This window comes from Acinonyx jubatus, chromosome B2 (genome assembly GCF_027475565.1).
Source record: "Acinonyx jubatus isolate Ajub_Pintada_27869175 chromosome B2, VMU_Ajub_asm_v1.0, whole genome shotgun sequence".
NCBI classification, from domain to species: Eukaryota; Metazoa; Chordata; class Mammalia; order Carnivora; family Felidae; genus Acinonyx; species Acinonyx jubatus.
Genome location: NC_069385.1, coordinates 104974439 through 105259512, shown reverse-complemented (window position 1 = coordinate 105259512; position 285074 = coordinate 104974439). Strand labels below are relative to the sequence as shown.

The window sequence follows — 285074 nt, the reverse complement described above, 5'->3', positions numbered from 1 at the left end:
TTCTATCCTCCTATATATTTTTTTTCCATTGTCTTTGTCTTGCTAGCTAAATCCGGATTATATATTTGGACGCTGGAGAAATCACCAAAACTACCATCTTGCCTCGAGTTTTGCCTTAAACTGTTATTTATCCTGCACACTTGGGGCGGTTCGAATAAAATTCCAGTTTTCAAAAAGGTGAGCATGCCCAAAAATGCGAGCACCCAGTTTTTATAATGAAAATAGAAGTGGGCCACATCCTGAGTAGTGTATGGCCAATATCCTGAGCTGATCCTCGGTGAAGGAAAGGCAGGAATTGACAGGAATAGGTGTGAGCACGTGGAAGGTACAAGAATCCAAGGAAGCCAGGCTCAGAGAAAGAGCAGGAAACTTGTCTAAGCAACAGCAAGATTGTTTCATTGCAACATGTATCAAGTATCTATTCTGTGTCAGGCGCTGTTGGGTACTGCAAAAACAATACTAAGTGATCCTGTCTGAGGCGTTCACAGTCTCCAGGAGAAATAATAGTATAGCAGGTGTGGGTGGTAAAGATTGCTTTGTACCCCCATTACAGATGCACACCTACTGCAGGGGTCACGCGGCTGCCCACAGTAAGAGTTGACCTTTCCCAGCCTACAGCGCTCCTAAGCGTGCATGTGTCTCACATTTCAGCGAAGCAGAATTGTCCCGTGTGTCTTCTGAAAAACATTCCCATTGGCTAGAACTTATTCATCACCCCTCCCCTTCAAACTTCACTAAAACCTGCTAATCCTATCTCAGTCAAGTCTGATCTGGTTCCACATGGAAAATTTCCCCCTTGCTCCTCCTCTGTAAACCTTCTGCCTCTTGCCTAGGGGGTTATGCAAACCTCCTGATTGCCTCTCTGCCTCTAGTTTTGCCTGGACCCCCTCGGTTCTGCAATAAATCTCTTCTTCACACCCTAAGGAAAAGGAGCTTGGTAGAACCCAAATCCGATCATGCCCTTCCCTTGCCGAAAGCCCAACAAAGAACCCTCATTAGGCTCAATTTGAAGTTCAGAGTCCTAATAAAACCATTCATATTCTGAACTCCGCTTATGATTCAACTGTCACCACTGCTACAAGATTGAGTAAACAGGCACAAATATGGCACACAGAGCCTTTACGTCCTATATCCAGCTCAGATTTCTATCCCCGATGCTACCAGTCCCTGCAAATCCCAAGGTCTACATACTAATCCCATTAGATCATTGTGTTTCCTGACTACCTTGTCCCTGTGATTCTTCCAGACCTTTGTTAGGTGGTGTTTTCATTTCCCCCCTCCGCTTTTGAATTCCTGTGAATCCACTCTTTAAGACCAACCTCAAACGGTACTTCATCTAAGAAGCCTTCTGTAATGTCCTCTTTTCACCTTCTCTACCTTCATTTGAAAGATTTAGTTATTCCTTCCTTTCATTTTTTTTTTCCCCAGGCAGCTTTGTTATAGCATGTATGACATTATATAGTTAGCTTACTTCTCTGTGTCCCCAGCCAGATATTGAGCTCTTTGGGGCCAAAGTTGATATCTTAATCATCTTCATATCTCCATGGTCAAGGTTCAAGATATTTACCTGCCTCAGTAAATATGTGTTGAGCAAAACAAACTTGGAAAAATTTGACAAGCAGCAGAGGAGTTAACATACCAGATTGTCCTTTTTCCAAGCCTTAATTTAAACATCTTGAGTTGTGTTATTCAACAACAGGTTTAATCTTGTGTATTACTAAAGGGCCGCGTCCCACACTTGGGTTAAACATATTGTCCGCAGGCTCTGTTTCCTTCAAAAATTCATTTACGAACTTGCTGTGCTTTGGCCTAAGAAGGAATATCAGCCATTCAGCAACAGATTGCAAGATTAAGTGCATGAGCATGAGTTTGATCAAGTCTCCATGGTGACATTCTACAAAGAAGGCACTCTTGGATAAGATCAAATGGGAATAGAATTGCAAAGCAGGCACAGTTCCAGAAGCTTCCTTGTCTCTTGGAGGATAAGAGAGGGATGATTTGGAAAATAAAATAGACAGCCCTTTGAAGGGACGACACCTTTGTCTCAGTCTGAAGAGCAGGGAGGTGACTAAATTAGTTCCCTTCCCTGAAGGAGAGAATCTGTAGAGCTGGGAATAGTGGGGCTCACCTTGAAATGCCCATCATCCATGCACTTTAGGGTTCCCCACCCGTAATGTTTTCATTTTGCCATAAGCTTTTTCACTCAGGGCCCTAAATAATTTTTCACTTCATGTGAGACTTGATGAGAAAGTTTAATAATTTTATATATAATACTTAATTTTTTAATTTATGTATTTATAAATATATCATTATGTAATTTTATATAATAATTTCATGTATGATATATTTATATTTTTATATTTAACATTTAATAGTTTAATTGAAAGACAGTGGGTTTGAGGAGTGACCAGATAATGGGATCAAATCTCTGTTACACCACTTACTAACTGGGTGGGTATGAGAAAGTCCCTTGACCTGTGTGAGCTTCTCCATGTGTAAGACGTGAGAACTATCTCACAGTGGTGATATCAGGAATAAATGGAATAAAATATGTAAAATTCCCAGCACAGTGCCTGTCCTTTCGTTTGTACTCAATAAATCCACTCCTCTTCTCCAGTTCCCTTTTGAGAGGACAGTATTTTATAAACTATTCTAACTACAGAAAAGCTGGAAAGTGTAATATTTCTTCCTAGACACATTAGAATTTGGGGTTGGGACAAATAGAAAAATTGCTTACTCTGTTAGGATGCAAAGTGGTGTCAAGAAAGGTGCAACAGGAGACGCCTGGGTGGCTCAGTCGGTTAAGTGGTCGACTTTGGCTCAGGTCATGATCTTGCGCTCCGTGAGTTCAAGCCCTGCATCGGGCTCTGTGCTGATAGCTCAGAGCCTGGAGCCTGTTTTGGATTCTGTGTCTCCCTCTCTCTCTCACCCTCCCCTGTTCATGCTCTGTCTCTCTCTGTCCCAAAAATAAATAAAACATTAAAAAAAAATTAAAAAAAAAAAAAAAAGGTGCAACGGGACTTCTGATTTCTGGTCTTGGCTCTGGCAGTAGCCAGCTGTGCGAATTTGGACAATTCACTGCATTCCTCTGCATCTGTTTGGGTTTGTTTAAGCTTCCTGGTGTGCAAACTGGTAAATATGAACTAAGTAATCATTTATGATTCTTTCTACTACTAGGATTCTAATTGGCTCCCGTAGCATACTTTCTCCTGGCCAAGAGGGGTTCAAGTTCTTTAAAATCAGAAGGCAGAGAAGATTGACGAAGAGAGGATTGGGGGAGGAGGAAGTCGAAGCAGATGCAGGGAGGGGTGCGAGAAGCGTGGAGCCCAACTAGCTTCTGTTCAGGGTTCACGTTCAACATGCTCGTCCAAGTTGGCAATTTTCAAGTCATTGGCTTCTCCCCTTTCCTCACTTGCTTCCTCTGATGGACCTTTCATCCTCTCAGTGACTCAGTAGTTACGGTGGACATTCTCTGGCTTGGTCCTCACCACTCGGTGGCAATCAGCCTTTTTTCTTTTACTTCTGTTTCCCTCCAATCTTCTCTTTCCCACCTGGGCCCCTTGGCCCTCATCAGATCACCTTGATGTAATGTGAGCTTCCTCTGCTCCCTTCTTCCCAAGCCTGAATCATTCTCTACCCTCCCTTCCTTTTCTTTCTTTACTTCCATTTCAGTGCTTGAAGCACCTGTCCTTGGCTAGGCTGACGCTTCCTTTTAAGATCTTGACTTCACTGCTTCTGCCTCTAAAATCACAACTCCTTCTCGCCCTGCCTCTAGAAAATCTCTCTTTTCTGGTTTTCCCATCCCTATAATATCCAGAGACCTTCATCCTTAAATATGTAAACCAATAAGTAAATAAACACATAAACAAATAAAGAAAACCCGTACACTTCTCCATTTCTTTCCTAAATCAACCAACACCTCTTTTTTGCAAGGACGGGGGGGGGGGGGGGTTGTTTTTTGTTGGTTTGTTTTGTTTTGTTTTAGTGGCACCACATTTTTCTCATCCACAGCTCTGGATTCCCAAACCATCCCTGAGTCGTCCTTTTCTTTGCCTTCTCTCTCCCACCTCCCAACCCTTGCGTCTACTTTGCTGCTAAGACCTGTACTTTAGCAAAGTCTCGCGTGTCTTTGTATGTCTTTCCATTTCTCTCTACAATCAATATCATTGAAGTTGTTAACATCTCTGCTTAGCTGAATTCATTAGTTTGATGACTGGGCTCCTGGTCTTTAGCTCATCTCCCCTAACACTCTGACACACCAAGGCCAAATTTGCTTCCTAAATCACAGGTTTGATCATTCCTGCCGAAGAACACTCAATGGTTCCCCATTGATTGAAAAGTGAAGCATGAAAATTTCGTTTTGGACTTCAAAGTCTCTACAGTATGGCTTCATCCTCCCTTTTCTGCATCATCTTCTGCCACTCCCTTAGCTATAGAGAATAAAAACTTTTCATCATTCCTAGCACACACCGTGCATTTTCCTAAGTGATTTTGTGTCGTCTGTTTTCTCTGCATGCGGTCTCTACCAGTTGAAATCTCAGTCAAGACTCACCTTAATATTTCACCTCTCTTATTTAGTTCCATTCAATTCAGCAAACATTTACTGAGGACTGTGTTCAATGCGCTAGGCTAGGCAATGTAAGTCATACAATGGTGAATGAAGGTGACTTCTGCCTTTAGGGGCTGGCAATATTATTGAGAGACATGATGTTGGAAACATACAAATGGCATTCAGATTTTCACACTCTGCCTTAAATGCCTAGCTAGGGCCTGGCACCCAGATGACGTGATGCATGTTTGCTGAATGACTAAATGATTAAGCGTTCTGTGAGATGCAAACATAGTGCCGTAGTAGAGTATAGGAAGCAAAGATTCATTTCAACTGGGAGCACATCTGAGAAGTCCTCAAGAGTGAGATTTCCAGGAGAGGGAGGCCCTGCAGTGTAGTGGTTAAGATCATCGGCACCACACAAAGTCGGATTCGATGCTGTTGTTCTGAAGTCTGCTTGCTTGTCAAAGGGAGCCAAGGGAGTCAGAAGGAGGCCAGCAGCCTTCTCTGTCCTGAAGATTCCCACCTTGCTTCTGGGCCGGCCCTCTCTACAGAGTCCTTTCCAGCATCTTTTCTCAGCTTCCCTGCCCTTCCCCAAACCTTTCTAAGGTCTCTAGAACCCCATGTTATTTTGCATGGAAAAACCTACACATCGTAGGGAAGAAATATTTTGCTTTTCACATCCAGCCCTTTGGCTTCCTGTGTCTTGACACAGAGAACCTTGCCTTGCAATTACGCATTTTGCAAAGCAAACAGCAGCTTTCCCCTTTTGCCAACTTCAAATGAAGAAACCTGATTCCATTTATGATGAGAGCAAGGAGAGGGTTTGGGGCACTGTAATCAGAGTAACACTAACCGTCAGCAGCATGTATTGAACATTTACCATATACCAGGCACCATATAAGCCGTTCACGTATATTATTTTGTTTGATCCATACAACGGGGTACGTATTATTAGAATCATCATCTCCCTTGCACAGATGGGCAAACGGAGTCTTCCCGAGGTTTTGTAATTTGCCTGTGGTCACACACCCAGTCATTGGCGGAGACAGGATTTGAACCCAAGTCTTGTGGCTTCCTAGCTCACCTGCCCAGCCAATATACAGATTCTCTCACAACGGTAGGTTGTTGGTTGTAGACGATCCCTTGGAAAAGGAGATACTGCAGCACCTCTCTTAAGCCATTCTCTCAGCTTTTATAAATGGTAAAGGCAGCATTAAAAGCCTCTGACAAATGGACAGACAACTTCATCAGCAAGAGAAAACTGGATCCAGAGTCATTTAAGCAATGGAAATTTAGGTAATATGATCTCATATTCCAATTCACCACCCCACACACCCTGCCTCGCCCCTTCAAAGGCCTTTGGGGTTTTCTGGATGATTGGTCTTTGCTGCCCTGCATGCAGCAACTGATCTCAGGGAAAGGGATTTTTTTTTTTTTTTCTTGAGAGGAAACTTCCCCTTCTGATTAAATCTTTTTTGTTTTTATTCCTCACAGCACTTACTAGGTAGAGGGTTCTTACAGAGAGTACCCCCCACAGGTCTTAGTGCAGTTTCAAACTTCAACGCTTGCAGAAGTCTATGTTGCAAACTTAACCAAAAAAACATTCCGAAGTTTCATTTTTAAACTTTGTACTGTGACTACATTTTTTAGTCTTTGGAATAATACACATTTAATTTGAATTTTGGACCTAACTGAAAATGGCAAACATTGACCAGAACACACACAAAAAAATTAAAATAAAGCAGTGGTTATTCAGAATTCACCAAATTGCATAAAGGTAAAATCATTGAAATAACACTTTCAACCAATTCGTTATTGTTTGTAACACATACGTTTTTCCAGCAATTAAATCTTAAAACCACAGTAAGGTATGGGGACATCCTATACATATTATGCGTTAGGCTCAGTTGAAGTCATTTGCTTGAATCCGAAATCATTTCCCAAGCAACGTGGACAACCAGAATGTGCTTGGAAAAATAATCATTTCACTGAAATATCTAAAGTACTTAAAGAGCTTAGTTTAACCAAAAATGTTGTCACTGCACAGTTTTCAGCCATCCATCTGCACAGCACTAAAACTAATGCTACATAAAGAATTCATAATGATGAGCACAAGGGACATTTGTATTGTAAAGTAGTTTATTTCTAGAAATGATTTATGAACAGTGTTACTTGAAAACCCATCCTCCTTACACGTCCACGAATCAGTTAAACTCTGTCTTTAACACGGAGCTGTTTACTATTTTAAAAAGTAAAGGGTTGTAGGGGCGCCTGGGTGGCTCAGTTGGTTGAGCGTCGGACTTCGGCTCAGGTCATGATCTCATGGTTTGTGGATTCCAGCCCCGAGTCGGGCTCTGTGCTGACAGCTCCAGAGCCTGGAGCCTGCTTCGGATTCTGTGTCTCCCTCCCTCTCTCTCTGTCTGCCCCTTCCCCACTCATGCTCGCTCTCTCTCTCTCTCTCTCTCTCTGTCTCTCTCAAAAATAAACAAAAAAAATAAAGGGGTTGTAAATGACTGTATTGGTTGCTAAGTTGCTGTCTTACACAATTTTTCTCTTTGAAGTGATTGTAAAAATGAGTTTCATGTTAAGGAATTAAATTATTGTTTCCCTAAAAAAAAAAATAATTTATCTGTTTACGAGCCATGAAAAAAATAACCACACCCTCATTTCTCTTGCTTCTTTTTCAAATTCTTCTGTCAGTGAGCTGTGACGGAAGGATATGGAAGGCAGAGGACGGAACTGAAGGATGGAGAGGCAGGGTTCAGGGATGGAGTGTTATCTCTGTAGAGCTCTGAGAAGGTTATAACTTGAAATGTCATGGGTCAGCAACTTTAGCTTGAGGGAATACTATATGCCAGATATTTTCGCAGATATCATCTCGTATGAATCCTATGAGGTAAAAATCCTTAACCATATTTTACAGACGAAGAAACAAATTACCAGAGAGACAAGCAACTGGTCCAAGCTCACATAGCCAAGTGATGACGTTAGAGTCCTTCCCAGCCCCTTGGGGAGGACACCTGTTGGTGGCAGGGACAAAGACACAGTTTGAGAAATGCAGTGCTATCCAGCTAAGGATCAGCTGAGATCAGAGAAGAATCTGAGCTCTGTCTCTCCCTGACTGGTTGACCCCTTGCTGAAGACAGGTCTCCAAATTCACAATGTACATTGCCCCCAGCCATTATATATCCAAAGTATTCAGATTTTTACTTTCTCGTCGATACCTTTACTATCTATTCATTTCAAACATTGATTAATCGTCCACTATGGGCGATTTTTCCAAGTTCTGGGTAACCGACAGCAAACAAAACAGACACTTACCCCTGCCTTCTTGGAACTTACCAAGAAGCAGATAAAAATAAATACTTAAGTTATTTTTAGGGGCTGAATTGTGTCCCTCCCACCCTCCCCCCAACTTATATGTTAAAGTCCTAATCCCCAGTATCTCAGAACATGACTATATTTGGAGATGGGGTATTTTAAGAGGCATGTAAGGTAAAATGAAAGCATTGGAGTGAGCCCTACTCCCACATGACTTACGTCTTCATAAGAAAAGGAGATGAGGACACGACACGTACAGAGGGAAGACTGTGTGTAAACGCAGGAGACGGCCGCCATTTAAAGCCAAAGAGAGAGAGAGAGCTCAGAATCGACCGACCCTGTGGACACCCTGACCTCTTACTTTTGGCCTCCAGAACTGTGAGAAAATAAATTTCTGTTGTTAAGCCAGTCTGTGGTACTTTGTTACAGCAGCTCCAACATACTGATATAGTTACACCGTATGATTGTGACAAGGCAGAGCGGAGAAAGACTGCAATCTCTAAACGAGGTGATCAAGGAAGACCATACTTGCATAAAGATCTGACACAAAGGGAGGGAGGGGGGGAGGGAGCCAAGCAGGTGTCTGGGAGAAGCAACACCTACGGTAGCCCTGGCAGGAATGTCCCCATTGTTCTGGAGGAATCCCGAGAAAGCCAAGTGTTGCAGAGCTGCTAGAGAGAGCTCAGAGAGAAAAGAGGGACAGGACCGTGATAAAACATTGGCTTTTTCCCGGTGAATCCAGAAGCCATGAGCAGAGTTTCATGATCTGATGTGTGTTTGTCCAAATCGGCCTGGCTGTTGTGCTGAGGACAGACCGTGGGGGAGCTGGGATACCAGTTAGGAGGTTACTGAAATAACCAGACTAGAAAGGGCAGTAGCTTGGACCCGGGCTGGCATCAAAAGTGCCAACTGTGTCCCACATCCTCATATCTTCTGTAGCTATAAAAACCTCAAGCACAGGGAAAAAGGACAGTTAGGTGATTTGGTTTTAACTCAGTCTCTTTTTATGCATGGATGTCTGCACTGCATTATGGTCATTGTATTTCCGTAAGATTATATGTGAATGTAGCTAGAGTGCAAGCCACTTGAAAGTAGAGACTTTCCTTGCTCATCTTCGTATCATCTCATGGTACCTGGAACAATGCTTTCTGTACAGAAGCTTGAAAAACGTTTGCTTATTTAACCAACTCAAGATTAGCAGTATATCTAATCTTTTTTCTGGACTACATTACTTGACTTGATATAAAAATATGTTTGCAAAACTTGCCCTTCAGGAATTTATATTCTGAAAGGGGGAGAGGGGAGGAGAGAGAAAGAAAGTGGTGGGGAAGGAAAGAGGAAAAATTATGTAGGGTTCTCCTGCCTTGTTTTCTTCCTTCCTTCCTTTTTTTTCTTCCTTCCTTTTCTTCTTCTCCTCCTCCCTCTCCTTGTTATTGCTTTGAGTTTGGTATGACACCCATTATAAACGCTGACACGTTTCCTTAGAAAAATGTCAGCATTTTTATTAAATTCTTTTGGTATGTTTGTACTTTCTAAGTATCTTTGGAATGTCATACAGCTCCTTAAAGAATCAGAAAGAAAAGGTGGAGAGAGGAAGGGAGGAAGGAAAGTTAAAAAGAAGTGAGAGTGGGCCTTACCTACACGTTAGGCAACTTGCTAGACATATGCTATTAGTTAATCCATGCGTTTGTAAGCCACATATTCTTATCCACATTTACACAAGAAAAACTCCTGTAGGAAGAAATGTAACTATGTACCTAAAGTTATACAGCTGTTAAGTTCCAGAATTAAGACTTGAACCCAGGCCTGCAAACCTACTCTTTGAACTCTTTTTAGAAATATATCAGAGTCCAGGTGCCTGGATGGCTCAGTCGGTTAAGTGTCCGACTTCAGCTCAGATCATCATCTCACCGTTCAGAGTTCAAGCCCTGCATTAGGCTCTGTGCTAACAGCTCAGAGCCTGAAGCCTGTTTCAGATTCTGTGTCTCCCTCTGTCTCTGCCCCTCCCCTGCTCACACTCTGTCTCTCTCTCTCTCTTTCAAAAAGAAACTTAAAAATATATATGTACCAGAGTCATGAGATCTGTCAAAAACAAAAAAGTTACATTTTGTTTTTGTTATAATTGTTATTATGAATATTTGGTTTCACCTTTTCAGTCCTCAATTTTGACCAGTGTAATTTTAAATTACAATTTTAAAACCTGGGGCACAAATATATACAGACATCTATTGCATTTCTGTGACAAACTATCAGAGAGAGGAATTAAGGAAAAAAAATTCCATTTATAATGGTATCAAAAAGAATAAAATACGGAGTGCCTGGGTGCCTCAGTCGGTTGAGCGGCCGGCTTCGGCTCAGGTCATAATCTCACGGTCTGTGAGTTCGAGCCCCACGTCAGGCTCTGTGCTGACAGCTCAGAGCCTGGAGCCTGTTTCAGACTCTGTCTCCCTCTCTCTGACCCTCCCCCGTTCATGCTCTGTTTCTCTCTTTCTCAAAAATAAATAAACGTTAAAAAAAAAATTTAAAAAAAAATACTTAGAAATACTGGAAGCTGTAAGACATTGATGAAAGAAACCGAAGACACAAATAAATAGGAAGATATTCATGCTCATGGATTAGAAGAATTAATGTTGTTAAAATGTCTACACTACTGAAAGCAATCTACAGATTCAATGCAATTGCTCTCAAAATTCCAACAACATTATCACAAAAATAGAACAATCCTAAAGTTTTTATGCAATCACGAAAGACCCTGAATAGCCAAAGCAGTCTTGGAAGACAGGAACAAAGCTGGAAGCATTACACTCCCTGATTGCAAATGCTATTACAAAACTCTAGTGATTGAAACAAAAACAGATACATAGATCAATGGAAGAGAATAGAGGGTCAGAAATACGCCCATGCATGTATGGTCAACTAATTTACGATAGAGAAGGCAAGAACGTACAATGGAGAAAGGACAGTCTCTTCAGTAAATGGGTTTCGGAAAACTGAATAGCCACAGGCAAAAGAATGAAACTGGACCCCTACCTTACCCATATGCAAAAATTAGCTTCATAAAAGTGGATCGAAGACTCGAATGCAAGACATGAAACCAGAAAACATCTTGAACCAAACAGGCACGAAGCTCCTTGATGTTGCTTTTGGCGATGACTTTTTGGATGTGACACCAACACAAAGGCAACCTACCAAATGGAAAATATTTGCAAATGATATATCTGATAAGGGGCTAACATCCAAAAATACATAAAGAACTCCTACAACTCAGTAACAAAAACAAAAAACAATCCCATTAGAAGATGGGCAGAGAAGGGCTCCTGGGTGGCTCAGTTGGTTAACTGTCCAACTTCCACTCAGGTCATGATCTCACGGTTTGTGGGTTCGAGCCCCACTTCAGGCTCTGTGCTGACAGCCCGGAGCCTGGAGCCTGCTTTGGATTCTGTGTCTCCCTCTATCCCTGCCCCTCCCTCACTCACACAGCCTTTCTCTCTCTCTCTCTTTCTCTCTCTCTCTCTCTCTCTCAAAAATAAATAAACATTAAAAAAAATTATATTAAAAAAAAGACAAGAGGGAACAAGTGTTGGTCAGGATGTGGAAAAAAGGGAACTGTCATGCACTGTTGGTGGAAATGTAAGTTGATGCAGCCGCTGTGGAAAAGCCAATACGGAGCTCCTCAAAATATTGAAAATAGACTTATGTCACAAGGTACCAAAGGTGCTAAGAAAACATAAGGGACAAGGTCATGGTGTCTAACTCTTTGCTCCCATATCATTTGCGGATTGTTTTAACATTGGAAGAGATTTGAGATTAGATCAAGGATTTAAAATGAATGTTCCTTTGGCTGTTCTCCTTTTTTAAATTTCTTACAGCAACACTGTTCAGAATGTCTGTCTTTACATAGCTATGGTCCTAGTTCCTACGATAACCTATGGAACGACATAAAATCAATAAAACCTTGGTGATTCTTCAAGCAAACAAGCGAAAAGCAAAAGCCTAACGCCCATTTTTCCTCCTCCACATCCTCAAAGGTGAGCTCCCCAGCCCTCGGACGTTTCAGCTGCAGGAGGCAGACAGGACTGTGCCACCGCTGGTGGGGACAGTCAAGGACATCCACTCTAGCCCCTGGATTGGGAAGAAAGCATTAACAGCAATGGTGTGGAAGTCGATTTCTCAGGGGGGATCAGACTTCTCTCCCTTGCTCTATTTTGTTTCTTTACCCTTGCTTCAGTATGCTCTCAACTTGTCCTTCTAAGCTCCCACCTCCTCTCTGACCTCCCCCTGGCACCTTCTACGCCTTCGGGACCCTCTTCACCCCGTAGGCCAAACATGCAAATCACGTAACAAAGGAAATCATAGGAGAGGTCAACAAAACTAGACAATGGAGGAGAAAGCAACATTTCTTTTCAAATATAGCAGAAAGAAGAAAATCCTCTAAAAAATCTTGACATGTGGTGGTGACTCATATATTGGAGTTTGGGAAGAGATGTGTCACTTCGACTCTCACAGAAAGGTAGAGCTGGTCCAATGCAGAGGCGGAGATCTTGAGAAGCAGTGACTTGCCCGAGGGGAGGTACGCAAGAGTCAAGGGCGAATACCGGAGGCTGTGATCAGGTATGCCTCCAGGGCATCCAAGAGGACTTCCCAGCAGAAGTGACAGAGAACAGAGCTCTGCTGAAGGCAGCACAGCTCTTCAGTTGAGAGGAGGAGAGGGGCACCTGTCTCCCTGACCAGACATAAAATCCTCCGAGAAGACCCTCCCTGGAGACCGTCCCAGCTTCATCCACCACTCCTGTCCATGCCACACTCACTTTCGTGCTGTTCCTCAAACTCACCAAGCAAATCCTGCCTCAGGGGTTTTACACTTGCTGTTCTCCTTGCCTGCCCATCTCTTTGTGAACTCCCTGGCTGCATCCTGGGCTCACAGGCCACCTCCTCAGAGAAGTTCTAATTCCTCTTTCTGAAATAGCAATCCCTTGGAGTGCCTGGGTGGCTCAGTCTGTTGAGCATCTGACTTTTGGCTTGGGCTCATGTCATGACCCCAGGGTCTTGGGATCAAGCCCCACGTGGTACTCGGTGCTGAGTGCAGAGCTGGCTTGGGATTCTCTCTCTCCCTCTGCTCCTCTCCTGCTCATGCTGTCTCTCTCTCTCTCTCTCTCTCAAATAATAATTTAAAAAAGAACTTAAAATAGCAAGCCCTGTTATTCCCCATCCTCTTCCCTGTTTTATTTTTATCAGCATTTTTCTCCAACTGGCATTATTTTTTATCTTTATGTGTATCTTTATTTGTATCCTTATCTCTATCTCATTTCCTGTCTCCCCCATAAGAATGTAAGCCCTGTACTTACATGACCTTTTCCCCAAGCTTCTTAGCAGACCTGGAAAGATTCCCTTCTTTTGAGTTAGCCACACAACTTTCCCTCTGCTGTAGAATTCCATCACCAAGAGGGCGTCACATAAAAACTCTTCACTGTCAGGGCAAATGTTCCTCACAATTCACTTTTTAATCCAGTTGCATTGTCTTATCTCTATTTAACATCATCTACCTTTTTTCCCCTCTCCTTTACTAATTATCTCAAACTGAATCATTCTACCTCTCCCTCTACCCCAGTCTGTGCCCCGGGGTATGTCAAGAGCTCTGCCATAATGCTGAGGGCCCACTTCAGATTTGGGGTAAAAAATATTAGGCAGGACCTGCTGGCAAAATTGCATTTTTCTCCAGACTCATTTTGCTGCTTGGAGAAGTTGAGTTAATCAGGGATGAGGCTTACGACAGAAATGAGAGCAAGGGTGTTGAGAGAGTATACAATGGAGCCTCACAGACCGTCCAGGAATCTACACTGGGGAAGTGGGGAGATGGGGAGAGATGATGGATGGTTGTGGTGGGCCGAATAATCTCCCCCACCCCCGCACCAAAATATCCACATCCTAAGTCCCAGTACCTGTGACTATTGCCTTATATTGCAAAAGAGACTCTGCAGACAGAAGTTAGGCATCTTTAGATGGGGATATTATCCTGGGTTATCCAGTGGGTCATAAATGTAATCACTAGCATTCTTATAAGAGGGAAGCAAGAGGTCAAAGAAACAAGAAAGGCAATGTGATGACAGAAGCAGAGATTGGAGTGATGCACTCGGAAGATGGAGCAAGGCCATGAGCCCAGGAACGAAGATTGCTTCTAGAAGCTGAAAAAGCCAGGGGAACAGATTGTCCCTGCCCCACCACAGCCTCCATGAGGAACCAGTCCTGTTGACATTTGACTTCAACATTCTGACTTCAGAAGTGTAAGAGAATAAATGTGCGTTGTTTGAACCCCACCTCCGGAAAGGAAGAAAGGAAGAAAGAGAAAGAAAGAAAGAAAGAAAGAAAGAAAGAAAGAAAGAAAGAAAGAAAGAAAGAGAAAGAAAGAAAAGAAAGAAAGAAAGAAAGAAAGAAAGAAAGAAAGAAAGAAAGAAAGAAAGAAAAAGAAAGGAAAAAAGAAAAAGAAAGAGAATTCTGCCTTAGGGCTGCTTGAGCACTGATAACTCCCAGGGTGTTCCCTGAGTTCAGTCAGGAAGCCAGTCTTCTTGAATCTCCATCACCATCCATGTCATTAGCGTCTTTGGGCTCAACATTGCTACCCCCCATGGCAACATGCTCAGGTTTACTGAGCAACTGACCTTATACCAGGTTCTTCGATAACTATTTTACATGCACTATCTAATGCCATATTTATGATAGCCCTATATGGAAAGTACCTTAATCACCCTTAATTTTATTTGGGCTTCATTGGAGGCTGTGACTGTTGCAGTTTGGATTTCTGCTGAGCTGGGAACTTAATAAATAGAACCCTGACCTTGAACCTGGATCACAGCTACCTCAACCTTGGGATGGTTTTGTCAGCTGTTTAGCCAAGCAAACTAAGGTATTTCATTCTGAGACATTCAGTTTCCAGAGATGAAGACAGGCACGTGTTTGGGGGCCATTATTCAACCACCACATCGGGAAATGCAGATCAACCCAACCTCAGACTGATAGCCCGAGTCCCTCCCTTCAAACCTGGCTTTAGATTCCACATCTTGTCTCACTATCCACCCTGTACCACCGCTGCAATTGGCCAAATTCACGAGAAATTCAACAATAAGTAGTTATGCAATGCCCTAACACGAGCCGGTCACCGCGTTAAGCTCCAGGAATTCCAGATCACATGTGATACACCCAGAACCTGCTCTCCCGTCATGGATGGGAAGCAGAGGAAAAAAACAAGTAACAGTAACAGAGCAATAAGTAAAAAAAAAATTTGCAAATTTTAGCAAGTTCTAAAAAGTAGCAACATTTTGTGACATGGTCAGGTAAGAAATCTCTGAGGAACGTTTAAAACTGAATCCTAAAGGAAAAGAAAGAGCTAGGTCATGGAAAGAGTATGGAGAAGGGGCACCGGGATGGCTCAGTCAGTTAAGCATCTGACTCTTGATTTCAGCTCAGGTTATGATCTCACAGGTTCGTGGGTTGAGCCCTGAGTTGGACTCTGCCCTCTCAGAGCCTGGAATGTTTGGGATTCTCTCTCTCTCCCTCTCTCTGCCTCTCCCCTGCATGTTTTCTTACCACTCCCTCTCCGTCTCAAAAAGAGTGTGGAGAGGAATATTCTAGACATAGGGAAAAGGCCTAATTAAGACTTTTTAGAGAGTCTGGCATGGTTGAGCCACAGAAGGACGTTAAGCAAGGGAAGAGTGTCACAAGATGGCTGCAAAAGCAGTCTGGGGACAGATGGTGTGGATAGCGTAGGCCCTGGATACCATTCTAAGAGTAGTCAGAAGTCCATCGTGGGGCACCTGGGTGGCTCAGTCGGTTAAGCATCCGACTTCGGCTTAGGTCATGATCTTGCAGTTCATGGGTTCAAGCCCCGTGTTGGGCTCTGTGCTGACCCCTCAGAGCCTGGAGCCTGCTTTGGATTCTGTGTCTCCCTCTCTCTCTGCCCCTCCCCTACTCATGCTCTCTCTCTCTCTCTCTCTCTCAAAAATAAATGAAAGATTAAAAAATATTTAAGAGAAAGAAGTCCGTTGAAAGGAGAATACGGTTCAAGCAGAGAATGAGAAGTGGCCGATGATATTAAAGGACCAACCTGTCCTCCTAACTCTGGTTACACATTTCTCCAAAAAAAGATGGACAAAATGGAAGTCAGCCCTCAAGTGGGCTCCCTTCCCATGAGAGAGGAAACTGAATGTGGACTCATCAAGTTTACCCCGTACTTGGGAAGAGGGTCCCACATCTTCTTTACCACTCCGTCTCAAAGAGGACTTCTTTCTTTGCTGGAAACATCATCATGCTTTTTGGCTCACTATTCCTAGATCTGGGGATCTACCTTAGGGAATAATAATTAATGCAAATAAGGATTTACGTAAAAGAATATTTACATCATCATTGCCATAGCAAAAACTGGAAAACAACTTAAACATCCACCAGGAGGGAAATATTTAATTTATACGCTATACTGAAGTGGTGGAATATTATGTAGTTTATTAGGATAACATCTTTTGAGAATAATATCTTTCTACATGTTCAGTTACATAAAAATTCTTATAAAGTGAAATTAAGACAAATAGAATATTAATACATACATATGCATATACACACATATTCTCAATTTTATTTGAAACATGAACGAAATAAATGTAAAAATAAAAATATTCACAGTGGATATCTCCATGGGGGCTCCTTACTCAGTTCTGTGCACTAATTGGCATTTCTTAAATACTACCCACTCCATAGTAGGCATTAGGTTAATATTGTGGGTTCACAACTCTCCAGGAATACAAGTGAACTCATTCCAGGTCTGTGAAAGATAGTGTACCTCTGCCTTGCAGGAGAGTGTGATGGGTAATAGAATGTTCAAGAATTCTTTAAATTAGAAACATTTTCCCTTTACCTTGTATTGCATGAACTTCTTCTGGAGCATAAGAAGTGGTTACATGTGCCAGTCTCAACTTCCCTAATCTGGGTTGTGCCCAGAAAATTTATTAACTTCTTAATCTTCATCTGTGAAATAAAGGTGGTGGTGACAGAGGAGATGATGGATGTAGAAGAGGCTGGAAGCTCTACTTACCAGCATACAAAATAAGTCGCGGTTTATATGGTAATTGAAGCGCCCTGGAAAATTTGCTTCCTCCCAGATTCTTCTTTCCTTCTTGAGCAGTCTAAAATGCCACATTAGAGGGTAATTTGCTCAGCTTAAGGCATTGTTAAAATGTAAATACCCAGGGAAGTAGACTAAGCCACTCTTAGTTATAATTACTTGATCGGGTCCTTTTCAATAATTCCAGGCTCTGAGCGTGGGCCTTGCTCTGTGGGAGAGCGAATGCACTAGGAGGCCATGCACAGCATGAGAAGGTAAGGGGCAGGCAGGTGGTAAGGAAGAAATACACGAACCATTGGGAACCCAGGCGAGCGTGGCATAATAGAAAGGGCGCTGAACTAGGAGTCTGAACCTGGATTTAAGCCCTATCTTAGTCACTAATATTTATGGAGAGTCCGCTTGGAGAGGAGGTTGGTTCAACACGGCCACCTGCACAATCCTGTCTTACGAAGGAAAACTCCTGCCATCCTGGCCACAAGGGAAAGGCCCACGGACAGCTGATCCACGGGCCAGGTGGCAGTCTCCAAGAAGGGCTGCCACAAGAATTTTGTCCACAAGGAATAACTATGAGACTAAATGAACCAGTCAGTGCCTCTCAGGGAGACTGAAGGCTAGACAGAAGGAGAGAGAGTTAGCAACAGACAAGCTGAAGGTTCCACAGAGGGAACCAACAAGCAGAAACCACAATCAGGAGACGCCAAGAGTCAGCATAAGCCCTAAAGAAGACAGATGAGGTTCTTTTCAAGTTATTAACATGAGGTGATAGAAGCAGCTGGAATAGTCAAAGCAGAGATCAGGAGGAATGGGGATATGGCAAGGCATACCCTTAAGTAGGAACTTAGAGTTCCTGATGCTGAGGGCATGGCCAGCTGGCCTGGATTCGGTGCTGATTCAACTTCTGCAGAGCCTAAAGAATGTTCCAGCAGCCATAAGCCTGCCTGTATGGCTGTTGGGATTGCATGTTACCTTTTCCACTTTCCCACATAGCCCCCGGGCTTCCTATCCCACACTCCTCTACAACACACACACACACACACACACACACACACTCCCACAAACACACTCGCACACAGTCACACTCTCTCACACTCACTCACACACACACGCTCACACATATCCCCCACTGATTAAGGAACCAGAAAGTGCTCATGTTGTTTTCAACTGCAGAGCCTTGTTAACTTTAGATAAATTTCTCTGAGACTTTTTCTTTTCTAAAATGAAGGAGGTGGATTTCATTACACAGTCTCTAAAATCCTGTCCAGATCCTTACAATTTCATGAATCTAATAAAGATGTGAGGAGATTAGGATCAGACCATGTTTTTATTATAGTACCTTCCCCTACATTAAGGGAGATAGGTTCTAAGAATTTACCCCTTCTTTGTTATGGCAATCCAATGAATATTATGGCTTGCCCTAACAAGAATCAAGACCAGACAACAGGAAAGAGACCCACTTGTATGAAGTGTGTGTGTGTGTGTGTGTGTGTGTGTGTGTGTGTAGTAGGGGAAGGGGCTGAGGGGTGTGGAGATAGGGAAGGAGAAATTCCCTAGGGAGACAGGCTGAGGAGAAGAGTGAGCTGAGCCGATCAGGACTGAATTAGGAAGGTCTGAGTTTCGCTGCTCTCAAACTAGTCTTAATCATGTTATATGAGTGTGTGTAATGGGTCTGGTGCCTTTTCTCCAAATGATGTTGACACATGTCTGCTCAAATAAATTAATGCTCCCATCTCCACTGACTCATTTGGTGGGACTGACAAGCACACATGCTGACGGGAATAGAGAGGAAGAGAGGGCACAGCAGTGGGGGAAAAGGAAGGCAGAGACATTACACAATTAATCAAACCTTCCCCTCTCCACAGGATAATACCCAAGCTCCCAGCTGTGTGCCTGACTGGCTCCGCCTCATCTCCCTCCATCTTTGCCATCCAACCGAGCATCCTATGAGCCAACCATATTAAGCATTTTGAGTGCTTTAATTATATTTCTTGCTATTTCTTGCCTTTGTGCCTTTGTATGTCCTATTCTCTCTACTGGAAAAGTCTTGACTCCCTTACCTGCACAGTGGACTCCTATCCTTCCTGCAAGATATGAATCAAAAGTCATATTCCCCTACTGGAATATAAACCTTGGTAGGGCACTGCTCTTGCTGTCTTATTCATGACTGTATGTCCAATGGCTAGAATAGTGTCTGGCACATAGATGATTCTCAGTCCATGTTGGATGGATGGATGGATGGATGGATGGGTGGGTGGATGGGTAGACAGATAGATGAGTGGGTGGATGGATGGATGAGTGCGTGGATGGATGGATGAGTGGGTGGATGGATGGATGGATGGGTGGATGGATGGATGACTACTTATACAGCTTTCCCTTAATCCCCACGTCGGGCTCTGAGCTGACAGTGCAGAACCTGTTTGGGATTCTCTCTCTCCCTCTCTTCTCTCTTTCTCTCAAAATAAATAAGCTTTAAAAAAAAACAACACCCTACAATGCACAGGACAGCCCTTCCCAAGAAAGAATTCTCCAGCTCAAAACGTCAGTAGTGCCCCAGTGGGACAGCTGTAGACTGTGAGTCCCCTACGAGCAGGTGCTAGGAACCACTTGTGTTTGTATCCTCCACAATAGTCCTTCTCAACACGCTGCCTTTCACAACCACTTGGGAAGCTGCCTAAATCACCCTGAAAAGTCTGACTACCTGGGTCCGGGTGGCCTGGGCATCCATACGTTTTTTCAAAGCTCCTGACACGATGGAAACGTTCCAAAATAGGATTGCCACAATGTTCACACAACTCCGCAAATGTACTACAAGCCATTGAATCATACGCTCAAAATGGGTAACGTTCAGGAGTATGTGAATGAAGCCTCCACAAAACTGTTTTGAAACAAGGAAAAGAAAACTCGCCAGGTCTTCTTCTATTCCCTCCGTGAGTGAGAACTGCTATCCATATGCGTTTACATAATGCTTTGTTCGTGGTACCCACTCAGCAAACATGAATGTTGTTAATTGAAATGTAACTGGACTGATGTAAATGTACGGGATAAATGGCCTGTATGTTAAAACCAAAATAGAATTACTTTAAGTTCCTTTGAGGGTTCGAAGCGCTTCATAGAAATCTGTACTACGTGAGGAGGAGAAAAGACCTTTGATTGGAGAGCCTGGGTAATTGGACAGCCCGGAGCTGGCCGAGTGATTGGCTTCCTGGGAACCGCTGTAACATGGAAACTGAAAAGGCAGCCCATGCACATTCCCACTAGCCAGGGCACCTGGCTTTCTGCACCCAGGAAAATGGGGAGCATCTCTTTTCCCGGTGAATCTCGAGGAAATGCGTCGATTATATAGCCATGAAAGCATCCATAAGGCTTAAAGATTTTATAAGAAATTTAGCTATCACTCCCTTCCCTTACCAGTTAAACTGTATTTTTTTCTGATTGGGAGCAGTAGGGATGACAGTGACCTATTTTTGTGCTTTGACATATCATAGGCCCATGGGAAATTATGAGTTTAAATGAACTAGGAAAAGAGAAGCCTTTTGACTGTGAGTACTGCCTTATTATCTGGAGAAAAGAATGATTATCTACTTTAAATTTGTCATAGAAAAAATAAAGTGTCCACCTTCCTTTGTGGCTGCAGATGAGGAGAAGTTGAGTCACCACTATGTGTGTGGAGGCGAAAGAAAGACGCAATTTTTTTATTTTAGAGAGAGAAAGAAAGCACACAAGTGGGACAGGGGAAGAGAGAAAGAGAATGTCAAGCAGGCTCCACGCTCAGTGAGGAGACTGACAGGGGGCTCGATCCCACAACCCTGGGATCATGACCTGATCTGAAATCAAGAGTCAGATGCTCAACCAACTGAGCCACCTGGTGCCCCCACCCCTCTCTATCTTCTTTTTTCCCCTACCACTGATCACCAGTGGGGTATGTTAAGTCAAATGCAAAGCCCCCTCAGTTTGTATCTATTCATGATAATAACATGCAGCCAGGTTCCTATTCTAACGGGTTCACTCCCTAGCAGTTTGCACAGGCTGGATTGTACACAGTCCTCCTCTATCCCTCTTCCTTCTGGCAAGGTGGGTTTTTCTTTTTCTTTTTTAATGTGTATTTATTTTTGTGATAGACACAGAGTGTGAGTGGGGGAGGGGGCAGAGAGAAAGGAAGACCCAGCATCCAAAGCAGCCTCCAGACTCCTGAGCTGTCAGTCCAGAGCCCGACGTGGGGCTTGAACCCACAAACTGCAAGACCATGATCTGAGCCGAAGTCAGACGCTTGACCGACTGAGCCACCCAGGCGCCCCTGACAAGATACGTCTCTCTTTAATGCCTGTTGTAGTTTTGTGATCCTGCCTTCATGGGCTGGTGTATCCAGTTCATCTGATTAGGAAGCTTCCTGAGACGTGCTCTTACGGAAATGCTCATCTCCCTCCACCCCGCCCCCCTAAGATTCCCTGGGGTCCCCTCTGACCATGTGAGGCCATGTGGGGCCAGGCCCTGGAGAAGTGTCCTTGCCAGCCAATCCCTGGCCTCATCAAATCCGGTTTCGAGGACTGGATGGAGAATGAGACTCCATTTTACCCATTTAGAAGTCTGAGGGAAGGAAGCTTCTAAGGGAAGCATTCCCCTGCATTAAGACTCACGAGATGAGATAAGATTTTCTCTTCCTTATTTAACTATGAGTGGCGGTGGAGCAATGGATTAGATTAGGCAGTAGAGATAGACCTTATGCAAGTTATGCAAGCTCTCTGTGCCTCAGTTTCCTCAGTTGTAAAATAGAGGTAATGACAGTTCATATCTCATGGGCTTAAGCATAAATGGTCCGTAAATGGGAGGTGTTTTTGTTACAAGACAATATAGAAATGGAGGCTTTGCCAGCAGAGTGAGGCGACAAAATTGTCCCCTGAGCAGCATTTTACCCTGACAAAAAAAAAGGTTTGTTTATGGCTCTGAAGTACCCCCCTCTGAAGAATCCGAAGGACGCAAAGCCTCTTTCAGCCACACCCAGGGAACGTCTACAGATACTCTGGATGGAGCCACTAATGATTCCCAGGGCACAGAGACCCAGAAAGTGCTTCTCTGGGAGTCCAGCAGAGCGCAAAGCAAGGAAAGGTTGGGAGGGATCGTCAGGGAGGAGAAAAGAGGAACCAGTTGGAAAAGGCCTCTGGTTGCCCGAGGTTGGCATTATAAGGACTAACTGTGGGCACACACAGAAGTACTTGGCACCACCTGCTGCATTGAGATCGTGTGCCCAACAGTGACATTTTGCTTCACTTTCTGATAATAAACTTTTCCTTCACTCCTGTCCAGACATGTTGCCCCTGACTGAGATGTTTTCCTGGAGGCCTCTGGGAAAGCTGGAGGCATCCTCATCATCATGCCCGCAAGGGTTTACTAAGTGCGAGGTCTGCTAGGCACAGGAGGCGGGAAACAGGGAGAAAAGGCAGGGGACAAAGTGAGAAGAAGGAAAAGACCGTCATGCCAAGCTCTTCCTGGTGAGATGAGACTTACACCATGAAATGAGATTACCATCAAGACAGGAGGTTATTGAGTTACACCTACATGTGTTGGGGAAACTCCAAGAAGGGAGAGGTGGACGGGAACAAGAGTAGTCAAGGCCTGTGAGGGGGAAATAATGTGTCAGTATTGATTTGAGCATTCGCTCTGATTCTTTCATTGCCACAACTTGAAAGTTAGGTATTCCCCACACCCCCGCCATTTTACTCGGGAAATTGCAGCACCGTGAAATTTAAAACTATGGCCAAGTTCACGCAGCCAATAAGAAGTTGAATCTAGATTTGAACCCAAGTTTGTCTGTATCCAATGCCCTTGCTCATTCCACTCTCTCTTGGACTTGAGATGAAATTCAAAGAGTGATTATGAATTGGATGGGTGGTGTTGATCAAGCAGGGGCACTCCTGGATTTAGTTCAGTAGAAGTAAGTTTAGTTTGGACCAGTGTTTTATGAAGGAAAATGCTCATTTTCTCTACTTTGGGAATTACTGTGCAGAAACAAGACAAGAAGAGTGAAAGTATCCTAGTGGCCTTCTCCCCTTAGAAATGCTCCTGATGATCTGGTGCCACAGAATTTTGTGGAGACAGTTCAACCCAGTGCTGGAAAGTTCCAACAGCTTCTCCATGATTTTATGAGCAGATGGCACCCTTTGGACCAAGACTTAACAGATTTTGTCCAGGAATTTGTTTCATTTTCTGTGTATAATTCATAGGCACCTTGACAGCTTGCCTTACTGAAATATTTTCTTTTTTTAAACTCTACCCTCCCAGGGACACTTGGGTGGCTCAGTCGGTTGAGCGTCCGACTTTGGCTCAGATCATGACCTCACGGTTCATGAGTTCAAGACCCACATCGGGCTCGCTGCTGTCAGCCTGTCAGCGCAGAGCCAACTTCATATCCTCTGTCCCCATCTCTCTGCCCCTCCCCCACTTGCACTCTCCCCAAAATAAATACATATTCAAAAAAATAAAAATAAAAAAAGTAAACTCTGCCCTCCCAGTTGCTCTCTACCTGACTAAGCCACAGGCCAGTTAAAACGAATCACTGGTAATTTTTATAATAGTAATTCATGTCTAATTTTTACAAAGGTAATTCAAACTATGGTTTTCGTGGGAATCTTCACGAATGTTTCTCGAATGTTTATCTAATCACTTATACATACATTATCTCATTTTATCATCATCAAAAATATTATGGGACTCGTGGGCACACAGAATGGCATAGGACCAACTAATAGGACCAATCAGGGGCTCCTGGGTGGCTCAGTCAGCTAAGCAACTGACTCTTGATTTCAGCTCAGGTCATTGTCTCAGAGTCATGAGGTCAAGCCCCACATCAGGCTCCACCCTGAGTGTGGAGCCTGCTAAAGATCCTCTCTCCCTCTCGCTCTCTGCCCCTCCCCCACCAAAACTTTTAAAAAAAATAAAATTAAGAAAAAATAGGGCCAATCATACTCCTTAGTTTGGAGCATATTATTTGGAGCACTACCAGCAGTCTTTTTTTTTATTCCTCTGTGCCTTTGCCTAATCCATTTTTAATTTAATTTTAATGAGTTTATTTTTTTTTTTTGTCATCTTCCCTTTCCCTTACCCACTGCCATTCACCATCTGATCTCCACCACACATAGCCTCATGGATATTATTTCACCATCCATATCTTTATTCACAAATCTGTGTAACAATGAACAACATAAAGTATCTTTTTATGTTCTACGTCAATTATGTCATGCCAAACACTTCATTTTGCTTTTCAGTTTTCATACTCAATATCACATCGGTAAACCATCTTTACTGATATATCTACTTCCTTCTCTTTCATTGATACACTTATTTGATAACATGCATATACCACATGGGTTCATCCATTCTCTGTTGATGCACTTTTGGCGGATCTCAAATCTTCACTCTAACACATATTAATAACAACGCTGCCATGAATCACCTTCCTCTAGCTTCTTTGTGAAGATTTTCCAACGTATTTACCAGGCATGAAATTTCCTGGGTTATAAGCTAAATGCATAATTGTTTGTATTAAATACCACCAAATTGCTCTCCAAAAGCTTAATCTCACCAAGAGTCTGTGAGGCTTCTGTTCCCCATTTTTCATCAGTATTTGACAGAAAATAACTTAATTTGCCCTATTATTTGGATTAAAGTAAATATTTTAATTGCATTTTAGGACTGCGAATGAGGCTAAGTCTCTCGTTCTGAACTTATTAGCCGTAAGAGTTTCCTCCATCTCTGAACCACTTATTTTCATCCATTGCCCATTTTTCTATGAGGTTCCACATCATTTTCTAGCAGATTTACAGGAATTCCTATGTATTCTGTATATTCCATTAAAAATACACCATATTTTATTATTCATGTCTTCTGAAATTTTTTCTATCATAATCTGCTATCTGGTAGTCACCAGTTAACTACTTAAACGCCATCCATTCTTGAACAAAAACGTTTCATTCTAATAGAGTAAACACCAGTGAATTCCCCCCTTTATGGTTTTAGTTTTGTTTTAAAAAGAATCGTTACTACTTCCAGTTCCAGAATGGTAGCATGAGGAGCTCTGTGGAAGAGACTCAACAGGAAATAACTAGAATTTGGTGAAAAATATGTAAAAATGGCCATTTCGAGTTTCTGAAAATTGTCCTAATGGCATACAACACATGAAGAAGCATTTATTCAAGAAAATCTACTAAGTAATCTCAGTAGTAACACCAAAGATCTGTGGCACTTGAACCAACACGGCTCCTTTCTACCCTCAGCTGTAGCTCTGTGCAAAGACAGAGGCTTCAGTCTGGAGGGGTGTGGCCAAGAAAACAAAGCTCCCTTTCCTCCCAGCTTCCCATCAAGGAATACAGTACCTTACCAGAAGGAGCAAAACATCATCATTTCTCATTTCCCTCCAGCTACAAGTTGCTGAACTTAAATTCTTGGTGAGTGTGACCAAAAGAGAGGGGAGTCCCTTCCTCCATCCATCTCACACTTAACAAGGGCACAGACTTGGCCCAAGATGTGTCAGGTGGACAATATTGAGGCCCTGACCACCCTTGCCCCACCTCACTCATAGGGCAGAGATTCCATGCTGGGAAAAGCAAACGGAGAAGACCAGAAGCTATTACCTCCATCCAGTGCCTTGCTTGTTAGGGAGCAATATCATTACAAGAGACATGAGCCACTGTTTCTATATCAAAAGCAGGAGCTCAGAGATTTTGAAAAGGGGGAGAGGCAGCTCCTAAGAACAGAAAGTTCCAAGGTTACTCCCAGAGGAACCGATTTTATTTAAAACAGATTATGGGGAAGCTTAGGCTTACAGTCACTCTTCGAAACATTAGAGATTTTGGGGGTAGCAGTTAAGAGGGAAGTTGGTAATTCCATTGGAGTAACATCTTAAACCACAGATCAGCTAGTTCATCAAAGAGAACCAGGAAAGCATAGATCTAAGGAGAGCCCTCCAGGGGTCAAAACAAACCTCGAAGAATTGCCTCAAAAACTATCTCTGTGAAGGATTCAAATTTAGCTAGCTCTGAAAGACAGCAAGTTAACAACCAGGGTGTCTAAGCAATAGAGCAATCAACCAGCAATGAGAGGAGTGGGAAATCTGGGTGTGAACCCCCCAGAGGCAGACAGCTTAACAGGGAGATCAGGGGGAGGGTTCAAAGCGAGTCCCAGTGAAATCACTATCATCCCAGGTGTGACAATTTCATTTACAATAGTATCAATAAAATAAAGTTCTTAGGAAAATGTTTAACCAACTTTTTGTGTACAGTGAAAGGTACAAAACATTACAGAATTAAATTAAAGAAGCCCTAAATAAATCTTCATGGATTGGAAGACTTGCTATTGTTAAGACAGAAAAATTGAAAAATAAAACCAAAAACCTCACATGGAAATGCAAAGGACCCAGAACAGCTAAAATAATCTTGAAAAGGAGACTACGGGGCGCCTGGGTGGCTCAGTCAGTTAAGTGTCCGACTTTGGCTCAGGTCATGATCTCATTCATGGTTTGTGAGTTCCAGCCCCACATTGGGCTCTGTGCTGAGAACTCGGCCTGAAGTCTGCTTCAGATTCTGTGTCTCCTCTCCCTTTGCCCCTCCCCCACTCACACTCTGTCTCCCTCTCTCTCTCAAAAATAAATAAACATTAAAAAAATTTTTTTAAAGAAAAGGAAACTACTGAAAAAGTGCAAAGGCACAGAGAAAATATTTTCAAATCATTGGATCTGATAAAAGTCTATATCCAGAATAATAAAGAACACTTATAATTTAACAACAAAAAGACAAACAACACAATTTAAACATGGGCAAACAATTTGAATAGACATTTCTCCAAAGATATATACAAATGGCCAAGAGACACTGTGCCTCTCTGTCTCTCAAAAATAAACATTAAACAATTTTTTTAATATATGAACGCAGATGTAATTTTAAATTTCTTAACAGTAACATTAAAAAAGGTAAAAAGAAAGTGAAATAAGCCAGTCAGAGAAAGACAGACATCATGATTTCACTCATATGTGGAACTTAAGAAAGAAAGCAGATGAACATAGGGGAAGGGAAGGAAAAATAAGATAAAAACAGAGAGGGAGGCAAACCATAAGAGTTTCTTAAATACAGAGAACAAACTGAGGGTTGCTGGCGGGGGAGGGAGGGGTGTTGGGTGGGGGGATGGGTGATGGGCATTAAGGAGGGCACTTGTTGGGATGAGCTCTGGGTGTGTAAGGGATGAATCACTAAATTCTATTCCTGAAACCATTATTACACTATGTTAACTAGCTTGGATTTAAATTGAAATAATCACAATAATAAATATAGTAAAATAGATAAAAAGAAACTATTTGAGGTTAACTTTAATAATATATTTCATTTAAGTCCATATGTCCAAAATATTAATATTTTGACATGTAATTAATATAATACAGTTATTTATGAGTTAGCTTACTGTTTTTTTTGTTTTTTGTTTTTCTACTAAGTCTTCAAAATTGGGTGTGGGTTAGGGGCGCCTGGGTGGCTCAGTCGGTTAATCGGCTGACTTTGGCTCAGGTCATGATCTTGCAGTCTGTGAGTTCGAGCCCCGCGTCAGGCTCTGTACTGACTGCTCAGAGCCTGGAGCCTGTTTCAGATTCTGTGTCTCCCTCTCTCTCTGACCCTCCCCCGTTCATTCTCTCTTTCTCTCTCTCTCTCTCTCTGTGTCTCAAAAATAAATAAATGTTAAAAAAAAATTTTTTTTTTAAAAATTGGGTGTGGGTTATATTCATAGCACATCTCAGTTTGGATAACCACAATTCAAATACTCACTAGCCACATGCGGCTAGTGGCTGCTACATGAGACCACGTATTTCTAGAGCAACCCACGCTCACCCTCCTCATAACACCTATCACGCAGGATTGTTATTCTGCTCTCCTAGCCTATCCCCTCTTGGGCTATAGCCCTCTGAAGGCAGAGACCATCTCAGGGCTGTTATATCCTTGGTGTTTGGTACGGAGCCTATGTGTTTGTTGAGTGTATTTGGCTAGAAAGTAAGTGTGCTTCCTAAGCATAAGTAAGTAATGCACTGACAACTCAGAGCCTGGAGCCTGCTTCAGATTCCGTGTCTCCCTCTCTAGCGGGAGCTTCTGTGTCTCTCTCTCTTTCAAAAATAAACTTTAAAAAAAAGAAAAAAAAAACTTAAAAAAAAAGAACTGAGCAAGGAACTAGGGAATCAAGGATGGAGGGTGTGGATGGTGATAAGGAAAAGCAAGTCTCATTCTACTTGAGATTTTCACCTGTGTGGTCTTCACTGCCTCAGGGTACTCAGAAAACCGGGACTGGGGAGTCCTTCCCTGGAAGAAATGCCATTAGCACCTTCTCTGGCTAACATTAATATTAATCATCACTACTCTCAGCCACTTTCAGTTTTTCATTATGTTATGTGACACAAAGTCCCTGTGACATGGGTAGAATGTGTTTATGCTCCCTCCCCTAAAGGTGAAGAAACTGAGGCTCAAAGATGTCAAGTTCCCCAATCAATACCCAGTGTTGTGCTGACACATTATTTAGCAACAAACTTTCTGGGGAGAGAAGTAGATGAGAAAGCCCTGACTGAGAGCATTTGTCAGTTTCCACGGTGTAAATATTCCCACCGCAGCAAATTCCAAGCCACCAACAGCACGTCCCTCAACATAAAGGGGAAGCGTCGCATGCAACTCACCCTAGCTCCAATGTGAGTCGACTCCCAACACATCACTATATGAGACAGAGGATTTGTGGGAAGGATGTGGCAGCTGATGTTTTTTTAGTACCTGCTAAATACTGGGCCATCTCCAAGGTGCTTCACCAACATTATCTTGCTTAATCGTGGCAATAAACATTTGAGGCCGATACTCATTATCCCCCCACGTCAAAGCTGTGGAAAGTAAGACTTTGGTGAAGTAACATGCCCAAGGTTGCTTGCTAATGTATGGGATGGTATCTTAGCTAAGCCAATGGCGAAACCCCCTCCTTCTCCTTTACTTCTCAACTCTCTCCATACATATTTGGGGTTCTCCATTCCTGGCCTTTGTAAGAGTCTTATTTTTACGTGGACTTCACTTCTATGCCAGCTGCCCAAGACCAGCTTGTCTCGCAGAAGATTCTGATAGCAGCAGCAGTCTTGCTCCAAGGAACTTTAGATGTTCTTCTAAAATATTCTAGGGATTCCACTGAACAGAAGGCTCAGGGAGGCTGAGGTGAGAAGCTCTCAAGGCCGGCAAATAAAAGTACCTGCGTGGTCATTCTGGTTCTAGAACATCCTTCCGTAGGCTTGCGTCCATAATCAATGCCCATGTGAGCAGGAGACGTGTGGAATAAGACAACATCACCAATGTGCATGGCATGAGAAGAGAAACCCCTCAGGAGGACACAAGCTTACATTTCATTTTTAATGCATTTCCAGTAAGCTCAACTGTAGCCAAGAGTGAGTCCACACGAAAGATGTTTCAGGAGAAAAGCAAAACCAAATGAAACCGATAGGCAAGGGACTACTTTTGAAGCAAAATTTCATCTTCAAAATCTATTTCCCAGTTTAACTGGTGGATAATAGTTTCTCCCAGCACGTAAGAGAAAAAATTGGCAACTTTCTTCCACCTGAACGTACAGCAGGACTTATCACACTTAACCTGCTCTCTCCCCAGAGTGTCAGAAACAGTATCAGCTAGTAATTACTGAGCGGTACGACAGAGTTTTGGTTTACATACAGGTTTCTAATTCTAGTTCTAGACTGTTTGTATGGCGATCCCTATTTTAGTCTTGGAAATAAGGCTCAATCATTTAAGTAACTTACAGAAAGACCCTCATCTGGGATTTCAATCTGAGCCTGCCTAACCTCCAAACATGTGATGGCTCGATCACACCATCCTGAAACAAAGGACCCAGACCAAAGCTCTGCTACTCAGCAGCCTCTCTTGGGTTCCTTTCCTGCTTTTTTGTTTCCCCGGTTCCATGCTTCGTTGCTTAGTTGGGCCATTTGATGCCAATCTCAGTTTGAACACTGGGCGACTGGCACCTGGCATGTGAGCAGACAGCTAATTAAAAAACACTTTCCACCTCTCCTATGTTCTCTTTGGTTAGGCAAACAGCAGCTTAATGAAGCTGACGTCAAAGTTATAGTCCTTTGGGAAGGTGTGGCGTTCACACACCCATTTCATAGATTGGGCAGAGGACTAGAGAAAGAACCAGACGCACTCAAAACAAATAGGTGGGAAAAAGCCTAGTGGTTTTTCCCATTGCCTCATCATTAGCACCTGTTCGCATAGATTATCTTTGAGATAATGTCAGCACTCTAAAACGTGACATCTAGAGGTACATTTCACAACTTTCCAGAGGGACAAATTATCTAGGCTACATGAATGTTTTCTGCCCGGACTGTCTAAGACCTAGCTAATGTGATTCAGCGCTCCCTTTCTTTCTTTTTTTTTTTTCTTTTTCAAAGTTTATTTTTATTTATTTTGAGAGAAAGAGAGCAAGAGGGGAGGAACCCCAAGCAGACTCCACGCTGTCAGCACAGAGCCCCATGCGGGGCTCAAACTCATGAACCGTGAGGTCATGACCTGAGCTGAAATCAAGAGTTAGACGCTCAACCCACTGAGCCACCCAGGCACCCCTGGGACGTGTAGATTATTATCTTTTACGGCAATATATGTGATTAAGTTAAGGGCCTTAAGAGGGGAGCTTATCTTGCATTTTCCAAGTGCACCCTGAATGCAGTCACATGCATACCTCATAAGAGAGAAACACAGAGCAGGAGACATCCAGGAGAGCAGGAGGCAACAAGTGACAAGAAATGCCAACAGCCTACTCAAAACTGGAAAAGGCAAAGAAGGAATTCTCTCCTGGAAACACTGGAGGCAGTGTGGCCTTGCTGAGATCTTGATTTGGGGTTTTTGCCTATAGAACTGTAGGAAAATAAATTTCTGTAGTTAAGCCACCTCACTTGTGGTGATTTATTACAGCAGCTGTAGGAAGGCCTGGGTGGCTCAGCTGGTTGAGCCTCTGACTTTGGCTCAGGTCATGATCTCACGGCTTATGAGTTCGAGCCCTGTGTTGGGCTCTGTGCTGACAGCTCAGAGCCTGGAGCCTGCTTCGGATTCTGCGCCTCCCTCTCTCTCTGACCCTCCCCTGCTCACACCCTGTCTCTCTCTCTCTCTCTCAAAATATAAACAAACATTGACAAATTTTTCTTAATTTAAAAATAAATAAAAATAAGAAGTAATTGAGTTGCCATCAATTTTCCTAAGGGCATTTCCTAATCCTTTGGCATTCTGATCCATTTCTTGACAGTTTAATCCTGTCATTAATGTTGATCTTTTTTTTTTTCCATTGTAAACCAGTGGCGCCCTGCCAGATCCTGTTTACCAAGGGCTTTCGCTTATGATGTAAGCACTTTCCTATCAGTGAGGTGGGTGATTAGGTGGAGATTAATTTTATATAACGATATATATTTATATAATGATCCACTCTTTAGTAAATACTGCCAAGTTATGACCACTTTTGCTCTCCTGGCCCAACTCATAAATGGAGACTTGGAATAGAGGACTTATCTTGTAAGGAAAGATCAATGTGGGCTCCATAGAATAATCAGAAACGTCCACAAAGAAATACTTGGCCTGTGTCCTAAATGATGGGCCAGGGGTTGGATTAGGGAGAGAGGGAATTGAAAAAGGGCATTCTAGGCCGTAAGTGGTTTAAGATCTGAGCCACTTCCCTTGCCAACTTTACTTGGTAGGTTTCCATGAAATGCGTTAATCAAGCTATGGCTAAGGGTAGGAGGCTCACTTGGGCTTTGGTGATGCAGACAAACTCAAAAGCAGAAGAAGCAGGTCTGGGAGGAGCTTCCAGCCCACATTTTCACTCTGTTTACCCATCTCTTTCTGAGCACCTGGAGGGTGGCAGATGGGCGCCACTTAATTGCCTTCCCAGAGAGGAAGTGACAAGGGCAAACCCATTTTTGATCTGCAGGCAGGCTAAATGGCATGTTCTGTTCCCTCCACCTACTGAACTCAGCTGTGCTCTGCCCCGGAAGCAGGCACCGGGGTCCCGACCCAACATAACAAATTGATAGCATAGCCCTTTCATCTATTTTGTAGGTGCCTTCCTAGGATAGCCTGTCAATTAAGTTGATATAAATTGAACCTGATTTCCCCACATTTGGACACAGCATTGGATGCCAGAGTCAAAAATCTAGGTCAAGTCCTGGTCAATTTCATTTTCTAGATATGTGACTCGTAACTTTCTTGAGTCTTGGTTTTTCATGTCTAAAATGGTTGCTCTCCCTCTCCCACTTAGATCAGGCCGATCGCCATTACATCTTGGAAACTGTGCTGTACATCCTCATGGGTCCCTGGGTGTTTTGTGGATGTATATTCTTTTTCCCCAGGAAGGGATTTTCTCATCTGCCTTTATAGGTTTTCCGAAGCCACTGTCATACTTCAGGTTTTTTTTGCAAAAAATACATATCTGAAGTCCCCTTCATGAGTAAGTAAGCCATTCCCTGCCATGAAAGGGGGCACCAGAGGTGCTTGAGTAGCTCAGTCCATTGAGTGCCTGACTCTTGTTTTTGGCTCAGGTCATGATCTCACAGTTCGTGGGTTCGAGCCCTGCATTGGGCTCCATGCTGACATCGAGGATCCTCCTTGGGATTCTCTCTCTCTCTCTCTCTCTCTCTCATTCTCTGCCCCTCCCCCACTTGCTCTCTCTCAAAATAAATACATAAACAAAAAAATATCTATAGGTTCTAGGGATTAAGACATAGAAACATATCTTGGGGTCCACCATTCAACCTCTTACAGTGATCATGTTACAAAACTTGATGACACAGCAAAGAATACGTTTATTGTTCTAGCACAAAATCTTGTGAGGAAAGAATTTCAAAAGCAACATTTGAAGAGTTCATCCTTGTTGTTAGTTGATGATTGGTACTCATACCTAAGTTTACTAAATATAGGATAAAATACATCAGTGACTCTAAGAATGTGGTGATAGGACTCTGATTTATTCTGCTGATAACAGAAGTGTGAAAAAAAGGCATATGCATAAGAAATACTACCGGTATTGCTTTCCAGAGTATCCTCCTGCCCCCTCCCCCAATGGCAATACTCCTTGTTTCATCTGGTGATTCATTCAAAACATCTGTTGAACCCCAACTATATACTAGACACTATTCTAGGTCCTGAATACAGGTGAGCAAGAGAGCAAGATCTCTACCCTCATGGACTTATAGTCTATAGTCTAATAACCAGTAATTAGACTATGATAACCAGTAACCATTGTTTTTCCTAGTACAGCATAAATAATAAACAAATCAGGGAGTCCACCCTCCCATCATCTGCTCTAAATCCCCTTACAAAATTCTCTTAGTCTTGCCCATGTTCAACGGTCTATGGTGGCAAAGTTTACATAATGAATCGGCTGAGTCATGTTTAGAGGACTTCAAAACCTAGCTTACCTCTCCGCAGCCAAATTTCTAACTAGTTCTTTAAGCCATGACAAATAAATTGGTTGAACGGAAATAATAAAGGCAGATCAAAGCTATTTATTAATTATCCAAAGGAAATTCAGGAAATAAAAGTAGAAGGCAAAGCTCTTGTCCCTGCAGAAAGAAATAATTTAAATCACAAAGAAAACATGCAGGAGGAACACATGAATGAGCATCAATTTAGAATTCTAGGACTATATGCCATTCTGTTCTAGGCATGAAGGATAAAGCAACGAAGTAGGTAATGTCCCTGCCCTGGTGGGTCTTCCATTTCAGTGGGAGACAAGAGCAAGAAATAAATGATCAAATAATTATGTAATACGATGTCAGAGGTTAAGATGAAAAATTAAGTAAGGTCAAGAAACACTATTGGTTGGGGGATGCTATTTTATAAAAATAAATCTGAAAAGGATACGCGGTGTACAAAGCACGAAGCATGAAAAAATATCTGGGAGAAGACAGTCTCAAGGGGAGACGCAGACCATAAACCATGGAGACGCAGACCAAAAACATTTCAAGAACCAGAACAAAGACACTGAGGACAGAGGGGAATGCGTGGAGAGCCAAAGCCAGATTTTGTAGAGTTTTTTAGGTCATGGTAGGGATTCCATCTGAAGACCTCTGTCCACCAGGAGCTGCATCATCTAGGTGTCGGGTCCTCTTGTATTCCTTTGCCAATTCTTTCAAAAGGTATTGTTTCGATCTTCAATCTGAGAGCAGGAGAACAGATGTTAAAAACATAGGTCATAGTCTACCATTAATGGAGTCAATTATAGGAGCGCCACTGGAGAGTTTGATTTTGAGGTATGGATTATTATCCTCTCCCACTTTCTTATCTCCAAATGCCTGCACTGGTAGTTCATGGAACAGAGAGAGACATCAGCCTTGATGAGCTGTACTTCTGTTCAGAGGGTTCCTACTTCTCAGGTCCTCATTAGTTTTTAGGTACGTTCTAAAAACTATTTGCGGATAATTTGATTAGTCAGATTCATTAGTCAGATTAATCTTCAGACAACAATCACTTGATGTATGACATTTCTATTTGAAAGATAATAAAATTAAGTTTCAGGGAGGGCTGGTTACCATTCCAGTGTCACCCAACAGGACTGTGGAAGAGGTCTCAATACAGAGAGCTCTGCTTCCCACACCAGGAGCTCTAGATGGTTTCAAAGTATGAGCAGCATGAGTGGTTGGATCCAAGTACACACCACTCAGGGAGAGGCTGACAGTTGTAATTACTTTAGGAAATGACAATAAAATACTACCAGCTGGAAAATGCACTTAAAAGATTTGAGAAAAACACCTTAGGGGAATTTTTTTTTCTGTAAGTGATTTTGTACCTTATCGGACCCCATAGACCCCTTTTATAATAAATATTTCATAATGTCCCTTTTGCTACTCCGAAATAAAATTTACAGATGATATAACCTCCTGGTGGTTTGTAAAATGGAGATAAGTTCTAGCCCCAGATAATGATAAACAGGTTTTTCACCTACATCAATGTCCTAGGGGACATATGCAAGTTGGGTAGGATTTTGCAAAGTTGTATATAGAACATGGGTCAGCCCTTTTTCATTCAAGAGTTTCCCACACAGGGCAAAGTGATGAGTGTCACAAACCCTCGCCCACTGTACCAGTAGTGTCCCCAATCGTCCTAATTCCCAATTTCCTAAACTCCCCCCTATGTGACATTACATTCCACGTCAAAGTTCTTTCCCTTTGATAATTAGTCTATTTGCCCTATATGAGAAAGCTGGAACATTTACGGTTAACCATTTGTAAGGGGTTAATGGTGGCTCCCAAAAAGGTACGTGAATGTTCTACCTTCTGGAACCTGTGAATGTGAGCTTATTTGGAAAAAGGATCTTGACAGATGTAATTAAAGAATTTGAGCCGAGACCATTCTGGATCATAAAAGTGGGGCCCTAAACCCAATGACGAATGCCTTTATAGGAGAAGAGAAGACACAAATAAGAAGAGAAAGCCATGTAACAACAGGCAGAGATTGGAGTTCTGCTCCCAATAAGCCAAGGAATGAGAAGAGCCATCAGAAGTTTCAACCTTAGAGCTTTGAGAGGAAACAAAGCCTTGCTGACACCTTGTTGGACTTCTGGTCTCCAGCACCATGAAGGCCCACAAAGAGCCCTGAGCTCTCAGCAGTCTTTGAGACTAGCCTTCTGCTGAAAAGAGCTACCTTGGGGCGCCTGGGTGGCTCAGTCAGTTAAGTGTCCGACTCTCGATTTCAGCTCAGGTCATGAGCCCCACGTTGGCTCAATACTATGAGCAATAGTACTGTGCTGAGCACGGAGCCTGCTTAGGAGTCTCTGTCTCCCTCCTTCCTTCCCTCTCTCTCGTTCTTTCTAAAAAATAAAATAAAATAAAATTTGAAAAGAGCTGCCATAACCCAGCTCGTGTCCCTTCTACACCAGAGCACAGATTGGCATAGGAGACAGAGTCTGGCTCCCTTGCTCCAGCTTGGGACCACTGGGAAGAGCTATCTCAGTTGCAGAGCCCCCTGTGAAGTTGGCTCAGGCCTTTCTTGAATCTGAATCACATCTGCTAACTTCTCCCTCTGCTTAATCCTACTTTCTTCCTTTCCCTGTACAACCGATCCCAAAAGAACTCCCTAATTTAAACACACACACACACACACACACACACACACACACACACACTATGCAGTGTCTTCCTCAGATCTGCATTTCAGAGAATGTAAGCTGCAACACAGACTCGCAGGTCTCTTCATACACAAAGATTAGTGGGTAGAACCACAATTGAAAGAATATTGAATGAACTGATTTCTTGGGTTCTTTTTTTTTTCTTTTTTCTTTTTTTTTTTTTTGCTGTAAAAGTAATGGATTTTTGACTGAAATCCCCCTACTGCCACTAATGAAACAATCAAAATGCTGAGCAAATAAACTTAGGTTTGCCGGACACACATTTACAATATATTTGACACTGTAGTGCTTTTCAGTCAAAGGTTGTACCATCCTTATGAGGAGCTTTGGGAATTAGTAACAGCATTTTTTTATATAATTTTTTTTTAATTATTTTGAAAGAGAGACTGAGAGCGTGGGCTGGGGAGGGGCAGAGAGAGAGGGAGAGAGAGAATCTCAAGCAGGCCCTATGCTGTTAGTGCAGAGCCCAGTGTGGGTTCCCAGTCCATGAACTGTGAGATTCTGACTTGAGCCAAAACCGAGAGTTGGACACTTACCTGACTGAGCCACCCAGGCACCCCTGTAACAGCATTTTTGTGGTCACCATGACTAATAGTAATTAGTATTTGGTGTTGAGGTTCAGAGATGTTGCACATCCAGGACTAATCAAAAGAGTCCAAAAAGTGGAGGGATCTTCTTTGCTGAAGAGAACATAACGAGATATAAGATACAGTCTTCTCTATCTGCCCTTATGGAGTTTATTTTTTAATCCTGGAAAAAGGAAAAGTGTACCAACAGGATATATATTATGTGATGATTAATTTTATGGTCAATTTGATTGGATCACAGGGAGGCCGGGAGTATTTGGCTAAACATCATTTCTGGGTATGTCTGTGAGGGTATTTCCAGATCAAATCAGTATCCGAATCAGTGGACTCAGTAAGTGGGCCCCTTCCTCAACGTGGGAGGGCATCGCCCAATCTGCTGAGAACCTGGATAGAACAAAAAGGTCAAGGAAGGAAGAATCTGGAAGAATCTGGCTTCTCCCACCCCATTGCTTGAGCTGCCATATTAATCTCGTTCTGCCATTGGTACCCCGTGGTACTCAGACCGAATGTCACCACTGGCTTTCCTGGGTCTCTCGTTTGCAGATTGTGGATTGTGGGACTTCGCAGCCAATTTCCTTACGATAAATCTCTTCCTATATATACCTGGTTGGTTCTGTCCTTAGCAAATCCTCACTAATTTATATTAATAACCAAATGGTTTGCATAGATGGTAAATACAAAAATGATTTAGAGGTTGAAAATATTATTACAATGGATTGGGGTGTGCAGGAAGAGCTACAAGATTTTAGAAATTGGCAAAAAAAAAAAAACCCTGAATTTTTAGGGATCTAACTCATTGAGAACTTTGTGTCTCAAAATTCGGGTCTCATAATTTTGTGACAAGTTATATATGACTCTGCTAGTAATTGAGGAAGCCTAGATTTAAGCTCAGGGCTGTCTGATTCCAAAGCCTATTCATGCCCTCTCTGCTCTGCTGCTTTTATTTATGATATCTCAGTCTTTAAAACTCCCACATTCGCTTAACAGTAAACCTGTCCCCTCTCCAAATTGAAAAGTAATTGTTCTTCAGAGGAGGCATAACTCACTTCTGTTGGTCACTACAGAGGATGCTAGAGGCCAGCTCTCCCTAGAATGCACTGGCAGGAAGTGTCCAGCATCCAGTGTGGATGCCCCCGGATCCTGCCCCCATGATCTCGGCAGATATCTTCTGTGCCCATAGATATCATGGTGCTGGAGAAATGGCCACGTGGGCCTGTTCTTCCTCACAGCTGGAAATCAAAGTCACCGTGGTGATTCCAGACGCCAGCTTCCCGCACTGCTATCCACCTGAATTGAAGAAAAAGAAGTTGCCGGAATAACAGGAAGAGCAAAGATGTCCGAGAGTGGGAGTATAACATACCATTAGGCCATATTTTTAGGTTGTTAACTTAATGCCAGAAAGGCTATTTCCTCTTGAGCTGTGTTGCCTACTGAAGGTCTCCAGACACCAGGGAAACAGTCATGGGTTTGGTTAAGCTCCTGGAGAAACAGGAATCCTTTGCCATGGACGTGGTCTGCTTGAGTTGGAAATTTTGGCGTAAATAAAATAAAAACAGAACTACATATAAAAATAGCTAACTCCACCAAGTATTACTAAACTATACTAAGTCTGTCAACAAAGGATTAAGAATAGAAACAAATATTTTGTCTTTTCTTCACTCACTCTTACTAAATTCTTATGGCTCTAAATCATTTTGCATTGGTCCACTCTCCTCCTTATGTTCCAAGAAACAGTTAACCCGTTGTTCTCACTCATTGGACGCGATTCTCAGAATTTTCCCAGTGGAATCACTGAGTGGAATCACTGAAGTCTGTGGAATTTGGGGGAGTAAAGACCCAAATTCTCCAGAGCCTTCACAACGAGCCAGCCCTCGGTCTCTCTCTCCCTTACTGGAAGTAGATTGGCCGGGATAAAGACATTGCCATTTCTCCTGTGCCTGTCTCTTGGCCCTTTCTTAGTTTTCCTTACAAGACAGACGCTAGAAAGCTTCTGGTGCTCTCCAACACAGAGGCACAGAAGATATTAGGTTATCTTCCCTTTTCACAGGTTTCCAGACAGCGTGTCACTTTGGAAAGAATCAAGTGACTTCTCTTGTCTTCGCCTTCTAGATGCCATTAAGAGTTTGCTTAAACAAAGTCATGTAAACACCGCATTTTTCTCCGCTGACAAGATTAAGCCTGGCAACGTGTTTTCACATATTAACAGCTACCGTTACTTTTTGAGGCAGCTTGACCCTAGGAACAAATTCGAGCAAACACCAGGACAAGATTGTTGAAGTAAAGTTTAACAAAGTGTCTTTTTTTTTTTTTTTTAACAGATGTCTGGGGTTTCGCATCCTTTGCTATCTGTTAACTGACTTGGATGTAAGTAAATAAATTACATCAACAAATAATAAAAAGAAAAAAAAAGGAGTAAACATATTCGGGAAAAAAAAATACAAAACAAATCCTAAATCTACATCCCTATGCAAGGACTACCTAATCATTCTGCAGATTCCCTGAGTTAATTCTCTCCACGAGCATCCACCCATATGTGTTGCCAGGTTACAGAATGTCTGGTCCTTTGGAAGTTCCACACAAATGTCATTCACACCCGAGCATTTTGTGCCTCAGGAACTACAGGCAAGGCCGCATCATGAACGGGCCGGCTTCTTCGTGCATAGGCCATTCCTTAATACCCCCACCACCGTTTTCCCTGCTTCTCTGCCTTGGAGTGATGGGCACACTCTCCCCCTGTTATCAGCAGAATAGTTCTTTATTCGGATCCTGGAGGCTCATCTCCTTTCCGGGCGTGGCTTTAAATAAGCATCTTCCCAGCCATGGCGCATCTCAGTCGATAAGGAAACCTGTACCTGCTATTATAAAAGTAAAGATCCTCCAACTCACTGTAAAAAGTCGAGAGGGTTCCGTGATGGGAGTGTCTGGGTATCCCTTTGTGAAGTTGAGCCACGTGATTCCGTTGAATAAAACTGGATTACCCAGGGGCACCCGGGTGGTTCAGTCAGTTAAGAGTCTGACTCGTGATATGGGCTCAAGTCCTGATCACACAGTGTGTGAGACAGAGCCCCGTGTCAGGCTCTGGGCTGACAGTGCGGAGCCTGCTTGGGATTCTCTCACTCCCTCTCTCTCTCTCTGCCCCTCCCCCACTTGAGCTCACTCTCTCTCAAAATAAATAAATAAAGATTAATTTTTTTTTTTAAAAGACTGGATTATACAAATGGAAGGTGTGTCCTCTTTGGGGCTGTAAAACATTTCTTCCACCAGTCTGTCACAGCATCTGTAACTCCCAACTTTGTTTATATATATATTATTATATATGTTAGTATATATTATACTATGTATAACAGTATGTATTATACTATGTATAATATATAATATATATGTTATATATAGTTATATATAGTTATATATAGTTATATATATGTTATATATACATATATACATATATGTTATATGTTATATATGTGTGTTATATATATACATGTTATATATAGTTATATATATGTTATATATGTTATATATAACATATACATATATGTTATATACAGTTATATATGTTATATATACATATATACATATATGTTATATATGTTATATATGTGTGTTATATATATAGTTATATATGTTATATATCGTTATATATATGTTATATATGTGTTATATATACATATATACATATATGTTATATATAGTTATACGTTATATATACATATATACATATATGTTATGTATGTTATATATGTGTTATATATATAGTTATATACGTTATATATGTTATATATATAGTATATATATTACATATATATACTATGTATAATATATAGTATATATAGTATATATATACTATGTATAATATATAGTGCATATATATGTTAATATATATATTAGTACATATTTTACATATGTTAATATATTATATATGTTAATATATATTAAAATACACACACACACATACAATGGCACCTGGATGGCTCAGTCATTTGAGCGTCCAACTCTTTATTTCGGCTCAGGCCATGATCCCAAGGTTGTGGGATCAAGCCCCATGGTGGACTTCTCACTGAACTTGACGGCTGCTTAAGATTTTCTCTCTCTCTCCCTCTGCCTCTCCCCCCTGATTCATGCTCTCTCTCTCAAATAAAAAATAAATAAAATTAAAAATATATAATGTGGAAATACATATAATAAATATATAAATATATAAAATAAATATGTATTATGTACAAATATGTCTTTTTAATATATTTATTTTATATATATTTGTGTGTCCATCTATTACATATGTATATTATACATATGTATTTAAATACGTTATCGGAAAAGACCAAGCTCTGAAATACTGGTGTGGGTGATTCTGGCTATCCCTTTGGAAAGAGGGGAGAAGGGCATGAGAAAAGGTACCAGTAGAGACCAGGTCCATGTGGAGGGACTGAAAGAGAGAAGCAGAGAACTCTGTGAAGATTGGACTCTTCACACAAAGGCCAGGCAATGGTGGAGCGTCTCAGTAAGGGATAGCTCTATTGGCCAGGGCTCTTTAGGTCACAAAAGAGGAGAACTAAAAAGGGAAAGGTGTTGGCTCACTTACCTGGGAAGGATACTCGGGCTATTCACATGCCTGAAGAGTGAGCTGCAGAAACCAGGCCTCTGAGAGAATTCCCTAACACCAGGATTCACTCTCTCTTCCATCCACACCCAACACCCACCCTGCTTGTTTCTCCACACAGCCTCCCTCCACCTCACACAGGAAGATGGCTTCCTGGAGCCGTAGCCTCAGATCCACCCACAAAGAAGACTTTTTTCCCACCTCCCTTAGGTGAAGTTCAGATAGGGCCCTGATTGGTCCTGCTTGGGTCACGGGACTGTGGGGGTGAGGGGGTGGGAATCCTCCTCACCAGTGGGGGAGGGGACCCTCACCAAGAACACCAGGAAAAGAGGGAACGAATACCAAACAGGAAGAGTGCTGTAACCTGAAGAAGGAGGATGAGAAGGTATGATAAGACAACAAAACATCCACCAGCTATCACCAACCCCCCCAAGAGTTGAGATTAGGCCTGAGAGCAGGAGGCAGCCAGGAAGAAGGTGTGCTGAAAGAGGGTGGTGCGAGAAGCAATGTTCCAAAATCTTTGAAGAAGCCACACCTCTCCTTGACCAGATGTATGCAGATGTCAGGAAATCTGAAGATATGGCTTAGCGTCTTTGGTGTTGCCCAAGCAGATGCATGCCCGGAGGAGTAGTTAACCGACAAGGTCCTGAAGAGTTGAAACTGGAGTGGAAATTTCACGGTGGGAAACAAATACTGAATAGCAGCTGGAGACTCCGTCTGGAAACCACTATTTTCCAGTCCAGCAGATGGGGAACTTTCACAACTCCCTCTACTCTTGTGCAGCCAGGAACAGCTCTGAGATCAGAGGCAGAGAGAGCATGCCTGACATGATGATGTTGTGCCTCCTTCATTTTATATTCACGTACACGTGTGCATCCCTGAACCAGATGGTCATAAATGAACTGAAGGTATTGGGGCCCCTGGGTGGCTCAGTCGGCTAAGCATCTAACTCTCGGTTTCAGCTCAGGTCATGATCTCACACTTTCATGGGTTTGAGACCCGAGCTGGACTCTGCTCAGGCAGCGTGGAGCCTGCTTGTCCCCCACACGCCTTGTCTCTCTCTCTCAAAATAAATAAATAAACTTAAAAAAGAAAACTGAATTCAAGGTATTGTCCTGCCACTTGCTATGTCTGTTCAGCACTCTGCTTTTGAGATCTACCCAAGATGATGTAAATAGCTCCATCCCATTTCTTTTAATGACTCTCTAGTATTCCATCACACAAATACACCAAAGCTTATTATCCGTTCCCTTATTGATGGTCACTTTGGTTAGTTGCAATTTTTTTTTTTTTTTTTTTTACTGTTTCACTATTTTTACTACTGTAGTTTTAGGGAGGGCTAGAATGGGCATCTCTGAATGTTTTTCTCCTTTTGCAGACAAGTGTACGAGTTCCTCTTGAAGCATATTTAATTGCTGCACCAGCAAATGAACACATTTTGGGAGTTTTACCAGAAACTCCCAAATGGTTTCCAAAATGCTTGTACTTCATGCTCTTATACTTAGTCCCTGAGCACTTGGGAGAAAACTGTAAAACATTTACATTAGACTTTCTAAAGAGACTCTTGTTCAGGTAGCACTCAGTTGCAAACCCCCAGCCTCTTTGAAGGTAGAAAATGAGGCTCAGATTTGCAACAACGGGGATGGAACTAGAGTGTATTATGCTCAGTGAAATTAGTCAGTCAGAGAAAGACAAATATCATATGACTTCACTCATATGTAGAATTTAAGATGCAAAACAGGTGAACATAAGGGAAGGGAAGCAAAAATAATATATAAACAGGGAGGGGGACAATACAAAAGAGACTCTTAAACATAGACAACAAACAAGAAACTCTTAAATACAGAGAACAAACAGAGGGTTGCTGGAGGGGTTGTGGGTGGGGGGATGGGCTAAATGGGTAAGGAAGACACTTGTTGGGATGAGCGCTGGGTATTATATACAGGGGATGAATTACTAGATTCTACTCCTGAAATCATTATTGCGCTATATCCCAACTTGGATGTAAATTTTTAAAAAAGAAAAAAAGAAAAGAAAATGAGGCTTAGGTTAGCCCAAGAAGCTTCTAGGCATGCCATGTGTGGCTGGGAATAGAATGCAGCTATTAAAATTGGATCTTCAAACACTATTGAAAGCATAGAACACGGTAATAATATAATGTTTAGTAAAAAAAATAAATAAAAGCCGCAAAATAGTCTTACATTATATCCCGATTTTGTGAATGCGTATGTATCTGAAAAATGGCAGAAGAACTAATAACAGCGATAACAGTGATAGTAGTGTCTCTTTCTGGGCGAGTTTTTTGTTTTTTGGTTTTTTTCTTCGTAATTCAACCTCCCCTGGGCACATGTGCCCCAGGCGACTCAAAAGTTTTCACCCACTGCCCCCCCCCACCCATGCCTGTCTGCAAATGACCACAAAAGCACTGTGAATAATGACTTGGGGGTTACAAAGAAATTTCAGCAAATAAGCAAATTTGCAAATACAGAATCCATGAATAATGAAGAGGAACTATATATACTTATGCAAATCAGTCACACAAATTATAAATGGTAGCAATATCTAAACAAGACCCTATTATTAAAACCCAATAAGTTGGGGGTATTCATTCAAGCGACAGACGTCAACTGCCCTCAGTCCTGCTGAGACTCCCTCTTGTGGCATTTAGCTGACCATGTCACTTGAAGAGCCCATCCACTTAGCAGGTAGACATTTTGCACCCATGTCTGGAACACCCCAAGCCTCATGGGTCTCCCTTTCTTTTAATGTTTATTTATTTTTTGAGAGAGACAGAGACAGAGCACAAGCAGGGAAGGGGCAGACAGAGAGGGAGACACAGAATCCGAAGCAGGCTCCAGGCTCTGAGCTGTCAGCATAAAGCCCAACGCAGGGCTCGAACTCACGGACTGTGAGATTATGATCTGAGCCGAAACCGAGTTGGGCCCTCAACCGCCTTAGCCACCCAGCTGCCCCTATTTATTCTATTAAAAAAATTCTTGTTTTACATTTATTTATTTTTGATAGGAAGGGGCAGAGCACAAGTGGGGGACGGGCAGAGAGAGAAGGAGACACAGAATCTGAAGCAGGCCCCAGGTCCTATGCGGGGCTCGAACTCACAAACTGCGAGATTATGACCTGAACCAAAGTCGAATGCTTAACCGACTGAGCCACCCAGGCGCCTCTCATGGGTCTCCCTTTAGTCTTTCAACATAAAATACAATCAGGATATTTTGTTTTCAGGAATCTTTTCCTATTTAGAGAAGTCGGGGCTGTATATATTGGTCTTTGCCTTGGTTATTAAAATTCCACTCTATTTTTTGTTGTAAGCAATCTCTGAATTTTCAAGTCTATAAAGGATCCCATGTGTACACTTTTAATTGGTTTAATTTCTCCCTGTATAAGAGAGAATAAATTTTAAGAGAAGCATTTTTAAAATGAGACACTGAAGAAAGGAGTTAGCATACCAAAATGCAACCCACCATTTTGAAAGATTTCAGACCTCATATCTATTTTTTCGGGGCCTCTCGGTGGCTCAGTTGGTGAAGCATCTGACTTCAGCTCAGGTCATGATCTCGAGGTTCATGAGTTTGAGTCCTGCTCGGGCTCTGTGGTGACAGTGAGGAGCCTAAAGCCTGATTCAGATTCTGTGTCTCCCCTGCTCTCTGCCTCTTGTCTGCTCATGCTCTGTCTCTCTCTTTCTCAAAAAGAAATAAACATTAAAAAATTTTTTAAAAAGACCTCATATCTACTATTTTCAGGTATAGCCCTCAAAGATGGATTACCCCAACAACTCTGCCAGGAATATGAACTAAGAAATGTTATTTGGAAAAAAACAGTCATTGTCTCACAGCTGACCTCTGTATGCCTGCCAAACTAATAACCAAACTTCAAACACAAGGGGCATTTGGGTGGCTCAGTAGGTTAAGCAACCGATTTCAGCCCAGGTCACAATTTCACGGTTCATGAGATCAAGCCCAGGTCACAATTTCACGGTTCATGAGATCAAGCCCTGCCTCTGGGTTCTTACTGAGTATGGAGCCTGCTTGATATTCTCTCCCTCCCCCTCTCTGTGCTCTTGCCCCTGCCCTCCCCTTCTGCCCCTCCCCTGCTTGCACTCTCTCTCTCTCAAAACAAAACAAAACAATTTCAAACACTATATTTTCCGATTTTTTTTTTTAGCAGCAGGCAAAAGTTTATTAGAGTATAAACTCAGAAAATAAGAATAGTGTGAAAGCTCTCTTTGCAGAGAGGGGACATTCGAAAGTCTGAAATTTTTTAAGATTATATGCTTGATGAAAATTATCTTTTAAAGTCAGTCTATTCCGATTCTGTGTCTCCCTCTCTCTCTGCCCCTCCCCCGTTCATGCTCTGTCTCTCTCTGTCCCAAAAATAAATAAATGTTGAAAAAATAAATAAATAAATAAAGTCAGTCTAATTTTTAATGATTTTAATCATATCGTAGATGGGTAGCTTTTCTTTTTTCTTTGTTATGACTATTCTCAAGTCCTAAAGCATTCCAAGATAAAATTGCAGGAAAATGCACTGGCTCCAAGAGCTTTGTGGAAAGTCGCCTAGAAACTCATTGATATGGAAAGGATGAATATTGAACGTGGTGAAAGCAATCACTTTGGTGGAGTCCCAGAAGATTCAAATGCATAAACATAAGCCTTGTGATGTTTGGGAACTACAATAGCCAATATAAATAAATCATCTGTAAAACGGTAACATGAAAAAAAATACAAGAAGAGATAGAAAAGTGAAAGAAATTACTTTTACCAATATGTTTCTCAAATAATGGGAGGGAGGATGAGGAAATAAATCAGAGACTGTGGTGTTTTTAAAAAAGGCTTAGTAACAATTGAAGTACATTGTCTTAAATTTCTGAAATTTACAGATCTTTCCACAGAAAGTCAGAGTTTGTACAACCCATGTTGATGATTTGCCTGACATTTGAATTAACACACACACACGTGCATTTTTCAAGCCAGGTCTTTTAAAAATCTCCAGTTAAGAAGACTTAATAAATGGAAAATGGCGTGAATTGTTGACTTACTTTACCCAAGCAATGAAAACCATGCAAATGCTTAACTTTTTGGTGCATATTTCTGGTGTCAGGCCCTCATGTTTAGATTCAATGGCATCAATGCAGTTCTATCTACAAATCTGAAATGCAACCCAGGCAATAGAATTAAAGGAACAGACTGCCTTGGACAGCAACATCAGAAACCGAAACACAGAGGTGCCTGGGTGGCTTAGTCGGTTAAGTGTTCAACTTCAGCTCAGGTCATGATCTCGCAGTTTGTGAGTGTGAGCCCTGCTTTGGGCTCTGTGCTGACAACTCAGAGCCTGGAGCCTGCTCTGGATTCTGTGTCTCCCTCTCTCTTTGCTCCTGCCCCATTCACACACCGTCTGTCTGTCTCTCTCTTCCTCTCTCTCTCTCTCAAAAATAAAAATGTAAAAAAAAAAACAAAACAAAACTTAACAACACATGACAATTTAGTTTTTAAATACATACAATATCCCTGAAGGCAAGTTGACACTATATGTTAACTCGAGAATAAAAAAAGTAAAATAATAAATACATACATACATACATAAAACATCTATGATTTCAAAGTGAGACCATCGCCATAATTTTCAATTTAGGAGAGAAGTAGTAAGTAGGGACCTGAATGTAGGAGAATGAATACCCAAAGAAGCAAAGACCACACTAACTTTGGTTCCAAAGGAGTACAAGTCAAATGAGTACCAAAAATCATAATGTTGAATCGAAGGATCAGAACTAGTTTGTAAAAGATGTAATCCTAAACAATCAGGGCAGAAGAACAAGAAACTGAAGAGTCAGAAGGGTTAGACAATGTCTGGGGTGCTCCACAGTCAAATTGCTCTCCTCTCCCTGTGATTCCTTTAGCTCTGAAAGTTGGTTTGATTAACCCAGTTTCAGTCCAATTACCTTTTTAATTCTTCAAATTTACTCTTGGCTAAGGTACCCAAAAGCTTTAATTTCTTTCTAAAATTACCTCATTTTTTTAAAAAAGTGTCTTTAAAAGCTCAATGCCTCTAAAAGATCTGTGTGAGCAACAAAACATCTTTTTCTTTTGCAAGTCTACTAACAATGAGTCTTGGGAAATAACCATAAGTTTACCGTCAACATGAGCAGCATAAGCAAAACACGAGTGCTTGGCTAAGTGCTCCTAATGATACCAAAGGCCACAGGAGGGCAGGTCAGCACCTACCTTGAAATGATGATCATCCTTTGCATTTGCACAGTATGGTTAATATCTTTAGGGTCTGCTTTTATTGACTGGATGTTAAATTACAATGTATGTTCATTTTAACAAAAAAAGCCTACAGAAGCATGCTATAAAAGGATAGCAAAGTTACTAATCCCTCCTCTCATCACTTCCATTTCCGCCCCCTCAACCAGCACACCCCCTCTCCCACTTCCACACCACTTTGAATGGCAGTCAAGTCAAGGGCTCTTGACCACCCGCAAGTGTCATTTAGTGCAGGGTGGAACTCAGGTATAAGGGCCCCTTCTTCTCTTCTGGGGATAGACAAACTTGGGTTGGGTACAACTAGACACAGCATGGGGCTGTGCTCCAGAAGAAGGACCCCACCTCTCTCTGACCCTTCTTTTTTATGGGGCAAGTACTGAGATGTGCTCACAAATAGGGGGAAATAGCCTTGAGCTTGGGGACCAAAAGGATGAGCGTGGGTACCAGCTCCTTTACAAGATTCTAGGACCATTATCGCTGGCAGCTGGGAGTCTTATGAGAAATTGAGTTGGTGTGCCAATTCACCACCCCATCCCTGGGGGAGGAGAAATCCCTGTCCTGGCCAGCTTATTGCCAGTAACAAAAAGAGACACTCAGGGGTCAAAAATCCAAGCATTCTGTGCAAAGCTTGCTTTGTGTTTATCCGTGTATGCATATTTATATCTTCATATAGATCTAGACATATATGTATGGATCTGTGTGTGTGTGTGTATACATCCTCCCTATATCTATACAGTTTACGTATGCGACACAACACAAATAGAAAGGGTTTGCTTTTTATATTATTGAAACAAAAGAGGAAATAGGATCATACATTATTCGGCAACACGTCTTTTCACTAAATGTATCATGACTTTCCTGATTAAAGCCGAGGAAATCAGGGACCAGAGAGGTAAAATGAGTACTCCGTAACTGGAGATCATTCAATGACCGAGCAGAATTGAAATCCTTGTGCCTCGGTCTGCTACACTGCCTGGCCTGGACTCAGTAGCATGGACCCTGCCCGAGATGGGGTTCGGTAGATGTGAGACCTTTGTGGGTGCGAAGCTGTACAACTTCTGCTCCTCTGCAAAAGCGCGATTTCATTCCAGATCCCGCAGAGCTGAAGCATCTGACAAGACAAGTCCACTCGTTTTGTTTTGCTTAGCCAAAGGAAGACAAGTCCCAGGGAAGGTCCTTAGGGCTAAAAGGGTCAGGTGCCTCAGAGGCCGAAGAAATAAGTGGTACCAAGGAATCGCCTCTAAAAATTCCATCTTCTCTCATCCTTGTCTCAAAGAATGCATACATCTATTTATTATAGTGGAAGATGGCAGCTTTGTTTCAGGAACCTCAGAGACGACAGTCCGAAAAATTTGTCTGTTCTCAGCACAGTACTATTTCTCAGTTTAGGGGAGTGTTTTCTCGGTGTCTCTATCTTGTTATTCTGTGTAATTTAGATTAAAAAAAAATCAGGGGCAATTGTCCGGTGGCACACTGTATTTCTCAGGATTGTTTAAGAACAGAGAATGTGTATGCCCATAAACAACGGTGCCCATGATGAAATGAATAAATGATATTAACATGTACACCAGACCTTCTCAATGAACTGTGACTTATCATATCACAACCCTTGAGAAACAACAGTCTATTAGTAAATTGGTCTACCTGCTCTTCTCACACATCCTTTCAGTACATTCTCAACATAGTAACCAGAGTGATGCTGTTAAAACAGAAGCCGAACCCGCCCACTGAGTCCCAACTATGCTACAGTGGAGGCAATGCTGAGTGCTTTGAAGAAAAATAAAACAGGATAAAGGACTAGAGAGGGAGAGGCACTCCTTCAGATAAAGTAGTCAGAGACGGCCTCACTGAAGAGGCAGCCCTGGGGCAGAGTCTGAACCCAGTGAGGGAGTGAGACACGGATATAATAGGGGCTGAAGGAAAGACAAGATGTGAGTCCGTAGCAGACAAACAGCAATCTCAGTGCCTTACTTATAGAAATGTACTTCTCTGTAAACGGGCACGAGTTATTTTCCTTCCCTACACAGTTACCCACGCCATTGTATCTTCATATCTGCTCCCCAAAACGGTATTAAATGAAAAGTTACCATATAACCGATGCCATGGACTCTCATCTCCCCTGGAGTAAATGCCAAAGTTCTTTCAATGGCCTCAAAGTCCTCCCACTCTGACCTGCCTCCACCCCCCCACCCCCTTGCCCAATTCCCTCTCTGGCCCTCATTCCCCCTACCCTCCCCCTCCTCACTCAACTCCACCTCTCTGGCCTCCTTAGTGTTCTTGGAACATTCCAGCTTCAGGATCTTTGTACTGTGTTGTCATTTGTCTGGGATGCCCTTCACCTACCTGGTTTTTATGACTCGCTCCCTCACCTCTTTCTGGTCTTGACTCGAATGTTGCCTTCTTAGGAATTCTTTCCTGGCTAACCTTTATAAAACCGCAGCCCCACCCCACGCCCCTCCACACACACACACACACACACACACACACACACACACAGGCTCTCTCTCTCTCTCTCTCAACTCCTTATCTCTCTCCCTTTCTCCCCTGCCTTATTTTTCTCCTTATGGCTTCACATTATCCAGCATACTATAGTCTATAATCTTATCTAATTTTCTTATCTCTCCGTGAAGTCAGGGATTTCTCATTCTGAAGGGGGTTTGGTATGTGTTTGGTTTTTTGTTGTTGTTGTTTTGTTTTGTTTTGTTTTGTTTTTTCTCCCTCACTGCTTTATCACCAGCACCTAGGACAGTACGGAGCAACGCGTTAGGCACTCAAGAAATACTGGTTTGTCGAATGAATGAGTGACAACTGTAGTCAACAAAATGATCAGCTTTTTTTTTTTTAATTTTTTTAATGTTTATTTATTTTTGAGAGAGAGAGAGATTGTGAGCGGGGGATGGCCGGAGAGAGAGGGAGACACAGAATCTGATGCAGGCTCCAGGCTCTGAGCTGTCAGCACAGAACCCAATGGGGGGCTTGAACTCACAAACAGTGAGATCAGACCTGAGCTGAAGTCGGATGCTTAACTGACTGAGCCACCCAGGCACCCCTAAAATGATCAGCTTTTTGACGCTAATTAGCATTTTGGTGAGTGACACCAGAGCCATGGACACCTGAAGCCAGTTTTTCCAACCAAAAGCACCCCAGGTGTCATAAGAGTTAACCAGGGTTTAGTTTACAACAGGTCAAATGCACCACGCGTTTCTTAGGGTTTGCCAGGGTCCAGGATGGTTATAAGGTTGGGATATTAAGCCAGCCAAATATTCCAAGGGGAGCCAAAGCATGAATGGACAAAGCCCTTGTACAGGGTAGTTCCAGCTGGAGGGCTGTATCACTCTCTAGGGAGAAAGGCCTCTAGGTGCTCGGAAAAGACTTCGTGGAGAGTGGGCTGGACACTGTTAGGTTGGCTCCCAATAGAGCTGCTCCTCAAGGCTCCCATCCAAGAACCCTCATTGTAGTAGGTTCACGTCTGCCCCTTTTCCTCCTCCTCCTCCTCCGTGCTCTACAACCAGAGTCCTCTCAACTCTGCTCCCCTTCAGGAACTTGTTGCTACCCTCCAATGGAAGGGTCGATAAGACCTATTTGTCTTTATTGCACTGTGAGCAAGGCAGACCCTGGTAACTCTGTGGCCTCCCTACAACCAGAAGGAAAATTGACCCCACCCAGTCACTAGAAGAATCTTGTGAAAATCTTCACCCCTTTGTTATCCTATGGCATATCTAACACTCTTTGGTTTCCATAAATGCTGGTTCATGAATTAATGATCTATTACTAATGTCTCCGGTCAATATAGAGCATTTATTTATTCCAGAGTTCTCTGCAAGACTGCGCGCATTATACCTTGTCGGTAATTAGATTATGCCCTAGGGATCTGTGGATAAACCTAAGCCTGTCTCAAATGTCATGTTTCAGAATCCGAAGTATAAAAATCCATAATTGGCTGCCTTCTTAAGAACAAAGAGAATGATAGCTTGTCTGCTCCAAGAAGGATACGCGAGAGGAACACAAACAAAGAATTGTTGTATAGGGAAATGAGATTTTAAAATGACCCGAGAAAAGCTGATGGTCTGGTGCACACGAGTGAACCCTGCTAGTATGAAAACCAAGCTAGGAACATGGCTAATCAATGCATATGCAAATGCTCTCAGGAAAGCCCTCTGAAACTAGTGTGCGCTCTCTCTGGATGCTGGAGAATTGTGAAGATAATCACCTGTGACACTCAGCCTTTCCTTGAGACACAATTTTGAACAACTGACCTTATTTCTGAGCTGAGTGGATGCCAAAATTGAATTTCTGCTCAGCTGGAACCAAATTCACTCCCAGCCATCTCTCAAGTGAGTTGGCAACACTTGCTTTGAATTCTTTGTCCCACTTATGCAGAATTAATTTGGAGTCATTTTGAAGTCTTTCCCCTTTGGACCGGGCAGTGCCAAGGAAGAAGTGTGGTGTCCATCGGGTCTCATATTAACCTCTTTGTCTATGTGTCTGCTTGGCTTTCTATTAACTTTGGAGGCTTGTTCACTTAACATGGTGAACAAGGCTCCTCTAGGGTTCACCTGAATTCCACAAGTATTTGTGGAGTAATCACCCCAGGTCGGGTACTCTGAAACACGCTGGGGTGGCAGGGCTGGGGTTTACAGACAGTGTCATGCAGGAAAGGATCTTAGCTCTGGAGTCAGACTCTGGCTTCTGATGCTGGCTCCACCGCAGACCCGCGGCCGGGGGTAGGTAATGAACAAGTTACATACGCACCACGAGCCTTTGATCCCTCAGCTGTGCAATCGGGGTAACAATCCCAAATTGGAAGACATTGTGAACAAATTCAAAACAGCGTAAAACAGAATAGCGAACAGCCCTAAATGCAACACGTAATAAAATGAGCTGTGACGTCACCTTCAGTGCATTGTTAATCCCTAATCTCTAGAAGCTGACACACTCAAGCAGAAGGGAGCAGAGGCCAAATGATGATGACATTCATATTAGTCAGGACAGGAAGGAGCAGAAGGAAGGGAAGCCCATGTGAAAACGTACACTAAAGGACATAAGTGCTGTGAGCCCCGGGAAAGCGCGTCCCAGTCCCCACCTGGAGGCCTCCTTCCCAACATTCACCCTCCAAGCCTCTCGCCGCATAATTAGAAAATGTCTTCTCCTCTCTGTGGTGAGCATGCCTCATTTAAATTCCATTGCCTTCCAGTCCAGTCACATGAGATCAACATATAAATTAAAAGCAGTTTGAATCTCTGAGATGAGATGTAATTTTTGACTTTTCTACTTGAGGGAACAGAACAGCATCATTGTTACTCTACTGAATAAAAACGATTTTTTAAAAATGTAAAAATTTAAAAAAATTAAAAAAAAAGCTTCGAGCCCCCCTCCACGCTCCCATGGATGGTAAGGGGAAAGGACAGAGAAAATCATGCCTAAAGTTTGACTGAGGAGTAGTCTGCTTTATTAATAAAATTTCTCCCCATTGGAATAAGTCTTACTTATATAAGACTTACATATAAGACCATGAGTCTTACTCTAGAGAGAGAGAGAGACAGAGACAGAGAGAGAGTATATATATATATATATATATATATATGAAGTCTATATATATATATATATAAAGTCTATATATATATATAAAGTCTCTCTCTATATATATATATAGTCTATATATATATATGATAGTAAGGACGCCTAGGGATTTCATTTGGTCAAGCATCCGACTCTTGGTTTTGCTCAGGTCACGATCTCATGGTAGGTGGGTTCCAGCCCCGCAACCGGGCTCCGTGCTGACGCTGTGGAACCTGCTTGGGATTCTGTCTCCCTCTCTCCCGGCTCCTCCCCTACTTGTTCTCTACCTCTCTCTCTCAAGAATAATAAACATTAAAAACAAAAGCCTTTAGGGGCGCCTGGGTGGCTCAGTCGGTTAAGCGTCGGACTTCAGCTCAGGTCACGATCTCGCGGTATGTGAGTTCGAGCCCCGCGTCGGGCTCTGTGCTGACAGCTCAGAGCCTGGAGCCTGTTTCAGATTCTGTGTCTCCCTCTCTCTCTGACCCTCCCCTGTTCATGCTCTGTCTCTCTCTGTCTCAAAAATAAATAAACGTAAATAAATAAATAAATAAATAAATAAATAAATAAAACAAAAGCCTTTAAAAACTAGTAATATATATCTGTATATGTGATACTGTATATGTGTATGCATGTATATGTGATCGTATAATAACATAGCCAACTATTGTCAATGGACAACCTCTACAGTGTAACCTTTGGCCCACGTGAAGTCCCTTAAGGTCAGTGACCCTCTAAATGTAAAAACAGTACATGTGAAACCCCACTTATGGTTTGTTCAGAGCTCTAGGAAGACAGGTGACCTGTGAGTGAAACAGGTATTTAAGGCATCGACTCTCCTCCACAAGTGAGCATTTCTGGGTTTCTGACTTGAAGAGGTAGATATTTTCCACCTTTTGATTCCAAACTGCCTTATTCTTGTCTCCCACGGCGAGGCACACACCCTGCGAACCGGGCCCCCTCACCCAAGAAAAACAGCCTCGACAGGCCGCCTCCTCTTTATCTCACCTGGCGCAAACCAGCTTGTGCATCTTTCCCTGACATCGGCACGTTGACATGCACACGAATGGCCACATCACTGAAGCTCCCAAAATGTCTATTAAAAACGAATTCTCCCTTAATTTAATAACACCAGTCTCTCTTTTAAGACCAGTTTCTGGCCAATAAAATGCTTGGGTCAAATGATTGTGTAATCAAATTCTTTCCCTGTCCTGCTAACACAGCTTGATGATTTTAATCAATGGTCGCTTTTAACTCCTTCATGCATTTTTTTTTCTTTCCCCTAAAGCATTTGTGATGCCAAGATTTCAAATAGAAATTTCCCCTTCCGGGCAGCTTTGGCAGACCATACCTTCCCCCCACCCCCGCCCCTTCCAAGGTGAGCTTAAGTTGACTGTGATTTCATAATATCACTGATACAGTGTTCCCTTTTTAAGGAGGTGGATTAATTGAAGGTGTGGGGAAAGCATAGATGTGTAGAGGAGGAAGCGTTCCCTTTTTACACAGTTATTGAGTAACTTGGAAGGCACTGCAGAAACTATTTACATCTCCTCTGTAAAATGAGGGGGCTGAATTGAATTTCCTTTGTGTCTCCCCCAGCTTTGGCAGATTTTGAGTCCACCAGGCCCTTGACTTTGAACTCCTGGGGAGCAGTCAACAAGAATTAATCATCCCTGCACTTCCAAAGCCTCTCCCGAGGTCTGGCACCCAGTCCGGCCTTCGATGTTAATAAATGAATTAATCACCTTGCCTTTTTACAGGCTCCACTCCAATTCATTCTGACTAGAGCAAGAGTCATAGGTTGCCATTAATGGCTCACAATTCCGTTCCAAAGATCACAGAATCTTGAGTGTAAAATTTTCCTCTGTTTTGCGTTTCATTCTGTTGCTGGAGGGCGCAGGCACGTTTCCTACGTATGGACGTAGTGCTGACGCTTTCTCTCGAGATGGACCCTTTCGTTAGTCCACACAACAAATATTCGCAAACACCTGCGAGGCCATAGTATTACAATGCTGAACTACACACAGCTCTTTCTATCAAGGAACTTACAGTGCGATGAAGAAGTCAGACAAGTTAACATAAAACAAGTTCTATGAAGGCTAAGCACGGGTGCCGTGGGGACAAGAGAAGCTGACTGGGTCTGAGGACTTCAGGGAAGGTTTCCCAAAGGAAATCATAAACACACTCAGAACTTTCAGCTCAATAGGAGTTAGCAGAGTGCATGTGGTCGGGAGGGTGGATGGCATTGAAGGCAGTGAGCGTGACAGGTTGCTGAATTGGTCTTTATTTACAGGCAGCAAAGGACCCTGGAAGAAAGTTCAAGCAGGGACTTGACATGATCTAATCTGTATCTTGGAAAGATGTTTCTAGCTGAAGTTAGAAAATTGGAAAGGGATGAGACCAGGGGCCAACGGCATAAGAAGGCTTTTAGGGGGGCACTGAAGATAAAGTGGGTAGCCGTGGACATGAAGAGAATTCAGTGGATTCTGGCTATGTTGAGAAAGGTGGATGTACATGTGTGCGTGTTGGAGGGCGAGGAGAAAAAGACAAGTCAAGCCTGGAGAAACCGGGTGGATGGGGCGTCATTCACTGAGATCAGAAACATCTTCTAAAGCAACCGTACTTTGGGAGGCAAGAGAAGTGATGATGAATTCCATAGGGCGGCCAAGGGATAGTCAAGATGAGATGCCCAGCAGTCGGTGGGTTAGATGGGTCTAGATCTCAGGAGAGAGTTTGGGGGTGAAATATATACAACTGATAGCCATCGACATGTCGACAGAAACTGAAGCTATTAGAATGAATGTCTTGAGGAGGAGAAGAGCGGCTGGGGAACCTTAAGAAATACTTTAAAGTCATTCAAATACTTTGCTCACTGATTATTGTCACCTGCTTGGTCCCTATTGCAAAGACACCGTTTGACTCTAAGTCTTAAAAAATCTGGCCAGTCACCTTCCATTGTGGTCCCAACTTGGAGCTCTGTGGAGGACGGTGCCAAGCTCTAGGCACTTTAGATGTCTCCCATAAATTATCAATTGCTCATCCAAAAGAATTCGCAAATATTGCTTGGTCATATGAGTGTGGAGAACAGGAAATGTTACTATGAAACACGTGGGAGCTAAAACATGTTCCCGAGTTTAATGCAAGAATGTTTTCATTGATTATATCGAACACTAGAGACGGAAGATACAGTATGAAAACAATCCATCTAGGGCAGAGATTCCTTGTGTCTGTCACTAAGCTGTTCCTGGGCAGGGGGGCGGGGGGGGGGGGGTTGCGGGTAGGGCAGAGGCGGCACAATTCTCTGCTTTTACCATCTTCCCAAATCACAGGCACAGTTTAATCAAGGAAGAGGAGAAGACGGCGGCTGTGATGTAACAGCCAAAGTGATGTCCACAAAGAGCCACAACCAAAAACAGCACTTATACCCCTGGTAACAAACTGAAATCAAAAGCTTTTGGCATAATCCTTGAGTCACATATGTATGATGTCCCAGTGGTCGTAAATGTGGGTCTCGGAGGCATTTTAGTAAACAGGGTTAGGCAGAAATTCATAGCCAAGCAAATAATAATTCCTTTCACCATTTTATGAAACCCTGGGAAGATTGAAGTTATTTTTTATTTTAGTTTGTTTTGTTTCACGTAATCTGAAGTATTCCAGAGCCATTTAAGATCCCATCTGTTGAGAATTTCAAAGGTTTTGTCAACTTTACAACAAATATTTTGATGTTCTAAGGAGCTTAAATCAGATAAGAGACTCCGGGGAATACAGAACCATCCAAAAATTGTTATCCCAAAAGATTTAGTTATTTTCTTAATCATGCATCTGCTACATACTCATATTTTAAAGAGCTAACTTTTTGCGGGCAATCCAGTTCTGAGGATATAATGAATCCTTAAGATTAGACATCTTGGTAAAAATAGACATGTGGATTAGTGGCAAATAATAGGTGCCGAAAATGGAATCATATATCCCGCTGAAAAACTTCTCCAAGTGTTGAACTCTTTGAACTTTAACAGGAATTTGGGCATTGCACATTGGTCCAATGATTTTGTAAATAAAAATCCATCACTCTTAATTTTCTTTGTAGAGGGATGTTCTAAGTAAAATGAATCTCTATTTTTTTTTTTTTTGGTCTAATACTGGACGTTTCTTATATTTCAAACACTTAACATTTATCAACCCATCCAATCCTCACAGCCATACAAAGTAGGCACTATTATCAGTCCCATTTTCCAGATGAGTAAACTGAGAGACAGAAATGCCCATCAATTTCCCCAAAGTTGCATAGGTAATAACTAGTAGTATTTAGATTCTGGCTTCAAAGTCCTCATGCTGAGTCACTGGCATCCTAGAAGCAACAGTTCCCCCTGTGTTGTCCCCCACAGGACACACACATCAGTGTCACCTGGGGAGCTTGTTTAAAACTCCCAGCCCCTGGGGAAAACGACCTCTCCCTGCTCTACCTCATGGGGGCGGGGGTGGGTCCCACCTTCCATTTTCCTTCTGAACCCTGTGGATATCATATGCCAACATGTCTCAGATTTGGGGCTCATTAGAATCACCTTTAGAGTTTGTTAAAAATGCAGGTTCCAGATACTAACTTTTTCAAGTTTATTTCTTCCCTTTAAGTAATCTCTACATCCGACGTGGGGCTCGAACTCATGACCCTGAGATCAAGAGTCACATGCTCTTCCGACTGAGCCAGCCAGGCGCTCCTAGATAATTTTTTTTTTTTAAACCTTTATGGTTATAATGATGGAAAGCTTCCAGTTTTCCTGTTTCCTCAAGAAATGTACATTTTCTCCTATTCTGTGTTTAATCCTGCGGCTGTAGGGCACACACACACATATACTAAGTTGTATATGCAGTGCTGACACTTTTGCTTGAGGGGAACTCATTCATGCGTCCATGCAACAAATATTTGCAGAGCACATGCTAGGCAGTGGTACTACGAGTCTCAACTACACCCAGCTCTTTCTTTCAAGGACCTTAGAGAGTAATAAAGCCATCAGACAAGGAGAGAGGTTTATTGGATCTTTCCACGGTTTACACCATCGCAAGAGTCCAGGTACGGAGGTTGGGATGGAGCCGGGAAGCTGGCTAAGCGCAGTAACATAGAAGTTTATCTTCATAGTGAAGGGAATAGCGTCTCTGAAGATGTTTTTCCTGCAGCTGTGGGATGAGGTAAAACAGAACAAGCACCAAGAGGTCTGATTTCTCCGTAGGGGAGATAGGCTCAGGTGCACCCCTGCTGAAGGCAGATCTACTGACCCCTGCAACATCGTGGCCGAAGTCTAAGGAGGCAGGAGGTCTGTGGAGCCGCTGCAGATGTCTGCTTGATGAATTAACAACCACTCTCTCGTTTCACGGTGATTTCATCTTATCTCCACTATCGGCTTATTAGTTACCTTGTTTTTAAAATTCTGTTAGTGGTTGCTGCATGTATCTTTTGGTATCACAGTCTACCTTCAGATAATATATTACCACTTCAGGCACAGTGTGAGAACCTTACAGAACATTCCTTCCAATTCCTCTTCCCTGTCATTTGTGTTATATTTTCCCACATTCCACTCGTACATGTATTATAAACTCCATTATACATCGTTGGCACGTTCGCTTTCGACAATCTACTATCTTCAAAGTCATGAAAACTCTCACTCCTCTCAAAATAAAGACACTTAAAAAAATAGTCATTCTATTTTTCAAGGGGAAAAAGACTTTTCTTTTTATCTCCATTTTTGCCATCTCTGGTGTTCTTTCTTCTTTTCGTCAGGTCTCCGTCTGAAATTTCTGTCTGGATTCCTTCTGCCTGAAGACCTCCTTTGATATTTCTGTAGCACGAGTCGGCTAGCAGTTAATTCCCTCAGCTTTGGTTTGTCTGAAAATACTTGACTGTGCTTCCAGTTTTGAAAGTTGTTTTTATCACGTGTATCACTTCAAGTTGACAGTTTTCTCCCAGTATGCCAGAGATATTATTCTGTTGTCTTCCCGTTTGCTCACTTTGTTGAGTTGTTGGGTTTTATCCTTGCTCTCTGGGATGAATCTCCTCATGGTCTTCAAGATGGTCTCATTATCTTTGGTTCTCCGTGATTCAAATATATTTCATCCAGATGTGGGTTTTGTTGGTTTGTTCATCTTTTACTTTTTAGCTGTTTTGGGTTTTAAAAAAAATTTCTTTGATGAAGTCAATTCTACCCCCAACAGGGGGCTTGAACTCTCGACCCCAAGATCAAGAGTGGCGTGGCTCTACCTGAGCCAGCCAGCCGGGTGCCCCTATCTGTTCTTTTGTTTGTTTGTTTGTTTGTTTTTTACTTTACATTTATTCAGTTTGGAGCTATCTGAGCTTCTTGGTTCTGGAGTTTGACATCTTTTACTGTTTTTGTAAAGTTTTGGCATCATCTTCCAAATATTGCTTCTGCCGTTCTCTCTCTCAACTCCTCTTTCCCCTCTTCTCCTCTTCTTTCTTCTGGGATTCTAATTATACATATATTAGACCATTTAACATCGTCCCACATGTCTTGGGACCTCTTTCCAGCTGTTTGTTTTTTTTTTTTTTCTTCTTTTTCTTTTTTTCTCTTTGTATTTCAGTTTGGGTCATGTCTACTGAGCTATCTTCAAAGTTGCTGATTCTTTCTTCAACTCTATCATGTCCACTGATAAACCTGTCAAAGGAATTCCTTATCTCGGACATCACATTTGTTTTTATTTCTAACATTTCAGTGTGACTCTGTCTTACAGGTTTCTGATCTTAAATCGTTCCATTGGCAGATGGTTGTTTTTGCCTGCCCCAAATCCATTCCTTCTTTTTATTTCTTGTTTATACGCTGTGATTTTTGGTTGGTTTCTGTTTCTTTGTTCAGTTGTGCAGGTAGAGAGCAGAAATGTATGGGTATAAATTAGTGGAGGCCTATACACATTAAAATTCTACTCTAAGCTACTCACATTTTATTATTATTGTTATTATTTTTTTTGTGTGTGAAGACTTTTGAAAAAGCTCTTTGCTAATATCTTCTTAACATTTGATGAGTTATTTTTGGCTTTCCTAGAACTTTTTTTTTTTAATTTTTTTTTTTTTAACATTTATTTTGAGACAGAGAGAGACAGAGCGTGAATAGGGGAGGGTCAGAGAGAGAGGGAGACACAGAATCCGAAACAGGCTCCAGGCTCTGAGCTGTCAGCACAGAGCCCGACGCGGGGCTCGAACTCATGGACCGTGAGATCATGACCTGAGCCGAAGTCGGACGCCCAACTGACTGAGCCACCCAGGCGCCCCTGGCTTTCCTAGAACTTTAAGGAAACACTTTGATCACTGAATACATCAAGTCTAAAATTCCTGGCCTGACATTTTTCTCGCCAGTGTTATATTGGTAGTATCTGGAAGACCTTAAGAGATTCATATGCTTGTGTTATTCTGTACTCAATCGGGGTGATCGTTTTTCAATTATGAGATTGAATTTATATTTATTGAATTAATTTCACTTTTCCAATCACTGATGAGAAGAATTCCTGCCTGGTCTGAAATCATGACGTGTTTTTCAAGATTTATTGGAAGACCTTGGCTGTGTGACGTCCAGCATTTTAAATGTTCTCATTTCAGAGAGTAGTTTTCAGAACGTAGTAGGTGAGGGGATGGGGCAAGGGGTCTGGTGATTACTTGCCTCATCTGTTTTGTCTGGGCTTCCGGGAAGGCAAGAGTCAGGATTGCTGAAAGTGAAGAGGAGAGATTTGTGTACAGAAAGCTTGGGTAAGGGTGTGGGGAAAACTAGGAGAGAAGAAGGTAGCATGTCACCTGTCCCTCTGGGTGACGCCTCATGTACAACCTCTTTGATTGTATCTTTCTCCAGACTGTGAGCCCCTGTCTCCTAGCACTTTCTACAATTACATTTGTGTGTGTGTGTTCGATTAATTTTTGAGTTCTCCAGATACAAGCTCTGTGGTTTTGTTCACTGTTTATTCTTCACCTCTGAAGTTGTGCCTGGCACATAGTAAACACTTTGCAGTTACTTGTTAGATGGATGGATGGATGGATGGATGAGCCCCTAACTTATTCCTGCTAGAATCTGATACCAAAGAGAAATGCTTAAAACCGCAAATAGTGGAATATTGATAATGAAGAAGGGTATACATGTGTGGGGGCTGGAGGCACGTGAGAAATCCCTTGACCTTCCACTCCATTTCGCTGTGAACCTGAAACTGTTCTAAAAACTAAAGTCTATTCTAAAAATTGCAAATAATTATATGATTTTCATTGTTTTCTCACTAGATGATCGAGATTAATAATCTTCAGCTACTATTACAAATAGTGTGGCTTTCTAACACGAATACAGCTTTCAGTAGTAGAAAAATTTTGCTGTCATGAGTCTCTGCTCTAAATGTGCCATGATATTCTGGGGCACCTGGCTCAGTAGAGCATGTGACTCTTGATCTCAGGGTCGTGAGTTCAAGCTGCACATTGGACGTGGAGCCTACTTAAACAAAAAGAAAAGACAGAAACTGTAAATATGCCATGATATTCTGCTATTGACTAAGATTATAACCTATATTTCATGAAACAGAGATTAAGCTGCAGCCCTGGGGTATATCACAACCCCACCAAGCCCCATTTGCGTGGGTTACAAGTGAATGTTATCCCCTGGAGCTGTGCAGTAAGGTCATCCTGGTTAAGGTCTGAGGTAAAACAACTGAGCTGATGATGCACTTTGGAGACTTTGGGGTTGGGATTGAAAATGAGGAGTCACTTCAAATAAGGGCAAAACTTCTTTGGGAGCTGATGGAAACGTGCTGAAATTATTGCTCTAAAATTATTGTTGGGATGCCTGCCTGGCTCAGTCAGTAGAGCTGACTCTACTCACAGGGTCAGTAGACCCTGACTCTCGATCTCAGGGTCATGAGTTTGACCCCCACATGTGGCGCAGAGATTACTTTAAAAAATTAGATTGTTGTGATGGTTGCGTAACTTTGCAAATCTACTAAAAGTCATTAAATTGTACACTTAAAATGATTGCATCTTATGTTGTGTAAATTATACTTCAATTAAGCTGGTCTTACAAAATGAGCAAACAAGGGGCACCTGGTTGGCTCAGTCAGTTGAATGCCCGGCTCTTGATTTTGACTCAACCTGGCATTGAACTCTGCACTGAACATGGAGCCTGTTTAATATTCTCCCTCTCTCTCTCTCTCTCTCTCTCCCTCTTCCCCTTTCCCCTGCTTGCTCTCTCTCTCTCCATCTCTGTAAAAAATTAAAAAACAAACAAAACCAAGCAAATAAAAACTACTGGGAATTCTCTTCTATTCCTGCCTTCAACCCTGTTCTCTCCCACCCCCTACAGGAAATTATGTTTATTATTTCTTGGTATATACTACCAGTTTTCCTTTGACAAATGCCAGCAAATACCTATTTATTAATATTTTAAGTGATTTTTAAATGTTGCCTTCAATACCGGTGACTGAGAAAAAGCGGATTTAATTGAGAGGTGAGGAGAAACACCGTTTAAACTTTATGAAGATTCTGAAAGAAGAGACATTCTGGGGAACACAAAAAGGTTTTAATTTATAACGTTGGTTTCCATTAACTTGAGCGAGGGAGTTAACGGATCAAGAAAAAAAAGAAGGACCAAGAAGGAAATAACAAAATGGGCTTGTGGGAGAGCAGAAAGAAACAATCAGCAACAGTTGGGAGGGAAAATTATACGAGGAGTTGAGTGGTGTGGGTGGGACTTGCTGGGCTGTGAACCGTGGAGAGCGAAAAGAAAATCTGGCATATTGCAAATTCACCATGACTGAGGGAGAAAGAAGGCAGGTTGGCACCTGACAGTTCCCCGTATTGGCCACGAGGTGGCGGCATCCACCCAAGACGGTCCTCTCCGGAGACTGCGGAAAGAGGCTGTGCGGGTAAGTACACAATACTTCAACATACAGCACACTTTTTTTTTTTTTTTTTTTTTTTTTTGGTGGTGGGGAGGCTTAAACAACAGACATTTCTTTCGCATGATTCTAGAAGTTGCGAAGTCCAAATCAAGGTGCGAGCAGACTGCGTGACCGGTGAGGACCTGCTTCCTGGTTCACAATCAGCCCTCTCTTCTCCGCTGTGTCCTCCCTCGGAGGAGGGAGCTCTCCGGTGTCTCTTTTATGAGGGCACTGATTCCATTCATGAGGGCTCCTCCCTCTTGTCCTAGTCACCTCCCCAAAGCCCCACCTCCCGATACCATCGCACTGGGGATGAGGTTTCTGTATATGAAGTGGGGGGGGGGGGGGCACAAATGTTCAGTCTGTAGCATTACCATTACTTACTTTGATTGCCCCAGATTTGGCCAGTGGAAACCCCTTCAAGACGGCACCCGTCCCTTTGGACATGCTCCTGCGATTCTTAGAATACTTCCCTACTTTGTGCAGTCAGGACAAATCTTAGGATCAACTTGTACTTTCCCTGCCCCAGTCCTTGAACCAGTCATTTCTCCAAGAAGAGTTGCTTCCTTTTGGCGGAGAACGGATTTAGAAAGCAAGACCTTGCTGCCAGGTAGGCACATTTCCCCTGGTGTATCGTTGCTTCTAGGCTATCTTAGCAGACATGGTAGAAAAGATCGGAATATACATAACACACACACATACATGTACATATTTCTGCTATTGTTTCTATACAGCCTGTCAATCAAAGACGATGGGTGGCTCAGTTAAGCGTCCGACTTCCGGCTCAGGTCATGATCTCACAGTTCATGAGTTCAAGCCCCCCCCCCACTCCCCGACTGGCTCTGTGCTGACAGCTCAGAGCCTGGAGGCGGCTTCAGATTCGGTGTCTTCCTCTCTCTCTGCCCCTCCCCTGCTTGCAGCACTTTTTTTTTTTTTCTTAACACACTTTATTTTTAGAGCAGTTTTAGGTTTACAGCAATGTTGCGCAGAAGGTACACAGATTTCCCATATACCCTGTGCCCCCCACAGGCATACCTTTCCCGCTATTAACATCCCCCCTACCAGAGTGGTGCATCTGTTATCATTGGTGAACCTGTATGAACACATCATTATTCCCCAAAGTCCTCCTTTCACATTACGGTTCACTCGGTGTTGTATGTTCTATGGGTTTGGACAAACATGTAATAAACGGGATGCATGTATCATTAGAGTACGTACTGATACTCACTGCCTAAAAATCCTGTTTTCTGCCTATTCATCCTTCCCTCCCCTAACCTTACGCAACCCTGATATTTTTACTGTCTCCATAATTTTGCTTTTTCCAGATGTTAGACAGTTAGAGTTACACAGCACGTAGCCTTTCAGATTTTTCACTTAGTAACATGCATTTACAAGGCATTTACATGTCTTCTCACGGTTTAAGTACTCATATGATATGTACAAACTTAAGAACGGAAAGCCAGAGGGGTAAATGAAAAGCAAAATCTCTTCCATGGTTCACATTCACTTTTCCTCTCACTAAATCTTCCAGTTGAGGGATTTCCTGATATGAAAATGGTCATGGTCCCCCAAGTGAGACATGGGAAGTCATTTTGTCTTCAAGACAACAGAACCTATTTAAACTGTAATCTTGCTGCCAGCACTTAAGAAAGGAAGCATCACATTTTTACGTTTCCCTGGGGAAGGTGTTGATACAATTAAGTATGCCGAGACTATCCTCTCCTGTCCCTACTCCGCCTGGTCATGGGGATTTCTTCAGCTCAAAGCCAGAGTGGCAACTTGTAGTGCGTGCCAAGGATAAGAGGTCTGGTGGGCTCTTTTTTTTTTTTTTTCTTCCCATCTCATCAGGGTGGAACCATCAGCTTCCATTTTCAATGGTGTTTCCAAGAGGATTTTAGTCCTCCCAGTGTCCCATGCTTGGAAAAAGTTAACGTGACCTTCCAGACCGCCTTAAGATCGCATAACCTTTTTGAGGTTTTCCAAGGACTTTTTGTGTGGGTAGGTTTGGTTTTGTCATTAATTATAACAGGAAACAGGAAAGGGGTAAAAACACCAAACAAAGAGAAAATTGCAAAGTTTCAAACAATGCTTCAATAAATAGTCACACAAAGAGAGTTCTCCCTGGTATTCATCGAAATGTAAATGAACCCACCTTTGATCTTTCTCATTACTTCACAGCCCCAGGTTAGCTGCGTTCTTGGAAGCCCTCTCCATCTCTCTAACAATCGTTTTTAAGTCGGCTCCATGCCCGGTATGGGGCTTGAACTCACGACCCTGAAATCAAGAGTCACATGTTCTACCAACGAAACCAGCCAGGTGCCCCGAAGGCCTCCCCAGCTCTTATCCCCCAAGAAATTTCTCTCCCAGTTGACCTCACCTCCTTCTTTTATTTAATACAGGAAAAGCTGAAGATACATAGAGAGGTTTGGGGATACAAAAATAACTAAATGCACTTTAATTACGTTCACAAGAAACCAGATTTTTCGCCCAAGTTCTCGTTCTTGAGAAAGGAAAGGCTGCTTTTCCTTACCGCAGCAGGGGATGAGGAACAGATTGGGGAAAGGAGACGTGGACCAAAGCTGAGGGTGCTACAGAGTAGACGGTTCAAAGACCGAAGTCACAGGACGGGGGTGATAGGGTGCTTAATATGTGTTGCACATCCAGTAAATCCTATCGTACAGTATTCAGGATCTGCCTAATTGAGAAATCTCTTACTATTTAATTAATGCCATTCCATTTGAAATTAGTCCTGGATTAGTCCTGGGTTTGTTTTTTTTTTTTGTTTTTTTTTTTTTTTTAAGGCAGATCTTGTCAGTGCCCCGGCCTTTACTATGTCCAGCTGCCAGATTAGGATCCCTTTGCCCTAGGACTTTCCAGAGTCTCAGGCGTCCGCTCTCCTGCACCCGGCTCAAGGGAATGAGCAGAATGTCAAGAGAGCAGCTCTTAAAGAATGACTGATGGGAACTGGTGGGGCAATTTCCCATTTCCTTCACCCGACCCAGAGACTTAGCTCTGAGGTTTGCGTTGTACTGGATCCCGGGTTCCCAGCTGAATTACGTTTCAGTTGTACAGGGTGGTACCTGGCTTGATAACGTAGACCGTCTTACTCGCCTTCTCTTCTTGCCTTTCTTCCCCATTCACAACAATATTTCTGGGGATCCCAAGTAAACTACTCACTCTCAAATCCTCGTCTCCCAGGGTCTGCTTTTGCTTAAAGCCTCGCTTCTCCGAGTCTCCGAGTCTCCCTCCTTGGATTGGATGGATGGGCTTATTTCCAACATGTAGTTAAGTCCCAAACTAACATGTAGGGAAGTCTTATGGGGATTGTAGGGATGAGCTTATTTCTAACATGTAGGGAAGTCCAAATTAAGAATATGTAGGTAACTGTGACAGGATTTGTGTGTGTGTGTGTGTGTGTGTGTGTGTGTGTGTGTGTGGTAAAATATGTATAACACAAAATTTACCACTTCAATCATTTTTCAGCGCGTAGTTCGTGGCATTAAATACATTCACGCTGTTGTCTGGTAACCGCCACTACTGTCCCGATGCTACAACTTTCTTATCATCCCAAACTGAGACTCTCTACCCATTAAATGATAATTCCGCATCCCTTCCCCGCTGAGCCACTTGACTGCCCCTGCTTCCCAGCCCCAGTAACTACTGTTCTACTTTCTGCTCCATAAATTTAACTATCCCGGTTACCTTTATAAGTGGATTTATACAATATGTGTCCCTTTGTATCTGGCTTATTTCACTTAGCATAATTTCTTCAGGGTTCATCCATGTTGTAGCATGCACCAGAATTTCATCCTTTTGTAAAACTGAAACTATTTCGTTGTATGTAGTACTACATGTTAGAAATAAACCCATCCACCCAAAGGAGGGACTCAGAGACTCAAAGCACAGCGAATCGAGGCTTTTTATTTTTTAATTTTTTTTAATGTTTCCTTATTATTGGGAGACAGAGAGAGACAGAGCATGAGCATGAGCATGGAAGGGGCAGAGACTGGAGGAGACACAGAATCCAAAGCAGGCTCCAGGCTCTGAGCTGTCAGCAGAGAGCCCAACGCAGGGCTCGAACTCACCAACTGAGAGATCATGACCTTAACCAAAGTCGGACGCTTAGCCAACTGAGCCACCCAGATGCCCCGTGAAGCGAGGCTTTAATTAACGTTCTTGCAAGAGCGGGTGTCTGATGGGGCAGTTACAGCAGACAATTTTTCTCCTAGTGTGCAAGTCTCCCCTCCCCCCAGTTCCTCCTTGGCTGAGTATTACAGAGGTTGTAGCCGTACCCTGATGTCAATTCATCCATGGATGGACATTCATTTTCACCTTTTGGCTACTGTGAAATAATGCTGTTGTGAACATTAGTATACAAGTATTTATTCAAGTCCTTGCTATCAATTACTTTGGATATATACCCAGAGGTAGAAGGCTGAATCATATATTAATTCTATATTAAATTTTTTGAGGAACCTCCATACTATTTTCCATAGTGAATGCACCATTTTGCATTTCTACCAGCTATGTATAAGCCTCCAATTTTTCCACCTCTTTCTCAAGACTTGGTATTTTGTGTTGATTTCTTTTTTTTTTTTTAAGTTTTATTTATTTTTGAGAGAGAGAGAGAGAGAGAGTGCAAGTTGGAGAGGGGCAAAGAGAGAGAGACAGAGACAGAGAATCTGAAGCAGGCTTCAGGCTCCGAGCTGTCAGCACAGACCCTGACTTGGGGCTCGAACCCACGAACCACAAGATCATGACCTGTGCCAAAGTCAGATGCTTAACCTACAGAACCACCCAGGTGCCCCTGATTTCTTTTTTTTAATAATAGCTATTCTAATGGGTGTGAGGTGGTATACCATTGTGGTTTTGATTTGCATTTCCCTAACAGCTAGTGATTTTGAGCATTTTTCTTTTCAGGTACTTACTGACCATTTGTATATCTTGTTCGGAGACATGTCGGTTCAAGTCTTTTGCCTATTTTTTAATCAGGTAATTTGCCTTCTCATTGTTGGGTTGTAGAAATGAGTTCCTATGTATTGTAGATATTAACCCCTTATCAGATATATAGTTTGTAAATACCTTCCCATTCTGCGGGCTGTCTTCTCACTCTTGATCATGCCCTACGATGCACAGAAGTTTCTAAGTTGTATAAAGTCTAATTTATCTATTTTTCTTTTGTTGCCTGTGCTTTTGGTGTCATATCCAAGAAATCCTAGTCAAATATAATGCCATGAATCTTTTCCCCTTTGTTTTCTTTTAAGAGTTTTATAGGTTTAAGTCTTATGCTTAAGTATTTGACCCATTTTGAGTTAATTTTTGTATATGGTATAAAGTAAGGATCCAACTTCATTCTTTGGATAAATAATGTGGTTGATAAATTAATTTTTAAAATAAATAAAACCTCAATGATTATGAAATAACTTGAATAGTTTACTAAAGGCAAGAGGAAATAGACTATTATCTTTAGTAAGCCTCTTACATTCTTACTTACATGGTGGATTTCTAGTCAATTACCCATGCCATTCTAAAAGAACTAATTCAAAGACAGAAAAAAAGTGATAATTCTGAAACCTGTGGGGACTGAACAGTGAGGTCTGACTAGTACACAAATGAGTGTGTGTGTGTGTGTGTGTTTAATTTTTTCGTGTTCATTTATTTTTGAGGGAAAGAGAGACAGAGCATTAGTGAGGGAGGGGCAGAGAGAGAGGGAAACACAAAATCTGAAGCAGACTCCAGGCTCTGAGCTGTCACCACAGAGTCCAACGTGGGGCTCAAACTCAAGAACCGTGAGATCATGACCTGAGTCAAAGTCAGATGCTTAACTGACTGAGCCACCCAGACACAACCACAAATGAGTGGTTTTAACTTCACTGTCTCCTCCCTGACTTTGGGGGGCAAATTATATTTAAGAGATGAGGATATGAAGGATAAAGGATATGAAGAAGCAAAATAGTATTCAAAAAATGAAAGCAAATAAGGGGTGTTTGGCTGACTCAGTTAGTAGAGCATGCGACCCTTGATCTCGGGGTCATGAGTTCAAACCCCACAGTGGGCCTTGAGCTTACATTAAAAAATATAAGCAAATTAAGGCAGAAAAAGTTAAAAAAAAACAATGCAAGAGCAAGTCTTGCTCTGAGGCCTTAACAATAAACTTCAAGACATTTTATTTTTGAGTCTCAGATGATTCCTAGGTTTTGTGAAAAATCTGTCAATCACATTTGATGTGTTAGACCTTTAAGGGAAAATTAGAAGATTAGTTTGGTTTAAAATTAGAAAATTAGTTTGGTTTAAAAGATAGTAAATAAGAAAGAAACAAAAAGATCTAGAAAGCTCTGTATTTCGGCTTTAATAGAAAATACCGGAATGTGTGTTTTAAGCTTGAAGTTACCTGATGAAAGATTAGTATTACAATGAGTCACTAGGAGGGCGATAACAATTTCAGAAGTAAAAGTGAAAATAAGTAGAAAGTCAGGAGGAAACACTTCAGAACACACATTTCTAGACTAACCAAAGTTGTCCTCTCTTGGCTTTTTTCTCCACTCTAAAGTTTTAAAACAATATTTTCTGCAAAGGAAATAAACAGAGAGATAGGTACCTAGAGGCAATCCACTTTTTAAAGGTCTTCCCTACACTGTGCATAATTATGCCTTGGATCCAATTAGAATAGAGGAATCTCCCTCAATTATCAAGCTCCTTGGCTTGGCTGTTAGAAATGCTCCTTGTCCAGAAATGCTCTGCGTCTGTATAAATCTGGCAAACCTTCCTCCGCCTTGGATAATCATTAACCTTCATATCAAATCCCAATCACTTGCAATCAGATCCTAGTGACTCTCCCTTCCAGAGTACAGCAAGAGTGAAAAAGAAAGGAGGCAATTTAAAAGCAAGCTTCATTTCTTCTAGTTTTCTAGAACTGGATAACTTTGGCTTTCTTTCTTCATTTTTCCCAGGAAATAGCCCAAATGATTGTACAATTAGGCATCGCGTTATTTTTAAGCAATCATAAGCTTCCCTTAGAGATCCTATGCCCCAAATGAATAACCAATGGATGAAAGGCAGAAAAACACGATAAAAAGGCGGCAATAAGCCAACACGTATCTAGTAAATACAGTGCTTATTTTTATGCTTAGCCACGATGCCAGATTTTATATTTTGTTAGCTGAGGTTGGAGCGCAGTTTCTTCTAGGAGAGTTCAACTTCAACATCTCCTGCTTCTGATCTCGGCAGATATTTTATCAACATACTGAGACAATAGAGAGCATCTCCCCTCCCCACACCCCACTCCCAGCCTCCAGCCTTCGTCTTTCTCCTCCGCATTTGGTACGTTATTCTGTGTCCTGTTGCAGAGGCAGCAGGTGAGATTCTGGACCGCTCCCTGAGTCCAGAGCTAGTAAGCAGTTAGGATGCTCCCACATGGCTTCCATGCATTTGTGTTGGACGCTCAGTTGATCATGGCATCGGGATGAAAATATTTCGAATTGTCCAGAAAACAGCTGTGGGTGGCCGAAGCACCAACCTTCTGGATTCTGAGTCATCTCCCCGGAACGGAGGACACAGTGTAAACATATTCACACCCACCCAATCTATCTCAACTGCGAGAAGGTATCCTGAGTGAAGCAGGGATTTGCGTGGCATTGGCCCGCAGCTCTTACTTCCTGAAAACAACTTTTCTCAGTGGGAAGAATCAGACATATTTGCTAAAAACTCTGAACCACCAAAAGTTTAAAAAAAGGCCCGTGCTTCTACAGCCCACCTGTTCCATCACATAAGAGATGTCGCTAAGCTCTTAGAATCTTCACCCTGTCCGGATGTATTGCAAAAAGGAAGGTATGTTTTTTAGGAATGAACTGAAATACGGGCCACTGGCCCTGATAGTGAATATTCCTTTATTGATGTGCATAAACCCGCTCTCAATTGCCATGGCCCTTTTGCCTTTGTGATGTCCTCCCTCTACCATTTTATTTCTGAACTGCCTCCCCATACATAACTTAACTTGGGCTCAAGTAATGAAACGCATTATAATTTAATAGAGGTGGGTAATATAACAAACAGTAAAAATTATATTGAAAGCAAAGTATTTGCATTATCATTACTTTAAAATTGCTTTCTCCATTGAGTTTATTGCCCAATAAATAAATATATATTTACATATAATTTAAATACGTGTGTGTGTGAGCATATATATACTTAGGAACCCCTCTTATTGGTTATTGCCCTTACTTTGGCATTACTATCTTAGTCCTAAGAGGTATATTAAGGGGAAAAAAATGTGGTGGGGAGTGGTGTTGAGCCGATCAATGAAATTATACAGATAATCAATAGTCAAACCACGATTGGAGTATATTTTCTTCCTTCAATTTGCTGCTGCTTCTTCTTCTTCTTCTTCTTCTTCTTCTTCTTCTTTTTTAAAAAGGTTTATTTATTTTTGAGAGAGAGAGACACAGAGTGTGAGCCTGGGAAGGGCAGAGAGAGAGGGCGAGACAGAATCTGAAGCAGGCTCCAGGCTCTGAGCTGTCAGCACAGAGCCCAATGCCGGGCCTCAACTCACAAACCATGAGATCATGACCTGAGCCGAAGTTGGACGCTTAACTGACTGAGCCACCCAGACGCCCCCAGTTTGCTTCTTAACACACACTCACTGATGAAGGTAACCCATTACCCAAACTAAAATAAAACCAAGTATTCCATTCAAGGGGTATTTACTAGTCTCTACTGCTGAGTTTTTTTTCCCCAGAATTCAACATCATCTTCTGTGTGTAATATATTATTTTCTTGCATTTGATAGTCGTGTCTAATTGGCTTTGCACATGGGTTTTGTTTGTTTGTTTGTTTTGGTTTATTTATTGGCTTGTTTGTTTTCAGGTCTGCACAGAGGCAACTTGACAAAAATCCTTATTATTATTGCTATTAAACTTCACTGGAGTTTACTACAAGGCGGGTTTGAGTCTGATGTAAGTCTGTCCACCTTGTGTTCTGTACAAAGTTCTCCTTGTTGGAAAACCTTACACATCTAACTTGGTTTCACCAATTAACACTTTCTTCAGTGTGTTCCCGAAGACAATACTGAACTACTTATAAACTCATTTTGAGAACTGAATATGACCTCCCCCAAACCTCATCTAATCTTATCATGGAAGGGGAAGCAAAACTTGTCAAGGTTTAAGTTCCCTTATCTGTCCCATAGGGGAACTAGGCTAAATGACCTTAAGATCATTTGAGGTCCGTGAATGCTGATTTTTACTTTCGGCAATATTTTAAGAGCATACAGCCACAGAAATGGAATGTATCTTTAGAGATTATTTTATATAGTTGCTTCTAATGAGATTTCTGGCTTTTGTAAGAATGTCTTATTTCCTCTGTCCCAAACTTCTTATTTAGAGTAGTTAGTGATGGCTTTGTATGTATCAAATAATCCTTGGAACAGCTCATTTCTTATCAAATAAAACAAGAACCCAGACCCAGAAGTTAAGTGTCTTTCTTTGGGTTTCTGGAAAAGAATGAAATCCAAATTTGCACTAAGTTTCCAAGTTCAATGTTAAATGTTATATTTTTATATAATGTTGGAAATGCACTGCTCAGATGATCATCCTCCTTCCTTTGTTTGGTGACTGGAGCTAGATCTGATTTGTCATTTACATTTCTTGCTAAATGTCAATGTAAGAATTGTGTCCCAACACGAGTCAGTCTATAATGTTTACTGAGTGAAAAACAACTACAGCTTTCAAGGTAAGAGTATACGGAAATAGAATGCAAATGAAAAGTATATATCCCTTCTGGGAAGATTTCAATCTCATAGAAAAAATAGAGATAGATACTTCTGGTTTATCTCAACTGTAGAAATTCACAACTAAGCTTAATAGTTAGTGACATTATACAAAGTTAATATGGTATGGCTGGGTGTGGTTATTGGAGTAACTAAGACTGGTTTGAGGGGAGGAAGAAAAAAATCTTTTTGGCCAGTATGAGGTTTTCTTTCTTTCTTTCTTTCTTTTTTTAAGTTTATTTGTTTATTTTGAGAGAGAGAAAGAGAGAGAGCATGCCAGCTGGTGAGGGGCAGAGAGAGAGTGAGAGAGAGAATCCCAAGCAGGCTCTGCAGTGTCAGCACAGAGCCAGACTCCGAACTTGAACTCACAAACGGAAAGGTCATGACCTGAGCTGAAATCAAGAGTCAGAGACTTAACTGACTGAGCCACCCAGGCAGCCCTTGAGCAATGGGAGTTTTATTTTTTTATTAAAATTTTTTTTTCAACGTTTATTTATTTTTGGGACAGAGAGAGACAGAGCATGAACGGGGGAGGGGCAGAGAGAGAGGGAGACACAGAATCGGAAACAGGCTCCAGGCTCTGAGCCATCAGCCCAGAGCCCGACGCGGGGCTCGAACTCAGGACCGCAGATCGCGAGATCATGACCTGAGGGGCTCGAACTCCCGCACCACGAGATCGTGACCTGGCTGAAGTCGGACGCTTAACCAACTGCGCCACCCAGGCGCCAGAGCAATGGGGGTTTTAAACTGAGGGATGGACGTGGGTAGATGGGGACAGGACAAGAGTTCTGGGGCAGAGGAATGGTGTGTGTCGTGACTGAGACAGGTGCCAAGTATGCAGAAACTTACGAGTGATTCAGTTTAGAAGGGATCGTAAAATTACCTTTCAGTGTTTGATATCTTATTACGCTCATTCATTTGCTCATGCGGTAAATCCTAGATACCTACTATGTAGCGTTTGTTGTGTATGATGTCATGTAATTATAAACACCATGACTGAGATGATGGATTCCAAATAAAAAATAAATATCCTCCCTTTCTAACTCCATTCTCGTCATCTCTTACCGAGCATTGGTGTAAGCACCAAGTCACTTTATCACGGAAGGGAGTCTCCCTTAAGCTCAGTCTGCCATAAATCAGCATACCTGTTGGTAGGTCAGGCGGCTTCATGGAGACCCCAGGGACTGGACACTTCACACTAGAGGTTCAGGCCTTCTATTCCAACCCTGGAGACTCGAGAATGGCTTCTTTAGCCTATTTTTCTAACCATTCTCCCCCATCCTGTCCATAAATATAAGGCTTGAGTCCTAGCATCTCAGGCGCACCTCAGCCTTACCCCCTCTCTCCACTGAGATAGCATTCCTTCAGCTTCTGTTCGTTGTGTCCTCTTGTGGCATTTCTGCCCAGTCACACAGAGTCTCACCGTCCTTTTTAACCTTTTAGCTCCTATGCAAGTTAGGGGATGTGCTCAAATACATAAAACAAAAAACCAACTAGAGTGGTTTATTCATATAGGGATTTGTTTACCTAAAGCAATAGGAATCCAAGCCTTTCTGTGAGGAAGCCTTCATTCTCCTGCTTCACTATTCCTTAGCACCGATTGCTCCAGACCCAAGCGCCATATGCACTCCAGATAGGAAGAAGTAGGAAGTCAAGAATTTCTATTTATCTGTATCTCTTTGGCCAAACTAAGTCACATGGCCAACCTTAACTGCAAGGAAGTCTGGGAAGGGAAGATTTTTGGCGGAGTAAAGGCTGGGTAGACGAGGGCTGCTCTGGGTTGTTGAGAGTACCCCTGCCACAGATTCCAACTCCAAAGTCCTACCTCCCCTTTCTTATTCCTGTTTATGAGTTTCAGTCATTCTTTTCTTTAAGACTATTTTTTTTTTTTTTACTTTTTTAAATTTATTTTGAGAGACAGTGCAAGCAGTGAAGGAGCAGAGAGAGAGAGAGGGAGAGAGAGAATCCCAAGCAGGTTCTGCCACTCTCAGGCTGGCGCCCAGTTGCAGGCTGGATCCCACAAACAATGAGATCATAGCCTGAGCCGAGATCAAGAGCCAGACACTTAACGACCAGGCTCCCTGAGTTGCAGTGATTCTTAAACAGGTCTGCAACTGTGGCTGGATGGGTTGAGTATACAGGTTTGGGAGTGAGGGCTGCTTCTGTTCAAAGAGCTGAAAAGAAGAACCCTCCATACATTCTGGCTTTAGACAGAACATCTAAAAAATACTCAAACACCTTCCTGTGAAGATTGACCTCTTCCTAGCATTTTTATGTTAAGATTCTGTTTTATCGTTATGCTAAAAAGGTATTTGCTACCTTTCCAGCCTGAAGCTACACTGGAAAAAGCCACTTTCTATTCCTTTGGTCTCAGTGGATGTCAGACTCTATAACAGGAGAAAGAGATTGGAACTAGGATCACTCTTTCATGCTTGATATTTTTATTTGGAAATATAATCATCCAATCAAACTCAACAAGTGTAAAGCATAAGTCCTTATCTTATTCTTGACTTTCTATAATTACTTCTTTGCCCCCACAAATGCTTCCCTTATCTGGCCTCCCTATGTTTGTTACTGGCACTATTCAATCACTCAGCCCCCAAAGTTCAAAGTCATCTTGACAATTTCTCCATCGCATCCTTCCCTATAGCCACTGGAAGTCCAAAAAGGAAAGAAGTAAGAGTGTAGTGCTCAAAATATATTTGAAGAGGGGCGCCCAGTTGGCTGAGTCAGTAGAGCATGTGACTGACTCTTGATCTGGGGGTCACAAATTCAAGGCCCACATTGGATGGAGAGCTTAGTTAAAAAGTAATAAAAATAAAAATATGTTTGAAGAAATAATGGTTGACACTTAACTGGAAAAGACACACAGGTGGCAAATAAGCACACGAAAAGATACTCAACATCTTTAGCCATTAGTGAAATGAAAATTAAAATGATAATGGAATACCACCTCATATCTATGAAAATGGCTTTAAAAAATACTGACTGCACCAAGCACAAATAAGAATGCAGTGAAGTCAGAATTCTCATACACTGCTGGTGGGAAAACAAAGTGGGACAGCCATTCTGGAAAACCACTGGGCAGTTACTGATAAAGTTCAACATACCCCTACCATAGGACCCAGCAATCGACTTCTGCTGTATTCATCCTCGGAAAATGGAAGCTATGTTCACCCAAAAATCTGTACATGAATGTTTTTAGTAGCTCTATTCATTAAAGCCACAAACTGGAAACAACCCAAATGTCCTTCAATGGGTGAATAGCTAAACAAGCCGTGGTGCATTCATCCAATAAAATACTGCCCAGCAATATAAAGAAATGAATGACTGAAACACGCAGCCATTTGGATGAATCGCAAAAGCATTATGCTGAATGAAAGAAGCCAGTCTCAAAAGCTCATGTACTGTATAAATGCATTTATATCATTCGCAAGAGGACAGAACTATAGGATTGAAGAACAGATCAGTGATTGCCATTGTAGGGATAGGGAGATGGTGTGACTATAAAAGAACAGCCTGAGAGACTCTGGGGGTGGTTAATGGAACTTTTCTGTATCTTGATTGTGGTGATGGTTATACTAATCTGTACAATATGTCATATATACGACACAACATGTCAATGTTCATACAAATGTACACCAAAAAAGTACATATTAATAGATCATAATTTTTAAAAAAGGAGAACATACATAAGTGTAATAACAAGTACTGTTTGTGCAAATAATTCAACTGACAGGAGTGGAAGAGAGCTAGAAAGTGGTGCACTAGGGGTGCCTGGGAGGCTCAGTTGGGTGGGCATCTGACTTTTTTTTTTTTTAATTTTTTTTAACGTTTATTCATTTTCGAGAGACAGAGAGAGACAGAGCACGAGTGGGGGAGGGGCAGAGAGAGAGGGAGACACAGAATCTGAAGCAGGCTCCAGGCTCTGAGCTGTCAGCACAGAGCCCGACGCAGGGCTCGAACTCACAATGTGAGATCATGACCTGAGCCAAAGTCAGACGCTTAACCTACTGAACCACCCAGGTGTCCCTGAGCATCCAACTCTTGATTTCAGCTCAGGTCATGTGGGATCAAGCCCCACATCAGGCTCCCTGCTAAACGTAGAGACTGCTTGGGATTCTCACTCTCTCTCCTGCTGCCCCTCTCCCCCACTCTCTCTCTCTCTCTCTCTCCCTCAAATTAAAAAAAGAGAAAGAAAGCAAGAAAGAAAGCAAGAAAGCAAGAAAGCAAAAAAGCAAGAAAGCAAGAAAGCAAGAAAGCAAGAAAGCAAGCAAGAAAGAAAGAACTAGCCATGGGCATTTGCCAGAACATTATAGAGAGAATGGAGACGATTGGCTAATCTGGACATTTGGTTAAATGGAGGTCGGTTAGGAGAGCCTCTTCTACACTTTCATAATTTCACTCTTAAAAAAAAACCCAAAACCCGCATTTTGATTGTTTGAATTCTCTAGAATAAAAAATATATCTATCAGGGCACCTGGATGACTCAGTCGGTTAAGCATCGGACTCTTGATTTTGGCTCAGGTGATGATCTCCCAGTCATGAAGTCGAGCCCCACATCAGGCTCCCTGCTGAGCGTGGATTCTCTCTCTCCCTCTCTGCCCCTCCCCCCTCGCTCTCTCTCAAAATAAATAAAAATTTCTTTAAAAATCTGTAGAAATGTCCTTCATCGTTCGATTGCTGAGAATCAATAACACTTTTTCGGTGCACACGAACTCCCAGATGTCCTTTACATTCTACATGGGCCGTTTCAAATTCTTTCCCAGGTCACAGTCCTCAGCTCCTCCTCACTGCCTTCACGTTACCCTCCTGCATGGGGACGGCTTACGTAGTAGGTGAAGATCTCTGTTGACCAGAAGCAACCTGTCAACTCTGACTATCACTCTTACAGGGGCTCGCCAACTTCACAAAGCGCGTGATGGGTGACAAAATGGAATGTTAACTCCAGGGCTGCATTTACGTGCGTGTCAAAAATAATTCTGAATATGGGCCCCACTGAGGTCAGATCTTGAGAATGTTCCTTTCATAGATAGATCAAGAGACACTTATCATGGAAACTCTGGCTACCTTTCCACCTTCTTATTTCCCTGTATCCGTCATCTTTTCCTTCTCCAAAAATCTCAGAAGAAGAGTGGACCCTTCAAGGCTAGCAATCCTTCCATGTTCTGAATTCTACAAGCCTCTTGCAGTCAAAATCTCCTCCTTTGTGTGATGGCGCTCATTTTCCTATGTTCCAAAATCATTTATCCTTGTGTAATCCCTTCCGTGAACATTTAGAGATTTTAAAATGAATGGAGAGTTACAGGCACATATTTTCATACCTCATCTGTGACATTGTTAAGTCATTCTTCAGCTGCTTCTTTCAGCACAAACAGGTAATCTACTTTTTCTAAAGACATTTATTTACTATTCCTTTACTATCATTACTGCTTTACTCAGAAACTTTCCTATCACTAGGTAGAGATTCCATCTAGGGATAATCCATTAAGTGTGTTTCTGTCCACGTAAGGCAATATGTGGGAATTTCAAGTCATTTGTGGTGTAGAGAACAGGAGACTGAGGTATATAGAAGCAACACTGAAGAATGGAATGTCCTCGAAGACCCCCATATTGAAAGTTTTCCTACACACTCATGGCATGTGAAGCATAGGCTTGAGGACAAATCTGTTCGAAACAGATCATGACTGTGGCATTTCTTCTGGTTCTGCAGAACCCTGCGAGGTTGTGCTTTTACTTCATGAGAGGAAGATTTAGGAAGAAGTCTTAAGCTGGGGAAATAGGAAGAGTCCACAAGAAATGCCCACTGTCTCAACTATCTTCGGCTGTCCCAACCCTGACCTAAAAGAAACCTAATATTAGTCTGTGGGGCCTGTCTGGCCAGGAATGCATACTATGAGTGGCTGGGAGCCATTGGACCTCTCTTCTCCCACACTTTACACCCACTCACAAGCATTTCTTGGCAGTCAGGGCTTTGATCTCATCAGACCCAAGTCTGGCCTCGTGGAAGAAATAACAATACCTAACAAAGGACATTGGGCAAAGCATAAGAATAACAAGAAAGTTCTGATGTAAATGCCGTGTGCCCATTTTTAAATGAAGCATGGAGATATCCAAAAGTCAACACGGGCTAATTGTGACAGAGTAGTTTCTGAAAAAATGACTTCATTTTTGAGTTGAAACTTTATTTATACATGTACTCTTGCTCCACCTGCCTAGCCTCCTTTCAGAAAAAAAAAAAAAAAGGATTTGCTCTACATGATTCCCTTTCCCAACTCTCCTTTCCACTTTAAAATAATGACTACACTATGTGAGATGGGATCTGTTGTGAAAAGCGCAAATGAAGAGTTGATTCTGCAAAAGACTTATTATAACCTTAGTCTGTGCAAAACAATGCCATTCGGGGTCTGCAGCCAGCAAGGATTCTACAGGCCCTGCCCTTCTGAAGTTTACCCCCTGGAATAGTCTTTTTCTACCTTTTTTCATTATTGCCCCTCCAAGGAAACATTTCAGATATATTTTTGCTAACCACCCCCATCATGAAGTTTTACTACCACAGGTACACTGTGCATCTGTTTTTATACTGTGTCTATTATCTGTGCTTTATACATAGAAAGATAAAGATTATTTTGCCCCTCTAAGAATCAATGTCTACCTTTGGGGATTTTATCCTTGTGAAAAATGCACGCTCTAGGGGAAAGACAGATAATAAGCAAATAAAGAAGAAAAATAATTGTCATAAATTTGGAGGAAACACAAGAGGCTAGAAATTCAGTATAGTAATACTTTATTTTTAATGTTTATTTTTCAGAGACAGAGAGAGAGATGGAGTGTGAGCGGGGTAGGGGCAGAGAGAGAGGGACACACAGAATCTGAAGCAGGCTCCAGGCTCTGAGCTGTCAGCACAGATCCTGATGTGGGGCTCGAAATCATGAACCGCGAGATCATGACATGAGCCGAAGTTGGATGCTTAATCAACTGAGCCACCCTTGGGTATGGTTACTTTAGATAGAGATAGCCAGTTGCTTGCACTGACTGAAAGAGAGATTGGAAACAGTTAATATGCAGCCTTTCCTTGTCTCTATTTCTTCTCTACCTCACATTGCTTGGAATATTGGACTGTTTAATTGCCCTGCATAACTATATGCTTGCAAGCAAGCCCCGGGGTAGTGATGTCCCTACTTCCTGCTCCCATCTTTCCCTGGAGTCCAGCTGCCTAAGTTCTCCATCTGAAACTTGAAAGGCAAAGAAAGATTGAATGTGGAAAATACAAATCAAAACCACACTGAGATACCACCTCACACCGGTCAAAGTGGCTAAAATTAACAACTCAGGAAACTACAGATGCTGGCGAGGATGTGGAAAATCAGGAACTCTCTTGCACTGTTGGTGTGAATGCAAAATTAAAAATAGATCTACCCTATGACCCAGCAATAGCACTGCTACGAATTGACCCAAGGGATACAGGAGTGCTGATGCATAGGGACATTTGTACCCCAATGTTTATAGCAGTGCCTTCAACAATAGCCAAATTATGGAAAGAGCCTAAATGTCCATCAACTGATGAATGGATAAAGAAGTTGTGGTTTATATATGCAGTGGAATACTACTTGGCAATGAGAAAGAATCAAATCCTACCATTTGTAACAATGTGGATGGAACTGGAGGGCATTATGCTAAGTGAAATCGGTCAGTCAGAGAAAGACAGATATCACATGTTTTCACTCATACATGGATCTTGAGAAACTTAACAGAAGACCATGGGGGGAGGAAAGGGGGATAAATGGTTACAGAGAGGGACGGAGGCAAACCATAAGAGACTCTTAAATACAGAGAACAAACTGAGGGTTGATGGGGGTTGGGGGAGAGGGGAAAGTGGGTGACGGGCATTGAGGAGGGCACTTGTTGGGATGAACACTGGGTGTTGTATGTAAGCGATGAACCACGGGAATCTACCTCCAAAACCAAGAGCACACTTTACATACTGTATGTTAGCCAATTTGACAATAAATTATATTTAAAAAAAAAGGAAAAACAATGTAATCCATGATGTGCAAATAATTTCTCTCTTCCTGTTTGTTTGTTTGTTTGTTTGTTTAGAGCATGCATGTACGTGTGAGCAGGATGGGGGGGGTGGGGAGAGAGAGAGAGAATCTCAAGCAGTTTCCATGGTGTCAGGCTCCATACGGGCCTCAATCTCATGAACAGGGAGATCACGACCTGAGCTACCAAAGGAGCCAGCCAGGCCCCCCTCTCTTCCTGTTTTTCAAACAAACTCACAGTAAGTCGTGCTGCTTCCCTGAACCAGCGTCAGCAAAGGCAGTCGTTCATGGAATCCAATATTCTTGGTCGTTTATTTCTAGGCAACTCTGAGTAGGCCATAGTTCTTAGTAAGGGTGTGAGACTATCAAAGATAAATCAATCTTGCCATGGTTGGGGTGGAACAAAGCATAGATATTTGCATAATGCTCTCTCCACATAGGTGTGCTCCAGAAAAATAACAGAGAGGATAGCTGAGTGCTGACAAGCAATATAATGCTCTGATTACATGCCCTGGTATAGGTTTTAGAGTCCAGACCGCTGTTTGCAATTGACAGGCAAAGTAACTACTCTAAGACTCAGTTTATACCAATGTAAAATGAGAATAGTGACATGATCGTATTGGGTTGTTTTAAGCAATAATGCAAGTAATACAGGTAAATTATTTAGTATAATACTTAGAGTGTAGTAAGCCCTCTATAAATAGCTACTGTTACTGTAACTGTTTCTGTAAGCCAACCATCTTCTGTTTTGATAATCTGTCCTAATTTTGCTATTTTTCAGAGTAAAAAGGTTAAAATTTGGTTAAAATCAAAGCAGGAACTCTGGTATTTAATAGGGAGCGTAGCATTGCTTCTAATATGTCTTGGTTACATTTCCCTTTCAGTTACATTTGTTAATATATTTTTTAAATTAAGGTTACTTCATTTTCCTCCTTTGGCTGCTAAGTCACATTTTATAAGTGATATTTTTAGCACCTTTCATCAGCGCTATGAGATGGCAAATTAAATACTAGTAATCTGCCAACTTTAGTCCTTGACGTGGCTTACACAATGTGAATCCCCAGACATTCAAAAGCAAACTGTCTTCCCAATTCCTCCCTGAACCTGTATCAGCTCTGAGATCCTTATCCGGCTTATTAACATCACCAACCTGATCATCATCTAAGCTAACCATCAGGGTTATCTCTTTTTTGTGCACAATCCAATTTCTCACCATATCTATGTGGTATTTCTATTATGTGTTCCTGCCTCTCTGTTCCTTTTCCAAAACCTAACCAAGTGTATTTCCTCAAGAGAGGTGTCGTTTCCACATGCCAGATATACGCTCAAGCGTATATGTCCAATGGAATAGACATTTATTGTGTTTGGGGCCACCCAGCATGTTTAAACACCCTTCCTATGTTTGGAGAATTTTCCGTAGCTCTCTCGGCCTGTTTAGTTAGGAGTCAGGAATGCAGCCAGGCCCAGATCCTGGTTTTGTGGGGCTTGAAGCTAATACAATTTAGGAGACCTCCTTTAAGAAAAAGCAACAAAATCATGAATTTAAAATTTGGTTTAAAAATTAAGAGCTTATTTCAAATTAGAAAAGCAAATCAAAACAAATTACAAATTTCAAAAAGGTGACCAGTACCAGAATCATCACAAATCCAGAAAAATAATCTCATTTTTAAATTAATTGTCTAGTGGACCTCTTCAATATTTTTTTCTTTATTATTTTGCCTGTATACTCTTTGATTGCCTCTTCACGTGACAATGATTTTGTAATATTTTTTCTACAAAAGAAGAGAAGGAGGGGGCGCCTGCCTGGCTCGGTTGGTAAAGCATGTTACACTTGATCTCAGGGTTGCAAGTTCAAGCCCCATGTTGGGTGTAGAGATTACTTAAAAATAAAATCTTTAAAAATAAAGAATACAAAGACACTTTAGTCTTTCCTTTAGCAAGGTTGGTCAAAAAAAATTGTTTTATTGATAGTTTAGAAAGTTTCTTCAAAGCTTCACAACTCATGGTTGATAATGTTGTGTACATTTCGTAAGTGTGGTGGGAAAGGCAGAGTTGCATTTATGGTATCTTTCTTTTGCAAATTGTCATTTCTAGAACTTTCCCAGGGACTTGGGTCACCCTGTGCTGGTAAGGAGTCCTGAAGAGCCAGCTTCATCAGCTCCATATTCATACCATCTCTGCATGCATTTAGGCTTCACCAACCCGATACACTTGGAAACATTTCACCCCAGAAGCAAAGAAATGCAGGAAGCAGGCATCTTTTCTAATCTGCCATTTCACAGGAATGATAGCAGAGGCCTTGCTCTTCCAGAACCTGCTTGGGGAAAGTTCCTGTGTTGGGTCCCCGCCCAGCAGCAATAGCGCCCTCTCCCCTCAGCAGCCTCACAACATGCCGTGGGAGTGGATCCTAGCTGCGGAGCCTCTGGGCCTGACTCTCCAGTCCCCTTGGAGAGTCTACAGTTGTACCAAGCATGTTGTTTTGGTTTTTTTTTTTTATTTTTTTAATGTTTATTTATTTTTGAGAGACAGAGAGAGCAAGTGGAGGAGGGGCAGATAGAGAGGGGGAGACACAGAATCTGAAACAGGTTCCCGGCTCTTAGCTGTCGGCACAGAGCCTGACGTGGGGCTCGAACTCACAAACCATGAGATCATGACCTGAGTCGAAGTCTGACGCTTAACCGACTGAGCCACCCAGGTGCCCCAAACATGCTTTATTAAATTTAAATTATTTTGGGGGCACCTGGCTGGCTCAGTCAGTGGAGTATGCCACTCTTGATCTTGGTGTTGTGAGTTGGGTGTAGAGATTACTTAAAAATAAAATCTTAAGGGGTGCCTGGGTGGCTTAGTCAGTAAAGCGTCTGGTTTTTGGTTTCGGCTCAGATCATGATCTTGTGGTTCGTGGGTTCAAGCCCAGCATTGGGCTCCATGCTGACAGTGCAGAGCCTGCTTGGTATTCTCTCTCTCTCCCCCTCTCTCTGCCCCTCCCCTGCTTGTGTTCTCTCTTTCTCACAATAAATAAAGAAACATGAAAAAAAATAGAAATAAATTAATAAATACAATCTGAAAAGAAAATTAAAACAATAAATTTAAATTACTTTTCTGTGTCGACCCTAGTGAAGGTAGTTTCTGTTTGCAATGGCAAATCCTAATACCTGTGAGAGGTGCTCTACAAGGCTAAAGGCAGGCCTGAGGCGTCAGGTGCCTGCCTGAGAGAATGGAATAATCCAAGGATGGAAAAGTGAATCCAATCAGAGTACACAGGAAAAAAACTAGTGTCCAAATGCTGGAAGAGTAAGGATGAAGGTCAAATGCGTGGGTCTCAGAGTTGAAGGTAGAAGCCAGGGAGCCAAGAATCTGTCAGTGGAAGGAGATGAAAGCGAAGGAAATTGAGAAAAAGCCAGAGAGGTAGATCAAGACGCCATTTGATAGGCCTGAGGTTGGGTAGCATGTGGGAGGGTCAGGGGGCCTTGAAAAGGGATAGGAGGCTGGCCAATACTTTAACTCAGGCCTTCATTAGCTCCCACTTGGAAATGCAAAAGCCTTCTAACCTCCTCCCACCTTTTTTTTCTGCTCTGCAGTAAGTTGTTCACACAAATAATCACTTGGGGCCATTGTCATTGCCCTACTTAAAGACAAAATCAATTGTGGCTCCCCGTTGCCCACAGAACATCACAGAACTCATTAGCCTGGCATTTCTAACTCTCATCTAGGTCAGTCTACTTCTCCAGCTTAGTCCTCATTAATCTTCTCATACTCTCTACGAGAGCCACACTTAACTCTTTGGTGTTTCCTAGACATGCATTTCATTTTCCCATGTGTGTGCTGTTCTTTCTGCCTGGGTGGCCCTCCCTGTCACTTCTCAGCACATCCAAATTCCCTTGTCTTTCATAGTCCAAATGCAACATTTTTTTTTTTTTTTTAATAGCAACATTTCTTCTCCTGGAGCTTAATGTTGACTGCACTTCTCATGGTACTTTGGCTTTCCTTCTTGTATTATAGTTACTTAGAAACTTATGTCCTCTAAGGAGCCATAAGCTCACTTTGATCAGAATGCATGGCACAGTGGCTCTTATATTACAGGTGCCCCAAATAGTGTCGAGCCAAGAAGCAAATGAAGCAACTCCTGACACATAATTCTCTGTAGAACCTCAACCAGGTGATGGTGACCTAAGGTGCGGTAGGAGAAGGGGAGGTTCTATATCAGATAAGGGAGTCAGAGTCACAACGATAACTGACCAATGAAGAATCTTTTGACCTGTGGCCTAATCACACACAGCCACTAGTGATACGGAGATAATAATTCCTATAGATTAGGATTGTTTTGAGAATTAAGTAAGGTTCTAGAAGGCACTGAATACAATTCCTGACGCAAAAGAGATGCCAACTCAATATTAGTGATTTTCCCCCCCTTACTCTCCCCTTCAGACTCAGCATCTCTAATTTCACACATTGTTCCCCCCCCAACTTTGTTTTCTGGTCTGTTTACCCAACTCCATTGTATCAGTATTATTCTTTCCCCAAGTGGGGGAAGGACAGAGAGAGGGGGACAGAGGATCTGAAGCAGACTCTGTGCTGACAGCAGTGAACCTGATGTGGGGCTCAAACTCATGGACTGTGAGATCGTGACTTGAGCCGAAGCCAGACTCTCAACTGGCTGAGCCATCCAGGCACCCCTTATCAGTATTACCCTTAAAAATTTGACTAAGATGCCCGAAATGTGAGCTGATCAGATCACAGAACAGTGGGAATAATTCTTGGTGTGATCTTGAAACTATATTTCCATTTTTGCAGTACAACCTAGCTATGTCATACTTTGGCAAATTTTAAACCTGTGATTAGGTAAAATCTTCAGATCTTTTTAGAGCAAGCCACCTCCAGGTCACATGTCCATTTCATACTTGAAACTAAATGTAAATGCTTACACTTATCTCTGTTGAATTTCAACTAATTTCTTTTTAGTGTTTATTTTTGAGAGAGAGACAGAGTGTGAGTGGGGGAGGGGCAGAGAGAGAGCAGGAGGCACAGAATCCGAAGCAGGCTCCAGGCTCTGAGCTGTCAGCACAGGGCGTGACACGGGGCTTGAACCCACGAACTGTGAGTTCATGGGCTGAGCCGAAGTCAGATGCTCAACCGATTGAGCCACTCAGATGCCCCAAATTTCAACTAATTTATCTAAGACCAGAATCTTACTTTACCAAAACCACTTCCATCCTTGGTTTTAATAATCATTCAAAAAGGTATGGGGGAACAATGGGGGAGGGACACTAAAATAACTTCAGGGCATTCTCTTTACTCTTATTTGATGATTGTAAAATAAACACTTCCCACCGTGATCTGGAATGCAGGGCAACACTTGTGTCTATGTGAAGGGGAAAAAAATAAATTTTGCACTTTTCTTCTCCCAATCATAGCCACATGAGTAATTACACTTCAACAAACTGAATAACAGAAATATATTTTTTGGAGATCACCTTAAGAAAAATTAAAAGAAAAAAGATGACATTCCTTTAATTTCTCAAACAGAGTTATTTGTTTTAATTAAACATTGCATTGGTGTACCGGCAGCACTGTTTCCAAATTTTGATTAGCAAGTAATATTCCTACTATAAAAATCTAAGAAATTTAAGTTTCTCAGATTCTGTGCAAATGAACTTAATTTCTTTGACAACATGTTAAACAAACAAACTGATCTAAATTTCAAGTCTTTTATTGAGGTTCTTGCATAACTTCCCCATATAGGAGCCATATGTGATGTTTCTCCTTATCAGACATGTATGGGAAATATTCTTGGAAGCCTTCCAATTTCCCTTATCAATGTAAATCGTACATATATCAAACATACTTTTATTTATTTTTTTTTAATTTTTTTTAACGTTTATTTATTTTTGAGACATAGACAGACAGAGCATGAACAGGGGAGGGGCAGAGAGAGAGGGAGACACAGAATCTGAAACAGGCTCCAGGCTCTGAGCTGTCAGCCCAGAGCCCGACGCGGGGCTCGAACTCACGGACCGCGAGATCGTGACCTGAGCCGAAGCCGGACGCCCAACCGACTGAGCCACCCAGGCTCCCCTCAAACATACTTTTAAAGGGAGGCATATTGAGGGGCACCTAGATGGCCCAGTGGGTTAAGTGTCCAACTTCCGCTCAGGTCATGATCTCCCAGTTCATGAGTTTGAACCCCCCACGGGGCTCTGCACTGATAGCTCAGAGCCTGCTTGGGATTCTTTCTCTCTCCCTATTTCTCTGCTCCTCTCCCACTCACATGTGCACAAGTACACCAGCTCTCTCTCTCTCCAAAATAAACATTAAAAAAAATAAAAAAATAAAAACAAAGGAAGGGATAGTGAGTGATAAAGACAAACTTCTTCAACAGAAAATTTCTGTGAAAGTGAAACAATTTTAATGGGATAAAGAAGAGTATTTAAATCTCTGCCCACACTGGGGGGAAAGAAAATGAGACTAACATCTATACCAAAAGTTTTTGCGATTTATTTAGTCTGGGACCAATTTTTCTTTTCCATTAAAGTCTATCTGGGATATTTAATATGTACCTTAAAATATTTACAAACAAAGTCTAATCTGGGACCCAAACAAAGAAAATGGTCCATTGGATAAATTTTGGGGATTTCAGTGCCAATAAAGTTAGAAGAGAGGGAAGCTGAATGGTAAGGTTAGGGAGTAAAATCATTCAAAAAATTTTTTTTTTCAATGTTTATTTTTGAGAGACAGAGAGAGCATGAGTGGGGGAGGGGCAGAGAGAGAGAGGGGGAGACACAGAATCTGAAGCAGGCTCCAGGCTCTGAGCAGTCAGCAGAGCCTGATGTGGGGCTTGAACTCACAGACCGCGAGACCATGACCTGAGTTGAACTCGGATGCCTAACCGACTGAGCCACTCAGGCGCCCCAGGAGCGAAATCATTTTCTATTATGTTTATAAAACTCAGAAAATAGTTTTCCCCATCTATAGCTGGGGATTCAATTACTTAGTGTAAATATGAAAAGATATCTAAGATAACCAAGACTAAAAAATGCCACAATTTTTCTTAGTTCGTTTGAATGCATTCAGACATGTCTATTCCCCAGACATAGAAAACAGACCATGTGAATATAATTAAGCTTTCTCTCTATAAGTCAATATTGTTAACACCATTTTATATTGTATCATAAATGAAGTCTCGATGGAGGCCATTAGGCTGAAAGTGAATTTATGTTCTAAAATTTCTTTCATAAATCCTTTATATGTGCTGCTATGCTTTAGAGCACATATCTTTAAGGCCTTTCGGGAAAGGCCTTTGTTAGGTTGAACCATGAAATTGCCAATATTTTAATCATTTTTAACTTATTAAGCATCTATTTCTCCTGGCTTAACCTGACATAATCAAGGATCAAGTCAAAAACTGAAGAGGTCTTTTGCCAACTGTCTTTCTCAGCACCCTGTGACATCTGCAGAACTCTTGCCATACTCAATATGATGAAATGTGGACAATGGTGAGCTGCCTTTTCCCATCCCCACACACAGCTGAGCAATTTCTTATTTCCTTCATCCACCGTTGACCGGAGCTCATGGTCTTCTTTTCCATTGCCACTATCTCTAGAAAATAGAGTCACCTCTGTAAGAGAATGCCATCCTGCCCCGATGGCTTCTCTGGCAATATAACTTTTTGATCCCCTATTTCTGGTCCGCTGTCATCAATTGCTTTGCATTGAATTAACTTTTTAGTGCATTTGTATTGCTATTGCTTTATAACTTTTAGTGCACTATGAGGAAAAACACTTGGGATTTTGAATCACTGAGTTTTAGCGTAAGGAGAAATCTTAGCAATTACTTAGCCTAACTGTCCTATAATGAATATTGCTGGTTGCTGGTTCCTTCTGTCAGCCCAGTTTTCACCTGGGTCTTCCACTCTCCCTGATGCCACCAGTGTGTTTTGGCAATGGGTTGACTAGCAGTGGGGATGATCTCATTGGTTCAGAATCTCAGTCTAAGCCAATCTCTCCAGCTAAGTCCCTGCTATTAGGATGAGTGTTATGGGTTGAATTGTGTCCCCCCCCCCCCTCCGGCCCCACCAGATTTACATGTTGAAGTACTAATCCTTGGTACTTCAGAATGTAACTGTATTTGGAGATAGGTCTTTTAAAGATGTAATTAAGTTAAAAGCAGGTCGTTAATGTGGGCCCTAATCCAATATGACTGGTATCTTTATAAGAGAAAATTTGAACACAGACATGTCCAGAGGAAAGACAAGTTGAAGATACAGGGAGAAGAGAGCTATCTACAAGCCAAGAGGAGAGGCCTTAGGAGAAACCAACACTGCTGGCCCCTTGATCTCAAAAATCTTACCTGCAGAACTGTTCGAAAATACATTTCTGTTATTTAAGCCACCCAGTCTGTGGATTTTGTTATGGTGGCCCTCGAAAACTAGTACGATGAATTAGGCTTTGGAGTGGGACCCTACTTGAGACAACAAGGAGGGAAGTTTTTGGAAACCGTTAGGAAAAGAATATTCCTCTTTGTAAGGAGACCACTAGAAGTGACACTCTCCTCCGTGTGGTGAGGTGGAGATGTGAAGCTGGTGAGTTCTGCAGCCAAGTTTGCCATCAAGAGGGATGCCACCCTGAGAATGAGCCAATACTCAGTGTTGCGCATAGCCAGGCAAATTGTGAAAATGGGAGTTACTCAATTCAGCCAACCTCAAAGCCTGCTCAATCTCTGAACTTCCAATTACGTGAGGTAAGGCCTCTTCTCCGTTGTTTAAGCAAGCTGAAACCAAGTTTTCTGTTAATCTCTGAACTTCCAATTACGTGAGGTAAGAACTCTTCTCCATTGTTTAAGCAAGCTAAAACCAAGTTTTCTGTTACAGTCTCTGTCGTATTTGATGAGTTACCTACCCCTTCCTTTTACAGAGAGGGCCTGAGTCGTCCTCAAATTTAAGTGACCTGTCTAATGTATCAGGACACAGCAAGAAACTTCTTGTTTCAGGTTACTTAATCTATCCTTACTGAAGCCAGGTTAAAGATTGAGGTTACATACCTAAATGGAAGGAACATTAAGAAGAGTACAGGTAAAGGGTTTCATGAACAGGATGAAGACGCTATTCACTCTTTTGTGGTCAATTCAGGAATGTAAAAGATAGAATTGGAAATATCGGAAAAGAAGAAAAATCATCTGAAAACTAGCTTCTTGGGTCTGCAAGTCAACTCTTATGCCCTTCCCTCTGGCCTTATAGTTAGTGTCTTTAGTGGGGACTGTGTCTTCCCAACATTTAGTCCCTCTCTTTCTTTTATTACCTTCCTGCTCATGGGTCTCAAGATTCCTGTGCTGCTCCACCTGGGAGCAGCCCACTTGCACCTCTGCCTAGTTTTGAGTGCCTGAACTCCTATGTTTATGCTCTTTCCCATGCTCTGAAAAGCATAATTACATTTTCAAAGTAGCTTCCATGTTTTTTAAGTGGTTAAGGAGCACGTTTTATGAGAATGTAGACCGTGGTGATCCCATACACAGAAGAATCATATTAACTATTTGAGGAAGTGGGAATTTTACCATATTTGGCTGCTTTGAACTTCTTGACAGCTTCAAACCATTCTATCTCATTTACGTTAACACTTTTGTTCCAGAATGTAGAAAGTATCACACTGAGATATTCTCATTCTATACATTCTAGGCCACGATTTTGCAAATGAACTCTCTCTTTTAAATCTTGGCAAGCTAAATTATGAATAGGGATTATCATCAAATTTAAATTTTATCAGGGGCACCTCAGTGGTTGAGTCAGTTTTGCATCCAACTCTTGATTTCAGCTCAGGTCATGATCTTACAGTTTGTGAGTTTGAGCACCACATTGAGCTCTGCACTGACAGCGTGGGGCCTGCTTGGGATTCTCTCTCTGCCCCTCCCTCACTCGTGCACGCTCTCTTTCTCTCAAAATAAATAAATAATTTTAAAAAATTAGGGACGTCTGGGTGGCTCAGTTGGTTAAACGTCTGACTTCAGCTCAGGTCATGATTTCACAGTTTGTGAGTTCAAGTCCCGCATCAGGCTCTGTGCTGACAGCTCGGAGCCTGGAGCCTGCTTCGGATTCTGTGTCTCCCTCTCTCTCTGACCCTTCCCTGCTCACGCTCTGTCTCTCTCTCTCTCTCACTCTCTCTCTCTCAAAAACAAAAATTAAATTAAAAAAATTTTAATTTGATCTTTTAAAAACACATGTTGTATGTAAGTATAATGAGAGCAGGAAAATCTCCTTAGAGCTTAGAATTGTGGCATATAGTGCATGACAAATAAATATACATCAGACAAATATTTGAATGAATAATGTATTTGTTTAGTTTTTTTTTTAATTCCCTTTACCTGAATGAATGACTTCTGATACAATTTTGTGATGTGTTTGTGCACTGCAAGTTGATAAATAACTTTATGTAAAAAGATTACCTCTCAGGTCAGTTTAATATCAAATTTCCAAAATTTCAAGTCAACATATATAACAGGAAAAGATAGGCTGTACAATGAAGTTGGTGGGTTGCACATGGGATGTTATTAGTTGAATATGACCGTTAGAGACAGCGTTGGACAGATATCACGCAATGACATGCATTTTTGAATACCATTATGCAAGGAACCCAGAGATGTTATCTTTTTCTCCCAGGAGTGGGATGGGTGATAAGAGTTACAGTTCTTCTAAATTGCTACACTGTCTTCTTTCACATGGTGACATCACTTTCTTGTCACCCTTCTGTATGCTGTGGCTCAAATCAATAAAACCATTCTGGGTTTTTACAGTTGGCAAGGACAGCGTATCATACCCCTGTCTTCCAAAGGTTTCCCGGTTTGCTGTAGGGCCACACTATTAAGTATTTAAGCACAACAGGCGTTGAGAGGCCTGTATAATTCTGTGCTAGAAAAAAAAATCTAAGAACTTTTGTTTGTCTTTTAATAAATTAGGTGGCGTCGTTGTATTCTCACGGTTAGTTCTTTTCTGTTGTTGTTCTTATTTTAATGATTTCAAAGTTTGAATTGTTTGGGGTTTAAGTTGCTTGCTATCTTAAAGTACAATTGGCATTACACCTAGATGTATGTCCAACCCCTCACCATAGTCAGGAACTTGATTTGGGGAAAGTGTCATGTTATTAGTGTCAATCTACTTGGCCCTTCATATTTTTCTAGAAACTATAGTCTAGAAACTGGATGTGAATATTCTAGAAACTGCAGTCTAGATTTTCTGCATTTGTGATTGAAAATCCTAACTATTCAGAATATCAGCCTTTGAAGTTAGCCAAAAATAGTCACTGATGCACTGATTGATTTTGTATTTTAATATACTTTATGTCCTCTTTCTTCATGCCAGAAACAAACAAAAAATTTCCTTAAGAAGCTATTGACTACTTGATCAAAGAATGAAAAGAAAAATCCATTTAAGTTTCATTTAGCAATGTCCATGCTTCACTGCCCTTAGCTCAGCTTTCTTTTCTTAATTTTGTGTATCCGGTTCTCCTTCTGCACAGATATTTGAAGGCAAGACTGATTAAAAAGAATATCCTATTTTTGTTTGTTTGTTTGTCTCAAAGTTTATTTATTTATTTGGGGGGGGGCGGGGAAGGGTCAGAGAGAGAGGGAGACAGAGAACCCCTAGCAGGCCCCGCACTGCCACCACAGAGCCCAACACAGGGCTCAATCTCACAAACCATGAGATTATGACCTGAGCTGAAACCAAGAGTCAGACGCTTAACCAACTAAGCCACTCAGGTGCCACAGAAGGTCCTGTTTTTTGAGTGTAGCTAGTAAGAATTAAAACGTTGGCCAGTGGGCAATCAGCTATGATTTTTCTTTCTTTCATGCCCAGTGTTGACATAACAAGGTGAATTTAATCCTCTATCCAAGTTAAAAACAAATTTTTTTTAACATTTATTTATTTTTGAGACAGAGAGAGAGACAGAGCATGAACGGGGGAGGGGCAGAGAGAGAGGGAGACACAGAATCCGAAGCAGGCTCCAGGCTCTGAGCCATCAGCCCAGAGCCCAACGCGGGGCTCGAACTCAGGACCGCGAGATCGCGAGATCATGACCTGAGGGGCTCGAACTCACGGACCGCGAGATCGTGACCTGAGCTGAAGTCGGACGCTTAACCGACTGAGCCACCCAGGCGTCCCTCCCCTAACCAAGTTTTACTAACACAACTCTGGGTGGAGAAAGTTCTTTCTGATCTCTGCTCTTCTAAGAGCTAGAGTCACTGAATAATTTCCATATTAAATTTCATGGTGAGCAAGTTATATTTTGTTTCAGGCTATCGAGAAGACTTTGACAAAGTACTTTGTAGTTCCGTTTGTTTCCCTAGGGCGATGGTTTCCTGCTCAAGCCACCATTATTATTTCCAATCACTGAGCTCTAAGAAGTTGAATGAAATGGGAGTAGTATCAATAGCATTGTGGCACCCAACAAGAAGCCATTAGAAATCCCTGAAAGTGCACATAAACTTTCTTACAGAGGCTAGGAAATAACACGTCAAGTGAAAGTACCATCCAAGATCATTAAAAAAACAACAACAAAACTCAACAAACAACAACAACAAAGTAGCAATAACAAACAAAAACAATCCTTCATTTGTAGCCTCCTTACTGGCTGCAGATTTGAGATCCCGTGCACATGCCAGAAGCGGCCAGCCAGGTCTTGTGACTCACAGACACACAATGCTTCCATTGGAAGCACAGACAGGTGGATACAGATTTGATCTGTTCACCAACTTTGTTCTTCAATATATCAGCCACTGGTTGGTGGAAGACAATGCCATTTGAATCTTTCAACAAGTGCTTATAGATTCAAAGTAACTTTGAAAAAGGAAAGAAAATGAACTTCCAAATCAAGTAAGTTATGTGACAGCAGGCTCAGCATGACAGATTCACTTTTAGGGGTGATCTAGGTAAGATCTAGGTCAGTTTTCACCGTCTTTGTGCCTCAAAGTCACACTGGTGCTAGGGCTCCATCCGTAGAGATTGTGAGTTGTTGACCCCCCAATTCCATTTCTAGAAGGGGGGGCAGAAGAGATATATATATATTATATATATATGTATATATATATGTATATATATAATATATATGTATATATATTATATATATATGTATATATATGTATATATATGTATATATGTATATATATGTATGTATATATGTATATATATGTATATATGTATATATATGTATATATATAATATATATATGTCTTCTAATTAATTTGAAAAGTATTTGTCATTAATGTGGCCTTTCCTAGCCACTCCCCGCTTGCTGGTGGTTACGGTTTTTCTAGGTAGTCAGAATATCAACATCAAAACAGAAATCTATGTGTAGTTTTAAATGTATGGGACTGGCATTGTAAACTTTCTTGATACAAATGGATTTGAAAATTTGGAAGTCTGGTCTGTCGGCATACGAGTGAGGAAGTTCTGTAACCTCTCAGAGCCTCAGATTCTTCAACTGTAAAATGGGTACTTTAATATTGTACTTGTTTTTTGAGGTTGAGTGGAAATTAAATATGATCCATATAAAGTAGATGTTGTGTAGCAGGTGTTCAATCAATGGTTTGTAGCTACTATCCACCCTAACCAACCCCCATTCCCACCCCAACGTTAAGAGACAGTTTACAGATTATTGCATTCATTTATTTATATCATCTTTTCATGCAAATATGTGGCTTTTTCATTTACAAATGTACAAAATATATGAACATTTCCCTAACAGAGTATCCCAGTCTGACCCAAAAGCAAGTAAGAGTCAGTATACAGGATTTTTTCGAGCTAGCGAATGTTGTCTGATCCTTTTCTGCCAGCCTTTCCTCATCGCCCACCATTTGTATACCTTTATTTTTATTTTTTTAAATTTTTTCTAAGTTTTTTTTTTTTTAATTTTTGAGAGAGAAAGAGAAAGAGTGTGAGTGGGGGAGGGGCAGAGAGCAAGGGAAACACAGAATCCTAAGCAAGTGCCAGGTTCTGAGCTGTCAACAAAGAGCCTGACTCAAGGCTTGATCTCAGGGGCCATGAGATCATGACCTGAGTGGAGGTCGGATGCATAACCAACTGAGCTACGCAGGTGCCGCCCCCCCACCTTCTTTTTTTTTATGTCAATTTATTTTGAGAAAGAGAGAGCACGCTTGAGGGAGGGTCTGAGAGAAAGAGAGAGAGAGAATTTTAAACAGGTTCGGCACTGAGTACGAAGCTCACCACGGAACTTGATCCCAGGACCGTGAGATCATGACCTGAGTGGAAATCAAGACTCAGATGCTCAGCCAACTGAGACGTCCAGGCACCTCTGTGTACCTATCTTTCTTCACTGACTTTTGTTTCTATATAACCACAGCTTCCACAGCTTCATAAAACTCAAATAATGTTTCAGTGTGTGGTGTGTTTTTTGATAGGAGACAGATGGATTTGGGGTCAGCATGAGTCTTGGTTGTTGCTGAAGGTGATGGTGTTTCATGCCTACCAGGTAGATATAGAATCCAGGGACCAAAATAAACTAGGAAACAGATAGATTGTACTAATATAACAAGTAGCTTGTGTTTGGGGCTTCGTGTTTTTTTTCTATATACTTTATCTCATTGAATAAGGTTAATGCTGTTATTTAGCATTCCCCTGCCAGTTCTGGAGAGGGCCTCAGAGTCCCTTATGGCTGAACCAGCAGCAGCATCACCTAAAAACTTGTTATAAATCCAGAAACCTCCCCTGCCCCCTTCCCAAATGCTGAATCAGAACCTGCATTTCAGTAACTCCCCTGCATGATGTAACGGTACAGTACAGTTCGAGAAGCTCTGACCTAAGGAACATTTACGTCTTTCACTCACCAGATGCCTAGACTGTTTTGAGATGTCTTTTAATTTAACTGAGACTTAGTTCAAGTCTCATAACCTGCAGAGTAAGTTTACTACCTCTGCTCGGTGGTGTACAATGTTAGTGATGTTTTACTGACTTTGGACACACTAGGTTTACTGAATGAGAGTCGACAAAGGCATTGTTTTTTTCTTGGCCATACTTGTGTCAAGATATTCAGAAGGTTTTGCTGTTCTTTGAACCTCTCAGTCACGTGAAAAATTATGAAAGGTTTCCCAACCAGTAATACAAGAGAAGAGATCAGGTTGTTAAGGGCAGTGACGGGATCTACTTTTGCTTCTATTTCCTAAAAAGTTTACAGGATTTTGGTTAATGGTGTTGAAATGCATTTGTTCATTACTCTGTCTACTTGTTTTATCACTCAGGTGGGACCTGCTACTCACTATGAAGTTTTTGGTCAATACATAGCATTACATCACTCTGTTATTCATATATTGTTATACTCATATTGGATTGTTAGTTAATAACTCACAAAACAAAAGAAATACTAATGGTAAAATACAAGATTATCAATGAGGAGCATAAGCATGACAGTAATTCTCCAAGTCTCAGATTGCTCCTCTCCAGATCCAACAGAAACACTCAATAATCAAATTCTTAGAGGCGCCTAGGTGGCTCAGTCGGTTGGGAGTCCGACTTCAGCTCAGGTCACGATCTCGCGGTCCGTGAGTTCGGGCCCCATGTCGGGCTCTGGGCTGATGGCTCAGAGCCTGGAGCCTGCTTTGGATTCTGTGTCTCCCTCTCTCTCTGCCCCTCCCCCGTTCATGCTCTGTCTCTCTCTCTGTCTCAAAAATAAATAAAACGTTAAAAAAAATTTTTTTTAAATCCTTAAACAGTACATCCACATGTATTGATTTCTTTAAAAAAAAATCAAACTTAAATACAAAACTGTTGCAAGGATTATTGCCACCAAGACTTTTCGATAATTGGACATGACTACTCCCACATGTGTCATTTGCAGGAAGGTGCTTGCAACCCCTCTTACCTCATCATTAGTAAACAAAACTCAAAAGAAAAGAGAGCAGTTGATTTGCTCTTAAGTGGAAAATGCAAAAACTCAAAACACCAATTTATGAGAGCATTTATCAATTTTTGGTGCCCTAACAGTTAAATTTTTCTCCAAAGTAAATATAATATGCCCTTTAAAATGTATTTGTTGGTAAGTAAATATTCCTTATAAAATTAAAGTGATCTAATAATGATCTAATTATCTAATAATTATTTAATTAATTTAATTATTAGATAATTAGATAATTCCTATTTGTTAAGTAGGTAAAGACTGGATATCTTTACATATGATGACTCTTACTAAGGAATATAGGCCATATGTGCTCGCCTTGCTCAGCTCTTCTATCAGAAACTAGGTTTTTTGTTTGTTTTTTTAAACTGTTGTTCAAGCCCCCACTCTCCTCCCTTGTTTTCACTTACTCTGCGTGAACCCTTCCGGAGACTCCTCCCCTTCTCCCCCTGCCGGCCCAGGAATGGCAGAGAACGATGTGGACAATGAGCTCTTGGACTATGAAGATGAGGTGGAGACAGCAGCAGGGGGAGACGGGGCTGAGGCCCCTGCCAAGAAGGATGTCAAGGACTCCTATGTCTCCATCCACAGCTCTGGCTTTCGTGACTTCCTACTGAAGCCAGAGTTGCTCTGGCCCATTGTTGACTGTGTCTTTGAGCATCCATCAGAAGTCCAGCATGAGTGCGTCCCTCAGGCCATTTTGGGAATGGCCGTTCTATGCCAGGCCAAGTCAGGCATGGGAAAGACAGCAGTGTTTGTGCTGGACACACTGCAACAGCCAGAGCCAGTTACTGGACAGGTGTCTGTGCTGGTGATGTGTCACACTCGGGAGTTGGCTCTTCAGATCAGTAAGGAGTACGAGCGCTTCTCTAAATACATGCCCAATGTCAAGGTCGCGGTGTTTTTTGGTGGTCTATCGAGAAGGATGAAGAGGTGCTGAAGAAGAAAACTGCTTGCATATCATCGTGGGGACCCCTGGCCGCATCCTAGCCTTGGCTCGAAATAAGAGCCTCAGTCTCAAACACATTAAACACTTTATCTTGGATGAATGTGATAAGATGCTTGAACAGCTCGACATGCATCGGGACGTCCAGGAAATTTTTCGCATGACCCCCCATGAGAAGCAGGTCATGATGTTCAGTGCTACCTTGAGCAAAGAAATCCGTCCAGTCTGCCACAAGTTCATGCAAGACCCAATGGAGATCTTCGTGGATGATGAGACGAAGCTGACGCTGCATGGGTTGCAGCAGTACTATGTGAAACTGAAGGACAACGAGGAGAACCGGAAGCTCTTTGACCTTCTCGATGTCCTTGAGTTCAATCAGGTGGTGATCTTTGTGAAGTCTGTGCAGCGTTGCATTGCCCTGGCCCAGCTTCTAGTGGAGCAGAACTTCCCAGCCATTGCCATCCACCGAGGGATGCCCCAGGAGGAGAGGCTTTCTCAGTATCAGCGGTTTAAAGATTTTCAACGACGAATTCTTGTGGCCACCAACCTATTTGGCCGAGGCATGGACATTGGACGGGTGAACATTGCCTTTAACTCTGACATGCCTGAGGATTCTGACACCTACCTGCATCAGGTGGCCCGAGCAGGCCGGTTTGGCACCAAGGGCTTGGCCATCACGTTTGTGTCAGATGAAAACGACGCCAAGATCCTCAATGACGTGCAGGATCGCTTTGAAGTCAATATTAGTGAGCTGACAGATGAGACAGACATTTCCTCCTACATTGAACAGACACGGTAGAGGACTCACCCATAGTTTTGGAGTGTGACCATCTGTCCCTCTTCAGGAGATGACAGCAGGCATGGGGGTGAAGGAGACACTACTGCCACCTGCCCTAGCAACCCCCCACACCCCACCCCATGACTTCCCCCTTTTGCATCACCACCACTCCTAAACTCCTATTTCCTGAATCATCTGAATTTTTTTTAACAAAACTAAAAACAAACAAACAAACAAACAAACAAACACCAGGAATATATACTATGAAATGAGTTTCCTAATACAATATTAAATACTATGTATGCTGCCCTAAAATAAAATATTTTAAATTTAAAACCTCTTCTTTAGGATTTGACTTTTGTTTCTTAAAAAGTCTGTAGTGCTGTGGTTATGGAACCCAGATTCACTTTTTTATTACTTTGTTTATCCCTCATCTGAGACTCGTAACCCATTATAACATTTTGTATTATATCATCGAAAAAGGTGAGATTATTTTTATTTTTAGTGAGCTCTGTGCCCAATGTGGGGCTTGAACTAACAACCCCAAGATCAAGAGTCTCGTGTTTCACTGACTGAGCCATCAGGCGCCCAGGGTGAGATTATTTTTAAATTCATATGAAAGTTTAGGTAATCAGATGTGAAAAGAGTTTGAGGTCCAAAAACACTGAATAAACTGAAGTAAGTGGAATTTGCGAGGGTGTCTTCGATCTCCTTTCAAATTCTCTTACTTCTCAGATATCCTGGGCCTTCCTGCAGTCTCCACTCTACTCCCTGTGAAAATCTGCCATCCCGGAATTTGCTGATAAATTCACATGCAGGTAAGACCAACGCATTTAGTGCCACTTGATGTTAGCTTGTTTTAAATAGAAGGAAAATCTCAGATACTATTAGAACCCAAAGTATTGAGAATGAATTGCGCATGCATTTTGGTAGGTTGGGAACACTTGGTGCTACCTTTGAAACCACCTGCCTGCTTCATTTACTCGTAAGTCCTGTCTAGCTGTAAAATGTTTCTACTATTTAGAAGGTGATTTAGCATATCAGTAGTGTCAATGTCAGCAGGCTGCAGATCTCTTTGTCCTTGACTCTACGACAGAGTTTTACATTAGTGAAGAGCCATTTGTCAGATTTTCAGGTGGCATGAAACTGATAGAGTGAGTGGGGTGAATGGCAGTAAATTATAATCCGAAAGAAACGGATCGCCGAATAAACTGAATTTCACTTTCAACCGGGACAGAATGAATCACGCTTGAAACCCCAAACCCTACTACACCACAGGAAAAGATGGGTACAGGGCAGTCACTGAAAGTGCTCATTGCTTCATTAGTAGAAGTAGAGGGTCTAGAATGATAGGCGGCAGAATTTACTAGTCGGGACATCTGATGCATTTAAAAAGTTTGTTGGAAAACCTCGAATGGAGACTATCAACCAGGAGGGGAAAGACATATAAAATAAATCAGCTGGCAAGGGTTGAAGGAACTGGTGATGTCAAGCTTGGAAAAGTGAAGACTCAGGAGTAAGAAGCTGTCTTCACATTTTTTAAAGTAATCTCTATGCCTGATGTGGCTCTCGAACTCACAACCCCGCGATCAAGAGTCACGTGCTGCACCCTGAGCCAGGCAGGTGCTTCCCTCTTCACATCTTTCAAGGGATCAGTGAGAAAGGGTTAGACTTACTCTGTCAGGCCCTATGAGGGCAGAGTGAAACACACTAATGTAAATAACTCTATCATTCAGAGGTATCTGAAGAAAGGTTTCTTTGCCTCAAGGAGTAGCTAATTCCAGTTAGAGGTAGGCTTGAAGGATAGACTGAATTCTACTTGGCAAGCATAGCTTCAAGAGCCAGATTAATAGTTGGACTGAATGCCTTTTATGGCCTCTTTCAGCCATGAAACTCTGCCACATTTCTATTATAAAATTACAGGGACGAGAATCAGAGTAATCAGAAAATGCAGGTTTACACAGTATTTCTAAATCTTGGGTAAATTTCTTGATCACCTGCATAGTATTTTGACGTTTCTTTTCTATCAAATCCTTTTCTATTTCCAGAACACTCAAAGTGCATTTTTGCTTCATATTGGCAAGTACACACGCTTGATAATTCTTTGCGCTAGGATACTTCTTGGTGACAAACTTCTGCTTTTATTTTTTTTTTTTCAACGTTTATTTATTTATTTTTTTTTGGGGGGACAGAGAGAGACAGAGCATGAACGGGGTAGGGGCAGAGAGAGAGGGAGACACAGAATCTGAAACAGGCTCCAGGCTCTGAGCCATCAGCCCAGAGCCTGACGCGGGGCTCGAACTCATGGACCGCGAGATCGTGACCTGGCTGAAGTTGGACGCTTAACCGACTGTGCCACCCAGGCGCCCCGAAACTTCTGCTTTTATAATGCAGATGAAAAAATTGTTATACTTTTTCCCTTCAAAATTTCTCATCCATCAATATATTCTTTATAGTAATAATCTTTAAAAAAAATTGAAGGTTTATTTATTTATTTTGAGAGAGAGAGAAAGAGCATGAAATAGAGGGGCAGAGAAAGGGAGAGAAAGAATCTCAAGCAGGCTGTCAATGCAGAGACTGATGTGGAGCTCAAACCCACAAACTGTGAGATCATGACCTGAGCTGAAATCAAGAGTCGGACGCTTAACTGACTGGGCAACACAGGCGCCCCTGTAGTAATAATCTTTGATGTCAAAGGTTATTGGTTTTGTTGACATTGTGTTTGTAAAGAAACAGACCAACTTTTATCACATTATTTCTGAGTAAACAAAGTGCTGATGTCAGGAAAATGGTAACTTTTGTGTAATGGATTTAATGTGTGTCCCATTTAAGGCAGAGCCACCTTTCACAACTATGAATCCTGAGTCAAGAATGGTTACTTTGCGTACTTACAAAATGTTTACTGTGTGTCAGACAGTGTCCTGAGGCTTAAAAAGTATCAGTTCGTTTGATGGTCAGAAGGCTAAAAGATATGTACTATTATTATGGCCATGTTATTAAGGAGGCAATAGTGAGGTCAAGTAACTTGTCCAAGGTCACACAGGCAATAAGTATCCCAAGTGCCTAGTGAGGTGGCAGTAAGCCAGTCCTCATGGTCACAGTTCCCTAGCTTTTGTCTCTTCTAACCGAAACCAGGCCCAAAGCCCTCCTGAGGCACGCTTCAAAACTAATTTTATTCTTCCTCTATTTCATTAAAATTAACATTTCTGGTGCATGTATTTCAGCCAGGTAAGGAAAAACAGAAATCTGACTGAAATGAATGAAACTAGGGGGCATTAAACCATGAAGAGATCAGATGCTGGCTTAACATAGTTGCCGCATGGGTGTTCACACTTTAAAGGAAAACGCTTGCTACTTCGCAGTAGTTTCAAAATTTAGGAGGGCCAACTTTTGGGGCGTAGCAGAGGAACGGAAATGCCAATAATCTAGCTCTGCTTTTCTGTATCAGGGTTGTCTATAAATTTTCGTTTGGAAAAATAAAGGAGACGCCACTGCTTAAAATAGTAATAAATAGAACCATTGCCCTAATGAACTTGCTGGTTCTTCAGCCCCTCCCTTACCTGCCGTCGGACACATTCCCTCCACCCCCTCCCCGATAAGGAAGCACTTAGGGGCTTGCAAAACAGGGCACAGCACCTCTGTGTTCAAAGAACTTCAGGAGGAGTTTCAGGAAGTAATTTTTTAAGTTTTTATTTAAATTCTCGTTAGTTTATTTAATTCCAGTTATACAGTGTTATATTAGTTTCAGGTGTACAATGTAGTGATTCAACTCTTCCATACCGCATCTAATGCTCATCACTGTAATCCCCATCGCCTATTTTTTTTTAATGTTTATTTATTTATTTTGAGAGAGAGAGTGAGCAGGGGAGGGGCAGAGAGAAAGGGAGAGAGAGAACCCCAAGCAGCCTCCACACTGTGAGTGCAGAGCCTGACACAGGGCTCCATCTCACAAACTGAGCCAAAATCCAAGAGTCAGATGCTTAACTGATTGAGTCACCCATCCTGCCCCCAGTCACCTATTAAACCCATCCCCCCCACCCCTCTCCCGTCTGGTAACCATCAGTTTGTTCTTTATGGTTAAGCGTCTACTTCTTGGTTTGCCTCTCTGTTTTTTTTTCCCTTTGTTTGTTTGGTGTTTTAAATTCCTACCAACAGTGCAAGAGAGTTCCCCTTTCTCCATATCCTTGCCAACACCTGTTGTTTCTTTTGTTGTTGATTTTAGCCATTCTGACAGGTGTGAGGTGATATCTCACTGTGGTTTTGATTTGTATTTCCCTGATGTTGAGCATCTTTTCATGTGTGTGTTGGCCAGCTGGGTGTCTTCTTTGGAAAACATGTCTATTCATGTCTGCTGCCCATTAACAGGATTATTCCTTTTTCGAGTGTTGTGTTTTATTTATTTTTTTTTTAAATGTTTATTAATTTTGAGATAGAGAGCACCAGTGGGGGAAGGGAAGAGAGAGAGGGGATAGAGGATCCAAAGCAGGCTTCATGCTGACTGTGGCAAGCCCAATGTGGGGCTCCAACTCACGAACCGTGAGATCATGACCTCAGCCAAAGTCAGATGCTCAACTGACTGAGCCACCCAGGCACCCCTTGGCTGTTGAGTTTGATAAGCTCTTTATATATTTTGGATACTAATCCTTCATCAGATATGTTATTTGGCAACTATCTTCTCCCATTCCATAGGTTTCCTTTTAATTTTGTAGATTGTTTCCTTCGCTGTGCAGAAGCTTTTTATTTTGATGAGGTCCCAATATTTCCTTTGTGCTTTTGTTTGCCTTGCCTCTGGAGATCAGGAAGTAATTTTGAGCAGATGCTTTCAGCCTCTCAGCAATGCGAAATCACACTGCAGAGGTGAATATCTCGGTGACAGGATATTCTATTTGATATGTGGTGCCAACAGTCACATTTCCCAGCATCCTGGCCTTAAAAATGATGGATAGAGCAGAACTTTTAGTGCCAAGCAGAACAGGAAATTCACCAGCCACCTCTACGCTTCCACGGAAGCATTCCTCCTGCCCACCTTAGAAACAATCTGAGTCATCTGGGGTCCTGGAAGCCTTGGCCCCAGGCAGGTGGCCCTTCTCCTGCTTCCTGTCGTTCTTGCTGTTAACTGGCTGAGATTGTATCTGAAAGTGTCTACAACTACTTTGGTGGAGTCAGATTTCTGGTCACGGGTCAGATCACTGCTTGAAGCAGTTTCTTCCTCCACACCCAGCGAATTCTCCAGGGAATCATAAGTGTACATGCAGGTTTCTACGGTCACATATTGTGATACTGAGAGCAGTGGAGAAATGTCTTTCTGGTTCTAGTCAATGATTAACTTTTGAAGGCAGCTGCTCTGCAGCTAGTGTGTGTGTGTGTGTGTGCGTGTGTGTGTGCGTGTGTGTGTGTGTGTGTGTGTGAGACACAGAAGACTCATTTTAAGCATTTCTACACAAAGTTACATACTGCTTTTCCTGATCAATTAATGACCCAATTCCAAAGGGAATTGACTATCACTGAGTCAATACTGATGTAAGTAAGCAATAAAGTATTGTGCACTTGAAATTTCATTGAAATGGTCAATTTCATGTTCCCATTAAAAAAAAAAAAGGCGAGGAGAACATAATGAAACTTTTGGAGATGATAGATGTACTTATTACCTGGATTGTGGTGACGGTAACAAGAATGCATACGTATGTTCAAACTAACTAAATGGTATACATTTATTAGGTACAGCCTTTTCTATACCACTCTTTCTCAATAAAGCTGGAAAAAGAATGAAGTCCCATTTTCTCAGAAATCTCTCAAGTGGTGTAGAGGGGGATTCAGCGTACCTTCTCCCGGATGATGCACTGTGGTCAACAGCTGACTAGACAGCTTTCCACTTACTCCTCTAGCCCCTGGGAGTCCACAGACCAATTCAGTGACATATGCCCAAAGGAATCAACAACTTGATTACAGTTAGGGCTGTATGCCACATTTCCCAGAGAGAAAGCCTCAGATTACCATTTCTACTCAATTCCTACTGATAGATTTCATTTGTTATTACTAACAGTGAGACTCATATCACTATATACATTGGAATCATGCTTTGAGCCTATGGTAAAGCAGATTTCATCAAGACCTTTATAATAAAGGTTTTACATGTGCTTGATGATTATTAAATGCATACGTCCAGCAGATTTGCCCTCTCTTAAATTTCAGTTCCTCGTTTCAACTGAATGTTCAGACTCTGGTATTGGAAAGACCAGCTACCAACCCCAATGTTGCATAAATCAACTTATTATCTTCCCCAGACAAAATACCACTTCCTCTGGATTCCCCATTTTTTCCCCTATTTCGTTAAATAAAGCCTTTTTCTAGTCCCTCAGGCTCAGCATTATGTTTAATTGACTCCTCAAAATATTTTCATGATTTAATAGATTTTGGTTTTGTAAGACCATCCTACAGAAATGTTCCTTTTTTGGCATCCAGTCTTTAATCCTTGCAGGTGCCAACAGTGGGACTGTGGTTCCTGGCTATGGAGTTCAGTCCAAATGGTCAGCTTTACCCAAGTGACTGATAATTGAAAGTCAGTCTTTTGTGTATATGTTCGTTAGTCACACTAAGAAATGAGAAAGTAATAAATGAGAGCAAAATGGAGGGTAAAGAAAATATGTAACAGTAGAAATGATTTTTTTTCACAAGTGATGTCAAAATAATAAAAGTAATATAAAAGAAAATCCAATAATTATCAATTACTGCTGCACCTGTGTTCTTCCTCAACTAGATCAAATAGAAAACACAGTAATTTCAGCATATTAATCAATGTGTTTACCCTGGTCTGTGGACCAGCTGCTATATCAGAATCATTAGAGATCTTTTTATTTTAGTTTACTTGGTTTTGTTTTGCCCTTTACTATTTAAAAATTATTTAGTTATGGGTGCACCTGGGTGGCTCAGGTGGTTCAGCGTCTGACTCTTGATGTTAGCTCAGGTCATAATCTCACAGTTTGTGGGTTCCAGCCCCCAAACCGGCTCTGTGCTGGCAGTGCAGAGCCTGCTTGGGATTCTCTCTCTCTGCCCCTCCCTCTCTCTCTCTCTCTCTCAATACAAATAAACTTTAAAAAAATTATTTAGTTTTGAAAAACCAATACATGTGCCAAGTAAGTACCAATTTCATTAGTTACAAAGGACACACAGTGAAAAAACAGTGTCTCTCCCATCCCAGCCTCCAACCACTCCATCCACTGTACTGATGTCTTACATTTCCTTCCAGAAACATACCATGAGTGCTCCTAGCAGATATCTTGGTTAATCTGTTCAATATCCATTCTTAACCTCTTGCTATTATGCCTTCCTGTGTGGCAGAATCTGGAAGACTAAAAATAAATCGCCCAGACTCCATGATAATCAGAGTTCCTGATGTGATTTAGGTTCCTCTAGTCAGGTGCACTTGCATGGCACTTGATTTTGAAACGGAGCTAAGTGAGGAGAGAGGGCAAGAGGCATCCATTTTGTTGGTGTGAATAATGGCAGAAGCCACCCAAGTCAGCAGGGTAGCACTGGACTTCCAATTTAGCAGAGGCAGCTTTCTGATGGTAGCGGAGGTGATGCTGCCTTTACAGACAACAGCCTTACCCACAGCCTCCAGATTCCATGTATATACACCTGACTATATCAGTGTTGTCAGCTCTCTGGTAACCTAGCTTTGCACTGTTGTTCTTTCGAAATGACTCCAGGAAGCTTAGCTGAAATCCAGTTAGTTATTTGACCACCAGTTCTGAGGCCATTGAAATAGATTCTTTTCTGCTTAAGCTAGCTAATCTCTGCAATTGAATCTTGGCCTATAAAATGTATACAAATGTTTATACTAAAGTTGAGAGAATAATGGCTTTCCCAAATATTCATGTGCTAATCCTTGGAGCCTGTGAATATGCTACATTAAATAGCCGGGGGGAAAATTAAGATGGAATTAATGTGGCTAATCAACTGATTTTAAAATAGGGAGAGTATCCTAGGTTATTCAGGTGGGCCCAGTGTAATTACAAGGATCCTTAAAAGTGGAGGAGAGGTGCAGAAGGAGTCAGTCAGAGGAAGATATGACTATTGAAAAATGATTGGAAAGATGCAAAGTTGCTGGCCTTGAGGACAGAGAAAGGAACTGCAAGTCAAGAAGTCCTAGGTGGCTTCTAGAAGCTGAAAAATGCAATGGACTATATTGAGTATAAAAAATAAATATTGAGAAGGAGTTTGGAAAGAACATTAAATCCTTGTTGTGCTGTAATTGTTTGCAAGATTTTAAATAACAATAGAAAAAAGAAAATAGAAATTATGTTTCCTCTAATTGCATTTTTTTTTTTTGGTAGAAGTGTTGGGAATGTTGGCATTCACTGCATTAAAGAAAATAAGTCTTATGAAGTATATTTAATTTCTAGTAATTTCTTTCCAATTAAATGATCTGTCAAGAAAAAAATTTCTTGTTTGGGAATTCTGTTCATGGTGTAATGAGAAATGAAAGGCAGGATATCAATTGTACCATTTCAATATTTCATGGAGAAGAAAAACTTCAAAATCACACACAACATAATCCATATTATCTTCATTTACATAGTAAAGAGTTTCAAGAAAAAAAAAAGAGAGAAACAACCAATTTTCTCTTTAACCAAACAACAGAAAAAGATTTAGAAAGAAGTCTTTGATAATTAAAAGATATAATTATCGTTGACAATTTGTGAATCTATGGAGACACTGCTTTAGTCAATTACCAAAGAATTGGCTTTTATGGATATATCATTTTCAAATTACTCATACAAACTTACCACGGAATAATTATGTATTTTGCCCATCATCAATCTGTTTCCAAGACAGATGCATTTCTTGTTCAACTGGAATCATAATTTTTATTAAAATAATTTTTTTTAAATTTATTTTAGAGAAAGAGAGCAAGACAGCAAATGTGAGCTGGGGAGAGGGGCAGAGGGACAGAGAGAGAATCTTAATCAGGCTCTGTGCTTACTGCCTAGCCCAAAGCGGGGCTTGATCCCACAACCCCGGGATCATGACCTGCGTGGAAACCAAGAGTCGATCGCTCAACCGACTGAGCCAACCAGGTGCCCCACAGAATAATAATTTTTAAAGAAAAGGAAAAGTTCAGATTTGTTTGTTTATGCTATTATTTCAATTTATATGGCTATATGCAGCTTTGATCATGAGTTCTGATGAAGATTGATTTTTAATCGTTGCAATGTAGTCAAAATATGTGTCTGGCATATGTTTAATGCTCAGTCAGACTTGGGAACTACATGTTTACTGAATATTTACATGTACCAGGTCCTGGCTAAACCAGCAGTAGAAAGACAAACATCTGCACAGAGTTATACATAACGATTTACTAACAACTATGTTCACTAACCTAGGGCTTGTTTTTTATATTGACTCACTTTTTCTTGCAGGGGCAAGGCCCTTCTGAAATTTTAAATGTTTAAAACAGATTATATTCTGAGGGTGAGTAATCAGGGTGAGAGGGAGTGTTTCTCACAATTTTATATTAAAACATTAAGCACAGGTATAGATAGATCAGAGTACAGAAATTGATCGAGTAGATACAGGATTAAGTATATGATAAAGGTTGCATTTCAAATCTGTAGGAGAAATCCGGATTACTGTTCTCAAACATTATGAATAGCTAGTCATTGAAGCGAAAACAAATCTTAATTCCAATATCACTCTATCCACCTTAAATCAAACCCAAATATTTCAGCTTAAGTGAAAAAGTGATATTATACTGACTAGAGCTTTTACAGTTTATGAAAATTCAGCAAGCTGTACATTTATGACATAAATAGTTCTGTGATTATATATTATTTATCAATAAACATTTTAAAACTGGGTTAAATGATAGAATATTTTTATGAGTTTGGAGGAGAAAAGACCTTTCAACTGTAACATAAAACTCAAAAGGTCATTAGAAAGAAGTCAATAAGTTTAACTACATACAAATTTAAACCTTCTGAATGGCATGACAACACTGTCAAAAGTAAACAAACAAACACATCAAGCTGGAAAAACATCTGTTTACACCCTTGTACAGACTCTGTCAAAGCAGGATCCAATCAGCAAAGAGATCTCTAAATATCTGAAACATAGAGAATCTAATATAGGAATGGTTTTCATTGCTGATGAAGGAGGCGAAAAGCCAAAAAGAGGATGCACCTCAGAGGTTACCAAGAGGAAAATGGAAGATGTGGTACTCCCAGAGCCCAGAACCTAAGGTCAACTAGCTGAAACCAAAACCATGCGGGCCTCTCTGGTGGAGACAGAAGCCAGAGGGATATACTGAATGCTGGATATACTATTTGACCAAGGAGCTAGGGGTGGATTATCCCTTCTTCTGGACCCCTGTGTTAGTCTCTGCTGCTATAACAAATCAACCCAGATTATGTGGTTTAAAACAAGAAATATTTATTATTTTACAGTCTGGCATTCAGATGTCTGAAACAGGCCTCAGAAGGCTAAAAAGATGTCAGCAGGCTGCACTTCTTTATGGAGGCTCTAGAGGAGTAACTGTTTCCTTGGTTTTTCCAGCTTCTGGAGGCTACCTGCCTTGGGTCAGGGCCTCTTCCTTCCTCTTCAAAGACAACAATGACTGGTTAAGCCCTCCTACTGCCATCTTTCTGGTTCTTGAACTTCCAACACCCTCTTCTATTTTTAAGGATCCTTGTGATCATATAGGCCCCACCTGGATAACCCAGGATGCTCTCTTTATTTTAAGGTCAGCTGATTTGCAAACATAATGCCGTCTGCAACCCAATTCCCTCTTGCCATGTAACATAACATGTTCTTCTAGGGATTACAACCTAGGTGTCTTGGAGGGGCCATTATTCTGCCTTTCACACCTTCCAATCTTCTACCAGGGCCTCTCATTGTCCAAACTCAGCTAAAAGCCAAATGGGAGAGCAGTGTGCATGGGTCAGTGCCTCATATCTCTCTACCACCCCATACATACCAATGGGAAAAGGAGAAATGGATCTAAGAGCAAATAGATACCAGAAAAATTACTAATATTCCTGGGGGTGGGGGTAGAGTTCTTAGAAATCAATGAGAAAATGATTAATAACAAAAATAGAAAAATAAACCAAGGATATGGCTTTGTGAGTTGGCAATTTTTAGACAAAGAAATAAAAGTAGTCAATCTACAAAGATTCTCAGCCTCCTTGATATAAATTCAAACGTTAGGGATCAATATTTCTCCTACCATGTGGACTAAATTGAAAAGATTTTTAACACTCAGTTTTGGTGGCTGTATAAACTGTTGAAAATGAGTAATTGGTACAACATTTTTAGGTGGCTTTTGATCTAGAAATTCCACCTCTATGAAAAGTTTCACACAAGTATGCAAAAGCATTATGTATAAAGATGTTCACTGAGGCGGTATTTATGGTACCAAAAAATAAAACAACCTGGAAATAATCCAGAAAACCATTAACATAAACTTGGTTATGGTCAGGAAAGAAATGGAATATACCATTTGAAGCAATGACTTGATAGGGAAATAAATACATTGGCATGGGACTCTGCCTATTGATGGAATGAAAAAGCACAATTGCCGAGCAATATGTGTAGCATAATTATAAGCCGTTTACATGTAGGAACATGAACAAAAATTCCAGCTAATACAAACCAAACTGTTATAGTGGTTGCTCTGAAATGTGGGAGTCTTAGGGACTTTCACCTTTCACTTTACACATTGTCGTATTGTTTGAATTTTGTACAATATGTATTTTTTATATAATCAGAAGAGGCGCATAAAAATGTGGATATGATTACATATGAATTTAAAATAGGCCAATTTAAAAATTTATATTGGATTATTCATTTTCAATTTATTCATCCTGTGTCCTGGTTAAAACATTCTCCTTTCAACATGAATGAATGGATGAATGAATGAATGAATGAATGAATATGAGAGCTTCCCTCTCAGGCCTCTTACCGTCTGACATTTCTGTCAATAAATTTGTTTAGAGAGTTCCTCTTTCTCAGGGTCTTCCCCCCACAAAGGAAACCATCCCCATGTGCTTTCAATTCCTGTCTCTACAAAGTGTCTACACTTTGTTCTACAAAGTTCCTACAAAGGAACCATGAAGTTCCTTTCCCTTTTATTTTTATTTAAATAATATTCTAATAGACCCATCAAAAACTAACAGTCATTTGGGGAAGAGAGATCTGAATGTGGGCTTCCATTAGAAATGGGAATTCCTGGGGTGCCTGGGTGGCTCAGTCAGTGAAGCATCTGGCTTCAGCTCAGTTCATGATCTCACAGTGGGTGAGTTTGAACCCCGTATCAGGCTCTGTGCTGAGAGCTCAGAGCCTGGAGCCTGCTTGGGATTCTGTGTCTCCCTCTCCCTCTGCCCTTCTGCTCAAGCTTTGTCTTTCTCTCTTTCGAAAATAAACATTTAAAAAAAAAAAAAAAAAGGAATTCCTACAAGGCTGTTGTCTATTGGCATAATATCCTGTCCCTGGGTTTCGTCTTTTAACAAAACCCTGTTGCGTGGTGATCACATCTTTCTGCTTTCTAAATGTTTTATTTGTTTAATCGGATTCTGAAACATTGAGCCTGTCTCCAAATTCTGGGTTCTTGTTTCTAATCTCATTTGAGGTAAAACCGCACTCAGGTAGTGAATGACTAACTTCCAAGTCAGCAGGTCATGACTTTTTTTGCCCACAACCTTGTAGTGTTGTTAACAGACCGGTTTTCTTCATGCTTTGTACACTCTTCAGGGGTGAGAGGTAAGGTTTGAAGAACACAGTGGTGAACCTCTGATGGAAAGAGAGCGTGTGCGCATGCGTACAAGCACAACTACGTGTCTCCACAGGGGCTGATGAAACCCAGACTTCACCTTTAGGAGTGGCTGCTTTGGGGTGGACTATGGAATAGATAAGACTCTTCCAGCATTTCTCTCCCACTGTCAGCATTTATTTCCCTACCCTCTCCCACTCCGTAATTACTAGAAAAAATTACAACCTTGTAATGAAGAGGATGTACTTCTTCAGGTTTTTTGAGATAACATTTCTAAGAAATTCAGGTATGTAAAAATTAACTTAAAACTATTTCTTCATTGTTTATCGGGCTGTCTTCACTAAAAAGAGATAAGGGACCACTGAGTTAAGCAGATATCTTAAGTAATCACATCTTGGCTAATCATCTCCAGGAAGAGTTTGTTGCAGAGTGGTGAATAACTCATTTATAAGACAGCATTCATAAGAAGGAAAATCTGATCTAATCACCAAAGTAGTAATTCCTTGATTTGAAATTTCAAAGACACAGAGACATAATTTCACAGTGTCTTTCTATTGTTAAATTTAGGACATAATTATCGAGTACCTCCTGTGTGTTAATGGCTGGCAAGACTGCAGAACATAGGGAGGACATAGTTCCAGTCGTCAAGGACATCACCATGGTAACATGAAATGAAAGTTGCATGATATTAGCTATATTACAAAAGAAAGCACACCAAACATCCTAGGAGGAGTATAAGGAGAATGTTTATGAAGAAGGGGAGTACACTTTTAAGAAACGAGTCATGTAGCAGGTGGCACATGAGAAGTAATACAGATGATTTGTATCGTGTACTTGGGAAATGCAGCTTCCTTCCTTACACCATAAGTTCCACGATGGTAGGAACCATGACTCTTTCATCACTTCTCTATGCCCATCTATACAAGCACCTTGTTCAGTACTTCGCACAGAGTAGGTCTTCAATGAATGCTTAAAGGCGGGGAAAGAAATTGACATCAAGTGTGTACTCTGTGCCTTTCCTGGTTGATCTATACAACAGATCTTTGAAGAAAGGTTCCTTTATATACTCCTCCTACCTCTTTCTCTCTTCCCTTCTCCTTTTTAAACATTATTTTATTTATTTATTTAAAGTAGGCTCCCTGCCCAACATAGGGCTTGAACTCATGACCCTGGGATCAAGAGTTAGATGCTCTACTGACTGAGCAAGCCAGCTGCCCCATCTTTGCTCCTGCTCTTAAACAAAAGAAGAAATCATAGCTCAAGGAACAAATGGCCTTGAGATAAGTTAGAACATTAGCTATGGCGTTAGCACTGTGTTCAAGCACAGGCTCTGCCACTTAATACTTATGTGAACTTAGACAAGGTAATTACTGGCCTTAGTTTCCTGCTCTTTAAAATGGGGATGATGATACTATGACTTATAGCCTTGCAATGAAGATCACATCAGATGAGATATATGAAGTGTGTAGGTCATTGCCCAAGACTTAAAATGGTCAGATGGTGTTAGCTCTTATTAATGTTGCTATTGTTGCTAACATTGTGAAACAAGAAATATTACCTACTTCACTGATGTATTTTAAGGAACACGTTCAGATTATGTGCTATTAATGTGTAAAAAACTGTTAAAATAGTCTCGATAAGGTACAAGATTATTCTGTGAAGATATTTAATGGTGAAGGAGGGTTAGGAGGTCAAGGAGGCTACATATGTAGGGTTTACTAGACCAGGCAGACTGGACTGACAATCTGAACAGTGTTAAAGAGTTAGAAGAGATATGGTATAAGATAGAGGAAAAGGGTGGGAAAGGAAGAATGGAAAAAGGAGGAAGACAGTGTCTAGGAAACTAAAGGTGGGGAAAAGATAGGCCAAATATAAAATTATGGAGGGTCCAAATCAGAGACGTGACCGTCAAGAGAATAAAAGGGGACAGGGTCCACGTTGAAGACAAATCTCTTCTGTAAAGTAGGTAGACAGTGTGTGTGCAGCTCATTTAGAATGACTAGGTTCCCTGGTTGTAAACTGGAGGTATTAGTACAAGCCTAAGTATTGTACTATGTTTCACTCGAACTTGCCCTCAGATACTTAAGTAGATGCGAGGAAGGGCAATGCTGGGTGAGGAGATGTGGGCGGGTGGACAAGGAGATTGAGAAGAGCTGCTTTGAGCCATGTATAGAATGTAGTGTGGTGGGGGAGTGGCGAGACCTGGCCCAGAAACCAGCAGAACAGAATGTGAGTGGGGCGCCTGGGTGGCTCAGTCGGTGGAGCGTCCAACTTCGGCTCAGGTCATGATCTCGTGGTCCATGAGTTCAAGCTCTGTATCAGGCTCTGTGCTGGCAGCTCAGAGCCTGGAGCCTGCTTCCGATTCTGTGTCTCCCTCTCTCTCTGCCCCTCCCCGCTCATGCTCTGTCTCTGTCAAAAATAAATTAACGTTAAAAAAAATTAAAAAAAAAAAAGAACAGAATGTGAGCTTTCAGGAACATGCCAAGAAGAACGTCTTGGTTAATGAGCTTCTTTTGCTTTGGCAGGCATTTTAATTCTGGGCATCAAAATAATATCAGAACGGGTGGTTTAAGACTTCCAATGTCAGAGGGGACATGCCCTGCATTGTCATCTGGACAATTAAGGAAGTTATAAGGGATTTGAAATAAAATTTCCACTTCTTTTGGAGCCTGGGTGGCTCAGTTGGTTGAGTGTCCGACTCTTGATTTCGGCTTAGGTCATGATCTCATGGTTTGTGAGATCAAGCCCCACATCAGGCTCTGTGCTGACAGCACGGAGCCTGCTTGGGATTGTCTCTCTCTCACTCTCTCTCTCTGTCCCTCCCCTGCTCATGCACGCACTTTCTCTCTCTCTCTCTCTCCCAGAATAAAGAAACGTTAAAAAAAAATTAAAAAGAAATCCACTTCTTGTTTCAGAAACAATTCCTCACTGGGTAAGCAGAAACACAGAAATGTAACAATTTGTTGAGTGTCTTTTAGTGTCACAGTAGGCCAGATGCAGGAGTGGTAATGCCCAAGGGATAATAAATACAGACAGAACCCTCTGATGAGAGTGCCCTTGGGTTACTACTAAACAAACAAACAACTTTTCTGTCATTTATACAAATTCACAAGGGAAGAAAACACAGATGACTAATATTTTTGTTTTCAGATAGGCTACCTTGTGGTAGAGTAACTTGTGATGTGTACGAATGTCACCTTCTGCTTATTGGGCAACAGTTCATTTGTATTTACTGCTTAAAATTTGCAAAGTGATATAAGTAAGAATATTGCAAATATATTACTAATGTGAGAATGTGCTCCATTCACTGGTCTGTGCCATTTTTTTGTGCAGATTTTCTGCCATCAGGTGGATTTTACTTAAATAAGCATATGTTCAAAACAGTTAAGCTTATCTTAGACTTTAGCTGGAAATCAGATTTCTTAATGGCAGAGTTTGTGTTTGCTGTGTTGCATCTCTCACAGTGCCCAGAACACAGTGCCTTGTATATGAACTTAGACGTTTTTTATGTTAGAAAAAAAAAAAACAACAACACACAATTGATTGAGGGTAGTGGGTGCTTAATCAATGCTTATTGAATCAAAATTTATATCTAATTTTTTGGGATGGGTCCATTTTTATGCATGACTGTGAATGTGACTGATAAAGGCATCCCAGGGTTTCAGTTCTACATCTGCCTGTTGTCCTGGCTGTCTGAATCCTCTTGCTTGTCCTTCTCACCAGCCAATTTCAATGTACCCCTTGGGGCTCCTCCAAAATTCCTCTTTGAGGGCAGGGACTATGTTTTCTATCTCTATATTTATGACAGAGCAGGTGCTGATCTATCTTGGGTGATCAGCAAACGTTTGTTGAGTTGAATGAACGAGTACTCATGACTTGAAATTCTTGATGTAATATTGTGTGTATAACTGAATTACCTGATATTTGAAAAAAGCAAATATATTTGTCATTGGGACTACCTAAAACATCTGGCCCCTCAGAAGAGACGAGCTTTAACATTTTTGAAAAATAATGCTTCTTGAAAGAGACTGTGTTTGAGAGCCTATGAGGTTCTATGGCTCACCTATTATACACCAGCTCTGTGATGACACTACTGTCTGAATAAAGCGTGAATAACATTATTAAAAAGGTAATTTCAGTTGGCAAAGTGTTGAGTCATTTGGATGGGCTCATCATGTATTAAATTGAATTTCTTCTTAGTGTGCAATAATGAAAAGTGTTTAGAGTGATCATATGTGTGAGCACATCCCCGAAATTGCTAGCAAAGTAGCAGGATTTTGTTGCAAGCTGATGGGTCACCAGTTTGAGCAGGGAGATTTTCCAGCTTCAATGACCTCATAATATAGGCATTGTGTTTGAGATTATTATTTCCTGCAATTGTTTTCTAAAGAATAATTTTAAAAATTCAGATTATACATTGATGCAATTTGTGCGTAAGTATACAGTAAACTAGCTAAGTCAAAATAAGAGAACAATAAGAAAACTGGCCAGGAAATCTAGTAAGTACTGTGGAACTAGAAAAAAGAAACAAACAAAATTAGTTGCCTGTAAGTTTTGAGCTAAATGAATGTTTTTAAAAATAACACAATCGAGTTGATATTTAATTTAAGTTCCTTCAGAATAATTTTCCTGCTTAGAACAGTTTTTACCAGAAGGAAAGATGGTAGGTGATTTTTTTCAATATATATATCTTCTGATAAATTCCTAAAAAAAAATAGGTAAAAATGATTGCGGTTTAGTGAATTTGGTTGATCTGGAGTTATGTCATTTTCACAGGGATTATAATATTTTCTTTGATGCCAGATCAATACCTTCAGTAGGGAGCAGAAAAAGAGAAAGTGATGGTTGGAGTGGTATTAGTCCATTTGTCTGGGAATACAAAGAAGGGTGAAGACAGATGGATAGAGAAAACCTAATTTATTATAAGGTAACAATAAAGAAAACAAATGCAAAAAGATGTTTGTTTTTCGGTGAAAGGTATTTGAGGTCAGATCTGAATACAGGGTAGTATGAGATTATCTTTTCACCATATTTTCTACCATCCCATTAAGAATGATTGCTGAGGAAAGCAAGGCTTTGAACTGAGTAGAGTGCTGGCTATATGAAAATGTACAAAATGTAGTGCCATACTTTGAAGTCTCATTGGGGAAGTCAGACTCACAAGATGGAAAGACCGCCATGGAGTAATTAATAGCAAACATTTGCTTAATACTTAAACGTTTAGAACATAGTTTTATGTACCATTTTGTAAATTTAAAAAATTAATTTGTAGATTTCATTCTTCTTTTGGGACTTTCTCTGGCTTTACCTTTGGAAGATGGCAATAACTCTGGGATTGTGATTTACTTCAATGTTCTCAACCTTTCTTACGGCTACTGTTCCCTGATCCTTCTAACTTCTTTTAGGATCCAGTACCCCAACATTACCTCAATGGGAGGTATGCAAAGTGCATACCTCTGAATATGCAAAGTGATTTTCTTATTCCGATTTTCAAAATTGTAAAGTACCTGGTTTATTATGGAAATAAAACAGATCCTGAAATTTCTATGATAGAATTGACTGTAAATGTGTTTATCTTGATGTCAGATCACGTGACCTGACTTCTAGTTAAGAAAATCAGGTCACCGTATCTACTTGTGGTCTCCTTATCAATCATTTAGACACTGAAGCATTTAACTGACTTCTAACTTTTCTGTTATATATATTCTGAAATTATACCTTCAAAGGTATCCTTATTGTCAAATCCAGTGGTCTTCTTTCCTCCTTCTCTTTGTTTTCTTTAACCTCTCTTTAGTTCTACACATTGGTCTTTCTTCTTGAAATGTCTGGGATCCTAGAGACCTAGGGATTTAGTTCTCTTCCTTTGTTTCGTATTTTCCTTTGTCTCCTTTCATGAATCCTCTTTTGCCTCTCAATAGGCTCATTCTTTCAAATTTTTAAATCATTTAATTTCTTATGGGCAGCTGGAGACACACAGGTTTCTCTAAACTCAGGAATAGTCTGTTTGCATATCCACCAGCATCCCTTACTTCTATGACTCCTCCAGGCTGAAATTACTGCCTTCCTCCAAGATTTAGTTCCATTTGTACTGGCTTCCAGAAGTTGGCCTTGCCTATGGTAATTTATTTTCCTTTCAATTCTCAGGCATTTTCACCTTCACTACCTCATACTTTCAAAAAACTACGTGTCCATGTCTTACTTCCTAGTTAGCATGCAAAATCTTTAAGGATAAGGGCTGTACATCAGCTTTTGTTTGTTTGTTTGCTTGGTAGGGGACAAGGAACATAATACTCCACAAATATTTGTTGAAGGAGGGGATCAAGACAGTGGAGTAGGAAGGTCCTGAGCTTACCTCCTCCCATAGACACACCAAAACTGACAAATACGTATAGGACAGCAATCTCTGAGGATGAACTAACTGAAGGCTAACAGAACAGACCTTACACAAGTGAGGATATAAAGCAAAAACCACACTGAGATGGGCAGAAGAGGTGGAGACGCAGTCCAGTCAGGACCCACAGCCTGTGACCCACAGCAGTGACCCACAAGTGGAGGGATATCATAACCATGGAGGCCTTGAGGAACAAGGGGTCCAAATCCCACATTGGGCTCCTCAGCTCAGAGAACCTGCACTGGGGAGACAAGCACCCCGAATGGCTTTGCAAACCAGCAGGGCTTAGGTCTGCAGAGTCAGAGGGCGGCAGGAAACTGAGACTTTGTTCTTAAAGAGCCCACATACAATCTCACTCACTCTGAGTTCCAGTGCAATGGCGACAGTTTGAAAAGCCCCTGGGTATCATGTGAAGGAGAGCCATTGACTAATTTTAAGGCATGTGCTGGAGAGGCAGGGATCTGTTAGAACATTCTTCAGAGACGGAAGGATTGGTGGGCACCATTTTCTTGTCACTTCCCTTCCACCCAGCTGGCTCAGCACTGGTGAGTGCCATTTCTGACACTGTCCACCTCTTGTGCTAGCACCAGCGTTTTCCTACAGACTCACCTTACCCGACCTGTCCAACCCAGCTCAGCACTCCTCCCAAGTGGCACGCCACCCTCCCTAGCAGCTCTCAAGCAGCTCCTCTTGCCCCACCACACCTTGTGGGAGGTCCTGGCCAGCATCAGTGGTCCCTCCAAGTGCCCCCATACCGGGGGGCCCAGGCTTGCACACTAGCGTGCCTTCAACAGTCACAACTGGACCTTGTAGCCAGCCACAGTGGAGGCCGGCCCTGCCCTCCAGCAGGCCCAGGGGTGTAAAGTTGGGCAGGCGTGCAGGGGACCAAACTCACACAACAGTGTGCCTGTAGCAGCTGCAGCCAGGTATCTTAGCCAGACAGGCTCAGGGCCAGCCGCACTTAATAGCATGTGTGTAGCAGCCCTACCAGGGGCTAGCATACTGTCACAGCAGGGCAAAGCCTCATACAACAGCAAGTCCTCACCAATCGTGATCCAGCCACAATAGGAGGGTGCACGTAGCTCACACAAGAAACACCTTTGGGACACTGGCTCAGTTGGCCAAGAGACTCACTTCAGATTTAAAGTCATACAAAGACTGATAGCAAAGGAATGGAAAAAAATATTTCATGCAAATGGAAATGAAAAGAAAGGTGTGGTAGCAATTCCTATATCAAACAAAGACTGTGACAAGAGACAAAGAAGGGCATAAATAATGATTATATGATTACATATAATAATGATTAATAATGATAAAGAGATTATCCAACAAGAGCATATAACTCTTGTAAATATCTATGCACATAACAAAGGGGACCTAAATACATAAAGCAAACATTAACAGACATAAAGGGAGAAAATGATGGCAATACATTAACAGTAGGGGGTTTTAACACCCACTTACATCAATGGATAGACCATCCAGACAGAAAATCAATATAGGGGCACCTGGTGGCTCAGTCGGTTAAGTGTCTGACTTCAGCTCAGATCATGATCTCATGGCTAGTGAGTTCAAACTCCACATTGGGTTCTATACTGACGGTTCAGAGCCTGGAGCCTGCTTCGGATTCTGTGTCTTCCTCTCTCTGCCCTTGCGCCAGTCATGCTCTGTCTCTCTGTTTCTGTCTCTGTTTATGTCTCTCAAAAAATACAGAAACATTAAAAAAACTAAAAAAAAAAGAAAGAAAATCAATATAGAAACATTGCCTTAGATGACACATTAGACCAGATGGACTTACTAGATACATACAGAGCATTCCATCCAAAACCAGCAGAATACACATTCTTTTCAAGTGCACACAGAACATTCTCTGGGATAGATCACATGTTAGGCCACAGAACAAATCTTAATACATTTAAGAAGATTTAAAATGGATTGAGCATCTTTTCTAACCATAGTAGAATGAAAGTAGAAATCAATTAGAAGAAGAACATGGAAAAAACACAAACTCTTGGAGGCTAAACGACCTTCTACAAAATAATGAATGGGTCAAGGAAGAAATCAAAAAGGGAATAAAAAGATACCTTGAGACAAATGAAAATGGAACCACAACAGCTAAAATCTATGGGACATAACAAAAGCAGCTCTGAGAGGGAAGTTCATAGTGACAAAGGCCTAGCTCAACAAACAAGAAAATTCCCAAATGAACAACTTTATACCTAAAGAAACTAGAAAAAAGGAACAAAACCCTAGTCAGTAGTAGGAAGGAAATAATAAAGGCTAGAGCAGAAGTAAATGAAATAGAGATTAAAAAATACATAAAGAAATCAATGAAAATAAGAGCTGGTTCTTTAACAAAAATAGATAAAATTAATATACCTTTAGTTAGACTCATCAAGAAAAAAGAGAGGGCTAGGGCACCTGGGTGGCTCAGTCAGTTAAGTGTCCAGCTTCAGCTCAGGTCATGATCTCATGGTCTGTGAGTTTGAGCCCCATGTCGGGCTCGGTGCTGACAGCTCAGAGCCTAGAGCCTGCTTTAGAATCCCACAGAGGGATTCTGTGTCTCCCTCTCTCTGCCCTTCCCTGGCTCGCATTCTGTTTCTCTTCTCTCTCTCTCTCTCAAAAATAAATCAACATTAAAAATTAAAAAAAAAAAAGAAAAAAAAAGAAAAAAGAATGCCTAAATAAAGAAAATTGGAAATGAAAGAGGAGAAGTACAACAGATACCACAGAAATACAGGATCATAAGAGACTTCCACAAAAATTACATGTCAACAAATGAAACAACCTAGGAGATATAGATAAATTCCTAGAAACACACAACCTCCCAAGACTGAATTAAAAAGAAGTAGAAAATCTGAACAGACTGATAACTACTAACAAAACTGAATCAGTAAAAAAAAAAAAAGGAAACTCCCAACAAAAAAAAGTCTAGGACCAGATAGCTTAACGGGTGAATTTTACCAAACATTAATAAAGCGTTAATACCTATCCTTCTCAAAGTATTCCAAAAAATAAAGAAGAATGAAGACTTTCAAACTCATTCTATGTGTCCAGCATTATCCTGACACCAAAAACAAACAAAAACTGCAAATGAGAAAACTACAGGCCCATATGTCTGATGAACACAGATGCAAAAGTTGGCAGCAAACAATCTTAAAACTTATATGGAAACACAAAGGTCCTAAAATAAGCAAAGCAGTCTCGAGAAAAAAGAACAAAGCTGGCATTATGACACTTCCAGATTTCTAACTATACTATAAATCTCTAGTAATCAAAACAGTATGTTATCCACACAAAAACAGACCTTTAGATCAATAGAACAGAGAACAGAGGGTCCAGGAATAAACCATGTGTATACAGTCAATTAATCTTTGACTAAGGAGGGAAGAATATACTACTGGGGAAAAGATAGTTTTTTCAATAATAAATGGTGTTGGGAAAAATGGACAAATACACAAAAAGAATGAACCTGGACTACTTTCTTTTTTCTTTTTTTTTCTTTTTTTTTTAATGTTGATTTATTTTTGAGAGAGACAGAGAGAGAGAGAGACAGAGCACAAGTGGGGAAGGGGCAGATAGAGAGGGAGACACAGAATCCGAAGCAGGCTCCAGGCTCTGAGCTGTCAGAGTAGAGCCCGATGCAGGGCTTGAACTCATGAACCATGAGATCATGACCTGAGCCAAAGTCGGACGCTTAACCCACTGAGCCACCCAGGTGCCCCTGAACCTGGACTACTTTCTTATGCCACATACAAAAATAAATTCAAATGGATTAAAGACCTAAATGTTAAGGCTGGAGGACATACAACTCCTAGAACACCCATGCAGCAAGCTCTTGGACACCAGTCTTAGCAATTATCTGTTTAGGATTTATCTCTTCTGGCCAGGGCAACAAAAGCAAACAAATGAGACTGTGCAAAACTAAAAAAAAAAAAATTGCACAGCAAAGAAAACCATCAACATGGTGAAAACTCAACCTGTTGTATGGGAGAAGATATTTACAAATGATGTAATTGATAATGGGTTAATATTCAAAATGTATCAAAGAACAGACACAACTCAATAATAACCAAAAAACCCAACATAATCAAGTAAGAAATGGGCAGAGGACTTAGACATTTCTCCAAAAAACACCAAATACAGATGGCCAACAGGTACATGATGAGATATGCAACATCAGTGACCATTAGGGAGAGGTAAATAAAAACCACAATGAGATTTCACCTTATACCTGTCTTAATGGCTAGTATCAAAAAGAAAAAAGAAGGAAGGAAAGGAAGTAACTTGTGTTAAGGAGGATGTGGAGAAAAAGGACACTTTGTGCACTATTAGTGGAATGCAAAGTGGTATAGCCACTATGGAGAACAGTATGGAGGTTCCTGACAAAAAATTTAAAAACAGAACTACTATGTGATCCAGCAATTCCACTTCTGGGTATTTATCTGAAGAAAACAAAAATACTAATTCGAAAGATATTTTGTCTCTATGTACATTGTAGCATTATTTACAAAAGTCAAGATACAGATACAATCTGTACAACATCTGTTAACACATGAATGAATAAAGAAGATGTGTGTGTGTGTGTATAATATATGTATATACATATATATGTATATATATGTACAATGGGATATTACTCAGCCATAAAAAGAATGAAATCTTACCATCTGTGACAAAATGAATGGACGTAGAGGGTATTATGCTAAGTGAAATAAGTCAGAGAAAGACAAATACTGTATGATTTCACTTACATGTGGAATCTAAAACAAAACAAAACAAAGCAGAGAACAATGTGGTGGTTGCCAGAAGGAAAGAGCTAGGAGGGTGGGTGAAGTAGAGGAGGGGGAATAAAAGGTACAAACTTCCAGTTAAAAAATAAATAAGGGGCACTTGGGTGGCTCAGTCGGGTAAGCGTCCAACTCTTGATTTCAGCTCAGGTCATGATCTCAAAGTTCATGGGTTTCAGTGAGAGCCCAGTTGGGATTCTCCCTCTCTCTCTCTCTCTCTCTCACTCTCACTCTTGCTCTCTCTGCCTCTTCCTGGCTTGCGCATGCACACGTGCACTCTTTCTCAAAATAAATAAATAAACTTAAAAAAAATACACGGGGATGCAATGTACAACATAGAGAATACAGTTAATATTGTAATAACTTTGTATGGTGAGAGATAGTAGCTTAATTTATCCTGGTGTTCACTTAATAATGTATATATGTTGAATCACCAAACTGTACTAATATTATATGGTATATCAATTAGGCTGAACATGTACATCTCATTTAGGTATGCATATTAACATTTTTTTTCTTTTCTCCTTTTCAGCCTCTGATTGTGACTCCGAATTCTTATTACAAAGGTATCATATGCAACATTTTGGGAAGCCAAAAAAAAAAAAAATTGAAGGCAAAAGCAGGTCTGTATGAGATAGAGGGAATAAATATTTAGAAGGTTGCTACTAAGTGACAGACACTGTGCTTTGCAGGATACAGATTTCTTTCAACAGATTCAAGGAACTGAAATTCAGCCAGGTTTAGTTAATTTACCCAAGGTCCCACAAAAAAGTAAAGAACTGTGCTAAGTTTCAGAACCCCAAGTCTGCTTGATTCCAAAGGGCAAGGGAGTTTTTGTGTCGAGAATCGTAATTCTTACAATTGATAGTTTTAAGAATTAAATGATATTTCTTTAAAAAGCACTAGGCACAGTAGTTGGCATTTAACAAATGTTGCTCTCTCACATCTGTCTGGAATTGGGTCTACTTGAACAGTGGGAAATTATACTTGTTGGCTGAATTATACTTGTTTCCAACTCTTCTAAGAAATGCTTATGTTTAATTACAGCAATCCTATGTCCTTCCTCATACGGAGGCTAGAAAAAATGCCGGGCAGTATTTCAAATCATGACTATTTCTCCCCCTGATCAGGTACAGGGATTTCGACGTTGTAGTCAGCAGACAGAGGCTAAATGAACCAATCACTTATTTCTGTAAAACATGCTTTTCTGTGTGTGCCTAGGGTTTTGTTTTGGTTTGGTTTCCCGAAGAACAAGCGCTTGTGATTCGTTAGGAACTTTGCGAGGTAAACTACGGGGGTCCCAGTAGCAACTGGGCCTCTGAAGGTTGAAAGCAAGAGGTCTCTGTCTCTCTGCCTCAGTTTCTGTCTATCGACGACTCTTTTCTGGGTAAGTCCCCCAGAGCCTGCTACTCTGCACCGAGCAACACCGACCGCATCGCTCCCGCGGAAAGTGGGGCAACACAGGCTCCCTCTGCCTATGGGCAAAAACTTCGTATCCATCTGGGGCGACAAACCATACAAAACGGCCGTCCCAGCTGTGCCGAACTTCAAGGCGGAGGAGTAGCCACAGCTCTTCCGGATTCCTTCCTCTTCAGCCCACTGCACCTGGACGCGGGCGGCTCGCGACTCCCCGGCCCTGACGTCACCGCACCTGGCACCAGCTGGGGTGCCGGGTGGTGAGCCCGGCCGCGGAGGGGGCGGGGCAGGGAGAACGAGGGGGCTCTCGCGAGATTTCCTTCCTCCCGGGTGCAGCTCCCGGCACCTTCCCGGCCTCAGTCGGGTCTCAACCTCGGTCTTCGGTGTCGCGTTCTAGAACAGCGGTTGCTGAGGGGAACCGCGGGAGGCGGGCTCCGGGTTGGAGGCAGCGGCCAGGACGAACCGGCTGGTCCCACCTCTGCTGCGGGAGCGAACCGGGCTGGGAAAGCCGCCGTCTGGGCGGGCGGGGGAGGGCCCTCCCGCCGCGGCGGCTTTGGCGGAGGCCCGGCGCGAGGAGCCGCCGCCGCCGCCGTCTCCTGCTCGCGGGCCGCGCCGACGGGACTGTCCGGGGAACGCCGCGGGCGGATGGAGGCGCCACTTCGCCCCGCCTGAGCTCAGGAGGGAAGGAGCGCAGCGCGGGGCCCGCCTCCCGCCGCAAGTGCGGCCGCGCGATCGGCAGGAGGAGGAGCAGCGGGCGCCGGGCTTCTCCCCGCGGGAGCCCCCAGCATGGGTAAGAGACTCGAGGGCGCTTCCCGCCGCCCGACTGCACCTCCCCAACTCGGGCAGGCGGTTCCCCTTCTCCGTGTCCGCGGGGAGGAGACGGGGTCAGCCCCTTCGCGGCCGCCCCACACCCTCCCCGTCGCCCCTCCTCGCCCTGCCTTCCACCTTGCTCTTCTCGCGGAGGAATTGGTCGGAGGGCTCATGGGTGCTTTCTCCTGCGCTCCCCTCCCCGCTTCATCCTGCTTTGGGGAAAGGTGAGGGGTTGGGGGCGGGGGCACCGGGTCCCCTCTCCTCGCCCACTGTCCGGCTAACCTCGGACACTTCCCTCCCTGCCCCAGCCTTCTCTTTCCCTCCCCCATTCTGGTTGGATGGGGGAGGGTGATGGAAAAACTTGACAAAGTAGCACTTTTAGCTTCTTTATCTTCAGCGAGGCTTTGTATAGATCGACCTTTTACTAGGTTTTCCGTTTGTTGTTGTTACGAGAGGTAATTTTTCCCTCCGCTGAAACTTGCAAGGGATGCCTCAAGGACAGGGAAACTTGACTTATTTACTTTGTTTTCACGTAGGCAAGTGTATTGGCACTTAAATATTAAATCTCATCCTGAGGACTGGGTTAGGGTTTGATGAGGTTTCAGTGTTGAACCCTTTGAGAAGCTGTTTCCTGTTTGGAGTTAGACTTCCTTGCGAGAGGAGAGAAAAGTACACGGCCTTATATGTTATTTACTGTGTGCTTTAAAGTTTTGTTAGGAGCTAGCAAAAGCAGACTGTGTTGCAGCCTAGTTTGAAAGGGAGTTTTGTTAAGTAGTGTAGCAATTCTTTTGATAACAAATATCGGTGTGGGGTAGGCACTCTCTCAATCCTTTAAAAATTAAAAGCAATTTAAAAGAAGTGTCTGTACTGTTATAAGTGTGTGCCATTATAAAGCATACATTTGTGCCACCAAAAAGCATAAGCATGTTCTATAAGAATAATCCCAATTTTGGATTTATAGAATAAATCAGGAGGATTCTATCCTTTTTTTGTAGTTGAGAGTTGGTACTCTTCATATCAACACACTGTTAACCGAAATTAATAATTCATGCAACTAACAAATGATTTAGAAGCAGGACAAATACAGACTACTGCTGATGTGGCACCTTCTGCCCACACATTGTTTTGTCGGAATGCTTTAAGCATAGTGTTTACAGGTCCTCGCTTAGCTCTTCTGTATTTTGCTAGACTTTCTCCTTTTATGTTCTTTCAGGTAACTTTTGTACAGAAAGTGCTCTTAAACCTCCAAAGAGTAAAACCTTTGCTGTTTGGAACTTACAAATGAGATTATTTCCAATTAATTAGTTGAGTGTAACTGAGTTTTTGAGGGTTTATTCCTTTAAGCGTCAAATTATAAAACCACTGAAACCGATTTGGATGACATTTATACTAAAATAGGTAATTCTTTTTTGTCTTAAATAGGGTGCAGAGTGTAATTAAACCTCTTGATGACCAAGGGTCATCATTTGTGACCATCAGTTACTGTGATGCCTTGAGGATCTGCTGGATTGTATACAGGACTTTTGATCAGATTCCTTTGCATTTTGAAGTTATTTAAATACATATTTTTCTGCTTTGCTATTGGATGTGCTTGTTACTGTGCCCTCTTCACCCTCAGTTCTCTAACTTTTCTACAAAAGTGGGAATCATATTCAAATATGTAATTCTGCATAAAGGAAAAATAAGTCTACCCTTAGTGTGTGAGATGTTCTCTTCAGGAAAATTAATGTCAGAACTTTGGCTTTGGAGTTACTAATTATCCAGAGGCTTTTTCTTAGTGACTTCTCTGCTGTGTTCTGGTTAGGCAAGTTGCTGCATTATCTAGGTAAAGTGTGGTATTTGTGTGCTTTCGACTACTCAGAATGTGTTTTGCAGGTTGATTACTTGGGGGCATTTGTAGTTAATTTTTAAAAGGTATTTGTCAGACATTTCCATATGAACGTGTACTTTAAATTTATCAGTCATGTAAAAATTCATATTAAAGTTATCCAAATCATTTAAAAGGAGTTTCCTTTATAATATAAACCTCATTTGTTTGGTTTTGTTATCAGCAGTCTTTATTCCTTATGGTTTAAGATGGTAGCTTAAAATATTTTATGTATTTTTATCTATTATTTTATCTGATGTGTCACAAAATGAAAAATCTCTGATTTCATTGTTTTGAAATAAATTGGATACACATTAAGTGACGGTTCCTACCATCTGTACTATTTAGGTAGTATAGCGAGAGAATTAAAGAGCATGGCTCTCTTCTGGGACAGCTTAAGGTCAAATCCTGGCTCTTCCACCTTGTAGCTGTTGTAACTGAGCAACTTACTTAACCTGTCTGTGCCTTCAGTTTCTTACTCTAAAAATGGGGTAAAAATAACCTTGCAGATGGTAATGGGGATTGGATGAACTAATACTTGTAAAGTGTTTGGAACACAGCCAGTGCTGATTCTTGTTATTTTCATTTTCAAATGATTTCCCTAATTCTTGTACCAGTTTATAAAGACAATTCTCAATTTTTGACCTTTGTTAAAAGGTGGGTATTGCATTTAAAGGAAGGGTGAGATAAGATAGATGATTTTGTAGTAATGCAGAAATTAATTTTTTTTCAGAAGTTTAATTTTGTGTAATACGTCTTTATAAAATTTATGTAGGAATTTACGGGGTTTTTTTTCCAGTGTTGATTATACTTTGAAAAAGTCCATTATTGGGAGTAAGTTTAGTAGTTCAGGAGAAAGTATATGGGATGAATAGTAGGAGAGACTAGTAGTTTCTTTGAATTTTATGTTAAGCTTTTATGTGTTTAGTTTCTACATTTATTAAATATGGAAGAATACTTAACATAAAGAAATTTGAGGTATTCTCTGTGAAAGAATTTGGGGAGAGTTTAGAGAAATAGAAAGGTAAAACTTTACTTTTCTTACTCCAGAAGTACAGATCTGCATCTTAGAGGGGGAGTAAGACAGAAAGCAAGTGGCATAAAGTGTTAGTTACTATGTGTGAATTTTTATTTTTGAAAAAGTAAGTGGATTTTAAGGATTGAATTTCTGTTACTTTTAGGTAAGGTTCTGAACTTCTTAGTTTACATTATTTTTTTAAGCTCATATATGATTATTCAACATGTTTAAATAATGAGGCAGTTTTAATGGACGGGAATACGCAGTTGGTTTAGAGATGATAAATGCACTTTTATAATAGAGTGATTTATTTCCTTATTTTGTTGCGCTGTTTGGAGAAAATCGTGATTTATGCAGATAAGTAGTGGCAAATGGAAATTGCCTGCTAAAGGCTCACCTTTCAGTCTCAGGATTTACTTTAATTAAACTAATCCAGAGGATGAAATGGGAATATTAGAACTTTTTTGTTTCGAAGTTCGATCACTAGCAAAACTAGTAATAAGTTGTATTCCTTAACTAGTAAGTACTTGTGATTAGATTTTTCTGAGTGTTTCAAACTTTGAATAGCTATAGTTCCAAAAAATCCCATTAAGGGTGGAAATTCACATTGATATTTTAAATTCACATTGATATTCACATTGTCATATATTTTTCTAAATTGGGGATTGGCAAAGTAAAACGATGTCACATTAACTTAATAAGATCTAAATTTTAAAGCATTTGAGTTAAAAACAAAGTTATACAACATGAAGTGCATTCCACTTGCCAATCAAAAATAAATCCAAGTTTTTATTTACACGTAATCCAGATCTGTGATTTTTTTTCCTCCTCTTATTTGTCACGGAATATCCTTCTCTATTAAATGTATTTTAATTGCAAATTGAGCCATGTGATATATCACATAAATAAAAGAAAGGATAAGAACCATATTATTATTTCAATAGATGCAGGAAAAGCATTTGACAAAGTACAACATCTATTCCTGATAAAAACTCTCAACAAAGCAGGTTTAGAGGGAACATACTTGAACGTAATAAAAGCCATCTATGAAAAGCCACAGCTAACATTATCCTTAATGGGGAAACATTGAGAGCTTTTCCCCTAAGGTCAGGCACAAGACAAGGAAGGATGTCCACTCTCACCACTTTCATTCAACATAGTACTAGAAATCATAGCCACAGTAGTCACACAATGAAAAGAAATAAAAGGCATCCAGGTCTGTAAAAGTCACAGGATACAAAATCAATGTACAGAAATCTGTTGCATTTTTATATACCAGTAATGAAGCAGCAAAAAGAGAAAATAAGAAAACAGTCCCATTTATAATTACACCCAAAATAAAAAGATCCCTAGGAATGAACCTAACCAAAGAGGTGAAAGACCTGTAGTCTGAAAACTGTAAGAACCTAGTGAAAGAAATTGAAGATGACACAAAGAAATGGAAAGACATTCCACACTCATGGATTGGAAGAACAAATACTGTTAAATTGCCTGTACCCAAAGCAGTCTACACATTTAATGCAATCCCTATCCAAATACCAACAGCATTTTTCACAGAATTAGAACAAACAGTCCTAAAGTATGTATGGAACTACAAAAGACCCTGAATAGCCAAAAGCAATCTTGAAAAGGAAAAGCAAAGCTCGAGTCATTACAATTTTGGGCTTCAAGTTATATTTTAAAGCTGTAATAATCAAAACAGTATGGTACTGGCACAAAAATAGACACGTAGATCACTGGAGCAGAATAGAAAATCCAGAAATAAATCTACAATTATATGGTCAATTAACCTTTGACAAAGAAAGAAAGGATATCCAGTAGGAAAAAGTCTCTTCAACAAATGGTGTTGGGAAAAGTGGACAGCAACCTGCAAAAGAATGAAACTGGACCACTTTCTCACACTATACACAGAAATAAATTCAGAATGGTTAAAGACCTAAATGTGAGACCTAAAACCATAAAAATCCTAGAAAAGAACATAGGCAGTAACTTCTTTGACATCGGCCATAGCAAATTCTTCCCAGATATGTCTCCTGAGGCAAGAGAAACAAAAGCAAAACTAAACTGTTGGGGCTACATCAAAATAAAAAGCTTCTGCACGGCAAAGGAAACAGTTAATCAGACCTAAAGGCAGCCTAAGAATTGGAGAAGATATTTGCAAATAATATATCTGATAAAGGGTTAGTATCCAAAATATATAAAGAACTTCTACAACTCATCACCCCAAAAATGAATAATCCAATTGACAAGTGGGCAGAAGACATGAATAGACATTTCTTCCAGAGAAGACCTACAGATAGCCAGTAGGCACATGAACAGATTCTCACCATCACTTACCATCAGGTGAATGCAAATCAAAACTGCAGTGAGGTATCACCTCATACCTGTCAGAATGGCTAAAATCATCAACACAAGAAACAACAGGTGTTGGCAAGGATGTGGCAAAAAAGGAGCACTCGTGCACTGTTGGTGGGAATGCAAACTGGTGCAGTCACTCTGGAAAACAGTTCAAAAGGTTAAAAGTAGAACTATCTTATCATCCAGCATTTGTACTATTAGGTATTTACCCAGAGAATACAAGAATACTAATTCAAAGGGATGCATGCACCCTATGTTTATAGCAGCATTATTCATAATAGCCAGGATGTGGATACAGCCCAAGTGTCCATTAGCTGATGAATGGATAAAGAAGATGTGGTGTGTGTATATGTGTGTGCGTGTGTGTACACATATGTGTGGAATATTATAGTGGAATATTAAGCTGTAAAAAGATGAAATCTTGCCATTTGCAGTGACATGGATAGAGCTACAGAGTATAATGCTAAATGAAATGTCAGAGAAAGACAAAAACCATATGATTTCACTCATATATGGCATTTAAGAAACAAATAAGCAAAGGGAAAAAATAGGAGGGACAAAGCAAGAAACAGACTCTTAATTATAGAGAACAAACTGATGGTTGCCAGAGGGGAGGTGGGTAGGGATGGGTGAAATAGGCTATGGGGTTTAAAGAAACACACTTGTTATGATGAACACCAGGCGTTGTATGGAAGTGTTGAATCATTGTATTGTACACCTGAAACATATGATACTGTTAACTAGAATTAAAATAAAAACATAAAATGTATTTTAAGTATGGTAAATGTTTGTCATGGGAAGGGCTTGAATATAGGCAAAGAAGGGTGTAATGATTCTTGATTCGGGTGAGAAGAGAACAAAGCTGCAGTTCTGCTTCTTAGGTAAACTGGTGAAGCAAGGTATTAAAGATCTGAAATTGTTCAGTTTGTGTTCAGAAGAGAAAGGGCAAATAAAATCTAATATGTTGTTGTGATTGAAATTAGGCAGATTAGGTAATTGTTATGATGGATCTGTGACTTGCTTATCTGTAGGATTTGATATCTAACTACTAGGTAGATTGACCTAAATCAAGATATATAGGTCTTTCTACATGGAAGAGAGGCCAAAACACTGGTGTGGGGAATCTGGATAGAGATCCATAAACGTATGTAGTCAGCCTGTCGGCATGAGCGATATGTAAAAGGCTGTGTGTATAGATAAATAGAGTGGCCCAGCTTGGTGTGGGAGTGGGATGTTGGTTGGTAGCAGGCACTAGGTAGAGGTTCAGACTGACATCTTGTGGGAAAAGGGAGGAAATGGGGTTTGGCAGTAGTCTTTGAAGTCCTGGCCACAGGGAAACAAAATCAGATAGCGTCTAGATTTTTATGAGAGACAAGGCAGGTATTTTTTCCCAGGAACAAAACCAGACTTGGTTATTGGAATTGTGTAGGATGAGCCAAGCAGTAATACTGAGCTCCTAAGCTATAGATGTTATATATTTTCTGTCTTGAGAGTATTTTAGTAGCCTGCATTAGTTCCTGGATCTGTAAGTGGCCTTGGATAATGGGGTGATGTGAGATTCTCTATCTAAATACTTGAGAGGGTATTTCCTGGTCACAGTCTTTCTCTTTTACTTGGTCTTCTTGGTCTTCTTTCTCTTTACTTGGTCCTAGGGATTTGATGTATCTGCCTTTTCTTTGCTGTTTTTCACCCCAATGCAAAGCAGATAACAGTTTCAGTTTACCCTTCTGTTTCAGAAACAAGAACACAATCCTTAACAAGTTGAGTAGTTGTAACTACCAATATGTAATATTAAACAGGCAAGTAAGAAGAAATTTGAAAGTACCACTGATTATTGGTTTCTTTCACTGAATTAAAGTTAGGCTATTTATTAGAAAGACTTGTTTGTTTGTTTTTGGTTTTGATTTTTGTTCGATTTGTAGCCCTTTTCACTGCTCCCACCATACTCTCCCTCCCTTTCCTCCAGATTTTTTTAGGTTAATGTTAGATGTTTAGACACAGAGTCATTTATTACCATTGTTAGGCAGATAAAATTCCTTTCATAATCCTACTAGGGCTTCTCTGACCCAAGACTGTGTTATAATACAGTTGACCCTTGAACACCTCTGGTAAGGGGTACTGAGCGCCCCCCCCCATCTCTAAAGTTGAAAATTGAGTATAACTTTGACTCCCCCAAAACGTAGCTAATAGCCTACTTTTGGCCAGAAGCCTTACCGATAAACAGTGGATTAACACATATTTTGTATGTTACATGTATTATTTACTGTAGTCTTACAATAAAGTAAGCTAGAGAAAGAAAGTCAAATGTGGGGGCACCTGGCTGGCTCAGTTGGTAGAGCATGTGACTCTTGATCTTGGGGTCATGAGTTCAAGCTACACTTTGGGTTAGAGCTTATTTAAAAAAGAAGGGAGAGAAAATACATTTGCAGTATTATAGTGTATTTATTAAAAAAAAAAAGAAAAGAAAAGAGAAATCTGTGTATAAATGGACCTGAGTAGTTCAAACCTGTTTTCAAGAGTCTATTTTACTTTGTTTTTCAGTCAGAACTCTGGTTTTAGCTCCAAGTGAAGTAGGCATTTTGGACTAAATTTGACATTGTTTCTTTTTTGTATTTTGGATTTTTGTTTGTTTCTGAAGGTCTCAGGTATCTGGATGTTCTGCTTTCTTAACTGGTTTCTTCAATCGAAAGTATATTTACTAGTTTTTTGCACTTAGGGAAACTTTTACTCTAAAAAGAAACTGCTTTTTTAAAAATTCATTGTTCTAAATTGAGATCCAGCTTAAGATGTTGATCTGTTACAGATATGGCAGTGTTACAGATGCTTTCTTTGCTAGAACCTATTTATACTGTAGCAGTCCTTTTCAGTACCTCTAGGAGACTTGGATTTTATAATCTTTCACATTTTGTATCTGTTTTTAAATTTCCCATCATGAACCCATTCTCTTTCTCAACTAATTTACAAAGACAGAGATGACTCATATGGGATCCTAAATTCTAGTATCTGTTTTAGTGTCATGTAGCTCAGGTTCTTTTTAATGATTCGGTGTCCAGGTAATTAATTCCAAGAGAGTGACTGTGTGGCATCTGATCACTGGGAGTTTCTAGTAGGAAGATACTTTAGTATGGTAACAGTAACAAGTAGTTACCACCAACATTAAGAGACATGCTGTGTTGCAGGGTCTTATGGTCAAGGAAAGGAGCTGTATGTGAAAGCTTAATCAAGAAGTATTTGCCTTAATGTGAGGATTGTAATTGATGTCATGCGATGCACTAGGGAGAGTAGGACAGATATATATTTTGGTGCCTCAGGTAGTTTATAGCAATGTTACGGATTGGGCATATTATTAGAATCCCCTAGACTAAAAAAAAAAAAAGAAAAAAAAATTCATAGCCGCTGGAGACTCTAACATAAATAAATGCTCCTGCCTCTTCCTCCCTCCTGGTTGATGAATGTTTTGAGATGGCTTATAGTGTTATGATAGGAATAAGACTTAATAGGAATAAAATTTAACATGTGAATCATTACAAATCTAAACAAGAGAGGGAGTGTAGTTCGTTAAGATGTATTCCAATGTCAGAAATGTTAAAACGTAAATAGAGAAGCATGAGGAAGATCAGTTGGAAGGCAAGTGGGATTTGTTCATCTCTCATTAGTTTGACCAGTGACATAGTAAGGACTTGGCAGTAGCCAAGCTAATTTTTTTTTCTATTCCTGGTGCTGAGTCTTCAGAGTGAAGCATGTCTTCATTTTAACTGATACCTTTAAGATTCTTTTACTTGAAAAATTAAAACTGCCTTAACATTGTTAGTATCTATCAGTGCCCTAGTACTGAGGCCCGAAATTTACTATGAGTGAAATTTCTAGAGCATTTATCATGATTATTATAATAATCAAGTGCCAAATTGTTTGCTTGGATTTTAAGTGTAGAAGTTAGTATATTTGTAAAATTGAGACCTGTAGTCTTGGCTATAGTATAATGTTTTCAGGAAACATTGAAGTTGATCTTTCAAATGTATTCTCTCCTACATGGCTTTTTTTTTTTTCTTATTCTTTAGAGTAGAAACAACAAACTTCAAGTTATTTAGCAATTTGTTCTCCTAATATCAAAGTTTTGTTACATTTCAAAATTCCTTCTCTGCTGCAGCAGGTTTCCCTCTTACATTTTGCCTTACTGTTTTGGAGTGTGTGTGTGTGTAAATAAGATGGAGACTCCATTTTTACTTAACTATTAGTTAGACCATTCTTAGCAAACACATTTTATGAAGCAGTTAAAACAATTTTGCCTTAAATGATGAAAATAAATCTGTTGAAAGTTTAGAATTTCAGAATGAATGTCAAATGGAAGTGTAAAGGTGATATTTTAGACCCCAAGGTAACCCCTTTCCCATAAACATTTCCTGAATTTCTTATATTCTTTATATTTTATAAAACCCAATTGAATTTATAGCTAGAACGTCATAGTTTAAAGCCTGAATAAAAACTCCTTTGTTATTTTCTTCATTTCATATGTAATGAATGACCATACTTGCCTCATCACTTTTATTTTACTAAAAAAATTTATCACCTTTAATAACTGGCAGAAAATTATGAGTCTGCTGTGTATCCACTAAATCTATGATTCAGCAATACTTTAATTTGGAATAATAGGGGAGAGGGATCCAGCCAGTCTAAAGAATAATACAAATTTAAGTATGGTATATTGAAGTATGTCCACCTAAACCAAACTAACAAAATCTGACTAGTGGAGCTACTGTTTCAAGTTGGTATGAGGTCTAACTTGTCTTTTAGAAATAAACCCTTTAGGGGTGCCTGGCTGGCTCGGTGGTGTGCAATTATTGATCTCCAGTGAGTATGAGCCCCACTGTTGGGTATAGAGATTACTTAAAATCTTAAAAAAACCCAAAAAACAAACAAAAAAATCCCTCTTTAATCCTTTCTATATGACTCATTTTAATTTTTTTTTTCAACGTTTATTTTTATTTTTGGGACAGAGAGAGACAGAGCATGAACGGGGGAGGGGCAGAGAGAGAGGGAGACACAGAATCGGAAACAGGCTCCAGGCTCTGAGCCATCAGCCCAGAGCCTGACGCGGGGCTCGAACTCATGGACCGCGAGATCATGACCTGGCTGAAGTTGGACGCTTAACCGACTGCGCCACCCAGGCGCCCCCCTATATGATTCATTTTAATAGAGAAATCAGTAATGTCAGATATTAAGCATCTTGTCAGGTGGGCATCTGTGTTGCATTGATGTTACATTCTCCTAGTAAATAAAGGGAAGATTATCTGTTTTGTAAATCAGAGACATTTCTATATGAGTCTTCACATGTTAAACAGATGTAGGCATAAAGGCTTAATTTGCTCAAAATTTGTTTAAAAGAACTTGAACAGGGCACCTGGGTGGCTCAGTTGGTGGAGCGTTCAACTCTTGATTTTAGCTCACGATCCCAGGGTTGTGGGATCAAGCCCCACCTTGGGCTCCATGCTGAGTATGGAGCCTGCTTAAGATTCTCTGTCTCTCCCCTGTTCCTCTTCTCTGCTTGCACGCTCTCTCTCTAAACATAAATGAAATAACTTGGACAGTGTTGAACTATAAAATTATACCATCTTAAATGAGTGTTGTGAAGCAAGTGTACATACGTTCTTTGAGGCATACTAACCTGATAAATTACATATATAATTAAAAGTTTCCTAATGTGTTAAAAAATAAAGAGGAACAGATGAAATTAATTTTAATATTTTGGCTATGTTGGCTTAAGGAAAATAGTTATTTCAGTATATATTCAGTATAAAAAGTTATTGAGATAGTTTACATTTTTTTTCCTGTCTTTGAGATCTGTTGTGTATTTTACATTAATATAACACGTTAATTTGGATTAGCCACAATTCAAGTGCCCAGTAGTCTCATGTGTCAGGTGTTACCAGCTGAACAGTACAGTTTTAGGATGTAAGCCTTTAGGTTTGTTGTGAATCTAATGAAAGTATAAAAATATTTTAAAATTATTATACAATTACAAATTATCACATAAGGAATTGTACTCTTTTAGAGTTTCTTAATGATAAACCACTTTTGGTCTTACCTGATTAATTTTATATTAGATATGAGTGATAATCTGTTGTAATTAGATAACAAATATATTTTCTCATGGAAAAAAGACTTAGTTTAGTAGATTGCATGTAATAGGCCTGAAGTTTGTTTCATTCTGCTTTCTTTTGTTTTGTTTTTAATTTTTTTGACGTTTATTTTTGAGAGAGACAGAGCATTAATGGGGGAGGAGCAGAGAGAGTGGGAGACATGGAATCCAAAACAGGCTCCAGGCTCTGAGCTGTCAGCACAGAGCCCGACGCAGGCTCTAACTCAGGAGCCATGAGATCATGACCTGAGCCGAAGTCGGACGCCCAACCGACTGAGCCACCCAGGCGCCCCTCATTCTGCTTTCTAAATGAAATACGGTTTTTGGCACTTGGTCTACTGGTATAATAGAGAAGTTGAAGCTTTGCAACCACATTTGGATTGTTATTTGAAAGTATAGTTTGGCCTAGTAGTTAGCAGTTCTTTCATTTTATAATGCTTAACTTTGGAGATAAGATTTAAGAGTGGTATTTCACAAATACATGAATACTGTTGGTCAAGACCACAGAAGAATAACAGAAATAATAATTGGTGATGTAATATGTTCCTAGTTGATATGGGAATACATGTCAGGAGCCTGTCAGTTTTAAACGTGTAAAATTTTGCATGAACCTTTGTAATGGAATTGTTTTCGGTACAGGATCTATATTTTTTATTGGATTTTCAGTGCATTCTGAAAAAAGTTCTCAAGGAGATTCATAAATGGCTATTCTATGATTTCCACATTTTAACATTTCTGGTTCTTTGTAATCAGTGCTATCCCACACTAATTGCTTTTGCCCAGAACAATAATAATTATAATTCTGTCTTGTCAGTAAATACTTTGGTTTAAATTAGATATTTTTTGAGGTCTTGTATACCAGTACTGACAGAAGCATTCAAAATAAAAAGGTGGACAAGATCCTTGCCCTGGGTTGTTTAACAATTAATGGGGAGATTGCAGTATATTGTAATGGCTGTTAACATTTAGTGACTATTTATTAAGTACTTCTGTTTAAGGCATGGTTTTAAGCCCTTTACAAGCATTATTTAATTTAATTCTCACAACAAATCTATACGTTTTTGGGTTCTGTTATTTTTCTCATTCTGTAGATTAGGAAAGAAGCATAGAAGTAGTAGGTAATTACTACTGAATCCAGGCAATTGTCTGTATTCCCAGTGCTTGTGCTACTCTTAACCACTAAAAAATGTGGAACTAATTCCTAACTCTTCCTCTGAGAGGTGTCTTTAGGGTTATAGATAACAGGCATTTAGATCTTCCATATCCTGCCCTACTTTTTTTTTTTTTAATCCTCCATTCTTAACACATTGTGACTGACTTTGTAATTTCCTTACTTACATGTTATTGCTTATTTACCTTACCTTTTTAGAATGTAAATACAGGGTGTACAAAGTTTTAGAATATAAATTCCAGGAGTGCAGAGCTGCTACTTTTTTTTTTTTTTTTTTTTTTTTTTAATTTTCGTTCTTCATTAGATGTATTCAGGTGCCTGGAACAAGTGGGAACCTTCCAGTAGCAGCCCCTCAAATATTTGCTGAATGAGTATGGAGTATCATATTTGTGTTGAAAGAAGAATTTAAAATTCTAGGCAATTTAGTATCTTCCATTTCAGTGCTACAAATAGCTATGTACATTTGATATATCAGGCACTGTGATAGGGCTTGGGAATACAAAGATAAGTGAAACAAAGTCCCTGCTCTCAACCCTGGCCAGATAATGTTTTTTGGTAACTTGAAGGTAACACCTCTTTGAGTATATGAATTTAAGTTATTTTTTAATGCACGTATTTACTTTTGGTGTATGCTTGGAAACATGGAGAAATTCAAATGATAACTTTAGATTTTTTCATGATTCTGATTATTCTTATAGGTTCTTGCAGTTGTTTACATAACTTCATTACATTTTTAAAGTCTTGAGAGTGAAATTGTCTTTTATAGCAATTTTCCATTTTTTGGTAAGCTAAAATTTCTTTTCAACTGATATATTGGCTAATTGTTAGCATTTAAGGAATGCTTTAAATGCTAGGCATTTTATTCAGTATTTAATTTCCATTGGAGCGTTCTGGGATTAAACATCATTGTTTCCATTTTCCAAAATCAGAAATTGAAGTTAAAGAGATTGTTACTCACCCAAGGTCAGAGACAGGATGTGGAGAAGGCTGGAGTGAACTTGCATTGTTCTGATTTTAAAGCATGTCCTCTTAATTATTTCTTAAAACATTGAGGGAGAAAATTGAGCTACACAGAGCAAGTGATACAGATTGAAATGACTATTCCAATGTGGTGTAAGAAAACAAATTTAAATATTTATTACCCTAAAATTGTGGATTGGTATTATCCACATGTATTTGGTATTTGGTACATGTATTTGGGTAACTATTTTCTCTTAAAAGATTTTAAATTTCAGCTGTGTGTTACACTTTGGTCTTTTACTTATGTATCCAGTAGATTATCATAAGATTTTTTGATGAATTCTATAAAACTTTATGACCAATACATGGTATGTTTTTAATGTGCCTTGAAATGTGCTTAAAACTAATTTCTACTGTTTTTTCAAAATTAATAGTGGAAATAAAAATCTGAATGAGGACTATATAAACAATTATTTTTATTTACTTATTTATTTTTATTTTAGAGAGAGAGCGCATGTATGTGCAAGTGAAGGAGAGGGGCAGAGGAGGAAAGAGAGAATCTTAAGCACGCTGCACTTAGTGTTGAGCCTTTCATTAGTCTTGATCTCAGGAGCTTGAGATCATGACCTAAGGGGAAATCAAGAGTTGGGTACTTAACCAACTGAGCCACCCAGATGCCCCTAGATGAGGAATATTTAATAGAATTTTCCACCTTGTTTGCTTTTCAGATGTATTTTGTATATTTGTTCTTAGGAGGCATTAATTACATGTGCATGGTAATATTTTTGCTTTGAACTAAGTCTTTATGTGATTAAAATCCTTTTGTTTTTTAAACTTAGATTATTTTTGTAGATATTTGTCACCTATGGATCTGACTTAGTAATATTAAAAGGAATGTAATACTGTGTAAAAATTTTCTTATACTACATACTCTATTCTCTGAATACTCTGAATAAGAGCACTTGGTACTATGCAGACTTTTGCACTCTATTTGAAATACAAAAAGAGGGTTGCATTTTGTGTATGATATCTTTAGATTAGGCACAAATCACTACCAGTGATTTACTTATTTCTGTTGAAAGTAAAGCATGTTTATCAGTTCTCTTTTAATTTGAGGAGAGCACAGAAATTCTGATATTATATGGCTAAAAGGACTTTAGGGCTTACCGTGCTTTTCATTACTATTTTGACTGGGTAACTATAGGGAACCTGAATAATGAAATGTCAAGTAACATTAAGCAACGCTCATCAAAGTTGCATTTCTCCATTTATGTAAAAATAGCCCTGGAAATAAGTTCCTGGTAAAGATTTTTGGTTTTGGCAAGAAATATTTATTACTGAAAATAAAAAGTAAAAATATTTTTTATTTTTATTTTAAAAAATTTTCAAAATGCTTATTTTTGAGAGAGGGGGAGGGGGGAGGGACAGAGGGAGGGAGACACAGAATCCTAAACAGGCTCCAGGCTCTGCACTGTCAGCACAGACCCTGATGTGGGGTTTGAACTCATGAACTGTGAGATCATAACCTGAGCTGAAGTCGGATGCTTAACTGACTGAGCCACCCTGGTGCCCCCAAAAAATATTTTTTATTTTTTATCTTAATTATTTAAATAAGAGGTATAAAGTATTTCTATCATATTACTGCTTCTTTGGAGTAAAGCTTATAATTGTTTCTGAATTTACAGTGGAAATTTTTTTTTTGTTAATATCTGTACAACTTCTTGCATTTTGTCCTTTGCTCTAGTAAACAAAGGTTAAAGCTCAACTGTATAATATAACCAGTGATGCTAGATAGAGTATATTTAATTTGACAGACCTAATTAGATATTGTAATATTTATCTATACTGTATTGATCAGAACCAAAGTAAATATTCCCTAGTGAATGCCCATACAGTTCAAACCTGTTTAGAATTTGTATAAATTGTTTATATTATTTTTTTATGAAGTGACTTTTCATTATCAGAAGAATAAATATTTATTAGGGCAGAATAGTTGGCAAACTTATAATATTACCATCAATATTTTGTGTATAATTTTTTAAAAATTCTGGATTTTAAGATTTTTAACTTTGATTTTCAGGCAGTCTTTTGTTTTTAAAAAAATCAGTATTTTTATTGTGGTTTTTTTTATTGTTTTTTTTTTTAAATTACTATTAGAAGATAAAATTGTAGACTCCTTAAAAAATACTACCAGTAAACACTGCCCCTACCTGCAGCCAAGTTGTTAAGGGGAAAAAAAAAATTTATATATATATATTCTTAAACTCTTAGTGGCTGTACTTCATTTTAAATACTACAGTTTTGCTTGTTTTTCAATCTTGGTTGTATTATTTTTCTTTTTGGTTCTTTCAAATGCCTTTAATTCTTTGTCTGGTTTGCTGCAGATATTTATTCCTAGTTTCCAATTTGCTTGCTTTAAATTTTGATTGTTTTGTTTGCTCTAAGTTTAGAAATGTCTCCTCACCAGTTTTGATACTTCCATTTCCTTCCCTCCCTCCTTTGTGTTCCTCTTCCTCCTTCCTTCTTCTGTGTGTGTATGTGTGAAAGAATTCTGTTTTTTTTTTTTTTAAAGTTTATTTATTTATTTTGAGAGAAAGAGTGCACTCACATGCACAGGGGAGGGATAGAGAGAGAGGGAGAGAGAATCTCTAGCAGGCTCCATGCTCAGTGCAGAGCCTGATGCAGAGCTGGAGCTCAGGAACCATGAGGTCATGACCTGAGAGGAAATAAAGAGTTGGCACCCAGGCACCCTGGTTTTTTCTTCTTTTTTTTTTTTTTTTAAGTATAAGTTTTTAGTAATATTTACACCTGACGTGGGGCTTAAACCTATAACCCTGAGGTCAAGAGTTACACCTCTTGGGGAAAAAAAAAAAATAAGAGTTATACCTCTTTGGGCACCAGTATTGCTCAGTTGGTTAAGCGTCTGACTCTTGGTTTTGGCTCAGGTCATGATCTCATGGTTCATGAGTTTGATCCCTGCATCAGGGTTTGCTATGACAGCACAGATCCCGCTAGGGATTTTCTCTCCCCCCCACCCCCCCACCCATTTCAAAATAAATAAATAAACTTAAAAAAAAAAAGAGTTACATGTTCTGACTGAGCTAGCCAGGTGCCCTGAGAAGAGGTGTTTTTTGTTTTTGTTTTTGTTTTTTTAGTAACTCAACTGGAACCCACCAGATATGGTATGAAATGAAAATATGTATGTTGCATATTTCCCCTTATATGGAGCTTTTCAACCTTAGTAGTTTTGGGCCAGAAATCAATTTGTTGTGAAGGGCTGTCCTGTGCATTGATGGGTACTTAGTGGTATCCCTCGCCCCTAACCATGAGATGCCAGTAGCATTGCCTGAGCCATAACCAAAAGTGTCGCCAGACTTTGCCAGCTGTTGGGCAAATTCATCTTGGTTGAGAATCATTGCCCTAATATAGATTAGTTCTGAACTTGCATGTTATAAATCTAGTTATCCTGAGAGAAACTGAATTGGTAATTTAGCCCCAAAGCTTAAGTTTTCTAGGGCAAAGCTTGAGCTTAAGACCTCATGTTAGAAGCTTTTTCCTGCAACAAGAGGGATTGAGTTCACACAAATTACAGTAAGACTGAAGTTTGTTGAATGCTGTTTAGAACCTGTGGATCATGTGGTATTTTATCTATTTATATGATAAGTGAGATTTTCCAAGACATTTATTTATTAATTATTATTAAAAAACTTTTAAAATGTTTATTTATTTTTGAGAGAGAGAGTGTGCACGTGCATGAGCAGGGGAGGGGCAGAGAGAGAGGGAGACATAGAATCTGAATTGTCAGCACAGAGCCTGACGCGGGGCTTGAACTCATGAGCCGTGAGATTGTGACCTGAGCTGAAATCAGATGCTTAACCGACGGAGCCACCCAGGAGCCCCTATTATTGTTTTTAGAGTAAGTGTTATGCCCATTGTGGGGCTTGTACTTATGACCCTGAGTTCAAGAGTTGTACGCTCTACTGACTGAACCAGCCAGGTGCCCCAGATTTTCCAAGATTAAACCTCTATCCCCTGCTTATTGTGGTGGCTAATTATGTATTTGAATTCCCTGTATTGGCATTTTATACAGAAATTTATGTGTTTGAGATGGTACGTTTGTGGGTGCAAATTTTGGTCTTAATATCATTTAAATTATGTTTAAATAATAAGTTATGAATAAATAATGAATACATTATTTTAGTGAATAAATTATTTTAAGATAGTGAAGTTTTGTAAATCATCTGTTTTGGAGAACTGTTTTTGAGGACATTTTTTAGGCTACTTTCAGATTTTATTCCTGGATTATGAAGCTGTTGATTTTTTTTTTTTAATCCCCTGAGTAATTTGTGTGTGTGTGTGTGTGTGTTTAATAAAAATTTATCCATGTAAGTGAGATTTTTAGGCTTGGCACTCTATTTATTTATTTATTTTTTTAGGCTTGGAACTTTATAGCCTAACGAAGAACCAGCCTAGTGTCGTAGGTTCTCACATGCCTCTGGGCCTCTGTGTCTGGCCCCAACTCTGCAGCATCTCTTTCTAGAGTGTTGAATTGACAAATCTCTTTGTGTATTCTGTAATCTCTTGTGGCTCCAATTTATTTTTCATTGCTCATCCTGATAGGCTTCGTTGAGGTATTTAATCTTTTGAGATGTTTTAGAAGTGGATAGCTGGGTGAGCTAATCAACCATACAAGTGCTACTGCTTTTCATTGGTTAGTTAAATAATCATAACTTAAGTCTTTGGGGTTAGGATGGCTCTTTATATATTGGCAAAAATATCCCCAAAGATCTAAGATGAATTTATTTTGAATTTTACTGACATTAGGAGGATATGGTCTCTTTAGCTCTGATAAATGAGAAGTTAGTGTTTTTGGTTGTAGTTTGATTATTTGAAAAAATTAAAAATAGAATGCTACTTTAACATGTATAAAAAGAGCTTTCACAACAAACTAATTTTTAAGCAATAAGTGAATTTATTGGAAAAGATGTGAACTGTTGAAATGAAAGTTTGACTTTTGAGTAGAGACTTTGTTAAAGTGGACAAAATATTTGAAAGTCAACTCTGTAATTCTGCAAGATGGCACAAATAATTTAGAGTATACAACATAATTTAAAGAGGCGTTCATTGTATTGCTGACATTCACTGGAACATATTTTTTTGCCATATACTTCATGACTTCATAGTATTTTGAAAAACATTGTGTATATTTATATGTGTATATTATATACAAGAATATTACTAAGGAAGCTTAACAATTTTCATGTCCAAATATAGGCATTATAATTAAGTAGATAGCTAAGAGCAGGTAGAACTATTAACTGAGTAAATAAATAGCCAAGAACTTGAAAAAGAGAGCATTTGGAAGTTAGGAACATTTCTTGTTTCATATGACTTGTACTATAGAATTTGTGGTTTTTAAGATAGTGAAGTGATGTTGGAAGATTGATGTTAACCTTTTTGTATCAAGTTTAGTCTTGGTAACTAAATTCTGGAATTCTATTGGAGTAGGGTGGATGGAATTTACTGTGTTTTAATGATCCCTTCAGGATTGAAACATGTCCCAGTTGGTTCTAACTGGCTCTACTACTTACTAGGTGAAATGTTTTGATGTGTACTAGGGGTCATAACCTCAGATACCCTCTTGTATCACCTTGGGATGAAGCCCTAACCAGAAAAGTTCTCATTATAATAAGGAACACTGTTGCATAATTGGGGTTCTGCCACACCAACATTCTGTAAATCCAGTATATTGAGATACAAACATTAGTAACATATTTTCTGATTGTAGAAACTGTTCGTTTTAGGAGGTTTAGAAAATACAGAGAATAAAGAAGAAGAAAAAAGATCTGTAAACTCCAGAGTGGTTATTTTGATGTATTTCAGATCTTAAAAAATAAATATATTTCACAGATTTGGTTTATACTTTACATGTAGCTTGGTCTCTTGCCTTATTCATTTGAAATTTCATTGTTCATATTTTCCTAAACTATATCGTCTCTAATTGAGTCTTATTCCCTTGTATGGTTTTACTGTATTTGATTTAACCAGTCACCTGTTGTTTGACATGGATTGCCTAAGGTGTGTGTATTTTTATGATTAAAATTTTGCTCTTCAAGCTACATAATTTGGATTTTTAATAGAAAAATAAGAAAATTGCAAATAATGCAAATGAGGAGGAAAACTTACCCAAAGTTATTACCTGTCATTGTGATATATATCTTTGCAAACTTTTTTTTGTGGTATATAAACCAATGTGTGTGTGTTTTATACAAAAGGGAAATCGTATATTTGACACTTTTTTATCTTGATGGTAGTATTGTGAATATGTGTCATTTTGTTCTGTTTCTTTTTAATACAGTAGCCTTATTATTCTGGCTGTAGTATTAATTAGTTTTTTTTAAAAATCAGGTATTTGAGCAATTTAGAAAGTGAAAGAAAATAAAAATCTAAGTTTCTCACCACTCAGAAATAACTATTAACATTTTTGTTTATGGATTTCTATATTCAAATTTTTTAATCCTTCCCCCCCTTTTTTTTTCCTTTTTGGAAAAAATAAGATTGTGTGATACATGCCACTTAATATACCTTTCATTTATCACGAACATCTTTCTAGGACTACATTACCATTATCCTCACTGATGTCAGAATTACTAGACTCTTGCTCTTTATAGCATTACAAAAGACAGATTATATTTGTACATAGTTATCCTGTTATTTATTAGAATTGACATACAGGAAAATGGACTTTTTGGATGTGTGCAGTTCTATTAATTTTGTAGTGACCATCTCTTCTCCCTCCTGTGGCAACCAGCTGTTCTTCATAGATTTATCTTTTTGAAAATTTCATATAATTGGTTTGTACAATATGTAACCTTTTGAAATTGGCCTAATTTAATGTAATGCTCTTAAGATTTGTTCGTTAACTGTATCAATAGTTCATTTTTGTTGCTGAGTAGTATTTCATTACATGACTATACCACAATTTTCTATCCATTTGTCTCTTGAAGGGTGTTTGTTTTTCTTTTCCTGGTTTGTAGAACTTATGGATAGAGCTGCTATAAACATTTGTGTAGAGGTTTTTATGTGAACATGTATTTTACTTCTCCAGAGTATATGTAACTAGGAGTGGGATTGTGAGTCATATGGAAATGTGTATGTTTAACTTTATAAGAAACTGCCAAACTCTTTACTGGTGTCTGTACTTTTTTTTTTTTTTTGGTATTGCTACCAGCAATATTGTAGATTTCCAATGGCTTCACATCCTTTTTAGAATTTTTTATTTTAGCCATTGTGATAAATATTTTTTACTTACCTCATTGTGTACAGTTGGGAGAGTTCATCATTAAATATTTGGTAGAATTTGCCAGGAAAACCATCTGGGTCTGGAGATTTCTTTTTCTAGAGTGTTTCCAACTACAAACTTAAAAAAATTTTAAAAGTAGTTATTCAGATTATCTGAAACTACCAAAGCACCAAAACTTTGAGGCTTAATGTTTTTTAAAATAAAAAAAAAATTTTTAACATTTATTCAGTTTTTGAGAGATGGAGATAGAGCATGAGTGGGAAAGGGGCAGAGAGAGACAGAGACACAGAATCTGAAGCAGGCTCCAGACTCTGAGCTGTCAGCACAGAGCCCACCACGGGGCTCAGACTCAAAAATGGTGAGATCAAGACCTGAGTCGAAGTTGACACTTAACTGACTGAGATACCCAGGTGCCCCAAAACTTTCAGGTTTTCTACATGTGTATGTTGTTTACAGTTTTCCTTATTATTATTGTTTTTAATGAGTATAAAGTCTTTAGTGATGGTGTCTCTTTTTATTCTTGATATTGGTAATTTGGGTCTTCTCTTTTTTTTTCTTAATCATTCTTCCTAGAAATTTATTAATTTTATTGACCTTTTAAAATGATCAATTTTGGTTTCATTGATTTTTCCCTATTTTTCTATTTTCTCTGTTTTTATATCCTATTTCCTTTAGTTGTACATTTTATGATTTCAGATTTTATGTTTTCTCCTAGCCTATGAATTATACTTAGAATTTTTTTAGGTATTTGCCTTAAAGTTTGCTATATATATTTATAACCAGTCTGAGTTCACCTTTATTTATTTATTTTTTCAAGTTTATTTATTTTGAGAGAGAGACAGGGACGGGGGGGGGGGGGGGAGAGAGAGAGAGAGAATGAATCCCAAACAGGCTTTGTGCTGATAACAAGAGCCTGACATGGGCTTGATCCCACAAACCATGAGATCATGACCTGAGCCAGAATCAAGGATCGGTTACTTAACCAACTGAGCCACCCAGGCGCCCCCTGAGTTCACCTTAAAATAGCACTGCACAACTTCACATGTAATGCAAATACCATAGAGTATTCCTAACTCTTCCTTTGTCCTTTATGAAGTTGCTGTCACTTACATTATTAGCCTGTCGATGTGCAATAATCAGTAAATTATTATTTTAAACAGTTATCTTTTAGATTAGTTACGAGTAAGAAAAAGCATTTTGTTTTACTTCCATTTATTCCTTTTCCTTCACTCTTTTTATTAAGAAAAAATATTTAATAATGGTTGATATGCAGTGTTATATTAGTTTCAGGTGCATGACATAGTGATTTGGCAATTCTATATATTATGCAGTTCTCACAGTGGTAAGTGTAGTTGCCATCTGTCACCACACAATGTTATTACGATATTACTAACCGTATTTCCTATATTTTTCGTCTCTGTAACATATTTATTTTATAACTGGGAGTTTGTACCTCTTATTCCCCTCGCCTGTTTTGCCCATCTCCCATCTCTTTCCCCTCTGGCAGCTGGCAATTCTCTGTATTTACAGTCTTTCTGGATTTTACTTTTTTTTTTTTAAAGATTCCACAAATAAGTGAAATCATATGGTATTTGTGTTTCTTTGACTTATCTCCATTTTAGCATAATTCCAGGTCTATCCCTGTTAATGTAAATGGAAAGATCTCATTCTTTTTTTTTATGGCTGAGTAACACGCTGTTATCTATCTCTTTGTTTATACACATATGCATATACGTATATATACACACACACACACCACATCTTCTTTTATCCATTCATCTATCAATGGACACAGGTTGCTTCCATATCTTGGCTATTGTAAATAATGCTGTAATGAACACGGGCTGCGTATGTCTTTTTGAATTAGTGCTTTTGCTTTCTTTGAGTAAATATTCAATAGTGAAATTACTAGATCATATATTCTTTCTATTTTTAATTTTTTGAGGAACCTCCATACTGTTTTTTTTTTTTTTTTACAGTATCACCAATTTACAATCCCACCAGAAGTGCATGAGGATTTTTTTCTCTATCCTCATCAACATTTGGTATTTCTTGTCTTTTTGATTCTAGCTGCTCTGACTGGTGAAAGGTTATAACACATTTTTTTTTAACACTGGTTTTGATTTATATTTCCTTGATATTTTGTTATTTTAAGCATTTTTTTCATGTGTCAGTTGGCCATCTGTATGACTTTATAAAAATGTCTCTTTAGGTATTCTGTCCATTTTCAAAACTGGATTCTTTGTTTTTTTGGTGTTGAGTTGTAAGAGTTGTTTATATATTTTGGCTATTAACCCTCTTGTTGGATAAATCATGTGCAAATATCTCTTCTCATCCAGGAGGTTGCATTTTCATTTTGTTGATGACTTCCTTTGCTGTGCAGAAGCTTTTTACTTCGGTAGTCCAAATAGTTTATTTTTTATTTCCCTTGCCTGAGGAGACCTACCCATAAATATGTTATCAGGGCCAGTGTCAAAGAGACTGCTGCCTGTTTTTTTTTGTTTGTTTGTTTTTTTTTTTTTTTAAGGAATATTCTGGTTTCAGTTCTCATATTTAAGTGTTTAAACCACTTTATTTTTCTATACATTGTAAGAAAGTGGTCGAGTTCTATTCTTTCGTGTGTAGCAGTCCATTTTTACCAACAGCATTTATAGAAGAGACTCTTTGCTCCACTGTACTTTCTTGCCTGCATTTTTGTAGATTAATTAATCATATTTCATCATTTTGTAGATTAATTCATCATTATAACTTTCCATTTGTGTCATCTGTAGTTTCTTTCTTCAGTGTCTTATAATTATCACATTATAGGTTAGTCACCTTCTTGGTTAAATTTATTCCTAGGTATTCTATTCTTTTTGGTGTAATTGTAAATGGGATTGTTTTCTTAATTTCTCTTTCTGCTGTTTTGTTTTTAGTATATAGAAATGCAGCCAACTCCTGGATATTTATTTTGTGTCCTGCAACTTTACTGAATTCAGTTTTTCTCAAATCTTTTTGGTGGAATCTTTAGAGTTTTCTATATATAGGGTTATGTCATCTGGAAATAGTGACAGTTTTACTTCTTCGTACCCATTTGGTACCTTTCTTTTATTCCTTTTTTTGCCTGATTGCTATAGCTAGGATTTCCAGTACTGTTTTGAATAAAAGTGGCAAGAGTAGGTACCTTTGTCTTGTTCCTAATCTTAAAGGAAAAGCTCTCAGTTTTTCACCATTGAGTATGACATTAGTTATGGGTTCATTATATATGGCTTTTTTATGTTGAAGTGTGTTCCCTCCACACCCATTTTGTTGAGAGTTTTTATCATGAATGGATGTTGAATTTTGTCAGATGCTTTTTCTGCATCTATTGAGATGGTCATATGGGATTTTATCTTTTATTTTGTTGATGTGATGTGTCATATTGATTGATATTTGGATACTGGACCATCCTTGCATCTCTGGAATAAATCCCATTTGATCATGGTGAATGATTCTTCTAATGTATTTTTGAGTGAAATTTGCTAATATTTTGTTGAGTATATCTGCCTCTGTTTTCATCAGATATAATTAACCCATAGTTTTCTTTTTTCATAGTGTTATTGGTTCTAGTATTACGGTAGTGCTGTAAGCTTTTCTTCATTTTTTTAAATAGTTTGAGAAGGATAGGTATTAACTCTTCTTTAAATGTTTGGTAGAATTCAACTGTGAAGGCATCTGGTCTTGGACTTTTGTTTATTGGAAGTCTTTTTTGATTACCAATTTAATTTTCTTAGTTGTCATCAGTCTGTTCAGATTTTCTATTTTTTCCTGATTCAATATTGGAAGAATGTATGTGTCTAGGTATTTATGCATATCTTCTAAGTCGGCCAATTTGTTGGCATATAAATTTCTGTAGTAGTCTTTTGTAAATCTGTGGTCTTGGTTGTTACTTGTTTCATTTCTGGTTTTATTTACTTGAATTCTCTTTTTTTCTTGATGAGTTTGGCTAAAGGTTTATCAATTTTGCTTATCTTTCAAAAAGCAGCTCTTGGATTCATTGATCTTTTTTATTTTTTAAAAAATATCATTTATTTCTGCTCTGATTTGTTATTTTTTTTCCTTTTAGCTTTGAGCTTTGTTTGTACTTTTTCTACTTCCTTTAGATATAAAATTAAAGTATTTAATTCAGATTTTTCTTGTTTCTTAAGGTTGACCTTTATCTCTGTAAACTTCCTTCTAAGAATTCTAAGTTGGAAGGTTTTTTCTTTTCATACTTTAGTGTTCTCTACTCTTTTTTTCCTAAGTTTATATATATTTATTTTTGAGTGAGAGAGAAAGCAAGAGTGGAGGAAATCAGAGAGAGAGGTTGAAAGAGAGAATCCTAAGCATGTTCCACACTGTTAGCATGGAACCTGATACGGGGCTCGAACCCACAAACCATGAGATCATGACATAAGTCGAAGTCGGACACTTGACTGAGCAACCCAGGTGCCCCTACTCCACTCTCTTTTAAGTCTGCTGTAGTTCTTATCCTTGTTCTTCTATACGTAAGTTTTTTTTTTTCTTTCTTATGGCTTCTTTCAAGAATTTGTGTTTGGTTTTCTGCGTTTGCATATGGTATGCTTAGGTGTAGATTTTCCCACATTTATCCTGCTTTGTATTCTCTGAACTTCCCATGTATGTGGTTTGGTGTATGATAATAATTTTGGAAAATTCTCCATTATCTTTCTTTTCTAGCACTCCAGTTATGCATATATTTTATCTTTCGAAATTGTTGCACCCTTCTTGGATTTCTGTTCTATTTTGTTTTTTTTTTATTAAAAATTTTTTAATGTTTATTCTTGAGAGAGAGAGAGAGAGCACGTGCGAGCATGCATGTACTAGTTGGAGAGGGGCAGAGAGAGAGGGAGACACAGAATCCAACGCAGGCTCCGGACTCTGAGCTGTCAGCAGAGCCCAAGGTGGGGCTCGAACTCAGGAACTGCAAAATCATGACCTGAGCCGAAGTCAGATGCTTAACTGACTGAGCCACCCAGGCGCCCCATTGTTTTATTTTTTTATATTATTTTTTTCTCTTTACATTTTGGTTTGGGAAGTTTCAAATGACATATTTTCAAGTTTGCTGGTTCCATCCTTGGTGGTGTCTAGTCTGGTGATGAGCCCACCAATGGCATCCTCTATCATTTTTGTTTTGTTTTGTTTACTTTCCCAGCTTTTATTTATGTTTTGTGCTTCAAAACACTTGGAGATTTATGTTTTTGCTTAGATTTTAGACCAAAAGTATTATCTGTAGTGAAGGAAGGTGTAGGGTGGGTAATTATCCTCATCATATTTCTAGAAGAAATGAAGAGATGGGTAAGAATTATATTTGAGTTTTATTTTAGGAAATACTCTTTTTCGTAGGCTGTAACTAACTAGGGTCTATAACATTATGTAGAGCGTACTATAAAAAGGAGAAGTATACAGAGCACACCACTGTATCTATGTGCAACACAATAAAATTCGTCACAATTCTTACCACTCTCCTGATTATCTCATAACTTGAGAAGTGACACAATAAATCAGTGATTAGACAATGATTACAATGTACTGTGACCATGGCGTAGCACAGAGCTATGTTTAGTCCACAAATTTTTTTCATTTACATTTGCTGGGAAAAAAAACCCTGGCCTTTTAATTGTACTGATGAGGTTTATTTTGTTTCAAAATTTTTACATATTTCAAAATGGTGTCTAAAACGGTGCCTGTCCAATGGTGATGGTAGGCTTTTTGATTTTCTTTTCTTCTCTTTTCTGTTTTTAATTTGTCACTTGTGTTACTGAGAATACTTTGCATGTTGTAAACACTGTTCTGCTTTTCTCAAGCTTTTCTTTAGCTTTAGCTCCTGTAATTTTTGCCCACAATTCTTTGTGTTCCAGTTTCTTTTTTTTTCTCTTTTTGTCTTTCATCTTCGGAGCTAGTAAGGTTGTTGAAAAGCATTTTTAGGGGCGCCTGGTTGGCTCAGTCGGTTAAGCGGCCGACTTTGGCTCAGGTCATGATCTCGCGGTCCGTGAGTTCGAGCCCCGCATCGGGCTCTGTGCTGACAGCTTAGAGCCTGGAGCCTGTTTCAGATTCTGTGTCTCCCTCTCTCTGACCCTCCCCCATTCATGCTCTGTCTCTCTCTGTCTCAAAAATAAATAAACGTTAAAAAAAAAAATTAAAAAAAAAAACCCTATTCTTAAAAAAAAAAAAGAAAAGCATTTTTATGTCCATTAGGGATTTCAGCATGTTGTATACGAATGCTACAGTTGTCGAATTCCAGTGTTCAATGGAGATTTTTTACAAACTGCGAAATGCAATTGTCAGCATTTTGTTAATCTTTCCTCGAAGAATGTATTCATTATTACAGCAGGATGGTACCCTTTCTCCAACCTAAAACTGAGAACTGGGTACATACTTGGATATCTGCTTGCAAAGGGCTCTTCACTTCTTTTGAACTGTGTTGGTTCAGTGACATCTAAGATTTCTTCAGTTTCTTCTGAAAACATCATCTCTTTCTGACTGCATGTTTTTGGCCAGAATTTCAGCAATCCTATAATCATTGGTTATGTTAGTGTTGTATCTTTTCTTCAGAAAGTATACAACACAGTAGGCTAGCTGAGCATGAGACAAAGCTAATCCTTTTGCAGTGTGGTTAAGAATAAGAGCCATCATTAGAAATATGTTCTGTTTTCAGTGGTAATCGCCTAAAGCCATTGATAATACTACTAATATTTTAAGGAGTTCAGCAACACCTTTGAAATGTGTATCATACATAAACCTGAGGAAAATGTTGTTAATTTGTTTTCTTATGAATGCTCATAATCCAAGAAATTTCCGATAAATTCAGTGTAGAACAGTCTTCAGGAAGTCCTATTCTGTTAGGTATCTTCACTGTTGAAAAGCCCAGGAACTGTTTTACAAATTTCTGGCCAATACATCACTTTGTAATGCTAGGCTAGAAAATCAGAACTCCAAAAATCTTAAGGCAGACACCAATTGTATGTGAAGCCAAGAGGCCTCGAGTTCATCCTTTTCTGGATCAAAATCTAGATTATCACTTGGAGGAAGAGTATAGAAGATGTTAGCAGTGATCATTTTTACTTTTATCACAATACACTGATTCAACAAATTACTTCACAGTTAGTTGAAACATACTCCATCAGTTCATTCAGTGTTGCTCTTTTAATTTTGTTGATCTTCAAGGCTGAAACAGAACCCATGAAATCAAACAGATACAACACCGATGCAGCTCTGACAGAAAGCTCTCGTTCATTGGAGGTGGCGTCTTTGAGTTGGGGCAAGGAGTGCCCCTCTGCCTGTTGCCCTTGCTGTGGAGCTGTCAGGAGCCCTGGGAGCACTTCTGCCTCTGTGCTGTGCATACCATTTCAGGATAAAGCTGACTGCTTTCTCTGAGGCCTAGATGGCAGTGCCAGCAGCTTCCATTAGTGGTGATTACCAGGATATTTCCACGGCCCTGGTGCTTAGGAGGGCTACTTGCACAGAACGGGCAGTGGCAGAGGGAAGAGGTGGGGAGAGGTACAGAGAGCTTGTGTCCCTTTGCCCGGTCTCCTTCCCCCGATGTAATTCTCTCCTGGGCATTGGGGACCTTTTTGCTGCCTGTCAACCCCTCAGGGCCATATCTCAGTGCTGGAAGTTTCCGGTCCCTGCTTCTCACGGAGCTCCAGGGGCTGAAGGAGGCAAGGATAGGGGAGGAGAGGTTTGAAAAAGTTGCTGATCCTGGGCATGGAGGTCCAGTGGAAGGGAGCCTGAAGTTCAGGAAACTGAGGCAAGGGCTCAGGGGTGTGGATGCTGAGCATGCCACTTGTCCCTTCAGTTTAGGTTGCCAGCCCACTGGCCAGCATCTCAGTGGCTGCTGCCAGTGTATCCTACCTTTGCTTGGAACTTCCTGCTTATGGGTTGCCATTGTGGATCCCCTCCAAGACACCACAGTTGCCATGGTGCCCACTTTTCCCTTTTAGCACTGACCCCTCATTTCCTGGAGCAGTGACATGCTACCTGGCATCCTTTATTTCTGTTAGTGATTTTTAGTTTTTTCATTTCCTTTTGATTTTAGAATTTCCATCTGCTTACTTTTTCCATCTGTTCTTCTTGTTCCCCCCCCCCTTTTCCCCCATTATCATCCTTAACATTATTAATCATAGTTATTTTAAATTCCCTATTTGATTACAAAATAAGTGTTATATTTGAGTCTGGCTCTGATGCTTGCTTTGTCTTTGTTTTTTCTTGCCTTTTAAAAGCATGATGTATAATTTTTTGTTGAAAAGTTTGACATTATATGTTAGGAAATAGGAACTGAGATAAACAGATCATTAGTGTGAGATTTTAAATTAATCTGTCCTAGAGTTGTATTGTGTTTAATATTTGTTGTAGGTATAGGTACCAGAGGCTTATTTCTTTAGTGTCCATTTTTGTCTCCTCTTTGTGCTTTCCTAACAACTCCTCAGATGGAATCTGCACCAGGCAGTAACTCTTTCAGCAGTAATTAACTTACTGTATTGGAGCCCCCCTGGTGTGGTGGTAAGGTGTAGAGGAGAGAAAGCATCCTATAATCTTATAATTAAATCTCATACTTTTGTGGGTTTGTGGCCTGGGACTGTGATCTTGATAGGTCTTTCTTAGGTCCCTCCCCCCCACACTGTCCCCCATCCCTCCTGTGAGACAGAAAGGTTAAGAGAGGACCAGAATCAGAGAAATGACCTTTCCACAGGTGGATAAAGTCTTTTCTGTGGAGATTAAGTCTTTGTTAGGGTGAATGCTCTGTTTTCTGTTTCACACTGACTTCTTTGACCTTCTTCCCTGCTGGAAGCACAAGGAGATCTTTATGGACTCTTCACTCTGAGAATCTGGTGATGTTCCTGGAAGTAAACCCCACAAAAATGGGTGACTCCCCTAAGACTGTGGTTCCCAGAAGTTTTCTCAAAAATACCATTTAAGTCCGTTGACTGATGAATGGATAAAGAAGATGCACACACGCACACACACACACACACACACACACACACACACGTACATACATACAATGGAATATTACTTGGCAATCAAAAAAATGAAATTTTGCCATTTACAACAATGTGGATGGAACTGGGATGTATTATGCTAAGTGAAATAAATCATAGAAAGACAAGTAGATGACTTTACTCATGTGGAATTTAACATACAAAACATGAACAAAAGAGAAGGAAAGCAAAATATTGTAACAACAGAGGGAGAATACAGAGAATACAGAGACTCTAAAATACAGAACAAACTGATGGTTGCTGGTGGGGTGTTGGGGGGAGCGTTAAGGAGGACACTTGTTAGGGTGAGCACTGGGTGTTGTATGTATGTAATGAATCACTAAAATTTATTCCTGATATTATTATACTGTATGTTAACTAACTTGGATTTAAATTTTAAAAATAAATAAAAAATAAAGCAGGGGAAAAAATACCATTTAAGTGTTTGTAGTGGATTAACTTTTTGCCTCCAAAATGATATGTCCAGGTTCTAAGCCCTGGTACAATAATGTGGCATTATTTGGCAATGAAGTCTTTGCAGACATAACTAAGGATCTTAAGGTTGTATGGTCTTGGATTTAGGATTGACCATAAATCCAGTGAGTGGTGTTCTTATTAAGAGTTAGAGGAGGGAGATTTGAGACACACAGAAGGGCAAGGTCATGTGCAGATGGAGGCAGAGGTTGGAATTATGCAAGCTAAGGAATGCCAGAGATTTCTGGCAGCCTCCAGAAGCCAAGACACAAGTGTGAAGCAATTCTTTCTCTGAGTCTTCAGAAAGATCCAACCCTGTTGATAACTTGGTTTTGTACTCTGGTCTCCAGAGCCATAAATGTGAAAGAATAAACTTCTATTGTTTTAAGTCACCTAGTTTGTGATTGTTATGACAGCCCTGGGAAACTCATATAATGTTCCTATCAGTTTATGGTTCCAGTTGTTTGTGTTTGAGGTGATCCAGTAGTTCTTGCCTCTCCATATCCTGAGCTGGCAGTTTGCCTTGTGTCCTCAGTTCTATGGTGGGCCCAAGAAAAGCCACTGACTTTCAGTTTGCTTAGCTTTGTTCTTGTTGTAAGGGTGGGAGTGATACCATCCAAGTTTTTCACATGTTGGAGCCGAAACTGCAAGTCCACTATTTTTTGTTTGGCATTTTATACTTATTATCTTAGTGATTACCACGTGCATTATTAGGTTTTAAAAATGTACAGTTAATTAATACACAGTCTGTTCTTCATTCCTTCTTGCTCTGAAATTCCTCCTAGAACTTTTTGTCTCCTGCTTAGTCTAGACTGTTTCTTATATTTGTTGCACGGTTGCTGTCTTAGCACTTTTCTCACTCTCTGGGATTGGCTCCACTATTTCTTGGATTTCATGTCTTCTTCTCTTTTGTTTCCTTTTTTTTTTTTTTAATTTTACTGGATAACATCATGTAAGGTTATATGTAGGAGTTAATTTCCTTTTCCTTGCCTGTGTGAAAATGTAACACCCTTGTCTGCTGATTTGGCTGACCGTGGAATTCATTTTCCTTTAATACTTAAGTGGCCTTGCCTTTTTATTTTTCCTGTAGAATCTGGTGTCCTTAATGAGAAGTCTTCTGATGATTCTCATTCTTTTGTAGACTAACTCTATTTCCTTTCAGACACCCTTCTAGGATATTTTTTATCTTTTTTACGAAATTTCATCTAGATGTGAGTACTTACTTTTTGTTATTGTGCTGGGTTTTCACAAATCTCTTTATTTTTGCAGATTTGTTTCCTTTAAGCTTTGGAGTATTTTCTTGTATTATTTCATTGTCAGTTCTCTATTTTCTGTCTTTTTTTCTAGAACTGTTATTTGGATGTTGAATTGTCTGGATTGATCATCTGTCTTTTATTTTTTATATTTTCCTTATGTCTTTTTGCTTTACCTTTTCTGGAAAACTTCCTTGGATTTTGTCTTCACTTCTCCAAAAGAAAAAAAAATTAATGGGGCACCTGGGTGGCTCAGTCCATTGAGCATCCAACTCTTGGTTTCAGCTCAGGTCATGATCTCAGGGTTCCTGAGTTTGAGCCCCGCATGCATTGGGCTCTGTGCTGACAGTGTGAAGCCTGCTTCGGATTCTATCTCCCTTGTTCTCTGCCCCTCCCCCACTTGCGCGCGCGCACGCGCGCTCTCTCTCTCTCTCTCTCTCTCAAAAATAAAAAATAAACTTAAAAATTAATGAGACATGCTGAAAGACACAAATTTCCAAACCTTTTTTATTTTCTCATTTTTTTTCATAGCATTTGGTGCTGACTTTATGAACTTTGTTACATCTCTTGAGGATACAAATTTGCACATGTTTACATTTTTTTATTTTGAAATGATAAGTTATAGAAATAAGTACAGTACAAAAAATTTCTCCCTGACTGATGCCTTTATCCTGAGTATTTTAGTGTGTATTTTCTACAAACCAGGATCTACTTAATCACAATCCAACCATAGACTTAAATAATTAACATTTATTTATATATGTATGGACTCTGGTTTCTTTATTCAACTGGATATGTTCTGTTACTGTCATTGTTTATTCTGGTGCTCAGATTGTCCTGGTTTGGCCAATAAGAGCCTTTTTGATATTACTTCTTTCTGTCCTTTGGCATCACCTTATCTTTCTTTAACTTCCTTGCTTTGTGGCACAATACTGTACTTCTGGCTTATCTTGTACTTTTCCTGCTTCAGAGGCGGAATTGCCTGTCTTCCCAAGGTTTCCTAGTTCTTTTTAAGAGAAAGTGGTGTTTACAGGATCTGTGCATTAGGTTGTGCATTGCTATTGGACTTTGCTGGTTTTTTAAGAGGACAGCTGGTATGTTTATGTGTATGTGTTTCATGTGTGTGTTTGTGTATTGAAAACCATAAGTACATGGTGGTACTTCTCATTTAGCATTACAGGATTGAACCTAGCCTTTTCTCCCTTATGTTTGCAATTCCCTTCTCTGACATAGAGAAACTTGACTTCCATTATCCTTAATATATTTACTTATTTAATCAGTCCCCTGGATTTAGCCAGTCTTCGTCCCTGTTGTCACTCTTCACCCTCACCCTTGCATGGACACCCTCTTCTGCTTGGGCTATTAGTCTTCATTCTAGGTTGCTTTACCCTTCTATACCTCTGCATGGAAATCTGCCCTCCCACCCCCCATCTCCAATACCATTTGGCCTTTGATATCCCTCACCAAACTACTCCTCAGCTTGGATGCCCTCTCCACTGTGCTTGGGCTCTGATACACCTTGTCAAGTTGCCTTTGTGTAGATACCCTCCTCACCTTGCTTTAGAGTGCTGATATGCTATACTAGGAAAATCCCCTTATGTGGATGCTCTCCTTACCATATTCTGGCCCTGCCTCTACCCCTACCCCAGCTTTGGATACCTTTTACTTTTTTACATTTTTTGGTCTTTGATTCTCATACCAGACACCCCCACCCGGGCTTTTCCCTTTTTCTCCCACTGTACTCTTCTATACCTAATGACTTTAGGACTAAATTGTTTTGGAGAGTTGAAAGGGGGGAGGTGGGTATATGTTTCATCCAGGAGTAATTTTTCATTTTATTATGGTTTTTCACAATTAACTATTATTTGTTCATATTTATGAATAAATAATAAATAACAAGCTGGGGAGACTATTTATGTAGGTAGAACTTACAGCTTTAGTTTAGAATTATCAGGCAGGGAGCTGAGCTTTGCTGTGGAGACCTAAATTCTGGGAATCAGTAGTCCTTTCTCTAAGAATGAGCACTCATCTATAGGAGCTTTACTAGTTTCCCCAAACTGTATGTGTGTGTGGGGGGGGTGGCTGGGGGAGCAGCCGGGGAGTTGGAGGATGGAGATTAATCCTTTAGTTTTCGGCCTTCAGAGAAAAATGCCTGCCTACTTAGCATTATTGTCTTAGAGCTTTTGTTGTTGACAGTGGGTGTTAGCTCTTCCATGTAAAGATAATTCCCTATTTTCATTTCTGCGTTTCTCATGAGCTTTCCTTTTCTGAATTTTTAGCCTTTATGGGATTCTGCAGGGCAGTGTGGTATCTCAGTTATAGTTTCCTGAAGTTCTCTGGACTTTCTGTTCGTGGCTTTGTTAGTTATGGATCCATTTTCATAAGTTTGAAAAATTTCTTTCTGGCTTTCTTCTCAGGTTGGGATGTTTTCAGCTGTAAATAGAAATCCCATCTGAAATTTACTTAACAGTTGGGGCACTTGGGTGGTTCAGTCAGTTGAGCATCCCACTTGGGCTCAGGTCATGATCTCATGGTTCGTGGGTTCGAGCCCCTCATCAGGCTCTGTGCTGACAGTTCTTAGGGAGCCTGCTTCCGATTCTGTAACTCCCACTCTCCCTGCCCCTCCCCTTCTCGTGCTCTGTCTCTCTCAAAAAAAAAAAAAAATTAAAAAAAATTTTCTTAACAGTTAAAAAAACTGCTATAACAAGAAAACTAAAGGTATTGTAGCATAGGGGTTGGTTAATTTGGCAGTTTGATCGTTCTAGCAAAGATCCAGGTCATTTTCTTTTTTTTTTTCTCTTTCATCCTAAACTTTTTCTTAAGAAAGGATTGAGACAATCTCTTGGTCTTTTTCTTGTCTTAAATAGTTATGGCACTTTTGGGCATTACATTCTCATTGACGAACATCCAAAGTCTTCAGAAGGACTTATTTTTCCTTGTGTTTTGTTTTTAAGGTTGGATAAAACTTTCCCAGAACCCCTGCTCATATCTTACTGGTTAGAGTCCATCCGTCACATGTGTATTTGAAAAACAGTCTGTGTGTGTGTGTGTGTGTGTGTGTGTGTGTGTGAGAGAGAGAGAGAGAGAAAGAGAGAGAAAGAAATTACTCTAAATAAACTTATCTTTAGACCTTTGCCTCTTTGACCAGCAGCATTTGATATCTGGGGCCTTTTCAGAATCTGCATTTAAGTAGGAGTCAACCAGATAATCTCTGCAAGTCAACAAGATGACTTGATTGTACATTCGTATTTGAAAAGTACTGGTCTAAACTAGTAAAGACTTAACCCCTGGGACTGAGAGAAACCTCATTTGTGAAAGTGTACAGGGTCTCAAAATACCTGATCAAAATCAGGGTTCAATAAGAAGGGAAAAAGGAGGAGGGAATCAGTGTCTGCCCATAATCCTTCCCCCCCGCCTTTTTTTTTTTTTTTGGTTGTAGCTCTGTGTGTGTGTGTGCTTTTTAAAAATCATACTCATAGTAGGAGAAAAAGATGAATGGAGGTATAGCTAGTCTATCATCTTGAATATGAAATCTGTTATAGCTTTTCTTGTATTGAACCTTGTAAAATATTAATAGTATGCATATATGATGTCCTGTAATCTAAAATTCTATACTTAAAGGTGGTAAAATAGTTCCTTATTAATCTTTACTTAAGGGTGTATTCATTTTCTATTGATTAGTAACAATATTGCCATAAACTTAGCAGCTTAAAACAATACACATATATGATCTCACAATTTTTGTGTTTCAGTAAGTCTGGGAGTGACTAATTAGGTACTCTGCAAGGCTGCCAGCAAGGTGTTGGCCAGGTCTGGGTTCTCTACTGGGGGAGGATCTGCTTCCAAGCTCACCTGGTTGTTGGCATCATTTAGTTCTCTCTAGGCTCTGGGACTGATAGCCTCAGTTTTTTGCTGGTGGTTAGCCAGAGACCTTCATCAGTTTCTCCATAGGTCAGCTCATAGCAAAACAGCTTGCATCTTCAAAGCCAGCAAGGGTGAGAGATTCCTAGCAAGATAGACATTGTAATCTTACATCATTATATACAATCCATCATCTTTGTCATATTCTGTTGGTTAGAAGTCAGTCATAAGTCATGTCTACAGTCAAGGAGAGGGAATTGCACAAGGACATGAATATCAAGAGATTGGGCGGGTATCATAGGGACCACTCTAGAGATTGTCTATTGCAAACAATGTATACATCTGACCATAAAAACACCTGATGATATGAATTATACATTGTATTCAGGCTTCTACTTATAATTTGTACTGTACTTTATACTAAGTCATTTGAGAAATTTGCTGATGTAGCCAAATATTTAAAATCGTTGAAGGAAGCCTTGATGCTATCTTTGTAATGTTGTCGTTAAACAGGTTCCTTAATTTTAAGTTTATTAATATGGTTTATTATATTTCATGAATTAAATTTTAGACATTTATTTTTCTTTTTTTAGTTGACTATATCGTAGAGTATGACTATGATGCTGTACATGATGATGAATTAACTATTCGAGTTGGTGAAATCATCAGGAATGTGAAAAAACTGCAGGAGGAAGGATGGCTAGAAGGAGAATTAAATGGAAGAAGAGGAATGTTTCCTGATAATTTTGTTAAGGTAAGTACTCTCACCTAAATTTTTAGCTGTTGCCTCATAGGATTTGATCTTTAACTTTAAGAAATACATGTATTTTAAAAACTAAAATGTTGAAAGTGAATTTTTACTCTACAGTTGTTTGGTGCCTTGGTGGATTATAACAGTATGTGTATGTATGTGCACATGTGTTTATGTATGTATATATGTATCTATTTACCTGTCTTTTTATAAAAATAAATAGTACTTTGTGTTAGGGTAGCACTTTGTAATTTACAAGGTAGTTTTGCTGTGTACATTCTCATTTGAGCCTTCAAGCCTTATAAAGTAAGTAGGGTGGGTGATGACCCCATTTTTAAATATGGTGACATTACAGATGAGAGGTTAAACGGCTTACCCAATGTTGGCTAGCTAAGATCGAGAATCTGAACTGAAATCCAGGATCATTTACTTAAGTCTAATTGTATCTTGTTGCTTTTGCAGCCCCTTTGCAAATATCTTAGGTTCCTATTTTAAGTGTCAGCCCTGTAGCAGTTATTGGTCAAAGTAGGAGTGTGTTTCCAACTAAGTACCAAACATTCCTTTGTTAGTGAATATTCAGTCACTTCCCCCCAGAAACAATCAAGATTCTTAAGTCTTTTGCAGACAGAGTTCTCACTAGTTTAGGGAAGGAAAAAAAAAAGTAAAGAATATCTGTATATTTATGCTTCACTTATAATTGCCTTGGTACCTCTATTAGTTTTCTTATGCTTACTTACTACTGGCCTCTTTAGATTGATTCTGAGTTCTTCTGGGAAGGCTAGAATGTGTCTCATTTTTTTGTCCACCTTATATAGTAATTGTTACAAATACCTGCACACTGTGGATATTTATATAATATTTGTTCCCTGAATAGATTTGTATTCGGTTGTGGTTTTATGTCTAAAGATGAACTCATACTGTAATGCTAATTGATTTCAGAGAAGGTGAACTAACTATATGCTACCTAAATACATTTTATCTCTTGAAACAACTGAGAAAGGCTATAGTAGGGATTTGAACTTGTAATAGGGGAAGATTGCTTTTGTTTTTATTTTTTTGTTTAATAAATTGACTTATTTCTTATAACCTAAAATGGAGTGTAATGCAGATACCTTGGTAATTGAATAGAATAAATGGATTTAGATATGGTCAAGTTCTAGATTTGTCCCTTGCTGGTCATTTGATGTAGTTCAAACCACATAATTTATCTGTTTTCTTATCCTTAAAATGGCATATTTATAGTCAGTATATGGTAAGCCATGACATTGCTCTCTCACCTCTCTCTCTTTCTCTGTGTCTCTTTAAAAAAAGGAAAGTGGCTTTTTTTTTTTTAATTAAAAAATTTTTTTTAAATTTACGTCAAAGTTAGCACATAGTGTAACAATGATTTCAGGAGTAGATTCCTTAGTGCCCCTTACCCATTTAGCCCATCCCCCCTCCCACAACCCCTCTTCCCTCAACAGAGTAACCCTCCGTTTGTTCTCCATATTGAAGAGTCTGTTATGTTTTGTCCTGCTCCCTGTTTTTATATTATTTTTGCTTCCCTTCCCTTGTGTTCATCTGTTCTGTGTCTTAAAGTCCTCACATGAGTGAAGTCATATGATATTTGTCTTTCTCCAACTGATTAATTTTGCTTAGCATAATACCCTCTAGTTCCATCCACGTAGTTGCAAATGGCAAGATTTCATTCTTTTTGGTTGCTGAGTAATACTCCATTGTGTGTGTGTGTGTGTGTGTGTGTGTGTGTGTGTGTGTGTGTACACATATCTTCTTTATCCATTCATCCATTGATGGACATTTGGGCTCTTTCCATACTTTGGCTATTGTTGATAGTGCTGCTATAAACATTGGGGTGAATGTGTCCCTTAGAAACAGCACACCTGTATCCCGTGGTTAAATGCCTAGTAGTGCAGTTGCTGGGTCATAGGGTAGTTCTATTTTTAGTTTTTTGAGGAACCTCCATACTGTTTTCCAGAGTGGCTGCACCAGGAAAGTGGCTTTTTAGAGAAAGTATGTTGAAGTAATAGAACACTAAAGAAAAATACATGAAATGTTAAGTATTAATATAGCTTTAAAAAATTTTTTTTCATTTTATTTATTTTAGAGAGCATGATCTGGAGAGAGGGGCAGAGGGAGGGAGGGAGGGAGGGGGGCGGAGAGAGAGAGAAAGAGAGAGAGAGAAAGAGAAAGAATCCCAAGCAGGTTCCACGCTTAGCATGGATTAATCCCATGACCCTGGGATCATGACCTGAGCCAAAATCGAGACTTGGATGCTCAACCGACTGAGCCACCCAGGCGCCCCTGTATAGTTCTGTTAATTGTGTGCTGATATATTGTCCCGGTAGTGGAGATGACTATCATAGGACTCCATTTTGAAATATATTTTACTTTCTTGTTTCATGACAACACTAGGACTTGAGTTTAATGCACTGCCTGAGAATGGAGGATGCAGTTTGAGTATGCTAAATAATGGAGGGAAGCATAATCTGGGATTAAAAAGTAACCACAGGATACCAAATTAGAATGGGAGACATAAGTATGGACTCATGTTCAGTTTAAAGTATGTATCAACACATACAGAAACTATGTGTGTGTTAACACTTGGGTTAATGCACGTCCATATATTTCTCAGCTGTTTCCACTGAGAGGGCCTAGAAACAGTGACATACAGTAGCAGCAACTATCCCCAGTTACCAGATTTCGCTTTCTAAATCTTATTCTCCAATTAAAGAAGCAGGGCTCCTTAGACAAATAGCTGATTCTAGGGCTGGAGCAAGGAAAATACATGATGACCCCAGACCATCTTGTATGTAGTGCCAGAAGGTAGAGAAGTGCTCAAAAAAACCTCCACAAAATGATGGCCCATGTGAAAGCAGCATTAGAACCAATCTAAAGACTTTCCAGGCTCAGCTTCCAGTGTCCAGAGCTGGACTAATTTAAGCAACAGAATAACCTAATACTTGATAATTACCCAAAGAGGAGCATAAATATACATAAGCCCGTGCTGATATAGATACGTGGTTGAGTAAATAAGTGAATGGAAAAGAAGGAATAAATCTCAGAGAATTATTTCAAATATTTGTAGATACTTCCTTTCCCTCCATCCCCTCCCCCCAAAAACATCCTGTAGGATGGGCCGGAGTGAAAAATAGGTGGAAAAGAAAAATAGTAACTTTACACAGTGGAGAAAACTGGCAAATACTACCATAACCAACTGTTAAAAGCTAATATCATCAGTGATATGTTGATATCATGTATCCTCTTTACCTCTGTGATACTTATTCTTCCCCCAAACCCATAATCCCAGTCTAAGCATGAGGAAAAGCATCAAACCCAAATTGAAGACAAACTACAAAATATGTGACCAGTGCTTAAAGAAAATTTCAAGGTCATGAAAACCAAGTAAAGGCTGAGAAACTGATGTTGACTAGATGAGCCTAACACGACATGTGATCAAATATATTGTGGTATCTTGGGTTGGAATTTGGAACAAAAAATGGGTATTAGTGAAAAAGCTGATGAAATCTTCATAAAGTCATTGGTTTAGTTTTGACAAGTGTAATATGGTTATGCAAGATGCAACATTAGGAGAAACAATGAAGGGGATATGGGAGCTCTGTGTACTACCTTTGTAATTCTTTCAAGTTTATTTTTGAGAGAGCGCATGAGTGAATGTGGGGCAGAGAGAGAGGTTGAGAGAGAGAATCTCATGCAGGCTCCACACTGTCAGCACAGAGCCCAAAGTGGGGCTCAAGTTGACCTGAAGTGGAGCTTGGGCTTACCCAAAGTGGGGCTGGAACCATGAGATCTTGAGCCGAAGTTGGATGCTTAACTAACTGAGCCACCCAGGCACCCTGAAAGTTAAATTTTTATTGAAAAATTAGCCAGAGGCAGTCAATAGCAGTAGATAATAAGATAGTTGACTTCAGATGTGAAGATTCAAGGGAAAGTTGTAATTTATAATTCACTGTCCACCTGTAAATAAGCCTTTTATGCCTAATGTACTGTTACTTTAAGATATGTATGTTATTTGTAAATCTGAGAAGACTATGAAGTGGATGGTAGAACTACTGAGGCTTCAAAATTCACATCCCTGTTATAGTTTCAGATAGCTATATTGAAGGGCATTGATATTCCAGTTGGGCTGGAAGGTTAAATCATTTTTGCAGACTATTGAAAACAGACTTTATAGACACTAAATTTGTTTTGTGACAAACTGTTCATTTCATTGTCTCTTTGCAGTTATTTCATCTTTACTTGATTTAAAAAATATTTTACAAAGAATGTAGAGCAAGGATCCATGAACTTAGGTATAGAATGTTATCATTTTGTCATTGTTGCTTTAGAGTGTTACTTTTATAATAGAATATTACAGATAAAATTGAGTTCTTTGTTACCTCCTCTTATCATTTCCCTCTCCTCCCAACCTCCATATTCTGAAATTAAATGTATCCTTCTAATATATATTTATCTGTGCATAAACAAATAGTATTTTGTGTGATTTAGACATTGACATAATTATTGTGTCATATTGTGACTTTTTAAAATTTAATATGCCTTTCAATGTGATACATAACATTGTGTTTTTATGACACTGTGCAGTTAGCTCATAACTCTTTGGTAAATAGAGGAATGATGTCGGGACAATGAGAAAGCCGTGTTGGTTTATTTTCTAGGTAAAGGGAGCTGTGATAAAGAATGTAAAGTATCATTTAGTGAGAAAGGGATAGGCTCTTAGCTTGGCTGCTTGCATAAACAGGAGTGCTTTTAGCTTTTAAATGAAACCTTTCCTCCCTCCCTCCCTCCCTCCCTCCCTCTCCTCTCTTTCTTTCTTTCTTTCTTTCTTTCTTTCTTTCTTTCTTTCTTTCTTTCTTATTTATTTGTTAATGTGATCATCTCTACCTAGGTATTTTTCTCAAAGTTGAACAGTCCTAGCATAAAATGTTACAGCTTTTAACTCCTGGTGCTTACCTCCTCTTGTCTCTGCATCATCTTAGTACCCATAAACCAACCTATCTACTCTATTGTTTTTATGCATTAATTTTTTTTAAATTTATTTATTTATTTTGAGAGAAAGAGACAGCTATTGGGCAGAGGCAGAGAGAGAGGAGAGAATCTCAAGTGGGTTCCATACTGTCAGCACAAAGCCCAGCGTGGGGCTTGAACTCATGAACATGAGATACCGTGACCTGAGCCGAAACCAAGAGTCAGACTTAAGTGACTAAGCTACCCATAGGCGCCTGATGCATTTTTTTTTTTAATGTTTTATTTATTTTTGAGACAGAGAGAGACAGAGCATGAATGGGAGAGGGGCAGAGAGAGAGGGAGACACAGAATTGGAAGCAGGCTCCAGGCTCTGAGCCATCAGCCCAGAGCCCGACGCGGGGCTCGAACTCACGGACCGCAAGATCGTGACCTGAGCTGAAGTCGGACGCTTAACCGACTGAGCCACCCAGGCGTCCCCCAATGCATTTTTAATAGCTATAGTGGAATCCATTTGTCACGACTGTTTGGGCAGTCTTAAGTTATTACCCATTTTCCAAGGTTTCAGTTATTGTTATTTATTTTTACTTTCATTTTTAGTGCTCAGGTTCCAAACTTGTATAGGTTTAAAGTGGTATGCCCCAAACCCTACTTTCTTTTTCCTTTTCCTTTTCTTTTTCTTCTTCTTCTTCTTCTTCTTCTTCTTCTTCTTCTTCTTCTTCTTCTTCTTCTTTCTTTTTCTTTTTTTCTTTTTCTTTTCCTTCTTTTTCTTCTTTTCCTTTTTCTTTTCCTTTTCCTTTAACTTTTTCTTTTTCTTTTTCTTTTTTCTTTTTCTTTTCTTTCTCTTTTTTCCTCTTCTTCTTCTTCTTCTTCTTCTTCTTCTTCTTCTTCTTCTTTTCCTTTATATTTTCTTTTCTCCTTTCCTTTCCTTTCTTTCCTTCCTTCCTTCCTTCATAATCACTGGTATTTTTCGTGTGTTTGATTTCACAGAATCAGTAGTATTTTAGTGTGTGATTCCCCCCACCCCCCGGAGGTTAGATGTTTAGGAATACATGTGTAGTTTTATAGTAGAGATTCCTTTTTATCAGTCACATAATATTCCATTCTAGGTCTTTACCACATTATATAAATATTTAGAGCATTTTCTTTTTCTTTCTTTTTTTTTTTCTTAGCTATTGAAAACAGTGCTGTGGTGAATACCCTTTTGTAGGTTATATACATTGCTGAGAATTTGCTGCATCATAGGGTATGCCCATATTCCACTGTTTTAGACATTGTACAGTTTCTCACTAAATAATTATACCATTATATTTAAATTCCTACCAGTAGTATGAGTACCTTTCTTCCATGTTCTTATAAACATTTGATACCATCAGATCTTTTATTTTCTTTTTAATCTTATAGATCTATAGTAGTATCCACATGTTACAGTGTTTCATATTTGTGATTACAAGGGAAGTTAGATATCTTTTCACATTTACTGGCCACTTAAATTTCTTTTCCTGTGCCTAGCCTGTTCAGATATTTCTCTCCATTTTTCCATTGAGTTCTTGCTCATTCTCATTGATTTGTAGTACTTCTTACTGTGAATTCTTACTGTGAATTCCGTATTGTGAATACTAGGCCTTTGTCTTCCTTCTGCTTATGTGTCTTTTTCTTTCATAAGTGCTTTTATTTTCTTTATCTTTTTGTTATTTAATTTTTTAAAAATTTACATCCAAATTAGCATATAGTGCAACAATGATTTCAGGAGTACATTCTTTTTTTTTTTAATGAGAATTTAATTTTAATTTTTTTAAAATTTACATCCAAATTAGTATATAGTGCAACAGTGATTTCAGGAGTAGTTTCCTTAGTGCCCTTTACCCACTTAGCCCATCCCCCCTCCCACAACCCCTCCAGTACCCCTCAGTTTGTTCTCCATATTTATGAGTCTCTTCTGTTTTGTCCCCCTCCCTGTTTTTATATTATTTTTATTTCCCTTCCCTTATGTTCATCTGTTTTGTCTCTTAAAGTCCTCATATGAGTGAAGTCATGATATTTTTCTTTCTCTGACTAATTTCCCTTAGCATAATACTCTCCAGTTCCATCCACGTAGTTGCAAATGGCAAAATTTTATTCTTTTTGATTGCTAAGTAATGCTCCATTGTATGTATATGTCTGTGTGTGTGTGTGTGTGTGTGTGTGTGTGTGTGTGTGTATACACACACACACACACACACACACACACATACATACACCACGTCTTCTTTATCCATTCATCCATCAGTGGACATTTGGGCTCTTTCCATACTTTGGCTGTTGTTGATAGTGCTGCTATAAACATGGGGGTGCATGTGTCCCTTCGAAACAGCACACCTGTCTCCTGTGGATAAATACCTAGTAGTGCATTTTCTGGGTCGTAGGGTAGTTATATTTTTAGTTTTTTTGAGGAACCTCCATACTGGTTTACAGAGTGGCTGCACCAGCTTGCATTCACATCATAACTGCTTTTTGTGACTTGTCTTAGTATAACTTGGGAGCAGGGAAGGTTTAAAGACATTAATCTTCTAAGTTTTCTTTAGTTTTAAAGTTTTGATTTTCAGCATAAATCATTAATCAGTCTTGCTTTATTTTTTGTACAGCTGTGATTTAGGCACTAATTAAATTTTTTTCCACATTAAAAAATATTGAATAGTCTACTCTTCCCTTATGGATTTGTAGTGTTTAAGAATTGAGCCAAAATTGGGAAGAAACTTGCTAGTTTATCAGATCTTGCCACATTCTCAACTTCAGTGTTTTAGACTAAAGCTTAGACTCAAGTGTCTGATTTGTTTGTTCATGTAAACTTTGAGATTCAGTGTCAGTGTTGTTATTTGTGATATTTAGCACTCTGCTGTAACTGAGATGAAACAAAGTAAATACTCCATTAAATAAATGCTTAGTGATTGACTATGAAGTATTTTGGGGTGTGGTGAGAGGAGTTCCCACAACTTACTTTATTGGGGGAGGTAACAGCATGAAAATAGGTGGGAAAGTTGCTGTGCCTTTTTGGCTGAGTGTCAGATATGTCGTAAAGATAATAGGTGCTAAAGGATCTTGGAGAAAATATTTTTCAGAGATTTTGGAAGTAACACTTGAGTTGGTCTTTAGAGATAGGAAGTTAGATGAATAATTAGTGTGCTCTATGTCTGTCAAAGACGCAAAATGTTTTGTGGTAAAAATAATGGACTATTTTGGCTGAATGCAAGTTTTTCTATGGGAGTGTGTATAATGGGATTTAAGGCCAAAAGTATGGATTGAAGCCAGTGGTGCAGTGCATTTTGAGTGTCATTTAAAGGTATTAAGACTCATTGAGGTGCTTGGGTGGCTCAGTCAGTTAAGTGTTTGACTTCAGCTCAGGTCACGATCTCATGGTTTTTGAGTTTGAGCCCCAGGTTGGGCTCTGTGCTGACAGCTCAGAGCTTGGAGCCTGCTTGGGATTCTGTGTTGCCCTCTCTCTCTGCCCCATCCCAATCCTGTTCTGTCTCTCTCTCACTCTCTCAAAAATAAATAAACATTAAAAAAAATTTTTTTTAAAGGTATTAAGACTATTTGAAAGATACTAGGGAAATCACAGGTTTTGGAGACAGGAGAAGGAAGATAGAATGCTTTAATGGATTAATCTTAGTGAGAAGGAAAGATTTTATTAAAGAGGAAAGAGTTGAAGTTATAAAGTGTAGTGAGAGTGGAAGCAAATGGATAGCTAATAGACATAATACCTTTTATTCATGTTAAGACTTTGCATGTTCCCATCCATTTTCTCAGTTTATTCTGACATCTTTGAAAATTAGGGAATATGTTATTCATGCCCAAAATCATACCGGTGATAGTCGGTAGGCCACGGGCTTGGTAGTAGGTAGCTCTGTGACAGGCAAATACCAGCCTGTTTTTAGATGAGAAATGTATTTTATGTAGTAGGTGCTGGTTATTACATTTTGTAACATTCCCTGCTTTTAAGAATCTAAGGACAAAGTGATATGAATCTTAGCCGTTGAAATTCTCCAGTAGCATCAGCATAGTTGAAAGAGGTTAGAATGACAAAATTAAGTGCTTTTGATAACCTTTAGAATTGACTCTTGAAAAGAAAAATCAAACTGCTTCCTCAAAATGCAATTTTAGGGAAATAAACTTTTTCCTCCCAAAACTAAACTTGAGCTTTGATGTGAGGGCATTTCAAAGACTAAAGATGGAATGAAAATATGCAAAAAATGTAAAAAGAATAAGATATTTAGAAAATGAAGCCAACTCTCAATGCTCATGTACAGTTTTCTGTAGGTAACTTTATAAAATGAAATCAGAGTTTCATTCTTGTTCTCCTACTGCCTCCATTCCTGGTAATTGTGCTGAAAAACAAGGTTTAATTATACAAGTTAAGAAAGTAGAAGGCCCAGTGTATCAGTAAGAATGGGATAGCTTACATTGTAGTAACAGCATTACAATCTCCGTGGTGGCATAACACAAGGAATACATGCTTTCATACAGGTCGTAGTCCCGCTAGTGAGTTATGTTTAATTAAGTAAAATAAGAGCTTTCTTTCTCTGTTGCAAGTAAGATCAGCAGCAACTTTAGCACCAAGTAGGGGATACTTCTCAGCTGTATTTGAAGCCTGTAGTTTTCATCAACCACATGTCTCTTTCTGCAGCACTTGTGTAGCAGGGTTTTCAATTCCTTTTAGATCACGAGCCTCTTCAGTATCTCTGTTCAGAAACCCAATTTCCCAGGTACTCTCTTTTGAGGTATGTTATAGTAAGATCAGTGGCAGTACTGCAGTATAGCCTCCGCGTACCCTGCCTCTCCATTGTATTCTTTTCTGTTTGTGATCTGTTCATTTGTCCAAATTCTTACTGAGGCTCTTTCTGTGTGTTAGGACTTTGTATAGATGCTAGGGACACGGTAGTGGATAAAACAGGTAAGTTCCCTTCTCTTTGTGAATTTATTTTTAATGGTGGGAGGAAAACAGACAAATGTAAAAAAAATTAAATGAATAAGATGATAATTTTCGATAGTCATTAGCACTTTGAAAGAGAAAAGGTGAGTGATGGGAGGTGGAAAATGGCATTTGGTACTTTAATTTGGATGTTGTAGGATAGCCTCTCTGAGGTTATTTGGTCAGAAAAACCCAGAAAGGTGTAGAGGAGATAAGGAATGAATTCCTTTTGAGGAGGATCTTGATATTAGAAGAAGGTAGACTTACTGTGATAGATGTGGTTGCCAACTCCTCTACGAGAGCTATGTCAAGAAGATAGCGTGGCATTAGGAAAGGAACGTGGCCTTTGGAGTCTGGATGTATAGACCTCTGTTTGACTTCCTACCCCCACCTCCCCCATACCCATACATATGCCTCCTGCATGTTCTTCCTTAAAGGTGTTTCACTCTAGAGCATGCATTTCTTACTGTGTAAAGGTGGGGAATCCCACCTGTTTGAGTTGTTGGTAGGAATTAGATTTTGAGTGTCTGTACTTTGCATGTAGACATGAAATGGATTTATTATTTCATCTTGTTATATTTTGCTCAGGAACTTCCTTTTCATAAAGGGAAAATCAGAGAAGAAAATCACCTATGTTGTTAATTTAGTCAATAAATAGGTTCCCCTCCCCCCCCCCGTGCCTGTACTATACCAGCTACTGTTAAATCAAATGTTAAAATAAGTAAATAAGAACTTTTCTAATTTCTCTTTAAGAAAAGCCAGTGGTTTTTAAGGAAGGACAAAAATAAAGACGAAAGTAATTGGGCAAATATGAGATAAGAAGTTAGCCTGATTAGCCTGTTTCCCTAAACCAAATCTGTAGCCTTGGTGTTGGTTGTGGTGGAACAGATCAAGTCTGTGTAAAAGTGGGCCAGCTGTGTGAGAAGCTAGACAGTAAAAAAGCTTTTAGTGTGTTAGGATTTGTGTAAGCTCTAGCTCCTTAGGGTAAAACTAATTTTGATAGGTCTTGTCTGGGGAACTAAAGTCTTATATTTAGAAGAGTGATCTGGAGGAAATTATTATTATTACTATTTTATTTATTTTTTAAGTCCTTTGGAATGGAAAAGTTAGTTCTAAGAAGATGAGGGGGCTCAAATGAAATGCCTTTGGAAAGTTGTTTCAGATACTGAGAAAGGAGAGAAAGCAGACATTTGTCAGGACTTGTTATTAAAAGTTGAGGATTTGTGTTCAGGTCTTGGTAGAAGTATTGGCAGTATAAATACAGAAAAAAATAATAATGTTGGTTGAGGACCTTGGATCTATATTGAAACTTTATTTTTCTTAGAGAACCTGTGCTGCGGAAAAAAAAAAGAGCTACCTCCAGTCCAGTTTCCCACTCTGTCTCCATTGACACTTGGAGAGATAGGAGCTCCTGGTTACTACTGGGTTGGGTAGGAGTTCAGGCTCCACTTGGCCTCCGTTGAATCCTTGACTGAAGGGCAGGTGTGCCTCATTAGTACTGCCTTGTGGCCTCCACTGGCAGTGGGAGGAGAGGAGACACATTCCCCACCCTCTCCAGTGGGGAAGGGAGTCTTGGCTCTCCACTTGGCCTTCTCTGATACCACCCTGGCTGGGTGAGTGGGGTAGTGGTTGTGATTGGGGTGTCTGGTTATAGCCTGGTGAGGGTGGAAGGAAGTCTAGGTTCCCTACTTAGCTTTGGCTGGCATGGGTGGGGAGGGGGCTACAGTTTTGTTTTCTGGGTTTTTTTTCCCCTGTGTTATTTGACTGTAGTAGAGTGATTTTATCGGCTAGGAGTTTTCTGTCTTGCTAGGCTACCCTTTTCTTGGTCCTCTGGTTGGAGAGACCCCAGCTTTTCTTGGAGCACCCCACCCCCCGCCTCATTGGCATTAACAGGTTGTCAGCTTCTCCAGTATTTAGTCTAGAATATATGAGGCAAAAAGAAACCTCGTGAACTCACTAACCAGGTTCTAAGGAACCTGGGCTCTCTTGGCTGACCTGTCTTCTTTTCTTCACTTTTCAGAATATTTTTATCTGTATTTTTAAGTTATTTATTGCTTTAGAGAGAGAGTGTGGGAGGGGAGAGAGAGAACCCCAAGCAGGCTCCTGCGCTGTCAGCACAAAGCCCTGTGCGGGACTTGAACTCACTAACTGTGAGATCTTACCTGAGCTGAAATCAAGAGTCTGATGCTTAATCTAGTGAGCCACCCAGGCGCCTCCAGATTATTTTTATCTATTTATTTTTAATATGTAATGTCTAGAGTTTTTAACATTTTATCTAGTGGGAAGAAGAAGGAAAAGTACATCTGTCCTATCTTTACGTAAGGGAAATCTAGTTGGTGATGCAGTTTTTAAAAGTACTTATTTTAATTCCAGTTAGTTAACATACAGTGTTATATTAGTTTCAGATGTACAATATAGTAATTCAACTCTTCCATATATCACCCTGTGCTCATCACGCCAAGTGCGCTCCTTAATCCCCATCACCTATTTCACCCATCTCCCCACTTCCTTCCCCTCTGGTAAGCATCAGATAGATGGTTATGCACTTAATAGATTGTAATGCATATCCTTAAAGTCTAAAAACTCACTACATAGAGTTTCTTTTAGAAATGGTTTAATAATAGCTAGTTTTTCTTGGGGCGGCTGGGTGGTTCAGTCGGTTAAGCATCCGACTTTTCGGCTCAGGTCATGATCTCACAGTTTGTGAGTTCGAGCCCCATGTCTGGCTCGGAGCTTGGAGCTTGCTTCGGATTCTGTGTCTCCTTCTCTCTCTGCCCCTCCCCCACTGGTGCTCGCTCGCTCTCTCTCTCTCTCTCTCTCTCTGTCAAAAATAAATAAATGTAAAAAAAAATTTTAATAATAGCTAGTTTTTCTTAAAAGTAGAGAAATATCAGTGAAATAAGGTATTAAAAGAAGTTAACAGAAATACTTTTATTAGTTGTACAGTGTTTGGTGTATAAGGGATGTTAATTTGTGAGCTTTGATAGAGCTTTCTTGTGAGCTTTATACTGATGGTATTATAGTTTATTACATGATATTGTTACATATTTTTACTTTAGAAAATAAATATATATATTCACAGAAGAGGTCTCAGGTGCTGGTAAAGGAATTGCTGTTCCTTGCCTTTTTAAATGTAAAACGAAATTTTGATCCCTTTTGAAGAATTCTCAGAGCTTGGTAAAGTGTTTCAGACTTTTTATATAATAAAGAACAAGGAAACAAGTTATTAACACTTAAATATTTTCAGGAAGCTGACAAGTTACTAAAAATCTTTTGGATATTTTTTCTTTATTTTGACTTAAATTTCTAGCCTTTTTTTCCCCTCATTTACAAAAAGGTTAAAATCATTGAATCCTTTTTTTTGAAAACTTAGGCAGTTTGACAACTTACCTCTCATTAAAAATGTTTATTTCTTTTTTTTTTAACGTTTATTCATTTTTGAGAGAGAGCAGAGTGTGAGTGGGGGAGGGGCAGAGAGAGAGGGAGACAGAATCTGAAGCAGGCTCCAGGCTCTGAGCTGTCAGCACAGAGCCCGATGCGGGGCTCGAACTCACGGAGTGTGAGATCACGACCTGAGCTGAAGTCGGACGCTTAACCGACTGAGCCACCCAGGCGCCCCTTATTTTATTTCTATATTCCATTGATTAAATGGTTAAGTAGACATTAAATCTTTAAGTATATTTAAAATCTTTTTAAAAAGTTACTTTTAAAGAAAAACTAGCAATATGGGGAATAAGATGGTGATCTGTGACTAGTTTGGATGAGTCTTAGTGATTTCTTGCTTTTTAAATATCGCAGCTTTTGGGGTGCCTGGGTGGCTCAGTCCATTAAGTGTCTGGCTCTTGATTTCAGCTCAGGTCATGATCTCATGGTTGTGAGTTCTAGCCTTACCTTGATTCTCTGTCTTCCTCTCTCTCTGCCTGTTCCCTGCTCATGCTCGTGCACTCTCTTGCTGTCTCAGAACAAAACTTTATCACATCCTTTTTCTGGAAGAATGCTGATTTCGTTTTTAAATCTGTTGATACTCCACTGTTCTTATAAGAAGAATTAGGTTTTTAATTCAGGAAATGGCAATATGATTTTATGTGACCTTAATTTTTTTGAATCATTTATTTTATGAACACTGTTAGTTCTTTTAGATAAACCTTAGCAATGTTTTCAAGTTTTAGAAGACGTATTGGTGACTTTGATAGAGTAGTTCAGGAAACTGGCTTTGTATCAGGAGAAAATTTTGTGTTTGATTTACTTTCACTATTTGAAACACATTAGGTATCAGAATACTAAATGGAAGACAACTCTACTTCCTTTCTGGGAATTACAATAAAAACAGTAGATAAAATGTCAAAGTTGTGTGTAGTCACTTAAGATACATCATAATACATATTTTATTACTGTACAACATTATTCACATTGATTAAGAACAATTTGTTCTGTGACTTGGAATATTTTTGATAATATTCTGAATCCTACTATGGAGACTATATTCACTGAGTTAAAGAAAGAGTTCAGTACAGGTAATGCTAGAAAAGATGTGTTAAGATGTGTATTTAGTAATGTGTGCTCATACAACTAAGATCTTTCTCTAAATGCCCTAGGACAATTTGACTTGTAGCACTGTTATTTCTGAGCACACCAAATTTTTTATTTAAAAAAATCACTGAAATAATACATGTTGAAACAAAATTCAAGGAATATAGAAGTGGCTATTGTGAAAAGTACATTTCTTTCCTTACAGCCCTCCCCCAATCTCCTTCCACTTTTCGGAATCTGGTAGATACCTTATAGACTGTTACCTATGTTTTTAACTGAATTATTTGTATTCTCTTCCCCATTTGTATACTATATTTTACACCATAAATTTAAATTCAAAACATTATTATATAAACTATGTTAGTGTTCACCTGGGACTTACCTGGGAAGTTAAATTCTAATTTTTCCCCTTAAGGAGAAATAATAAATTTTGTTCCTGCTACGGTATTTCAAATCATTAGAAATAATTTATTTAAAAAAATTTTTTTTAATGTTTATTTTTGAGAGAGAGACAGAGTGCAAGCTAGGGAGGGGCACAGAGAGGGGGAGACCAGAATCCAAAGCAGGCTCCAGGCTCTGAGTGTCAGCACAGAGCCTGATTCAGGGCTTGAATTCACGAACTGTGAGATCATGACCCAAGCTGAAATCAGATGCTTAACCGACTGAACCACACAGGCACCCCTCAAGTTGTAGAAATAATTTAAATCAGGAAGGTTTGAGTGCCAGAACCTGGGTTTCTGGGATATCTCCTGACCTGGCTTTTTGGATCAGCACTCATTGTCTACTTGATAATGTCATCTGTGGCCTCAAGGAGTCTAGCAGCTTTGGGAGAAGGATCTTCCTTCAGTAGGCCTGATGTCTTTTGAGTCATAGATACTATAGCCCTCATTATTGGCAGTTCTTATCCTAAAATCCCTTCAACCTAGGACTGAAAGCACAAATAACATATTTAAATCCATGTAACTAGTGTGAAAAATGTGACTATTATAAATTGTTGGGGTATTTTCAGTCCATTTCAGTGTGGTATGTCTGAGTTATTTATTTAGTTTTTTTCCCACTCTGCTTCACTTGGCTCTCGTTAACATTCTTGTGATGGAGAAAAGAAAGGAGTAGGAAAGAAAAGGAGTAGCCACTGAAAATGAATGTATGTAACTTTTCCTCTCTTTTCCTACTTTTGCCTTTTCCAAATGGGGGAGGGATAGTTGGCAATGGGAAGGCCCTTTGTCCAGGTTGGAGAGACAATAATTATGTGGAGAAGAGCATATTTGGGAGAGAGAATAGACTTAGAAACTTTCAAAATAGTCCTGTTATATCTGTTATTGTTGTTTTCCTTCATGATTTTGATGTGATGGCACTCAGAAGGTACATACTGATTTCATATTAAGGAGATTTTCTCCTGTTGGTCCTTTTCAATTTGGACTTAAAGGTTTTTTGTTACTATACAACTTAATTTGGTCATAAGAAAAATGAAAATCTAATGATTTGATGTAGTTCCTTCTGGATTATTCCTTATACACTATCATTTATATTCTAAAAACAATAAATACTATAGGAATGGGGCAAACCATTTTTATTATGTTGGAAATCTCATTTTTCAAGTGCGGGTCTAATGTTGATGCAAAGCTAAAACAGTGGGCATATGTTAAATATTTAATCCTGCTTATATTCTTAAATCTTTAGTAAAAATCACTTTTCTGTATCTTCTGATTTATGTTTCATAGAGTTGGAGGTACTAGTTCTATATAACACTTTTGGAAATTCTGAATGTCAAATTAAAAATATTGTGTATTCCTTAAATTTTAATTAGCATAAGCAGAACTCACTCTGCTTAGGGTAACCTCTTTCATTTGAGAAATAAGAATAAGTTTTTGCCCTTTAATTTGTGTCATTCTTTGTGACTTTTATAGAAGTTAATTGCTTACTTTTTTCAGATTATGTGATCATGCACTGGCAATGATTAGATAACCAAATTATTAATAAAGATACAGCATGAAGAAGTGGTTTGTGAATTTTGTTGATCATCTTTTAAGTTGTTTTTGGTTAGTGCAGTCAGAGTTAAATATCTTTGATTATTTTAATAGATGAAGAATAACTATATCCTTTCCAACCTTTTTAGCTCCTTCTCATTTGCTTATATTTATCTCCCATTTGTTTATGTTTCTTATCTCCATTTAATTTGCTACTTCTTATTCTTTATCTGTGAAGCAAATAAATCAGTGTAGTTGCTTTCTTATTTATTTATTCTTATTTTTGTTGGCCTATTTTATTGCATTACATTATTACATCAATTTTAGGGAGAATTGATAACCTTATGATAATTGGGTTTTTAATTACTGAATGTGGCACGACTTCCCTTTTGTATGTCTTCTTTTAATTTCATACGTTGCATATTTTCTGTTAGAACTATGACGTAGAGCAGGGTTCATCAGACTACAATTTTTTCTGACCACCTATGAAGTGTTACTAAAGTTTTCAGTGTTTCTTCCTTCTTCTGCCCTTTACTTCCTTTTACCTAATCAGCCAGTAAATAAAACGCATTTAACATAGTAGCATCTATTTTCCACCAGCTTCACTTACTTTCCTGATTTTGAAAACGATTCCAGGAAATCCAGTGAAAAAGTGTCCTCACTTAAGAAGAGCATCAAGTATTGACAAATTCAGAAAACCTTTTAATTTCGTCCTACAAATGAGAAAAATCTCTTAGAAAATAGGTAATATCAATGCAAAACTGGCCAACAAAAAGACAGTGTGCATAATGAGTGTGGTATGCTCTTCGTTATAGTATTTGATGGGGAGATTAAAAATTGTAATGTTAAGTGAGGAATGGGTCCATAATTTGAGAGTTTGGTTTGATCTGAACGTTTCAGAACTATGAAAATATTTGCCATTCTTGATGGACCTGCATTTCTTAAGATTTTCCATTTTCGTAGGAAAAATAGGAAAGTAACTTTACTGAGTGTAAAATTTTATAGAATTTGGTTTTGTTTTTCAGAAAAATACAAAATATATTTTTTCAGTATATATAATCTGCTTGCATATCTTCTGTTATACCTATGACTTAGAGCAGGGTTCATCAAACTACAGCCCACAGGCCACATCTAACTGCCTGTTTTTATAATGCCCATGAGCTGAGAATGCTAGTTAAGAATTCATAAATAGTTGGAAGAAATCAGATGAACAATATTTAACATCATATGAAAATTATATGAAATTGAAATTTTAGTGTCTATAAAATTTTGTTGGAGCATAGCTATGCTTATTCATGTAAGTATATAACTGTTTTTCCACTACAAATGGCACAGTTCATTTTTCCAACAAATTATATGGCCCATAAATCCTAAAGTATTTTACTATCTGGCCTCTTCTAGAAAAAGTTTGCCCAACCTGACTTAGAAATTATTGTTTGTTTTATTGTTTGTTTATGTATCTCAGAGTTTCTTTGTATCTTGGGGTAGAAGTGGTATCTTAGCCTTTCTTTACCTCTTTCTCTAGTTCTGAGAAGACTTAAACTCATAATGAGTCACTGTTACCAAAGTGTGTTGCGTTTTTTAGAGATGTGGGGGAGAGAAAAATGTTGAAGACTGTTGCTATCATGTTTTGTATAATAACCACCGTACCTGTTTTTTTGGGTATTTTACATTTGAGGATTTAATTTGATAAAATACAACTTAATCTGCCTGTTTACTCTTCCCCTGTTATAGGAAATTAAGAGAGAGCCAGAATCCAAGGATGACAATTTGCCCATTAAACGGGAAAGACATGGGAATGTAGCAAGTCTTGTACAACGGATAAGTACATACGGACTTCCAGCTGGAGGAATTCAGCCACATCCACAGACCAAAAACATTAAGAAGAGTATGTAAATAATTTCTTTCCTGTTTAAATAATTCAAAATAAAGAATGTTTTATAACTGTTTAGAAGTTATGAAAAGAAAAATTAGCTTAACCTTTTGTGGCCGACTGCAGAAACTTCGTACATATTCACATTTAAGTTACCGGCCCTGTAGTCATTTTTCATAAGATATTTGAGCATGAACTGCTGATGACTATTAATAGGAATTATAAATTAAAATATTAGGCTTTGTTTTCTTATTAGCCTTACAGACTGTTGAATAGTTAATGCTTTGCCTTAAATTTATTTTAATACCATTTATTTAATGGGATGTTTAATGTTTGTTCATTTTAAGCAGTGTAGATGCAAGAATTTTGATAGTATGTTTTCTCCAGTGGTCAGACATCTGAACATATACTCAGTTTTCCAAGGTCATTGGCCCAGCAGAGCGCCCTTTAAATATTTGGTATTCTATAAATATGTTAGAACATTTTAGTATAGAGGGAGAGCACCCCATTTGAAATCAGACATGAGTTTGAGTCCATCCTATGACCTTAGATCATTTAAATTTTTTTTTTTTTTTAACGTTTATTTATTTTTGAGACAGAGAGAGACACAGCATGAACGGGGTAGGGGTAGAGAGAGAGGGAGACACAGAGTCAGAAGCAAGCTCCAGGCTCTGAGCCATCAGCCCAGAGCCCGATGCGGGGCTTGAACTCGCGGGCCGCGAGATCGTGACCTGAGCCGAAGTCGGACACTTAACCGACTGAGCCACCCAGGCGCCCCCCTTAGAGCATTTAAACTCTTGAATTTTATTTTGCTTCTGGTGAGAAAGTGGTAAGTAACATAGATTGTATTGCTGTTTTCAGAATGCTTACAGTATTGGGAAAGACTCATTAAAAAAAGTATTCAACATTAAATGTGTACAAAATACAACATTACGGGAGCAGATAGTATTTTAACATAGTACGATCTGAAGCCCCTTGAGAGATTGAATACTGATTACTAGGATGAGAGTTAGTAGTAAATGAGTATTTAACCACATTTATCTTATGTCAGTGCCTTTGATACTGTGGCTTGTAAAGTCCCCTGTGGAACCACGTAGTCCACAGTGAAGAAATTTTGTTCACATATATTATCTAAATTTCTCCTTATATCTTGTTACTTTCTGTGTTACTGTCTGTGAAGTTTGGGGGAAGACTTTACTTTCTAGGTGCTGTCATCCTTTGATTATTTTCATAAAATGAAAACACGTTTTCATAAAAATGAAAAAGATTTCTTGACAGAAGACAAGGACAGAAGAATTCTTCTAGGACAGAAGAATGCTGTGTGTTTTTTGTTTCCCACTAAACGTGTACAACCAGTATTTAGGTACTGCCTGTACTGCTTTCAGCCTACTGCCTGAAGGTGGACAGGTTCAGTACTTCTAATTGTCCTGGATGTTCAGACTCTGTTTCTTTAGAGACGTGGGGACAAATTACAGAGTATGTTCATATCCTACAGGTGAAACTGTATATAGAATTTCTGTGCACAGGAGAATTTTTAGGCCCATGGAAGAGTTACTTATGACCTCGATTGTAAAATCAATTTACCACTTTTAGCTTTGCTGAGCTAAAAGAAAGGACAGTTTTCTTAAGTAGAGGCTAGACCAAGGGCTTCAAGGTTATGATCATTTTATTCATTTTGTCTCCTAGTAGGAAAAGACATACTACATTTTACTTTCCCCAAGAACACTGGTCATAATTCTTTTTCTTGTAAAAGAAAACCTGTTATGTAGCTGGTGCCAGGAGACTTAGACTTTTTCCTAAGGATGCTCCATAACTTGTTTTTAAGTGCATGTGCTACAAGGACTAAATTGGTCATTTGGTGCTAACATGTAAAACAGGATGCAGGTTGCTTTTGCTTTGATTGCTTTTCCAGGAAAAGCAAGCTAATGTTTTTTTTTTTTTTGTTTTTTTGGTTTTTTTTTTGTTAATCTAATTTTTTTTGGTTACTGTTTGTATCTTATCCTTAATTCACAAAATAGACCAGTTACTCAAAAGGTGGTTTATTGTAATGTTAAATAGTAGTGGATACTACTAACCAATATTATTAATAATTTTAAAAACCCCACAAAACCATTGTAAAGGTTGATAATAATCACTGCAGTGTGAATGTTCAATTTTAATCTCTGTATGCCAAGGCAAGTGAAATCTGCATGTGTATTAAATGTATAAGCAGCTAAAAAGGAGAATTTCGGATACATCCTGTGGGGTTAAGTATCTGGAAGCTGGAATTGTTAGCTATTTTTCTGTAGTTTCCAAAGCCAAAAAAGTGTTGGTTTTTTAATGAAGTCTAGTCATAAAGCCATTGAAACTTTCGCTGTTGTGTATAAGTTAACCATAATAACTGTGGTGAAACAAACAGGTTTTTCTACAGTGAGCGCAGAATAATGTTTTCCAGGACAATTATTGTAAGTTGCTAAAGTTATAGAAGAGAACAAGTTTACATATCTTATAGCAAAAACACATACTAGTCCCATTGCTGCTGAAGCCCTTGTAAAATCAGGCAGAGATAATGATTGTAGAGTAATATTACTTAGCAAATAAATAATTGCCATCTTTCAGCATCACAACTCTGTATTCTGTTCAGTGAAGAATTGAGTAGATATTTCACTTTGCATGTGGAAAAAAAATTGATGCCATATGTGAATCTACTCTTGCTATAAGTGAGGGAAGACATCATTGCTTGTAACTTTGTATTCATTATTAGTGCTGCAAAAGTGACTTTTTATCTAGTTAATAATTACTTTGAATGTAAAAGATACATTGAGATTGATATTACAGAAATGATCTTGCTGCATGAAAAATTAGTTGACCAGAATGCCAAACATTAGTGTTTCATTATTAGAAAATAGTTGCTAGCAAATAGTTTGCCTCCTGATTCTGAGTCAGTGCTAAAGAAAATAATGAAAATTCTGAATACCATCAAGATATGGTCATTGTCTATACATTTTTACAGCATACATTAAAAAAAATATGAGCATATTAGCTCAGGCTCTTTTTGATATTAAAATATTCTGACTCATGGGGCGCCTGGGTGGCTCAGTCGGTTGAGCGTCCAACTTCAGCTCAGGTCACGATCTCACGGTTCATGAGTTCGAGCCCCGCGTCAGGCTCTGGGCTGATGGCTCAGAGCCTGGAGCCTGCTTCTGATTCTGTGTCTCCCTCCCTCTCTGACCCTCCCCCATTCATGCTCTGTCTCTCTCTGTCTCAAAAATAAATAAACATTAAAAAAAAATTAAAAAAAAAATATTCTGACTCAAAAGGGGAAAAAGGCTCATGGCTCATCTGACTCCTCTCCAGCTGCAGCTTATCAGATAAATAGGATAGCGTGTTCTAACTTTCTGTTTTCTTTTGAAATCTTCTAGAAAGGTTGAAAGAATAATTGTACTATGAATATTTTATATTCTTAAGTTTGACGTTAAATTAATTTAAGACTTAAGTTTGATATTAACATTTTTCACATTGTCTTTCTATCTGTATACGTGTATGTAGAACACGTTTTTAACCGAATCAGTTGCAAGTATGTTGTAGATACAATACCTCATCCCTAATCACTTGAGTTTTTTCTTCATGATGGTGATGACAATCTAAGCTTTGATTGTTATAATCAAGAAGTATATCAGCAGTATAGTTAGATTCTTCAGATAGCTTGGTCTTTCAATTAATGCTTTAGGCAGTATGAGCTTTTTATTGCTGAGGATAAGAAAAAAATTTAAGGAAAATTCAGCCCTATATAGCAAATGGCTCTGTTTCTTAGCATTTTATTATTTTCTTTGCTTATTGGAGAAAGAAATTGGTAAAAAAAAAAAAAAATTGACATCAGAAAATTTTCAGTGCTACAGTAAAACATGAAGATAAATTTCCAGAACCAAACAGAACCAAAAGTGGATCAGGAGTCCTTTTGCTACCGTCTGTGAAATTGTTAGCATTCAGCCTCCTAGCTTCTGAATGTGGTGTGCTCTTTGTTTTAGTATTTGATGGGGAGATTAAAAATTGTAATCTTAAGTGAGGAATGGTTCCATACTTTGAGAGCTTGGTTTGATCTGAATGTTTCAGAACCATGAAAATATTTGCCATTCCTGATGCAGCTGCATTTCTTAAGATTTTCCGTTTTAGTAGGGAAAATAGAGTAACTTTACTGAGTGTAAAATTGTATAGAATTTGGTTTTGTTTTTAAAAAAAAAATACAAAACATATTTTTTTAATGTTTATTTTTGAGAGATAGAGACAGAGTGTGAACAGGGGAGGGGCAGAGAGAGAGGGAGACACAGAATCTGAAGCAGGCTCCAGGCTCTGAGCTGTCAACACAGAGCCGTAAGTGGGGCTTGAACTCAGGAACCTGGAGATCATGACCTGAGCCAATGTTGGACACTTAAACTGACTCAGCCACCTAGGTACCCCAAAATACAAAATGTTTTTTAAAAGATTTTTTTGAAAAAGTTTCAACATTGATGTGCTGAATGCTTTAATACCTGTGAATTTGGAGACTATGAGAACAGTGTTAATGGGGCAGTCAAATCTGCCAAGTAAAACTGGGTATGGATGATGATCCAGAACTTGTAATCTAACAGGGGGAAACATCAAGTTACTATAAAACAGAAATGATAGTAATAATTACCTCGTAGGAGACGGGTATTAACATATCAGGTAAATATTATAAGAAGTGCTCAATAAATGTTTGTAACTATTATAGTTTTTAAAGTATGTAGCTGTGATTCAAATAAAGGGGCAGTTCTGTACTGGGTTGTCAAGCAAGATATATTTAAGCCCTTCTTAGGTAAAACTTGTCATTCACATGAAGATTGGGGATTATGACATTCCAGGTAGAATTGCTACCTTAGGAAGAAGATCCATGGAGATAAGCAGCCGCATGGTATTTACAGGTAGTAAGGATCCAGCATGAGTAGATTGTATGAACTATGTTAAAGCACTTTGTAATTTTTAAAGGAGACAGCATCGATAAAGTGGAAAGATAAAAGGCTTAAGAGTCGTATGTGGGTATGATTCTAATTTTGCCTCATTTTAGTTCTTTGGTCTTGGACACATTATTTAACTCCTGAGTTCCTGTTTCTCACTGGGAAAAGATGATGACAACAAACTGTATTATCTGCTGGGGAGATGTTTGTGAAGGATTTAGAATAGTACTGGTACATAAAAGGCATGAAAGTATATCCCTGCTTTTTTTCCCTATATCTCTTTTATATACTTCCTTGTCAATAGCTTTACTTATAAAACATTGATTTGACAAATTTTTTATTTCTTTGTGGATCTGAAAAGCTATATAGAGGTTGCTTGTGATGAAATACTGGTTATAGTTATTTTAAAAATTGACTTCTATTCAGGTATCCTTTTATTAACTAGTCTTGTGCATACTATTTTATTTTCTTTTGTGCTTAGCATAGGTTCTGATACATTGTAGGAATTCAGTAAACATTACGAGTAGATACTGTGTATGCCTTTTGAAGTATAAAAAAATCTCAACATTCCTTTCATTGTGCTGGCAATTAATAGATGAACTCAACAACATAGGCAATCACTTCAACTTATGAGTAAACCATATTTAAATATGGAATTACAAAAATTTTCTTTTTTAAATGGCTCATATTTTGTAGCAATAATAGGGGCCTTTCAGGTGTTTTTATCTAATGTGGTTCTTTGAAAAATAAAAAAAAAAATCTTTGTGAATAATTTTGCCAACTACTTTGGAGAACACTCTGGTGAATTATGCTTAGTGTGACCAGGGAGAAAAAACACAAACTCAAAGTTTCTTTTTATTTTTTTTTAATTTTGTAATTTTTTTTTTTTAACGTTTATTTATTTTTGAGACAGAGAGAGACAGAGCATGAACAGGGGAGGGGCAGAGAGAGAGAGGGAGACACAGAATCTGAAACAGGCTCCAGGCTCTGAGCAGTCAGCACAGAGCCCGATGCGGGGCTCGAACTCACAGACCGCGAGATCATGACCTGAGCCGAAGTCGGACGCTTAACCGACTGAGCCACCCGGGTGCCCCAATGTTTGTTTATTTTTGAGAGAGAGAGAGAGAGAGAGAGAGGGGGGGGGGGGGAGGGGCAGAGACAAAGGGAGACAGAATTGAAAGCAGGCTCCAAGTTCCAAGCTGTGCCCCAGTGCAGGGCTTGAACTCACGAACAGTGAGATCACGACCTGAGCTGAAGTCAGGTTGGATGCTCAACTGACTGAGCCACCCAGGTGTGCCACAAACTCAAAGTTTCTGGTTAAGATATAACTAGGATCCTCAAAGTTAATTGATCTGCTTGGGAGCAGGGGGGCTAATTAATTCTCTATCCACTTTAAATAATTTAAAAGATACTAATACTCATTAAAAAGAAGCAAGCTACATTTTTTTTTTAAAGGCCTAAGATCACCAAAATGATAGAAAGGATTTTCTTTGAAGTGCACCCTGAGCAGAAGAGAATTTCTTTTCAGTAATGTAGATCATTTTCCCTTCATCTATGAAGTGCTAATGACAGAGAACACATTTATGGACTCATTTTTTCAAGCTCACTTTAACTTCCAGAAGTATTTATGAACTATATTTATCTGTAGTAGAAGAGATGAGAAGTTTTCTTATGGTATGCATAAAAACCACTATTACTACTTAAAAATTAACTCTGAGATGTGATGAAAGTGACATTTGAAAAATTTTACTATAAACTCTAGGTTACTTATAAAAGTATGGTCAGTGGTTTTTTTTGTTGTTGTTGTTTTTTGTTTTGGTTCCTTCTATTGTAAAACAGTTTTAAAATCAGATATTATTAATTCCTTAATGAAGTGGGAGAAACAGAGGTGTAACTGTTTCTTATTTGGAGACTCTAGATCCTTCTGCTTGATTGTCATGTCTGTTTTGCACCTCTTTCATGGTGTTGATTGCATGCAATATGCTTCTTTTATTGTTTTGGAGGTTCAGTTGGATTTATTTTTTGTCTTGATGAACAATTTCATAGATCCATAAATGTCAGAGCTCAAGTAACTGTCATAGTTAATCCAGTCCAGCTCTTTTACTTTGTAGTTCAGGACATTGATTCCCAGAGAACTTAGGTCAAATAACAAGGTAATGACAGCTATACTAGAACCCAAGTCTTCTGACTTCTAAACTAGTGTTATTTCTTTTAGACCATGGCATCTTTTTTTTTTTTTTTAACTATATAAAAAAGTTTATTTGGACTTGTTTTGACATGATTTGATGTAGTTAAGTTGTATCTATCTAGACTACTTCTCAGGAGTCTCTTGTCAGCAACAACTATCTCCTTAGAATCCTTGTATTCCTTGTATTATCAACTCATTGGGAAAACTTTTATCTAGAATGTCTGCTACATCTTTTCCACCTTATTGTATTGTGTTCATGTTTAATTGTGTAACTCTGTTACCATTTCATCTTTGAATTCTTCCACATCTGCTCCACTCCAAACCTATCCTTTATTAATTTTGGGGATATTTGTAGCTTGTACTAAATATTTGCCATCTCATTATGTATTTGTATTTTATTACTAATTGCTTCCTGTTTCCTAAATTCTGTTAGTTCCTTAAGTGTGCATTTAAATTATTAAGAAAAATCTTAGGATTGTTGGTGGTAAAGGGCTGATGGAATGTTGATACCCTTGGCATATTTCCTGGCATTGATGCCGTATGGTTAGGCCTATTGTTCATATATGTGTGTGTGTGTGTGTGTGTGTGTGTGTGTGTGTGTGTGTGTGTGTGTGTGTATGTAAATAACGGGCCTAGCATAAGCACTATGCTGGGTGCTGGGGAGAGAGCATTTAACAAACTCAGTGCCCATTTATCTTTAGCCTACAGACTACAGGGAGTACACACAAGAAAATAAATCATTATGATTGAAAAGGAAACAGATTTGTTAGTAACAGGTAGGTTGTAGAAGTAAACAGTGTTAAGTATATAAGCACAAGGGAAGATTACCTAATCCAGAAAGCTGTTTTGGAAGAAGTTTTTTCTAAGTTGAGACCTGAAGATGAGTTGAAGACAGCGAAAGGTGGACTTTGTGGATGAAAGTGAAGTGTCCTTGGCAAAAGAAACCGTATATTTAGGGATGCATGGGTGGCTCAGTCGGTTAAGTGTCTGACTTTGGCCCAGGTCATGATCTCTTGGTTCGTGGGTTTCAGCCCCATGTTGGGATCTGTGCTGACAGTTCAGAGCCTGGAGCCTGCTTTGAATTCTGTGTTTCCCTCTCTCTCTGCCCCTCATCCCCCACCCTCTGCCCCCAAATAAATAGACATTAATTTTTTTAAAAGAAGCAGTGTATTTAAGTCTCAAAAGGAATAGGGCTTGTCATTTTCAAGCAATTAGAAATCAGTATAATTAGATCATTGAGTGCAAGATTGAGAATCACCTAGGAGATCTTAAAGTACAGTTTCTGATTCAGCCTGCTGGGGCTGTCATAACAAAATATCCCCAACTAGATGGCTTAAACAACAGAAGCAATATTATTTTCTTACAGTTCCAGAGGCTAGAAGTCTAAAATCAAGGTGCTGTCAGAGTTGGATTCTGGTGAGGCCTCTTTTCCAGACTTGCAAGTCTTGCCTTTTTGCCCCGACCCCGCATCCTCACACAGCCTCCTGTATATGTGTGCGCACGTACACACATGCACAATTAAGTGTGTGTGGGGATTAGGGCTCCATTTTTATGTTAGTTGACTATAATTACCTCCCTAAAGGTCCTGCCTCTCAGTACAGTCAAGGACACAATTCAGTCCAGAACAGGTAGGTATGAGGTGGAGCCTGCATTTCTAAGAAGCTTTGAAGTGATACTGTTGCTGCTGGTCTGAGGAACATAGAGGATTTGACTAGCAGGAAGTAATCCTTTTATCGGTGATACCTGGTCATCTATCCATAGGTACTTTAATGATTAAATTTTAAAGATGGGAGTGAGTCTGAGTTCTCAATTCTTAGAGTTTGAAAGAAGTTGAGAACCTCAAACTGCATGGTTATAAGTTAACATTATTTGTCTAAATAAATGAAGTTCGTTTGAAAAGTTAAAGTAAAATTACTGTTATCTTTACCTGTGTGAATTTGATTTTTATCTGTTGGAAAGTAGAGCTGTTAAAGAAGATAAGATACATTTTGGATTTATTCATTTTGTGTCTTTTTAACACAGACACTTTTAAATTAGCGCATTTTGAGTATTCCTAGACTTCGATCAGGAAGTCGTCTGAAAATTACTGTCTTGGAGGATAGCTTAGCTATGATAAAATTTGTTTTGCTGACAGTGTCTTTTATTGTATGTGTTTTTAGTCTCACAATTGGCATTGGCTGTTTTACTTTTGTCTAGTTGGGGATCACACATATACATAGATTTCATGGCTAGGAGCCTTGTTACCTTATTTGTAGTTGGTTTGAATTTATTTTGGCATGAGTAGGTTGTAGTGTGGGGGCAAGGTGAAAAGCCAGCCAGAACTGATTGTGGTTAGCTGCTTAGAATGCTTACATATTCTGATTTTTATTCATACATATACAAACTCATACATACATATGGCAGTAAATACACTGTGTAAATAAAAGTGCTGTTATTTGTTTTAATGATCTTTCTCAACCTAATTTTGTTACTAATTTACTTCCTTTAGAGACCAAGAAGCGTCAGTGTAAAGTTCTCTTTGAGTACCTTCCACAAAATGAGGATGAACTGGAGCTGAAAGTGGGAGATATTATTGATATTAATGAAGAGGTAAGGAAAACCTATGTTAGAGACGAACCAGCAATTGTAATTGATGCTCTAGGTATTAGAAAACTGACTTGTAAGAATATTAAGTTTTCATTAGAACTTTTTTACGAGTTCCATTGCTTTTTATACACATTTTAACATACAGGTTTTAAAATGGTTCTTTAATGACTTATGTAAGGTTGTCTTATCCTTTGGAATAAAGCTTTATTCATTCTTTTTTTTTTTTTCAATATATGAAATTTATTGTCAAATTGGTTTCCATACAACACCCATTGCTCATCCCAAAAGGTGCCTTCCTCAGTACCCATCACCCACCCTCCCGTCCCATCAACCAAGCTTTATTCATTCTTACTACACCTGGTCTTGTGTACTTACTGTATTTGTATGTATTGACTTCAGGAATAAAAAATTTTTAAGCTAAAGATTAATGTAATGTAAGTAGCTGAGAATAAAAATAAACATTTTCTTTGATTCTGAATTCACTTTAGGCACAAAGCAATAAAATAGAATCAATTTTACCTTCTGCATAGCAGAGGGATACAAAAGTAGAATCTCTTTAAAAGGTTTGCCTTATTTGAATTATCATATTCAGATGTTAACCAAGGGATATTAAAGGAATTAAAGGAATATTAAAGGAATATTAAAAGTTTTATTTGGCAGCTGAAGATCCCATTTTCAAAGTGTATCTTTTGATATCATGTATAGTCATGTATATCATGTATAAGTATTGATTTTATATCATAACATCATGTAATTTATCCCTTAATGTTTATATTAAATTCCAATGTATTTATACAAAAGACAATTCTGTTTTATTTCTATCAGGTGGCAATAATAATTTTTATTGAACCTATGTGTCTGAAGCATTATGCTAAGTGTTTCACATTTATTATTTTCTTTAAATTTCTTAACAGCCTGAGGAGATAGGAATTTTTATTTCTACTTTATATATGAAGAGTTTGAGTCATAGAAGATAAGTGATTAACTGTTCTAGTTACTGTTGATGCATATCATGCTATCCCGAAGTTTGTAGCAAAGAACAACTGTTTTATTAGGTCATAGATATTATGTGAGTCAAGAATTCATATAGGGCACAGCTGGGATGGCTTGTCTGTGTTCCATGATGTGTGGGGGCTTCAAGTCGAACGACTCAAAGTTTAGGTGCTGGTAGAATGTTAGGAAGGCTTCTTTACTAATGTGATTGGTACCTAGAAGACTTGAAGACTGCCTCTGGAGAGCCATTATGTAGCTTCTCCATTTGGCTTGGCTTTCTCACTGTATTGGGGCCTTAGGATACTTGGACTTATTGCATGGCATTTCAGGGCTCTGAGTGTAAGTATTTCAGTGAACATGTTGAATTTTAAGCTAAAGATTGATGTAATCAAAGTAGCTAAGAATAAAAATAAACATTTTAGAATGCCTACATGTTTTGATTTTTATTCATACATACAAATTCTATGGCAGTAAATACAGTGTGTAAATTAAAAGTGCTGTTACTTGTTTTAATGATCTTTCTTAACCTAATTTTGTTACTATGTTACTTCCTTTAGAGACCTTTTATAATCAGACCTTGGAAGTGGTAGTGTTACTTTCACCCTATTCTTTTGGCTACAAACATGTCAGAAGTCAGCAAGATTGAAGGCGGTGGGGACAAAGACCACCACTTCTTGGTGGAGGGGTGTCCCGATTACCTGGTTGATGAGCATGCAGGCTAGGAGATCTTGTTTCAGCTATTTTTGCCCATGCCCATACACACGGCATGCAGCAGAGCAGAATCTTACTATTCTTCATTGCTGTGCTATCCTGCCTTTTGAGAATTCCTTAATTTATGGGAATTATAAGGTTATTTACCGTAACTACTCCCTTGCTGCCAATTTGTGATTGCAGGTGTAGATAATACGTTTTCTGATGCTTCTCTCTTAGTTGCCATTTGGTCTATATATCTCCATCACCATGGTTTGAAGAACTCTCAAAACTTTGGAGTCTCTTTAAATCTGCTAAAAAAATTCTGAACTCTTCACTCGTAACCGCCTTCCATTTCTTCCTCAGACAGCTTGTATTCTAGCCATCTTGTATCTCAGCTGTATATAGTCTAGAAATAAGTCCTTTATTTTTATGTCACTGTATTTTTCATTTGCTTTGTACCTAGAAAACTCTTACTCAGCCTTTAATGTCTAGCTCTTTTGTCATTTCATTTTAGGGGAGCCTTTTAAAAACTATTTTAAGCCTTTCTCTTGTGCTTTTTCAGCATTTTGTTCATAGCTTTGTTACAGCACGCATTGTATTGTAACTACCTGCTTAGTGTTTGTTTTCTTTAGGTTATTTCACTCAAGGGCAGGGATTTCTCAAACGCAAATATCAGTCTTTCCCTAGTAGTTAACACCAAGGTGTTATACTAGTGAGTGCCTGCTGGATGAATACCTTATTAAAGTTTGCTTTGTAATTCTGAGGTGAAAAACACTTAAAACATATTTTAAACAGAATAAAGAGCCTTTTCTACCTATGATATTTCATGTAGTGCTGTTAAGTGAATTTTTAGAATGAATAGTTTACTCTTAAATTTTTTTTTAGAAGTTCTACATCTTAAAGCAGTTATTAAATATTATTAAATAACTTCATGAAACAGAGTAACCTTGTGATTAGTGAATGTAAATATTTTTCTAAAGAGTTTGGTTCCGGAAGATATTTCTGGTTGAGGTGGGGGGGAATGTTTTGAAGAGTCTAGTATCTGGATTTTAAAAATAAGTGATTCTTTTCTTACTTGGGTTAAGAGTCACTTCAAAGGGAAATTATATTCATCAAGCTTTTTCCAAATAAAAAATCTTCATGTACTTAAATAATATATGAAATAGATTATAAATAGTGAAATGATTACAAATTGAGACTTAGTTGGGTTTAAAAGAAGTGACATTCCAGGAGAGAGCTATCTACTTCCTGCTATTAATACCTTATTCTTGGTTATCTGATATTTTCATAACAATTATTTATGTCCTACATTGCACTTGATTACAAATTCTCGTTGTAAATGTTGTAAAATACTACCGATATGACTAATCCTATATATGATCAGTCTAATCCATTTAGATTTAATTTACTAAAAATATATTTTCCCCATTGTATTTCCTTAACAGATTTAAAGGGATTATTTTGCGTCATTAACTTTGTGCTCACTTATGTGGCTTAATTTTCCCACAGTGGGAAATTTTTATCATTTTTGAGTTGTGAACTCTTTCAGGTAGAAGAAGGATGGTGGAGTGGAACCCTGAACAACAAGTTGGGACTGTTTCCCTCAAATTTTGTGAAAGAATTAGAGGTAACAGATGATGGTGAAACTCATGAAGCCCTGGAGGATTCAGGTAGATTGTTTAAAAATTTTGAATAGATTTAAATAAAATTATATATGATCTAGTGTTTATTCTGTATTATTTGAAACTCTGTTCTTGTGTTGAACTCTGAGCTTCAGTTTTTCTACTTTTATGAAGCAGCTTATGACAGGGACTTAAAATGAACTAAATTCCTAGGCAAATACTTTCATATTTTTCCTTCTCTGATGTTTGTTTCAACCCAAACTAAATGTTTAGTACCCTGATTATGAATTGATAGTCCTTATGTTTTCTGATTTCTTCCCACTTAAGATGTACTGATACAGTGTTTTGAGTTTGCAAATGGCCTGTCTACTTCAGAGATTCTAGGAATTGAAAAAAAAACTTGCTTTTGTGTTTTTCCATATTGAGATAATTACATTTTTTTGTGCAGCCAGAATGTCATTTAATTATTTTGTGATTGCCGTCATTTATAGACTCACCTGCAAATTTATCTTAAATTTGCTCACCATGTAAAACTATGATCAAGAGCATTTTATCCCAAGCTAAATTTAAATTATTTTTATTATTTTTATTTTTAAGAATTGCTGTGGAATTAGTTTTGTTTTTTTTTTTAAGAGAAATTAAATTCCTAAGTGGTAATGCAGGGATAAGTAGCTCTTTTTCTGTATGGAACAGTATATGTAGTGAGGTTTAATATACTTATCAAAATCAAGACATTAAATATTGACAGTATTCAATTTGACAATATCATTTAATCCATAGTTCATATACAGATTTAATTCTAGTAATGCTTTATATAACTATTTTTTTCTCCTATTTCTGGAAAAGCATGGAGGGAATTTGTTTCTCAAGTTTCTTTCTTGAGAATTGTTTCCCAGCTTTTCTCTACTTTTTTCTTGACGATTTTGAGAGTTTAAGCTGGATATTTTATATAGTAGATCCCAGTTTGGGCTTTTCTCCGGATTCCTCATCATTAGTTTTAGGGTGTATTTTATTGACAGAATTACAAAATGATGCTATCTCATTGCATTGTATCAGAAGGCACATGATGTCTGTGTGCTTTATTTTTGGTGATGTGAAATTTGATTCCTTGGTTCAAATTGTGTTGCCAGTAAATGTACTTTTTTTTCCTTTATAATTGGTAAGTGTCTTGTGGGGAGATACTTGGAGACTTTGTAAATATCCTGTTTCCTCATCAAACTTCTCCCAACAGTTTAAGCATCCATGGATAAATTTTGCCTGAATTAGTTACTACTTCGATAGTTGCAAAATGATGATTTTCTAACTCCACCATTCCATCTTTATTTATTACTTGACATTCTTCTCTAAAGAACTTTTATTTCTGCTCAGTTTTAATAGGAGTGCCTGGGTGCCTCCATCAGTTAGACATCGGACTTTGGCTCAGGTCATGATCTCGCGGTCCATGAGTTCAAGCCCCACGTTGGGCTCTGTGCTGACAGCTCAGAGCCTGGAGCCTGCTTTGGATTCTGTGTCTCCCTCTCTCTCTTTGCAGCTTCCCCGCTTGTACTCTTGTCTCTCTCTCTTTCTCAAAAATAAACATTAAAATTTTTTCAAAAAAATCAGTAGTAGTTTTAACTCTAATCTTACTTTTAGAATAAAATATATGACCTTAGGAAGTGGTAGAGGCCAGTTTAATCAGTGAATGTTTCTTAAGCTTCTTGTGTGCTAAGTGCTAGTTTGGTTTTGTGAGGGCACAGAATCCCCTCTGCAGTCCAGAAGCTTAAGGTCCAGGCCTCTGGGCGATGAGACAAGATATGAACTCAAATTTTAGTACATTTTAGTCTGGAGTAAAATGATCTGAGTATAAGAGGTACTAGTGAAATATAGTTCTAAACGGAATATATTGTTTGTCACTTACTTTGTAGGTTTTCATCTTCTCAGAAATGTTCCAGGAAATATTAGAAATAAAATATGCAGCTTGGGGGTGCCTGGGTAGCTCATTTGATTAAAGGTTTGACTCTTGATTTCAGCTCAGGTCATGACATTGAGCCCAGTGTTGTGCCCTGAGCCAGGCTTTGCCCTGGGGGTGGAGCCTGCTTAAAATTTTCTTCCTCCCTCCTCCTCTCTCTGCCCCTCTCCTGCTTGTGTGCTGTCTTAAAACAACAACAAAAGCAAATATAATATGTAGCTCTGACTGCAACTTTTTTAGAAGATGTTATGTCCTAAACGTCTGTGTTTTTCCTTCTAATCATTCTTGCCCTTGTTTTCCTCTATGTAGACTTTTTTTTTTTTTGAAAAATGGTTGTAAAAAACATATGGAACTTATCATTTTGATCATTTTTTAGCATAAAGTTCATTTGTTGAATAATATTCTGTTGTATGTATGTACTGCATTTTGTGTAGCTGTTCATCCATTCATGGATGTGTGAATTGTTTCCACCTCTTGGCAGTTGTGAATAATGCTGCTAAAACATGGGCATACAGATATTTGAGACCTGTTTTCAATTCAGATACATACCCAGAAGTGGGATTGCTGGATTATATATAGTTCTTTCTTTAATCTCTTAAAGAAGTGCTAAATATAATTTTCTATAGTGTTTGCCCCATTTTACACTTTCACCAACAGTGTAAAGGGTTCTAATCTGTCCGTATCCTTAGCAACACTTTCTGTTTTTTGATATTAGCTATCCTAACGGGTATGAGATGTTATCTCATTGTGAGTTTGATTTGCTTTTCTCTGATGATTACTGATGTTGAGTATCTTTATATGCTTGCCGACCATTGTGTATCATCTTTGGAGAAGTATCTGTTCAAGTTCCTTGTGCGTTTTTTGTTTTTTTTTTTAATTTTTTTTTTTTTTTAACGTTTATTTATTTTTGAGACAGAGAAAGAGCATGAACGGGGGAGGGTCAGAGAGAGAGGGAGACACAGAATCTGAAACAGGCTCCAGGCTCTGAGCGGTCAGCACAGAGCCCGACGCGGGGCTCGAACTCACAGACTGTGAGATCGTGACCTGAGCCGAAGTCAGCCGCTTAACCGACTGAGCCACCCAGGCGCCCCCCTTGTCTGTTTTTTAATCAGGTTATTATTATTATTTTTTATAGTTGTAGGAATTCTTTATTATGGACATTAATTCTTTATCAGATATATGATGTACAGTTATTTTCTCCCATTCTGTTGACTATTTTCTTTGTTGTAGAAAAGTTTTTACGTTTAATGTAGGTAGTCTATTTTTTCTTTTGTTGCTTGTGCTTTTGGTATCATATTTAAGAAGTCATTGCCAAATCCAGTGTTATGAAACTTTCCCCCTGTATTTTCTTCTAGGAATTTTATAGGTTTTGGTTTTACGTTTAGGTCATTAATTCATTTTGAGTAAATTTTTGTGTATGGTTTTCAGACAAAGGTCCAACTTCATTCTTTTGTATGTGGGTATCTAATTTTCCTAGCAGTATTTGTTGAAGATGTTACTGGACAGAGGATCCGTTCAAACTCTGCTTTGGTTGATCACTGCTCGAAAATTAATACTCAGGAGACAAGTGATGGTGGGAAAGGAAAGGTTGCTTTTTCAGGAAGTTGGCAACCTGGGAAGATGGTGGTGGATTAATGTCTCAAAGACCATCTTCCCCATCCAGGCAAAGCTGGACAGTTTTAAAGGGGAAGGCATGGAAAAAAGTGAGGGGCGGGGGTGCAACCTGCAGGAGAAGCAGGTGCCCAGGCAGTATAGTCATATGTGGACATGACCCTGAACAGACTTGCTGGCAGCAGCAGCAGTTGTTTTTGAATGTAGTTAAGCCTTATATTCTGGTCCCTTCACTCCTCAAGGTCAGTGGTCTGCAAATCTCAAAGTAAGTTAGTTCTACTGCAAATCAAAGGACTTAGGTTAGCAAGCAAGGAGTGCAAAACTTGAAGCAATTAACCTTTAACACTGGTTGAAGTTGAAGTACATTTGACTAGTCTATGCACACTTTTATCATGGCACCCACGACTGTTGTACATGTTTATGACTTTCATCTCCAGCAGGCTGTCAGCTATTTATTTTGTTTTTCTTTTTTTTCTTTTTTTATTATTTTTTTTATTATTATTATTTAAAAAAATTTTTTTTTAACGTTTATTTTTGAGACAGAGAGAGACAGAGCATGAACGGGGTAGTGGCAGAGAGAGAGGGAGACACAGAATTGGAAGCAGGCTCCAGGCTCTGAGCCATCAGCCCAGAGCCCGACTCGGGGCTCGAACTCACGGACCGTGAGATCGTGACCTGAGCTGAAGTCGGACGCTTAACCGACTGAGCCACCCAGGCGCCCCAAGCTGTCAGCTATTTATAGGCAGCTATTTATGGGCAGAGACTATTAGAAGGGTCCAAAAAGTGAATAGCTTATGAGCTGTTTAATTTTTACTCCAGAGTATTATATTTTATCTCATGTCACTTATGTGCCTTTTTATAGTGCCAGCCCTTTGAGGAAAAATAGTATAAATAAAACTCCATAATTTATATATGGAGCAGGTAGCCCTCATTCCAGTTGATGATGTCATCTGTTTTCCGGAACAGAAGATAATGGTACTGTTTTTTTCTAGGGAAAGTAGATGAATGTCTGCTACAGTTGGTTAGCCTACTTGCATAGAGCGCTGTGCTTTTAAAATCAGGGGTTGATCAGTCAGCATTTGAGGGTGATTATTGCCTCTAGGCAAGAGTATTGCTTTCTTCATGTTTCTTGGTTCACTTTTGAGAAGCACATGAAAGCTGTACACTCTCTGGAAAGTATACATATAATGATATGAATAAAATTTTACCTATTCATGTGGTACATAGTTCACATATACACACATATGTATACACACACACACACACACACACACATATATATGACTAGATGATATATTCTCTTGGTTCAAAAATTAGTATATAAGGGCATCTGGGTGACTCAGCCAGTTGAGTGTCTGTCTTCAGCTCAGGTCATGATCTCATGGTTCGTGAGTTCAGGCCCCACATTGGGCTCTTCTGCTCTCAGTGCAGGTCCTGCTTTGGATCCTCTGTCCCCCTCTTCTCTCTGCTCCTCCCTGTGCACTCTCTCTCTCTCAAAAATAGAAAAAAATATCAAAAATTAGTACATAAAAATGTACATTATAATATAAAAACCTTTTTCTTTTAAAAATTTTTATTTTTGAGAGAGAGTATGCATGCATAAGTGGGTTGGGACAGAGAGGGGGCTGGGGACAGAGGATCCGAAGCAGGCTTTGTGCTGACAGCAGAGAGCCCAGTGTGGGGCTTGAACCCATGAACCGCGAGATAATGACCTGAGCTGAAGTTGGATGCTTCACTGAATGAACCACCCACACTCCCCTATATGTTCTTTAAAAAAAAAAAAAAAAAAAGTGCATTATAATACTTGTCTCCATCCACCCGGTTTTTCTCATCTGCTCCGTATAGCAAGCATTTGTACTTTCTTGGTATCCTCCCAGTGTGTGTTTATGCAGGTACACAGGAAAACATGTATTTGTCTATTCCCCTCTTTCTTAAATAAACTGTAGCATAATATGTTTTTCAGAATATGCTGCAGTGAAAACAACCTAAAAATCATGGAGGCTTAAAGACATAGTTATGTAGGGACTTAAACTGATGGAGTCTGCTCTTTGACATATGGCTTAATGCCTTTTTCCTTATGGGAAAAAGGAGCATGGCTTTTAAAGCTTCTGCTCCAAATTTACACATATTGCTTCCACTAATACTGTATTGGACAGCCATGGTCATGTCTAAGTCAAACAGAGCAGGGATATATAAATTTTTCTACAAGCTGAGACGCCAAATGTAAATAAGAATACAATCCGCCACATATGCTATCATTGATTATCTTTTTAGAATCCCTTATTTAATACTCATTGCCTTTTGGGGTGCCTGAGTGACTCGGTCGGTTAAGCGTCCAACTCTTGATTTCGGCTCAGGTCATGATCTCACCGTTTGTGGGTTCGAGCTTCGCATTGGACTCTGCATTGACAGTGTGAAGCCTGCTTGGGATTCTGTCTCTCTCTCTCTCTCTCTCTCTCTCTCTCTCTCTCTCTCTCTCTGTCTCTGTCTCTGTCTCTGTCTGTCTCTCTCAAAAAGTAAATAAACTAAAAACAAAGACTCATCGGGCTTTTAAAGGTGTTGAAGTGTACTTTTTAGCTTTGTACACGTAATAAAAAATTAATGAAAAGAACACTAACTTTATGGGTATTTAGTACGAAATGGTGATGGCCAGTAGCCTTGTGAAAGGTGCAAATTTCCATTTTTAGGTTGCCTCCCATTTCTAAGTGTTCTTTGGATGTATTTTTTCTCCTTAACTTTGCAATGAACTTTTTAAGATTCTAAATTTCTCTAAGGCTGTACTCTAAACTGTATGAATTGAAGCAACAAATAATTGAATCCTTTAAAAACTTGTCTTTTGGTCAATGTCTGTCTAGTGTCCTTTATTTAATCAGTACCTCATTTAAGCATGTCCTCATTTTTCAGATTATGTGTATAGAGAAAACTTGGCATAGTACCCGGCAAGTTTTGAAGCATAATGGATGTTAGTACTTTTCTTACCACACTGTTTTATTTTTACTTCTTTACCTCATTCTTTCCTTTAATTTGCCTGTTTAAAAAAATGTGGAGTCCGTGGGACACCTGGGTGGGATCAGGCGGTTGAGCGTCCGACTTTGGCTCAGGTCATGATCTCACGACTTGTAAGTTCGAGCCCCACATCAGGCTGTGTGCTGACAGCTCAGAGCCTGGAGCCTGCTTTGGATTCTGTGTCTCCCTCTCTCTCTGACCCTCCCCCGCTCATGCGCGCTCTGTCTCTTTCAAAAATAAATAAACATTCAAAAAAAATTTTTTAAATGTGGAGTCAATTGTATTTGAATAGTGACCTGATAAAGTTGTGTTAAGCAGAGCAGTTTTTATTGCTAGGAGTTGGAGTGCGGTGGGGTTGGGACACTGAAATCTGTTTCAGTGCAGATGTTGATTACATTGAAAGATAGAAAATCAATGAGATAGGAAGATATAGAAGAGTCATAGAAAACAGATATTTTATGTTACACTTATTTGAGAATACTTGGTATTCTAAAGTCAGGACTTATGTTTTAAGGATGTGTAAAAACCATTAGAGAACAAACAAATACTGAAAACATCTGGCTTAAATTTAGTGGTACAGTTGTTACTTAACACTATCCCCTGAATTACTTCTTATGTGTGTTATTGTTTCTTATGTTTCATAGGTAACTGGATTTTCTGATATTTATTTTTAACATTAAAATTTGTTACAAATTAAAGCTTATGGTGAAATGATGTGTATGATGCCATGGAAACTCAGCCCTTAAAATATGTGCCAAAGTTTACGTCCATATAGGGCCACCAGCAAAAGATGGACAATTTAAATTTTTATTATATTTTATATTTTGTATTTATAATTTTTTATAAGTACTTTGGGTACTTTCTTGCACTATTCAGCCTTGTTTGAATTTTAGTAACTTTGCAGAATTTTATCTGCTAAAAATGTACTTCCTTGCTTGCTTAACCCCTTTAAAATAACATCACATTCTAAATGTGGAGCTTTGTGATTATGGGGTGGGAAGTCAGTGGTTGAAGTACACTATAATTCCATTTTTTAAAAAACTCTAACTTTTAGGGCAGAAAGTTTTTGCATATTGATTTGAATGCCAAGGAGTGTGTGCTTTATAAGGACTTTAGAAACCTCTAGTGATAAAAGAATATAGTTCTTTTAAGTTCTGATTTAAGAGTTCCATCTTATGCATTATGATTAGAAGAATTGATCCACTATTCCTATGTCCTAACGAAATGTAATGTACTCTGTAATTGGTATTATTACAGTCTTTTTATTGTTTTACTTATTTGGTATGTATGCTGTGTTTATAGTAGCTGTTATAAGAATTATAGTTGACTCTACATTACAAAATGTTATTTTTTGCTTATAGTATTGAAAAGCCATATCCAGCACATTTGATTAGTTTATGTGGTTTCTCCTTATACCCCTTTACATTTAGTAAAGCTGTTCTCTTTAATAAACTAAAATATATGGGATGGTCTTCTTGGTTTGGCCAGTTGAACTCCAGCTATTAATGTTAAGATAATCCTGACTCAAGACAGTGTAGGCAGGTCATGGGCACTTTATTTTTATGTCCTCAGTTTTCATTGAAGAACTGTAGAATAAAAGATATAAGAAAGTCACTGTTACATTTTTTATAGGAATGTGGTTAAGTTTATAATCTATTCTATTACTTGGTGATTTCTTTATAAAGTCTCAAGATAAGTGTCTTCTGATAATCAATTTCAGGAAAAGCTTTGCTTCTCTATGGAAGTGTTATGTTTCCATTTTTATAAAATGAAATGACTCCTTTTTCATTTTATCAAATATACTTAACCATTTTTGTTAGGTGTCCTTTGTAATCTTTTACATTCCACTTAATTTGCTAAGTAGGACTTAATTTCAATATCCCCCCTTATTCTATAAAGCCAGTGACTATAGCTTCTGGTATTTTCTACTGTGTGTGAGTCTGCTCCCTGCCCTAAGCCTATAAAAATCTCCCTTTAGATGTCTAATAGGCATCTCAAACTTAAGTTGGTCAAAGTGATCATCTCTTCTTTTCCTTGCACCTAAATTTGATCTATACTGTCTTCTTCATCTGAATTAATGGCAACTCCATTTTTCTTTTATTTAAACCAAAGAGCTGGATTCATCTTTAACTCTTTTAATCTCACATTCATTAGCTGATTTTGTCACCTGCTAAATACTGCTCCTACTCTGGTATGTTATTTTTTGCTGTACAATTGCAGTAGGCTGTTACTTGCTGTTACCTGCCTCCTGAATGTTAATGTGCTCACCCTCTAGTAGGTACATATTTTACTTAAAGTAAAGCCAGAGTCTTTTTAAATTGGCTACAAATGTGACTGGGCATCTACATATGCCTCCCCCTACCTCTCTTTGTCTCCTATTTAACTCGCCCCTTTGTTCATGTTGGTCTCCTTACAGTTTTAAAGATGTAAGGAACATTCCTGTTGCACAGCCTTTGCAGAAGCTTTGGAGTTAGATGAGATCACCTAGAGAGACTGTCTAGAGTGAAGAAAAGAGCCTTGGATCGAATCCTATATAGCAACATTCATGGTATTAGCTGAGATAGAATTACTAAAAAGAAGACCAAGAAGGCACAGAGAGAGAGAGAGAGAGAGAGAGCCAGGAGGAAACCCATGAGTGTGCAGTAGTCAAGGGGAGAGTTTTTCAGGGAGGACATAGGCAGTATTGTCTGATGCTGCTTGTGAGGTTAAGTAAGATAAGTAAGATAAATAAAATGTAATCTTGGATTTAGGGACAAAGAGATCATTCATGACCTGCCTAAGGGCAGTAAAGACAGATGATTGGGTGGGGAAGCAGTGGAGAGAGTAAGTATAAAGCAGTGCAGCAGTTGAGAACAACATATATTCAGTGGCAAAGAACAAGTGGAGAGGGAGGAGTTGAAGATGCAAATTCAGAAGAATGGGATTGATCACCAGAACAGGATTTGCCCAGAAGGTAGAGGAAGTGAGATTGTCACCATAGGTATCATGATTAGTCTCAATTGATTGGAGAGACACCAGCGTTAGTGCCGGGAAACTGAAGGAGAGATGTCTGAGTTTTTTTGTTTTTTGTTTTTTTTCTATGAAAGAGGAGAGATGCTAAAAATGAGAGGTCAGAATTTTGAGGAAACTAAAAGGATCCTCCCAGTTCAATGTTTTGAGCCACACATTCCTCTGGGTTCGGGCTACTAGATGCACGCATGACACGAAATGGTTAAGAAACTCTGATGGGTTGTTCTTTAGAAGTTCTGATTTCTTATGAGTAGGGAGGGTTCATTCTCTTAGAAGGAGTCAGCAGAGGTTTCATTTGATTATTTGGGCTCTGGAAAAGAAGATAGTGCTTGTTGCTAGTGCACGGGATGCTTGTGGAAGGGGGTATATGCTGGAAGTGCCAAAGGTGGTGGAGGGAAATTTGGTGGTTTGCAGCTTGGCCTGCAGGGTTTAAGGTGGTGCACACTTACTTTGGTGTTTGTATTCCCACATTGGCATTCACCTTGAACAACTCCCAGTGAACAGCTTTGTAAGGAAAATTGTTATGGGGCTTTGATACTTTTACTGGTAATACATTGTGAGTCTTTGTATAGCCAGATGCTGTTTCTGAAGATTCTCTTTAGGAACTAAGGAATATAGATTTTAACTATTTAAAATACACACAACATTTTCTTGGGAAATGTAGGATTATTTTCAAAATCTTTGAATAATGCTGAAAGATATTCTTTGGAGTAAAAAGAGGGGGAATTTATGCTAGCAACTTTAGATTCTAAGTCCTACTTGGTTTACGTGTTTTACTTTAAGATACTCTACATTAGTTCCCCATTTAATGTGTAATAGTGAGCCGGGGGACCCGAGTGACTCTGTCGGTTTAGTGTCTAACTCTTGATTTCTCTGTAGGTCATGATCCCAGGGTTGTGGGATTGAGCCCCATGTCAGGCTCCATGCTGGGTGTGGTGGCTGCCTAAGATTCTCCCTCTCTCCCTCTGTCCCTTTTCCCCATTCACATGCTCTCTCTCTAAAAAAAAAAAAAAAAAAAAGTGAACTTGGATTGCTTCTATCAAATGCTTTGTATTTTCATCAAGTTTCTACTTTGTTTTACTTTTCTTTAGCACTCAGTACAGCTCACATAAAGATTCCTTTTTTTTTTCCCAACAATTATATTTTAGGACTTTTGGTTATTTTAAGTCACTTTATTTGGAGGTATAAGCCATTAAGTGGCTTTTGCTATAGAGATTTAATGCAAAAGGAAGAGAGAGTTTTAGGCTTAATAGGAAGACTTACTTGCTTGTTATGTTTTCTGACAGTGGCACACATGAAATGTAGATACAATTTTTCTACAAGCTTAGCAATTCAAGTACAGTCTGACAGATGAAGTATATAGGCATTTGGTAAGATTTCTGTTTTCTCTGATTATAAAACCTCCTGTTCACACCCAACCCCCTTCTCCATATACCTTTCTTCCTTTCTCCTCTCCCCTTCTCCTCCCATTCTTCCTTGTTGTGTTTAAGATGTTTTCCCTTTTGTTTTTTGTTCTGTGTTATCATGTTGTCTCTTAACTTGAATGGTGCTCAGTAATACATCTTTAAACTCATTAAAAATAAGAGCCACTGAGCCAGACACTGTCGAGCACTTTATAGGAATCAGTTTAATCCTCATAGCAGTCTTATGAAGAGTCTTGTTTTACAGGTGAAGACACTGGGCACATATAGTAGAGGAGGTGATATGAATTAGGCAGGTTTGACTCTGTGGGGCTTCTGGGTGACTCATTAGGTTAAACATCTGACTTCGGCTCAGGTCATGATCTCACGGTCGTGAGTTCGAGCCCAACATCGGTCTCTGTGCTGACAGCTCGGAGCCTGGAGCCTGCTTCAGATTCTGTGTCTCCCTCTCTCTGACCCTCCTCCGTTCATGCTCTGTCTGTGTCTCTCAAAAATAAATAAACATTAAAAAAAAAAAGGTTTGACTCTAAAGTTCATGTGCTTTATCGCTATACTATACTGCCTTCCAACCATTGATTTAATAATATAGTAGTTTTGACAATTTTCAATGAGGTGAAAGCAATCAGCCTATCTATTAGTACTAGATACTTTTAATATCTAGGCATTTATTTTAATGATACGCTTTAAGGACTCCAGTAAAGTTTACAGTCACTAAATCTAAAAGAAAATTTTCACTTTTGGTCATAATTCTAAAAACTGGAAATTGCACCTTAAAATCATTTGATGAAGTTGCATTTGTCAGAGTATGGTTTATTAATACCATAGATTGTTTCACTTTAAAAGGCCTCTCAGTAGGTACCTCATACTATTCTGTCTGAATATTGTTTTGTCTGATAGGCTGGTTATTGAAGCTGTATATTACAATATTTAGACCACAGTTCTAGCAGTGAGGGAGTAAGACAGTGTGGAATTACTTTCCCACCTTAAAAACTGGGAAATTGAACAAATTATTGAAAACAAGTACTTTCAGGGACGCCTGGATGGCTCAGTTGGTTGAGCATCCAACTCTTGATTTCGGCTTAGGTCATGATTCCAAGGTCATGAGATTGAGCCCCGCATTGGGCTTAGTCCTGAGCATGGAACCTGCTTACCTGCTTAAGATTCTCCTTCCCTGCTCTCCCCCCCCCCCCCCCCCCCGTCTCTCTCCCCCTCCACCTCCTGTCCCTCTGCCACTCTTCCCTTTTCACATGTGCTCTCTCTCTCTCTCTCTCTCTCTCTCTCTCTCGCTCGCTCTCAAAACAAAACAAAAACAACAACAACAACAAAAACAAGTATTTTCAGAGTATAGGCAGCACAGGAATGAGATACTTGAGAAAAGGGCAAATAAGGAAAACCCTATCATTGTCCTGAATTTCTACCAGGAGGTAATACTTGGACTGTAGTGCAGGAAGAGTGAAATTCAACAGAAGGTTGTCAGTTTTGTTGAGGAGTTAGAGATTAGAGTTCAACCAAGCCAAGATAGTTAGAATTGTGGAACTGATTACCTGGAGAGAGGGAGAGAGAAAGTGAAAGTGAAAGTGCTTTAGCAATGTGATTACAGAGTTTACCTTGAGTATTTGGCTGAATACCAATCTATCATTGTATAGGGTGTGGCCTCGTGAGGTTAGCCGTGAGCAGTTTGTGAAGAGTAGTAATTACTGGGGATTAACATGAATAATTCCCATAACTTAAACAAGGTCAAAAATTTTTGAATTCTCTCCATTTGGTTTTGAGAGACTTCATTGAATACATGGGTAACTCAGTGGAAGGGTGAAGTGAGAGTAGATGGGTTTTCAAATAGCAGCTATTCTAGGTCTACCCTGAAAAAGCTTCATACTGGTATGCAGATACTTACCTGTTTGCTGGAAAAAGATCAGTTTTCTTTAATATAGGGTTTCTTAACTTTGTCCCTAATGACGTTTGGGCAGGATAGCTCTGCTTTTGGAGTCTATTCAGTGTATTGTAGAATGTTTATAAACATCTCTGATCTGTACCTGCTGAATATTAGTTGCACTCTTCAGCTATAATAACTAAAATTGTCTCCAGACACTGCTACGTATCTCTTGGGGTACAGAAACACCCCAGGTTGAGAACCAGTGGTTTTTAAAGGATTAGAACAAGATCTAGCACTCACTGACATTGAATAAAATGAAATACCAGCTATATATCTAAGAATTAGCAAAATGTGACAATTTGGAGGAAAAATTGATTGATAGAAAGTGGACCACAAATGATGGAGTTGGCAACAAGAATATTAAAATAACTATAAAAAAATGCTCAGCATGCTCAAGGAGGTAATCGAAAGTGTGAACTTAATGAGGAGGGAAATAGAAGATATAAAAAAAGAACCAAATGGAACTGACTACTAGAGACAAAATACACAATGTCTGAAATGAATTCCTTCTTGTGGAATTTTGCCAGTAGAGCACGAAGAAAAAAATGATCGAACTTGAGAATGTAGTAGTAGACTCCATCCCAAGTGAAGCACAAAGAGCATAAAGACTGCAAAAAACTTGGGATAATTTTAAAGAGTCTAACATACATAGCTAGAGTTACAGAAAAAGAGGAGAGAGAAGGTGGTCAGGAAAAATATTTGAAGAAAGATATTAAAATATGTCCAATTTGATGCAAACTATAAATCCACAAATTCAAAAAGGGTGACCATACAATCCAGGGCTGGTAAAAGCACATCATAATTAAGTGCTAAAAATAAACAGTGAAGTGGAAAATTTCAGGAATTAGAGGAAAAAAGCACTTCAAGTAGAGAAGAATTAAGATAAAAATCCACAGAAAGGTGGCTCAGTCGGTTGAGCATCCAACTTTTGATTTCCCCTCAGGTTATGATCTCACGGTTCATGAGATAGAGCCCTGTGTTGGGTTCTGCACTGACAGCAAGGAGCCTGCCTAGGATTCTCTCTCTCCCTGTGTCACACACAAGTCCGGTCTCTCTTTCTCTCTCTAAAAATAAATAAACTTAAAAATAAAAAAGATAAAAATCCACAGATAATCATCAGAAACTAAGTATGGTGGAAGGTAATGGAATGAGATCTTTGAAGTGTTGGAAGAAGAAAAGTGGTCAACCTAGAATCCTATTTTTGTGAAAATACTCTTCAGAATAAAGGTGAAGTAAAAAAGTTTTCAGCCTGGGACACCTGGGGTGGCTCAGTCGGTTATGTGTCTTACTCTTACTCTCAGCTCAGGTCTTGATCTCAGGGTCCTGAGTTCAAGCCCCGTGTTGGGCTGTGCACTGGGCAAGTGTGGAACCTGTTTTAAAAAAAGTTTTCAGCCAAAGAATAATAGAGAATTCATTACCAGCAGAATGCATCCTAAAGAAGAATTAAAGCAAATTGTCCAGGAAGAAAGTAAAATGATACTAGATGGGAACTTGTATCTATATAAGCAGAATGAAGAGTGACAAAAATAGAGGTAAATATGTGGATAAGCATAAAAGTTTCCCATTTTTAAATTTCTTTAAAAGATAATTGACTATTTAAAACAAAATAATATATCATGGGAAACATAATGTAGAAGTAAAATATAGGTATGTATGTATGACAATAGTAGTTCTAAACACAGAAGAGATGAAATGGAAATGGGCACATTGTATGTGAAGTGGTATAGTGTTATTTGAATGTAGATTTTGTTGGGTTAAAGATGGCATATTATAAAGCTAGAGCAACCCCTAAGAAAGTAAAACAATGAGGAATAGCTAATAAATAATAAAATGAAGTGGTAAAAATTACTTAAAAAAAAAAAAGACACGAAAATCAGCTCAAAATGGATTAAGGACTTCAACAAATACCTGAAACCATAAACCTAGAAAAAAACCTAGGTGGTAAGCTCTTTGACATCAGTCTTGGAGATGAGTTTTTGGACTTGACTCCAAAAGCAAAGGCAACAAAAGCAAAAATGAACAAATGGGACTACATCCATCTAAAAATCTTCTCCACAGCAAAGGAACGCATCAACGGAACGAAAAGGCAGCTTATGGAATGGGAGAAAATATTTGCAAATCATTTATCTTAGAAGACATTAATCTCCATATTTATATATATATATATATATATATATATATACACATGTGTATATATATATAGAGAGAGAGAGCTTATCCAACTAAAAACCATTAAAAATGGGCAGAGGATCTGAATAGGTATTTTTTCAAAGATGATGTACAGATGCCCAATATATACATGAAAAGATGCTCAACATCACTAATATTCAGAGGAGTACAAACCGAAACCACAATGAAATATCACCTCACACCTGTTCAGATGGCTGTTATCAAAAAGACCAGAAGTGTTTGTGACGATGTGGACAAAAGGGAAGCGACCTGCACTGTTGGTGGGAATGTAAATTGGCACAGGCACTATGACAGTATGGAGGTTCCTCAAAAACTTAAAACTACCATGTGATCCAGCAATTCCACTTATGGTCATTTACCTAAAGAAGAGTAATACACTAACTTGAAAAGATACCTGCACCCTTGTGTTCATCACAGCATTATTTACATAATGGATAAAGAAAATGTATTATGGGGCACCTGGGTGGCTCAGTCAGTTGAGCATCTGACTCTCGGTTTTCAACTCTGGCCATGATCTTGCAGTTTGTGAGATCAAGCCCTGCGCTGATCTTGGAAGTCTCTCTCTCCTTCTTTCTCTACTCCTCTCCTGCTTACGCACTCTTGTGCACACACTCTCGTGTGTGCTCTCTATCAAAAAAAAACAAAAACTACAACATTAAATTAAAAAAAGAAAATGTTATATATACACAATGGAATATTATTCAGCCACAGAATATAAAGAAATCTTACCATTTGCATCAACATGGATAAAACTTATAAGCGAAATAAGTCATGGATGACTTACAAATGAAATAAGTCAGACAGATGAAGACACATACTGTATGATCTCACTTAGATGTAGAATCTAAAAACACACTAAACTTAGAGATACAGAAAACATTGGTGGTTGCCAGAAGCAAGGGGTATAGGATGGGCAGAATGGGTGAAGGTGGTCAAAAGGCACAAACTTCCAATTATATATAAACATATATATATAAATTTATTATATATAAAAATAAATTCTGGGGATGTAATGCAGAGTATGGTGACTGTAGTTAATAAAATTGTATAGTTGAAAATTCATAGGAGAGAAGATGTTGAAAATTTTCGTTATAAGAAAAAAAATTTATAACTGTATGGTGATAGATGTTAATTAAGACTGGTGATCGTTTCACTATACACACACACACACATACATACATACATGTATGGAATCATTATTTTGTACACCTAAAACTAATATAGTGTTATATGTCAGTTATATCTTAATAAAAAAGGAGACAACAGAGCCCTCTGTCTCTATGTGCACATACTGAGGAAAGGCCATATGAGGGCACAGTGAGAAGGCAGCCATCTGTAAGTCAGGAAGAGAGATCTCACCAGAACCCAACATGCCAGCACTGATCTGGCTTCTAAACTCCCAAAATGAAAAAAATAAAAGTCTATTGTTAAAGCAAAAAACAACCCAAAACAAAAAGAGAGAGAAAGGAACAAAGATCAACTGGGTAAATAGAAAACAAATAGCAAGATAATGGATTTAAACCACATCAGTGATTACATGAAAATTAAGTTCTCTAAAAACTCTAATTGAAAAGGCAGTTGACTGGATAATATGCTTAATATGCTTCCTACCAGAAGCTCACTTGAAATATTAAGGTAGTGGTTAAACGAAAGAAGAAAAAGAGAATTCAGTGCAAAGCATAAGAAATCTAGAATGGTTACATTAATGTCGAAGTGTATTTCAGGAAAAAAATATATTACCAGGGATAAAAAGGAACATTTCATAATGGTAGAGTCAATTCATAAAAATTATGTAACAATTCTAAAACTGCATTATTTAAAAAAAAAATGTTTATTTTGAGAGAGAGCAGGGGAGGGGAAGGGAAAGGTGGGGGGAGAGAGAATCCCAAGCAGGTTCCATACTCAGTGCAGAGCCTGATGTGGGACTCGATCTCACAACTGTGAAATCGTGACCTGAGCTGAAATCAAGAGTCAGATGCTTAACTGACTAAGCCACCCAGGCACCCCTATATGTGTAATCTAATACCAGAACTTCAAAGTACGTGAGACAGAGACTGCCAGAACTGAAACAGGCAAATCCACACATAGATTTGAACATGCTTCTCTCATTAATTGATAGAAATTAGTGATGATGTAGAAAACTCAAATAATCAAATAAGTGGATCTAACTGATGTTTATGGATAGTTAACCTGGTAAGAGAATACACATTCCTTTGAAGAGTACATGGAATATTACCAGATACACCCTTAATGTTTGGGCATCAAAGAAGTCTCAGAAAACTTAAAAGATTTCAAGTCCTATGAAGTAGGTTTTGTGAATACAATGGAATTATTTTAGTAATAGATATTTGGGAAATCCTCAGTTACTTGGAAACTAAACAATATTTGTAAGTAACCTGTGGGTCAAAGAAGAAATTGTGAGGGAAAAAACTGGTTTTTCAAATGAAAAAAATGGAAACAATCAAAATTTGTGGAATGCAGGTAAAACAGCACCTATGGAGAAATTTATTGCTTTCAATGCTAATACTAGAAAAGAAAAGACTAATGTCCGTGATCTAAGTTTTTATCTGAAACCAATAAAAGAAGAGCAAAGTAAACCTGAAATAATTTGGAGCAGGAAATGAGAGCAAGAAACTATGAAATAAAAAACAAGCCAACATTCAAGAAGATCAAGTTCAACAGTTGAGTTTTTTGAAAAGATACAAAATTGATAAAGGTCTAATGACTGATTGAAGAAAAAAGAAAATATTACTGTCTGATTAATAACCAGATGTGAATGTCACCACAGATCAGACATTAAAGGGATAATGAAAAAATATACTTATGAATTTGATAACTTAGATGTACAAATTCCTTGAATAGTACAACTTCTCAACAAATAGAAGTAATACAAAGTCTGAGTAGCATATGAAGAAATTTGAATTCATTATCAAAAGTCTTCACACAAAATACTGAATCCTATCAAGCATTTAATCTTTTTTTAAAAAATATTTGTCTATTTTTAGGAGAGTGCAAGTGGGGGAGGGGCCGAGAGGGAGACAGAGGGTCTGAACCAGAACCCGGCTTTACGCCGACAGCCTGACAGCAGCGAACCTGTGCAGGGCTTAAACTCACCAGCTGAAGCATGAGCTCACTGCCTGAGCTGAAGTCAGATGCTCAACCAACGGAGCCACCCAGGCGCCCCCTACATTTCTTAATTAGCATTTTACTAATTGAATATACCTAAAATTGATACCATCTTAAACAGTATCCAAAAAATGCAGTATAAGCGTATCTTACTTTTTTGGATATTTTAGTACTCTGTCATTTAACTTTATTTTATCATTTTTAATTAGGCATAGGATGTAAACAATATGTGAGGGAAATATCACGATCTTTGTAATTCTGCATTCTTCAAAAGCAAATTATTCTTTCAGAAAATGTTTTCGCTGGGCCTACCTCACCCTCAGCGTCTCTGGGCAGTGGGAATGAGGCTGCACTGGGATCAGTCACACAGCCAAAGAAAATTCGAGGAATTGGATTTGGAGACATTTTTAAAGAAGGCTCTGTGAAACTGAGGACAAGAACATCTGGCAGTGAAGCAGAAGAAAAGAAAACAGAAAAGGTAATAATGGTGAACTTAGATTAACTCTACTTAACTCTCTCATGAAGCACTTTTTAAGGTGTAAGTCAGTTTGCAACTCTGTTACACACCCTTTTTTGAGATTGCTAATAATTGGTTATGATTGAGACAACTGTGAGAAACTGTTTTCAGCATTACACTGATTAATGTTTATGTTTGATTCTTATAAAATGAGAATGTTTATTGGTATTAATACCAACTTTTCTAAGTTTTTAGTTACCATAGGTAAAAATGGAAAGGGCAGGAGTTTTTTTGTTTTGTTTTGTTTTTTGCCTTTTAAAGCTAAAATTACATACTTTTTCTTTAAATTTGAAATAGGCCTAAAATGGGTCATTTTAAAATGGATTCACAATGAGGTATTAAGTTAATTAGGCACTACTTAACTCTCCTCTGGATTGTTGGCAGTGGTGAAATTTGCTTCTCCTCTAAATGTATGGAGAACTTTGTTTTTCATTAGCATTTTGATGGCATTATGAAATAAATCAAAATGAATGTACCATAAATTATAACATCTAATAATAGGTTTCAAAGATTTTTTTTTTAAGTTTTATTTATTTGAGTAATCTCCCACCAGGTGTTGGGTTTTAATTCACAACCCCGACATCAAGAGCCGTACGATCCTCTAACCAAGCCATGCAGGCACCCCTTTAGTAACAGATTTTGAAATTAACTAATAACGTTTTGTTTTGGGGGAAAAGAGCTACAATTTTTAGAACATGAATTTCAAGGCTGTTTTTGAGGTTCACACCTTAGAGGTACAGATTGAGTACTTCAGTTAGGAGGTTTTCCTGTTGACTTTTAGGGCATTGTTTCATTTTAGTTCTCAGTTGTATGTCTGTATTTAAGTTTTAAGAGTTGAAAGTATTTCAGTATTTACTTACCTAGTTCCGCTATATTTCACTAATTAGACTGATTTGGTTGGTGAAATATATTCTCAGGTTTTCTTCTAAAATGGTTAGTTTCCACATATTTTTTCTTTCCCAGTTTGCTACATATATTTTCATGTAATAATGATTTGGGTTCAGGAAAGAGAACTTGTACTTTCTACCCTACCCTCTCCTCCTCTGAGACTGTCTGGCAGTAAGATTATGGGGCCTAATTGGTTCTTGGTTTTGATACCTTGATTCAAGGTAAAGATTGGAATTCTTGTGGTTTTTGGAATGGTGCTGTATAGCCAGCCATATAATAGCCAGGGATGCTGGAGAAGCACTGTTTGCATTATGAAGGACATTAGATAATCTGGGGCTGCTTTTTAACTTTAAAGCTTATGATTCATAACGAATAATTTTATTTAGTTAATGATTACACTAATACTCTTTCAGTTGCCACTTACAATGTTCACTACTCAAGAGTAACTGTTAGTGAGAGTCCTCTCAAATATCACCCTATTTGAGAGCCTTGCAAGCCTTGCTTTTGATCACTGATCCAGGAATTGATAGCACATTTGCTATATTTGTAGGTGATTGATATCAGATTAGAAGAAATGATGGTTAGACTTGTGAAAAATTAAAGTATCTTAAAAGAGAAACAGAACACACAGTGATAAGTAAGTTAGTAGTATATTTAGATTTTTAACTAATGAAAGCTAAGGTCAAAAGTAATGTTCTTTCTGGGGAGAGAAGTCAAGGAAAACACTAGTATGAAGGACTTACTTTAGTCAATTACAATGTAAAATTTTCTACTGACTATAGTTGTAAGGGTTGTAACATTACCTAGGTGTTTTCATTCAGATAGCAGCAATGAAGTATAAAGACCTTTTTTTTTTTTTTTTTTCCTCTATCTCATCCTAGGGAAGTTTAGTGCTGTGGTTTAAAAGCCCACTTTCTAGAGTCAGACTTCCTAGGTTCAAATCCAGGCTCCACTACTAAATTACTGTTATGGTGGGCAGGTTTCTTAACTGCTTCCTAGTCTGTAAGAGGAACGAATAATAATGCTTACTTTATACAGATTATTCAGAGGATTAAGTTATAAGGTATGTAAAGTGTTTAGCTAAGGAGTTCCTACTCAGTACATTTTCAGGTGCTATTATTTTCATTTATTTTGGAGGTTTAACATTAAGTGACACTTATGGGTATTATGGGTATCAGAATGTGTATTATTCTTAAGATAGGAAGTTTTAAAAATTTGAAGTTCTGAGCTATCATTTCAGTAGTTTTGTTATCTCTGTCTTTTCAGTCACATTACTAACCTGGCTATAAGTACCATTAGGGAAGGCTGGCTTACTGCAAATGAAAATTTTGTTTAATACTGTTATCTTAATTCTCACTTAAAATAGTTGATATTGTCCTTTTCTTTTCTAGCCCTTAATTATACAGTCAGTAGGATCCAAAACTCAGAGTGTGGAGATAACAAAAACAGACACGGAAAGTAAAATTAAAGGTAAATTTTTGAATAAAATTTTCATGTTGGGAAAGAAGCATGCTCAAATGTATTATTAGATTTTTTGAAACTGTATATCAACACTGTACTACTTGATCAGAGTATTAGATCCTACTAGAGGTAAGCACTGCAGGGTCAAAGAGTTCAGTGTGCTTTGTTCACTGATGTATCTCCCTACAGTTAGAACCAGCGCCTAGAACATATTAGCACTAGGAACTATTTGAAAGTATGAATTAATGAAATTGTTACTTAATTCAGTATATAGTGTCGGCCGACATTATTAAATTTTCTTTAACAGCTTCTAGTGTACTTTTTTTAACACAAAGTAGAGGCTTAATATGTATTGTTAAAAGAACCAATTTATTTAATCTGCATTATTTACTTTATTTTAGCTAAGGAATATTGTAGAACATTATTTGCCTATGAAGGTACTAATGAAGATGAGCTTTCTTTTAAAGAGGGAGAGATAATCCACTTGATAAGTAAGGTAAGATACTTGTCAGGTGTTTGGTGAATTATTTAATTTATTCATTCTTCTATTTCCCCGTACAATGTAAGCTCTGGAGGAACTGGGATTTTGTCTTGTTTCTGTGTCCTGAGAACATGAAACATGGTAAATTCTCAGAAAGTTTTTTTTGAGTAGATTTTTATTGTCTGTTTGTATAATAATTGATGTTTTGGGGATTACTTTTGCCATCCTGTTATATTTTCTCTCTAGCCCCAGCTCCTCTAAGTTTCTGTTCTCACTTCCTAGTTTACCCCATTACATTTTTTTTGCATCTAATGCTTTTTGTATCGTTTATAATATAACAAGAAAAAGAATGGGGCCCCTGGATGGCTCAGTCTTTAAGTGTCTGACTCTTGATTTCAGCTCAGGTCATGATCTCACAGTTCATGGGATCGGATAGAGCTCTGCATCTGGCTCTACACTGACAACAGGGGAGCATGGTTGGGATTATGTTCTTCCTCTCTCTCTCTCTCTCTCTGCCCTTCCCTCACACCCACACTGTCTCTCCCTCTCTCTCTTTCTCTCAAAAATAAACTTTAAAAATTAAAAAAAAAATGAATAGGGAAACAATTCCATCAATATTGTAGACATTTATGAGACCATACTGTGTTTGGAAAATGATGCAGCTATTTCAAAGAGGTCTGGGCAGAATCCTTTAACTATTTTTTGTTGTTGTTATTGTTTTATTTTTGAGAGAGTGCAAGCGAGGGAGTGGCAGAGAGAGGGGGCTCTGCACTGACAGCAGTGAGCCTGATGTGGGGCTCAAACTCACAAACCGCTTGATCACGACCTGAGCTGAAGTCAGATGCTCAACTGACTCAGCCACACAGGTGCCCCTGTAACTATCCGTAATAGAAGAAAACTATAAATAAAATACAGTTTTTGTTAATGACTGTATAGCACAATTTCTGAAAAATTTTCCCTTGTCTTAAATTGACTTTGTTATCGGATGGTTTAGTATATGTAATTTTTAATATCCGTACAGTTTTGGACTGGTTGAACCTTATTTCTCATGGCCAGGTGGTATTTAGAAGGAATTGTAGAATAACTTGTTAATTTCTAGAGAAATGAATAATATGATTGTGTTTTGGTATATAAAGTGTTAAGAATGTTAAGTAAGATACAGGTTAGAAAGTCATATTCTCTGTCCACCCTCTTCTCAGCACTTTGTCCTTTCTCTTCGCTGAAAACCTTTTATCCTCATAAACCAAATTTTAAAATTATTTGACTCATTTGTTTTTTATTTATTTTTTAAAGTTTATTCATTTTTGAGAGAGAGAGACATAGAGCGTGAGTGGGGAGGGACAGAGAGAGAGGGACACGCAGAATCTGAAGCAGGCTCCAGGCTCTGAGCTGTCAGCACAGAGCTTGATGCAAGACTCGAACTCACAAGCCATGAGATCATGACCTGAGCCAAAGTTGATGCTTAACCAATTGAGCCACCCAGGTGCCCCTAAAATTTTTGACTCATTAAAAAAAAAAAATCCCAATTTTATAACTACTGCTGGAAGTAATATATGGGTAATATTTGCTTTTTAGGGAGGACCTTATGATCTGTTTAACTCTTTTTTTTTCTTTTTTGTAAAAAAAATTTTTTTTTTAATGTTTATTTTTGAGAGAGAGAAACAGAATGTGAGTGGGAGTTGGGGAGGGGTGGGAAGGAGACATAGAATCTGAAGCAGGCTCCAGGCTCTGAGCTCGAGCCCACAGACTGTGATATCATGACCTGAGCCACAGTCAGACGTTCAACCAACTGACCCACCCAGGCTCCCCAACCCTTTTTTTTTCTTGTAAAAATAATGGAATTCAGTATTTTTATATTTTGTTGTGAACTTTTTTCTTATTTAAAGATAACACCTATTATTAATATTATATAATATTTTGCATTGTGAATGTTATATTTATTATTATATTTCAATTTTAAATATAATACTTGTGTGTAGTTTACAGTATTTATATAAATAAGTTTATATAATGTTTAATAAGTAAATATATATTTAAATAATATAAAATTAATGTAATTATTTGATTTTTCATTTGCATTATAGGAGACTGGAGAAACTGGCTGGTGGAAGGGTGAACTTAATGGGAGAGAAGGAGTATTTCCAGATAATTTTGCTATTCAGATAAATGAACTGGATAAAGACTTCCCAGTAAGCTTTAGTTTTTCAATGATGATAACTGTTTAATGAACCTTTGGCCAGTATTTCTTTACAAACAGTTTTGTTTGCATTATTACTGAACAACTTTATGAGGAGGTTTCCATTTTATATATTCAGGTAAAATTGATTTGAGCTGTAGTAAAACAAAAGAATATTTCAGTTCTGTGCTTTATTTCAGGTTTTCTTTCCCCACTGACTATATTGAAAAGTAACCTTAGACTTCATTACTTTATTATAATTTAAAGAAAAAAGTCTCTCATACTAGTTAGACAAATTAACACTTGCCTGGAAGAATTTACACTTTAATTGTACTTTTGTTGAAAATCTTATTTTAAGGAACTGTTAATCTTACTATATTACTCTGTAGTGCATTTTCGGGAGGGTAAGAAGCAGTCTGCTTTCTTACAAGACTTAAGACCTCTGTCTCACTTCTTACAGTGAATAAAGTGAGGCTGAGTCATTCATCAGTGATCTTTTGCTTTTCTGCAACTTGATCCCTTTTTCCCCCATGGAAGAATGGATCTAATTGAGGATTGATTGATTGACTGAAGTATAATTACATACAGTGTCCTATTGGTTTTAGGTATTGTAGATCATAAGGTTTAGATATTTTTATATACTACAAAATGGCACCCGTGATAAGTCTAGTTATCATCTATCACCATACAAAGTTATTATAACATTATTGACTATATTCTCTATGTTGTTCATTACAGCCCCATGACTTAGTTATTTTATAACTGGAAGTTTGTACTTCTTACTCCCCTTAATCTTATTTTATCTGCTCCCTATTTCACCTTCTCCCTTACAGTCACCAGGAGTTTGTTTCCTATGTCTATGGGAGTCTATTTCTGTTTTGTTTATTCATTTGTCTTGTTTTTTAGATTCCACATATAAGTGAAATCATACAGTATTGTCATTGCTGTCTGACTTATTTCACTTAGTATATTATTGTGTAGGTCCATCTGTGTTGTCACACATGCTAAGATTTCATTCTTTTAATGGCTGAGGAGTATTCCATTGTGTATGTATACATCATCTATATATAATATATTATCTTCCAGTAGTGAACAGTTTTACTTCTTCCTTTCCAATTTGGATGCTTTTCTTTTTCTTGCCTAATTGCTATGGCCAAGGTTTCTAGTACTATGTTGAATAAGCATGGGGGAGTCCTTGTCTTATTCCTGATCCTAGAGGAAAGCCTTTTAGCTTTTCACCATTGAGTATAATGTTAACTGTGGGTTTGTCATGTATGGACTTTATGGTTTTGATGTACATTCCTTCTATACCCACTTTGTTGAGAGAGTTTTTATAAATGGATATTGTATTTTTTTAAACGGTCTTTCTGCATCTGTTAAGATGATATGATTTTTATCCTTCATTTTGTTAAAATGGTGTGTTATGTTGATTGATTTGCAAATGTTGAGTCATTCTTGCATCCCTGAAATAAGTCCCACGTGATCATGGTATATGATCCTTTTGACATGTTGTTCAATTCATTTTGCTAATATTTTGTTGGCAATTTTTACATCTATATTCACCAGGGATATTGCCTGTAATTTTCTTTTTGTGTGTGTGATATCTGACTGGTTTTGATATCAGGGTAATGCTGGCCTCGTAAAATGAGTTTGGAAGCATTCCTTCTTCTTCGATTTTTTGGAATAATTTGAGAAGGACAGTTACTAACTCTTTAAATGTTGGTAGAATTCATCTGTGAAGCTCTCTGGTCCTGGACCTTTGTTTCTGGGAGTTTTAAAATTACTGATTGAATTTTATTATTTATAATCGGTCTATTTATTATTTTTTTGTAATCAAGTCTTGGAACCCAGAAGAAATGGATACATTTCTAGAATCATACTTTTTATGTGGTTATCATGATTATCCATTTCTTCTGTGTTTGCCAATTTGTTGGCATGTAATTGTACTAATTTCTTAGGATCCTTTATATTTTTATCGTGTCAGTTATAGCTTCTCGTGTTTAATTTATTTATTTGGGTCCTGTCTTTTTCTCTTCATGATTTTGACTAGAGGTTTATTGATTTTGTTTATCTTTTCAGTAATCTGCTTTTAATTTCATTGATCTTGTCTGTTTTTCAATCTCTGTTTCATTTTATTTCTGCTTTGGTCTTTGTTCTCCTAACTTGGGGTTTTGTTCTTTTTCTAGTTTCTTTACATGTAAATTAATACTGTTTATTTGGGAATTTTCATATTTCTTGAGATTGCTATAAACTTGTCTGTTAGAATTGCTTTTGATGTGTTCTATAGGTTTGAAAGTTGTGTTTCTATTTTTCATTTGTTTCAACATAGTTTTTTATTTTCTCTTTGATTTCTTTGTTGACCCATTGATTGTTTAGTAGCATTGTTTAGTCTCCATATGTTTGTGCTTTTCCAGGTTTCTTCTTGCAGTTAATTTCTAATTTCATACCGTTGGGGTTGGCAAAGATACTTGTTATGATTTCAGTCTTTGGAATTTATTTCTTATTAATTTTTTTTTTTTTACTGTTTGTTTTTGAGAGAGAGAGAGAGAGAAAGGGAGGGAGGGAGAGAGAGGGACGGAGAGAGAGGGAGGCAGAGACTGAAGAAGGCTCCAGTCTCCGTACTGTCAGTTCATGGCCTGAACTGAAGTTGGACACTTAACTGACTGAGCCACACAGGCGCCCCTAACTTTTGCCATTTTAATTATAATATATCTTTGTATGGCTCTCTTTGGTTTCATCTTGTTTGGAACTCTCTGTACTTCCTGGACATGGAAGTCTTTCCTTTACTAGGTTAAGGATGTTTGTAGCCATTATTTCTTCAAACAGATTTTCTGTCTCTTATTTTTATCCTTCTGAAACCCCTACAATGTGAATGTTAGTACAATTATTGTCATTTCTGAAGTCTCTTAAACTATTCTCATTTTTTAAAAATTCTTTCTTCTTTTGCTGTTCTGATTGGGTGATTTCCACTATTCTATCTTCCATTCAAGTGATCCATTCTTCCGTATGCTCTAATCTGTTGATGTCCTCTAGTGTATTTCTTAGTTCAGTTATTGAAATTTTCAGCTCTGACTGCTTTTTGGTACCTTCTTATATTTTCTACCGCTTTGTTAAGGTTCTTACTGTATTTCTTCATTCTTCTAAGTTGAGCAAGCATCTTTATGACCATTACTTTGAATTGCTTATCAAGTAAATTAATTACCTCTATTAGGGTTTTTTTTTCTGAGGTTTTATGTTGTTCTCTTGTTTCGAACATTCTGTTTCCTTATGTTGTTTGTCTTTCTGCATTTGTGTCTGTAAATTTGGCAGAACAGCTAACTCTTGGTCTTGAAGGAGTGGCCTTATGTAGCAGTGTCCCCTTTGTTTACTGTGTCTGCCAACAGGATTTGGTTGGGCAGCTGGAGCTGGAGTAGGCGTGAGCTAGGGTTGCCCTGGGGCTTGCTACAATGGGTCACATGGGCAGGATGGCTGCGGCTAGAGCTGGCGCGGACTCGTTGGTATATGACTTGAGCTGGTGTGGACATGGGACCAGGCATTCCAATGTACTCTGTGCCAGGGCCACACGGGCAGGAGGGCTTGAGCTGTTGTGTGCAGGCCTGGGGTATGCTGGAGCTTCCAGGGCCACCTTGTTGGGATGGCTAGAGCTGGGGCTGGCAAAGGCAATAGGCTGTCTTGGTGGGAAAGCTGATGTGGGTTAGGGGCCTGGGACTTGCTGGGGCAGTTTTAATAGGCCAGCAAGAGTGCCTGGACTCTGCTTTCATTGGCACTGTCAAAGTAGAGCGTTGGGAAATAAATAGTGGCAATTTCAGGCATCTCCGACCCTGGAGAGAGTTCTAGCAGTTCCTTCCACCATTTGGCAGAAGCTCTATGGTCTTCACTTATAGTCTACTTGCCCTTTAAATTGCTCTTTTGTTTCTGTGCCCCAGGGCAGGTGTGTCTGCTTGGGACCCTCAATGATACCCCCTACTGCAAGTCCTTACATATGGGGTGTGTTTTGTGTTGTTACCTTGTCTCCTACTGTGCTCTGTGTGGTCCCTCTGTTGTTTGTTGTACAGAAGCTGTTCAGTCCACCCTCAATTCTTAAGGAAGAATTGCTCTGTATGTAGGTGTAGTTTTATCATGTCCACGAGAGAAGGTCAGTTCAGAGTCTTCCTATTCCATCATCTTGGACTGCCTCCTCCTTGCTCCTTTTCTAATGGAGTTGGAGAGCAGACACTGAGAGCAAGATGGTCTGCTGGATTTTATTTAAGCCAATGTTGAAATTTCCAAACTTTGCAGTCTTTATGTAGTTAAGTGAATCACTAGAGGTTACTCTATGGGTTAATGCTGTCTGAGGCCCTTCTTTTGCTCGATTTCATTCAGTATTCAGCCTTCCGGGTGCTTTATTTTTATACCCAAGGAACACATTATTTGGGAGGGCTTATTTGGTGTTCATACAGCACTATCAGTTAATTTTAATTTGGGAAAACCTGATTCACATGTCTCAAGTTTTTGATGTCATTAAGTCTTAAAAATGAATAAATGCTAAACCCAACAAATTTGAATAAATTGAAGAAAAACAGGCTTTTTCCTTGAATCTTCTCTTTGAGAGTTCTGAAGAATCAAGAGTATAAGCTAGATATATTTATTAGGTGACTCTTTTTTTTGTTGTTGTTTGTTTTAAAAACAGTCTCTTCTCTCTCCTTTTCCCCAGTACTCAGCTGTTAAAGAGAGGTAAAATTGTGCCTTGGAATGTTAAAGTAGGGGAGGCAATAATGAATATTTTTGATTATCATTATGATTTTTTTAATGCTTCTTTATTTTAGAGAGAGAGAGAAAGAGTAGGGGAGGAGCAGAGAGGGAGTCAGAGCATCCAAAACAGGCTCCGTGCCGAAAGGAGGGAGCCTGACGTGGGGCTTGAACTCACAAATTGTGAGATCATGACCTGAGCCAAAGTTGGATACTTAGTCGTCTGAGCCACCCAGGTGCCCCTGATTATCATTAAGATTTTTTAGATTTATCATAATCACTGGTAAGTTTTGACATATTTGAATTTTGATCAAGAAGGCATTTGTTCTAATAGAATAAATTTTTTGTCAGTGGCCTTTTGGTTGTTAAGATCTTACTATTTTATAACAGATACTCATATAATTTAGATTATTAACGATCAGAAGTTATTTTAAGCATATGTAAGATATAAGTATTCACATATTTTTACCATTGTTATTTTAATAGAAACCAAAGAAACCACCACCTCCTGCTAAGGGTCCAGGTATGTAGGAAACACATTATTCAGTTTGCTGTTTCTCATATTTTCAAGTTATAAAATGGTAAAATTGGATTTTAAGTAAACCATTTATATGAGCAAAAACCAAATATGATGTAATATATACAAATTCTAGAAATACATAAAAATTGAGTGTTCACATGCATTAAGTGTGTATTTTTTAAGTATAAATTGTATACAAATAGGATGTTAAAAATAATTTGTATACTTTAGTTATGACTTGTCATATTCCCCCCCACACACACACAATTTAAGTTTATTAGTCTTGAAAGAGAGAAAGAGAGCAAGCAGGGGAGGGCCAGAGAGAAAGAGGGAGAGATAGAGAATCCCAAGCAGGCTCTGCACTGTGCAGAGCTTGATGTGGGGCTCGAACCCACGAACCATGAGATCATGACCTGAGCCGAAATCAAGAGAGGGACACTTTGAGCCACCCACGTGCCCCTGTCATTTCTAATTAAGAAAATTGACCAAGTTTAAATGCATTTGGAATAGTATACTTCAGGGGCACCTGTGTGGGTCAGTTGGTTAAGCGTCCAACTTCTGCTCAGGTCATGATCTTGCAGTTTGTAGGTTCAAGCCCCATGTTGGGCTCTGTGCTGACAACTAAGAGCATGGAGCCTGCTTTGGATTCTGTGTCTCCCCCTCTCTCTACCCTTCCCCCACTCATATTCTGTCTCTCAAAAACAAAAATAATTTTTAAAGATTAAAAGAATAGAATACTTAATATATTGACCTGACTAATTAGTTATTCCACTTTTTCACATTAAATTCATTTGTTAATGTCTCATATAAATACTAATTATTTGTATTTCTTCAGAGAGTATGCTGAAGGGTTAAACAAACTCGAAGAGTTTATTTTTATTTTTTTAAGCAGTTGAATATATTATGGTATACTTAGAAGAGTTTTCCAGAGTTACAGTTTCATAATCTGGCCCTTTGTCTATTTCTGTAAGTTTTAGATCCTAATTTCATTTCTTTTCCTTTTTTTCTTTTTTTTTCTTTTCTTCTCTTTTTCTTTTTTTCTTTTTATTCCTCTTTCTCTTTCTCTTTCTCTTTCTCTTTCTCTCTGTTTCTCTTTTTCTTTTCTCTCCTCTTCTGTTACTTTCTAGTTTTTTGTTTTCTTTTTCTCTTCTCTCCTCTCCTCTTCTCTCCTCGTCTCTTCTCTTCTCTTTTTCTTTTCTCTCCTCTTCTGTGTTACTTTCTAGTTTTTTGTTTTCTTTTTCTCTTCTCTTCTCTTCTCTTCTCTTCTCTTCTCTTCTCTTCTCTTCTCTTCTCTTCTTTCAAGGGGGGGGGGAGGGGCAGAGAGATGGAAAGAGAGAATCCCAAGCAGGCTCTGAGCTGTCAGCATGGAACCCGATGTGGAATTTCATCTCACAACCAGGAGAAGATCATGACCTGAGCCCAAATCAAGAGTCCATATTTAACTGAACCACCTAGGTGTCCCTAGCCCCTAATTTTTGATTTTTATAAGTGCCGTACAATTATTTTCTTGAAAGATTTGCTCTTTTAAGAAATAATACAGGTCCTTTCCTACTCCAAGTTTTCATCTTTGTATTTGCTGACTTAATCCCAGAGCAAGGAAAGCATAAGTTAAAAGTAATTTTTATGGAAGTTGGTGTTCTAGGCTTTTTATTCACTAGTCATATTGGGGCTTTCAAAATTTAATTAAAGTTAAATAAAATATTGAATTCCCCAGTCACAGTAGTAGTATTTCAAGTCAATACACTCAGTATTGATAACACAAAAATAGAATATTTCCATCATCATGGAAAAGTTCTACTGGAGAGTGGTGTTGTAGAGGGTATGAACACCTTCATTTGGCAAAGAAGGAACTGAGACCAGAGTTACTACTCAGCCATGTAATGGTGGTAGGTGCAGGATTAGATAGCCTAGTGATTATGGTACATTGTTGTTTCTGTTAAGTCATGTTTTCCTCTGATGTTATTTTTAAACTGACCTTTTCTGCTTAGTAGTATAATTGTTTTTGTGCTTTGAAACTAATTTTTTTAAGTACTAATTTTGGCTTTTTTCCTTAGCTCCAAAGCCTGAGCTAATAGCTACAGAAAAGAAGTATTTTCCTATAAAGCCAGAAGAAAAAGGTAAGGGTAATTCTTCCACTTTCAGAAAAATAATTCTTCTTTGGATTTGTCATTGTAAATAATAATATCTCTCCACATTGATTGATTTACACTGATTTTTTTTTTATTATTAAATATAATTTATTGTCAAATTGGTTTCCATACAATACCCAGTGCTCATCCCAACAGGTGCCCTCCTCAATACCCATCACCCACCCCCCCCATCCCCCATCCCTCCCATCCCCCATCAACCCTCAGTTTGTTCTCAGTATTTAAGAGTCTCTCATGGTTTGCCTACTTCCCTCTCTGTAACTTTTTTCCACCCTCTTCCCCTCCCCCATGGTCTTCTGTTAAGTTTCTCAGGATCCACATATGAGTGAAAATATATGGTATCTTTCTCTTACTGACTTATTTCACTTAGCATAATACCCTCCAGTTCCATCCACGTTGCTGCAAATGGCAGGATTTCATTCTTTCTCATTGCCAGATAGTATTCCATTGTGTATATAAACCACATCTTCTTTATCCATTCGTCAGATTTACACTGATTTTTAACAACTGTTCAGTATTTATTTGGAGTTTTCTGGGAGGAAGTACTTTATCAAGAGTGATAGGAAATTAAGGTTTTATTCAAACTGATCCCAATTTAAAAAGTTAAACTATTACTTCAGTAAGGTTATAGTATTTCATTATATTATTATTATTATTATTATTATTTGTTTTTTCAAAAAATAACAAAAGTAAGCATTAAATAGTTATACTTTATCTTTTTTGGAGTCTCAAAATAAATTTAAAAAAATTCTTAGGTGTAAGAGTGAGTTATGGGGTGCCTGGGTGGCTCAGTCAATTGAGCGTCCAACTTCAGCTCAGGTCATGATCTCCCTCTGTGTGGACAGCTTGCTCAGAGCCTGGAGCCTGCTTTGGATTCTGTGTCTCCCTCTATTTCTTCCCCTTTTCTGCTCATGCTCTCTCTCTGTCTCTCAAAAATAAATGAATGTTAAAAAAAATTTTTTTTAAAAGTGAGTTCTAACATGGAAGTGATTTGTTATGTATTATTTAATTTTCACTGTCTGTATTTGTCATATAAACTTGGAAAGTATTCCAAGGTGCCATATCTATTTTGTGAAAAACATCATTTTGTTTTGTTATTATTAATTTGGAGAAAATAACTGTTTCTCTTTGTGTACAGAAAGATCTGCAATGGTTATATCTAGTATTTTAGGTTATATATACAGTTGACCCTTGAGCAGCATGGGTTAGAACTGCACAGGTCCATTGGTACATGAATTTTTTTCGATAAATAGAATACAGCACTGTAAATGTACTTTTCTTATGATTTTATTAATAACTTTTTCTTAAGCTTAATGTATTATAAGAATAGAGTATATAATGTACATAACATATAAAATATGTGTTAATTGACTGTTTATGTTATTGGTAAGGCCATTTATTCAACAGTAGGCTTTCAGTTAAGTTTTGGGGAGTCAAAAGTTATATTCAGGTAACTGTGTTCAGCTGTGTAGGGTATTGGTACCCCTAACCCTTGTGTTGTTGACTGTACAAGCAAAACCTTGAATACTATTTTAGAATGCTTCTGTTTCTACTGCCAATATTGTTTCTGCCTATCCTTGTGTGTTGCCTGCAGTGTTCCTGTATTCTCTTAACTGATTTCTCTCACTTTAGTCCCTTGTCTGGCTCTATTTCATAGTTTTGCCAGATTCATTTTTTAATAAACTATTTTCTAGAACAGTTTTAGATTCACAACAAAATTGAGCAGTAACTACACAGAATTCCCATACACTCCTTGCCCCACACTTGTACTGCCTCCCCCACTATCAACATCCTGCACCAGAGTGGACCTCCACTAACACATTATCACCTGAAGTCCATAGTTTATATTAGGGTTCATTCCTGAGTTGTACATTTTATGAGTTTGGGCAAATGTATAATTTGACAAATGTGTAATACAATGTCTAACAGAATAGGTCTTATTATTCTAAGAATCTTCTTTGCTCTGTTATTTCATCCCTCCCTTCCCTCAGCCCCTGGTGACCATTAATCTTTTTATTGTCTCCATAGTTTTGCAGAATGTCATATGGTTGGAATCATACAGTATGTAGCTTTTTCACTTTAATATGTGTTTAAGTTTTCTCCATGTCTTCATGACTTAACAGCTCATTTTCTTTTAGTGCTGATTAATATTCCATTATCTATCTATAGCACAGCTTATCCATATTTACCTACTGAAGGACATCTTGGTTGCTTCCAAACTTTGTCAGTTATGAATAAAGATGCTATGTATAATTAAACATCCTTGTCAAGGTATTTGGTGGACATAAGCTTTTAGTTCACCTGGGCAAAAATAACCAAGGAGTATGATTGCCAGATCATATGTTAAAAGTATGTTTAGTTGTATAAGAAACTGTCACATCATCTTCCAGATTATGCCATTTTGCATTCCCATCAAGAATGAATAAAAGCTCCTGTTGATCCTTATCTGAGCCAGCTTTTGTTGTTATTGGGAACTGATCCCCCCCCCCCCCCAATTACAATTTTGGTATTATCTTCTACCCTTTTCATTCACTAAATGCAGTAACCACATTCTTGTCCCTGAATATGCCATGTATTTTCATAGCTTTATCTCTTTCTCGTTATCTATGCTCAGCATAGGAAGTTTTTAGATTCTTTTTTTCTTTATGTTTGAGAATGTTTTATTTGTCATGCAAAAACAACTTAGTAAAAGTATTTTTTAATTTCAGATGTAATATGGCTATTGTTAGGTCTGAGCATTGGATTGGTTTATTTTGGTGCCTGGTTATAATACCGGTCCTACATGAAAGACTCATTTTACAAAGATACTGAGAACTAAATGTAAGAACTATGTTGTTGGCTTCATTACCTACATTATGATATTCCTTTTATAGTCTCCTCCATCAAGTAGGTAGGGATTTTATTAAAATGTAGTAATGACTTCCCATATTCCCTGAAATCAGTTGTGTGGATCCCATTAACAAAATGGAAGGTGATCCATTTTTAGATCATTTATCTGCTCAGTAACCTGGCTTGGTGAAGTAACAAGGACTGAATTTGCCCTCCTGAGTTGAACAACTAGAAGACTGGACAAAATAGATGAAATAGTGGTTTCAGGTATTGGACAATAGATCATTTAGGACTGTTATCACTGAAGGAAGTTATCACTGAGCCAGTAAGGCAAATCCTAACATTACCCCGGCTTATTGTCTAGAAGCAGTTTATAGGCAGTAGAAAGGAAGAAGCCAAACAGAGTCTGGTTTTCCTCTAGAGCTGAGGAAACAGGAGAAAAGGAGTTCAGGGAGGTCAAAGCAGCTACTGTTTGTGGGGCAGAGTGCCAGAATAGAGGGAACTGCACAGAGAACATTCTGAGATCTCAGTACAGCTTACCATGAGGCTTTGGCTGAGTACTGTGAATTATATACACATGAAAGGAAACTTCCACAGGTAGAGAAATAACTACTAGAAAGCATTTGGTGAAGCAGTTTTTGGAACTCACTAATAGTTCATATTCCCACAAGCCACAGGGGAAAGACTTCATAAAGTGTAGGATGGAGTCCATAAAAGATTATATCACCTTAGACTAAAGTCGTCTTCACATTTACCTTGGAAGCAGATTGAACTATTTCCTGAACAGGATTCTATACAATTTGGAAGAGTATAACACCTGAGAGTGTTAAATATATAGTGTCTGGGGCGCCCGGGTGGCTCAGTCGGTTAAGCATCCGACTTCAGCTCAGGTCATTATCTCGCGGTCTGTGAGTTTGAGCCCCATGTCGGGCTCTGTGCTGACAGCTCAGAGCCTGGAGCCTGTTTCGGATTCTGTGGCTCCCTCTTTCTCTGACCCTCCCCCGTTCATGCTCTGTCTCTCCCTGTCTCAAAAATAAATAAACGTTAAAAAAAATTTTTTTTTAAATATATAGTGTCCATTATCTGATAAAAAATTATTAGGCATGGAAAGGAGCAGGATAATAGCAACCTGTAACTAGAAGAATTAGTCAATGAAACAGACCCAGAAATGGCAAGAGATGATGGAAATAGCAAGGACATTAAAACAGCTATTATAGGGGCACCTGGATGGCTCAGTTGGTTGTGTCCAACTTCAGTTCTGGTCATGATCTCATGATTCATGGGTTCGAGCCCCACGTCAGGCTCTGTGCTGACAGCGCGGAACCTGGAGCCTGCTTTGGATTCTGTCTCCCTCTCTTACTGCCCATCCTTTGCTCGTGCTCTGTCTCTCTCTCTCTCTCTCAAAAATAAACATTAAAAAGAAATTTAAAAAAAGAATGGAGTTTAAATCTTGACTATTTCCTGCCCGTGCCAACATGTAGATTTTCTCAAACATGCTTAGCAGTTTTCTGCCCCCTAATTTCTGAGATACCTGAATGCTGGCCATATTATGCTTCATTAGAATAATAATATCAACACTTTTGAAGCAGAAGTTTTTCCTCCTGCTGTTTGGAAAACGTTTCTTGGACATACCTCTCAGTAACCCACTCCATTCTCAATGACTTGTTCTTGGTATGAACTATGTGTGAAAGGAAGGGAGCAACTAATGTTTATTTTGGAGTGCCAGGCAGTGAGGCATATAAATGTGTAGGAGCTCTATTAGGCTTGTAAGTCATTTAAGTGTTTACCTTTATGTACATGTTCTCCTTGGTAGCCTCAGTCACATCCATAGGAAGGGCATAATGGGCTAAAGTCCAGCCATTCAACACTTACTGGTAGAGGCAGTGAATCTGCGCTCACTTGCTTGAGGAGCATTTTTCTCTAGAGTTTCTATACCTGCAGGTGTTAAGACCGGGTTTGTTATTTTTCAGTCAGTTCATAAGCAGAACATAACCAGATGGCACACACCTCCAGGCAGGAAGTAAACACCAATATGTTAATATTGGCAGTATTGTTTCCTAATTAGAATAGGAAGGGAGAGTTGTGCTGGTAGATGTTCCTCTTGAGTTTTTTTGTCTCTGTATCTGACATTAAGGGAGACAAGTTATTGTTGCTGGGGAAATGTAGTCACATGCTAGGAATTCATTGTTAATACACGAGACTACAGATTTTCAGGGTCTAGTTGGCCGATTTCTGGGACTCTGAACCCCAGTAGATTGAATTGTGAATCTTACCCTATCTTTTGGAAACAGTTGTACTTTACTATGTAAAATTTTCTCTTGCAGAAGGTTGCGTGACTGCTGCTGGTTCCCACACAAAGGTCCAGTAGCATCATTAATTAATTCATTTGCTCAAATGCTGAACTAAAAATTAATAAAGACTATCAGAGTTGGATTTTTGTTTTATTTTTGATTCTTTGGACAGTCAGATATATAAAGCTCATGGCTTAACCATCATCTGCATTCTCCTGATTCCCAGTCAGTGTTTGGATTTGTTCATATTCGTTGCTGTTTGTACTTTGATTTGTTTGTATTTCATATTTTCTACCTATATGTGTGTGTGTGTGTGTGTGTGTATTTTATATGTTTTTTTTTTTTAATGTTTATTTATTTTTGAGAGAAAGGAAGACAGAGCGTGAGCAAGGGAGGGGCAGAGAGAGAGGGAGACAGAGAATCTGAAGCAGACTCCAGGCTCGGAGCTGTTAGGACAGAGCCCGATGCGGTGCTTGAACTCACGAACCGTGAGGTCATGACCTGAGCTGAAGTCGGGTGCTTAACCGACTGAGCCACCCAGGCACCCCATACTTACATTTTTAATGAATTTCTTTTATGGAGGGCCTAGTGGTAGAACATGTTTGTTTATTTTTTTCTCCTCATTCTTGGTATTTTTGCCTTACGTTGAATTCCAAGCTGGCAAAATTGGTCTTGGTACATAATTGAACATACTGCCTGTAAGTCTGGAGGTCTTGTTTGCTTAGGAGTGTTCTCTTCTTCCTATGAGCCAGTAAAAGGAATGCAGAGTAAAAACTTAATGGAATTGAAATGTGATAAAAATGTGTAGTTTTCTATTCATGTGCTGGCTATGGATAGTATTCTTCATATTACAGAGTGATTTGGAAATCAGTATTCAAAATATGCTTTTCAATTAGTATGTGCTCTGGAATTTTGGTGTAATACAATTTAGTATGGAATTAAAATCAAGATCTGTGTGTTTGACTCATTTAGCGGCAGTTATTATTGGAGACCCTGAACTCAAATGCATGCCTTTTTATCTGTGATGCAGTCTGTAGTACAGACTCTTGAGTTGAGAGACCTGTGGTAGAACTCTATTGTATTATATATTTAGTATGCTTACCAAAAAGGAAATAGTACTTATCTCTAATGTTCTACAAAGAATATTTTGGTATCTGTAATATATTACTCCTGTTTGAACCTAAAAATAATCTTGATCTCTTAAGAAGTAGCAAATATTCTTTATTATACTTAACCCACACATGGGACAGACTTTTAATAAATGTCAAATATGCAATAACATAAAACCAATAAATATGTATGTATGAGGCAACTGGCTTCTGTTAATCACTAAGATTTAATTTTTTTTTTCTATTTTAAGTGATACTCTAATAATTCTAGTTGAATAGTTAACATGTGCATGGCAATGAGGAGATTGTAATTATTCAGAGACTTAGAAAATGAGCCTAATGTGTTGACTGGAAAAGAGAAGGTGGTTCCAGACCACAGAAAGAATGTGAAAAGAATGAGAGAAAGCATATTCAAGAAATGGCTATAGGTAACTTAGGAAGTTAGAAATTAGCTAGAAATGTGGCGTGGTGCAGTTGTTTTTGGTCTTGGTGGCATATTAGAATTACCTGGGTGTCTTTTAAAAATATGCTGATACTAAGGATCCTCTCCAGAATTTTTATAAGGTAGAACTCAGATAGTAGTATTTTTTTTTAATATTTATTTATTTTGCGGGGGAGGGGCAGAGAGGAGGACAGATCTGCACTGACAGGTTGACAGCAGTGAGCCCTATGTGGAGCTCGAACTCACAAACAGCGAGATTGTGACCTCAGCCAAAGTCGGTCGCTCAACTGACTGAGCCACCTAGACGCCCCTCAGGTAGTAGTATTTTTAAAGCTCTTCTCAGGATTCTAATCTGAAGATAAAACTAAGAACCACTTATGTAGTTCATAAAAGGCCTTTAAATGCTATGGCAAAGAGTTGTATTTAACTATCTGTTTATATGTTGCCTTGCACCAAAAAGGATTTAAAGTAGTGATAAGGATTTCAGAATTTATATCATGGAAATGAAGGGTATATGCACATGTTTCATATAAATATGTGTTGGTCATTATGATGCATGGCACATGAACTTAATATATTTGAACGTTTTTTGTTGCATTTGGGAAAAAACTCTAGCCTACAGTGTTTTCTTCCCCAAAGCAGACTTTCTTGACCACATTAGCCTTAGTATAGCCTACCAGATTTTGAGTGATCTGGCTCCCTATTGAGTTTTCTCTTGTTAACTGTTTGTGGTTGGCTCCCCCAGTGTATAACATTCACAGAATATCAGCTTTCTGCCCTCCCAGTTGCATGTAGAGTATCCTTTTCCTGGCATCTCCTCTTTATCTTGCACTCCTTCAGATTCTTTCCATATGTGATTCCTTCTCATTTTTTCAGATTCCATCTTAAAACAGCTATCTTAATGTCACCTCTTTGACATTAGTCTTTTCTTTGTTACTCTGTCTAAAAGTAGTTATTTCTCATTATTGTATGTTACATGTACATTAGGTATTTTTTGTATATTGTCTTTTTCCCACATTTGACTAAACCACTAAACCCTATGGGGCAAAGGTGTAGTGTGTGTGCGTGTCTGAATCTTATTTGACATTGGTTCTGTAGTTTCTTGCAAAATATATAATGAATAAGGGATATTTAATACAATAATTACTATGTAATTGGAAGGCTTTTAAAAACTGGTGTGACATGTTCAGATAGGTTTTTCTGAAACTGTTTTAGTGCTATTTGAATAGGTTTGGTGATGGTATGGATAAAAAGGAAATTGGAATGGTTTCAGAGCAAAGAATAAAAATCCTTATTCAAACTGAAACAATAGGGAAACAGTCTCATATAATTGGAAGTCTAGAAGTAGGAGTCTTATGACCCTCCATTGAATAATTTCATTATGGACCTGGATTATATCTCTCTCCATTTGCCATCTGCCATCTTTAGTGTCTACTTTGTCTTCAGATTGGTTTCCCTTGAGGTCACAGGAATGCTGACTGTGACCATCAGGGCAACTTGATATTTTGTCCATTTAATAGGAAAGAGGAAAACCTCTCCACACCTGTGGAAAGTAAGTCCTCTTCAGTTTCTTGGACCAATTTGGGGTACATGTTCAATTCCAGATAAATGTAAAAAGAATGCTGTCTATTTAATAGCTTGGTATGATCGTATGAAGGTAGGATAGATTTGAGTGAATCAGCTACATTATCTGCTAAAGATGTTGAGATATATTCAGGCTCTCCCATAAGGGAGGTGGTTTAGGTTTATAGTAGTACATCTTGTTGACTAATTAGATCCTAACGGTTGTGAGGATGGGAAAATGAGATATGATTTATAAAATAAAATAAAGACAGTTTCTAGGAGAAAATACACGAGTTCAGCTTTTGATACACGGTTTGATATGAATATAGGAAATATGGGATATCTCTTGTTGAGAGTTTGTATTAAGCATTTATTTGTAAGGTGCTGTCTTGGAAGTTAGCTAGTTAAATTTATGGATACAGGTAAGGTTGTTCGAGAAGGTTGCTTAAAATCAGAATAGGAAGAGTTTAGCTTAGAGTCTTAGAATATGTACATTTGAGAAATTGTTAGATGAACTGGAACTCTTGAAGAAAACTGATGAGTGATCATATAGACAGGCAGAGAATGATCTGAGTGAGAATAACTGGAAAGGTTGTGTGAAATATATACATATATACTAGACATAGGAGAGCTATGAAGGGTACAAGAAGTTACAGGGTCAAGATGTAGGAGAGGAGGGGAGAAAGTGAGTCTGGCATTTGAGCCTGTGTTTCCTTTTGAGGCATTTGCCATTTCTGAAAGTGCTGGCTGAGACTATGAAAAGAACTTTCAATGTATTTTTGGGTTTGAGAAGACAAAAATTGGAGTTTAGGGCCCACAGAAAAAGAGATACATTAGTAGACTCTTGAACTTTAATTGGGTTCCAAAAAAGACTCCGTTTAATAAGTGTGAAATGGAAGTAGAACTAGCTCTCAAAAGCACTGAAGCCCACGTGCTGATTGTCTCAGTCTGATTGGAAGAGAAGGTGCTCTGGGATTTTACCGTGGCTTCGCCTCGCTGCCTGAAGCAAAGTAAACCCTTATTCCCTGGAGAAGAAGACATCATCTAGAATTTTAAATTATCTTTGTATATTTTCACACAAATGTTTTATGTCTCTTACTCATAGAGAAATAACCAGACATACTTGGAGATACGACACATGACTAGAAACAGAAAATAAACCTGGTCCACAGTGTTCTAGGTATTTGAAATATCAGACACAGGCTATAAAGTATCTATGCCTAATTTATGTTCAAAATAATAAAAGATGTGATTGATAATTTTGGCATAACTAAAAACCATGTAAGTATAAATGGATTTGTGTAACTATAAAATATACAGTGGACCCTTGAACAATGCAGGGGTTGGGGCGCTGGCCCACTGTACGTACAAGTTTGACTCAACAAAAACTTAACCAATAGCCTACTGTTCACCAGAAGTTTTACTGATAACATCTTAAACCTACCATATAAATACCTTATACCTTACCTAGTAACTTCTACCTACTTTACAGTATGCATTAAAAAAGGCAGTTCTGTGTGGATGGTGGTGCCACAAATATTTTGCAAGATACCATAAGCTAGTATTTCTATGCACTTGGAGTAGGAAACTGTTTCTTTAACGGGATGTATACATACGCACACATACACATGCACGCGTGCACACACACACACACACACCCTACCACATCTTCCTTATCCATTTGTCTGTTGATGGACACTTAACTGGCTCTGTATCTTGACTATTGCAAATAATGCTGTTATGAACCGGGATGCATATTATCTTTTAGTATTTTTATTTTCTTTAGGTAAATAACTAGTAGTGGAATTATTAGATCATATGGTATTTCCGTTTTTAGTTTTTTGAGAATTTTATCTATTCTTACTCATGCAGGAGGGAACTAAGCCTCATCTGAATTAACAGATGGATTCATTTACTACATACAGTGTTAATAATATATTTTTGTATTCTGTAATAAGATGTGGAATTTTTCATTTATTTTGATGGCATTTTTTTAGCTGCCGTATATTTTAGCTGTTTTCAATAAAATTATACTCTTATGATAATTCTTTTCTCTATCTTAAATTATAACATCTGTATCTTACATATTTCTTTGGGCATTTGAAAAAATAACATAAGACTTTTTTTTCTTAAATTTCTTCTTGTTTTTGGTGAATTTCTAACTAAACTAAAATTCTGCTGTGCACAGTTGGATATCCACATACAAAAGAATGAAATTGAACCCCTGCCTCATACCATATATAAAATCTGACTGAAAATAGATCCTTCACCTAAATTATGAGGTACAAAACTAAAGCTCTTAGAAGAAAACATAGGGCTAAATCTTGATCGCCTTGGGCTTGGCAATGGATTCTTAGATATGACACCAAAAGCTCAGACAACAAAAGAAAAAAAAAGCTAGTGGTATATATATACAATGGAGTATTACTTGGCAATCAAAAAGAATGAGATCTTGCCATTTGCAACCACATGGATGGAACTAGAGGGTATCATGTTAAGCAGAATTAATCAGAGAAAGGTATCATATGACTTCACTCATGAGAAATTTAAGGTACAAAACAGATGAACATAAGGGAAGGGAAGCAAAAATAATATAAAAACATAAGACTCTTAAATATAGAGAACAGAAGGTTGCTGGAGGGGTTGGGGGAACGGGGATGGGCTAAATGGGTAAGGGGCATTAAGGAAGACACTTGTTGGGATGAACACTGCGGATTATACATAGGGGATGAATCATTGGAATCTACTCCTGAAATCATTGTTGTACTACATGCTAACTAACTTGGATATAAATTTAAAAAGTAATTTTAAAAAAAGAAAAAGCTAAATTGTGATTCATTAAAATTAAGGACTTTTGTGCACTGAAGGGACATTATGAAGAAAGTGAAAGATTTACCACAGAATGGGAGGAAATATTTGCATAAATCCTATATTTGATATCAGGAGTATATAATGGGTTTGGTATTATATATAAAGAAGCGTTACAACTCAGCAAAAAGACAGCCTAATCCAAAAATGGGCAAAGGACTGCAATAGACATTTTTCCAAAGGAGGTACACAAATGACTAATAAGTACATGACAAGATATTCAACATCATTAATTATTAGGGAATTGCAAACCAAAATGACAATGAGCTACTGCTTCACACTCACTAGGATTGTTGTATTAATAATAAAAATGGAAATAACAAGTGTTAACAGGGACATGGAGCAGTTGGACCCCTCATAACACTCCTGATGTGAATGTAAAATCTTGCAGCTGCTGTGGAAAACAGTTTGGTAGTTCTTCATAAAGGTAAACATGGAATAATTATATGATCCGGCCATTGCTCCTAGATATTTACCCAAAAGAATGGAATACAGATACTCAAATATTTGCATGCAAATGTTCATAATGGCCAAGAGGTGGAAAAAACCCGGATATCCTTCAACAGATGAATGGGTTGTGCTGTATGCATATAGTGGTTATTACTCAGTCACAAAAAAGAATGAAATGATGATACATACTACATTGAGAATGGACCTTGAAAACACTATGCTATGGGAAATGAGCCAGACACAGAAGGTTACATACTGGATGAGTCCTTGTATTCGAAATGCCCAGAATACATAAATCTGTAGAGACAGAAGGAGGTTGGTGATTGCCAGGGGATGGGTAGAGGAGCAAATGGGGAGTAACTGAATAACGGGAACCAGACTTTTCTTTTGGAGTGATGAGTTTTGGAACTTGAGAAAGGTGGTTGTTACATAACAATGTGAATGTACTAACTGGCACTGAATTTTTCGCTTTAAAATGGTTAATTTTATGTTATATAAATTCCACCTCAATAAAACTAAATAAAACTTTGTACACTGACATCATATATGATAAATCAGCATACTGTAGTTGATTTAGTCATGGCTGTACCAGGAATGATGAATCTTAGTTTTGTCACCTTTGATTTCCATGAATATTAAATGTATTCTTTTGTTTTAGAATAGACTACACAGTTTAATTGATTTCAAGCTGTTATTTATGTATCTGTTAAAAGAAGTATGTTCAGTTAATCAGTGAACTTCTATTTGACCTTCAGTATTTTTCCTGATATTTTATATAAAACATCTTTCTTAATATTTTCTACAAATTTGATTGTTTCAACTGATACAGATGGCTATGTTGGTTTATAGTTAGGATTGGGTGGTATAATTATGATGTAATTATATGATGCATTGTTTGTTTTGAGGCCATTTAAAATTGGATTTTTGTACCAAATGATGATCGTGGTTTTAATAGACTAAGCTGTATTTTCAAATGATCCAAGGAAACTATACATAAATAGTAAAACTGAAACAATGGTAGTTTGTATTTTCATTATTATTAAATTAAATCTCTTATTTTGAATGAGGGGGTTTACCTGTGGCTTGCAGTATTCAAGATTCATAATCAGCAGTTTCCTATTTGTGTGAAATTATTTGTGGTCCTGTGATATTCTTTACGCTCCTGTGATATTCTTTACAAAGACCAAGTAAATTTTGAAAATTACTCAGTATGGCACATAAGAGTTTCTTCTTTTTGCATTATATGTGTTAGACACATTTTTGCCGACTCCTGTGTTATCATGAATATCTAGTATGTATGCACCTGTGTCAATTAAAAAAATAACCTCTTTTGCCCACGCCTCCACCCACTTACCCTCTGGCAACCACCAGTTTGTTCTCTGGAATTTAAGAGTCACGTGTCAATTTTAATACTTGTTCTTAGTACCTGAAAGATCAGGAATCAAGTATGTCATTATATATAGTATCATGCCTTTTTGGTGATAAAATTATTTTTATTAACATGGCATAAAACTGTTCCCTGTGTTGTTTATTTCCAGCATATTTTCTTATCTACTTCATAGGGTTTTTAAGGGTGTTAATAAACTGGGAAAAAATGAAATTGTGTTAATGCATTCCTAGTACAATTATGAGGGTTATAAGTACAAGTCTGTAATTTTCTCTCCTGTGTCTAATCAAGCTATCCTGTTAACATTCTTTGTCATTGTGATCACTTTTAAATAAGTATGTTAAATGTCACTGGTTTCCTATACTTCACTTTCAGAAAGTGGTCTGGATTTGAATATAGATAATATTACTTTCTGCTTCGAGTAAAATCATGTGATTGTATTGAGTAGTATACCACCCCTAAAAACAAAGGATGCTGGGAAGACAGGAAAAACCGGGCATTATTTGTTTCTCAGAAGCTTACGCGAGTGGTCCCCCTTCTTACCAAACTAAACTTAATTTTTTTTTTTCCTTTGAGAGTGCAAGCAGGGGAGGGGCAGAGGGAATGGGAGGGAGAGAATCCCAAGTAGGCTCCATGCTCAACATGGAGCCCCACAGATCCATCCTGCCACTGTGAGATCATGACCTGAGCTGAAATCAAGAGTTGGATGCTCAACTGAGTGAGCCACCAAAGGGTGCCCCCAAAATAAGCTCTTTTAGGTATTTAATCTTACTAAGTTATAACTTTAAAACATTGTACACTTATACAAATAATGTCTCTCTTTCTATTTCACATGTTTCCAGCCTGACATTAACTTTAGGAAATAGAAAAACCTAAATAATTTTGATTGTTAATAACTTACTAAATATTTTTAAATAATCAGATGAAAAATCAGTCTTGGAGCAGAAACCTTCTAAGCCAGCTGCTCCGCAGGTCCCACCCAAGAAGCCCACTCCACCCACCAAAGCCAATAATTTATTGAGATCTCCTGGAACCGTGTACCCAAAGCGACCTGAAAAACCAGTTCCTCCACCACCTCCCACAGCCAAGTAAGTTTTACCTAATTTTAAGTTATACCTGATTATTTTTACTGATTTACTTTATCTCAAGTTTATTGATTACCTGCTTTTCTGAATCTCAGAATCATTTCTAAAGTATTTGTTTTCCATATTTTTTCTGTATACTGTGATGGTTCTCTGTTAACTTTATATTCATACTAGGTGAATACACACAGATGAGGCTGTTTTTACATTTCTGATTTTATTGTGATTAGTCTTAATGTGGAGATTTATGTTTATGGAAATAATATTGTGGAACAAAGAGAAAAATTACTATTATGCTATAATATCCTTAGTGTCATTAATTCATAATTTAAAAAAATGGTTATGACTCATATACAGGTGATTTCTACATATGTTTTGATTTTCTCATTTCAGGATTAATGGGGAAGTTTCTACCATTTCGTCAAAATTTGAAACTGAGCCAGTATCAAAACCAAAGCTAGATTCTGAACAGTTACCACTTAGACCCAAATCAGTAGACCTAGATTCATTTACAATTAGGAGCTCTAAAGAAACAGGTAAGTTAACATGTAGAAAGGTGGTGCATTTAAAAAAAGTTGCCAATACAATTTTCAGAAACTATTTAAGAAATTTGTGCATGCATTTTATATCTGCATAGATATAGTGGAAATTAATTAAAATTTATTTAAAATCTATGAAGCTGGAATAGAAAAATAAAACTAAAAGAAGGTAAATGGGCAAAAATACTTGATTCACATAAGGACTGAGAAATGGATTAAAAGATAATCCATTTATCATTCTGTCCCCTCATGATGGAATGTCTGTACTATCTAACTTAGGCAGATAGGAATACATTTTAGTTTGAAAGATTAAGAATAAAGAGATCACATTGATTTTTAATGCCAACACTAGATTACATTGAAGATTATTTTTACTTCTTCACTTTATCTCAAGGTACTTTTGTTTCCAGTTCAGGAAAATATGCTTTTTATATCTGCATGTATGCATGTGTGCGTGTATCAGCAGGCTTTACTTCCTTAGCTAAATGCTGTTCCTTAAGTTTTAGGACAGATTTTTTCAACCCATCATTTTTGTCTCCTGGTCTTTTATACTCTTAGTTGTAAAATGGAAAACTTGGAACACAGAAGTTTTGATAAAGGTCTCAGTATTAAAACATTGCACAATCATTTGTGGTAATAGTTATTATGTAGTACTTTGCATTTATTTTTAGTTCTTTTACATTTTCCAAGCACTTTCTCATTTATATTCTTATTTTATCTTTATAGTTATTCCAAAAGGCAGATGCTATTTTGTGTCTAAAGTCATCAAACTATTGGACACATTACATGTCCAAGATCATGTAAATCAGAAGAGAATTCTTTAAATCCCCTAGAGTGCTTATGATATTCTTTTAAAAGTTTTAATGTCTTAATGTATTTTTTAGCCTTCATGTTAACGTTTCATAAATACATTCAGCCTTAAAGGTCAATTACGCTTAGATTTTTTTTTTGTCACTATATTGTAAGATATGCTGCTTATTAACCTTTTGAAAGTTGTAGGTGATCTTATTATTTTTCCATATTGTCATTTGCCAATGTAAAAGCTCTGACCTGTGCATGGCCTCCTTCAGTTTTTTTAATTTGAAAAATTTTTTATAAAGATCCTTTATAAAGGATCCGTTTTATAAAGATCCTTTCATTCTATATTTGGCTCCTGCCTGCTCTGACTGAAACCATATTCATTAATAATTTCTGGAAAGTGGTGAGATGTTGATTATACTTTAGAGATATTCACTCAAATATATTTAGTGTGTTTTATCTGGTAAAAATTGTTTACCGTTGGTGAAATAAAAACAAAAATAAAAATCCTCTTTATAACAGGTTTTTAAAAAATATCCTTTATTTTTTATTGAAGTCAGTAGTAAAAAAATAACTCTATCAGCTTTTACTGTTTTCTCTTTGATTTAAAATGTTACTGAAAATATGTTTTCAAAAATAATATTTCAGCAAAAAAGATTAAGTGTGCACACTTAAATTTTTATATAAAAGAATCCATTTGTATCATCTTTTGAAATTCTACAGTTTTCTGCAATCTTTATCACAGAGGCCTTACATTTTGAGGCGTCTCTTCAGGAGCTGAAAGAGTAATATTTACAGCCTGTATTTTCTGTATTTTTCTGTTGCTTTATAACATTCTTGACTATTTGCTTTATTTAGTTGTCTCAGGGTTATGGAAACTGTTAAAAACTTAAGTAAATTAAGATAAATTTTCGTCTTTTAAAAAACTTTTCTATATATAATCACCAGCAAGCTTTGTTTCCTTTGCTACATTTTTAGTAGAAATAACACATGTAGTAATGTCAAACTGTTGGTGGTTATATAGTTTAATTTTTTTTTTTATTGCTTTTGGTCCAAATCTTTTCTTTTATCCATAGCCATTATTTACTCTTCATTAAAAAACAAAGAGGCTTTGTGAAAGAGGGTTTGCAAATTCCTAATTTTTTTTTCTTCAAATGAATAAGGAAGTAAGTTAGAGGAGCCAAGACATATGTAAGGACAAAAGACTAAAATCTGACTTCTAAACTGTTGTACTTCATTCCTCCCACGATCAGGCTGCCTTTGGTACTACACCTAACACCCAGTTAAGTTCAGAAAATACACAGACACACCACAGAGATATTGATGGTTCCATTCCAGACCATGCAATACAACGAATATTGCAGTAAAGCAAATTGGATGAATTTTTTAGTTTCCCAGTGCCTTTGAAAGTTATGTTTACACTATACTGTAGTCTATTAAGTGTGCAATGCAGTATGACTAAAAAAATGTGTATACTTTAACTAAAAAATACTTTAGCTAAAAAATGCTAACCATCATCTGAGCTTTGAGCACGTTACAACCTTTTTGCTGGTGGAGGGTCCTGCCTTGATGTTGATGTCCGCTGACTGATCAGGGTGGTGGCTGATGGGGGTTGACGTGGCTGTGGCAATTTCTATAATAAGACAACAGTGAAGTTTGCTACAGCGATTGACTCTCCCTTTCATGAACAGTTTCTTTGTAGCCTGTGATGCTGTTTGATGGCATTTTACCTACAGTAGAACTTTTTTCCAAATTGGAGTCTGTCCTCTCAGACCCTGCCTCTGCTTTATCAACTAAGTTTATCTGCTATTCTGTATGTTTTCTTGTCGTTTCAATAATTTTCATAGCATCTTCACCAGGAATGGTTTCCACCTCAGAAAACCATTTTCTTTGCTCATGAATGAAGTTTTATCATGGATTTGCAGCAATTCAGTTCCATCTTCAGACTCCACTTGATTCTAGTTCTTTTGCTGTTTCCACCACATCTGCAGTTACTTCCTCCTCTGAAATCTTGAACCCCTCAAAGTACTAATCCATGAGAGTTGGAATCAACATCTTCCAAACTCCTGTTAATGCTGGTATTTTTACCTCTCCCATGAATCCTGAATGTTATTATTGGCATCTAGAATCATAAATCCTTTCCAGAAGGTTTTTAATTTATTTTGTCCAAAGCCATCAGAGGAATCACCATCCATGGCAGCTATAGTCTTATGAAGCCTTTTCCTTAGATAATAAGACTTGAAAGTTGGAAGAAATTCAGAATTAGTCCTTGATCCTTGGGCTACAGAATGGATGTTATATTAGCAGGCATGAAATCAGCATTAATCTTGTTGTACATCTCCATCAGAGCTCTTGGGGAAGTAACAAGGTACATTGTCAATGAGCAGTAACACTTTGAAAAGAATCTTTTTTTCTGAGCAGGTCTCAACAGTGGGATTAAAATATTCAGTAAACCATGTTGTAAATAAATGTGTTGCTGTCCTTTTTTTGTTTCATTTATAGAGCACAGATTTAGCATAATTTTTTTTTTTCAGTTTATTTATGTTGAGAGAGAGAGAGCCCACACATGCAGGGGAAGGGCAGAGAGAGAGGGAGGGAGGGAGTCAGTCAGTCCCTAGCAGGCTGTGTTCTGTCAGTGCAGAGCCCATCATTGGGCTCCATCCCACGAACTGCAAAGTCCTGACCTGAGCTGAACTCAAAGAGTCGGACCCTTATCTGACTGAGCCAACTAGCCAACCCAGATTTAGCATAATTCTTAAGGGCCTGAGGAATTTCAAAATGGTAAATGAGCCCTGACTTCAGCTTCAAGTCACCAGCTGCATTAGCCCCAACAAGTGTCAGCCTGTCCTTTAAAGCTTTGAGCCCAGACGTTGATTTCTCCTCTCTAGCTATGAAAGTTCCAAATGGCATCTTCTCCCAATACAAGGCTGTTCCATCTACATTGAAAATCTGTTGTTTAGTGAACCACCTTCATTAATTAGCTACATCTTCTGTATAATTTGCTGCAGCTTCTGCCTCAGCACTTGCTGCTTTGCCTGCAGTCTTTTTTCATGGAGACGGCTTCTTTCCTTAAACCTCAGGAACCAACTTCTGCTAGCTTCAGGACTTTTTTCCTGCTGCTTTCTCACCTTTCTCAACCTTCCCAGAATTGAAGAATTAGGGCCTTGCTCTGGACTAGGCTTTGGTTTAAGGGAATGTTGTGGCTGATTTGATATTCTATCCAGATCACTAAAACTTTCTCCCTATCAGCAATAAGTCTGTTTGCTTTTTTCTCATTTATGTATTCATTAGAGTAACACTTAATTTCCTTCATGAACTTTTCCTTTGCGTTTGCAGTTTGGCTAGGTGGCATAATTGGCCTAGCTTTTGGCCTGTCTCGTCTTTCTGCATGCTTTCCTCACTTAGCTTAATCATTTCTAGCTTTTGACTGAAAGTGAGATATGTGTGACTCTTCATTTTACTCCAACACTTGGAGGCCTGTAGGGTTATTAATTGCCCCATTTCAGTGTCTCAGAGAATAGGGAAGCTCAAAGAGAGGGAGAGAGATGGGAAACAGCTTTCCATGGAGCAGTCAGAACACACACACCACTTACGGATTCAGTTCAACATCTTATGTAGGCACAGTTCATTACAGTTAAAATAGTAACACCAAAGATCACTGATCACAGATCACCATAACAAATACAATAGTAATGAGAAAGTTTGAAATAGTGCAAGAATTACTAAAATATGACATGGAAACTCAGGAAATACTGTTGGAAAAATGACACCGATACACTTGCTCAACACAGGGCCACCACCAACCTTCAATTTGTAAAAAAATGTAGTATCTGCACAGTGCAGTAAAATGAGATATGCCTGTAAATTTTGGAAATTTTGTTTATATTACATAGAAAATATTTACTGAGCAAGTATACCCAGGTATTATTTTAGTCACAAGTACTATTCTAAGACAAAAGGCCTGGCTGCTGATAACATACAGCTCATGTTTCAAACTTCAACTCAGGCTGTTCCTCATTGCCTTTTTTTATTGGAATGTTATGTTTTTAGTATTTGTAGCATAAAAGGGTTTGAAATCCTTTTTTTGAGGTATTGACACCTTAAAAAAAATACTGTTCTGCATCAGATAAGTTCAGATTTGGCAGTAGGTTTAGATATATTTTAATTTATATTTTTGGCTCAGTTTGAGGTTTCATATCTTTAAAATGGTATGTGAAACTTGACCTTTCACATGTTTCAGAAAGTTTAAAACATACATGAAGATCTTCTTAGAATCTCATTATTACATAAAATAATTTCAGGTGATGATATAGTAATAAGGACACTGACTTTGCTATTAAAAATGGGGGTTTTAAATTATCAACTCATTGATCATGGTCTTGTTTCTTAATCTGTTTTCTAGCTTAAGTAACAATTGGTCCAACGTATCTACTAGAATATGTGATGTGGAAGTTGTTATAAAGTGTTATTTCCATTCTTTTCCTTTCCTCTGTTAATCCTGTTTCCTGTTTCTGCTCTCATCTGTAGAGGATGTAAATCTGTAACACTCCTCTCAGATATGACTTTCCTGTATATGAAGCCATTTGTAAACTATTTTAAAAATAAATGTCCTTCAGTATATATTCTCACATATAAGGTAGTACTATAAATTGCATAGTTGTTAGAACCATGTTTTAATTTTTCCCCTCTTTTTCAAGCACTTCATCAAAAATTAGTTTAGAATAATCTCACTGCTACCACTGGTTAATTATAAAGTTCACATGGTCTAAATATTTCTAAAGTAGTAAGCTTTCTGGGACATAACATTGATTTAAAAATTAGTCTTAAAATATAAGATAGAAAATTTAGTGGTAACATACCTATTACAGTGAGAAAGCACAGCTAATGAAGTATGCTTATAGTGTAGTATTTTATCCTTTTTGACTTTCTGTGATAAATTCTTGGGTTAAAAGGAAGTTGTAGAGATGTATAACATTATTTGATCCCAAAGCATTACATTGTTAAATGGTGAAATATTCTTTCTCTTTAGTTTTGCTTGATAATTGATCTATTTTTGTTTGATTGCTTTCCCAGTATTTATTCATATATTTCTTCCAGAAAGAATTCAAGGTGGAATTTTTCTAAGATGCCTACTTGTTGAGTGGTGCACACTATAAAAAATGAGTCTATATACAAAAACAAAACACACCCAAAAATGTGGAACTTACCTGGAGAATAAGAGCAGAGATTAAAATTATTTTATTATAATAATTTTCTTGATGTTTATAGAGAGTATCATATAAAGCATAATTGAAGTTTCATTTATGTATTATGTGATTTTAAATGTTGCATAAGTTGTATCTTTGTAGTGATATTTAAAAATACTGTTTGTCCTATTTTTCTTTTATTATACCAGAGAATTAAAATTGCCTTTTTCATTGTAATTACTGTCATATGCTAAAGACTAAAACTTGACTGAAAGGTAGTTTAATTTTAGTTCTAACTATATTAATGAGTTGTTGATATGTTAGCTATCAATTTATTACTCTCACCTCTAATTTTTTACTAAAACTCCTTTTCGAAGCTGTGTTGGTGTTCAGTGAGTAATTTTAAAAAGGCTTCTTTCTACTTAATGGTGTATTGAAATTAATACTAGTCATCATTTTTTCTTTTGAAAAGACAATAAATCTAAAATCTACCACACATCTTATATAAGTTTAGATAAACTGCAGTAGGTATATGCTAAACATTTAAATGGTTCTATTCATTCTACAGCTGTTCTTTTTTCCTGCTTTGTAAAATAATTTTTTTGGTTTAGTCTTTTTTCTAGACATTCCTATCCTTGACTTTTCTTTCCAGATTTTGTTTCCTAGCCTGTTTGCCATGTTTCCCTTCTTACGTGTCAGGAAATTATCCTACCTTTCTCCATTTTGGTAAGATGACAATTTATAAAAGAAATCAAAACAATATATTCAATATAAATAGGTGGTGCACATTGATTTTTCTTTGTAATTGTACTAAAAGTGTACATGTTTGTCTGTCTATTCTAACCCTTTTGGTTTTCCATTTGAAAATAAAACTGATGTTGGAAAAATTTTCCTGATTAGTGTAAGATACTCTTTTGATAAAAGTTTTTTTTGTAATTGAAAACTGTAAAAGTCCATTTATTTTCTCCCAAAATTTGATATTTCACTTGGACTTTTTAAAATTCCATGTCTTCTTAGACAATATGTAGAAATGTAAATGGCTGGCAGAGTGGCAACGTAATTGCAAGAGTTAAGTGACTATCATGCCTTTCATGCCATGTGTACAGTATAAATCTACTCTTATCACTCTTAGGCAAATTTAAATGTGTTCAAGTAGATCATGAGTCCAAAATGTGCACTATTTTACTAACCTGATGGCTTAAATGGAGGACCTGAGAGAGTTTTAGAATAGTAAAATTATTTGTCTTGGTGTTGTAGCCCCAAACTGGACATATGGAAGGCATTTTTACATGAGCATGGTCTATAATTTTATAGATCTACCTTTTATTTATCCTTTCAGTTTCATTTCTCTTCATTCCTATGTTTTTCTGTTTGTTTCTTTTTCTTTCTGCAAGTTGCTTAAATATGCATTTGAAAATAATCTTCACATGCCAAAATTATTGGATTGTACTTTTCTAGACTTTTGTGTCGGTTGTCAGTACTCACATGTATCAGCAGTTTTTTTAATGTTTATTTTTGAAAGAGAGAAAGAGAGAGCATAGGAGTTGAAGAGGGGTTGGGGGGGTGGGGGAGACAGAGGATCCAAAGTGGTCTCTGTGCTGATAGCAGCAAGCCCGATGCAGGGCTGGAACTCATGAACTGTGAGATCATGACCTGAGCTGAAGTCGGTTGGAATGCTCAACCAGGCACCCCTCAGCATTTTTTAACCCTTCAAACCATAGCAAGTTTTTAACATCTTTTAAATATTGGTTTTCTTTATGAAATTTACAAATAAAGTGAAATATTTAAAAATATATTTAAACTCAAGGTCTTTCACATTATATAATGCATTTGCCATTAAAGCCACTGTGTCTCTTACTATGGTTTATTATATTTTATAAGTACATATGAACAATTATCAAGACTCAAGACCAAAATTAAACTCCTTTGATTGCCTCTTGTGATGTATTAACCTCATGACTAGATAGAAGATAGAACACACAAAGTAATCCAGAATGTGAAAATGGAAAAGAATTAACAGATCAACAGATACTTAAATTTGTTATAAAATGCATATTGTCAAACAGTGATACCTTTGTTAACCCTTAAAATTTTTTTCTAAATTAATTACTTTGAATATGAAAATTGATGAATAAGCTTTGAGGGGAGTAATAGTAACTATTTGTAGATGTCTGTTAAGAAATAACAAATCACTGAGTTTGGATATTTAAATATTCGACAGAAAACATTATAAATATCCAGGCAATGGTAATATACAGAATTTTTTCTGTCTTCTAAACCAAAGATAGCTGTTGGCATATCAGTTATCTTGACTGTGATTGATAGCCTTAGTTTGGAATCTAGGATAAAGGAAGATTACATTGACCATGGAAATGTCTGGAGTTATCCTTAGGATACTTGGATCACTTACAGATTTCTAGGCTTCCAAATTAAAGATCACACCTCTTTCAGCAAGGTTTTCTAGATCATCTAGAAAAAGGGAAGATACTATATACCATTGTTTCAGAGATACGAATTATACATAGGCTTTAAACCCAAGTTACTGAATCAAAAGTTAACCAGCCTCTGATGGTGGGGAAACATGTGAACCATCCTTGTAGCATTTTTCCTTGATACCCAATTTGCCTTAGATTTCTAACTTATCTTATAGTTCCTAAACATGGTAATGTCTAAGCAAAAGTGTAGTGAACTATGAACAGTTTGAATCCCAGCTACAACATACTGTGCACACACAGACACACACACACACACACACACACACACACACACACACACACACACATATATAAAGACTCATTATACTTTCACTTTACATTGAGAAATGCAATTGGAAAGCATACAGTTGAGTCCTTAAAATTTGAATATTAGGATACTACTTGAAATTTAAAACAAATTTATGTGTTGAGTTTCTGATATATTGTAATCAATTATGAGTTGAAGAAGTAGATTATGCTTTTTTTATTTTTTAAACAAGCAAGACTTAAGATTACAAGCTTTTTTATGATACCACAATTTTGGGTTCAGATTTATATGTTTCAGTAAGAACTTTTGTTGAAGTCTAAGTCTCTATTAGAAACAGGAACTCTATGTTGTTAATAAAGTCTTCTAAAATGTATTCAGTAAAGAGGATGTTTGTTTCTAAGGGTGAGTGTTGTTTTCCAAATGCATATGAAAAGCACAGGTTAACTTGTGAGTCCTAGTGGTACTCTTTTTAATGTATAGTTTGTTAAAAATCCAGAAACATTCTTTTTTATCTTTTAAAATGTAGTTATCTCTTAGTAGATGTGTTTAATTTTATTCTCCAGATCTTCTAAATTTTGATGACATAGCTTCCTCAGAAAACTTGCTACATCTCACTGCAAATAGGCCGAAAATGCCTGGAAGAAGGTTACCTGGCCGCTTCAATGGTGGACATTCCGTGAGTTACACTTGCTGTTGTAAAACACAAAAGTTTCTAAGAATGATGGAGGATTTATGCCTTCACCAAAGTTTAAAAATCAGGAAGATAGCTGTGATACTTAAGTGGCAAATGGTTGGTTATATTTAGGGAGATACGAGGTTATGTTCATTGCAGAGAGACTTGGAATGGAAGGTTACAGAATCAGGAATAAAGAATTGTCCTGAGACCATAACCACAAAAGCACAGTGTCAAAAGAGGTCAGGGTATCTGTGTAATCTACCCATCTAACAACAATAATTAGAATTGAGTGGTACCTATTCACTTTAGGAAGGAATGAGAACATTTTTTTCCTGTGCAATAGTCAGTGGTTTTTTGGTAGCATTAATGCTGGTGTCAAAATGTGTGGCTTCTTTCTATGCTTTCTGGACTTTGCCTGGGATACTGGTAGTGCCTTAATACGCTAGCTCTTAAGTGTTACAGTGCTTTTAAATTACTTAAGTAGAGAAAATTTTTGTTGCTAAGAGGCAGGCTATTTTTACCTTGAAGACATGCAAGTTTGTTGTTCAGCTTGAAATTACGTACTATCCTGTTAACAATGATGGAATATCTGGAATAGTAGCTGCTACTGCTAAAAACAGTGATAATAGTTACTTAGTTTATTATCCAAATGTTTATTGCCTTTTCCTTTTTTGGTATTTTCTGTTTCTTGATTTAAAAAAATCATTTAGCCAACTCAAAGCCCAGAAAAAATCTTGAAGTTACCAAAAGAAGAAGATAGTGCCAACTTAAAGCCATCTGAATTTAAAAAGGATTCATGCTACTCTCCAAAGGTGAGCTGAATTGTGGCCCAAGATTTATATAATTTGTAGGATTCTTTGTGAATAGCAAAATTGTGGAATTTAAAGTGTCTTTTCTTCTTTCTTCTTTCCTTTCTTTCCTTTCTTTCCTTTCTTTCTTTATTTTTGGGAGAAAGCACAACAAGGGAGGGGCAGAGAGAGAGGAAGAGAGAGATAATCCCAAATGGGGCTCGAACTCATGGACCATGAGATCGTGACCTGAGCTGAAACCAGGAGTCAGACGCTTAACCAACTGAACCACCCAGGCATCCCTTAAATAATATTTAAGAAAAAAGTTGTTTCTACCAAGAAATAAAATAATTCCTGCTAAAAAATTGAGTTATGAAAGTCACACTATCCTCTGTAGCTCATTTTGTAGAGGACCTTATTGTAAATGAGTAATATAAATGTTAAATACTTCATACTGTTTTTTAAGGCATAGCTCATCCATCTGTTTTCTTTTTTTTTTTTTTTAATGTTTATTTATTTTAGAAAGAGTGTAAGCAGGGGAGGTGCAGAGACAGAGAGAGAGGGAGACCCAGAATCCCAAGCAGGCTCCAGGCTCTGAGCTGTCAGCACAGAGCCCGATGCAGGGCTGGAACTCGCAGACCGCGAAATCATGTCCTGAACCTAATTTGGATGCTTAACTGACTGAGCCACCCAGGCGTGCCCATCTGTTTCATTTTCCCATTAAACGTACACTCTGTGTTCCAGAGGCCATCACTTGTTTATTCCTAACCTAGCTTGTTGTTTGGCACCATAATGAACACTGAATATATCCTGGAATAATGGCAGAATACATGGATTCTTCCATTTATTACATGGTGTTAAGACTCTTCTAAACTCTTGTCATTTTTATGTAAGATAGTATTATCACATCCTATACACATCTTAAATTTAAGTTCATGTTTCCTCCTTAAATTCATTCCCGGGCATTTGGCTACTGCTAAAATTTATCAGATACATTTAATCTGATTCTCTCAACTGTCATCATTAGACTGAAATTCTATTTCGTGTTACTTTAGTGAAATACTGCAAGAGCATCAGGCCGTGGATTGATGTTAATGCCTTGCTAAATTGTTCATAATTACTTTTAAGTGAACCTCTTAGGATATGTAATATGGAGGATCAAAACAACACCCTAATGGGGCACAGGGCACCCAGACGGCTCAGGCCGTTAAGCATCCAACTCTTGATTTTGACTCAGTTCATGATCTCATGGTTCATGGGATTGAGCCCTATGTCGGGTTCTGCACTGACACGACTGCATGGAGCCCGCTTAGGATTCTCTCTCTCACCCTCCCTCTTTCTACCCAACCCTGTTCGTGTGTGTATGCGCATTCTCTTGCTCTCTCAAAGTAAATAAACATTAAAAAAAAAAACCCACAGCACCTTAAAAATGCTGATATATTCTTGTTTCTATATGCGCCACCGGGAAAACCATTCGTAAGATAAATCTAATAGATTTTTCTTTTCTTTTCCACTTTTTTGTTCTTTTTATTGATAAAGCCCTTGACATTTCTCACATAAACCCCTAGTGATTGCAAGTTTATTCTTTGGTCGTTTGGTGGTTTTACCAGTTGTGAATATTATCAAACTGATTTTTGAATTTTCAAGTTTATCATTTATCTTGAAGTATTATTTTAATTATCTCCTTGCTATAAAAATTTTTATGAAAGTTTTATAAATATAAATACAATAAATTAACATTTGCTATTATGTTTTCAGCCATCTGTGTACCCTTCAACACCTTCAAGTGCTTCTAAACCAAATACAGCTGCTTTTTTAACTCCATTGGAAGTCAAAGCTAAAGTAGAATCAGATGATGGGAAAAAAAATCCCTTGGATGAACTTAGAGCTCAGATTATTGAATTGCTGTGCATTGTAGAAGCGCTGAAAAAGGATCATGGGTAAGTAGCCCTTGTTTTCTTTCAATACTACTTACACGTATGTAAAGAATTCTTTCATGTCAAGCAGAGATGTAATGTGCCAAATTTCTGGTATAAGCAAGTATATTTTCAGTGAAATTTTCATTAATAGTACTCTGCAAAAATCTTGAATTTGAAAATTTGTTCTTGTAGCTTGATTGTAGAAAAGGTATAATATGTAGGTATAATTTAAGGGTACAAATTTTCTGGTCAAACAAAGGAGTTAATTAGTCTCAAAAATATTAGGAAAAGTCCTATTTTATTTTATTTTATTTTATTTTATTTTTAAATATGAAATTTATTGTCAAATTGGTTTCCATACAACACCCAATGCTCATCCCAAACACCAATTGTATTTTAGATCTGGAGTGTATCTATATGTAGATTTACTTTTCAGAGGAACTGGATCACTGTCTCTGCTAGGGTTGAGATTGGTATTTAAATAAAACCAATGAGTTGTGTTTAGGTGATTTCTAAGGCTGTTCTCTTAACTCTGAAACTTTTGGTAATGGCATATGATGAGGTCCTAAGTGAAAGTTAAGGACCGTCTAGAGCCAAAATAAATGTAAAAGGTCACCTCTGATAGCCCCCCTCTCTTCTTTTAACTAAAGAGAGAAAGGTTCAGAGAGATAAAGCTCTTTACCTAAGATTACACAGTTCTTAATTTTTTTTTTTTTTTAACGTTTTATTTATTTTTGAGACAGGGAGAGACAGAGCATGAACAGGGGAGGGTCAGAGAAAGGGAGACACAGAATCTGAAGCAGGCCCCGGGCTCTGAGCTGTCAGCACAGAGCCCGACACGGGGCTTGAACTCACGGACCGCGAGATCATGACCCGAGCCGAAGTCGGCCGCTTAACCGACTGAGCCACCCAGGCGCCCCAAGATTACACGGTTCTTAAAAGGCAGAGCTACAACTCAAATCCATTTTCTGTTGGTTTAGAGATATTTTCTATAACCATTATTATTTGAATTTTAAAACTTGTTAACATTTTAAACATAATTCTGCAAAGGACCAGTAGGTAAAACGAATCAGAGATCAGCTGATCTAACTGAACTGAGGCTGAGGGCTCAGGTTCTCTTCCCCTATCTCAGCTTCCCCTGTAGCCTCTAAAAGTATTTGATGGAATCTGAAATCTGGAATAAAAGTCATTGCCAGAGCGGCGCCTGGGTGGCTCATTAAGTTGAGTGTCTGACTTCGGCTCAGGTCATGATCTGTTGGTTTGTGAGTTCAAGTCCCCCTGCATTGGGCTGTCTGCTCCCAGCACAGAGCCTACTTCAGATCCTCTGTCTGCCCCCCCTCCACCCCTCTCCTGCTCACGTGTGTGTGTGTGTGTGTGTCTGTGTGTGTGCGTGCGCGTGCGCGCGGTGGCACCCTTTCTTTCTCTCTCTCTCAAAAATAAAATAAACATTAAAAAAAAGTCATTGCCAGAAACCATGTTACCTCTGAGCTGAATTTACCATTTCTCCCTCAATTCTCATTTGCATTGGGTTGTTTATTAAAAACAATATTGAGATTAACAGTATGACATATTTATAGTTGCAGAGCACTTTTACAAATGTCTCTTTAGGTAGAAACAAAAAAATTTACCTTGAATGACTACTTAAATAAACGTACTTATGTGTATATATATTAGAGAGAGTGTGTTTATAATTTGACACATGATAGGCCTTTTCTTGAATCCTTCAGTTTATCTGAGTCCTGCAGATTTTTTTCAGATTCCACAATATACACAGTATAAATCATAAGTTCATTCATCTAGTAAGTATTTATTGAATACCACCCATGTATGAGTTAGAGAACTCTCCTAATTTGTTGATTTTGGCATTTACATTTTTTGATACCAAGTATGCTATTTTTAATGAACTAATAATTATGTTTACAAATTGCCTGTAGGGTTTATTTTTGAGAGAGAGAGAGAGAGGGAGGGAGGGAGGGAGACACAGAATCCGAAACATGTTGGAAGCTCTGAGCTGTCAGCACAGAGAGACTGGGAGACCATGACCTGAGCCCAAGTCGGATGCTTAACTGACTGAGCCACCCAGGTGCCCTGCCTGTAGGTGTTCTTAAATTAGCTATTGGATGAACAAAATCTTTATGATTTATATATATTTTAAAACATATATATCAGATATTTTAGAAGTCTTTCCAAAGGGCAAATATTTTCAAAGTCTTGTTTCCTCTGGGAAAATGAAATGGATAGCAGATTTTTTAATCTGAAAAATACAGGCATCATAGGATAATGGATAAATACATACTGGTATGTTGATACAACAAAATACTATACAGTGTACAGCAATAAAAAATAAATGGATTACGACTACATATGTCAACATGTAATTAATCTAAAAAAGGTTGAGGGTGGAGAAGGCAAGTCAGAGAGCGACATGCTACAGTATTTACGTAAAGTTTGAAATCAAACAGTAAGTGTGTTGTTTCAAGATATATTCATATATGTGGTAAAATTAGAAAAGAAATAATAAATACTCTAAAACTTTTCCTATGAAGGAGAGGGGGAAATAGATTTGAGGGACACTGAGTATCAGAGGTACTGGTAATAATAACTTATTTCTTAAGCTGACTTGGAGTTCCAGGGTTTTTGTTTTATGATTATATCTTTATAGCTTACAAATACATCTAGAGTCTTTATGCATTCAGTATTAAAATCTAAAATGTTTGGAACAAATCATTTAAAAAATTTAAATGATATTGACATGGAAAGATTGACAAATATATTAGTAATTTCTTTCTTTAGTTGAAAAGTTACAGAACAAGATACATAGTTTGATCTGCTCCTGTAAAAAGGAAACAATGTTACATAAAAATTTTATATTATAAATGTGTTTTTAAAAAGAACAATAAAAATGTGAGAGTGGTACTAAATTATCAGATCAAAGAGCAAATAGAATGATGTAACGCTATTACAAATAAAGATAAACAGAGCAGGATAAATATTTTAGGAATAGATCTTCATTTAGATATAAATTAAATGTATAATAAACTCAGAATAATAGAATAATTAGAAAAAGGAAGCATTATTTAATTTAGTGATAACATTTTGAAATACAAAGTTCATTTTCTATCATATACCAAAATAAACTGTAGATAAATTTGAGTTAAATATTTAAAAAATTATAGTCAGCTGAAACAGTAGAAACTCTCAATATAGTTTTATAATCATTAAAACCACAGAAGAAACTAGTTCAAAACTATATAATTGAAAACTTCCTTTCTTATATATTCTTTCTTAGCATTTTCATGTGTTTCTCAAGCTCATATTTCTATAATACTCTTGAAGATCATTTTCAAGGGGCTGAAAATGTCTGTACTTGTCCATACTTTTTGATTTAGAAATTTGATATATCTGGTATATTAATGATGTTAAATAAAATTCCTATTCTTTCCATCTCCCCAAAACCCAAGTAACCAAACAAAAAAACTTGGATATTTGAGTGTCAAGCAGTAGTTATCAGAAATATGATGATTTTAGCAGCACGGAAGTATTTTTAAATACTTTGTGAAAAGACACAATATGGAGTATATACTTGCAGCTGTGGAGGGAAAATGACTATAGAAAAAGAAGGAAACACAGAAAAATGAAAACATGAGTTAAAGAGGAAGGATTGTTGGCTAATTTTTTTTTATTGGTTTGGTAATTTTAATGTAATGTTTCATTTGAAAAAATACAGAAAGAGAAATGTACAGGTATTCGTGTTAAATCATTTGCCTTGTACTGTGACATGTTTTGACATTACCAAATCACTTGGGTTTTGTCCAGCCTGGGAAATGCATGATAACTGACTATGGAAAACTGCTTCTAAAGGCCAGTTATTATTTCTTTGTTTTATCATGAGCTGCTCTGTATTCACTTAAAAAAAATTGCTTTATTGCAGATAGGTTTGCCATGGTATTGCTGAGCTTTTAAGTGTTGGGTTGAACCATTCCAACTAGAGAATTTGAAGCTTTTCTCAATCAGTACGGCTATTTTCTTTAAAAAAGTTCCCCCCATGTGTTGGTCTGTCAGGTAACAGATCCTGTTAGTCAAATATATTGTTTAAATGAAAGACTTAACAGTAATAAATTGTTTTTAGGAAAGAACTGGAAAAACTACGAAAGGATTTGGAAGAAGAGAAGGCAATGAGAAGTAATCTAGAGGTAATTCATTTCTCCTAACATTGAGATAGTAGTCAGCATAAATAAACTAGTCAGCGTAAATCACCATCCCAGCTAGGTGATTGATTTCACTACAAATTATGCTATCTTAAGTTGGACACTCCCTGCTGCTTGATAGCCATTTAATTAATCTCTTGTTGACTCCCTGTCACATTCCGTTCATTCATTCAGCAAACACTTTTGAGCACTAACTCTCTTAGGCAGTGCATGAGGCATAAGGTATATATATTCTTAAATAAAACAAACATGATTCTTGCCTCGTAAGTGTGTAGTTCTAGATCTTTTGAACTCAACATTGCTTTCTTGAGCTATTTCTCTCATTTTTACACAGTTACCTTTTTTTTCCCCTTTCTTTTCTTTGTTTTTAAATGTTTCCATTTTTATTTTTTGCCTGGAGGCAAGGGTGGAGGGGGGTAGGGGTGATAATGGGATGGCTCTAGATTTGTTCACTTTGATTTCTTCACTGAGAGTTCACTTCATAACCATAATGTTAACATCTTCACTCTGTGCTGATGACCGACAATTTCATTTATTTTATCTTAACTTTTTTTCCATCCTCACTGACTTTGGTCTTCATTTGTATACTTCTTTTCTGCATATTTCAAAGAAAGCCTATTCTGCCTTTTTTCAAAGGCTCTTCCCATTCTGTATTTAAGTATTTCATACGCTTCCCTGTTTTTACCTATTTCTCTTGTTAACATTGTGAAACAGAACATGGGACTTGCTAAGAAAAACTTGAGCTCCTCTTCTGACTTACAATTGTGACTTTCAGGTCTAAACTATGTGTCAGGTTGGCACCTTCTGTACATTATTAATGGACACATGTATCAACTTGTAAGGATTATTGTTCCTGTTTTAAGGATGAGGAAACTAGGGTTTAGAGTGATTTAAGGCAGCAGTGGAGCTGAAATCTTTAAAAGAAACAGCTAGACTTCGGAAACTTTGCTTTTAGGGATTAAGTTAATACTGTTTGAACTTGAGTTATACTGTCAACCTCCTTTTAGCTTTAGCTGTTAATACATGTGAAGGTATTTGGCAGATTACCAAACTCCATTTTTACTCTTATATTGGACACACCCATTTTATTGGCACTTTCCCTTTTCCTATGAAAATATTCTATTTTTCCCCTTTTCCAAAAAAGCAAAAGCCCCCTTTCAGGTCCAGCTGCCCTCTTGATCGACTGTAGTTTTCACTTTTCGTTTGAAGTTCATTTATTGCAAAACAGAAACAACCAAGGTAAAATGTTCCTTCAGAACTGCCCCGGCCCTCCTTTCTGTATCTGCTCTCTTTTCCTACCTGTGCCCACAGAGTATCTATCGTGATTAGCTCTGTGCCTCTCCCTTCTGAATCTAATTCATCTTTTCCCACCTTCTGTCCTGTTTACAGCTGCTGGTCTCCCTGGATGTTCCACTGTGAACTTAGAACTTTCATGTCCCCTTTGACACTTATCATCTTCTGATTTTCTGTTTCTGTTGAGGGTTTCATTGACTTTCAAGTCTTGAGACATGGTACTTCCATTCTAAAGCCATTCCCATTCAGGCCTGCTAGCTTGACTCCCTCACCTTTATCTCTTTGTTTCTAGTGTTTGTCTTTTTCCCTTGCTCTTTATCTTCTCTTTAGCTGTTTAAGTTTCTCTCATTCTTATCTCAAATTAATCTTTCTTGCTCAGTACTTTGAAGAACTTTCTGTTACTTGGTGAATGAAATTCAGACTTCTCAACTTAGCATATGAGGTCTTTTATATCCTGGTCCTAGTTTATCTTTCTTTTCTTGTTCGCTGATTGATGTTCAGTTGCCCCTCACAGTTAATTTGTCTGAATTTTTGCTCTTATTGTATTTTCTTGGATTTTCCTTTTGTGTCATCTTCTCATGCGTAAGTTCTACAGATTCTCAAAGCTCCCCAACAACAGTCACCTTCATTAGTTAGTACCAGTCATCCTCTGATTCAAAGTAATTTTGTCTTTTTCCACATTCATGTTCTTTAGTTTTGAAAAGGATAAATAAGTAATAATTTTGCATCTTATCACTGTGACATTAAGGACTTATTTTGCCCATCTTGTAGACTGTAAGACTGTTCCAGGGAAATCTCTGTTTCATCTTTGTCCATAGCTCTGAGCACAGTGCTTTATGCATATTAGATAGCTAATAAATTTTTTTCAAATTAAAGAATACATATTAAAAATGTCTTAAATTCCCAGTAATTGCCAGTGTGTAACATATAGAAATTCAAAAAATAATAAAAAGTTTCTTGAGGCACCTGGGTGGCTCAGTTGGTTAAACGTCTGACTCTTGATTTCAGCTCAGGTCATGATCTCACGGTTGTGAGATTTGAGCCCTCACATCGAGCTCTGCACTGATCATGGAGCCTGCTTAGGGTTCTCTGTCTCCTTTTCTCTCTGCCCATCCACCCCCCCCCCCCGCACTTTTTCTTTCTCCCAAAATAACACATTTAAAAAAAAGTTTCTTGATCTTTATTCCTCATCTTTCCTACATACACATATGTATTTCTTACATACACAAATATTTCCTGCATACATATATGAAAATAAGGTAACAAGGTAAGCAAGAGGAAACTAATACAGTGTTAAATTTGTATATATGATTTAATTTGTCATAAAAATCATGAAAAGAGTCCAATGAAATATTTCTTTTTTGAAGACTTTCATTTGATTCAATTTTTAAGCAAAATCAGCTGTTACCTAGCCTCACACTGATTTGTGTTATAATTTTTTTTTTCCTAATGGGGAAAGTTTGACTCTTGTATTTATAAAAGCACACTTAATAAGACATTGGAGTTTTAAGATCATACCTTTAGAGGAGAAATTATATTTCCCAAAGATTAAAAGTAGTACTTTGAACTATGAAGTTAACATATGGTATTAAATTATCCTGAGGGATGATAAAAAAACTAAAGGTGAACAAGGAACATAAGTGCTAGAAGAGAAACTCTAGCAATAAAAATATCTGCTTGAGGGCCGTCTGGGTGGCTCAGTCAGTTAAGCATCCGACTTTGGCTCAGGTCTTGATCTCATGGTTCATGAGTTCAAGCCCCGCGTCAGGTTCTGTGCTGACAGTTCAGAGCCTGGAACGAACTAACAAACCATTCTTGAGTAGTTAGAATCCCTTAGGAGATTATGAACATATGGAAATCATACATTTTGACCGTGACAAAATGCTTATCATTTAATAATAAATTATTTGTCAGAGGTTAGCCATAGAATGTGTTATTTGTATGCAATGTTGTGGACAGGGATAATGCTATCAAGAGAAGGTAAGGCCTAAATATTCTTGCATGCAGTGAAAGGTCAGAGATCATCAGCACCTTATATAATTGGGAGGATTAGAAAATTGTAGGTGTCAGAGTCTGAGACCCTATCTATACAAGTTCCATACTACTTGCTAGTGTGGAGCTGTTGGCATGGTATTGAATCTTGTGCTCAACTCTGTTAGCTGTTGTGTGTCAGAATTAAATAATTCTGTTCTCAGTTGTGAACATGTAATGAATTTTCCTAATTCTCTTAAGTTTCTTAAATTGTGAATTTCAGTTAAGTGAAGGATGCCTTCTGCCTATAGGTGAAAATATTTCCAACACATTGACTGAATCTTAGGTATATTCCTGTGTTTTAAATAATAATTTAATCTAGAACGTACTGTTTATAGATAAGGAAATTGAGACCAAGTGAGGTTAGTGATTAACCAATATCACATAGGTAGTAAGTGATAAACATAGAACTAAATTGGTCCTTTATTATTGTTATTTTTGTAGTTCTATATGGCCCCCCTTTGTTTAATTACAGGTACTTGTACATTTCTTAATTTGGTTTCAAGGATTCTCTTGTTCTTTGGAGGGTTAATTTTCTTACAGTTCTTTCAGAGACTCACATTACTTAACATTGTTCTGGCTGAAACAATTGTAGTTACTTTTTGGTGTTTCCTGCCACTTAGGAACTTGCACTGTGATGTGACCTTCTATTAAACTTGTCCTGTACTGATCACACCATTAGAAATTGGATCTTAGAATGGAAATCAAAATCTGGAGGCTTGAAAGTATGATTGGATCTTAATGACAGAATACAGTAAAGTTTACTAAAGATATGTTATCTATTATCAACTCAACATTTTGTATTTTAGGTGGAAATAGAGAAGCTGAAAAAAGCAGTCCTGTCTTCTTGAAATGGCATGGGCCCATGTTCTTAATGTTCCAGGGATTCAGAAGCAACACTATGAACTTCACCTGACTTGTTACTTAAAAATAACAAATGCTGATATCCTGATAAATATGAGTATTTGAACTATAATCTGTAGAAAAGTAGGGAGAGGGTGGATTTTTTTTATATATATTTTGTTTTGCCAATATGAAAAAAAAGAGGCCTTAATTCTCATGTGCTGGAATTGCAAACTTTTTTTTTTTTTTTTTTAGTTTGCTTGAAAATACTACTGAATCTGTATAAAAAGGAAAGTTCACAATCATTTTTTTATTGAAACTTGTAGTATTATTTTTAAAGAGATCTATACTATAAATATGGGGATATCTTTACAAATAATCTGTAAAATATACTATTTGAGAGGGACAAATTAGCTTTATAGTAACTATAGCCACTACTTTTCCCATAATATGTAAGGGATATAAACTTTGTATATATATTTTTTTTACTTTTAGCTTCTTACCCAGGATACACTGTTGTGCCTGTTTGTTTGCAGTGCTGTTTATACTCTGGGTGATGAAATAGGAGTTTCCTAGCTATAAACCAGATTACTCACCCATGCATATAGTAATAACTAATGAAATAATCAAAATAATTTCAACTTTTAGAATATTTTATATTGCTTGCACTATAGGATTCATAAAAGGAATTTAGTTAAAATGTATTGGATTGTTAACTATATTTGGGAAAATATGAGCTATATTTTAAAAAATCATTAGGTCTAAGGAACTAAAAATGTCAATTTAACCCTTAACTTGTGCCTAGAAACTACAGCACATATAATATGCAAACACCAGCCTTACTGCTGTACTTACCTGCTTATTTTACAGGCTCAGATATTACTCATTTCATGATCTTGTGATTTACTTTTTCATGCTCCTCCCTCTGATTTTTAATAATGATAACACAAGGAGAACAAAACTAAGAACATTCAGAACTTCAGTGTGAGGTTTCATACTTTGACAAATTGTCATCATGTAAATGCTCAGGTTTTACAATGTGTAATTTACCTAAAAGACCAAACTAACTGGTGGAGATAGTTTAGGCTGTCATTTATAAAGGTACCAACTTTATAAAGAGTGTTAATATATTATTATTATATTAAGCTGTAACAGTACAGCTTATTTAAAACCAAATGTAGTTGACCATATTCAGAATGCATTTTGAATGCAAGATGGATGAATTGGTAGTTTCTTCAGAGTCACTTATGAACAGCTGAATGTTTTAAAATGTTACGTCTGTAGGTAATATGTCTTAAAATATGTGGGTTCATATTAAAAATAGAAAAATTGACTTTTCATTTGCAAAAAAAATTGATTTTCAGCTTTATTACACAACAAACACTTTGAGATTTTGAATACCACCTATCATGCTTCCATTTTGTGTTATTTTAAACCACCAAACCAAGATTTTGCCTTTAAGTTTTAATTTTATATACTGAAATCTTGTGTTAAATGAAATTTTGCCATGTTGTCTCGTATGAAAGAAAACTGAAGTAGAAAATAATAGAAATTCCAGTAATTACTTAATGTTAAATTCACAACTTACATTAGTGCTTTTGGGGAAACCTGATTGTGCATTGATTGTGTATTGAGTATGTACATTTTAACTCTTGGAAGTCCTTGGGGTTTTCTGATGCGGTCACTACTGAACAAAATTGTTTATTCCTGTTCTAATGTTTTTAAATGACTTGTCAAATGAATGATTTCCTTCTTGCTAAAAAATTAGATTTTATTTTCTTTTAATGAAAGTCCTTAGGTAGAAATAAAAACATTGTATCCTAGAAATCATTCTCCAGCTTTCTGACTGGAAAATCTATTAAGTGACCCCTCCTCACCCTAATAATGGGCTGAAGGAAGTTTCCAGTAGATTTCAGGTCATCCTTAAAGTTTTTCTTGGTCATTTTCTCACTAGTGCATAAAATGAAGATGGTCATGAATGCCGAAATACATTTAGAGTATTTGCTTTGTATACTCCTCAGTCAGAATAGAAAATTAAAATACCGTGTCTCTTTTAGAAAATTATTGTGTCTCTATTTTATTGCCATTGACCAAATAGTAAAGAAAAGAAAGCCAAACTCAAAGGGAAAAAATGATTACTTCAGTCTAGCAATTTACCAGTGTTTGCTCTTGTTATGGGGATTTTAGTATTTTTATTCATAAAGTTCATATCACAAAATGGTATGTAATGATAATAGCCTTTATTTGGCAATAAATCATTGTTTTTCCTGAGTGAGTATAAATGACAGACTAGAGATAAACAGCATGGAGTCTGTCATTGCCAAATTATTAGTGAATGTATTTTTCAGGTTTGCTATTTGAAGCGCATAATACTACTAATTTTCCTACTTGTATTTCAATATTAGGAGTATTGTGTGTGTGTGTGCTTGTGTGTGACCACTAAACTTTAGTGGTTTGGTCTTACTATAAAGCTGTTACCTCTTCACAAAATTTAAGTCTGAAGATAGGAAGAGAGAACGGGCCTCATCGAACAGAGAGTTCTCTTTTTTATGCTTCTTACTGTGATCACAGAAAAAAAACCCAAGTGCTCTCTTGATTTGTTGGTAAATGTTTTATGCTTGCATTTAAACTTGAAATGTATGAACAGAATGAGACAATCAGTTAAAATCAGAAATGAGAAGCGTTAAAAATTTAATGGCCTTGTTTTGCTGTAGCAATAAAATGACCAAGTGCAATGACTTGATTTAATAAAATCATCTTTTAAAAGTTGCTGCTATGAATATTTTTAGCCATAAAATTTTACCCTTGTTTTAGCCTGACTTGCCTTCAGTAACTATAATGTAATGCAGTTGGTGTTGTGGTATTCTAACATTCCAAAAAAATAAAAATAATATATATGTGGGGAAACTCAAAATAGTATACTTCACTGACTTGTTTACAGGTGCTGTAAAAAAGCATGCTACTCCCTCAAAGAGAAAGACAATAAAGAATAGTATTGCCAGTTGTGTCGGTCTTTACTGGTTATTTTTCATTAACATCAGCATGTTTATTGCACAATATGATGGAAATTCTATTAGGTTGAGTTTTTCAATAGAAGAAACCATGCAAATGGTAAAATGGAAGCATTAGAAGTTCTAGACCTATTTGACTTTTACTGAATCTTTGTGGTTCTGTTTTTCCCCTGAAACTGTGAGATAGTAATTTCTACCTCACAGGTTTATTGGGAGAATTTGAAATGATTTATCTAAAGTATGTTAGAGAATACTTGGCATTGAGTAGATTAAAAAAAAAAAAAGTGGAAGCTTGTATTGTACTCTTCTCAACAGCATTTAACAGTGATATGTATGATGAAAATTAGACAGCTAAGATTAAAAGAAAGGAGGCATAGTACTTACCCATCCTGTGCTGTTTTTGAGTCCAGCATCCCTTTTTCTTGGGGAAAGATAACTCCTTACATTTGCATTATATTGAAATGAAACTGCTCCCATCCTACAGATTCTGCCTTCCTGACCACCAGGGAGGTGATTGACCCAAGGGAGAGTTCTTTGCCCAAATTGAATTACTGACTCAGACAGATTTTTTAAATTCGGAATTTTTTGTTTGTTTGTTTGAAACAAGAAGCACTGCTCTCTTAGTTAAGTCTGTTATCTGGAAAAAGCTGATTTGAAAGAACAAATCTTAATAGACCATAAAGAGAAAGAAACAATCCAGAAGGATTTTAAAGCATTCTAGTCCCAGCTATCCATCCACTGCTGGATTCCTTAAGCATAAATTTGCTCATAAATGTTTTTGGTCTTCTGAACTCATAACTGGAAGTCCTGGTAAAAATAAAAAAAGAAGAGTCCTGAAGACATCAAGGCCGATGTCCTCTTGCTGAAAATACACCACGCACATGACTCTAGCTTTTTAGAATCCGCTGGAAGATTTGAATCCTCGAAAAGGAATAAGACACCACGATGAAGTCCTATAGAAAAAAACTGTGGCAAGTCATTTCAGTTAAAATTTTAGTTTGAAAACTACATGCTTCTTACTGGTCTTTATAAACACTGGGCATAAATTAAGCTTTACAAGCACAGGATGGTGAAGTTTTGGATTACAGATTTTTTTTTTTTTAATTTTTTGGATAATAGAATTTTTGTATTTGAAGGGACATTGAAGGGGTTGGACAATCCGATGCCTGTGCATATGGTTTTATATGAAGACACAATTGCACATTTAGTCTAATTCTAGGAAATAAATGCAGAGAGCAGTTTAGTTTAACTGAAATGGATCTATTTGGTGTTATTACTTGCCAATTAAGATTTAGAGAGTAGACTGGGTCTTGATGTTAAAATTTTTGAATCCTAACCACTATTCCTTTTGTGACTAACACCTTTATTGTGAATATGCTTGTTGTATATAGGAAAATAAATTTAGAAATAGGTATCAATATTTTTTGTATAGAGCCAATAATCTTCTCTATCACAGAAGGTGTTGTGGTTTTCATTTTGCAACTATTGGGTGGTATTCTTTCCTATCAAGTTACAAGTGGTTTTTATTAGCCACATTTCAGTTCCTAAAAAAGATGTGTGAATAAAGTTATTAAAAGTAAAACTCATTTTTTAAGTGTACTGAGTAACTTAAGTCTTCAGTAAGGAAATCACTTTTTAACATTTCATGGTATATAGTGTGTTTTTAGTAATATTCCTCAAACATTAACTGAACAGAATGCAAATACAATATATGACAGAGTAATGACATTTTTATTCATCTCCCTTGAAACTAAAAACAAGTAGGTTGAAAATTAGATTTAATAGATTAAAAAAGAGATGTAAAATAAAAAGTCACTCTCCAATAAGGAAACCATCACAATGTATAATAAATTACCTCCCAGGGGCGCCTGGGACTTAAGCAGCTGACTTTGGCTCAGGTCATGATCTTGCAGTTCAAGAGTTCCAGTCCCGCATGGGGCTCTGTGCTGACAGCTCAGAGCCTGGAGCCTGCTTTGGATTCTGTGTCCCCCTCCCCAACTTGCTGTCTCTGTCTCTGTCTCTCCCAAAACAATAAAAATAAACATTAGAAAACAAAAACAAAAAACCTCCCAAATGGTTTGAGATTTGAAAAAGGAGGAGGGACAGCGTGAAATCTGACATACATAAGCCTCCACAGACCTTGTGTCCGACGCAGATTCCTCTGAAATATTTATCTGATTATCTTACGCCCAAATCCGATACAGCAGAATAGCAGCGGAAAGAAGCCAACTAACTACAACTATTAATTTGAAGGCTGAAAACCAGGGGGAGGGAGATGTGCTCTTAGGAAAGAAAACAGCCCTGATGAGAGGGTGTGTTTTTTTTTTACGTAACAGACCGAATTAACGCTGTGGTTCTCTCCCTTGCGCTCCTCCCGGTGCTAGTCAGCAAGTCCCTGACGCCATTCAAAGGTGAGTAATCAGACACACCACACACAAGTGCCTTTTTAGATGCATGTGCTATATTCAAATGTGTAAAACAAATGGTCCTAAAACACAGGCTTGATCCTGCAAGTAGAAATCCCAGTGTCCCAGGGAGAAAATGGAATAAGTTGGAGAACACCAAGACCCATTTTTGTTGTTCTGGAACTTTAGGATAACGAATATTGACCCAAAAAGAAATCAATATTTTTAACTGGCTAATCATACCATAAATAAATAGGATATGTAATTAAAACTCTACCACTAAAAAAGGCAGCAAAGCCAAAGTGAAATCATAGCTTTTTAACTGCTTTAAATTACAGCTTTAGAAAATGGAAAATTCCTCAATTCATTTTATTAATCCAACATAACTTTAAGCCTGATCACCATGACCAATCTCACTTGGAAAGATTCGGTATCAGGTAATGTATCCATCTTCATGCATCGTATGAAGTGAGTGAAAAGGGCAAGGATCATGCTGACAGGCAGGGCAGGGCCAAGCATTTACTGGGAGTGTGGCTGCAGAGAATATGGCCGTTAGATGCCACTGCCTTGATTCACGGAAACAGCCACAGTTCTACCCACGATAGCATTCATACCCATCAGTGCAGATGTCAACAGCGAAAAAAGCAACTAGCATTTTAGTAGTATTTTGAAAGTTTTGACCTCCTGGACCACACTTTAACTACTGCTGACCTAAAATTACCTGGTGGTGTCCCTGGCCTCTGGTACTTCTTCAGTAAGTGTTTAGTGGATGAATCGATAAATGAATGACAAAGAGGATGTGGCCTCTTTTCTCTCCCCATGTCTTTCCCCTCTCCTCCTGCGTTTCCTGTCTTTGACTATTCAAGGATTCAAGTTGAAATAGCTTCTCAGGACTAACCACTATCATGCCAATTGTTACAAAATAGCCATGCTTCCAAGGCTTGTCTGCACTGGGCTCTTGAAATGCTTTTAACACGTTTTGTACTTGGCTTTTGGTGGTCCGTTTAACACCCTAAGGGTAATAGCAAACTTATCTTTACTATAAAAATGGGCATCATGTCAAATACTAATAGCTAATGTTTGTGTTGTGCTTACCATGTTGCAAGCACTGTTGCAAGTGACATCTTTATCTATCTGTCTATCTCAACAATTTTATGTGATAGGTACTATTATCCTTCACAAATGAGGAAACAGGCTTGAGAGGTTAAGCAACTTGGCCAAGGGTGCTCAGTTAACAAGGGATGGAGGTAAACCCAGACAGGTTTCGAAGCCTGTGCTCTTGATGGTGTGCTAGCCCTACATAGATAATGTATAGGAAGGAAGGAGCCTGAATTGAGAAATTCTTCTATTTTTAGTTCATTCTTTGTAATCCTTTGAGTATCAAATTTTTCAATCAGACTATGATTCCATAGTCCGTTTAGATTTCTCTGTGTGACACAGTAACACATAAGATTATAGGGAAGATTCTTTGTTTCTTAGTGTACATCTTTGCAAACTTCAGTGATTTTCATGGCTTTTCAGCAGACGTGGGGAAGGAAAAAATCCTAGTTAGCTTTCATAAAGAGATGCCCACTAGATGGCAGCCTAATAAAGCTCAGCTTCTTTTGTGTCTTGAGTAAACCACTCAGACTTGTAGAAGCTGCAAATGAAATCCTTGGGCTCCAGCCCACTGAATTCATGCAGAAGTGGAGCCCAGCACCACACTTTCTTGGCCTAGCCACTTCTGCTGGGTTCCACAAGATGGAGTGAAAGGACTTGAGGCCTTGTAATCTTGAGAGATCGGGCTTTGAAAACAGGCTTTAAAAATTAGTAGCTGTGTGAACATGGCCAATCACTCAAATCTCATCTCTTCCCTGATCTCTTAGGAGACTTAAAAAAGAAATTACTGCTAAAACAGCCTCATAGACTCCAAGAAGGGAGAGGAAGGGGGCTCTGAGTGCTTTGTATTTGTTTTTCCCCTGCGAGAACGACCCTATCACAACAGCAGCAACAAAACCTTTTTCTCTTGTTTGTCGTTCCTTTTGGATGTTGGTACCATGAAGGCTCCAGGTCCCAGGTTGCTATAGGGGGTCTTCAGCCTTTCTCACACGTGATTTGTCACTGTCAGCCCCTGCTTCTTGGGAGCTGCTCCCGTATCTCCATTTGGTCCTGCAATGTGTACCCATACCCACCAGGCCAAAGGGAACAAATCTCCATGGTCACTTCTGTAACAAGCTCACAAAATCATGAGCGTGTGCTGTGGGGTTCGTGAAGACCCCAGAGGCCTAGTATAATTGCCATAGAGTTGGAGTCTGGCACGACAGCCCGGAGCAGGTGGTCGATGGAGGCTCCGTGGTGCCGTGACTGTGCCTGAAAATGCAAATCTATTTTCAGCTCAAATTCTAAGCCTAAAATGACTTCTCTCTCCAAAAAAGAATGAAAATGTCCATTTCATGGTGCTGACGTGACTACAGGGTCACAGAAGCAGAGAACAATAGCACCGCAGAAAGGACATGGTCAGGAGGGTGCAGGAGGGCAGAGCTAAGAGAACATCACGTAGCCCCTTCCACTAACCAGTAGAAGAACAGCCAGCCATCGGCAGTGTGCTTCCGGGAGAAGTAAGCTTCCACGAATATCAGGCGGGAAACAAAGGTCCAAGGCTTAGATGGTCATTTTGAGCAAGTGACAAAACTAGAGGTTATCTATGATGCTTAACAGTGATAAAGGTTCCGGAGTGTGACAAAAACAAGGTGGGACACAAAAGTATTCAGATGTAGAAAGCCATTTCCTTAACCTCACCAAGAATGTCACCTGCCCCATGTTGGGAGGGGAGGAAATGAAGAATGAAATAAAATAAGGTGTGTTTACCTTCTGGCATGTGTCAATATAGGTGTAGTGCAAAAATGCTTTGTGCTTATTGATTTCATCTTGATCTAAAAAGCCCTTGCTCCCGCTGATGGTAGGAGAAAAGACAAAATTTGTCATTCAAAGGCAACAAATCCTCTATGGCTTACGTTACTAAATATACAAAGTAGTAATGAAAGTTCTTCTCAAGCTGTTTACCCCGACCCAAGAGCCTTTGTTCTTAGTGTGGTGTCTGTGTTGAGGGGAATTAGATACATCTTCTTGGCAGCAGGAGGAGACAAGACCTCAGGTCTGTGCTCTGTCCTTTGAGCCATCACTGTCCATCCCCTCCCCTCCCAGGGCAGTATCTTCACTGATCCCGTGTCCACTGAGGTGCTGCTCGTCCTGGCTAGTTTCTCATGGCATTGCACTGATAATGCCCTTGGTTCCCACCAAAATCTCTGGTAATGAGTCTCTGAACGTTGCCTCATCCCATGCCAATTTTCTAACAGTTCTCGAAGCTTCCCCTAACTATGGCATCCACAGATTTCCAGGTAAAGTTATACCCAGGCAGGGGAAAACAGATGGTCACGTAACACCTGTCTTACTACACGCTTTCCTTTCCTTCTACTATTTTTATCTTGACTCAACGTTAAGCAACATGCTGGGCACCTCGGGAGACCCCCTTGGTTAATGTGAAACTCCCCGTGACATGTTGGGGGAAATAGGGCTTTCATCCTTGTTCTTGGGTCTCCTCAAGTGTAGCTGTGTATTTCTGAGCCCCTTGCTTCCCTCTGCCCTTTCCTTCCCAGGTGAGTGTAGACCTGAGAAGATACTTAATCTCATCTCCTTGCGCTGCTCTTGCTCTGTCTTCCGGGCCCCTCCTGTCCCAGAAGCAGAAGGGCTCTGTAGTCAATCCCGTGGCTTCTGGGATCACCACAAACTCAAACTAGTGGCATAAGCAACAGAAGGTACTGTCTTACGTGCTGGAGATCAGAAGTCTTACTGGGCTAAATCAAGGTGTTGACAGGGCCAGGTCGGTTTCTGGAGGCTCTGGGGGAGTAATTCCTTCCCCACCCTTTCTAATTTCCACAGGCTGCCCACGCTTCTTGACTCCGGTCTCCCTTTCTCTGTCTTCATAGCCAGCAATGTTTTGGGGGGGGGGGCGGGGGTTCACATTGCATCTCTCCACCCTTTTGTGTGGTCACATCTCCCTCTGACCCTGACCCTTCCATCTCCTTCTTCCACTTCCAAGAGCCTTTGTGATTGCATTGGGCTCACCCGGATAATCCAGGCTAACCTCCCCCTCGCAAGGTCCTAACGTAATCACATCTGCAAAATCCTGTTTGCCACACAAGGGGATGTATCCACAGGCGGACATCTACGGTGTGGGGAAGAGACCCCATTATTCTGCCTGCCACAGGCTCTCTGCTTCCTGTCAGACTGAAATGTTCCTATAACCCAGCCTCCTCCTCTCTGCGCTAAGGCATTCGCCCTTCTCTTCTTTTTGGAGCAGCTGGAAAGGCCTCAGGGGAACGATTCAGTTCACATGTGAAAGAAAAGTATGTTTCTAGGGGATGTATTTCAAAAAGCCATCCGCAGAGTTTGAGCAGTGAGTTGCTCACAGAGTTCAGTCAGACTCGAGACTGCAGGGTGCTATACAAATCCCTTGGTACAAAAACAACATGGAACAGAACAAAGAACCCTTTACGTGCTGTTTCACGTGTAACAGACAGCTGGACTGGCTGGACACCACTTTTCTCGAGACCCCCAGGAGCTCCTCCCCCGGTACACCCCCAGCACTCTGGTGCCCCAAGTGGGAAGTTCGAGGTAAGTGGAAACTGTCATGGTGTTATCACTTTTAAAACTTTTGTTGTCGTTGCGTTGCTTGGTTTTACACACACACTTGCCTCTTTGGCGTCTCCGTATGGCCTTTACGGTGTGGTCTGATGGCCGCTGGGGCCGCAGGTGAATGGGAGGGGGGGCGGGGCTTCAGAGCGAGAGGCGGAGCCTGTGGGCCCCACGCACACGCGAGCCGCTGCCGCCTGGGCGTCACGTGCCACAGCGCGGTCCTTGGACGCCCTCAGGGGGCGCTGCGTCCTTCCGGGCGCTTTTCCCTCCTGCCCCTTATGTCTCCAGGGCAAGGTGAGTCCGCGTTGACTCTGTGACTTCTGGGGGGCTCTTGACACCTGCGGGCTGCAAAGCAACTTTGCAGCTGCGGGCTGACCCTTTTGGGTGACAGCTTCCTATTGCTGACCACCGCCTCCCCACCCCCCCCAACCCCCCCCCCCCCCCCCCCCCCGCCGCCACTTCTGACAGATGTGGAAGCTTCTCGAATTCTCTAGGTTAAAACCCTCCGTACTCGGAATACCAAGAACTGCTTGTAGTTTTCGGAGCTGAATTCCAACTGGGGAAGGTTTTTGTTTTGCGCCTTTTTAAACTTAGAAAATATATGCATTGTAAAAACTTGGAAAATATGAGAGTCTAAAAAATTTCCCACAAGCCCAGGTACCAGAAAAGAGAGAATAATTATAAATATTTTAACTTTTTAAAAATAGTTGCCCATGACCGGGGGATATATTTTTGGATATTTTATTACTTGACATTTTGTTATTTTTTTCCCCCCACATCATTTAATATTGCTCAAAACATGAATTTACATGCTGTGTGTTATTCCATCATATGGTTATACTATATAATATAACTTACTGTTTGATTGTTGGACATTTACATAGGTTTCTGTTTTGCACTATTATAAGGCTGTGATAAACCTTCTTTTACGTGAATATTTGGATATATCTCTTAAAAAAGACCTAGGGACACCTGGGTGGCTCAGTTGATTAAGTGTCAGACTTTGGCTCAGGTCATGATCTTGTAGTCTGTGAGTTTGGCCCCACGTTGATACCTTGGAGCCTCGAACCTGCTTCAGATTCTGTGTCTCCCTCTCTCTTTGTCCCTCCCCCCACTCGTGCTCGTGCATGCGCAAGTGCTCTCCCTCTCTCTCTCTTTCTCTCAAAAATAAACATTAAAAAAATTTTTTTAAAAAAAACCTAGAAGTGGCATTACCAGCTTAGTTAATGGTATAAATACGTTTAATGCTTTTAATGTATGTGGCCAGAGTCCTTTGAATGAGTTGTACCAATTTATACTCCGTACATCTCTCTTAACAGCATCACTCTGCATGGGCTCCAAGTGGGCTGAGCCCCTATCCCGAGTTTACCCTTGGTAATAAACTCTATGGCAGCTATAGCTGGAGATGACATTGATACAAACCCATTAATACTAAGGTATTAGTATTACACCCTTTTCTTCTGTTTTGCTCTTCTGTTTTACTTGCCCCTACAAGGCAAGTATGCTCCAAGCTTACACCGAAGCAGTACGAGTGGTGGAAGAGATAGTGGTAATAAGGGTAGTAACTGAAGCAGTAGGGGTCGTAGTAAAAATAGCTAACACATATAACGACATGTGAAATGCCAGGTACTCTTTGAAGTGATTTTAGGGGCGCCTGGGTGTCTCAGTCATTGAGCGTCCTACTTAGGCTCAGGTCATGATCTCGCGGTTTGATAGTTCAAGCCCCAAATGGGGCTCCCTGCTGTCAGGGAAGAGCCTGCTTTGGATCCTTTGCCTTCTGCGCACTATCCCCCCACCCCCCCCACCCCCACCCCCCCACCTCTCTCTGCCCCTCCCTGGCTTGCGGTCTCTCAAAAATAAATAAAACATTAAAAAAATTTCTGAAGTGATTTTAAATGGATTCACTCAAGCAATCCTATGAGGCAGGTAATAGCATCAAATCCCGTTTGGGGCTGCATGTAAAAAAAACAAACTGAGGTGCAGTGTAAGTTTTTCTCCTAATGTCACAAATCGGGAGGCAGTCAGCCCAGAACTTGTGCAGAATGCTCAAGGAAGTCGTGAAGAACCACAGCTTCTCCTGTTTCTGTTCTGGCATCCTTAGCCTGTGGCTTTCATTGTTAATTTTACAGCACAGGTATTGCGTCTGAATCCCAGGTAGAAAGGGAGAATACCTGCTTTCATGTGCCTGCTGAGTCTGTCCCCCTTCCCGGCACCGCCCCCCGCCCCCTTCACTTTCTTTTAGTACAAAAGAACAGGAAATTTTCCTAAAGCATCACGCAGTGGCTTCAGTTAACATCTCATTGACCAGAACTTGGTCACATCCGCAGCCCTAGTGGCAAGGGTCTGTTGGAATGTGTGTATTCCTTTTTTTTTTTTTTTTTAATTTTTTTTTTTTTTAACGTTTATTTATTTTTAAGACAGAGACAGAGCATGAACAGGGGAGGAGCAGAGAGAGAGGGAGACAGAATCCGAAACAGGCTCCAGGCTCTGAGCTGTCAACACAGAGCCCGACGCAGGGCTTGAACTCACAGACCGTGAGATCATGACCTGAGCCGAAGTCGGACGCTTAACCGACCAAGCCACCCAGGCGCCCCGGAATGTGTGTATTCTAACAGAGCACACGCGACTCTGAAAAAGATCGGAGCTTGTTAGTAAGGAAAAGGGAGTATAAATATTGGGTGGACAGATAGGAGTCTGCCACACCCCCATTTACAGATGAGAAAACCGAGGGAAGGAAAGATTAAATAATTGGCCAAGTTCACCTAGCTGGTTGGTGATGGAGTAGGCATAAATGTGCCTTTTAGAGAATCAAGCCCGGGTGCCGTGGGTCTGTACGCTTTGAGAATCCCTCAACAGTTCTTTTCTACTCTTGAACTAGGAGGTAGGGGTTGAGGTCTGCAATCTAACCTGCCCTTGTGTTCACCATCTCAGGGATCTTGAGTAGATTTTATCACACCTCTGGATCTGTTTCTTCAAGTGAAAAATTAGAAACTTGAATTGTAAGGGCTGTTAAAACTCTAACGTATGCACGTTAAAAGTGGCGTGTTTAGTGTTACCCTTTCTTGCCCTTGATGCCACCTATATGAACTGTTGGGTGTAACTCTTCTTCAGAGTTACCGTTGTTTAATCTTAGGGAGGGGTTCTGTAATCCACAAGTCAGCAGTGTCTACCCGTGAGTCCAGCAGCCCTTGAAAAGGCAGGGAAGCAGAGGCTTCTGGAAGCCTTCTGCTGAGCCCCAGACCCACTGGACCCCAAGCAAGACCAGCAGCATCTACACTACACTTGATGACGGCATTGCAAGATACATCTGGAAGTGAACCAGAACAGGAGCTGCCATTAAATATTACACAATACAGGAAATCAGCTGAAAGAACCAGTCTTTTAAAAAGGAAAGCAAGGAGGGGGCCGGGAGGTGAACTGATGAATACAACGAGAAGGAAAAGCATCCCCCCATGGGAATCATTCACCATTACAGTCCCTTCCAGCAACCTGACTCGTCAAGTTAGCCAGTGATGGTTAATTTTGTGGTAGATGATGACACTGTAAGAGAAAAATAATAGGATCTCCTACTGATCAAATTTGAGCCTAAAAGCCTATTTAGTGGTTAAGATGGTAAATGAGGTTATTGACCACTTAAACAATGGAGTTGAAGAACAGTGAGGGGTGGGCGAAGAACTGGGAATGAATGCAAATTAAATTTGTGAGGGTGAGCTTTAGAACTTGACAAATAAGCTTTCCTGATGGCTGAGATTTCAAACCAAGTACTTTCCTGTGTGAAACAATATTGGAACTAAACATTCTTTCCTGTCCCAGTGTGAAATAACACTCACACAAATAAGCAAAAATAGCTCAGGTACTTGCTCTCCAGGAAATATTTTCTCCTGGAAGATAAGCTCCGAACCGCGTAGAATAGCTCAGTATCGACCGCAGCAGCTTGTTCATCAAGACTTGCTGGAGACCTCTGCTGTGTCGTTCCCACCCAGCCAAGCCTTTATAGTGTAGACTACCCAATCCCAGCCAGTTCTCCAGTTTTCAAGGCCTGAAAACCCTATAAATATCCTCGCTTGACTTCCCTCTTCAGAAACCAACTAAATCTACCAAACTGGTATACTCTCACTACATAACAACAGTGAGACTGTGAGTCTCACTTTGTTCAGCTTTGATCAGCTTTGATCAGCTTTGTTCAGCTGATCACTTTGATCAGCTTTGTTCGAGCAATACATTGGTAGTCATTTGGGCAGTTGACATGTCTAAAGTGAAGTGTTGCTCTCCTGTATGAAACTTTATTGTATAGTGTCAGAAATGATGCCAACTGTAGCATACCAAATGGCCTTGAAATTTGAATATTGGGTTAAATGTCAAGATCTCTTTGGATTCTTCCAGGATCTTGGAAATCCTTGAATTTTTTTCACCCTTGGAAATTCGAAGAGCTTACAGAAACTGTATTTCCCATATCCGTCCTGTGGCAACTCTTACCCTCCTCCCTTCTACCCTCTCCTTTACCCCCAGAAGGCAGAAGAAGGTGACCAGAGACTGATAGGATTTGAAGCAGTGTTCTTTCGAAGATGGCTGAAGAATGGTGGGTATTAAATGCATTCAAAACCAAAAACTTACTGTGTGTGTAGAGCTCTGGTTTTCCTGGGGAAGTGTAGGATAAGCAGGCAACCTCCAAATAAAGAAATATGTAGATAATGTTAACTTGGAATAAATGAACCGAGAGAAACAAATGGTGCAGTGATTCAGGATTACGGGGAGCTGGATAGATGGATGGAGGCTCCTATTTAGAGAGAACGGGCAAAGAAGGCCTTTGTGAGAGGCTTACCAGAGTGAAGACCTGAGAGAGGAGCCAGGCTGGACTGAGGTGAAGCAGGAGAAGGGCCTTGGACATGACACAGTTTAAGGAGGTTCTCACTCTCAGAGTCACCCAAGACTTCCCTGAGAGTGAGAGCCTCCTTAAGGCTTGCTCCCAGGTGCATGCTGAAGCAGAGAAATAACCAGTCCCAAGAATGTGGAGTGGGCATGTGCGTGTGTGTGTGTGTGTGTGTGTGTGCACACGTGCACTGAAGGAGGCAGCAGGACCAGTGTGTGGGGAGAATGAGGCGGCATGGAACTGTGGTCCTAGGCAGAAGAAACAGGATACACAATGGCCCAGAGGTGGAAAACAGCTTGGTATGTTTCTGGAGCATTTCTACCACTGGGCCCTTATGTCTAGATCAGAGTGGATAAGAGGAAGAGAGGCCCAAGGTGGGGCTGGAGAGGCAGGCAGGTCCCAGGTCAACTTGGCCTTGGAGGGTACATGAGGTGCACAGACCTTATTCTAAGTGCAATGAAAATAGGTTTGGGGCGCCTGGGTGGCTCAGTTGGCTAAGTGTCTGACTTTGGCTCAGGTCATGATCTCACAGTTCGTGAGTTCGAGCCCCACGTTGGGCTCTGTGCTGACCGCTCAGAGCACAGAGCCTGCTTCGGATTCCATGTCTCCCTCTCTCACTGTCCCTCCCCTGCTCATGCTCTATCTCTCTTTCTCCCTCTCTAAAAAATAAATAAACATTAAAAAAAATTTTTTTAATACGTTTAAATCCGGGCAATGGTGTGATTGAGCATATGTTTGAGAAGATTTTTGAAAGGCAGATTGGAAGGGGGCAAGGGTAAAATCAGGGAGACAGTATGAAAGTGTTTGTATTAGTGTAAGCAAGGGGAAAAGAGGACCTGGATGCAGACTGGACGGATATAGAGAGAAATGGACAGATCGAAGATGTATTTTGAGGAAGAAATCATAGGACTTGCTGACAGGTGAATGTGGAGCTGAGGAGAGACGTGGCCTGCGGATCTAGGCCGTGGAAGTGGATGAGCTGTTCCAGGGAAGGATGGAGGAGGAGAGAAAGGAGAGTGGAGTGAGTCAAGGGATGAGGGGAGAGGGCTTGGGAAACCCACACTTAGAGGTCAGCAGAGAAGGCACCAGAGAGGAAATAGGACGGTGAGAAGCATATGGATTTACGTAGGTGTTTCAGCAACCCAAATGTCCATTGGTGGACAAACGGATAAATATGTGGTATGTACACACAATGGAATATTACTCAGCCCTCAAAAGGAAGGATATTCTGACAAATGCTTACAATTTGGATGAACCATGAGGACATTCTTCTGAGGGAAGTAAGCCAGTCACAAAAAGACAAATAATGTATGATTCTACAGTGTATGAGATATCCTGCCAAGTCGAACTCCTAGAAACAGAGAGTAGAATAGTGGTTACCAGGGGCTGGAGGGAGGAGGAAATGAGGTGTTATTGTTCAGTGGGTACAGTTTTAGTTTTATAAGATGAAAAAGTCCTGGAGACCTATTGCATAAAAATGTGAATATACTTAACACTATTCAATGGCAAAAATGGGCAAGGTGGTAAATTTTAAAATATATTTTTTTTTACCACATTTACCAAAATAAAGATTTTTTTTTAAGTGTTAAAAAAAAAAAAAGGAAGAAGTGGTCAACCAAGTGGAGGGCTGCCAGATCAAGCAAGAGGAGAACAGTTGATATGTTGATTTATTAAGATGGAGAACACTGGTGACCTTTCTACATTGGCTGTGGTGGCATGGATGGAGGAGAAAACTGGATTGAGGGAGATTGGAAGGCTGGGAAGTGGAGACAGCCATGACACAGTTCTCAGGAGAAAGATAGCTAGGAAGGAAAACCTGGGGCAGAAGCAACAAAGAGGGGCTGTTGTTTTGTTTTAGGAAAGAAGATACTACTTGAACATATTTGAGTGTTGATGGGATGATCCATTGTAGAAGGAGACGTTGATGATGCAGGAAATGGGAAATCTAAAGAAATGCCATCCTTGACAAAGCCCTGAGGAGAAGGGACAGAAATCCTGGGGAGGACAAATTTTGACCGGGAGACAGATACTTCCTCTAACATGACAGGAGGGAAGGAGGAGAACGTGGGGGGTACCTGCAGGGGGCCTTGTGGGGTTGGAGGTGAGACGTGGATAGAGTTCTCATCTGATGGTTTCTATTTTTCTCTGTGAAATGTGAGGTATGGTTGGTCACACGAAGGGTGGGGAGAAGTTACGTCAGTGGTTTGAAGAGAGCAAATTTATTGTCATCAGTCACGCAGGATCCTGCAAAAAAAGAGCTTGCCAGTGAATCATAACAGGATGCATCCTCTGTGTGGAGCAGCTGTGGGATTCTGTATTCATTATTTTAAACTAAAACTACCGTATTTTATATTTTATCAATTCTAAGACACACCTCTGAAATTGAGATATAGTCTAGTATTGTTCTATGGGATTGTATAGTTTCAGGACATGAGAGACTCCATTTTGAAACCCCATTTTCCTTTCCGACCAATGGACTCTTGATCTGGGCCGGATGCAGCACCTGTTCCACAAGCAGTCGCTCATAAAGTTTCAACAAAGCAACTGGCATCAGAGTTAATCAATAGATACCAGGGACAGTTTTGATGACACCAATAAAATAATCAGTAAGATAGTAATCAGAAGTGGATCAAATTAGCCATTTTTTTCCCTCTTCTCTTCTTCATCTACCTCATGTAATCACCCTATCCTTCTCTCATAAACACTGCTTGTGTTCCCCACATGGGGCACTTTTCTGGTTACTCCGGAATCTTTGCTCCTCTAAGTGTAATTCTGAGACCCCAGATAAAGGCTTTTATTTTTTTTTCAGTTTCCTTTTCCCCAAAATATACATCTTATTCTCTTTGCATACTGGGATGTTTCCCTTATTATTTCTACTAGTTTAATTATATTTATTAGAATATAACTCTTAGAAACCTTAAATTCTTAATTTTTGTTTTGAAATTTATCAGGCACATATTTCCTTCTCTCAAAAGGAGGAAATGAGTATGTTAGCTAAAATTTAAATTTAAAAAAAAGGAGGAAACGGTTTTGGAAATAACAGATCAGCGCACGGAAAGTTCAACTTACCTTCTAGATTGTGAAACTTCTTTAAAGTTTCTAAGGGAGGACGGAAGGAGTTCGTAAGTCTCTCCCAAATGTGCCACCTTGGTATGTGGGCTATTTTGAGCTGAAGTTGATGTGGAGAACAAAGGCAAAAGGAAATGTAGATAAAATTGAATTTCCTTATAACCTGCAGCCCATTGACAAATACTTGAGGCAGGCAGACTATGCAATTCCTCCAGGAACTCCCAATTATCTTAACAGAAAAACAACCTTACCTTGACAATGACTAGACCTCCAGGTTCCAGTGATTCTTCTGTAGCACATGAAAATCCTGCAGGGAACTTCCTTTGTCTTTACTCTCCCAACTCCCAAGTATATAATCAATTGCTCCTCACGATCCCAGTGCAGCTCTTTCTGCCCAGGGGACCTGTCCCTGTGCTTTAATAAAACCACCTTTTTGCACGGAAAAGGTCTCAAGCATTCTTTCTTGGCTATTGGCTCATGGACCCAAAGTTCAAACCACGTCATTTTGGCGTCTGAACGGGCGGCCTGAGTCTTCTCATTTGGACTCGGAGCCTTGGCACAAACTTAGTAACTCCTCTCCTCTCCTTTTACTTTTCATTTCAGGGGCTTTTCAAGGAGTATGGTCTTACTGGAATACTTTCATTCGATTGCTCAGGCTGCCATCCTCTATCCCTTGGCTACTCTACCATGAGGAGAAAGCCTGTTTTCTGCCTGGAAGTTAGTATCCTGGTCAGAATGGTAATAAGACCCATAAACCTGATGCCCTTCATTTCTGTCCTTAAACAAAGCTTTCTTGGGTATGGGACAGCCACCTAAGTCCCCAGGATGGCTGCCGATCTTAAGCTTCCCATGTGAGGTTTCCCCCTAATGGTCTAATGTGATCCCCTACACATCTCTGTTCTAGCCGCTTCTGGCAGTGAGACCTCCACCTGGAGCTGGCCAAAACCAGTTCCTGAGTGAATTAAAACCCAACCTTGGATGGTTTCCTAGGGAAGCTGGCTGTAAAAGACTACATGTGTTGGAATATCTCTAGACCATGATGGATTTCTGTCTTTACGGTTTGCTGTCAGTGTCCCCTACTAACTACTTAAATTACAAAATTGGGTAATATCCCCTTGTAAAACCTTTTTACTGTTTTCTCTGGGTTAAAAATGGCAGGTTCTTCACAGCACAGCCTTCAGAGCAAGGCAAGGCATGGCACGGTATTTTGGTCTATTCACCGGCACCAATTTGTAAACTAGGGTGCGATGGGGAAGGGGGGCTCTAGTATCCTCCTACGGGGCCTTTATGATGATATGCCCCAATTCGAGAGACCCCCCCGAAAACAAACCACCAGAGTCCAGAGTCAAAGCCAAGTGGCAAGGGTCGTTTATTGCAGGTTCGAACCCAGTCCTCCGCGCACTCGTTGCCGGTGACGCTAAGAGGCCCCGAGCGAGGATCTTACAGCTTCTTTTATAGACAGGCACAAACAAGTTAGGGATTTTTCGTGGTTACAGAGCTGTTATTGGTTGACATTTAAATTTGAACACTCAGCAGAACTTGATTGGTTCCCGCCTTTTTTTCAAACCACTCAGCAGAACTTGATTGGTTCCCGCCTTTAGGTCAGACCACAACCGGGCACCCCCTGGCTGGTTTCGGGAACGGCGGGGGGGGGGGGGGGGGTTGGGGGGGGAGGTCTTTTCTTTGCAGTTGTGAGTATACCTGGTAATTTTTCTCTTAGTCTCTCAATGACAGGGAGGTTGGTGATCACAGTGCTTTTGTTCAAGGGATGCCTCCAGTTGCCTTGACACCAGGAACCTCTGACAACCTGTGTGGGGAGCCACCTGACAGTCGGGGGTGGGGGTTTGGTAATGGACCTTCTCTACTTTTCTAGAAGCATGGGATCTTCTTCAGTCCCCAAGGATTCTCTCTTGGGATGCCTTTTAACCAACTGTAAACAATCCGGATTGCAAAATTTAAGAAAGGACTGATCTTCTGTAACATTGCATGGTCTCAGTACTCCTTAGAAGAAGAGAAAAAATGGCCCATTAATGGAACATTAAACTTCAATATGATCTATCAATTAGATCTCTTCTGTAGGAAACAGGGCAAATGAACGGAGGTACCCTATGTCTAAGACTTCATGGCCCTAAATCAGCAACCTGACCAAAAGGCCTCTTGCAGAATGTGTTTGGCTAGTAAACCCCTTCCTAACATATTGGATGATAATCGTCTAAACAGTCTTCCTGATGCAGTTTTTGGGGGTGACAGCAGGGTTCGTGGGGTCCAGAGCTGATGACCAAGAAAGAATTCTTGAAGACATCTTTGGTACAAAAAGGTGATATTAAAGCACAGGGACAGGACCCAAGGGCAGAAAGAGCTGCCCTGGGACCATGAGAAGAAATTGGTTATACACTGTGGAGTTGGGTGGGGTAAAGTCCACCCAGTTTCCAGTGAGATTTTCATATGTTAAAGAAGACTCACAGGATACTAGAGGCTTAGCTGTTGTCAAGCTTAGGTTGTTTTTCCCTCTAGAAAAGCATTAGCATTAAGACAGTAGGGAGTTCCTGGAGAACATTTGTCTCTGCCTGCCTCAAGTATTTGTTAATGGGCTGCAGGTTTTAGCTCAAGTCACGATCTCACAGTTCATGAGTTTGAGCCCCACATCAGGCTCACTGCTGTCAGTACAGAACCTGCTTCAGATTCTCTGTCCTCCTCTCTGCCCTTCCCTGCTTGTGTTCTCTCTCTTGAAAATAAATAAAACATCTAAAACCAAACCAAAACAAAACAAACAGTCCTTCTCTGAATAAACCCAGGTTTCTAGAGGAAACACAGGCCACTCCTAACAAAGGGGACGCTGACTCTCACTGCTCCTTCTAACAGATCCAGGTTACTCCAGCTGTATGTGAGGGCTTCTCCCTCATTCATTTCCCTAGTTAATGGCTATGAGAATTGGAGCCTACTGTTTCTGGTTAGTCTAGCTTGGGATGGGGACTTTAAGGAATATTCCCAAGCAGCTGCCGAGAGTCCTTGTTTTGGCGAAGTTCCCCATCTTCTCTGGCCAGACATGGACTGCCTAATTCCACTTCTTGGTGGAAAAAACATATGTCTTTTCATCTGTCCAAGCTAATGAGCTCTAGAACCAGGAGACCTCTTTCTCGGCCCTCTGGACTTTTATCTGCCTCCAGCCTCCCTGGGGGCACCTCACCTCTTCTGCCTCCCTCTCCCCTTCCTCCTGTTTCTGCACCACCTTGGGCAGGGCCTGCATAACTGGCTTCTGTACCGTCCTTGGTGCCTCCAGCATCACTGGCTCCTCCTCCTCTCCTCACTGTCGAAGACCAAAGAGCACCCCTCCCTGGACTTGAACCACCCACTTCAGATTTCCTCAGCAGTGCCCCAGGCAAAACTTGACAACGGGGAACAAACTGACTCTTAAAAGAAGATCCAGGTGGAGCATATTTGGTATTTAAAATAATTTGTTTGTTGGTTTAATTCAGATAGACATGTCTGTCTTTAGAGTTATCAGCATTAAATGTGAAACTTATTCTATCTAGGTTTACTGAAGGTCAAATAAACTCATGTTATCTCTGTTGCAATTTGTCAGCAAAAAGGTGATGGCTAATTTTGTCAGTCTCAAAGTTTTCATGGGTAATTGTTAAGATAGCTTTCAAAGTCTTTGGTAACTTGAAACTTTAAAGTTTTTGTTTGGATGATAAATTAGATTGATTTCATTGGACATCTAGGCATTTTCCAAATGAGACAAAATACTAAAGCATTGATTACTGAATGTAGGTTTTCACTCTCCCTTCTCATTGCAGAGAAACTAAGAATATTTGGGTCTGTTGGAAAACATGCTTTGTGGTTAATAATAGATTCATAAACTTGCCATGTAAAGAATCCTGGTGTGACAGCTCACAATTGGTGAGCTCACAATTAGTTTTCACTGGAGACTAAGGTTTCTAAGAGTAAAAATTCCTCTGCTAAATGTAGTTAAGACTGATGGAAAGAAGAGAAGTAACGCTGAATAAAAAAGTTGTAGAAGGCTTATGAAGGGAAATCTTTGGAAAGGAATTTAATATGTGGTCAGGACTATAGTTGAAGTGAATGGATTTTATTTAAAGTATATTTATTTGTTTTGCGAAAGAGAGAGAGAGAGCATGAATGAGCTGAGGAGGGGCAGAGAGAAAGAGAGAAAATCTCAAGCAGGGTCTGCACTGTCAGTGTAGGGCCCAGTGCAGGGCTGGATGTGGGGCTCGAACTCATGAACTGTGAGATCATGACCTGAGTCAAAATCAAGGGTTGGACACTTAACCGACTGAGCCACCCAGGCACCCTGAAATGAATGGATTTTAAAAGCACATGGGTGGGGCGCTTGGGTGGCTCAGTCGGTTGAGCGTCCGACTTCGGCTCAGGTCATGATCTCGAGGTCTGTGAGGTCTGTGAGTTCGGGCTCTGGGCTGACAGCTCAGAACCTGGAATCTGCTTCATATTCTGGGTCTCCCTCTCTCTCTCTCTGCCCTCTCCGGCTCATGCTGTCTCTCTCTGTCTCTCAAAAATAAACACTAAAAAAAAAAAAATAAATAAATAAATACTAAATAAATAATAAAAAGATAAAAAAAATGAAAGCACATGGGTATGAGATTAAAATGCTGCTTTTCTCTCTGTTAAAAAAAAGTTTTCTTGGATTGCTGGTCTGCTCTTGATAAGAAAATATAAACAAAGGGGTTTTTTCTCTTTTGTTTGCCTGGAAAACCAGTTCTATGTCTTGTCTTTATCAGATCTTTGATTACTTAGTTAAAATGTCTCAGTATGAAAGGTGCTAAGTTTTGCTAACCACTATTTAACCCTACATATTTGCCTTTGGAATCTCTTGTCACGTTGGTTAAATAAAGAAGTTTTAAGTTTTACGATGATCTGTAATCCTATTCAGGTATGTGCTCTGTAACTTTGAGGTTTTTAAACAAACTTCCCCAAGATTTAAATGTAAATGAAGACTTTATGACCAATTAGGCTTGTTTATTCGGTATAAGTTATTTGGAAAGCATTGTCAACAAATAATTAGCCTTAGATTGTATTGCTTGAGTAAATGCTATAGCTGTTCAAGTATATATATATATCTAATTCCTAAAGCTTTAGGAATAAAAGTTTTTGTAATAAAATTATCACTTAACATTGTAATTACTGAAGTGTTAGGTGTCACAGAAATAACCAGTCTTAGTCTTGATTTGGCTATCTCTGGAAATGAGGGTAATTGTAGAGAAAAATTATGTTTCAATAACACATCTTTGTAGATATTATATGTTAATACTACTTATTATAACTAGATCAGATCCTGAATTCTTCTGGTTTCTTCACATATTTGGCTATGACTCTCCAACTAAGGAGAGTCCTTCCATTCTCTTGAGTTAAAGTCACTAATAATGAAAACTGCCTTTTTCTTAAAAGTATTAAAAAACTGATGCTGGACAACTTGACATAAACTTCAGAGAAATAGCTCATGTATAGACAGTCTTCTTGCTTATTATTCTGTGGGTATAATCTAAAGAACCCATGGACATAGGATTATTTGAACAACTAGAAAATGGGAGAGTCCCCCCAGTAATTGTATATGAAAAGTCTTTTCTCACTGTAGACCAATCAATAGATAAAGAATATAGTGCTTTATTAAATTACTCACTTGAGGCTGGGTTAATTCATAAATCTCTAAATGAATATGCAAAATCATATCCCCTCTAAACTTGATCTAACAGTTATTAGCAACCTACAGCCTATAAACCCAAGAGAAATTGTTTATTTAAAGAATTGGAAGTCTAATACAGCAGGGGATTTAATTCCAAATGAAAAGGCCCCTATCAAGTCACATTATGTACTCCCATAACCATAACATTAGAAGGATATTCCTCATGGACTCACGTATCAAGAATTAAATCTGTACCTTCCACAAAGGAATCCAGTGTGCCAGCTAACGTACCTTCTTATTCCTAAGAACCCATGGAAGACCTCAAACTTGTCTTCAGATTAAAATGATGGTTGTTATGTGGTTTTGGAATGGTAGTGGGGTCCAGAGCCGCCAGCCAAGAAAGAATTCTTGAGCTGTCTTTGATGCAAAAAGATGATTTTATTAAAGCACGGGGAAAAGATGGCTGGGCAGAAAGAGTTGCACTGGGGTTGTGAGGAGTGACTGGTTATATACTATGATTTTGGGAGGTGGGTAAGGAAAGAAGGAGGTTTCCAAAAGGACTGTAATATGCTAAACAGGACTCACAAGATACTGGAGGCCTTACTATTGTTGACCTAAAGTTATTATCCCCTCTAGCAAAACATTAACATTAAGACAGTAGGGAGTTCCTGGAGAAACATTTTACTCTGCCAGCCTCAAGTTATTTGTCAATGGGCTGCAGGTTATAAAGAGATTTAATTTTACCTATCTACATTTTCTTTTGCCTTTGTTCCCCACATCACTGTGGAGGGGACGGTGCTGTTAGGGCTCCAGGAAACTGAGTCTGTAGGTTTCTGGAGATTGCCTTTTCCTTGTAATTCACTAAGACATTTGTAAACTGATGGAGACTCCTGTCCGGCATGAGGCATGACCGTGATCTCCATCAGTTAACCATTTGTTTTTCCCTTTCCTCTGTTCTTGGGTAGCCAGGAGTGCCTGAGGAATGCACACATATCCCACCTGGGGGTGTTTACCAGTTGGGTTGTTAGCTTGTGCTTTACTCCAGGCTTGCCTTTGGCTCCCTCACCAGCTGTACCTTTCTTTTTCATTCTTTCCCCTGTTTATACTGACAATTCCTTCTTACAATGGGCCATTCAAAAGGATCACCAGAAACATTTGAATTACAAAACAGAAAAGCCCTTCTGATTCCTGCTGCCTGTTCCCACTCCAAACAAGGATGCTTCAAGCCTGACATCTAGAAATCTCACTGGTAGCATTTGAGACCCAAACACTGGGTTTATAATTTGCTCCAACTATTAACCTATATATTTTTTACTTTGTTTCTATAAAAGTGCCTCTTGTTAATTACCTGATTGCTTGCTAAACCGAATAGGGTATCTGATGGCTAACACCATTAAGGCCTCAAAGGCCTCTCAAAGTAGCATTACGTGTTTTAACTGCCGCACAAGGTGGAAAATGTGCTATCCTAAAAAACAGAAGGGTGTATGTATCCCAGATAACACAAAAATGTAACAGGATTGCTAAAAGACATGGATACTGCAATTGGTGCTTTACACGATCTCCCTCTTTCCTTTAGTGATTGTTAAGCTCATGGACTGGAGGAAAATTTTGGCCAACTGTCAAAGGTCATTTATTCAGGCTTCTCTTTCTCTTAATAATAGTAACTTATTTCGTTGTCTTTTCTGCTGTCTCCCTGCCTGGTGACAAGACTCCTTCACTGTCATAACTTCTAGCTGACAGATCATCCTTTCTACTTGAGGAGGTTCGTATATGTCGTCTACCTTGGGTTGGCTGCCTCTGTCTTCGGTAACTCCTATATATAAATTCCACAATACACCAATGTTGACCCATAGGTAGGGACCTCTCTATGCCCTATCCAGCAGGAAGAAGTTACAGAAAAGAAGACCTTCCACCTTCGGCAACCTTAAACACTTAAGGGTCAAAACTGTTCTGGAGGGAATGATGCGGAGAACAAAGAGACAAAAGGACATGTAGATAAAACTACACTTCCTTATAACCTGCAGCCCATTGACAAATACTTGAGGCACACAGACTATGACATTCCTCCAGGAACTCCCAATTATTTTTTTTCCCCAATATATGAAATTTATTGTCAAATTGGTTTCCATACAACACCCAGTGCTCATCCCAAAAGGTGCCCTCCTCAATACCCATCACGCACCCTCCCCTCCCTCCCACCCCTCATCAACCCTCAATTTGTTCTCAGTTTTTAAGGGTCTCTTATGCTTTGGCTCTCTCCCACTCTAACCTCTTTTTTTCTTTTTTTTTTTTCCTTCCCCTCCCCCATGGGTTTCTGTTAAGTTTCTCAGGATCCACATAAGAGTGAAAACATATGGTATCTGTCTTTCTCTGTATGGCTTATTTCACTTAGCATCACACTCTCCAGTTCCATCCACGTTGCTACAAAGGGCCATATTTCATTCTTTCTCATTGCCATGTAGTACTCCATTGTGTATATAAACCACAATTTCTTTATCCATTCATCAGTTGATGGACATTTAGGCTCCTTCCACAATTTGGCTATTGTTGAGAGTGCTGCTATAAACATTGGGGTACAAGTGCCCCTATGCATCAGTACTCCTGTATCCCTTGGGTAAATTCCTAGCAGTGCTATTGCTGGGTCATAGGGTAGGTCTATTTTTAATTTTCTGAGGAACCTCCACACTGTTTTCCAGAGTGGCTGCACCAGTTTGCATTCCCACCAACAGTGCAAGAGGGTTCCCGTTTCTCCACATCCTCTCCAGCATCTATAGTCTCCTGATTTGTTCATTTTGGCCACTCTGACTGGCGTGAGGTGATATCTGAGTGTGGTTTTGATTTGTATTTCCCTGATGAGGAGCGACGTTGAGTATCTTTTCATGTGCCTGTTGGCCATCCGGATGTCTTCTTTAGAGAAGTGTCTATTCATGTTTTCTGCCCATTTCTTCACTGGGTTATTTGTTTTTCGGGTGTGGAGTTTGGTGAACTCTTTATAGATTTTGGATACTAGCCCTTTGTCCGATATGTCATTT

The 285074-nt window shown here is 38.8% G+C and overlaps 2 protein-coding genes, 2 long non-coding RNA genes and 1 pseudogene across 5 annotated transcripts; 3 read left to right on the top strand and 2 right to left on the bottom strand.

Annotated features, from left to right (window-relative positions):
* Nucleotides 1-33047: 33047 nt before the first annotated feature.
* LOC113598520 (uncharacterized) lies at nucleotides 33048-50006 on the bottom strand. Of its 2 annotated transcripts, none has more exons than XR_003419145.2 (3): nucleotides 49958-50006; nucleotides 37783-38023; nucleotides 33048-34181 (listed from the first exon to the last, which is right to left on the bottom strand). It is a non-coding gene; the product is annotated as an uncharacterized LOC113598520 (long non-coding RNA). The 2 variants fall into 2 exon arrangements; XR_008298172.1 differs by lacking the exon at nucleotides 49958-50006 and adding an exon at nucleotides 41319-42307.
* Nucleotides 50007-52570: 2564 nt separating this feature from the next.
* LOC113598519 (uncharacterized) lies at nucleotides 52571-54924 on the top strand. Its single transcript, XR_003419144.2, has 2 exons — nucleotides 52571-52772; nucleotides 54770-54924. It is a non-coding gene; the product is annotated as an uncharacterized LOC113598519 (long non-coding RNA).
* Nucleotides 54925-97077: 42153 nt separating this feature from the next.
* Nucleotides 97078-98609, top strand: LOC106973992 (spliceosome RNA helicase DDX39B-like). The gene is given in 3 exon segments (XM_053221927.1): nucleotides 97078-97685; nucleotides 97688-97713; nucleotides 97716-98609. Coding segments are annotated over 3 exon segments (1278 nt in total). The 5' UTR covers nucleotides 97078-97231; the 3' UTR covers nucleotides 98514-98609.
* A 25896-nt stretch (nucleotides 98610-124505) lies between these two features.
* Nucleotides 124506-261359, top strand: CD2AP (CD2 associated protein). The gene is made up of 18 exons (XM_027057604.2): nucleotides 124506-124645; nucleotides 160656-160816; nucleotides 178976-179129; nucleotides 188743-188843; nucleotides 192076-192196; nucleotides 210683-210870; nucleotides 213189-213267; nucleotides 213660-213754; nucleotides 215824-215928; nucleotides 221130-221166; nucleotides 223218-223280; nucleotides 237172-237337; nucleotides 237725-237867; nucleotides 247160-247272; nucleotides 247983-248084; nucleotides 249819-250000; nucleotides 254109-254172; nucleotides 258321-261359. Exons 1-18 carry the CDS (start codon nucleotides 124642-124644, stop codon nucleotides 258360-258362), a joined length of 1920 nt encoding a protein of 639 aa, XP_026913405.2. The 5' UTR covers nucleotides 124506-124641; the 3' UTR covers nucleotides 258363-261359.
* On the bottom strand, nucleotides 150656-152909 carry LOC113598840 (serine/threonine-protein phosphatase 2A 56 kDa regulatory subunit alpha isoform-like; annotated as a pseudogene).
* Nucleotides 261360-285074: the final 23715 nt, after the last annotated feature.

Coding starts and splice junctions, on each gene's coding strand:
- CD2AP (XM_027057604.2), top strand. Junction 215,929..221,129: donor AACTGGATAAAGACTTCCCA/GTAAGCTTTAGT, acceptor TTATTTTAATAG/AAACCAAAGAAACCACCACC. Junction 223,281..237,171: donor TATAAAGCCAGAAGAAAAAG/GTAAGGGTAATT, acceptor TTAAATAATCAG/ATGAAAAATCAGTCTTGGAG.